Source organism: Lagenorhynchus albirostris, chromosome 19 (genome assembly GCF_949774975.1).
Source record: "Lagenorhynchus albirostris chromosome 19, mLagAlb1.1, whole genome shotgun sequence".
Classification (NCBI taxonomy): Eukaryota; Metazoa; Chordata; class Mammalia; order Artiodactyla; family Delphinidae; genus Lagenorhynchus; species Lagenorhynchus albirostris.
In genome coordinates, this window is record NC_083113.1 from 18,490,696 (window position 1) to 18,774,256 (window position 283,561).

Here is a 283,561-nt window from a genome sequence, read left to right on the forward strand (position 1 = left end):
TTTTGAGTTCAGCGGTGTCCCCAGAGGGAAGGATCTGCAGGGAAAACTTAGTGAGGAAAATGCCATCTCCCAGCCTCATAAATCCTCGGGAAACTCCATCCTCTAAGTGAACAATGTGGAATCAGACGTTCTGTATTCAAATATACATGAATTCGGATCATTGACTCAAAACTGTGTGTTATCACCCAGCTGCGGCTCGGATGAGATCTCTAGTCACACAGAGCACGGACACACCACTCTGAAGGGAAACGTTCAACACCAGCAGAGGAGAGATATTCCCGTGGTGATGGCTCCAACAGGAAGAGGTCACGTCTCCGTTCCCATTTCCATAGGCTGAACCTGTGCCCAGTGGGCACCGCAGGTGACTGACCTCTGCCAGTGCCCAGTATCTGTAACGTCTTCTTATCCCACGTGCCCTGGGGAGGGCAAGCTCCCCTTCCACCACCCTCTCCCCTAAGTAAGGTCAACTCACCCCCATCTTAGCTGAGGCTTTTGCCTTTTCAAGACGCTTTGGATATTTTGGTTCTTGAGTTTCCACATTTATCATTAAAACGATTATCAGCTCAAAATACCCTGTTCCCTAAAACAATGCAATCAGAAGGCAGCAGTGTATTTGAAGTTATAAATAACTTCCTTCCTCCCTGCTACTTGTTTGCGGCGCTATATAAATCTTTAGGTGTACGAGTTTCATCATTACTAATGTTCTTTAAAATGTAATAAAACTTTTCTCATTAAAAAAGCCAGCCAATCAAAATAAGCACCTCACAGAGCCACAGACTCGGGTGCCGCGGTATTTGCATTGCAGAACAACTGTAATTTTATTCATGGGTTGGCATAGCTGCAGCCCATCAGTAATTAAACACGGAACAGCTGTCACTCTGCGGCATCCAAGGCAGACAGGATGGGATAATGAGCCCCCGTCCCTGGGCTGTGCGCAGGGGGCTGACGTAGGAGGAGGGGGGCTGCGCAGGGAGGGGCCGGTGCGGGCAGGGGCTGACCTGGGTGGGATCGCTGAGCTGGGCTCAGGGCTGTCCGGGGCTCACGCACTCCAGGCTGTCCTCCTTGACTCTGAGGGGAGAGGGGCTTAGAGAGACAGTGAAGGGTTTGCTCGATTTGTGCAGACCTCAGGGCTCCTGATGGAGATGGGCTGGGTTGGGAGGCACTTCCAGCTTCCGCCCTGTATCTTCTGTGCTGTTTGCAAAAGGGTAACAAGCCGGCAGGTGGTGACTTTTGTAATTGACAGAGCTGACTTTTAAAAAGGGTCCGGTGCTGAGTGGTGAGAGCAGAGGAAGGGGTCCTGTTGGACTCCCAAAGACTCGGAGGGATGGGTCCTAAGTGTCTAGGTATCCAAGCCAGAAAGGGCATCTGCAGGCTTCTGGCCCAATGCCCCCATTCTGTAGGTGAGGACAGCTGAGGGATGGAAAGGCACCGTGGTTTGGGGCAGTCACTGGTGAGAGCCCAGTACAGGACTGGGAGCCTGCAGGTCTGGGTTCTAGACACCCACAGTCCACAGTGTCACCCAGAGCAGCTCTGTCTGCCTCTGGGTCTCAGTTTCCTGCTCTAAACAGGGAGTGGGATGGGGTGGGGTGGGGTCTTTAGGGCTGTTGACAAAGACATCCTGGGAGCAGAGTCTTCCCGGGGTCCTTTTAGAGATGGATCTATTCATCTCCCATGGGGCCCACATGGGGGGCCAGGGGTGGTGGTCCAGTTCGTTGTCTGTCTGTCCTTCTAGGAACCCCACCTGGACTCCCCTTATACCTCTCCAACCCCCAGTGTGCACATCAGCTTCTCCGAGGGTCTCCTTCTCCCTCTCTTTCTTCCAGGCACTTCAAGGTTGTGTGTGTCACCTCCCAACAGCAGGGGCATAGGTGATGTCTCCCAGGGCCCCCTGACGAGCCCACATCAGGGGCCCGAGCTCCTGCAGGCCAAGCTCCCTGCCAACCGCCCGAGGCTGCACACCCTCCAGTGCCTGTTGACCATCCTGACCCAGGCCTCCTGCTGGCCTGGAGGCCAAGGGATGGGGCGGCCTTCCTCCATGAGGAATTCTCGGCTTGCCAGGTGTCCCAGGGCACTCTCGTCTTTGTCAATTGCTGCCACACTGGAGTCAGGGAAGAACTGAGCAGACTGGCTATGGGCAGGAGACACAAGGGTCCCCCTAAGGGGGCTGCACTGGGGTGGAGAGGGGAGGTCTTCCGGGAGTGCACTGGCAGGTGCCCACTCTGGTCTGAGATCAGTTAGACTCATGTCCTTGACCCACAGTGACAACAGGGGGCAGAGGGGACGCTGCTCAGTGCCTTGGATGGGGTGTTGTCTGTCCTGGGTGTGCAGATGGGGATGGGAAGGGTCCACGTGTCCACTTGTCTGGATGATGGCTTCGTGGGAGCTGGGGGGTGGTCCGGAGGGAGGGGTAGCGGCTGGGAATCCCTGGGGTCATCACTGTGGGGAGAGGAATGCCAGGTCATAGCTCGGGGAGCAAGGGATGCCCCATTGCCAGTCTGTGCCCTCTAGGACCCAGACCCAGAGGTGGGGTGGGGGTGCCTCGACCAGACACACACGCTGAGCTCCAGGGGCTTGGCTGTACTGCAGGTGTCCCCGGGTCTGCTCATCTCCCTGTGACTGCAAGGATTTTATGTCCTCCTGGGCCTGGTGTCCTCTGCACCTTGATGTCTGGACCTGTGAGGGTGGCTGGATTTTCAAAGACATCTGTGGCACCTGAGGGCTGACAACAGAAAAGAATATTCGACGTCAGGGACCTCTGGTGAGGCTCCTGGGGCCAGGTAGAGAGAACGTCCCACTGGGGAGGTGGGGCCCATGTTTGCAAGGACCAACGGATGCTGGATCTGACCCACCCCTCAGGCTGGGGACCCTGTGGACTGGGAGGAAACGGCCCTCCAGGAGAAGGTGGTCTCCTGGGCTGACATCCCACATGCCTGGGGCTTGGGGCTGCTGCAGAGGCCCTCAGCGCGGCATCTGCCTGGCTCCCTCTGCCCTGGCACCGGGAGAAAAGGCATGTGCTTTGGGGCACGTGAGTGTGCATGTGTGTGCAGTGTATGTGTGCGTGCACGGGTGCAAGTGTGGGTGTCTCCACTGAACCATGCAGTCTAGGGGGCCAAGAGTCCCAGGAGCCAGCTGGGTAATCCAGCCCCGGCATCCCTCTCGGCCCTTCCTCCCCTGAGCAGTGGACCCATCGGATAAGCCCCAGGAATGGAGCGTGTTGCTTCCCCCAGGGAGACAGTTGGGGCTTTCCCCTCGGCTCCAACTGCTGTTTAGGACCAAGGTGGTCTGAGTCCAGCAAAGGGAGAAAAGGCAGAAAAGGCTTTCTTGGGGCAGCGTGGCACGGCTCCCGCTGCCTGTTAGCAGCTGTGACAGATGCGGCTTCTTGGGGCGAGAGGCTGCTTGGGGAGAGAAAACCTGCTCAGAGTGGGTGGGGCTTCAGACACTTCTGGCCACAGTGGCTAGTGGTGTTGTGGGGCTGGGGGGCACTCAGGGCCGCTTAGCTCTGACCGCAGGGCCCGGAGGCTTAGCAGTGTGGAGGGAACGCTGAGGCATCCGCCAGCTCAGCTGAGCCGGCAGGCGCTGAGGGGGAAGGGGGGGAGGTTGCCTGGCGGGCGCCTCCTATGACCCGGTGCCCCGGCCCACGCGGGAGGGGCGCTGACGGAGAAGGCCAGCGAGCGCTCCAAGCCAACGGAAGAGCTGCTCCCGCCACCCACAGCATGTGGGCTCGGGCCTCCCAGCAAGACCCAGGCCCCTCCCGGGCTGCAAAGTCACCTCCTAGGCTCTCCCTGGTCTCTCTTCCTTACACGGGTGGCAAGCGTCCATGCTCCACGCTGCCTCTGACAAGAGCCATGGCCACAGTTTAGGGGGGCGCTCTGCTTGGTGCTGTACGAGCACCTCCCCGTGCACCTTCATAACAAACCCGCGGGATGGGTGCTACCGCTGTCCCCCTCCAGAGAAGTTACATCAATTATAACTCTTTGTTGTTGTTAAAATTTGAGCTTTCTATTTTTTTTAATTAATGAATTAATTTTATGTATTTTTGGCTGCGTTGGGTCTTCGTTGCTGCGCAGGCTTCCTCTAGTTGTGGTGAGCCGCGGCTACTCTTCGTTTCAGTGCACGGACTCCCCATTGCGGTGGCTTCTCTTGTTGCGGAGCACGGGATCTAGGCGCGCGAGCTTCGGTAGTTGCGGCATGCATGCTCAGTAGTTGTGGCTCGCGGGCTTAATTGCTCTGCGGCACGTGGGATCTTCCTGCACCAGGGCTCGAACCCGTGTCCCCTGCATTGGCAGGCGGATTCTTAACCACTGTGCCACCAGGGAAGTCCAATTATAACTCTTTTGATCACAGGGACTAAGCCCAGCTCAAACAGGCTTAAGCAAAAGTGGGATGCACTGGCTTGAGCGTCCGAACTATCCCGGGGACAGCCCTAGCTCCAGGGCTCCCAACAGTCACGTGCTTAGCCCTGAACCAATCACAGTGGCTGGGGAGTGTGATGCCCTGATTGGCCCACCCCAGAGTTGGTAGGGGCAATCAGCTGCTCCAGAAACAGGACGACAAAGACTGCGGAGTCCCCAGAGGAGAATGGAGAGAGCAGAAGGCAGATGACTCCTGGCTGGCTGGCAAAGCTCACCACGAAAGCCAGATCTGAGCCAGGGCCTGCGGAGGTGCCAGAGCCCCCTTTCTCTGCTTCCCTACAGTGCTCTGGGGTCCCTGGGCTGGCATGCCTGCCCCCAGACCTTTACTGCATGGCCCCCGGAAAGCCCCTGACTGTGATCCAGACCTTGGGGACCCATTTCTGTCGGCATCAATTCTGCTCTTGATTTTGGGAGGTGCAGGATGCTGGGGCGAGACAGGGTCCTGTAGCACAGGCTCTCCAAGCTGGGGCCCTGGGGACCCCAACTGGACGGTCACTGCAGTTACATAACTTAAATATCGGGGACGTAATTATTTTTTTTTAATCTACCAATACAATTGTCTCTGATTAGAGCAGAAATGGGGCGAGGGTTTATGGCTCCCACGAATCTGACAGCAACCTCAATTCTGAGGCAGAAAAGCAGAAGCCCCTGTATGGCCTTGCCACGAATCTTGCGGCAAAATGTCCCTAATTCCAGTGGGGGTGCAGCAGGCTGGGAGGAGGGGGTCGGAGGGCACCTGGGCCGCCTGTGCAAGGCCCCAACTCCCACAGCTTGTCTCAGACCTGCTGCGAGAGGGAAGGTCTTCAGGCCTGCAGGAAGGCTGCTCATGGGGTTGAGGACACCTGACCCATTTACGGGTCCACGCCCCACCCTGCAGCCCGGTTTTCCATCTGTCCCTCTATTACAGCCTAAGACCTGCAGGGTCTGGACTAGCCCTGCTCTGGAGCGTGCTCCCAGACTCTCCTGGGCCTTCAGCTCCAGTCTGGCCCGCTCAACCCTCCCAGCCAGCCTGACACCCAGGTTCCCTTTTACAAGAGGCCAGTTTCCACCTGCTGTCTCCAAAGGCAACCCTGTTGGAGAGACCCAGGCCCTGAGATCCAGCCAACCCCCGACATTACCGATAGAGAAACTGAGACATCAAGGGGAAGAATAGTCCAGGGTCACACAGCAAAAGAAGTGACAGACAGGCGACCCCAAGACTCTGTCCCCAGTCCCGGCAGCCACAGGGAGCCACAGGAGAGTACAGGACAGAGGTGGGGCAGCCAGCCCTTGGAGGGAAGCCTCATGGTCCTGCGTGCCTTGCCCCACCCTCTCCTTCTCCTCTGAGTATCTGTGCAGCTGCTGAGACCCCTGAGAGCCCAACCCAGTCCCCTCGGCCCCGTCAAGGACAAGGACACCTCACCAAGCAGCCATCCTCACAGGTCTAGACTTTGTGCTGCACTCAGCCATGGAGCCCCTGCCCTAGGCCCACCGCCATTCCCCTCAGGAGACACTCCCCTTCCTATTGCAGATTCAGTACGTATGGCGGGTGACCCCATCTGACTTGGGCCACCCGCCCCGGGAACGGCATCAGGGCCTGAGGCCTCAGCGCCGGTACACTCCCAGTCCCACCGTGGCAATGGCTATGCGTGACCGTGGGGTTCCTGCAGGGCTGGGGCAGGGCAGGTCTGATGCGTGGGGAGAGCAATGCCCCTCCACCCAGCCGCTCCTGCTCTTTCTGATGAACCTGAGCATTTGTCTCTCAAACTCCAATGGAAATGTTTTGGGGATTTTGAAAATTGGAATTGTGGTAAGAACACAGATGAACTTGGAGAGAAATAGGATTTTCACAAAGCGAGTCCTCCCAACCCTGAAAGAATCATTTCTCTCTAACCAGGCTTGTCTTTTTGTCCTTTCAATGTTTTAGAGTTTTCTTCATCTGGGTCTTGCATGCTTCATGTTCAGTTTATATAGTTTGTAGCTTTACTGATGTTGTGAATGAGGCTGTTTTTTTTCTTTTCATTTCCCAGGCAGTTATTCACGGGTGCAGGGGCAGCTGTGGGTTTTTCTCAGCGTATCTTCCATCAGCCCACTTTTCCAGGCTTTCTCAGTGGCTCTAATGTTGTACAATTAACTTTCTTGGATCCTCCCGCTAAACATAAACATATTGTTTACCAGGAATGAGAATATGGTTTCTTCCTTTCTAATCTTTGGTTTTCTTTTTCTTCACTTTCAGTCTTTTTATGCTGGCCAAGTACCCTTGTTTAAAACTCACAGATAGGGCTTCCCTGGTGGCGCGGTGGTTGAGAGTCCGCCTGCCGATGCAGGGGACACGGGTTCGTGCCCCGGTCCGGGAAGATCCCACATGCCGCGGAGAGGCTGGGCCTGTGAGCCATGGCCACTGAGCCTGCGCGTCCGGAGCCTGTGCTCCGCAATGGGAGAGGCCACAGCAGTGAGAGGCCCACATAACGCAAAAACAAAAGCAAAAACAAAAAAACCCCCTCACAGATAGAAGGGTCACCTCCAGCTTCTCACTGAGGCCCCAGAGATGGGCCCCTAAGAGCCCACAGTCCTGTGCACACCTGTCAGCGTCCCCAGTGGTGCTGGAGCTCCTGTCCTCAGCATGCCCACAGTTCCAAATGCCTTACCTCTCCCTGGACTCTCTTCCTTCTCAGGGAACTCCAGGGCCAGGCTGGGGGTGGAGGCGGCCAATCCCTCCACCCCCTTGTCCAGGGGCTCCAAGGGAGATTTTCCTGGCTTGTCCCCATGTGTCTCTTCTTGAGGGCCCCTGGCCCCTGGGTTCCACAGTGCTGACCACAAGGATGAACTTGTTTCCCGACTTAAGACCCATCTGGGTGTTTTCTAACAAGGGCTGGCAGGCCGGGCGGTGGTATGGGGGCTCCGTGATCCTCGGAGTTCTGGCCATAGAACCATGGTCCCATCTCCCAGCTGTGCCGTCTGATCCTCCGTCCAGCACATGTTAGTGGGCCCTCACTGCTGGCCACACCCAGCGCAGTGACTGGGGGTCCAGGGAAGACCAGGGAGGAGCCGGGAGGAGACTTGCCCACAGTGCAGCGAGATTGACCAGGGACGGGGGTGCTGCTGGACTTGAAGGTGAGAGAGGCCTCTACGACTTGGCTCTGTGGTGGGAGACAGGTAGGGGTCACCTGGCAGAAAGATGGGGGGAACAGGTGGGGGACGGCAGCCCAGAGGTGTGAAAGGAGCAGTGACCGCCCAAGTCCCGGGTCCCAGCAGGGCAGGATTCCACGTTGGACAGAAGAGGACACGAGGCTGCAGGCAGATGGGGGTTTGTGCAGGGATGCCCAAGGTAATGAGCTTGAACTTTACCCGGAGGGTCTCGGGCTGAGGATGAGGGGCTCATGTAAGAAAGATCACAGCTGGGGGGAAGAGGGACTGAGGACATTCTGGGGGATTGTCCACTGCCCCTAAATTACTGGCATTTTGATTTGACCCGTTAGAAATCTGAGACAAATTCATGGTGTTTGTTAGTTTGGGGCTGCCCAGCACCCATTCCCTCTTCTCAGGGTCCTGATTCCCCACGGGTCTCGCTCCTCCTGTGTTCTCAGCCTATGTGGCTGGAGCTGTGCCTTACATGGGGCCAGCTTGTGACCCAGGGCCCAAGCCCATCAGAACACTGCTCCCGTGTGCCGTGGTGGTGGGCCCTGCAGTACACATGTGACTCTGGCCACACGGTCAGCCCCATTAGAACTAACCCCAGGGTGTTGTCTGAGCCACTGGGACGCAGGGCCCACCATGTCCTAATGGACCTGCACCTGGACAGATGTGAGAAACTACCTGACCGCCACGTGGAGCCCATGAATATCACCAACAGAGTCAACCAGAGTCCAGAGTCTAGATTCCAGAGTTAGTGGCTGAGTCCAGCCCTGCCTGAGGCCACTCTGCTCCAGACGGGATCTGTTCAACCTATAGTGGGCTGGGTGTCCTGACCCTTGCCACCCCAAGAGACCTCCCCATGCCCAGCAACCTTCCAGTAACTGCCCCCTTTTCTGGCTTAATTTAGCCCAAAAGGGTTTCTGCTGCTGGGTGGAGGAGCTGGCCCCAGAGCACTGCTGTGTTCAAATGGACAAGAATGGGGAGACCCAGCTCTGGGAAGACCCCGGAGCCAGCTCCAGTGCAGGGACAGAGAAACCCAGCATTGTCCTCTGAGGGTCCAGACGGCAGGTGGGAACTCTTAAGGCAGATCCAGGGATGGGCCTCAAGACTGCCTGGGGAACAGGACGCCTGGGGGCAAAGTGGCTTGAGTTGGGCCTTGGTAGCATTTGGATGGGGGAGAGCATGCTGGTGTGGGACACCCAGGGGCCAAAGGCCTGAGGCCAGACGAAGTGAGGAGGCCTGGGTCCTGACGCCTGGCCGGAGCAGAGGCTGCTACAGCCTGGGGAGTTTGGATTTGACACCCAGGAAATAGGACATCACCGTGATATAATTTACTCCAAGTGGGTGATCATTGATTTAGGACTCCTGACAAGTGTGCTATTCTGAAACTTGACAGAGAGAAACATTAAGCCCATGAGTCCCCATTCTGCATGGAGCAATCCCATTTCTCTACGCTTGGTCAATTCTACAAAAGCACTTTGGTCCCCCGGAGGGAGGCAGGATGGATTTGAATTAACCAGGAAGTTCTTTGATTGCTGTTTTAAAACTCCTCTCTGCTACCTGGCCTGACATAATAATTACCTGCCTGTGATTCATCTCTGGCAGATGATGATCGATGATAGGGTTTGAGGTGATAACTGAGTACGTCCAACACCTCACCTCCTCGCTCGTCATTCGAGCTGAAGCAGCCCTGGTTTTCCCTCTGCGCTACCGATGTTCGCGATCACCTTGCCCAGAATGGGTTACAGAACGAGGTGGGCACTTTTCAGGGAGTCCCGTCAGCTCACACATTGGGCTCACACATTGGGCTGCTGTGGTCAGCCCAATGGGGGTCCATCCAGCTTGGTCTTGGCCCATCACCTTGTAAGTCACCCCTTAGACAGACTCACAGCCCAGATGCTAAGCCAGACTTCTGCTCTCACCTTCCCCCAATATTTACTGGGCTCCTACTGTGTGTCTGGGACTGTTCTGGGGACGCACCAATGAACCCAACAGAAAGAGCCCTGCCCTCGGGGAGTGTGGAGGGAACGTGAGGGGCAGGGTGCCACAGGCACATAATCAAGTCAACAGGAAAGGAACTTCAGAGACAGATGTGCTATGGAGGAAATGCGACAGGGCTGGGGAGGGCCCCTTGGAAAGGCGGCATTGGAAGTGGAAGCCCAAGGACCCAGCAGTGGAAAAGGCAGGAAGGAGCAGATCAAACAAAGGGAACAGCGAGGGGTTGGGGAGGATGGGAAGGAGGTGGGGGTGCGGATGAGGGGAAAGTGGGGGGCATGAGCTCAGAGAGGTTGACGGGGCATTGGGGGTGGTCTCCTACAGCTGGGGGTAAGGTTGCCCCGGAAGAGCAACTCCCATCCTCCCCCAGAGGAAGCCCTCAGGGAAGGGGTCGCAGTGCAGCCAGTAGGAAGCCCGGGATGGAGTTCAGGACGGTCCGCACCCGCACCGTCAGTGGCCCCTGGTGGCAGGGCGGCTCCGTAATTGCGGGCCCAGCACGAAATGAAAACGCAGGGCCCCTTGTTCAAAGAGCAGGAAAAAGCTTCCTCTGTTCGTCAACAGTCTCTCTGGCCACGTGTCATGGTCTTTTTAAATTTGCTATTTAATGCAGCCCTCCCTTGGGCATGGGGAACCTTGTGGGGAGAATGCAGATCCTCATGGGCACCTGGGGTCCCACCCTGCAACTTAGCGCCTAACCCGGCCTCCCATTGCCTGTGCTCAGGTTCCCAGCAGCGGAGGGTGACAGCAGTCGCTGGGGAGGGTGCGGAGTAGGCAGCTGGCATGTGGGAGGTGGTGGAAGGAGGGGACTCTAAGCTCCAACACGTGTTCCATTATCCCTTTGAACTTCACTTATAAAGCACAAATTCAAAGATAAAAATGATTAAGAATCTCAGGAGTGGGAGGTACAAAGGTGTAAGAAAGACGTCTTCAATGCTGTCCCAGCAGGGGCCACAGGTCCCTGTCCACATGGGAGGCTTGCCTCCTCCCCTCCCCTGCTGAGGGAGCCCGGTACCCCTAAGCCATGGACCCTGGACCCTGGCCGGCTGCACGGGGGGAGTTGGGTGAGGGTGCCTAGCTTGTTGGTGCTGGTGGTCTGCTGTGCACAGGGCCACAAGCCATGGGGTGGTGCCACAGTGGGTGTATTTCTTAACAGGTCTCAGACCTGGACTCTGCCCTGGTTCTGCCATCCGCTTCTTGTGGGTCCTTAGGAGAGACACCATTAGTTCAGCTTGGCCTCAGTGTATTCATCCATGAAATGGGCACAATGCCTTCTCTGCTCCAGCCTTCTCAGAGCTGTGGTGAGGCTATGAAGGACATGAGGGTCAAACAGTTGCTGGGCATTTAGATGTAGTTTGGTAAAAATAGCTGTGTGTGAAAGCAGAGAAACCCAGTGGCGGTGTGTGACTTTCCAGGGCCTGGAGAATCTGTGATTGGTTGACTCGTCCCCTGAACAAGTTCTTCTGAATGATGATCATCCTGAAAGATAATATAAGCATATTAACAAACATTTGGAAAGCAGAAGAATAGCCTTCATAAGCCCACAATCCTAATACTACCGTTGTTAAAGGTATAATCTGGGGAATATGTTGGCAGAGTCTTTGGTGTGGTTGATGAACGGGTGTGACGTGTTCATTATTCCAGTCGTGGCTCACTCTGGGCCCCTCAGAGGCGACGGTGGGGTATAAAGAATGACTTTGAAGCCAGACCAACCAGTCTGGGGTCCTGCTCTATACAGTTTAAGAACTGTGTGATCTGGGCAAGTTACTTAGCCTCTCTGAGCTTCAGTTTCTTCATCTGTAAAATGGGGATAACAATGGTACCTATTTCATCAATATATTAGGAGACTGGAATGAGGTGGAACTGAGAAATACTGGTCCTCGCCTTGCCCCCCTGCCTTAGCCACTGCACGTGCATGGCCACACACCTCTGATCCTGGCTGTGCGCCGTGTCCTGAGTCCTCCAGCAAGAGCCACCAATGGTGTATTGGGAGGGGGGTGTCACCTCCGCACAGAAAGGCTGCATGTCTCTTGTGGAGGTGCAGTGGACAGGTGCACGCTCTCTCTCTCTCTCTGCACACCTTAGGATGGGTCTGCAGTCAATACAATACAAGTGTCTTGGGAATGAATCTCCTGTTTCCTCCCAGGTCCTCCCTGCCCCACAGGCTCCTTTGAAGGCGAGTCCCCTGATGTACTGATGTGGACATCATATCCCTTTGTGGCTTTTCAGGAGGCCCAGCTGTGAGGGCTCACAGTTCCACCCTTGTTACCAGAGGAACTGGCCTCCCCATGACGTCTGACTTCCTACATCCTGCTCTGTGCTTGGTCACCATGTGTCAGCCTTCACCATCTGCAAGGAACGCAACTGATGCTGGAAGAAACACAGCCACAGTGGGGGCTTCCCAAAGCCTGCCACATGCCCAGTTCAGGCACATCCCACCTCCAGGCACACCGAGCCACTCATTCAATAGCTTCCTAGGCTGGGGTATGTATGGGATGCCAGGCTGTCTGAGATGTGAACAGGCGATGCTGTAGCTCACATGCACAGTCCCAGAGCCTGCGCTGCAGGAGGGACTGGAGCATCATCTCTGCCCAGAGAGGGGGCCCGCTTGCCAGAGATCACACAGCAAGTCGAGGGGCAGAGCCAGGCCTTGAATCCAGGCCTCCTGACTCTGAGCCAAGTGCTTATCTTTGGGGAGGAGTTGACAGAGACTGGAAGGGTGGGTTGGCCTGAATTTGGGGGTCTCAGTTTTTTCCACACTCCTGAGACTTCCCTGAGCAGCCCTCTTCCCATGGATCTGTCTTGTCATCCTGGGGAATGCCAGCATGAGTGCCAGGAAGAAGGGCGGGTGCCTGAGGAACCTGGATGTCATGGGGTGAGTTGTGTTTCCCCCAAAGATACGTCCACCTGGAATCTCTGAATATGACCTGATTTGGAATAAAGGTCTTTGCCGATGTTATTAGGGATCTCAAGATGTGATCGTAAATCCAATGATAAATGTCCTTATGAGGACAGAAAAAGAGGAGACACAGAGCCTGAGGGAAAAGCCCACATGAAGATGGAGGCAGAAACTGGAGTTACGGGGCTTCCCTGGTGGCAGAGTAATTAAGAATCCACCTGCCAATTCAGGGGACATGGGTTCAATCCCTGGTACGGGAAGATCCCACATGTCGTGGAGCAACTAAGTCCTTGCACCACAGCTACTGAGCCTGTGCTCTAGAGTCTGCGCTCTAGAGACCGCGAGCCGCAACTACTAAGCCCGCACACCTAGAGCCCGTGCTCCACAACAAAGAGAAGCCGCTGCAATGAGAAGCCTGTGCACCGCATCGAAGAGTAGCCCCTGCTCACCAGAACTAGAGAAAGCCCGTGTGCAGCAACGAAGACCCAACACAGCCAAAAATAAATACAACTAAATAAATTTATATTTAAAAAAGTTTAATTTAAAAAAAAAAGAAAGAAACTAGAGTTACGCCACTGCAAACCAAAGAACGTCAAGATCTTCCAGCGGCCCCCAGAACCTAGGAGAGAGGCATGGAACGATCCCCTCTCAGAGCCTCCGGAAGGAACCAACCTATCAAGACAGCTTGATTTTGGACTTCTGGCTTCCAAAACCATGAAAGAATAAATTTCTGTTGTTTTAAGTCACCCAGTGTAAGGTAATTTGTTACAGCAGCCCTAGGAAATCAATACATCTGGGGAGCCCATCTAAGGGCAGGGTCTCAGCCAGTCATGGGTCACTTTCTCCTGGGTGGGCTTGGTCAAGTGCAGCGGCATCATCCTGGTAGAGGTGGGGATGAGTCTGCTCACATCCTGCCTGCCTTCCACTCAGGTGTGCGTTCTAGCGGATGATAAAGGCAGTAAAGACAGATCTTCAGGAACCACTGTAGTAGGAGAAAGAGACTCCGGTGTAGAGCTGAGCTCAAGTCCTCCATGTAGAGGCCGCTGGGCGTTTTAGAGGGAAGATGGGGGATAGGGAGGGGGAACAGGCAGGGGCAGAGGCAGAACGGGGGAAGTGAAAAGTGCAAAAAGCAGGTGGGGGTTGGTCAATGTGATTAGGCCCCTGGGTTTGCTCCCTGGAGCTTATGGACGTCGGCTCCTACCCTCCCCCAGAGATGGGGAGACAGGGGCCCTGTCTTCAGGTGTTGGCTGGAATGGACAGTACATGTTTTTACAGCCTTGAGCTTTCCAAGGCAGGAAATTAAGGGGGTGGGGGGAGTGGGCTGTCCCAGGGATACGGCCTTGAGCTGGTTTGGTGACGTCTCTCAGTGCGGGGAGTGGATGAAATTGTTTGTCCCGAGAGGCTGCAGTCCTTACAGGCCAAGGTTGAGGCCAGTGGACAAGAGGGCTCAGAGGAGTCTGAGTTTGGTCAAAGAGAGAGTCTTTGTCAAGGAGGTGGAGGCAGATGCGAGCCCAGCCCTCCCAGTATGGAGTTCTAGTGGCGAAGACAGCCAAATCAATGGGGAATAGGCGGTGATTGGGAAGGTGCGGGAGCAGGGGGCACGTGGAGGAGAGACATCTGAGCAGACAGAAGGCAGGGCCGTCAGGGAAGGAGGGAAAGTCCAGGCTGGACCTGAAGGTGGTGGAGGCAGAGGGGGCAGGGAGGGTGGCTGGGGAACAGCATATGTGATGCGTGAGGCTGGGAAGCAGAAAAGCCAGTGAATCAGGGATGTGGAATTAGGGGAGGTGGGCGGGGGCAGTGAAGGATGGGGCCTGGGCTGACAACAGGGGGCAGGTGGAGTTGTACCAACATTCGGGCCCCTGCCTGGAGGTGGGACCAGATACAGCATCGCTATACGCTCTCTGGGCGATTCTAAGATGCAGCCCTGCTTGAGACCTGACGGCTTTAGCTTAAGGGTAATGTGGCATCCCTGAAGGGCTGTGAGCAGCTGGGAGGGACAAGATGAGGTCTTTTTCATTTAAAAGCTCGCTGGGCAGAAGCTGGGAGAGCCTCGTTGAATGTTCTAGCAATAACCCAGGGAGAGAAGAGGGAGCCTGGTCCAGGGCAGTGAGCTTGGGAGGGAGGAAGGATTCCAGCGATACTTGGGGGAGAACTGGAAGCATTTGATGACAGGTGGGATGTACCTGTGAAGGTGAGGTGACCCCAGATTTCTGTGTGGACAGCTGGCTGCATGGTCACTGAGATGGGGAATCACAATCGGAATTCGGGCCATCACGTAGTGACCACGTCAGGCTGTTTGTCTCGCCCAGTGATACCTGAGTGGTGCTGTTGGGAGATACAGAAATAGAGCCAAGGGGAGAGTCTGACCTGGGATGAAGGTGCTGCAGTTGCCAGCACATGGGCAGCAGTTAGAGGATAGAGGGCCTGCGACAGGGGGCCCCTGGCGGGGGTGGGGGGGCTTCGTTTTTTGAGGCATGGGCTGAATCTCAGCAGTTGGGAAAAGACCATCCAGAGAGGCAGGAGGAAGCCAGGAGAGGGTGGGCAGCTGGGAGACAAAGCAAGAGAGAGTTTCAACAAGGAGTGAGTTATCCCCAGCGCCCTAAAGTGCCAAGAGGCCGAGTAGGATGAGGCTGAAAGGCGTCTGGTGGATCTGGAGGGACAAAGAGCCTGGGCTGGCTCTCCTCCTGCCCCCACTCCTGGGCCCCAGGCTGAGGCTTGCTTACTGGAGCCCCAGGCAGCCCAGGTGTCAGGGTAAAAGGCAGCTTTGGGCACACAGAGGGAGAGATCTCCAGCAGGATGTAAACGTTCAGCTGCCTTTAATAAGGAAACTTCGGAGTTTAGGTGTCTTCTCCTTTCCTGCCTTAGGAAGAGAGAATGCAATTTTTTTCCCTCAAGGGCAGCCTAGTATCCTCCTCAAGGGCAGCCTAGTTAATCATAGCAACATTTTACAGACTGAAAAGTGCACATACCCTAAGCGTGCAGCTCTGTGCAGTTTCACAAACTGAATACACCCGTGGAACCACCCAGATGAGTCCAACCCAACCTCACTGGCCCCAGAAGTCTCTCCTGTCCCCCCTTCCAGGCACTACTGGCCACAGGTAACCATGATTTTGACTTGCAACTGTTTAGATGAATTTTCCAGTGTTCTTTTTAACTTTTTTGTTTTTCATTTATTTTGTTTTTATTTTATTAATATTTCTTTTTTATAAACAGGCAATACGTTGCTTCCTAAGTTCTCTTAAAAAAGAAAAATTCTACCTAGTAAATTTGGAGATCTAACTGGCTCTATTCAGTGAAACATGCATTGGGCAGCATCCCATCTAGCAGATAGAAAGAGCTCCAAGGAGATGTACAAAATGGAAGACTTTTATGGCGGAAGGAGGCAGGCAAGGAAGTTATTCTAGCAAAGAGCGGATTGTTTCAGGCAAGGTCACCTTCCTGTGGGGGAGGGGACATCTATCTCACTAATGCTGACCAAGTAATTCCAGATTGACCGGTTAAGGGTCACTTTCCTGGCAGAGGCTGAAACTGCAATTAAGTTAGGTATTAAGTCTTAGTTTGCTGATGTCAGGGCTTAGCACAAGTGACTCCATTTTAGCCTGTTGTTTCCTCTTTTTTTTTTTCTTTTAACAGTTCAAAAACCAAAGCGCTATAAAAGAGTGTGCCCATTGAGAAGTCTGGCTTCTACCCTTGTCCTTTTCCATCCCCCCTACCTTATAGATCATGAGATGGAAAACTTTTTTTCTGAAAAAGGCCAGATAATCAATATTTCAGGCTTGCAGGCCCCGCAGCCTCTGTTGCAATTACTCAGTTCTGCTGTTGTCATGCAAAAGCAGCCATAGACACACAGCACCTGCCCTGTGCCAGGCGGATCTCGCTCAACACCGGGTTTCTGAGATTCATCCTCCTTGTGGCATAGATCCATTGCATGACAGCACCACTCCATTCATCCAATCTGCTGCTGATGGGCATTTGGGTAGTTCTAGTTCAGGGCTTTTCTGAACAGGGCAGCTATGAGCAGCCTTGCCCACGTCTGCCGATGGACAGATGCTCATGCTTCTGCTGGGTGTGCACCAGGGAATGGAGGCGCTAGGTCAGAGGTGGGCACTCTGTCTTAAGGTTTCAAACGAACAGCTTCCATTCTAGGTTTCGTGAGTCATCCAGGCTGAATGTAAAGACGGAGACAGAATTTGCGTTGAATGGTGGAGGGACAAAGAGGATGAAGGGGCAGGGCACGTGGGCAGCCTTCAGGAGACAGGAGCAGAGTGGGGGTGGGGACTCCGTGGGGAACTGGTATGAATTGGTTGGGAGTCAGAAGGTCCTGCCTGGGGACCACGCTTGCCTTCCCTCTCGTGGGACTCCACCGTCCCCGTTGACTCTGTCTTGAAGCTTTCTCGATCCTGGCTTCCAGGAGGATCAACCAGGGAGTTTGCAAAAATCCCAGTGTTCTATCGCCATTCCTGGAAATTCTGATTCAGTTGTTCTGCGTAAAGCGCAGGTACTAGCATCTTTTAAAGATTGTCCAGGAGATTCCAGTGAAAGCCAGGGAAGAGGACCACTGGGCCTCATGTGGTAGTGGTCATGTGAGATCACAGCTGGCCCCCAAGAATCTAACTGCCCACTGAAGACCACCCACCCACTGGCAGACATTGTGTCACTCAGGGCTCCCGGATGTAAACAACAAAAATGGACTTAAGCCAAGGTATACTGAAAGGACGCCCTTGGAAGGGTGTGAGGCATCTCTCAGAACCTCCTGAGACCTGGGCTGGGGAGGAGCCCATGGCGGGCAGCCTCCGGTACTGCTCCCTTCACAGCCTGCCCAGCTGCCTGTGCCGGCTCCGACGGCGGCCCTGCTGCATCCACCGTGAACCTTTTCTGCCTGAGCTGCACGCTAGGCAGGGCACCGGCCTGGCTGGGCTTGGCCTGTACACCCAGCAGCCCTCGAAAGATAAAGGGTGTGAGGCACAGGGCAGCCACAGTGACAGTGGGCTCTGGCAGGGTGGAGGCGGGGTGGGGAGTGCTCTACCTGTTCTGGAAGGGGCTAAACTGGGCAGGATGGACACTGCCCAGGGGATGATGGTCTGGGACTCCCCACCATGGCCCTTTCTCACCTTCTCTCCAGTGGCCCAGATTCTGCAGGAGCACTAAAGCCCCAAGACACAGGGGACCCACGTGAGCTCTTGGCTGGGACCCCGGGTCCAGCAGAGCAGAAACCAACCCGCAGTGTCCTCGGCCCCTTCCCTAAACTATCCTGCTCTTCTCACCGACAGCGTGACCTTTACCAGCCAGTCTGGACAGTGTCCTCTCTTGCTGTGGTCACTGTTGCCATTTGCTGCCTGGAGGTGACAGTCTCTCAGTGAGCTGGCTTTGAGGTCAGTCAGGGTAGAGCATGTTTCCCCATGGGCCACCTGGGAGGATGAGACATGTCAGGTTCCCAGGGAGTCCCCAGCAAACGCCCTGGGAGGCCAGGTGCCCCTCCGACCTCTGAGGTCTCTGGGAAGGGGGGCCTGTGGGAGCTGCTGTGGAGCAGCTCCACCCCCCCCACCCCGGGCCGGCTGACTGGGCCACTTCCCTCACTTCCCTCCCCCTCACTCCAGGCTCAGGTGGTGGGAGCAATCTCTGAATCCATGGAAACCACAGAGGAGGCAGAAATCAGAAGGGAGGAAGGGCTGAGCACTGTTTTGCAAATCCTGGGGAGGGTGAGGGGGGTATTACTTTCCTTGATGAGTAAAATCCAAAAGCACCATTTTTCTCCCTCTGGTAGCCCCCCCACTGGGGAGGGACTGGCCCCCATTTCTCACCAGAACATAGAACGGAGAGCAGGAGAGGGATTGCTGCTCTGGGGGGGAGCCAGCAGGCCCCGGCGACGGGGGAGGCAAGGGTCAGGGGAGGGGAGAAAGGCCTGGGGAGCAGGCTGTGGTGGGTGTGCGGATCGGGGCTCGGGGGTCAGGGCTCTGGGACTGGAGGTTGGGAAATGGGGGTCAATAGTGGGGAGAGGCAGAGTTGGGAGGTAGGGATGGAGAGTTGGGAGTCAGGGGGTGGGGAGATGGGGTTGGCCACACGGTCTGGGCTCCCGTGAGCCAGGGTCGTCCCCCTACCGAATGGCCCCAACTTCCCAACTGTCCTCTTGGCACTGCCCTGCAGTCCTCTGTCTGTGATCCTTGTCAATAATAACCAGACCTTTTCCTGCAAAACACAAACCAACCTGGGAATGTAAGTTGGTGCAGCCACTATGGAAAACAGTATGGAGGTTCCTCAGAAAACTAAAAATAGGACTACCATATGATCCAGCAGTCCCACTCCTGGGCCTATACCCAGACAAAACTATTATTCAAAAAGATACATGACCCCTCTGTTCATAGCAGCTCTATTCAGAATAGCCAACACATGGAAACAACCTAAATGTCCAACAACAGATGAATGGATAAAGAAGATGTGGTACATATATACAATGGAATATTACTCAGCCATAAGAAAGAACAAAATAATGCCATTTGCAGCAACATGGATGCAACTAGAGATTATCATACTAAGTGAATTAAGTCAGAAAGAGAAAGACAGATACCATATGATATCACTTGTATGTGGAATCTAAAATATGTCACAAATGGCCCTATCTACAAAACAGAAACAAACTCACGGGCATAGAGAGCAGACTTGTGGTTGCCCAGGGTGGGAGTGGGGGAGGGAAAGGGATGAACTGGGAGCTTGGGGGTTAGTAGATGCAAACTATTACATTTAGAATGGATAAACAACAAGGTCCTACTGTATAGCACAGGGAACTATATCCAATCTCCTGGGATAAACCATAATGGAAAAGAATATAAAAAAAGAATGTATATATGTGTGTATAACTGAGTCACTGTGCTGTACAGCAGAAATTAGCACACCGTTGTAAATCAACTGTATGTCAATTAAAAAAGAAGTCACAAACCAAACAACCTCCCCTCTTGGACAGAGTAGGAGGTGCAGAGGGCATCAGTGGTGGCTCCAACAGATTCCAGGGCCCCAGATGAAAGCAAGCTCCCCAGTTTTCAAAGGAGCCCCATTGCAAGGCATTCCCAAGACAGAGGTGTTGTTTTCTCTTTTTTTACAGTGGTTTTATTTATTTATTAATTACACAAATGCCTGAATATATTCTCCTGAAAAAAAAAAATTCGGCCATTAGATAAAGGTATAGCCCCTCCAAGTTGTCTCATAATTCCCTCCCTCATCCCTGAAGACATCCCTGGTTTATCTTCCTCCAGACCTTTTAAGCACTTTTACAACATATACACGTGTCTGCAGAGAATTCATAGAACTGTGCATTGTTTTATCGGTTTATAAACATAATGACATAATACAGTATGCACCGTTCTTCAAATTTTCACTCAACGCAATGCTGTTGAGAGTTCTCCAAGTTGATACCTGTAGATCTAGGACATTCCTCTTAACGGGTCCCAAGTGCAGGAGCAGACAAGTTTTCTCACGTGGGTGAACACGCAGACTGCTTCTAGTTTTTCGCTATCACAAATACTTCTTCAGTGAACTTTCTGGTTTGTGGCCTCCAGTTTTCGTGAGGCAGGATTTCTTTAGGGTAGATAATGAGAATTGCAATTACAGGTCAGAAGGCTTTGTTTTAAATTTGGGGGGTTTATTGCTATTTCCAAGGTAGTCGCCAAAGTGGAAGTTCCAGTTTATTTCCCCACAGCCGCTTTTACTCGACGCCCATCTTGGGGTGAGACTGATGGGCTATGGGCTCTTTAGCCAGCAGGGGCTGGGGCCCCGTGGACACCAGGGGTCCCTTGGCCAGACCAGTGAGCTTTTCTGATTGGGCTGTGGGAAGGGCAGGAGGAGGGGACCTCACTGGAAAGTGGGGCGTGAAAGGGCCCTCGATGGGAGGAAGGATGGGAATAAATGTGTGGGTGATGGGGGTGATGAGCTCAGGATCGATGCCCAGCGCTCATGCCTCATCCCTGGAGAGGCAGCTGACAGGCCAGCATAGGACTGCGAATGACCTGAGGTCACGAGAGAGGTTTCGCTACCTTGGGCGGCTGTCACACAATAAACCCCAACCCGCCACAGACTACTGGTGGCTAGCGTGCTGGCTAGAAATCCATGTGGCTGGGTCGCCTCTCAGCCCACCAAATCCAGATCTCTGAGGGGTGGGTGACATGTCTGTCCCACCCCTCATGGCCCCAACGACAACACAGAGAGGGCCTGCAGCTTGTCCTGTGCTGGGTGGGCTGTCCCCAGGGGACTTGGACCTCCTTAGAAGGAGGCCCTTACTCTTCACATGGCAAGCGCCCTTGGTGACAGAAGGGACAGAGTCTGCTAGATCCCAAGTTAAAACTGGTTCTCCGTGCAGCCAGTGCTGCCTACGGAGCTCTTCTCATCCCAGTTTAGGCCTCCTTCTCCCTCAAGCAGAGGTGGTGGCCGGGGGAGACGCTAGGTCCATTCTCCTCCCAGACCCCCCATAAAGAAGGCCTGGCTGCCCACCCACGACCAGCACTGCTGCCCTGGTCGGCCGCCCAGCCTCCCCCGGAGGAAGCTGACAGAGGCCCCGTGCTGGGCCAGCAGCTGGTCCTGCGGGCGGATTCGTGATCTGGGAGGAGCCGCATGTGCTGAAGCTCCTGCTTCTGGCGTTTCCACTGTGAGATGATTTTCAGTAAATTCTCCCTCAAGCCCTGAATATTGATCTCCGAGCTCCGGAAATAAAATTGTAATTTTCCCAAAGACTGTTTGAATGGAATGTCCCGACAGCGAGTGAGACCCCTGCCGGCTCCTGAAGTTGCCGGTGAACTTGACATCTGATTCGGAGACTGTGCTGCTGTCTGGACTGAGCACAGCGGCGGCAACGTCTCGGGTACCTATTAATCTTTTTAAAAGATGCCCCGGATAGAATGACCAGCTCTTGGAAGTGGGGCAGGCGCTCAGCTTGGACAGTCCAAGCCTTGGACCTGGGCAGGCGTCTCTGCAGCGGGACGCTGGTCTTCATCTAGGTGAGAAGGTGCTTTGCTTTGGAAAGAGCAGGGCTCTCCTCACCCTGTGTGCTCGGTCTCCCACAAGGTTTGGGTCTGTCTGAGCAAGGCTAGCCTTGGGGTGAACTCCCTGCTGACTGTCACCTCTCAGCTGCCCCTCCAGGCTACCCAGGTACAACCCCATGCTATGTGCACCCCACGTTGGCCTTGCTTTGGGGTGTGACCGTGCAGGCCAAGTTCCCAGGCCGGGCTCACTGGCTTTTGCTGCACCCAAGGTGCACACGAGGCGCCACTGGCATAATCGTTTGGATTTAATTGGCTCCAGCACCATCTCTGTTACAGGGGCCCTCCAGTCCCCTTAAAAGTCTCTTTCAGGTGTTCCTGGTGGGGTCCCCAGAGGGATTCTTAAGGAAACTCAGAGTCCTCCCACTTCTGTGCTTCAAGTGGGCTGCCCAGAAAGCTCCACTGGGGGCACCACGTCTCTGCACCACCGCTGCCCAGTCTCCCTCGTGCAGAAACAGAGCTACGTGAGGGTGGTGCCTTTCCACGCCCCCAAGGCGGTGCAACCACACGGTGCCGGGCAGAATCGAGGTCCCGGCAGCCAGACCACGCTCCAGGTAGAGGTGAGTTGATGGTCACACTCTCTCCCCAGGGCCCCACAACGGGTGCTGCTGGGACCCTGCACCTCCCAGAGTTCCACGTGAAAGCAGCCCCTGCGGCCTCTGTCCCCAGCCTCCCCTCCAGGGTGTTAGGTTCAGGCTCTCCTCCCTCTGCCCCGTGTGATAACCCGGCATAACAAATCATCCAGTTTAATGGCTCAGAACAACCGTTTACGCGGCTCGGGATGCTGGGGCCGGCACGGCCGGTCTCAGCTGGACTCATTCGTGGGTCTGCAGCCAATCCTTGGGTTGGCTGGAGGCTGATAGTTCAAGCCAGCCTTGCCTGTGTGTCTGCTGGCTGGCAGGCTGTCGAACGGGCATGTTACATTCTGGCAGGCTAACTAGGGCATCTTCATCCGGTGGCAGGGCTCCCAAGAGTGGCAGGGGGGTCGGCCCCGGTGGGTGAGCCCTTTCCGAGGCCTCTGCTTTTGTGAATGTCTTATTATCCAAGGTGAGTCACGTGGCCAATCCAGATTCAAGGGCTGGTGAAATAGACTGTACTTCTGGATGGGAGGGGCGGCAGCATCACTAAGCAAGGACATGGACACAGCAAGGAGAATTTGAGACCGATTTTGCAATCTATTGTATGTCCCTAACCACTCTCACACAACTCCTTGCAGCCCCTCTTCCCTACGTGCAAATCCATGCCTACGAGCAGAGCCCTGCTGGCTTCGTAGGCAGGGCCAAAAGCCCTGGGTGCAGCAGGGATGCCCTCTCTGCAGCCTTCCCCACTCATCCGTTTTCCTGCATCTCTTCAGCATCTCTGTGTCTGGCTGGACTGCCAGCTCATGTATAGGGAGCAGGGCTGGCTCGCAGTGGCTAGGCAGCCCCAAGAGCCAGCCAGTCCTCTCGAAGGGAATAAGCACTGACCATCTTGGCTTGGGGCTATGGACTCACCCATTTGTGTCAAAGTTGTTCTGTAGGTGGGCAGGGTTAAGAGTGACGTCATGGGGCATCTCGCCCACCTTCACTCCTTGAGGATGAGGGTCCTGGTGCTTTCCTGCTGTCCCTACTTCTCACATGACCACTGAAATAAGTATGGCAGCCATCCTGAGCCAGGGGCTGTGCTAAGGGTCTTATGGGATCACCCATCTAATCTCTTCAACAATCCTCTGAGCAGAGACCCATCAGCCCCATTTTACCAAGGCAGAAGCTGAGGCTCACAGAGGTTGGGTAACTTGCCCAGCACCACACAGTGAGTAAAGTAAAAAAGCCAGGAATGGGATCTAGGTTCCTGCATCCACATTCCTAACCTCCGTGCACATGCTCTCGGATAATAAGTATCATAATAAGGAAAGTGACCACTGCTATATTTGTATAGTGTCAAACTGTTCCCCAAGAGCCCTGGTGTTCAAGGTCTCCTCTGCCCCTTAGAACTGCCTCTTACGGGAAGCAAAAGCACCCTGTTGTCTCCAAATGGCAAAAGTGAGGACCAGAGAAGTCAGGGGACCCAGGCTTCTGATTCTGAAGTCCATGTACTTCTTTTCTTTCTCCACCACATGATTTCTAACAGGCTGTTCGTGCTTGGGGATGTTTATTAGGCAATGATATGGAGGCAGGGCTAGGTAAGACCTTTAGAGCTAAAGAAATGAAGATGATGTATCCTCTCATGTAAACTGAAAAGAAAAACCATGAAACAAGAAACTCACACTTGTGCTGAAATGAAAATCGCTGCCTTCTAGAATTTTTGATTGCAATACTCAGGACTAGTTTGTCCAAGTTGACCTTTTCAAGGTTTTATTTGGGGGAGCTGCTGGCACCCCAAATTGGTACCCACAATATTGTGTGTCACAGGGATTTGTGTATATCTCCCAGCATCTTAACCCCCACCTGTTGGGAGAATTGGATTTAGTGAGATGCCGGGCTCCCAACCCTTCCTTCCCCTCTGCAGAAGCCCAAAGGGACAAGATGGCCAGAGCATGGGCGTGAGGCTTGGGCTCTGTCAGTGGCTACACTGCCCGCCAAGGGCTTTCCCATGCAGGGAGTGAAGCCAGGATGCTGGATGCTGTGTCAGTCCAAGGTGATGTCCAAGAGTAGGGGTAGTGGCAACAATTAAGGGCAGCAGTGTGTGGTGTGGCCTGGCTGTGCACTTAGCTACCAGCCTGCCTGGTTCCCTTCTGTTTTCTGAGTCTGCCTCTCCTTCAGATGTGCCTCCTAACCCCCTCCTGACACATCCTCTACTTGAGGATGACCAGACTCAGGGGCTCTTTGTTACAAAGAACGCTGATGAGCATGGGGCTTAAAATGGGAAGAGACTGCAGGCAGGCAGCCCCGGAGGCTTGGCGCTGACATGGGGAAGTGGGAAGGGGCTGCAGGGAGGAAGAGGTGGGGGACATGGCGGGGGGGGACAAGGCACTGAGGAGGAAAAGCGGACAGATGTGAGGTCAGGAGAATGAGGAGTCGCAGGTGACCCCAGTTTTGCTGGTGGCACAGACAGGTTAGGTGGCTGCTGGGGACATAGTCTGTGGGTGATTTCATGAAGGGCAGAAGGCATCCCCCTTAAAATGACACCCTGACGGAAACCCACGAGAGGGGCAGTTGTGAATGTCAGCAGGAACATCAGAGACATTCAATAACTTGGAGCGGGGCAGAGGGAGAGCCCATCCCCCGGGGAGATTTCTCTCCGGGACACAAGCCACAGAACACAAGCCACAGAACCCAACACTCATACTTTTGAATTTCATTCATTTTATCAAGATCTTGGAACGTGGTAATAAAGTTACACCAATGAATAGCCCCACACAACATGGGAAATGCAATAAAAGTGAAAGCAATAAAAGGTGGAGAGACAAGCCGCTCGGCACTGGCACGACTCGGAAGAAATAAAAGTAATTATCACCTGTGCAACCTGGCCAGCCCACTCCGCGTGCGCGCAAGAAAACCATTTCAGAACTTTATTTCCTATATGGAACGTCGATAATTGGATGTATTTATAAGTCTCTCTGGAAGAAAACAGCTTGTGATTTCAAGATGAGAAAACAGTCTTTCAAACAGTGAAAAACAATATACTCCCATTTTCACACACACACACGCACACAGACACACACACACACAAAGAGCTTGTTTCCTTCGATGTTTTTAAGGTGCTGTTGGAATGATTTGCCTTTCCGAAGGCACCGTTCCATTTCTCATCTTGAACTGCCTCATAGACCTTGGCAAAGTGCTCAGCAGGGACCACTTCATTTGAGGCAGTGATGGGGCTTCCTAGGGAAGGCACCCCCCCCCCGCCCCCCCGGGCTGCTGCCTGCCTCTTTCCTGCAGGAAGATGGATACCCAGGAGGGCTGGGCGGGGCCAGGAAGGGCAGGAGGAGTGTGACGTGGTGTGGGGCTCCTCTGGGGGTGCTGAGGGATGGTGGTGACGGCTGTGGCATGGTCTGGAGGAAGGAGCAGGCCAGGCTGGCCCCGGGAGTTGGAGAGCTATGGCTGCCGCTACTGCTGATGTTGCAGAGGCTGAGGGCTGGGATCCACCAGATCCGTGATGGAGAGGTGGTCTCCTGGGCGTTTCATTTCTGTCACGCTCCTTCCTTCCCTACTAGGGAAGAGCTTGGGTTAGACTATGCCACCCCCATCTCCCCTCTCCCACCCGCACATGCCTGCACCCTTCTCTTCCTTCTGTTCAGTCTCTTCGGTGCTAGTTTCCTGAGCCCAGTCTTCCATCGTCAGCAAAAGCAAATAGTCACAAAAACCCCACATGCCGCCCTGTGTGGGTTTCACCACCGAGCCTGGTGCCCCCATGCAGTTAGCACAGAGCCTCTTGCCAGCACCTCCTGCGCCAGATATGGGCTCGGACCCCACTGCTCTCCTGCTCAGAATCTCTCAGGAACCCCCAACTCGTCACACAGCCCTGCTCTCGGCCCTCCCAGATGGTGGGTTCCTTGGGGCCAGTGCTGAGGGCCCCTCTTCCTCCTCGGCCCAGACCTCCAGCGCCGGGTCTGGGCCCCGTCCCCTCCCAGACTGGCATGTGAGACAGCTTGGTAGTAAGGGCAGAGCTGGCATCCAGTGTGGTCACACAGAGCCTTCCGGCAGACCAGCATCCTCAGATGTAGCAGAAGATGGAAGGGGCCCGTGTCCTGCTTTTGCAGGGACGCCCCTGCGAGGCCCCAAGTCAGAGTCTGGCTGGTCGCCACCTCTGGGCCAACCACCTCCAGGCAGCCAGCCATCAGCAGGGTCCATGGAGCTGCGAGAGCTTTGTGCCCGGGTCGAGCGGTGCGGGCAGAGCAGGGAAACCTGGCAGTGTCACAGGGACAAAGGGAGCCACGGGAGCTCCCAGGAGAAGCCTTCCTGGGACCAAGTTTCTCTGTGGTCTCTGGCTGGGGCAGGGCACTTCCTGAGAGTCGTGATGCCCTGGCCACTGGGCTGGCTGAGCGCAAACGCTTCCCAGCCACTTGTAGGTCACGATGAGGGGAGACTGTTTGAACCAACAGTCTATGACCTCAGAGGGGACGCTGTGTGAGGCCTGAGTGTGCTGGCTGGAGCTCTCCCTTGCTGATTTATACTCTCTGGCTCCAGCTCTCTAAAATCAATCTTTTCCCAATTGCCTCCTGGCTTCCTGCAGCGTTCAGGGTCGGCCCTGCTTGAGTAATCTTCACCCACTCCCAAGGCTGCTTCTCCTGGAGCCCCTGCCAGAGCCCTGATCAGGGGTGGGGGGCGGGTGGGGACAGCCCTGCCAGAGCCTCTGATGGGGAGGCGTGAGCAGTAGCAGGGCAGCCCTCTGTGCCAGGCTCACTGGCAGGGCAAACCCTCCATCCAGACAGACCAGGGTGGGCAGGAATCAGGGGCAGGCCGCTCCCACCCCCCAGCACTGCCCACAAACAAGGGAGCTCCACTCAGCTGGTAGGTGCCCTCCCCCTATTATCTTGTGGCTGTTTAGGATAATTACTTCTTTTTCGTATTAATAAGCACGCAGAGCTGGCAGTTGGCTTAATTTTCACATATTTTTTGTCAAAATAAATGGTGGAGGGGCTGTGATTAGCTCCCGGGCAGGTTTTCCTTCCACAAAAGAGCATGAGGGGCTCCCCTGGTGGCGCAGTGGTTGAGAGTCCGCCTGCCGATGCAGGGCACACGGGTTCGTGCCCCGGTACGGGAAGATCCCACATGCCGCGGAGCGGCTGGACCGTGAGCCGTGGCCGCTGAGCCTGCGCGTCCGGAGCCTGTGCTCCGCAACAGGAGAGGCCACAACAGCGAGAGGCCCACGTACGGCAAAAAAAAAAAAGAGCATGAGAAGCTCATTCTGCTCACCCTTCGTTATTTTTAAAAAGTGTCCAGTCTCTTTAGCTGAAGGTGGGAAACTGCTTAATGGGAAGTGGGGGTCGGGTCCAAGTTCTCAGGGCAACGGGCTGGGCAGTGGGGTGTGGGGCTTATACCTCTGCTCTCCTCCCTGGAAACTGGCAAGAGGGCGGACAGATCGTCTCTGGGGTCCTGCCTGGAGGAAGCGGGAAGGGGGAGGAAGGATGGAGTTTCCCTCTTCCATCAACTCTCCTTGGTCTTATCTCTGTCAGGGAGGTGGGAAGGGCTGTCTGGAGGTGCCACCTTCCTCCTCATGGCTTTGGCCGTTTTAGCTGTGCCACAGGCTGAAGGTGCCTGGATGTCTGCTCATGAAACCCTACAGCAGCCCCGTGAGGCGATACCATGAGCCCCCACCTGTCAGATGAGTAAACCAGGGATGGTGCTAGGGCTTGAAGCAGGCACGCTGTGTCACCCACCCTGCTTATGCTCTGGTTTGATTCCTCCCCCTCTTTAAGGGGCCTGCTCTCTTCCCAGCTTTGTGGGAACAAACAACAGCTGCTTCTCCATCTCCGAGTCCCTGGGGCCTCCCTAGCTCAGCCATGGTGACCCGCATCCTTGTTCTGACAAAGAAACAAGAGGCACTCCCAAACCCAAGGTCTTCAAAGAGAAGCTACTTCCAGCTGTGAGATAGCTGGGGGTGGGGTAAAGAAGCCCATGGGCACGTGCTGGGCCTCACATCCTGTCCGCACACATCTGCATAACCCTCGTGGGGGCTGGGACTCAAGGGGTAACCTCTCCCATCAGCCCTGGGGCCCCTTCCTTTACTGAGCCAGTGTGAATCACTACCAACTCACTACTGCATGAGGTCAGCCCCTGTGTGAACTCAGGTGAGTTATCCACCTCTCTGGGCCTCGGTTTCCTCATCTGTAAAATGGCATTAAGGACAGAGCCTACCTCACAGGGCTATTGTGAGGATTCAGTGAACTGACATTTGTAAAGCACTGGGGCACACTGAGTGCCCCGTACCTGTTAGTATTACTACTATTCTAAGGCACCGGCAACACAGGGAGCTCCCCTGGAACATCTACTTACCACCACCCTTCCTGTCCCACTCCCCAGCCTTCTGGAGGACACTGCACCCAACAAGAGTACCCAGCAGGGCAGAGGGGGATGCCCACAGTTCTTCTGAACTGTGCCCTCCCTGTGCCCACTTCTCCCCAGCCCTCCTCACTGGCCTCCCTGTCCCCAGGTCCTTCTCCATTCTGCAGTTGAGGGAGCTTGGAAAGGGCCCAACAGACCTAACTCCCCATCCCCATATTCAAGGCGGTGCAAGATCTGACCCTTGCTTACCTCTGAGGCTGCACCTCTCACTCCCACACCCCCCTCCTGGACACTGAACTTTTAGTTTATTCCAATTGCCCTGGCCTTTGCTCCAGCCATTTCCCTTCTTAAACAACAGCTGTCACCTCTGCCCCGTCCCTTGACTGGGTCAGAGGCTCCCTCTCCCAAGGTGTCCTTCCCCTGGGCAGGCTGGGACGCCAGGTCAGGGTCAGAATCAAGGTATCCACTGCGCCGGGAAGTTCTCTCCTATTCTGGAAAGGCCTCTGCCTCCACCCGAGCCCCGCCCCTCGCCTGCAGCCGGGGGCCGGCGAGTAGATAGATTCATCTCCTCCTTCAGGGCTCCGCCCCTCCGGGTCCTGCGGAGCCTTTTCACTGGAGGAGGCGGGGCAATGGCTCCCGGCCCCGCCCAGGCCCCGCCCCGCGAAGTGGGACCCGGTGGGGCTCAGCTGACGCCTCACTTCACGTGACGCTGGAGCCGGGCAAGCATGGCGGCGGCCACCGGGTGAGTGCTGTTGCTGTCCCCGGCCCTTGCATGGCGGCGCGGAGCGGGGGCTTGGGCCTCCCGGCTGGACAGTGGCTGAGAGCCCCGTTGCAGGGCCGCGTCCCCGCCGGGCGTGCAGTGTGGCCGCGGGCAGCGCGCTTCTTCGCGCGGGTTGGGCGTCCAGCGCGGGGCGTCTGCCTGCGCGTCCGAGTCCCTGGCCACTGCCCACTTCCCTCGGGGCCGCAGTGGCGTTCAGGCCCCACCCGCGCGTGTGGAGTCCCCACTGTGCGGCCGAGGTGGGGTCCACGCGCACATTCACGGTCACGACCCTCAGATGGGAAGACTGCGTTGCCAGGGCGCTGGGGACCTGGGGGCCCTCGGGAGGAGGCAGCGTTTGAGATGGGCGTGGAATCCCCTCCCTAGCGGGGCACTTCTCCTCTTCCTTCAGGGCCAGATGGAACTTCTCAGAGAAGACTTCCCTAAGCACCTATCCTACTCTTATCACCACCTGGTAAATTATATAGTACATAACAACAAAAAAAGAAACAACTCGTTTCTTGCCTTCTCTCCATTTAAAGTGTGAGGTCAGGGCCTTTGTCTGGTGTGCTCCTGGACCTTGTTAGTACATGTCTTGCACGCAGTAGATGCTTCATAAATTCTGCTGGATGAAAGAATGGTGAATGGTCCTAGTGGCAGGAAATGTGGACAGGTGGGCTCACTGAAGCGTTGGGGAGTGTCCCTGATGAAGGAACATCTGAACAAAGGTTGAGAGTTCAGAGTGTTCTGGGGACGGGGGACAGTGGAGCGTGTCCCTGTGCTGGAGGGCAGTGTCCCAGCTGGCTTTTCCGGACTTTGTCCTAAGGGACTGGAAACTTACAAGGGTTTTTAATCTGCTCAGATCTGCTTTTGAGACGACTATCCCCTGGGCTATATATGAGTTCAGGGCAAGGGCCAATTATGGGGGCGGCATTTGGGCCTGGAGATGCTGGGGGCTGGGAAGGGGAGTGGTAGAGAGAGGGCAGTGCCCCAGATGCCAGGCTGGAAATGAGATCAGAATGGGGGAACTGGGACTAAATGCATCTCTCTTTTTGGAAGGTAGGGAGAGTGGCAACAGAAAATGGCCCCCTCAGTTGGCCCCCAACTCCAAGGTTGGGAGAGCTTAGGACATGCAAATCAAACACTTAATAGGCACCTGCTGTATTCCAGGAACAGTACTGGGCCACTGGGGTAGATGTCATGCCTCTAGTCTTGGTGTGTGCTATTGACGGGCATGGATTCTGAGCTCAGAGGAGAGTGTGGGTAGGCTTCATTCCCTGGATGACATTTGTGCTAGTCCTTGAGCACCCCTGAGGCAGAGAGCTATGCTTGCAAAGTCCCAGATGAGTGTCAAGGAATCTAGGGCCAGATCCTTGAACCCAACCTGTGACCCTGTCTTGTTTTTTTTTTTTTTTTGCGGTATGCGGGCCTCTCACTGTTGTGGCCTCTCCCATTGCGGAGCACAGGCTCCAGACGCGCAGGCTCAGCGGCCACGGCTCACGGGCCTAGCCGCTCCGCGGCATGTGGGATCTTCACAGACCGGGGCACGAACCCGTGTCCCCTGCATCGGCAGGTGGACTCTCAACCACTGCGCCACCAGGGAAACGCTGTGACCCTGTTTTAAAGAGCAGAGTGAGCAGTAGGTGTAGGCCAGTGCCCAGATGTGGGTCAGTTACTCCTATATCTGGGCCACCAGGTGGTCACAGGGAGTTCCAGGGGCTGCATTTGGATTCAGGGCTCCATGCTGGCTTGAGGTCTGCTGCTCTCCCGAAGAGACAGGGAGCCAGGCTGGTGATTGGATGGGCGTGAGTCTAGAGCTGGCTGAATCCTGGAAGGAGGACCCTTACAGCAAAACTGATTCTCTGGGCCATGGAGCAGGAAAACTGAGTGACAGAGGCCTTGGAGAGGTGTGTAATCGGAATGGAGACCTGACAGGTGCAGGTAGCTTCCAGAGATTGGCAGGATCTGCTTGGCAAGAGCCGTCCCAGGCTGGTATGGGTTACCCTGCTGGACACTTAGAGCCCAGCAGATTCTTTAAGTGGAAGAGGCTGCCAGTGTGTTTCCAGCAAAGCTCGGTGCCCAGCTGCATACACAGGACAGATGAGAGTGTCAGGCATAATGAGGCACCATACCGTCAAGTCACAGCCACAGGCTCCCCAGGAGTTGGATTTGGTTGCCTGTAGAGTCCTTCCAGATCCTGGGCCCAGGGAGGCCTGGGTGCTTGGGGTGTGCTCCACGTGATGTGGGGAGTAGTGGAAGCCCTAAGCTAGTATCTCAGATTCAACTAGAAACTTGAGAAGCTCTTCTGGGGGGTGTTTAAGGGCTGATCCTGCTCTGTCCTGCCAGCCTGGGCAGGGACTTCAAGTTTGAGACAGAGGGTCCCACAGCCCCCAGAGAGTCTGCCGTGAGGTCGTCTCTAGCCCCTCCCCTAATCCAATATCACTTGGTGGGAGGGAGCCCTGCCTTCCCCTTGAGTCATGCCTCGAGCTTCCCATGGACAGAGATGAGACTTCTCTGCTGTTGCCAGACCTGCTGCATCGGCTCCCCCACTTGGCTTTTTCCTTTCTCCACCTCCCTTTGCCCACTCACCGGCTGGCCCTGGAGAGTCCTCATCCTCTGACATATTGTTCACATACTTGCAGACTCAGCTCAGATGGTTCCTCCTCCTAGGAGCCTTTCCTGACCCCCCTCCCTCCTGACCTCCAGTCAAGGCTTCCTGCTCAATATTCCAGAGAATCCCAGTTTTTCCCACTGGCAGGAGGATGCTCTTCTGCATCTGCACTCCTGCCCATCACGGTTGGGTGAGAGGTTGCTCCCCTTCATGTCTCTCCGGCATCCTTGGAGCCCAGGGACCAGTTCAGTTTGTGTCTCCAGGGCCCCGTGGCCGCCCAGTGATTGGTGCTAGGTGACACGTTGCCTAATGAATAAGAGGAGGATTTACTTTACGCTAGTCCAACATGCCGTCCTGCTTTGCACAGAGCCCTCAGTGATTGACGAAAGGAGCTGTGGGTGGGAGTGGGAACAGAACTCTGAATAGGGTGAAGGAGTATCTTTTTTTTTTAAAACACCTTTATTGGAGTATAACTGCTTTACAATGGTGTGTTAGTTTCTGCTGTATAACGAAGTGAATCAGCTCTACATAAACATATATCCCCGTATCTCTGAAGGAGTATCTTTAATTCTTCAACTGAGTGACTCTCAGGGAGCTGCTGCCCAGAGGGCTTTTGCCCAGTGATAAGCAGCAGGTGAGCTGCCCTGGGTGTGTGCCTGTGGGGTCATAGTTCACGCTGGAGTCAGCATTTCTGGAGGGCAAGTATCTGGAGGAGCCAGGTTCTGGATCAGAGCCCGTCCCCACCCTGATATGAACCTGGTGCTCTTGGAGAAGACGCATTGGGTTGACCTTGGGGGCTGGGGGGAGGGGTGGGTCTGTGGGAGGCAGGCTGGCCACTGAGTGCCCCTTTGCCATCCCATGCCCTTCCCCAGGCCTGGTCTGACTCCACACAGGTCCCTGTGTGTGCTTAGCCCCTCGACCCTCCTCAGGAGAAAGGTAGGCAGGGTGGGAGATGCTGACCAGCTGCCGTGAGGCCCCTCCAGCCAGGGTGAGCGGTCTGGCCCTGCTGCCAGGCGGCCGGAGGGCTCGGTGGGCTCGGTGCCTGGCCTGAGCTGGAGGCTGTGGCCAAGGAAGCAGGCGGTCCTTGACTGGCCTCTCTTGCCGGAAGCTTAGCAGCATGGCCCCATCCAGAAGTGGTGTCACATCCTAGTGCAGGGATCTTGTCCTTGTCTGTGCTGTGGACCCAATGGGCATCCGTGAGACCTTTACATGACTCTCAGCGTGACGAAATAACATACAGAGGATTACAGGGAAAACCAATTATATGGAAATACAATTATAAAGATGTTAAGAAATAAATTTGTGGTATAGTAGTATATGCTTCTTTATACATTAAATAATAAAAGCAGCAGGTCTAAGAACCACCTTAGTGTTGAAGTAGTGATGAGTGAAAGTGGTATTTTGAGGTACTGTGACGTCAGTAAGGTGACATGAAAATACCTCTGATTTCTGTTGGTGACAGATTCACACACTGCCGATACCGTTGTGGTTTGTTGCTTACATTAATAATTGAAGAAAATGTTAAAGGTGAGGTTAGAAAAACTAAAGACATAATTTTTTTTCCCATCCAAGTAGGTGGACTCCCTGAACACTGTGCATGAATCCCTTGGGTGAGAACCCTGCAGGTGGCCATTGAGGTCAAAGGAGGGGCTGACTCAGTACTGATTTGGGGGACAGGGGAGAGTTTCGGAGCAGTGGTATCACACCTCCCGCGGGGGCTGGTCACTGGCCGTGTCCTGGGCTCTAGCAGTTGGCAGGGGGTGGGCTGGCCCCTGGGGGCTGGTGCTTGTTCTGTGTGTCTCTTTGATACCCTGGAGCCCTTGTCTGCCAGCCCCTGCGGTCTTCCCCGGGCGTTGCCTGTGCCCTTGGCTGCCTGCAGTACAGTGCCTTATTTATACTTGGACTTGGGGACGACCTGGCTTTTGCCTTTTAGATTCCGGGTGCCGGTTAGCAAAAGCTCCGGCAGAAACCGGTTGGGGATGTTTTATGGGTGCTGCTTTTGCTGAACTTGCAGGGAGAAGCCACCTGCGATGGCTCTGGGCCCAGCATTCTCTCTGAGGGGTTGGTTTATGTCATGAGAAATCAAAGGGCATGTCTCTATCAACCTTGATTCTGGGGTACCCTGCCGTAATGAATGACTGCAGCCGTTGGCGTGCCTGGGGGCTCTGGCCAGGCTGCCTTCCTCTGTTCCGGCTGAGCCCATGGACGACTAGATAGTGTTGTAGATTTTGCAGGAGCAGCTGATGCTCACAGGAGGGGGGAGCGTATTGAGTTTCCTGTCTTGACCTGGGCTGCTTGGCCCTTGGGCCACAAAGGTCCTGTCTGGGTGCCCTGAGGAATTTAGGTCTCTCAGAAGGTTCTGGATAAGACAAAGCCCAGCCCTTCTGAGAGCCTTCCAGGTGGGGACGTGGTGGCAGTCCAGGTGGACCCGGTAGCTGGTGTGTTTAAGGAAGAAGGTGTGTGGGGCGTGAGGCATGGGGGTGGTGGGGGGGATGAGGTGGGTGGGGCTGTGCAGGCCGCCGGCCGAGGCTGGGCACTTTCAGGCAGTTGTGCTGTTGAGTCTGCATGGGTCTAGGCACCTTTGGCCGAGGCCATCTGCAGCAGTGCCTTGGTGCTGTTCACTCTGGGCCGCTGGGAGTCTGTAGAGATGAGGCTCTTCCCTGAGCCCAGCCCCTCCATGGGCTTTGCTGAGTGAGGGGAAAGAATGGGAGGGAGCTTGGGGGACTCTGTGCACGGGTGCTGGTGGCTGCACTTTCAGTTCCTGATAGCACGGCCAGCTGGGGCGCTGGCGTGTTTGTGAGCTGTCACCTCTGTCCTTTCATCCTTGTGGCTGAGCGTGGCAAGCAAGTGGCACGGCTTAGAGGAAGCCCTGGCTTCTTGTGTCCACCCGCCCAGGAGGGTGAGTGGGGCCCATGCCCGGGAAGGGGGACAGCAGGGAGGCTATAGTCCTGTCAGCATGTGCGGGGTGGGCAAGACCCCTCCACCCTTCCTGGCCAGGCCGGCCCAAGGGTTCTGCTTCCTGCCCCTCTGGGGCTGATGTGGCAACTTCGCACAGCTATGTGGGTGGCCGCACCTTGTGACAGTTGTTCACTCAGCAGATATTTATTGAGTACTTGCTGTGTGCTAAACATAGTGCTAGCACGGGGCGGCAGGGACCAGAGCAGACCCAGATCTCTCTGTTCATGGGCTTTCCATTCTAGTGGACAGAGGCGGACCTCACCAGCGAGCACCAGTACACATTTATGTGGGAGAGTGAACGCGTCCTTTCAGCAGGGACTTGGACGAGCCTCAGTCCGAGGGGTGACTGAAGAGAGTGTAATGCAGGGTGGGCTTACACAGCCGTGGGCAGGCTGGGCGGGGGGAGAATGAGCGGCCTTTGTAGCTCCAGGTTTCCCCAGGGAGGGAGCCGGGAATGGATTCTCTGTCCTCCGCCATCTCTTCCCACTCTCCAGCCTCTTGCTCTGCCTCCCAGTCACCAAATCCTCCTGGAGCTAACGAGGTCCTCGTGGGCCAGGCCTGGACAGAGTGGGAGAGTGGATTTGGAGACACGAGTGGGGGAAGCCTGGCCCAGGGCTAAGTGGGGGGACAGGCCGGGGAGAGAGATGCAAGGTTAGAGAGGGAAGCCAGGGAAAGCCATCCTGAGAAAGTACCATTGGAGCCAAGACGTGCAGGTGTCACCTTCCTCTGAGGGTCCCATGGCCAGGTGAGTGTGGGAGGTGCCCCGGGGCCGTGAGGGCAGGTGCCATCTGCCCAACTCTCACTGCAGCCCCAGGCAGAGCCCCCTCCCTTGCACCAGCTCTGGGCTGTCCCTCCCCTCTTGGACCTCCATGCCTGCTGCCTGCGGGCCAGAGAGCCTGCAGGACCTCCCTCGAACACACGTCACACCCACTGCCTGCCTGGTGCACCCTGGCTGTGGCCTTGCTGGCCCCCGGCCCGCTCGCTACGACTGCACTTCCTTCCTTTGTTTAGTCATTCACGTGGCACTATTTTAGGTGCCGGGAAGGAGGCAAGGTCCCTGCCCTCACAGAGCTTACACTTTACCCGGGGAGACAACAAGCAAGTGAATATATACTGTTCGGCAGTGATGCTGGTTCTAGAGAGGCGGGAAGAGAGTAGCGGATAGGTTTGGATGGGGTTATCGGAAAAGCTCCTGGGAAGGGGGAGCATTTCTCCAGAGGCCTGGATAAAGCAAGAATGTGAGCCTGGTAGGCACTGGGAGGGAGCATTCCTCACAGGGAACAGCAGCAGTGGAGGCCCCCAGTGGGAGCGTCCTCGCAGGTCAGGGAAGGGTGGGATGCCTGTGCGGCTCCCCTCAGCGCCTGTGGCTGGGAGTAAGTCTGCACCATGTTGTAAGGGCAGTAGAAGGCGGGGAGGGGTTGAGCAGGGTAATGCCTTGCTGGGATTGCCACTTTTCAAGGGTCCCTCTGGGTGGGTGCAGACCAGGCTGTGGCAGAGGCTGGGGCCGGGAGCAGCTAAGAGATCCTGCAGTTGTCCGGGTGGGAGATGGGGATGAGCCACATGGTCTGGGCTCCAGCTTGGAGGTGAGCTGAGGACGGAGGGGGTCCCGGAGGGGCCGGTGCGGGGCCGGGTTTCAGCAGAGAGCGTGGCCTCCAGTGTCCTGGGCACCGAGGCCCCCTGAGGACTGGGAAGCCACCTGCAGATTCAGGAGCACGGGGCCATTGTGGCCTGGCAGGGGCTGTAGTGCAGGAGGGGGTGGGCCAAGGTCTGCTGGCGTGGATTGAGGAGAGCACGGGCGGCCAGGACACGGGGATGGGCTGGGTGACTCTTCAGAGCATATTTATTGCAAAGGGAGAGAGAAACAGACGGCTGGCGAGCACGGGGGTCAAGGGGAGTGCTTTTATCTATTTATTTTCAAGCCGGGTGAGGGTCCTGTATGTCTGGATGCTGAGAATGGTCCTGAGAGGGGAAAATTGATGCTGGAGCAACTTGGGGGGCGGGGGTGGGGAGAAAGGCGAGGGGTGGGGCAGGCCATGCCCAGGTGGAGGGGCAGCCTCGGGTGGGAGCAGCTGTCTAGAGGGGCCCAAGGAGGAGGGGTCTGGAGAGTGGGTGCTAGGAGGATAGGGGGTGTTTTCTCAGTGAAAAGGGAAGCCAGTGTGGGCGTGAGGAGGGACACGCGCCTGCTGTGCCAGGCCCGGCTCCGCCTGGCCTTCAGTGCCTGTTGCCCGCCGTCCTCAGGGCCAGCACCCCGAGGGCTGCCGCTCCGGGTGCACCGTGTTGTGCCTCCTCCTTGCTCGTGTGGCACCTGCGAGCCCGGCTCAGCTTAGGGCCTGGTGCTGCGCGCCCTGGGCGTGTGTGTGTGTGTCGTGTATGTGTTGGGGACAGGTGGGTGTCCCGGCTCAGGTGAGGAACCGGCCAGGCTGCTGGGTCTGTGACTTGCAGAGAGGATGGCGGCCTGCAGACACATGGGCAGGGATCCAGTGTCCTCTGGGCCAGATCTCGCGTGGATGGGAAGCTCCTTGAGGGCTGGAATTGGGGGTTGGGGGTGTGTCTCCACACCACTGCAGGCTTTCCTTCCGTGAGCTGCACCCGTCTACCAGTCACACGGACCCAGCTGCCTCTCCTCCCCGCTTGTGGTCCAGTGCCCAGGGACAGGAGGGGAGGGTGTGGTTGACAAGCCCCCGTGGTCCTCCGGCGGCCCAGTGAGGGGCTGTTTCTGGGTCACGGGCAGGCTGAGCTTGGACCGGCTTGCCACGTGCTAATGGGGGCCCTGCCTCTGGGTGGGGGACGCGCCTGGTGATGCTAACAGAAGCCTGCGTGGCGGCCTGTGCTTGTGTCTTTGCAGACCCTCATTTTGGCTGGGGAACGAAACCCTGAAGGTGCCGCTGGCGCTCTTTGCCCTGAACAGGCGGCGCCTGTGTGAGCGTCTGCGAAAGAACCCGGCGGTGCAGGCTGGCTCTGTCGTGGTGCTGCAGGGAGGGGAGGAGACTCAGCGCTACTGCACCGACACCGGGGTCGTCTTCCGCCAGGTGAGCCCAGCCGGCAGCCTCCCACATCTCTGAGTGTGCACTAGGCCCGCTGTGGGCTGTCTGCCCGCCTCCAGCATCAGGCCTGGTGGGCCTGGGCAGCTCTGCCACCTGGGGGACCCTGAAGAGGCTCTCTGAAAGCAGGCCGAGGCTTGGGTCCCCAGGGAGCCCCCTCTGTAGGGCGGCAGGGCTGTCGCCAGCCAGCCTCAGCTCTCTCAGGTCAGAGTCTGGAGAGACGATGCTCCTGGGAGAGCAAGCAGGCAAGGCTTCGTGGAGGAGGCAGTATTTGGTGTGAGCCCTGAAGGCCGGCATGAATTCTGACTGGTGGAGCTGGGGATGGGCGTTCCGGGCTCGAGGGTAGTATCCACAGGATTGGACCTCAGAGGGCGGGCTGGGCAGCCTTCCCTGGCCCGGGAGAGGTGCAGATGGGGCGGGCTGAGTTCCTGGGGCCAGATTCTGCCACAGCAAGGAGGACGGGGGCTGCAGAGGTCCTGGGAGGAGGCATGTGAGCAGGGTCTGAGCAGGAGTCGGCGGCCCGGGCATTGGTCCCGGCTTGGCCGGTGCCGACCCTGTGACCCTCACTGGGGTTTGGTTTCCTCCTCTGGGAAGTGGTCCAGGGGCTCCTCGAGGTTCTGGAACCCTGTGGGGCAGGGGTGGCCCAGCTGCAGGAAGCCAGCTTGGATGTGGTGGCCTCAGCTGAGAATCACTGGCATCACTCGGTTCCCAGGAACGAGCACAAGGACACTGGACAGAGGAGCTCACCCAGAAAGCCAGGAGGGCCCTGAGCCGGCCCCACTTTACGGATGAAGAAACAGGCTCAGAGCGAAATGACTTGCTAGAGGTGGAGCTGGGATTATTTAGAACCCATCTCCCGACCCCAAGTCTAGCGCTCTCCTCTCCTCCCCACGCTGCCCTGACTGGAGGTCTGATGCGCTGGGAACTCCCCAGGGGCAGGCAGAGCCGAGAGGACGTGGACGTCCAGCATCCGGGTCAGGGAGGAGGCAGGGGAACCAGAGGGGAGCTAAGTGTGGAGAGCGGGTGGTAAGGCGTGGCCTCTGCAGCTGGACAGCGTCCACCCCGCAGGGCACGGGCGGAGATCCACTGCCGGGAGCCACGGCCCAGTGTTTTCCGTGGAAAGCACCTCCTCCTGCAGGGCTTCCCTCTGCCGCGCCGTTCTTGCAGCTGCAAGCCTGCCGTCCCTGTTGCTGGAGACGTGCAGGTCTAAATAGGTTTTCTCGGACTAGTCTTGATGCTTCTTGAGGTTTCCATAGTCTGTGGCTTAAAAACCGATCTCCTAAACTCAGCTGTTGGCTCTCTTACTGGTGCTATGCAAGATTAATTTTAGAAGAGCGCCTCCTCCGCTTCATACCTTTGTAACGCTATTTTAGCTCCGTGTTTAATGCTAAACACTGAAGTCGTCAGCTGCCCCGGGGGTGGGAGAAGGAAGGAAGAAGTCCTAAACGGAGGAATCCATTTCTGAGCAGATGCCTGGCCTGGGCGTCTAAGTCAAGGTGGCATCTTGCCTGCCTGCAGGCAGTGGGGGTAGCAGAGAGGTGGGGGGAGGGAGGGGAGTGCGGGCAAGGCGGAGACGAACCTGTGGTGCTCCTGGGCACCCGTGTCTTAACCTGCCCTGTCTGGGACCTGACGCGGGTGGCCGGTGAGGTGGGGTGCAGGCGGGGCTGGGGCACGGGCCTGAAGCAGGGTCTGAGCAGCCAGCCAGGAGGAAGGAGGGGACGGCAGCCTGCAGCTGGTGCAGGGGGGCAGAGTGCTGTGGTGGAGGGTGGTGTGAGGCTGGGGGCCAGGCTCCGAGAGCCAGGGAGCCCGAGCTGACTCTCCAGGGTGCGGGGAGGAAAGCGCTCGGTCAGATACCCCACCTCTCTCCTTGCACCTCACGTTGCTGTCCTGCTGACGGGGTGACCTGGGTCCTTGTTCCCGCCACAGGAGTCCTTCTTTCACTGGGCCTTCGGTGTCACCGAGCCAGGCTGCTACGGCACGATGGACGTGGACACTGGGATGTCGACGCTCTTCGTGCCCAGGTTACCTGCCAGCCATGCCACCTGGATGGGAAAGTACGGAGCACCCCGGGGCGTGTGACCGTGCCTGCTGACTGCTGGCTGGCTGGGGTGGGGGTGGGTGCAGGGCCTGGGCTGTGGGTGTCAAGCGGCGGGGGGCGGGAGGCAGAATTAGCGAGGGGGAGGGTTAGTGAGCAGGCCCGCTAACAGCCTACCCTGGGCCAGAGCCCGGTACCGTGGCTGGGAAGGAGTGTCAGATGGGCCAGAGCCCGGTACCGTGGCTGGGAAGGAGTGTCAGATGGGCCAGAGCCCGGTACCGTGGCTGGGAAGGAGTGTCAGATGGGCCAGAGCCCGGTACCGTGGCTGGGAAGGAGTGTCAGATGGGCCAGAGCCCGGTACCGTGGCTGGGAAGGAGTGTCAGATGGGCCAGAGCCCGGTACCGTGGCTGGGAAGGAGTGTCAGAGCTGGAGACACAGACCACGGTCACGTTTGTTCGGAGGTACTGTTAGTTATTAATCTTGAAATTCCGGATTCCCAGCTTTGTTAAGATGCCTGAGGCTTTGGCCTGGGTCATTGGGAGGCAGCCCCTCCCTGGGTGTGGTGGGGAGGGCAGCCTGGGGCCCTTCTCTGAAGCCCGTCACTGACGTGCAGTGCAGGGCGTTACTGTGTGCCTCCCGCCTGCTGGCCCCTGGGCTAGGCTCTGCGGCTCCCAGGACGTAGGCCCTGCCTCAGCTGGCTCACCTGGGAGACAGGGTCGTGCTCTAGGGCCGTGCTGTGGGAGAAGTGTGAGGCCAGAGGCCTGGGTGAGCCTGAGCGGCTGCCTCCCTCATCATCTGTGGTGCCTGCCAGCTTCAGGGCCCTTGGCCCTGTCCACCCCTCCCGGGAGCCGTTCCTGCCTGCTCAGAGGCGCTGAGGCAGAAGCTGTACTTAACTGGGGATGCTTGAGGTGATCAGAGGATCCTGCCAAACGCTCGCCGCCTTCCAGTGTGTCGTTTCTGCCAGGAGAGTGCTTATTCTGGGCTAATGTATACATTGCAGCCTTTGCTGCCTCGTGGGCCCAAAATACTCAGTACCAGGTAGGCTGGTGGGTCTGCGGCTGGTTTGAATGATAAGGCAGCCGGCTGCTGCAGGGACATTGCTCTGTGCAGAGGGCCAGGGAAGGGCTCCCACAGCTCAGCGGGCTTCTCCGGGGAGCGGGTCTGGCCACTGTCGGGCCTCCGATGCCTTATCTGTGGAACGGCGGTGATGCCCTCGTGAGGCATCGCAGGGCTGTGGTCACAGTGGTGTGGTTACATCTGTGACATCATGGTCACAGTGGTGGTCACTGGGGAGCGGTTACATCTGTGACATCATGGTCACATCATGGTCACTGTGGAGTGGTTACATCTGTGACACTGAAATGGGCGGCGAGGGTGCTGGGGACAGGAAGCTAGTAACGTGTACAGTATTGTGGCCACTCCCTATGGAGAGCTGGAACCTTTTCCCTCCTCCCGCGCTCAGCCTGGACCCGGGTGACTGCCTCGATGCGTGAACGTGGCCGTGTCACCGTGTGACCTCTGAGGCTAGACTGTGAAGTGTGCTACGGTTTCCACCTGGTTCTCGCTCCTCAAGCCCAGCTGCCACTCAGTGAGGAACCCAAACTCACCCACGTGGAGGGACCAGAGGCCCCGCTGACAGCCAGCACCGCCCGCTGGAGCGGGTGACTCCAAGCCCCAGTCCCTCAGGGCTTTGTTCCGAGCACCGACCTTCCGAGTCCGTGGACGTGACACATGCTTTTTTACTCCGCTGCGTGTCAGGGTGATTTGTCACAAAGCCTGGTAGCTGGAGGAGTTTCTTGGTGAGAGTTTAGATCTGGTCTCCGTGAGGAGATTGTCCCGGAGTCCTCCCCGCACCTTGAGGTGATCACAGAGCTATAGCCTCAGCCCGTCCTGCCAGTGGCTCCTGTGCCTGGGCGGCACCCATGGCTTTGGCCTGGCTGCCCTCTCAGCCTCCCTGTGGCCCCGCCTCTTGGCTCAGGGCGTGCTGAGATGCCCACTACTCAGCAGCGCTGCAGTCAGAGATGCAGCACGGTGAGACGTGGGCGTGGACGGTGGTGAGTTTCTGTCAGGAGGTGTGGAGGGGCTCTGAGTGCGTCCCCTCTTCTGACTGCTGCTGCCGCTGCTTATGCAGAGCTAACTCTAAGTAAGTCAGGGAGTGCCTGTCCGTGGGGCAGGGTGGACATCCTCCAGGGCGTGGCCCCTGCCTCGGGGACTGCACACTCCATTGGGGGAAGCTGAGCAAATCTCACCCTGCCTCCTCACAGCCATCATCTGGGGAGCCAAACAGCACTTGACTTGAGGGTTTTTGTTTTGTTTTGTTTTGGCCAAGCTGCACGGCATGTGGGATCTTAGTTCCCTGACCAGGGATCGAACCCGTGCCCCCTGCAGTGGAAGTGCAGAGTCTTAACCACTGGACCACCAGGGAGGTCCCGATTTGAGGGTCTAAAACCCAGGACCTGATTGGTCGGGGAGCAGCTGTTATCGGTTGGCTGTTCTAGAGCATAATCTCCAGTAATACAGAAATGATGTTCTGCACTTTGACCGCGGCTGGGTTTTAGAGCCACTGTTAAAAAGTTCTCATTTAGTCTGTCCCTGCTTTGCCAGGGCAGCTGATTGTCTGGTACGGACCTTGGAGGGTACAAATGGGTCTGTAAGGTGGGTCTCCCTCTTGGAAAGGCTCCATGTATGCGCTGGGCAGGCCAGACCACGCAAGCTGGTCCCAACGGGCGTTCCAGCTCTGCAGCAGATAGCTCGCCCCTTGTCTCTTGCCGACCTGGCTCCCCTCCGTGCCCATCCCCGGCAGGCCTTCCTCTGCTCTGGTGTGACCCTCCCCTAGTCCCCACGTCCCAAGCCTTTGGGAGAGAAGGCACGATGGGAACAGGGCAGTGGAAGGGGTTGGTTGTCTGGGGCTGGAGGTGGGGAGCAGCCAGATGTGATGTGTGTAGCTGTTTCCAGACGCTCATGATCAATAGGGCGGGAGCGAGGCTGATGGGATTACCTGGCCTTTGCAGTCCAGACCCACTGGACTGAACGTTTGACCTTCAGCTCCCCAGCTTCCTTCTGAGTCTCTGTCTGATGGCTTTTGAAAATCCATCTGGCAGACACTGCAGTCCAAAGTCATCCAGGGAAACAACACCCCTGTCTGTAGATCTGCCGCTTTCCGTGTAAACAGCCTGTCCTGTTGTCAGGGCTGCAGACGCCGGGGGCTCGTGGGCAGCCTGGTGCTCCGCCTGTTCCTCACCCCGGGCCTTTGTGGGGACAGGAGTGTGGGAGCTTCTATTTTGTTTTTATTTGGGGTCTTTGCTTACAAAAGTTTGGTGTCTTTTTTTTTTTTTTTTTTGCTGTACGCGGGCCTCTCACTGTTGTGGCCTCTTCTGTTGCGGAGCACAGGCTCCGGACGCGCAGGCTCAGTGGCCGTGGCTCACGGGCCCAGCCGCTCTGCGGCACGTGGGATCTTCCCAGACCGGGGCACGAACCCGTGTCCCCTGCATCGGCAGGCGGACTCTCAACCACTGCGCCACCAGGGAAGCCCTGGTGTCTTTTTGATGTGAGAGTGTTTCCCATCATTTGCGTCAGAATCGGCCTCAGCTGATGGCAGTTTTGGCTGCTGGGGTGTCTGGGGTCCTCTAAGCAGGTGGGAAATTGCCTCCTTGGGCAGTTGCAGCACTGACAGAGGGTGAGCAACTTTGGGCCAGGTTGGGCGACCCTCCTAGAACCTTTGGAGCCTTGGCGGTTTTCTGCTCCCATCCCTGGCTGAGGCCTCGGGCTTGGAACGTGAGACAGTGTGGCTGGCCTGGGCTTTGTAGGGAGGAGGGGGCTCTCCCCAGAGCTGAGGCCCCGAGCACTGCACTTTCTGGGATGGGGACTGATGTGTGCTGTGGTGCGTGTGTATGTGTCTGCAGTGTGTGTGCATGTGTGATGTGTGTGGGTATGTTTGTTGGGGGGGTATGGTGTGGTGTAGTACGTGTGCTGGGTGGTGTGTGGGCGGGGTGGAGTGTGGGAGTGTGTGTGTGTGTGTGTGTGTGTGTGTGTGTGTGTGTGGTGTAGGGTTTTGGGGCGGTGTGTCTGTGGGGTGTTTGGGGTGTGCTTTTTCACAGTCACTGCCCCCACCCCATACACACAGCTGGGCCACAGGACGAAGGCTGCCTCAGCCAGCCTGACGGCCTGGCCCCGGCTCCCCCGTCTTTAGGGAAGGCGCCCCAGGCACTGATGAGGGGTGCAGGCCTTCCTGAGGAGGGCCAAGGGAATTCCTTTGGCTCTGACCCCAGGCGGTTTGCGGGGAGCCTGACCCCGGTCAGCCTGAGGCCTGGCGAGGCGTTTGGCCCCTCTCCCCGGGCTCTGCTGCCCACGGGCCTCCTCTCCATCACCTCTGCTCTCCTCACCGGCCTCTCTGGGAAGTGCTGCCTCGCCACCCAGGTTCAGGCGCCTGCATAGCTTTGGAGAGCCCTGCTTTTCTCTAACAAGCTAATAGAGCCTTGACATGGTTGCCGACTTCCTTCTGGGGCAAGTGCGGGGTGCCGGGCGGTGAGCCGGAGGAGAGGCCGCTGCATTGTACGTGGCTGCAGGCAGCTCCGGCCGCTGGAGATGGATGGTGACGGCTGTGATTTGGCCCTGTTACTTATTCATTAGCCCCAGCTTGCCAGCTAGACCTGCGCTTGGAAATTTCATTTCCTAGAGGGCTCCACCGTGTCTGCACCGTGGGCATTAATTGAGAGTCTCCTTCTCACAGGAGGGCCCGCACGGGGTGTGGGCACTCGCTGCGCCAGCCCTGACCCTGAGTTCTGGGAAAGGCCTCCCCTGTCGCATGCTGGGCCCAGCTGCCTGTGAAAGAGGCCTGCGTGGGCCGGGTTCCCAGACACTGGCTCCTTCTTGAAGACACAAACCCTTTTCAGTGGCACCCTCCCTCCTCTCTCCTGCCAGAGCTGCCCCTTCCTTTTGAAGGGAAGAGTTTCTGGGGTGGGGTCGGCTTCCCTACTGACCCGTCCTCTCCCATCCAGTTGCTCCTACTTGGATCTCCCACACGATGGGGTCTGGCATGAGCTGCCCTGCTGGACCCTAAACTGCAGTCAGGGCTCCATGCAGCCCTCTGTGAGGCTGCTGTGAGCCTGGCACTCAGCCTGGCACTCCAGCCAGCTCTGTAGGGCTCACAGGCACATGCCACTCCTCCTCCTGCCCCTCTGGTGGCTGGCTTGACGTGGTGGCATGGCACCCTTACCTCTTAGGGTGACATTTAAATGAGTTTTACTATAATTGGCCCCCAAACAGGAAAAATAAGTACTATTCAAACTTAATTATCTCTGCCCTTTAGAAGAAAAAATGACACGCAAAGTGCCGGAAAAGATGCTCCCCACTTTTCGGGTTGTATCTGTCAAATGGTTATTCTTGCTGAGAACCAGGCCTGTGGCTAGTTGGGCGATCTGGGGCCCTTGAGGCCCAGTGTGCGTCGAGGTGGGCAAAGGGCATTTGGCGAAGCTGGCCCCTGGGCTCACTTGCTCCTGGACATTGGGGTGGCTTCAGCCGGCTCTCCCATGGGCTGGCTGGCCCTTGCCACTCCTTGGCTCCCGTGGCAGGTGAAGTGGCTCGTGGCTGGTAGGTGAGGGGTGGACAGGCAAGCGCACAGCCCTGGGGCCGCCCACAGATCACAGCTGCCTCGTGTTCTCCTCTCCTTTTCCCCCTCGTCCCCCCACCTCCTCTGGTTCCACCTTGTCAAGACCTTGACCTCAGGCTGAATACATGGAGATGTTCCCAGGTCTGAAGCCTCCTAGGTCTCTGCTGAGTCCTGACTGCCAAGACTCCCAGGTAGGGCAGGCAGGAGCACGTTTCCTGAGGTGTCCTTTGGCAAGCCAGCTTGGGAGAGTTCGTGTCCCCGACGGGAGGTGAGGTGAAAGGCCAGTGTCCAGGCTAATGGCCGAGACGCCCCTCTGTAGGGACCACTGAGGCTGGTCTCGAAAGCACGTCCTTGGCTCTTCCTGAATATTTTGGGGGTTTGCCTTTGATGCCTGTCACAGCTGGAGGGGATGAAGTGACTGGGGACCAGGGGTGAACTGGGGACCTGCTGAGAATTCGGGCATCTGTCCTGAGCAGGGACTGGAGCCGGGGCAGTCAGCGTGAATGTGGTGATGACACCGGTGGCCCTGCCTCTTGCCTTTCTGGCACGTGCTTTTGTGAATGGCTGCAGGGTCAGCTGTGCTGAGGGTGTCAGTGCTTGGTAGCAAAGGGTCAGCGAGCTCTTTGCAGTAAGCCCTGGAGCCGGGGCCTCCAGCATCCAGGCAAGGTGCTTGTCATCAGTTCCTGCCCCACGTGGCTGCTACAGGCAGTGCTAATGGAGGCACAGCCTTTGGCCCTTTAACTTTGAGTCCCATCTCAATCGCAGAAGCTAATGCAATTGGATCGTGCAGAGTTAATTACCAGCGGGAGCTTGATACCCAGTGCCCGCTTCAGAGAAGCCAAGAGGGCAGTAAAGCAAAAAGGGTTCGGGGCACCAGGCTGCCGGTCTTAGCGGGCCACTGTCTCCCCGGCCTGGCTCGCTGCCTACGGCTGTGAGCTCCCTGCTGCTGACCCCCAAGGCCACCCATCCGTCCCTGGTTTGTGCTCTGTGTTTCCGGGCCACAGTCCGGCCTGGGACGCCTGTTGGGGCAGAGAGGAAAACGGCGCAGGGCTCAGAGAGGGGAGTGGGAATCTGTTCCCTGGGCCGCGGTGCTGGTTGATCAGTGGTGTTGCAGAGGCACATGGAGCTTGCTTTTAGAGGGGTCATTTCCGAGTCCCAAAGTGCTCTCCCTCCCTGTCCCCTACGGGCCTCCCCAGGTACACCGTCCTTGGCACCTCCACCTGCCTGTCGTCTGCTCACCCTTGAGAGCCCAGGAAGCACAATCTGAAAACCATCTGCTACTTCCTCTGAGGCTTCTTTCAGATCTGACACTTGGTGACTAGAATATCATGCAATCACAGGCAGGATGGGAGTGAATCCCCCATGCTGATGTGGTGCCCAGGCGTGGGACGGGGTGTGTGTGTGTGTGTGTGTGTGTGTGTGTGTCTGTGTGTGTGTGTCTGTGTGTGTGTGTGCATCTTGGACATCCTTCCTCCAGGCGGCTAGAGCTCCTGATGTGAGCTCTGTCACCAGCAGTGACATTGACTCATCTGCCTACCAAGAGGCTGTGGGGGTGGGGATGGTGCTTGCTGGACCCACCAGCCCTGCTCAGTGCAGCCGTGACCAGGAGCCCTTTGTGAGGCGGGCAAGGGCTACCCAGCCTCCTCCGCCCTGCGTCTTTGTCTTCTCACTAGCTGATTTTTCAGGGACGATGAGTAAGCTTGAATGTTTCTCATCACAGTGAGTAATACTGTTACTGGCTTCTTTAAAATGTTAACTTTTAAACTTTTCTTTAAAAGAGGCTCTGTGGGGGCCTGGGAGGCAGCTAATTTCATGCCCCGAAGCGTGGGTGGGCTGGCTGGCTGCCCGGCGTGGGTGGGCTCTCATTGGTAGTAGAGGGAGGTTTGTCCTCAGCTGCTGGCCCCAGGCGGCCAGGGTCACGAGCTCGAAGGAGGAGCAGAGGTTGGCTGGGGGAAGGTGGAGGGATGCAGGTGGGGTTCAGCAGTCACTCTGGCCCAGTGTCCTTTGCCCTCCAAGCCTGTGTTGGGCTGACCGGCTCGGTGCCAGGTGCCGGCTGGGGCAGGGATGGGCCCGGGGCTTCTTGGCCTGAGCTCAGAAGGCAGCCTGGACCCAGCTGCGGCCAAACCCTGACACTGGCGTTTCCTGTGCTTCTTTTTGAGGATCCACTCCAAGGAGCACTTCAAGCAGAAGTACGCCGTGGACGATGTCCAGTACACAGACGAGGTCAGTAGTGGCCGACTCCTCCCCTTGCAACAGCCTGGCTGGACATCGCGGGACAGCACGGTCCAGCCACCAGCCCCCTCAGCAGTGCCCTTGTTTGGAGAGGGCAGGCAAGAAACATGCATCTCAGACCTCCCCGGGAGGCCCCTGCTTCGCTGGGGCAGTGCCCGACCTGGTCGCCGGTGTCTTACACCTTGGATGTGGCCGCTGAGCTGCTCGGAGGAAGGGTGTCTCTGTGAAGGTCTGATCAGGCTTGGCTGGGCCTTCGCGCGTTGGGAGGCCCTTCCCACAGGCCCTCACCAGCTGTAGGTGCCGCTGTCAGAAGAGCCCCAGACAGCGAGAGGCCTGCGGGATGGGGTGGGCTTGGAGGACCCCTGGCTTTAATCCTCTTCCCAGCATGATTGCCCAGTGGCATGTGGCCTGGGTGTGTATGTGACTATCTTCCTGGGGCTATCAATCTGTCCCCCAATCCAGGCAGTCAAAAGGGGCTGCCCCTGGGCTTCCCTGGTGGCGCAGTGGTTGAGGGTCTGCCTGCCGATGCAGGGGACACGGGTTCGTGCCCCGGTCTGGGGAGATCCCACATGCCGTGGAGCGGCTGGGCCTGTGAGCCATGGCCGCTGAGCCTGCGTGTCTGGGAGAGGCCACAGCAGTGAGAGGCCCACGTACCGCAAAAAAAAAAAAAAAAGGGGCTGCCCCTGACTTCCACTGCTGTTAGGGCCAGGCCGTGGCAAAGGTGAGAGCACAGCCATGTGCCCCCCTCGTCTCCTTGGGGGACCAAGTCCCCCCGATACTGCACCACTGCCAGGTGCACAGGAGGCCTCTGCTTGTCCCTGGGTGCTGTCATAAGCCCCATCCTCTGTGCAGATCGGTGCTGGGTAGAACAGCAACACCCCGAGGTGAGTGCCCGCCGCCCGAGGTGCAGCCCTGGCCTGGCAGGACCGGCTGCACGGAGCCCCTCCGTGCCACATTTCCCCAGACAGAGGTCGTCATACACTAAGAGCCGGGCTGGCATTGAGTGAAGAGGCAGGAGGAGTTACTGACTGGAGGAGGGAGAGGAGGTGGGAGATGGTAGAGCTGAAAGATCAGCAATAGGAGATGCAGGGCAAGCTGCAGTTTCACTCACGCCTGATGTTGATGGAATGTACTTACGCATCTTTGAAAGTTTGCAACTTGAAGGTTCATATGTAGGGGACTTACTGTACCTTGTATTTTTGAAGTGCTAGAGAGAGAGGGATGCCCATCCTTAGTTGTGATTTTGTTCTGACCCTCTCCTTTGGTGGGTGTATCCCTCCTACCTTTGTAAACTGCATCTTAACATTATTGCTCTTTGGGACCTTGACCTTCTGGGTCTCCTCGGTGTGAAACCTGGAGGGGGCAGCCTGGGATGGGCCCTGAGGCCCAGCGCCTCGAGTCAGAGCGTCTCTCTGCCGCAGCCTCCCAGCCACAGTCTGGTGTTTTTGCTTTTATGACCGGGGTGGGCGGGTAGGGGGGCGGTGGCCGTGAACTCAGCTCCATTTACACAGTGATTTCTGGGGAGAAGGAGAGCCGGCCTCCAAATGAGGTAAAACAGAGGAGGTCTTGAGTGTCAGGCCAGGAAAGCCTGTCATGATAGTGTAGAATTAGAGCCCCGCAGACCAGCTCACCTGAGTCTGTATTTATGAAGCAGAATCTGAAGTGAAGGCTTCAGTGGCGGTGAGAGCACGGTGCTTTCTGCGGGGCCGCGCCGTCATCACCGTCATCGTTAATCGGCCCTGTTGTGATGATTACTGCTGTGCATCTTATTGGAAGCGAGGGCTCCTGTGGACCGTGGGACAGGCGCTCCACTCCAGGATGGCACCTGCAGGTTCCAGCAACCTCGGCAGCTCACACAGATCCCCTCCTCCCTCCGCCCTGTCCCATGGTGGGCCACAGTCTCACCCCGTCGAGAGGAATCCAAGGCTCCGAGCAGTGAAGGGCCTCGTGCACGGCTGCGTGGCCATGGAGTACCAGGGTTGGGATTTGACCCCACCAGCTTTGGACCCTGGCAGCTCGCCCTCCACCTCCGCCTTTGCCGTGTCAGAAGTGAGCGGATGCTGCAGGACACGCCTCCAGAGGGGACAAGGCTCCCAAGTGCCTTTGATTTTCTGTGGCTTGAAATGGAGCCCGACTCGAGTACAGACACCTGGGCTGGGAGGCACTCGAGGGTGCCTGGGGCTACTCCATCATGGAAAGCGACAGGAAGCCCTTTATGTTGGGGAAGGGTTCCCTGGACCAGTTCTGTGGTGCTCAGCTTGATCTAACAACCTTGGGCAGCCTTGGCCACAAATCACAGACGAGAAGCAGCTGACACTTGTCTCCTGTGAAAGAGGGCAGGAAGCCCCCACCCCAGGCCGCGGCCCGTCACTCGATACCACATGTACAGCACAGGTGTCTGATGTAGCAAACCTGGCTATCTAGTTTCCCGCCTCCTATAGGTGATCCTGAGTTTATTGAGAAGGTAGAGTGAATGGTGGCTCCCCGAGAGGGGGGAGCTCAGGAGAACCTTGAGAGGGGCTACTAGGCATTGCCGTCAAGGTGCGGTGCGGTGGCTGGTATGCAGGGGGCGGGAGTTGGCCAGGCGGAGGGCACGTTTTGTGTTCTCCTTCATAGCACCAGGCAGATGTTGCCAGGGTCACTGGCTCGCATGTAAGAGACCTTGGTGGCAGCACAGTGATGGATGCTGCCTGCCTCTGCCTCGGTGGGTAGAGGCGTCAGGGAGTGGTGGGGTCTGCGGCGGGCCCTCTGAATGCTGTGTGGGACTGCTCGCCCCAGGTTACTAGATGCACCAGTTGTTCACGAGTAGCTGCAAATCCATGTTGTTCGTGGTCTTTCCCAATATTTAAATTTTAGAAACAAATTGAAATTTTTAGATTTTTATTTAGCTATTTATTTTGGCTGCACCACGTGGCTTGTGGGATCCTAGTTCCCTGACTAGGGATCGAACCTGGACCCTTGGCAGTGAGAGTGCGGAGTCCCAACCACTGGACTGCCAAGGAATTACCCCAAAATTGAACATTTTAAATGCATTGCCGGCCACCAGCGTTCAGCCCTGTTTCAGACTGCCGTGAAGAAGGTTCAGTTTTAAAAGCTTTGCTTTCTGCACAGTGAAGCCCAGCTCCCGGAGCAGTGCAGGCTCTCTTGACAGCACTGGTCAAGGATTGTCCAGCCCCTTTCTCTGGATCGTCACCCTTGAAGAGTGGCCAGCAGGCCTGGTGGGAGCTTTGGGCACCAGGGTGCGTGAGGCCTCCACGGGAAGCCTCTGACTGTCCCCAGGGGAGGATCCTGGTCCACAGGGCGCTGGAGAGTTCTGTGTGTGCCGTCCACTGCGACCTGCCGGAGAGGCCAGGCTACCTGGGAAACTGATGCTGCGGCATGAAGCAAGGCAAGGCGTTTAACAGCGCTGGTTCATGAGAGCTGGCGGGTCCCCAGTGACCACTGGTCCACGGAAACGAGGCCCCGTGTGGACAGAGCCACATCGTCCTGTGTGCGGAGCTGTAGTTCCCACCTGTGACGCATAGCTGCCTCACGTCCGTCGCCTTAATTTCGGAGGCAGGGAATCAGGGTGTGCTGACGAGAGGGTAGCACTGATTGGTCTCCACGGGGAAGGGCAGGTGCAGCGGCCTGGCTGGGGGAGGTTTTGCAGCCGCAGAGGTAACCAGGGCCCACTCAAGTGTTCACGATCAATAAAAGATGCTGCCCTGCCAGGACCAGCAGACGCCCGGCCTGCTGCGTCAGGCCGCCTCCATCCGTGTGCACATCGGGTGGCATTGAGAGGGCTGCTTTCTCCTCCGTTATCCCCAAGCAGCACGTCCTGAGTCACAGCCGAGAGAAAAACCAGCAGCCCACACGTTTGTTATCCTGCTCCCCTCTTCCAAGGACAATAGCACATACAGTCCCCAAGTGCCTACTCGTGCTCTGGTTGTGCTGCCGCAATTGACGGACCGCTCTGTGCTGATGAATATAGACCCTTCAGTCGCCGTAACAGCACACCCAGGGCCAAGTGCGGCTCTGGTTCCTTCTAATGAGCCGCCCCCTCCTCGCAGAGGGCCTGGGGGGTGCTAGCGACTCACCACGCCCTTGTGTGTGCAGCTCAGAGGCTGGGCTTCAGTCATTCTCAGAGCAGTTACTGAGCAAACGAGGAGGGTCCAGGGAGATGGAGCATTGGGCTTGTGGGTGGGAGGGTGAGTCATGTGGCCGTGAGCATCATAACCTTGACAAAGTATGGGGCTTGTCACCCAGCAGTTTCACTGGGTCAATTTTTTTTTTTTTTAAGGAAGTCATTTATTTTTTTAAGGAAGTAAAGACTTTATATCAGGATGCCCATCGGGGCATACTTTGTAAAGTTAATCATTAGAAATAATGTAAGTGCCCAGTAGAGGAATGAATAAATAAACTATGCCAGATCTGTTAAGAGAATATGACGCAGCCACCACTGTGCTCTCTTTTAACTATGGGCAGATTAACCCATAAGCCTTTTCACTGGTGAAATCTGGACATTTGCAGTACCAGCTTCCTGGGTGGTTACATGAGATGAGCCTGCAGTGAGTGGCACAGGCTGTGTAATCAGGCGTTCCCTGGACGTTTACCATCCCCCGCAGTAGTGACTGGTAAAAATGGCGTGTTTGAAGAATATTTAATGACAGGAAATAAGCGAAGCATGTAACTTCATATGATCCAAATGTCATTACAGATCTCTGTTTTTATGTGCAGAGATAAAAAGTCTCAGGGGATGGTTTTGTAGGTGTATTTTATCTTTTTATAGTTTTCGGTATCTTCCAGGTTTTCTCTGGGAGCCTCTCAGTATTAAAAAGCATGTATACATATATGTCAGAACTTATCAAAACGTGCACTTCAAATAAGGTGCGGTGTAGAGTATGTCGGTGATGACTCAGTAAAGCTGTTGAAACAACAAACAACAAATCCTCACTCTCGCCCTGTGTCAGGGTGTGAGAGTTTAGGGTGGGAGCGTGGGGAGGGGGCTCAGTACAGTAGGAGCTGCAGTGGCCAAGATGCAGAGCAGGGGTAGGGCCAGGAGAGGAAGAAGGTGGTCCCACCGGGGTGGCCCGCCCCCTTGGGGTGAGGATGTCATGGCTGAGGCAGTGTGACCGGCCGGGGGGCAGTAGAGGAGGGAGTGGACCAACCCGCCGGGGGACCAGAGACCTCAGTCCTGAGCTCAAATTGAGGAAGCGGCTACGATGGGGAGAAGGCGTCCCGGGCAGAGGTGAGCCCAGGCAGAGGCATGGGGAGGTGAGCTTGCGTGGCAAGCTCGTTCAGGGGGTCGGGTGGGAAGCAGCCAGCGTGCAGGGCCCTGAGTGGGCCGTGGAGGGATGGAAAGCGAGGATGTGGGGTTGGGGGTGGCAAGTCCATGTGGTCAGGGGGATGAAGGGGGCAGGGAGGAGGGTGTCTACCCTGGGCACCAGTGCCGAAGAGATTGCCTCAGTGGGTCTTTCATGAGGGACCAGGCAGATGAACAGAGGTGCTAGCCTTGGAGGGCGAGTGGGTCTGGCTCTTAGGAGCTGGGATCTGTGTGGGGCTCGGAGCCAGGGCAGCACGTGGGGAAGCCGGGTTTAGGTTTGAGTCCCTCTCTGTTACCTGATAGCTGTGTGGCTTTCAGAAATCCCTTATTCTCTGTAAACTTCTGCTTTAAGGATGAGCTGTCAGTATTTAATAACGCTGGTACGTCCTCGCCATCAGGCTTCACGTGGTGGCACTAAAGTGGATTTTTCTTTCTGACCTTTCAGATCGCCAGCGTCCTGACATCACGGAGCCCCTCCGTCCTCCTCACTTTGGTAAGTGGGCTGGTGTTCAGGGACCAGGCAGCGTTTGAGTACGGGGAGGGGCTTTAGGGAGCCGCTTGCCCCTGCAGAGGTCAGGGCCGTGGGGAGGATTGAAAACAAGGGTCATTGCTGATAAATAGTGACAGCTCAGTCTGAATTGCTAAATGTGTCCAGGACCACGTCCTCCATTCTCCAGTTGACCTGGGCTGTGTCCTGTCCCGAGGCCACTGTGGACAAGACGCCACGCATACTCCGAGGGTTAAAACCTGACTAGAGGATGTATTTGTGTCAGATTAAGCTCTTGGGGTTTGTGGACGTAGAATATCAATTTGCTTCCACACTGTCTCTCCTCCGTTGTTGATAGAGAACGTATCAAAATGTGCACTTCAAATAATGTGCAGCGTAGAGTGTGTCGGTGAACACACCCTTTGCATCTGCCCATGAGGGTGCTGGGCTGTGTGGCATCAGATTTGGGACTCGGGGCACTAAATGACGGAGGGCCTGCTGCAGCCTGGGGCAGGCAGGGGTGCACGGCGCACCCTCGCAGGGCGGGGCGGGGGTGCTGAGGCTGTGAAATGGCTCCGAGGAGAAGTCTGCTTTCTTATACTTCAACCTTGGGGAGCTTCAAATATGAAGAGTATGCAGCCCTTCTACCCTCCCAAAGTGACCCTTCTCTCCTTAATTGATTTTTACCGAAATAGTTTTTCTCAGTTATTTTTGTTAGCGCTACACGTGATCTCTTTTTTCCACCCTGCAGTTTTGATGGCTGAGAAGAAACGTTATGATTGTGGTCACGGAGGGTTCAGTGTGTTTTTTGGGGGGGATACAGTTAGACATCGACCTGTAGGTCTTGAGGAAGAATTAAAAGGCCTGGCCTCTCTGGGCATGGCACGTTTTCCTCTGAATCTTTTGTTTTGTCTCCGCTCCTGTCTAAGTTCCAGTTGGAGTCTCCTTACAATTAGGGAAAGGAGAGGAATGTAACACAGTCTCGGTGTCACGGAGAAAGGCCCCTCCTGCCTGAGTCGGGTCACACCCGCGTCTCTGGAAGGGCCGGATTTGACAGTGCTTTTCAGGACACTGTCTGTGGGGAGCGTGTGTGCACACACGTGCACAGGGAGACCAGCCAGTCTTGGGGCAGCGGGGGGATTTGTGGTTGGAGGTGGTCCCGGTCCGAGGTCTTCTTGCCCAGCCTCCACCTGTGCCCAGGCAGCCTGAGCTGGGGTCAGCAAGGTGCTTGGACGGAGGAGGCCTTGCTTTCTCTCCTTTTCAAGCTGCAGCAGAGAAAGGAGGGCTGCCCTTGTGCTGGGGCCCGGCCTGGAGTTACCTGAAAGGCGGGAAGGGATGGGTTGGCTGGGCTGAGGCGGGGGCTCCCCGTCGTCGCCCCGTGTGGCGGGTCTGCGCCCTCACGTTCCCTCTCTCTCTCCAGCGCGGCGTCAACACTGACAGCGGCAGCATCTGCAGGGAGGCCTCCTTCGAGGGCATCAGCAAGTGAGTCCTGGGGCCCCGGGAACCGTCTCCTTTCATCCTCCATCAGCTCACGTCTTCACCAGCAGGCTGGCCCAGTCTACAGACTAGACACACAAACAGGAGGATGCTAAAAAGGGGTTAGATTGGGTGATTCGAGGACATGCTTAGAAAAGTAATTTGCCTAAATTCACTCCAACCTTGACTTTAAGGATCGATGCCACTTCCCTGTCAAGCTCTACTGTGAAAGCACAGGCCCGCCACGTGCTTAGGGAAGCCTGGGCAACCGTGCACACACGTGGGGCGGCTGTTTTCCTTCCAGGGACCTGCTCTGAGCTCCGTGGTCTTCGTTTTTATCATCCCCCTCCCCTCACTCCTAGCCCCTGACCTCCCCCAGCCTGGCTCATAGCTTCCCCTTGTCCCTTGCTGCCCCAGTCCCAGGTGGCTGCCCCCTTACCTGCCCTCGCTCCCCAGCGTAGCCCCAGGCCGAGCCCCCCAGCTCTGTTCCCCCTTCTAGGCCTCCCCAGGCAGGAGGGCAGGTGTTGGGCACAGGGAGCCAGCACCTCTCCCGCCTTGCCACCCTCATGCCCTGGCCCCTGGAGAGTGCCGCCTGCCAGCCATGCCTGTGTCCCCGGGCTGGCTGCTGCCTGGCCCTGCGGGGAGCGGTCTGTAGGACCCGAGGCTGCAGCAGATGAGCCCTTGAGGGGAGGCACCTGCTCCTTGGGGCTGCTGAGTGTGGACAGCTCGCCTGGTCTCCTGTTTCTCCGGCCCCGGCCCCTCCCCCACCCCAGCCTGTACTCTGCGCCCCGGCATCCTCTGTCCTTGGTGGACCGGGGAGGTGCCTTGTAATCATGTATGAGCCTGAGCCACGGGAATCTGTATGTGTGATGTGATGAGGAGGGATTATGAGCTCATAAATACGTGTCACTTCCCCCAGTGATAAGAGCGGTGGGGTATCAGGTGTGCTTCTTTTCGTCGCATGCATCTCCGCATCCTCTTGGGAGCTCCCCAGAGCAGCCTCGCCTCCCACACCAGCAGCGATTAGCCCAGCTTGTTGAGATGCTGGCCGTGGAGCCGCTGTCTTCCTCCAGGCCCTTGAGGGGAGTGGTACGGGGCACAGCTTCCTGCTGCCTGTCCTGATCCAAGCCTCCCCTCATCCCCCAGCACCGCCCGGTGCGGGGCGGCTCCTGTGCCCTGCTCCCCTGCCTACACTCTGGTCCCGTGGGCTGGCCTGTGCAGTCTCGACTTGGGTCTCACTGCCTTGTGGGGAAGCCCTGAGCTAGAAGGAGGGAGCCCTGGAGGCTGCCACGCCGACCTGTTCTGTGACCTTAGCAGAACTTGCCTCTGAGCCTCAGCTCTCCCGCGGGAAGCATGGTGCTGCTCGGGCTTGCCGTGGGATGAAATGAGATCCCGCTTGTCCAGAGCCTGGCGTGGAGCTGGTGCTTAATAAACAGTTGCCCCCGAGCAAGCCCCTATCACGCCCCAGTGCCCCTCTGAGCGTCAGTTTCCCCAGCTGTGTAGTGGGCCAGCAGACTTCAGGATGTCCGATGACAAGACTCCTGGATGTCAGTGAGCTGTGGGGTCTTTCTTGCCCCACCTCCCAGCCGAGGTCTCTGCTGCGGAGAACGCCTTCTCAAGCACCCGGGGCCCAGGTTTTCTGGGGGAGCGGTGGGGGACTCCAGGGGCATCATCACTCTCTGTGAGCAGTGGAAGTTGAGGCCTTGTCCCCACTCCCCCGGGAGGAGTGCCACTGTGAACTGACCTCTCCCTCCACTGAGCAGACCCCAGCCTCTGTGCCCTGCTGCTCCCTGAGTCCCCGTGGCCCCTGCCAAGAGCCCAGAGGAGCCTGTGCTTGGCCAACACCCCACCCCACCTTGGGAGTGTTTTTGGAGAGCCTAGACTTTGCACACTCTCCCGGCTGGCCCTCTCCAACCCATGGTCCAGTGCAGACGGGGGCTGGCTGTGAGCTGCTCCCCAGGCCCCTCGCTGCTGGGCTGAGCACCTGCCCCCATGCTGGGGGGATTCGTTTCCACACCCATGTGGCAGGCTAAGTTTTCTGACTTGGCTGAAGTATCGCAGGTGAGAGCCCTCCCTGCCTTGGGGTCCCCCGGCCCCTCTGTGGTACTGCCTCCCCTCCTGTCCCCTCACACCTGCTCTGGGCCTTATATCCCACTGTGGCACCCTTTGTGTAGCTCTGCCCTTAGGGGTTGCTCCATTTGGGTACCGCCCCCCCATCAGCACCCTGCGGCGCACTGTGGCCACTGACCTCGGGCCCCCTGCCAGCGCCTTCCCTGCAGAAAGTCGTGTCTGTATTCCTGGGGTCTGGGTGCAGCTCAGCCCCCTGTCTCCCAGCCACCCCAGCTCTGCCACTTTTCGGACCCTGCGCCAGGCTGGAGAGGCCCTTGTCCTCCAGAGCCGCTGCGGCTCAGTGACCGCATTCACCTGCCAGCTGTGAGCACCTCCCGCTGTTTGCAGGGATAATAATAGCCTGTTTCCTATGCAAGATGAATCTTGCCGTCGTCCTACTTTCTAATACTCACTCAGCTGCTTCTATCCTCGGCCGCTTCTCACTGCCCTAATGAAGCGCCTTATTCCTGGAATTTTTGCTTTTGACCCTTTTGAACTTCTCTGCAACACCTCCCATCTTGGATCCTTCACTGACCTGGTCTGGCAGAAGTTCAGGTTTTGGCCTCTCGGTTTGTCCTGATGGGCCGCCCCAGGCCACCTTTATCCCTTGGCCTGGGGGCAGGAGGGAGCTTGTGATGGAACAGTGGCCTCACCTGTCCACCCAGCTGTGACCTCTCCAGACGTGGCTCCTCAGGGTCGGCTGCCTTGGGCCTGTCACCTCGGTGGGACTGTGGCTTTGGTCCTGGGAGCCCTCAGACCTCCCTTGGCCTTCCCAGATCAGGGCCAGGCCGCCTGCTGCCCACGGCAGGGGGTGTGCCAGGTGTCACAGTGGTGGGGTCGCAGGGGACTGGGAGCAGGGAGGCAGAGGCGGGGTGGGGCGGTAGACATGCACTGGGATCTCCCCATGGCCAGGGGCCCCTGGGCTCACCAAGGGGTGTGGCCTCGTCCTCCCTGGGGAGCCAGGGTGTGATTATGCTGGGGTGAAGGGAGCAGGTGGGGACAGTCTGTAGGCCTCGTGCTGAGTTTGACTCCAGCCCCGGCCACAGCTCCCCGTACGGCGGGATTGGCGCCCGGACAGCTCCCAGGGAAGGGGTGGAAGGAGCAGGGCCTGTGGTGGGCTCCGGCCAGAGGACAGGGTCAGGTGCTCGTTGCCAGGTGCTGGACTTGAGAGCAGGTTTTCCTCAGACAGACAGACGGACAGACCCTGGCTGTGAAGGGAAAGAGATTATCTGTGGGGGGCCAGGTGGCCTATGGGCCGCCTTCTTGGCCTGAGGCAGTTCCGTCCAAGGCAGGCAGACTGCCCAGGAGCCCTGGGTGGGGGCAGCGAGTAGAGAGCGCTCTGTTTCACGCCGTTGTCTGACGGAGAAATATGGTCGCTGTTTTACATTAGCTGGTTATTCAGGATAAGCACATTTCTTATCTTGTGGCATTTACTTAAATTGCCTTGCATATTTGACGATGATTGGTTACAAATTAATTCCATTTAAATAAGCAGTTAAGTATGAAATTGCTGAATTTGGGGGTTATTAATGCAGGAATATTAATGTTCAGGGATGTGAATTTTCAAACCCAAGAAGTAGAGGGACATTATTAAAACTCGACAGTTACAATAAAATGCCAGTCTGTGGTGTGGGGACCAGTGGCTTTCTGGTTACTGTTAACTTATGTATCAAGTTAACAGTTTGGATTGAGGTTCTGATTATGGCTCATGGAATCTCCGAGTCTCCTGAGGAGACGAGAACCCACCCCAGCCCCCAGTGTGGGTGGAGTGGGGGCCTTCTGGGACCTGTTCTCCATCTTCCAGTTAGAAACTGCAGGGAGGAGCCGGGGGGCTGGAGCAGGGCTGGCTGGGCTCACCTACTCACTGTCTATCACCCAGCCCACAGCTAGAGCCCACCAGGGAGGTACCCTCAGCTCCCAGGACATTCCCCACCTTCATGGGCTCTGGTGGGCTTTGTTGTTGTTTTTACACAATTATCACATGCTCGGTATAGAAAGCTCTAACTAGCACAGAGGCGAAAGCAAGGAATGTTCAAATTTCGTTACCTGAGTTAAACCACTGACATGGCCGTGAATGTCTTTTGGACTCTTATGTGTGTGTCTGAGGGTGTTTCTCTGTCTGAATGTGCATTTGTGTGAGTCTGTGTGTTTCTGTGTATATTTGGGTGTTAGTCCATGTTTATGCCTTTGTGTGTGTGTGTGCATGTATTTGCCTGTGTCCATGAATATACATCTGTGTGTGTCTGCCTGCGCCTCTTTTCTAAGCGTATGCCTGTCTCTGTGTGTGTCTGTGTGTTTGCAGCTTTGTCTTTGTGCCTGGTCACCTTGCTGTTTGTGTGTGTGTGTGCATGTGTGTGTATGTACGTATGTTTTGTAACGTGAGATTTTACTGGCGTGTTTGGCTTTTGAGGAGATAGGCCATCGCTTTTCCTAGCGTCAAAGTGATATTTGGCAGAATGGGAGACGGTCTATATTGCCGCCTTTATTTATGTCATCTCCTGCTCTGTTCTTCACTCTGAGCCAGGTTGGCTCTCTGTGATCTCTTTGATATTTCACAAGTAGGGCTTGATTCTACAACACTTTGGTAGACTTTGAATTTAGTAGTCTTATTTTTATAGTTAGGGATCCCGAAAGCTTTGAAGATCTGGAATCCTTTCAGCCTGCTAATACCTCCTTCCCTCTCCTCGTCCTTGTCCCTCCTTCAGCCAGAAGTGGGGGTACCAGCTGCACAACGACAGCATTAGATAGATGTTTTCAAACACCCATCAGTGAGGCCATGGAGGATTCCTGGTGGGTCACAATCCTGTATGCCCTGTGTGATATCCTGGCTTGAGATAGAGCAGGGCTCAGAATCCTGAGGATTGAAGGCTTCCCAAGGCTTCTCTGCTGAGGCCCATACATTGTGCTGGGCCACATGGCGCTTACCTAGCTGTCTCACTGATAGCTTGAGCTCTGAGTCACGCATGACAGAAGTGTCAGGGATGTGCCCCAACCTGATCCTTTTGTCTCCTGGGTTCCCTTTTCAGTTATGTTCATCTTATCAAAGAACTTTTGGCTTTGTAGATTTGTCTCTGTTGTATGTTTGCTTTTTATTTCATTGATCTTTTGCTTTAAAAATTTTCTAATCTCTTTAGGTTTTATTTGTTCTTTCTCTAGTTCATTGAGAAAGAAGGAAGATATTTCTGGGATGGAAGTTTATTTTTATTTATTTATTTATTTGGCTGCGTTGGGTCTTCGTTGCTGCACATGGGCTTTCTCTACTTGTGCCAAGCGGGGGCCCGCTCTTCCTTGTGGTGCATGGGCTTCTCATTGCAGTGACTTCTCTTGTTGCGGAGCACGGGCTCTAGGTGCGTGGGCTTCAGTAGTTGCAACATGCAGGCTCAGTAGTTGCGTCATGCAGGCTTCGGTAGTTGCGACACGTGGGCCCAGTAGCTCTGTGGCATGTGGGCTCTTCCTGGACCAGGGATCGAACCTGTGTTTCCTGCATTGGCAGGCGGATTCTTAACCACTGCGCCACCAGGGACGTCCCGGGATGGAAGTTTAGATCATTGATTTTCAATGTTCTTTTCTACTGCCTACATTTAGAGCTATAAATTTTCCTCTAAGCACTGCTTTAGCGGCATTTCACCAGTTACGATATTTCATGGTTTTATTTTCTGATTTTATTATTTTCTCTTCTTTGAACTGTAGGTATTTAGAAGTTTATTGCTTAATTCCCAAACAATTTTGGATTTTATATTTTTCTGTTACTGATTTCTAGTTTAATTCTACTGTAATCAATGAATATTCTCTGTATTTCAACCCTTTGAAATTTGTTGAAACTTCCAGCATATGATATTGTTTCATGATAAGTGTTTCATGTATAGTTAGAGAGCACCTAGTCTGCAGTTGTTGGCTGTAGTGTTCTGTATATGTCAATGAAATTAAGTTGGTTATTTGTATTGTTTGTATCTTCTGCGGCTTGTATCTTCTTCAACTTTACTGATTTCTCTGTTTGCTTGTTCTGTCATCAGAAGAGGTATGTGAAAATCTGAAACTATGCTTGTCGATTTATCTGTTTCTCGTTTCTGTCAATTTTTATAAATCAATTTTATTAGAATAAAATTTATATACAATAAAATTCATTATGTGTATAATTCAGTAAGTTTTTAAAAACAGCTTTGTCAAAATATAATTCACATACCTTATACAACTGACCCACTTAAACTGTACGACTAAAATGCCTTTTTGTATGTCTATAGGTTTGTGCAGTCATCATCACAATCAATTTTAGAATATTTTCATCACCCAAGAAGAAACCCTGTACCCATTAGCAGTCATTCCCTTGGCCACCACTAATCTATTTTCTGTCTATGGATTTGCCTACTTTAGCATTTGATATAAATGGAGTCATGCAGTATGTGGTCTCTTATATGTGGCTTCATTCACTAACTGTGTTTTCAGAATTCATCCATGTTGTAGCATGAATCAGTACTTTGGTCATTTTTATGGCTGAGAAATATTCCAGTCTATAGATATATTGGTTTCTGTTTGCATAATATATCTTTTCCCATCCTTTCACTTTCATCTTGTGTCTTTGAGTCTAAAGTGTCTCTCTTTTTTTTTTTTTTGCGGTACGCAGGCCTCTCACTGCTGTGGCCTCTCCTGTTGCGGAGCACAGGCTCCGGATGCGCAGGCCCAGCGGCCATGGCTCACCGGCCCAGCCACTCCGCGGCACGTGGGATCTTCCCGGACCGGGGCACGAACCCGTGTCCCCTGCATCGGCAGGTGGACTCTCAACCACTGTGCCACCAGGGAAGCCCTAAAGTGTCTCTTTAGAGCATATGGTTGAATCTTTTTTTATCCATCTATTCTGCCAATCCTTGTCTTTTTTTTTTTTTGCGGTACGTGGGCCTTTCACTGTTGTGGTCTCTCCTGTTGCGGAGCACAGTCTCCAGACGCGAAGGCTCAGCGGCCATGGCTCATGGGCCCAGCCACTCCGTGGCACGTGGGATCTTCCCGGACCGGGGCATGAACCCATGTCCCCTGCATAGGCAGGCAGACTCTCAACCACTGCGCCACCAGGGAAGCCCAATCCTTGTCTTTTAATTGGAAAATTTAATCCATTTACATCTAACGTAATTACTGATAAGGAAGACCTTTTTTCTGCCATTTTGTTATTAGTTTTCTGTGTCATATATTGTTTTTGTTCCTCAGTTTCTCCGTTACTCCCTTCTTTTGTGTTTAATTGACTTTTTTGCAGTTTACAGTTTTGATTCCTTTTTTATTTCATTTTCTGTATATTTTAGTTTTCTTAGTGGTTACCCAGAGAATTACAAATGACTTCTTAAACTTGTAATAATCTAGTTCGCATTAATATCAGTTGATTTCAATAGTATGCAAAAATTATGCTCCCTTCCTTTGTGCTGTTATTGCATACAGATTGCATCTTTATACATTTCGCAGTGACCTACACAGGTTTATCATTATAATTATTGCTTTACGCAGTTATCTTTTAAATCAGATAGGACTTACAAAGAATACATTTACACTGTTTCCGTACTTGCCTATGTAATTACCTTTACCAGTGCCCTGTTTCTCCTTATATGGATCCTAGTTACTCTCTAGAAACTCCTTTCACTATAGTCTGAAAGATTCCTTTTAGTATTTCTTATAAGCTAGGTCTTCTAGTGATGAATTCTCTCAGTTTTTGTTTATCTGGTACTGTTTTAATTTCTCTTTCATTTATGAAGCATAGCTTTGCTGCATATGGAATCTTCGTTGACAGATGTTTTTCTTTTAGCAATTGGAATATGTCATCCCGTATTCTGCCTTCTGGCCTCTGTAGTTTCTGATGAGAAATCAGCCATTAATCTTACTGAAGATCCTTTGCATGTGATGAATTGATTTTCTCTTACTGCTTTTAAGGTTTTCTTTTGACAGTTTGATTACATGTCTGGGTGTGGATCTCTTTTGAGTTTATCCCACTTGGAGTTTGTTGAGCTTTATGGATGTTTACATTGATGTTTTTCATTAAATCGGCAAAGCTTCTGGCCATTATATTTTCAAATATTCTTCTGCTCCATTAGCTCTCTCCTTTTCTTCTGGGACTCCTATTATGTGTATGTTGGTACACTTGATGGAAGAGGCTATGCTGTCTGCCTAGCGAGGGTGGAGGATGACGTTTTGCAGCCAAGCAGCTTGTTCTCCAGCTGACTACACCTGGAGGACATGGCCTGGACTGCCAAGTCTGCTGCAGGACGTGAGCAGCAGCAGGCCTTCTGTTGTCCAGGGAGTCATGAAGTTAAAGTTCTCTTGGTCAGGCTTTCTCTTGGTATGTCTCGAATGAAGTATTTCTTGCTGGGAGATGATAGACCATGGAACTAATGGACTTGACTTATTTTCTTTCTGTAGGTTCAATGTCAACAACACTATTCTTCATCCGGAGATTGTGGAATGGTGAGTATGGCTTGTGGCTGTTTGTTGAGCTCAGCCCAGGAAGGTGAGAGACCCTGCTGTTCCTGCCCACTCCATCTCAGAGAGCCCCTCAGACAAGCTGGTCCCTAGAACTCTTCTCTTCTATTTTGTATTTTTTGTTTGTCAGTTGGTCTGTTTTTCCAAAAGGGTACACGTCACTCGAATGTCAATTAAATTTCTCTTTTTCTTTAGGAGTTTTTAAAAGAAATCTTACCATAAATGAGCCAAACGTATATAGCTCAGTTAAAGTAGATAGTGAAAAAGAATAAAAATAAACATCATACATGATCCTATTACCAGAAAGGTAAACATGTTTTCCTCACGTCACGCATATGTCTTGACTAGTTGGCATCCTTTTTACGTGTCTTATGTTGCCTGCTCTCTTTTTCTGCTGGTACTGATAACCCTGCCTGCAGTGTGTTTTCTGCTGGTTCACAGCAGGGCGAGGTGCCTCTGTGGGCCCTTGAAGAGACCCTCCACCAATGTGCTGCCCGTTTTCTTCCTAAGCCATCGAGTTGTTTGGGTTTTTTTAACTTATTTATTTATAAAATTTATTTATTTTATTGATTTACTTTTGTCTGCGTTGGGTCTTCGTTGCTGCGCACGGGCTTGTCTAGTTGTGGCGAGCGGGGGCTACTCTTCATTGCGGTGTGCGGGCTCCTCATTGTGGTGGCTTCTCTTGTTGCAGAGCACAGGCTCTAGGTGCGCGGGCTTCAGTTGTTGTGGCACACGGGCTCAGTAGTTGTGGCTCGCGGGCTCTAGAGCGCAGGCTCAGTAGTTGTGGTGCACGGGCTTAGTTGCTCTGCAGCATGTGGGATCTTCCCGGACCAGGGCTCGAACCCGTGTTCCCTGCGTTGGCAGGTGGATTCTTAACCACTGCGCCACCAGGGAAGTCCTCCAGTTGCTCTTTTATAGCACTAAAACGTGTTTTATTTGTTGTATGGCTGCACTTTTTCTGAATGTAGGAGAGAGGAGAGGCAGGGCTTTGGTTGTGTCATCCCCTGACTGGGAGGCGTGTGGACTCCTCACATCTGATCCTAAGGCCATGCGTCAGGTTCCCTGTCTAGTTGGGAGACCTTGCTCACCTGTCTTGAAGCACTTGGGAACACTGTGGCCTGAGGACGAGGATGAGTCAGCCGTTGAGTTTGGGGGAAGCGCAGAGTGGGGAGAGTGTGATCCAGGCCAAGGGGCCACTTGTTCAAAGGCTGGAGACAAGAAGGGTTGGTGGCTTTGTGTGGCCAGACTAGAGCCACACACTGCGGAAGTGGCCGCTGAGGTTGGTTAGAGAGACGGGCAGGGGCCGGGTGGGCCGTGGTGTCTGCCTGGACTTTGTCTTGAGAGAAATGGGAACCAGGGGAAACCTTCAAAGATTTAGGCAGGAGAATGGTAGGATCAGGTTTGCTTTTTTGTTGTTGTTTTTTGTTTTTTAAAAATGTTTGGCTTTGTTGAGTCTTCGTTGCTGCGCGCGGGCTTTCTCTAGTTGCGGAAAGCGGGGGCTACCCTTCGTTGTGGTGCGCGGGCTTCTCATTGTTGTGACTTCTCTTGTGGAGCATGGGCTCTAGGTGCATGGGCTTCACTAGTTGTGGCATGTGGGTTCGGTAGTTGTGGCGCGTGGGCTCAGTTGCTCCGCGGCATGTGGGATCTTCCAGGGCCAGGGCTTGAACCCATGTCGCCTGCATTGGCAGGCAGATTCTTAACCACTGAGCCACCAGGGAAGCCCAGGTTAGCGTTTTTTAAAGCTGTGGGGCAGGAGTGGGAGCAGGCTGCCAGTTAGGAGGCTGCTGCAGGGTCCAGGTGGCCGTGGAGGGGTAGGTGACGGAGTTGAGAGTAAGGGGCATTCGAGGGGAACGCTCCTGGGAGGAACCGGCCTTGACGCCTGAGTGAAGGGTGGAGTTGAATGTGACTCTGGGGTTTTGTCCTGAGCAGCTGGGTGGTATGTCACCAAGATGGGGCAGGTGCTGTGGCAGGTGAGGGACTGCTGTGGTGTGTTGAGTTTGAGGCAGGTGCCGGCGGGAGAGAGGCTGGGCCAGAGGCGAAGATCTGAGGGCTGTCGACAGGCATCGATACTGACCCTTGCGAGAGCTGGAGGGTGGGCGGGCCAGCAGCTCTGTCGGCAGCCCTGGCCCGGTGCCCACCCTGGCCGCACACTGTGAGCATGGGGGCTTGTGTCCTTCCAGTTCCCAGCCACCTCTTCTTGTTTTGATGAAGTAACAAATGCCTGGCCCTTCCATAGCCCCCAGCTGGCAGAAGAATAAACCCTGGGTACTCAGGGACCGCGTCCACCCGTGTCCCAGATGTGGCATCCCTTGTGGCCGCTTACATTCTGAGTGCTTTGGAGACCAGGGCTGGGTTGTGCACCAGCATCTCCGGAGGGACAAGCCATTAGTTCGTCACTTTGGGACGAGCATGCTTTAAGTCTGGTGACATTCCCAAGGCTCTGAGGTAGATTCTGCGTTAATAAGATACTTCCCAGTTTTATTAAAGCCGGCAGCAGAAAGGACTTATTTGGCATTTGATGGCAGTAGAACTATTTTAGAAATGTCACATTGTCCTTACTGCCTCAGGGGTATGTTTTAGCAGCGTGTGTTCTGGCCTCTGTAGTGACTGCAGTCATTCTCGGTGGGGGCCATGTGAGTCACCGTCATCGCCCTCCTCTGGGAACTGAAGGAAGGATTCTGGGTGGACTGGCGGGCAGGCCCCTCATTTACAGGAGAGACTGGGTTTCCGTGGTATTAAATTATGGCTCATTGATGTATCTTTGGGCCCCTGTCCTGGATGCTTTTTCCAACGCCCCCCTCTGGGCCTGTGGAGAGAAGTTACCTGGGGTAATGGAAAAACTATCCAGTTGGGCATATCCAAATTCTCACCCCAGCCCACCCATCTCGGGAAGTCACTTAACTTCTCTGAGCCTCAGCTTCTTCATCTATAAAATGGGGACGTAGTAATGCCTAACTCACAGCATGGACGTGAAGATTCATGCTGCCCAACAATTACCATAGAGCGGGTGGCTTGTGAGCAGCAGAAATTCATTTCTCACAGTTCTGGAGGCTGGGACGTCCAAGGCCAAGGTGAGGACCCACTTTCTGGTTCATAGACGGCCATCTTCTTTCTGTGTCCTCAGATGGCAGAAGGGGTGAGGGAATTCTCTAGGGTCTCTTTTATAAGGGTACCAATCCCATTCATGAGGGTTCCACCCTCATGACCTAAGCACCCCCCAAAGATCCTGCCTCCAGATACTATCACGCTGGGGATAGGTATCAACCTGTGAATTTGGGGGCAACACAGTGTTCAGTGTATAACACCAAGCCTCAGTTTCCACACCTGCAGAGTGGACGTGGTCTCCCTTGGTGGATGGCTCAAGGATTGAGTGAGAGCAAAAGTCAAGTGACAGCACATCCTAGTAATCATGCTGTCACCTTTTGAGACTTCCTTTATGCAAGGTGCTATGCTAAGCACTTGACACACGTAACCTTATTTAAAGAGGTATTTTATTTATGTTATAAGGTAGGACTCTGGTTATCCCCATGCTACAGGTGAGCAAACTGAGGCACAGGAAAGTGATTTGACCAAGAAAAAGCCAGGAGCTGAGCCCAGGCCAATGGTTCCAGGCTCTGATGCTGCCCCATGTGGCTCTGAGGAGTACCCTGAGGAGTGGGGGGTGCTGCCTGCGTGTCAGCCTCTCTCTCGGTTCATTCTTGGCCATCCAACCTGCTCAGAACCCACAGAAGAGATCTCGTGGAGGCCAGGGTGTGGTGGGGTGGAGGGCCTGGGGACGTGCAGCTAAGCCCCCCCCAGCACGGCGCCCTGCCACCCACACGTACCCCAGCTCCCAGGTAGCGGCTGAGCTGGGAGTTTGGGATCCTTCCCAGAGCCTGTCTGATTAGGAGGCCACAGGCAGCCTCTCCCAGCACAGGGGAGGCTTCACTTCTCATTTGTGTTTGGGTGTCATTCATTTCCTTTCGGTGACGGCTTTATTGTTTTCCATTCTCTCAAGCAGTACCTTTCTGATTTTCTGTAAATTCCTCTCTAATCATACTCTTCTTCCCCACAAACATGAGATCATAGCTGATCATTTCTTTCCTTGTGCTAGGTCTCGCAGTTTGAACGTGGAGGTCAAAAGTTGAAACTTAATAAGAGCAGGCGTATCTCACTTCCATAATTTAGTCTGTGGTTCTGCATTCCTGTTCAGCAGATGATTAAATTGATCTGAAGGTGGGGTAGGAAATAAAAGGAGATACCTCTGTGCTGTCTAGTAGCTCGGCACTGTGGATTTCAGTTAAGCACCTCTGGAAGCCTCACAGAAAAACAAGCACGTCAGCCACGCACCTTCTCGGGTTTTAAGTGAGGCCGTGTTAACTTGAGTTGGTGTCACGCCAGGGTTAGAGCTGTTAAGTACACGGGGCGGAGGTGGCCTGCGTGCATTCATCAGGCAGCGAGGTAAGCTGTCTATTTCTGTTCCCCTGCCTTTCTGTGCATGGGAAACGGTGAGGGGTGGATGATTTGGGGCAGACACGCACCAGGATCCTGCATCCTGGGTAATGTGTCCCAAATTAGAAAAGGTACCTAGATGATGACTAAGATTCTTGGTGTGTATATGAAAAGTGTTCCAGTAGGCTTGCTGTCTTTGTCTCCCGGTGAATAGGCATTTAACCCTAAGTCAACGAGAAAGCCAAGTGGAAAGTGGGGACCTGAGAGTAGTGGGGAGAACCTGGCTTCCTGTGCACCGGGAGGCTGGACCCAGGATGTGGGAACAGTCAGGCCCTGGTCCCAGCTCTCCCTGCACGTGGCTCACGACTGCCTGGCCCCGGTCAGGTCTCAGGCACACTCAGCTTACCACGGGCTGAACCACTGTTTTCTTCCTGGCCCTGGTTTCTCTGAGAGGACTTATGGATTGAGCTTCCCGAGGATATGTAATTCCAACCAGCTCTTTCCTTTTTGTCCCTTCTGTTGTGCTGGGATTTTACCCTTTGAATCCCTGGCTCACAGGGTAGGGAAGGAATGGCCATGGGGGTCATGCGGTATGGAATTCCCACACTCCTCTCCCGCAGAAGCCCCTGCACGTTCATCTCCGGGAGAGATGGAATTCCTGTCCCTTCAAATGGGTTTTGTGCAACACTGTGGCACTTTGATGCTTAGAGACTGATTCTGGAAATACTTCATCCTGTCTTCTACTACTTTAATCAGTGGAGCATTCAGACCTCACTTAATTGATGCCTTAATCCTTCATTTAATGCCCAGAGGCAGTTTTGTGACCTGTGAATATTTCAGGAAGAAAAAGATTGCACACATGAATCTCAGCTTGGTCCAGTCTTTGTCATTTCAGGCCAGTAGCAGGGGACTCTGTGCTTTCACCCCCGCCCCCCTGCCCGCGGTGCTGCCTTTCTCCCTGAGCAGCCCCCTTGATGTGGTGATGCTCACAGGCCTGGCCACGAGCTGGGGACCCTGCCTCAGTGCCTTCCTCTCCTGCACACGTTGGGCACCTCCTCTTGCTGCCGGAAGAGCCTGAATTGCCTTCTGCCCTGATGTCTTTTTTTTTTTAATTAATTAATTACTTTTTATTTTTGGCTGTTTTGGGTCTCTTTTGCTGTGCACGGGCTTTCTCTAGTTGTGGCGAGCAGAGGCTACTCTTCATTGCAGTGCAGGCTTCTCATTGTGGTTGCTTCTCTTGTTGCGGAGCACAGGCTCTAGGCGGGCAGGCTTCAGTAATTGTGGCACATGGGCCCAGTAGTTGTGGCTCGTGGGCTTAGCTGCTTCCCAGACGAGGGCTCAAACCCGTGTCCCCTGCATTGGCAGGTGGATTCTTAACCACTGCACCACCAGGGGAATCCTGCGCAGATGTCTTAAGTGGCATCAGTGCTGTCCTGTCCTGAGCCTTGGTCCTCTGATGCTTCCTGGAGGAGGTGACCTTCGTCCTCCCCTGGGGATAGAAGCCTTGCAGATGATATTTCTAACCACCACCCCACATGTCCTTGGGCTGGACAAGGCGGGGGCTGAGTGTGACACTCCGAATCCCTCACTCCAAGGCGACTGGGCCTACAGAGGCTGCACCGCAGCAGGATCCCCCTACCATGCCTTTTTGTGCTTCGGAGTAAAGGAAATAGCCTCCTCAGATTCAGGGCGGTGAATTCTTCCTGCAGATGAGGAGAAACTGTGCAGAATGTCGGAAAGTCTTACTGTTTTCTGCTGTGATCTTAAAAACGGTTTCTGGTGCTTGTGTTGTGGAGATAACGGGGCCAGGCAGGGACGCCTGGCACTGGGGCGAGACTTCAGCCCCAGAGTGCCCTGTGGACGGTTGGGTGAGCCGGCACACAGCAGCCTTTACTTCCAGGGCCCTTAAGGCTTGGGTTCAACTGGGCCAGGCCAATGCTCAGCCAGGCCGGCTTCACTGGAGAACTGCCTTTGCCCTGGTTCAGTTAGATTTTTTCTTCTTTTTTTTTTAACATGACTAAAAAAAGTAAGTCCTGAGGCAACCAGCTAGAGGCCTAGTTTGTCATCTTCCCCAAAGTGAAATTAGGAAAGAAAGCAGGACTCTGGGCCTTGGTGGCCCAACGTGCTTATCATCTCTGATAGGCAGGGAGCATGGTCTGGGCTCTGAGAATCCTCTCTCCTTGGGCTGTTGGAGTCTTTTTTTTTTTTTTTTTTGCGGTATGCGGGCCTCTCACTGTTGTGGCCTCTCCCATTGCAGAGCACAGGCTTCGGACGCGCAGGCCCAGCGGCCACGGCGCACGGGCCCAGCCGCTCCGCGGCATGTGGGATCTTCCCGGACCGGGGCACGAACCCGTGTCCCCTGCATCGGCAGGCGGACTCTCAACCACTGCGCCACCAGGGAAGCCCTGATGGAGTCTTTCTCCCGGCTCTTTTCAAGACTGAGGGTGCCGACGGGGCAGGGAGGAGGCGAGTGGAGAGCCTGTGGAGTGGGCTTCTGCGGCTGGGGCTGCCTCTTCCTGCCTTTGTGGCTGGGGGTGAGGCAGTGGTGGTGGGAGTTTGGACTGCTGAGGCCTGGGGAGGCTGTTCCCCACGCCCTGTCCTGACCGGGGCCTGCCAGGCTGTGCGACATCCCACAATGACCTGGTGAACAGCCCAGGGAGGGCGGGGTGGAGGAGGCCTCCTTTTCTTTTTGAGATGAACCATTCTGTCTCCTGGTTGGAAGTAAGGTGTTTCCCAGCTTTGCTGCCATGCCCAGGTACTGTTCCTAACCCGTAGTTACGGTGTGTCTGCTCTGGGCCAGGCAGTGTTCTAGCCCTGGGACGCTGCCCCCCAGGGCTATGGGCTTTTAGGGGGAGACTTAAATGAAAAGGAAATTACAAGCGTGATAGCTTACTGAGGATTCACATAGACTGCCCAGGGAATAGAGGGAGGGATTTAGCCTGGTAGGGGGCTGGAGGGAGCCCCTCCCCGCTTTCTGAGAAAGGGGCTAGAGGATGAAAGTGCAGGAGCCGGTTCCAGGCAGAGGAGTCTCTGTCGGGGGTGAGGGGGTATGTGGTGGAGACAGGCAGGGTGTGGCCTAGAGAGCCTCCTGGCCGCTGGATAGAGTTTTAACTTCATCTGGACGACATCTAGAGGCACTAAAGGTTTGAAGCCAGGGAAAGCCTGGTCTGGTTTGCATTGCCCGAAGAGCCACAGCTGTGGTTGGGGAGCAGACAGGGCTGGAGGCCAGAAGAGCCAGGAGAGGTTGTCCAGGCTGGAGAGAGCGGGGTCTGGACGGAGAGAGAGAAAGGGGAGGCGTGAGAGGTTGTGGAGGTGGAATTGCCGCCCTTGGTCGTCGGTTGGATGTGGGAGTGATGGACGGATGAGAGGGAGGTGCCCAGGTGTCTGCCTTAAGCAGTGGGAGGTGGGGAGGTGTGGCTGGAGATGGGAGCCTGCGGAAGGGTGGGAGTCTCTGTCCTGCTGAGCTGGAGGTGCCTGGGGGGGGGGTCCTGCAGGTGCGACGCAGCTGAGAGGCCTGTGCCGGAGCTGGGGCTTTGGGGGCAGGTGCAGCGGCAAGGCTGGGGGGCAGGGAGGGGAGGGCCTGTCAGAGCTGGAGGAGGGGAAGCAGCCAAGCACATGCCAGCAGAGGCAGGCGTCACGGGAGGCCACGGAATGCCTCTGGGTTTGGCACCCTGGGGGTTGTTGGTGAGGCAGTGTTGGCAGAGTGGCAGGGGCTGAAGGGAGAAGAGGGGAGGGGAGAGGGTTAGTGAGACGATGGGGAGGAGGTTCGTAAAAGCTGCTCTCCCTCCTCTCCGGAGGCGAGGACTGTCAGGGTGTCCTTTCTGGAAACGTGGCTGGGTGGTGGGGGGAAGGCTTGGCTGGACGGGGAGGTGAGTGGTCATGGAGCTTCCAGTAAGAGTGGCAGGTGCACAGAGGCGCTTGGGGGCTGGGATCTGAGCCCATGTGTGTGTGTTGGGGGCCTGAGCCTCACTGACAAGAGGGCACCCCTTCCCTTGTAGGCGGGGAGAGAGGGGAGGATGGGGGTGGGGAAGGCTTGGGAGTTTGGAGAAGAGGTGAGAGTACACCCACCTGCTGGCTTCTGTGTTCTCCAGGAAGTAGGGGATGAGTTCGTTCATGTGACAAGGAGCCCTGGGAGGGCCCCGGGGTGGAGGAAGTTGAGAGGAGCCTGCACGCTCCCCCTGTGACTCCCGGCAGAGCTGGGGTGTGTGGAGGCAGGTGGCAGCTTGCTGTGCCGTCCGCCCAGCTGAGTGCTTTCCCCCTCAGCCCTCGTGTCCTGCACACACAGGCCTGGGCTTTGGTTCATCCCTTGCGGGCGTTCGGCCGAGCCTGTGTGGATCGAAGGGCACAAGTCCTAGGGGGTCTAAAGTGTTGTCTGGAGTGGTGGCTAGAGGGCTGGAGCAGGGCTCTAGGCTGAAGAGAGAGGCAGGGGGTCAGAGGCGGTTGTAGCCTGGGCCTGGTTCCCACCTGTGTTGTCACTCTGGTCGTCACCGTCACCGCGTCGGAGAATAGAGAGACCCGCTCCCAGCTCACAGATCCTTGGGCTGGTGCGGAGCAGGGCAGGAAGGAAGCGTCAGGGGCCGCTAGGTTATCTGTGAGTGGATTTGGACCACACCCTCCGGGGGGTAGAACTGCTCCCAGCGCCCCGAGGTGGAGCCAGAGCACCTTTATGATGGTAAAGAGCAAACTTAGGCTTCAGGGTCTGCCCCAGAAAAAAGAAGGCATGTTCATCTGGAGAAAGGCTCAGTGGATTGGGGCTTTGTCTTTCCTACATCCCCTGGAAGGTGTCCCTGTGCTGTACGATGCCTTCCTGCCCTCCCAGCGACAAACGGCTGGCTGTCCTACGCGGGCATCGTGGAGACAGCACAGGCCGGTAGCTGCCTCTGGTGCAGGTGGGAGCGCCTTCCCTGCCATCCTCAGACGCCTCAGCTGAGGCTGGCTCAGGACCGTCAGGCCTCAGAGGTGGACAGTGGCTGGACGAGGGGTGCGCTGTGGACGGAGGGGCAGGCGCTGATCTGCCATCGTGACACTCCGCTTTGCCGATCTTGAGGGGGCTTTGATGAAGGCAGGTCACCTTCACAGAGGGAGCAGCGTCAGCCGTGAGGGATTCACTGAGGACTCCATGCGCTTGAGGACTGGGCCCACTGCCACTTACATGCCGTGAGCTGGAGGTGCTTATTTGAAATGGGTAGAAGTAGAAAAAGAATATTTATTTAGCTTCTCTACGGGAGGCTTCCTTGGGGTTGAGATTGATTGCAAGGACCAGAAACCTAACCAATTTTGGGCAAATTAACATGAGCATATTGTGAGGACCCCAGTACCCGCCTGGAGTCCAGCTGGCAGGAGGTACAGCGGAGCCTTGAAAGGATGGCAGGGTCTGTTGTTTGCGCCGCTCCGTCCCCATTCCCAGCTTGACCCTATCTCACGCAGGGGGCCTGAGTCACATGGTTTTCCAAGGCTGCCTGGACAGGTGGGTGTGTGGGGGGGAAATGGGAGAACTCTTCAGCCATCTGGCCAGAGCCCTGGGAGTCAGCACACTTGAGATTGAGGTCCAGCAGCCTTGCCATGTAGATTGTATCCCCATTTAATGGATGAGGAAACTGAGTCTCAGTGAGGCACCGTGTGTCTGGCTACAAAATCTGGGTTTCTGCCACCCACAGCGGCTTCCCGATCTTGTAACTGGAAACAGCCTGCACTCCTGAGGCTGGCGTTGGGTTGGGATGGGCCATGCTTAGTGTAGCTCATCACTCCCGGGGCTTGGGGGCCCATCCTGCCCCCATCCTCTGCTCAGGCGGCCCATCTGCAGCCCTGGGCTCCTTCCCAGGCTGTGCAGGCTGTGGAGGTTTCCCTGGAGGTGTCTGCCAGCTCCTGCTGGAAGTCGCTGACTTGCTGCTTCGTTTTTCTCCTTTCTGCAGCCGGGTCTTCAAGACAGACATGGAGCTGGAGGTTTTGCGCTACACCAATAAAATTTCCAGCGAGGCCCACCAGGAGGTAAGCTGGGCGCTGGCTCACTGGACCTGCCGTTCTGGGTGGGCTGGGGAAGCAGCATTGCTCTGTGTAGGGCAAGACGGCGGTGTCGAGGTGGACGGTCTTGGGGGGGGCGCTGGTCCCCAGCCGGCAGGAAGTGTCACTGCAGACCCAAGATACAGTGCTGGTTGTTTACTGTTCCCCAGTGGGGACAGGGCAGGGAGGGCCTGTCCTCACCTTAAGGTACCCACCCTCAGGGAACTTCCCAGCAAGAAGTCCCGACTTCCAGGACAGTAGAGCTTTCCCTCCTCGCGTTCTGGCAGTCCCAGTTCCTTTGAAAGAATCTGTGGTCCTTAACCAAGATTCAAGCACGTTTATTACTATCACCCAGGTTTTGAAAACACCCTCACCTGGTTCTTTCCCAAACCTTCCCACTTTACCTGAGGAGCAGAAGCAAATAAGGAAGTTTATTTTTTGAAATGGGTCCAGGCCACTGGGATAGCCCAGTACCTGCTTACTGACATTGCAGTGTTGCGTCAGGAGACAGATGGGGGTCATTGGGGGCAACACAATCTCTTCTCCGAGTTCATTTTCTCTGTGTTTTATAAGGAAGGAAACCTCTTAGGATAGTTGTCATAGGCTTCTGAGCATTAAGTATTCACCAAACACGTCTTGGCTAAATCTTCACTTGCCTCCCAAGGTGTTTATCGACTTCTGAACAGAAGTGCTCCGGAGTGGTTTAAATAAACTGTATGACTTTGGAGCTTTAAAAACGTTCTAATTTGTCACATTTCTGCACCACTGTGTGCACGTATCTTTCTTTTTTTTTTTTAAAGAAGAGATTCTTTTGAAAAAATGCTATACATTATGTATAAGGTGGTGTTACTTATCTCCTTAATACAAATGTCTTTGCTTAATATCCATCCTCCAGGTAATGAAGGCTGTAAAAGTGGGAATGAAAGAATATGAGATGGAAAGGTAAGCTGCTGTGTTTCTCTGGGTAAAGATTAAAATGTAAAAAAACAGTAATTTACGTTCGCCGAGCAAGTAACAGACGAGGCGCGGCAGCCTGGCACACGGGTTGAGCGGGGATTAGGAGTAGGGCTTCGGCGGCGTGGGCAAAGAGGATTTTCCTTCCGACTGTGGCCGCCTCCCCGGCTCCTGGCAGAGTGTTGGATGGTAATGGTCTTTGATTACTTTTCAGGGTCGTTTAGCGCCCCATCATTCCACTCGTGGACTTTGTTGCTGCAATTTGCAGGAAGCTACCAAATAGCTGCTGTCGAGACTCTGAAAGCCACTAGTAAAACAGCTTTTGCCGTTTTTATGTGTAAACACTGCCATTATGTCTGCTGTGCTTGGACGACCGGGTTGCGGGTTGGTTAAGTGGCTCATAAAGCATTCTGGAGAGCTCCATCATCCTGCAGCTCCAGTTAGGCTGCAGGGAGCCTGTTGCCACCCGGGGCCTTCCCACGGCTGCCCTGCTGCGCTGGGTGTGGGCTGGCCAGCCCTTCAGCCCCGCTCCAGGACCCAGGGGTCAGGTAGCGTGCTGCTGCCCACAGCGTGAAGAAGCCCTGGGGTCAGACCCAAACTGCCCCAGTGGCTCCCCTCCCGGCCACCTCCCGGGGCAGGAAGCCCCCATTCCCGACTGTCACCAGTGACTGCGCCGCGTGGGAGTCCCGGTGGGGAGAAGACACCGAAGCTGCCGGTTCTCCCCCTGACATAATAGGAAATGCGTATTTGGTCTCTGCCCCCAGTTCCTGGCACGGAGCTTGTAAAACCTTTGAAATTCCCTGATAGAGGAGCATCTGTTGTTCTTTTTAATAAGCCCCTTTCCACCACACTTGAGTTTATGCTAACGAGGGCCTCTCGGAGGCCCCGACCTCCTGGGAGAAGAGAGGGAGTAGAGATGGAGATTGAGTTCTGACTAGTGATTGAATCAATCCTGTGTCTAAGGAGGTAGTGGCCCTTGCATAAGCCCTAAACCAAAGGGTTTGGAAAGCGTCTAGGTTGGTGACCACGTGGAGGTGCTGGGAGGCTGGCATCCCTGGAGAGGGTTTGGCAGCTCCACACCCCTCCCCCACACCTTGCCCTCTGCCTCTCTTCCATTTGGCTCCTCCTGAGTTGTATTCTTCCTAATAAAGTGATATCAGTAAGTAAAGCACTCTCCTGAGTTCTGCGAGCCGTTGTAGCAAATTATGAAACCCAAGGCTAGGTTTTGTGGGAACCCCTGATTTAAGGCCGACGGGTCAGAGGTAAAGGAGGCCTGGGCTTGTGGTTGGTGCCTGAAGAGGGGGCGGTTTCGTGGGACTGAGCCCTTAGCCTGTGGGGTCCGCACTAACTGTGGCAGTTACTTAGTGTCAGAAGGTGTCCGCAGAGAAGTGGACAACTGCTTAGTGTGGAAAACCTACATATTTGCTACCAGAAGTGTTGTGAGTACGAAAAAGCGTTTTACCTTGTACCCTCCACCCTGGGCTGCCCTTTCCTGCCTGGCCTTGTCAGAGCTTGGTGCCGCTGCCCCTTCCCCACCTTGCAGGGCCCGTGTCTGCCCCAGGTACCCTCAGGGCCCGCTCTGCCTCCACACCTTAGCAGTGCAGAGTGAGGGCGAGGTACAGACAGAGTCGGCAGCGGGCACCTTGGGCATTTACAATCACCATCACGTGGCTCGGGGGTAGGCGGCTTTTCTCAAAGTCTAACAACCCTTAAAGGATCCCTGAACAGGGAGCCTCTATATTTCTTTCCCCTTACCCTGGGAGGTAAGAGGTTAACATGGCCTCGGAGGCCCCGCTGCTGTGCCTGCCCAGGAGGGGGCATGGAACAAATGAGTCATCAAGGACCCAGCTCAGCTCAAGGAGGACGGGGGAAGGGGCAGAGCCCTCTAGCTCTTGCCTCCGTGCTCTGGGATTCCCGGGTCCTTGCCCCCACCCCCCACCTGGGACAGGAGGAGTTCTGCGGGGCTGCCAGGGAGGTGGGCTGGGCAGTGGGTCCCTCAGATTGGCACTGGCCCAGAAACCTGTTCCCAGCTGAATTGGCCCGTAGTGACCCACAGCTGATGCTTCAAATAAAACGACCGAGAAAGTGGAGCAGGACTCACTTGCCCCAGTGCGGAGCCACGCTGACTGCTGCATTGTGCCCGAAACTGCGGGGAGTCCAGCTCTGAAGGTGGCTCCTGGCAGGGGCCTGAGCCATCCTCGGTGTCCCAGAGCCAGATCAGCCTGGGTGTGAGTTCTGGGCCAGGGGCTGGTCACTCAGCATACCTCCCCCAGCTCCCTGCTTCCCAACCCAAGGTAACAGAGGTCTTTTTTTTTCTTTTAATGACGAATTTCAAATACCCACCACCCGCACGTCAAAGAGTATAATGAACATCGAAGTCCCCATCAGGGTTTTCTGTTTCGTTTTGTTTTCCTGGAGTATTTAAAACCAAACCCCAGACATGGTGTCATTTTACCTGTAAATACGTCAGTGGGTGTCTCAGCGGATGATGGTATTGTTTTCCTTTTCATGTAACCGCTGTGTCCTTATCACATCTAAGTTAACAGTAATCCTTAATGTTGTAAATGTCTAGTTTATGTTGTCTAAAACTATCTTTTTAGAACTGGTTTGTATGAGTTGGGATTCAGGGTCTACACGTTGCGGTTGGCTGTTGTTTGGAGGAGACCCTCTTGTTGAGCTGAGCTCCGGGGAGATCTTACTTTTGTCTGCAAATTGCTCAGCCTTCCGCTCCACCCTGCGTCCCAGGTTGGCCCCACCGCTGCCTCCTCTGTGGACCAGGGGCGGCCCTCGGAGAAATGATCCTGAGGCTCTGGGCCAGAAGCAGCCGCCCTGAGGGCGCTGAGTGGCATTAATCCAGCTCAACGTGCCAGGTGTGTGCCCTGTTGTGCACCTACTGTGCGTCATGCCCACCCTGCGTCTGGCTGTAGAGGGTACAGGGGGGAAGCAGTGGCTACCCTCGCACCCTCAGCCCGGCAGGGGGGCCATCTGATCTCTGGGTCCCTGAGACCTGAGAGCAGGGGGGTTCCTGGGGTGGAGTGTGGGGAGGGGTTTTAAAAGCTGAGGCAGAGATGATGAGGACAAGAGACAGAGTCTGGTCCCGAAGGGCAGGTAGGAGGGGTGACCCTGGGAGGCAGATGGTGTCACCCCCTGGAGACAGTGGGAAGATGGTCCTTCCGGGACATTGAGGTGTCCCTGGCCAGATTTGAGGAGGGCATCACCCACTGCCAGTGCCAGCCTGAGCCCGGGGGCGTCTGTAGTGGTGAGGGGGCCGACGTCACTTTCTCTGTCCCCATAGGCATGTCACTGCCCAGGTAGCCTGGGATGCTGTTTTGTGGCCTGTGTCCTTGGAGCCTGGGAACTTTCTCTCGGAGGCCCCATCTCGTTAATCTGCAGTGTCTGCCCCACAGTTGGTATCAGGAAATACGTGTGGGCGGATGAGATGGATGGGCAGGAGAGAGAAGAAAATGTCCTGAGCTACTATTTCCTGTCTTCTTTCCCGCTGTGAACTTCAGCATTCTTCTCTTAACCAAGTAGGAGTATGAGATCATGTCTAAAGCAGGTGGGGGCTCCCCAGGAGGTGTGGCCTCCTTAACACAGGCTGGACCGATGCCCAGGAAGGTCCAGGGCAGCGACTCCCGGGCAGGCCACCGACCCCTGGCTTAGAAGAGCATCCCTAGAACCTTCCGGACATTCTGCTGAGAGCATGGCCAGCTCCAGCCCCACGGAGGGACACAGGGCAGGAAGGGCAGGGACTCCTGGGGGTGGGGGTGGGGGTGGGGGGGAGATTGGGGCTGATCTTCTGGGAGGCGGGCATACCACCGGCACAACGGCGCTCAGACTCAGACAAGGGCCGCTGGCCAGGAGACCCAGTTCTAAGCCTCATCTTTTTGTTTTATCATCAAAGGTTTGTCATAAAATCTGGAAGGCATGTTAGAAACAAGGAAGCCAGCTGGTGGTATTTATTAAGACTCCTCCTCTGTGCTGTGCCTGCGAGCAGGGTTCCAGGGAACATGAAAATCAGTTTCTGCAGTTGAGGTGTGTGGTAAACTGTGTTAAACCAATAAGACGTTAATGTTTGGGTAAATCGGGTGCTAATGGCATCTGACTGCAGCCCAACCAGGCGATGCATTTTACCTCCTCGTGTTACTTAATGTTCGTGGCGTCACCGGCTTACAGCCGGCTGGCATGGGGCTGGCAGCTGAATCAATTACCGGCAAACGCTAATTTAGAGCATGCTCAATTGGCTGTGTAAGCAGGTCCCAGTTCACATTTGCCACAAGGAGATTAATAACTTGATGTTTTTGACAGTCTGGGACCTTACCTGAAATGACGCTCTCTTTCTCTCCAAGCTGTGAACGGGGCATTTCGGGCCCTTTCCCGGCAGCTCCTGCGGGGAGTGTGGGAGCCATTTAACAGGCAGAGGGGTCTGTGAGGTATACTAGGGGACAACACGGCGTTGTCCTCCTCCCCCGGCTGGCGTCCTTCTTGGCACACAGCCGGACCGCATCTGGAGACCCCTGTCAAGGCCTGGGTTTCCCTGTGCTCCATCACAGGCATCAGCCCACAATAAGAGTCTCCTGTTTTCTTTGTCTTTTTTTTTTTTTTCACATCTTTATTGGAGTATAATTGCTTTACATGGTGTGTTAGTTTCTGCTTTATAACAAAGTGAATCAGTTATACATAAACATATGTTCCCATATCTCTTCCCTCTTGCGTCTCCCTCCCCCCCACCCTCCCTATCCCACCCCTCCAGGCGGTCACAAAGCACCGAGCTGATCTCCCTGTGCTATGCGGCTGCTTCCCACTAGCTATGGATTTTACATTTGGTAGTGTGTATATGTCCATGCCACTCTCTCACTTCTTTCAGTCATTTGTTAATGCTGAACTGCACGGCTGGGCTACTCCGTGCTCAGAGTCGCCTTGCTTTTTTCTCCCCTTTGGCCGGAAGGAGCGAGTCAGGAATCTGTGTGTTCAGTGTGGCCACTGGGCCCGGATTGGGGGTGGGGAGACAGGGCCAGGCCTGAGGGTCTTCTCCCCAGGGCTGCAGGGTGGGGGTCTCCCCCCTACAGACAAGCCCCCACTACTCACACCACATACCCCCCCACACACACACACCCCACACACATACACTCCAACACACACACACACACACACACACACACACACAGACACACTCCCACCACTCCCACCACATACCACACACACACATGTCCCACATCACATGCACATACCACACACTCGCACACAGATTCCATCCAAGCCACGTGGTGCTGGATCAGTGGCTTGATCAGTGGTTGATTTTTCAGATTATCCACCCAGGGAGCAGGCTGCAAAAATCCTTGCTGTGTTCTTGTTAAAAAAGCCCTGTCTTTTTGTTTTTCCTGAGGATTAGAAGATTTAACTGTAGTGAGGGTAATTGGAAGGTGGGAGAGTTTACAGGAAGCCCTGCACCCCTACTAAGCCGTGGTGATTGTGTCTGCAGCGAGCGTAGGCGGGTGTGTCCGACCTTTTCTGTCTCTCCCGCCCAGGCCTCCGCAGCACAGCTACCCCTGAGCCCACCCCTCACCCTTGGCATTGCCACCCCACCCGCTTCTCGTCTGGACCAGCTTCTCTGTCAGATCTGCAGGAGCTGCATCTCCTGCTCTCAGGTTAGCATCCTCTTCTTTCTCTGCCCATCTCTCCTGGTGCACTGTAACCCCGGCGGGGCCGTCTCTTAGACGCCTGGGCCTGCGTGGCCCTCCTGTCACTCTGGGTCTCTCTCTGCCTGGCCTGCTGGGTGTGGTGGTCAGACATGGCCCTGTGTACCTCTGAGCACCCCCATGGGTCATGCTGGGATCCAGGTGTCGTTGGTGATGCACCTGGCGGCCCTCATTACTTCCCGCTTTCCTGGAGGTCCTGGAGATGTTCCCTGGAGACGTCCACCGTAATCTGGTCTCAACCTAGGCAAGCCTGGGCCTCAGGGAGGCTGCCCTCAGTTATCTACCTCAGGCAGGTGCTAGATTTTGCCTGGGGCCTTTGCGGCAGGTCTGGGTCCAGGCAACCACTGAGACCAGAGCCCCTGGGTAAGAACAGCTGTGATGGGCCCTCCGCCGTGGGCCTGGTCACTGTCTGGGCAGTGAGTGCCCTGCACCCTCCACAGCAGACACGGCACTCACTCTCGCTGGCCACATTGAGGGATTAGGCTGCGCCTGGCCTGCTGAGACCCCCAGGTCTGGGTGCGGCCCAGCCGGCTCTTTGCCTCGCGCTGCGCGGCTGGTACGGCTTTCCTGCCAGCACTTCCACCACGGAAGGGTCAGGAAACCCCCATCTGTTTGGTGCACCCCTCAGGAAGGCAGCCCATGAGTCCTGCACCCCGCCGCACCTCGGTGTATTGGAGCTGAGCCCTTTCTGACAGAAGAGTCAGGGCCGTCTTGGGTGGAGAATTCCTGGGCTTTTGAGCAGGCTTTACCTCATCCTGGGCCCCCCGATACCAGGCAGGGCGGGTCCTGTGTGCCCACCCAGCCTGCTCTGTCTGCAGACCTGACATCAGAGAGGAGAACCAAGAGGTTCTGCAGAGCCCGGTGTCTGGGAGTATAGCGAGGTCTTAGGGGGCGTGGGGATCTGTGGCTTAAAGCCCGGATAGCTCATTTTGCTTAAAAAGTAACTGAGGGGCTTCCCTGGTGGCGCAGTGGTTGAGAGTCTGCCTGCCGATGCAGGGGACACGGGTTCGTGCCCTGGTCCGGGAAGATCCCACATGCCGCGGAGCGGCTGGGCCCATGAGCCATGGCCGCTGAGCCTGCGCGTCCGGAGCCTGTGCTCCGCAACGGGAGAGGCCACACAGTGAGAGGCCCGCGTACCGAAAAAAAAAGAAAAAAAAAAAGCACATTTAGGACATAAACTAGCGTGATATCCAGCCAGAAAGCTGGGCAAAGAACCAGAGGGAAGGACTTCCTGCAAATGTGCACCCTGGTTGATGCAGCCCTAATTAGAGCTTTTGGGGGGCAAAGCCAACAGAAATAGACCTTTTCTTTTCAGATGCCGGGGGAATTGCCCCTGGAGAACCCATTAGGTAACAGTGGTGCCAGCAGGCATCTTCATGGATTTGCCTCTAGTGTTTCACCATTGAAAGTGGTGCTGTTGATTTTCGATAAATATTTATCGTAAGTTTAAGGAAGTAGTGTCTTCTTCTTGGCTTACTAGGAGATTTTATCAGGAAAGGATGTTGAATTTTATCAGCCTTGTGTGTCTGTGTTTTAAGCAATTAATAAACTTTTGACTTTAGAACAGGTTTAGATTACAGAAAAGTTCAGGAATATTACAGACAGTTCTCTTTTTCTCCTGTTGTTAAAGTGATTGTGATACATTGTCACCACTCATGAACAGTGTTTTTTTTGTTTTTGTTTTGTTTTTTTGTGTCTGTGTTGGGTCTTTGTTGCTGTGTGCGGGCTTCCTCTAGTTGCGATGAGTAGGGGCTACTCTTCGTTGCGGTGCGCGGGCTTCTCATTGCGGTGGCTTCTCTTGTTGCAGAGCACAGGCTCTAGGTGTGTGGGCTTCAGTAGTTGCAGCACACAGGCTTAGTAGTTGCGGTGTGCTGGCTCTAGGGTGCGCGGGCTTCAGTAGTTGCGGCACATGGGCTTAGTTGCTCTGCGGCATGTGGGATCTTCCCGGACCAGGGATCGAACCCATGATCCCTGCATTGGCAGGCAGACTCCCAACCACTGCACCACCAGGGAAGTCCATGAACCGTGTTGATATGTTATTATTATCAGAAGTCCATACTTTATTCCACTTTCCTTAGCTTTTACCTAATAACCTTTTTCTGTTCCAGGATCCCACCCAGGATCCCACATTACATTTCAGCTGCCCTGGGCTGTGGCCAGTTCTCTGACTTTACTTGTTTTCAGTGACCTTAACAGTTTTGAGGGGTACAGGTCAGGTATTTTGTAGACCGTCCCTCGGTTTTAGTTTTTCTGATGTTTTTGTCATGGTTAGATTGGAGATATATGTCATTGGGAGGAGGACCCCAGAGGTAAAGTGCCACTTGGATATCTCATTGTTTCAAGGGTACAGGTTAGTGAACTGACTTATCATTGATGTTGACCTTGATCACCTAACTGAGCTGGTATTTGTCAAGTTTCTCCATTGTAAACGTACTTGTTTTCCCCCTTTCCATACTGTATTTTTCAGAAGGCAGAATACACAGCCCACACTTAAGGAGTGGGGAGTTATACTCTATCTCCTTGAGCGGGGAATTATCTACATACACTATTTGTAATTCTTCTGTACGGAAGGTTTGTCTCTTGTCTCCTGTTTATTCAATCGTTTATTTACTTATATCTGTATGGACTCATAGATACATATTTTATACTTTGGGTTATACACCAATATTATCAATACATTATTTTGTTGCTTAAATTGTTCCAGCTTGGCCACTGGGGACTCTTTCACACAGGCTTCTGTGTCCCTCTGACACACTGCATAATTTTGCTTTTTGAACACTTTCTTAGTTTCTGGCACTGCAGGGTGCTCCAGGCTCATCTTGTATATCCCTTGCTCCAGCCCTTGAATCAGCCATTTCTCCGAGGAGCTCTCGTTCCTTTTATTGGATCATGGTATCAGATACCGAGATTGGGCACTGGGTGTTCCTTAGATTAATTTTATGACTAGACTTCCTGGTGCAGAGCCAGCTGGGCATCCCCGGCACACTCTACTTTGTTGTGGTGGATTACTACTTTAATAAGCTGCAGGATTGAAATGGAGAGGCAGTCCACTTTAGAGGTTAGGGAACGGTCTCTAGAGACTGGTGTCCTGGGTTTGGGTTCCAGTTGCGCCACTTACTGTGCCTCAGTTTCCTCATCTGGAAGAAAGGATAATAATAGCACTTCATAGGATAGTTGGGAGGATTTGGTGAATTAATATATGTATAGTATATAGAACAGTATATCTAGTAAGCATCATAATGATTGTTTTATGTATTTATTTATTTAACATCTTTATTGGAGTATACTTGCTTTACAATGGTGTGTTAGTTTCTACTTTATAACAAAGTGAATCAGCTATACATATACATATATCCCCATATCTCCTCCCTCTTGCATCTCCCTCCCACCCTCCCTATCGCACCCCTCTAGGTGGTCACAAAGCACTGAGCTGATCTCCCTGTGCTATACAGCTGCTTTCCATGAGCTATCTATTTTACATTTGATAGTGCGTATATGTCCATGCCGCTCTCTCACTTTGTCCCAGCTTACCCTTCCTCCTCCCCGTGTCCTCAAGTCCATTCTCTATATCTGCGTCTTTATTCCTGTCCTGCCCCTAGGTTCTTCAGAAACATTTTTTTTTTTTAGATTCCATATATATATATATATATATATATATATATATGTGTTAGCATACGGTATTTGTTTTTCTCTTTCTGACTGACTTCACTCTGTATGACAGTCTCTAGGTCCATCCACCTCACTACAAATAACTCAATTTCGTTTCTTTTTATGGCTGAGTAATATTCCATTGTATATACGTGCCACATCTTCTTTATCCAGTCATCTGTCGATGGACACTTAGGGTGCTTCCATGTCCTGGCTATTGTAAATAGAGCTGCAATGAACATTTTGGTACATGACTCTTTTTTAATTACGATTTTCTCAGGGTATGTGCCCAGTAGTGGGATTGCTGGGTCATATGGTAGTTCTATTTTTAGTCTTTTAAGGAACCTCCATACTGTTCTCCATAGTGGCTGTATCAATTTACATTCCCACCAACAGTGCAAGAGGGTTCCCTTTTCTCTACACCCTCTCCAGCATTTATTGTTTGTAGATTTTTTGATGATGGCCATTCTGACTGGTGTGAGGTGATACCTCACTGTAGTTTTGATTTGCATTTCTCTAATGATTAATGATGTTGAGCATTCTTTCATGTGTTTGTTGGCAATCTGCATATCTTCTTTGGAGAAATGTCTATTTAGGTCTTCTGCCTGGTTTTGTTTTGGGTTGTTTGTTTTTTTGATATTGAGCTGCATGAGCTGCTTGTAAATTTTGGAGATTAATTCTTTGTCAGTTGCTTCACTTGCAAATATTTTCTCCCATTCTCAAGGTTGTCTTTTCGTCTTGTTTATGGTTTCCTTTGCTGTGCAAAAGCTTTTAAGTTTCATTAGGTCCCATTTGTTTATTTTTGTTTTTATTTCCATTTTTCTAGGAAGTGGGTCAAAAAGGATCTTGCTTAGATTTATGTCATAGAGTGTTCTGCCTATGTTTTCCTCTAAGAGTTTTATAGTGTCTGGCCTTACATTTAAGTCTTTAATCCATTTTGAGTTTATTTTTGTGTATGGTGTTAGGAAGTGTTCTAATTTCATTCTTTTACATGTAGCTGTCCAGTTTTCCCAGCATCACTTATTGAAGAGGCTGTCTTTTCTCCATTGTATATTCTTGCCTCCTTTATCAAAAATAAGGTGACCATATGTGCATGGGTTTATCTCTGGGCTTTCTATCCTGTACCTTTGATCTATATTTCTATTTTTATGCCAGTACCATACTGTCTTGATTACTGTAGCTTTGTAGTATAGTCTGAAGTCCAGGAGCCTGATTCCTCCAGCTCCAGTTTTTTTTTTTTTGCGGTACACGGGCCTCTCACTGTCGTAGCCTCTCCTGCTGTGGAGCACAGGCTCCGAACGCGCAGGCTCAGTGGCCACGGCTCACGGGCCCAGCCGCTCCGCTGCTTGTGGGATCCTCCCAGACCGGGGCACAACCCATGTCCCCTGCATTGGCAGGCGGACTCTCAACCACTGAGCCAACAGGAAAGCCCTCCAGCTCCGTTTTTCATTCTCAAGATTGCTTTGGCTTTTCGGGGTCTTTTGTGTTTCCATACAAATTGTGAAGTTTTTTGTTCTAGTTCTGTGAAAAATGCCATTGGTAGTTTGATAGGGATTGCATTGAATCTGTAGATTGCTTTGGGTAGTATAGTCATTTTCACAATGTTGATTCCTCTGACCCAAGAACATGGTATATCTCTCCATCTGTTTGTATCATCTTTAATTTCTTTCATCAGTGTCTTATAGATTTCTGCATACAGGTGTTTTGTCTCCTTAGGTCGGTTTATTCCTAGGTATTTTATTCTTTTTGTTGCAGTGGTAAACGGGAGTGTTTCCTTAATTTCTCTTTCAGATTTTTCATCATTAGTGTATAGGACGTAATGATTGTTTTGGTGTTATTTTACTGGCATTGTATATGGGTTCAAAATAGGGGATTGAGGTAGACTTTTTTTTTTTTTTAACTTCTTAGTCATATTTTAAGATGAGAGTTTTTGAGATCACGATCTGGGAAGCTCTCCACGTTTTTCCATTTTTTGGAACAATTTAAAAAGCATAGGGGCTGTCTGTTCCTTGAAGGTATAAAGAAGTCTTTTGAAGCTGTCAGAACCTACTGTTACTTTGGGGAGAATTTCTTTGATACCTTTTCAAGTTTTTCCTGGAAAATTTTTGTTTTCATCAAGAATTTTAAACTTCTTAGAACCGAGTTATCAATTTTACTCTCTTAATTTTAAAAAAATATGTGCTCTAGGGAATTCCCTGGCGGTCCAGTGGTTAGGACCCAGTGCTTTCACTTCCCCAGGCCCAGGTTTGACCTGTGGTCAGGGAATGAAGGTCCTGCAAGCCACATAGCACAGCTCCCCACCCCGCTAAGAAATTCTCTATAACTGTAGTTGTATTTCCTTTCTCATTCCTAACATTATGTGTTTGTGTTCTTTTTCTATTGATTAGCATTTCCAGAATTATACCAGTTTTATTGGTATTTTCATAAAATCAGTTATTAAATGTATTTATTGGTTCTGCTTGTCTAACTCATGGATTCCCAGTTTTATTATTGATTTCTTTCTCCCCCCTTCCTGACCTTGTTTTGAACATCCATCTTTTAACTTGTTTAGTTGAATCTTAGTTTTTTATTTTTTCCTCTTCAGTAGTAAGTGAATTTCAGCTAATATATTTTTTAATGCTGCTTTGACCATATCCTAAGAGGTTTTGATTGCTTTGTTTTTTAACCCAAGAAATGAACTAAGAGCATTTCTTTTCATTTCTAGGTAGATGTGTGGTTTGTTAACTTTTTATTGTTAGTTTCTGGTTTTATCACTTTTACAGTGAGAGGTTATAGTCTATGTAAATTTTGAGATATTTCTTTGTGGCCTGTTTAGACATATTCTTTGTCAGTCTTTTATGGAATACTGGAAAATGTTTATTTTTTAATAAACAAAAGTAGAGTGTACTTTGGTGTACATGAAATCAGATTTCTTACCTTATTCCAGTCCTCTGCCTCCTTCCTTATTTTTGTATGTTTAAGATTAAGAGAGGTGGTTTGATGAATTCCTCTTTGTGATTCTTCGTAGCTTTTGTTTTATTCATTTCCATCCCAAGTTGTTTGACGTATAAAGGTTGATGATTAAGACTTTATTGTGACATTTTACCTTTTTACAGCTTTTAAGAACCGTTTTGACCTAATTAATCCTTTTTATCTTGAATCTGACTTTAACTGATGCTGGTTTTGCTATTAAATGTTTACTTTTGTTGCATTTGCATGATGTATCTTTGCTTACTCCTTTACTTTGAATTTTGTTCATTGGTTGCAGTTTACTTGTTCCAAATTGAGCCCCTCCCAGTGTCAGGAGGGCCATTCGCGTCTGTGGTGATGACCAGTGTTTGGTTTTTCATCCAGAGTCTCCTTTGGTGCTTTCTGGGTTTTGTTCTGGCTTTGAAAGAAAATTTTTTTTGTCGTTGGAAAGTTGGTGTTAAGAAGTTAATCATTTTAATAACAGTTATTTAGATGTCACTGTCTTACTGAATCCAGTGTGGACCCCTATTTTGTACTGCGTTTTCCCTTTCCTCTAAAGCATCTAATTTGACCCCGCACATTGGAGAGTCCTTGTGTTGCCTCCTATGTGAAGGAGGGCTTTACTGGGTATTGAATCTCTGTTCTATGAAAACGTTCCCTCCATTGTTGCTGGAGATCTTAGGCCAGTCATATTCTTTCTCTTTTGTAGGGAGCTTCTAATTTTCTCGCCTGATGTTTTTAGGACTTGAGCACAGTAGTATTTCCCGAGGATCTCTCTCGGTTCTGTGCTTCAGCCATGCTTTGGGAGTCATGGATCCCACTAGCCTCACCAGCTGGGTGGGAGGCCCTGGAGGTGGCTCCTTGAAAAGTGGCTCCTTGAGAAGGGCCTCGTGTTAGCCGACAGCTCTTCAGCCAGGCAGCGCGGGTGGGTGCGGAGGGCAGCACCACTCAGTGGCAAGACTCAGATAAGGTGTATTCTGACCTAAGCCAGTGAAAGGTAGAGCAGAGAAGCAGTCACACCTAGACACACAGCAGACGAGGTGGAGGAGGACACAGCCTGTTGACTGATCCAGGTGACAGTTCCAGTGATGCCAGCAGCAGCTCTGTGGAGTCAGGAACAGCTGGGCCACCAGCCAGGACAGGCCAGAGGCAGTGGCCGCGTGCACACTCAAGTGAGAATGTCACATGCTCTGTATTTCCTGTCTCTTGTCCCGCTGGTCACTCCCCAGGGACAGGCATTTATCCCCTTGGGTCATGTTTTCTGAGACCTGTAATTATATATCACGTCACCCTGGACAGATTTCACTGCCTGGTCTCTCTGTGACTTCCTTCTCGGTTACAGGAGCTAACATGGTGACCCACTGGGGGCCAGCAGCTGTGTAGACAGGCCTGGGGTTGTCCCTGCCTCGGGGCTCTCCTCTTTTCTCTCATAATCCCCACTTCTGCGTCGGTGGAAAGTTCGCAAGCTTGTCTTCTCATTCACTTCCTGTGACCCCCTTCTGGAAGCTCTGCTCCTCCCTTATTACGCTCATTTATAACTTGGCCACCGCGTCTGTGGTCTTAGAGAGCCCCTTCCATCGTGGCCCCTTCTCCATCCATGACTGTTGGCTCTTGCCCTTCAGATGTGCTGACCCTGTGGAGCCCATAAAAACGTGGGCCAGAGACTCCAAGTTGCCTCTGGTTTCCCGAAGGGAGACGTGCTCTGGCTCCTTCTGCACAGCTGAACGAGAGCTGTCTGATTGACCCTGAGATGCAGGGTGCCACTGAAATGGCTCAGGCCCAGAAGAAAAGGAGAGGAAGGTTTGGGTTGCCTGTGGATTCACTGTCAAGTTGAGCCACCCACAGGAGCTCAAAAGGAGGAGGGCGTGAGCCACGCCGGGGGTGCAGCAGGCCTTCGCGCTCTGGCAGTGGGAGACATCTCCCCTGCACTGGCTGCTGCTGGAGCTGGCTTTGGCCATACCCCATTAGCTGGCCTGCCTTCCCCCGGGGGCCCTGGTGAGAATGGGCTGCAGAGCCTGTGGCTTTCCAGAAGCCTCTGTCAGGTTAGGGTCTTGCAGGGAGTGGAGTCTCTGGTGTCCCTACTTCTTACTCCCCAGGAGGAATTTTCTAGCAAGACAAAGTCCAGAGGTTGTAAACTGGTGGGTAGCCTTTGGGCTAGACCCAGGGCGTAAGCAGTGTTAGTTTGACCCACACGGTGGAATTTTTGGGCTTGTTTTGGTTGTTCTAAGTCAACAGTTAAAAATCAGGAGACTTCTCTGGGTTTCCCTAGATATTGAAATTGATAGTATCCTTGGGCTGAAACTCCCACAGCGCAGCAGCCCAGTCGGGCAGAGTAGCCTTTGGGGCACATGCTGCAGGCCCCACCCCTCCCTGATGCCTCCCCCAGGGCTGAGGCGGACCCTTTCCACCACCTTTTCTCATGGCTCTCATGACATTGGTTCTTTCGTAGTTGAGAAAGATTTCTCATACCAGTGTCTCTATCAAAAGAAGGAAAGAAGAAAACTAGTCAAAAGGGTCATGTATTTCAAGAAACATGGGAGTGCTGTGGGGAAAATGAAAGGACTCTTTCTCATATTTTGTGTGTAAATCTCTGGTCAGCTTCACTCCTTTACAAGTTACCTGCCAGGTGCCCCTAGGCCTCTGAGCTGGTACTGGCCCTCACCCCGACCCTGGAGTGGCTTTTCTGCTTTTCCGTACAGGAGGAGCCCCATGGCAGATAGGAACGGGTGAGGATGTGGTGCGTGGACCAGGGGCCCATCTCGGAGGGCAATCTGCCCTGTGTGGGTCCGATGGTCAGAAAGCATTGCTCTGGGTCTCAGGAGCGTCTGGTGAGGAATTATCCTGTAGGAGCTGTTATTTCGGTTTGGCCCCAGAACAAGCAGACAGTTGTGATTTTGCTGCAAGGTTTGCTGCTGGTTTTTAGAAAATTCTCATCCAGACCTATTACATTCTGGTGCAGAAAGATGCTCCCTGTGGGAGCAATTATTCTGGGCTGGGAGTTTTTCCCTCCTAGCTCTGAATTCTGTAGATGTCACGAAGGGTTTAGTCCAGGAACTCTGAAAGCCCATTCCCGTATCTGCTAGCAGGCACGTATGCTTTTAAAACCCGGAGGTTATTGATGGTGGAACCACAGAGAGGGTTTCCCACTTAAAGGTTTCAACAACAGGGGCTGCTCTGAAGCCACAGTTGTGTCCCACACGAGCCCTCCCCAGGCCAGGCCGGCCTCTGTGCCCTGGACCGGGACTCTGGCGTGGAGGGTGGGCCGTGTGGGCCTTTGAGCTTCTGCGGTTGTCAAAGGGGCTGCCACGGTCCTGGCTGCGGCCTCCTTCTCCCACAGCGGCCCCAGAACAGGGTGAGGAGGGGTGCAGGGTCAGGTGGACGGTCAGGAGATGGGCTCCTGCAGCTCCCGTGGAGCCGGGACTCTCCGCACACCGTGCCTGAGGCTCAGAAGAGACAAGGATGTCCAGGAACCAGGCTGCTTCTGCCTGGCTGCGGGCCGTGTCCGGTGTTGGTGACAGGCCTCGGGCCAGGGGTCTGGGCTAGCATGTCGTCACTGTGGAGTGTCCTGGGTTCCTTCAGGCCCCAGTACTGCCGTGACCCAAGTCCCTTCCTGTTCCATTCTTCTCTGAGCAGAATAAGACGACGGCCCCTGCCCATGGGTGCAGCCCTGGCCACAAAGGCTGGCATCTCCCGGCCAGCACCTGCGGGAACCTGGTGTAGTTACCGCTGCTTACAGACCCAGCCGGCTGCGTTTATGTTAATTCCACTGTTCCGTTAGAAAACCCAGTTCTGTGGCAGCCACGTCTCCTTATCCCCTTCTGCTCCAGCATCATGCAGCTGTGCCTTCCCCCAGGGCCATCCTCCATGAACGTGCCACACCCCCGCCAGCCAGGTGGCCTGCACTTGTGACAGCACTTTGGGTCCCCTCGCTTGTGGGTGCGGTCCCCTACCTTCTGTGTCTGGGCCTGAGGTGGGGCTGTTCTCATATCCTGACCTTGAGGAGTGGCACTGTGGCCTGCCCGGCGGCTCTCCTGGGTGTCCTGGCAAGGGCCAGGTGCTCTATAGCCATCCCTCCAGCCTGGGGTGACTGGGGCTTGTTGGTGGAGAGCTATGCCCGTCTAGCCCCTCGCACAGTAGACGCCTGGTGGCTGTTAGGGTCAGTGCCTGGCTGGGCTTGTTTTTGCTGTGTTTGGGGGTTTTTTTGTTTAACATTTATTTATTTTTAAAATTTTTGGCTGCGTCAGGTCTTAGTTGCAACACACGGGATTTTCATTGTGGCCCGCGGGCTTCTCTCTAGTTGTGGTGCGTGCATGTGGGCTCCGTAGTTGTGGCGTGTGGGCTTAGTTGCCCTGCAGCATGTGGGATCTTAGTTCCCCGACCAGGGATCGAACCCATGTCCCCTGCATTGGAAGGCGGATTCTTTACTACTGGACCACCAGGGAAGCCCCTGTTTTTGCTGTTTCACTTTATCTTGCTGCTCATCCCAGCAAGAGAAGTGGGATTTGACTGCTCGACCTGGAACTGGGCTGGTGGCTCTGGAGATGGGCACCCTGGGTTGGGGAGGCTGGCATTGGCTGGGCCCTGCCCCCTTGGGTGGTGAGTAGCCCTTTTGTGGGGTAGGGATTCCTTGGGAGAGAGGTACCAGCTGCAGGACTGGGGAAAGAGGGTCCTCCTGGGGCACCTCATTTGCAAATGGGGTACCGTGTTGGTCCCACTAGCCACAGCCAGGTGGCGCGTGTCCCTGGGGCCCTGGGTGACATTCTGCTGAGGGGTAGGAAGGGCTTGACAGAGGCATGGGCAGCTGGTGCTGGCTGCAGCCGGACGAGTCCCTGTCCCGCAGGTGAAAAGACACAGGAAGGAGTGTGCAGGTGCCTGCGTGAGTCTGGGGTCCGGCTGCCAGCACAGCCCATCCAATGAGTGTGGTCGGTGCCTTTCTCCCCAGCGTGGGGTTACTCAGAATAGGCTCGACGCAGCCCATATATTTTCGGCATCAGCTGGAGTCTTTGAATCATTTATCTTGCCAGCTCTTCTTGAAACTGGAGAAAGGTAAAAATTCGTCTAGGTGCTGAGAAAGGAGCCTGGAAGGAAAAAGTGCCTGGTGGCTGCCGTGATGGGTGGCGTGCTTGCAGATGGTGCTGGTGGCTCAGAGATCAAACAGCTGAGAAATGGTTTCCCAGGAAGAACTCAGAGAATTCTAAGTAGGTAATGAGTAGTGACTTTCTTTTGATTTACGGCAAGACTCGGCAATCAATCTATAATGCTTTGAAGAGGAAGAAGATGAATCTCCGAGAGGCTGCAGCCTGGATGGTTCCGACGGGCAGCCCTTCCTTGGGGTGGGAGTGGGGGTGGGCGCCAGAACTTCAGCCGGGGGCGGGCTGGGGGTAGGGCTCTGCATCTCTCTTCGGCCATGAAGACACAGGCCCCTCCTGGCAGGCAACAAAGCTGTGGCTGGAGCCAGCCTGGGGGAGTGGCTGCTCACGTCCTCTCTCTGGCCTCTGAGGTCTTGGCTTTGACCCTGGTGGGACTCTGGTTCAGCTTTTAGGTTATGGGCGATTCAGGCTCTGGTGCTTTGTGATCACAGCCTCCCTGAGAGCGTCTGGAGACCTCTCATCCTTCTGGCCTGAAGGTGTCTGTATTAGTTTGCTAGGGCTGCCGTAATAAAATATCACAGACTGGGGGCTTCAGCGATAGAAGTTTATAGTCATGCAGTGTTGAAGCTGGAAGAGACCAAAATCAAGGTGGGGGCAGGTTTGGTTTCTCCTGAGGCCTCTCTCCTTGGCTTGCAGATGGCTACCCTCTTGCTGTATCCTCACATGGTCTTTCCTCAGTGGGTGCACATTCCTGGTGTGTCTGTGTCCTAATCTCCTCCTCCTATAAGGATGTCAGTCAGATTGGATGAAGGTGTCCATAATGGCTTCAGTTTAATTTAATCACCCCTTTAAAGGCCCTGTCTCCATACCGTCACATTCTAAGGCACTGGGGTTAGGGCTTCAACATAGAAATTTGGGGGGCACACAACTCAGCCCATGGGAGTTCACCGCTGACATTCCAGAGGGGAAGATAGACAAGCAGGAGAGTTATCAATACATGTGGTGATAAGTTGGAGTCCAGGAGAGAACAGGGAGTGACGGCCCAGCGTGACCCTCGCACCGAGGCCGAGAGGGGCTGAGGAGCCAGCCCGGCACTGACCCACCTGGCGAGGGGCACAGGGACCGGGGCCCGGTGGGTAAAGAGGAGCGGGTGGCAGGCCAGGTCTCAGTGAGGCACCCCTCGGAGATGTCTGTGATTGGTGTGACTTAACCTGCTGAGGCTGTGGCTTTAGTTGGCAAGTGGACAGAGGCGGCCACAGGCAGGCAGTGAGGAGGTGGCAGGGCCGTGAGAGGAAAGGATGGGTTGGAGGATGTTTGAGGCTGGAGCTGGAGCTGAGGGCTTGCTGAGGGATGGCACGTGGGGGTGAGGGAAGAGAAGGAATGGTGGGAGTCCCAGGCTTCAGACTTGCGGCCTCGTGGTGCCGAGCCAGGCAGTGCAGGCCGTCGCGCTTCCCCGACGCCCCTCGCCTGTCCCCTTACAGGCGAGTCTGGTCCAGGCAGCTCCGGGTGCCGCTTCCAGACTGCTTGCTGCTTCTTCTCTCGCCTCCTGCCTCCCGGCCTGAAACAGAGGCTCTGCCTCAGGGCTGTGCTTTTATGACATCCGTGCGTTTGGATGGGAGAGAGCTCCCTAGGGACCTGGCTCTGCACTTCCATTCAGGGCCTGGCTGTATTTCATGTCCCTGCCCTAAGTGCGTGCGTGCGTGCGTGCGTGTGTGTGTGTGTGTGTGTGTGTGTGTGTGTGTGGTGTGTAATGTATTCGTGTGTGCTGTGTTTGTGTGGAGGGGTGTGCACACCCATTAAGCACGCCCCCTCACTCTGCCTGCCTGAGAGCACACAGGCCTGGCCCTTGCAGGTCCCTCTAGACCACGGGCAGGAGGTGGGGTGGGCCAGACAGGGACAGAGCCATTCGTGGGGCTGACGACCAGGTGGAGGAGTGAGGAGGAACTGGGGCAGTGAGTCTGGGGTCTTAGAAATGATCTGCCAGTGACCTGTGCGGACAGGAAGGTGGTGGTTCTCAGGGAGGGGCAAAGGGGCTTTGGGGATCAGAAGTTCTTGGTCCAGCGTGTAAGACACAAAACCCCTGAGGCCGGGGCGAGTTCCCTCAGCTGTTCGTTCCTCTTTCAGCCCATTCTTTTGTTCTGCAAGCATTTCTTAAGCACAAACTGTGTGCCAGACACTGTTCTGAGCCCTGGGGATCCAGCAGTGAAGGAGGCCCTTTACCCTGGAGCTGGTTCTGGGAGAGGGAGGCCATGGGCATTGGCCAGGCGGCAGCCCCTCAGGCGTTTCCAGAGGCCTGGGCTTTTCCACCTTCTGCCATCAAATAAGGGTACGATGCATTTCACCCTCACAGCAACCGTCTGCACATAGGCACAACTGACTCTTTTATAGGCAAGGAAAGTGAGGAGCAAAGAGGCTGAGCAACTTGTCCGAGGCCATACCATTGACAAGAGGCCAATCCGTTGAGTGCTTGACCTTTGCCGTTCGGCCATGGCGACCTCTGCCCGATGGACGGGGGCCTGCGTCTTTCATCCTGGCAGCGATCATTGTACAGTGCAGGGTGCCAGAAAGGCCCAGGTGTCTTTTATGGGAGTTCTGATTTTTTAAATTACCTCTGCAAATTTTAAATGATAAAGACCTATCACTTTATGAATTATGATGACATATAACCTAATGCCAGAATCGGGGTGGGGGGGAATCTGGCCAACCAGGAAGGAAGGGGTTCTGCCTCCTAAAGTGGAAGAAATGGCCTCCTGAAGTGCCTAAGAAATGGCAGGGCATGCAAACCCCCCCTCCCCCCCACCCCACATCCTGGGTCAAGGTCAATCTCAACCGGGAAGCCCAGGGGCCATTGTCTAGAGGCTAGGGTGTGGCCTTCAGAGGTTGCTCCAGCTTCTAGAAACATTCTCTGTGGCCCTTTGGAGACCACGGAGCAGGGTAGACATGCGGGAGGGGGCAGAGGTCACCAGCAGGGATGGACGGTTCTGGACTGCAGACAGGGCAGAGAGAACAGGCCCTGCCTCAGGGCCTATGGCGGCCTGGTACGTAGCAGGTGCTCAGTAAATGTTCCTGAGGAAGAGGAGGACTCCGCAGGCTCCTCACTCAACCCTTGGAGGATTCAGGGGCCAGGGAGTCTCCAGGCCAGCTGGGGCCAAAGTCGTGCATGTCAGAGCAAGATCACATCCCACCCCCACCCCACCCCACCCCACCTCACCCACAGCCATGCCCTCTTCCCGGCAGCCTGGCTTCCTGTGGATGTGGTCGCTGGCCCTGGCGACCTGACAGCCCAGTGCTTATCGAGGAATTGGGTCTGCGCCCCTGCGCTGGCAGATAAGAGGCGTGTTGGTGTCGCAATGAGGCGCGGTCGTTCACAGGTGGTCTCGAGGCCAGACAAAGGCCGGCCTCGCCAGGAGGATGTTCGTACGGCAGGCTGTCCAGGTCACCTCCGCAGGCCTGGGACAGCCAGAGCTGACCTCGCTGGGCTTGGCGGAACCTACAGAAACCAGCTTCACTGTCCCTTCAAGACCAGGATTTTCCAAAGTCATTTCCAGATATAGTCCGTGCGGTGAAAACTGGCTCAGAACTACGTTTAGCGTTTTCCATCGCAGAGCGTTCTGATTTGACCATTCAGAGGGCTCGCCGGGGGTGGGGGGGGGGGTGGGGGGGGTGGGCAGCGGAAGCCCTCTGAACCCTCCCGCTGCTCTTGGCCGAGCCGGCTGACAGATGCCCCCCACACACCGCCTGTCCTCGGCCAACAGGCCACCCCGGGCCCGTCCTGCCCGCCGGCCAGCAAGTACTGGCGCATTCCCAGCTTGCCTGTGCCACTTGGTTGGATTACAAACATTTATCGGGGGCACTACAGGTGCCAAGCAGTGTTCTAGGAGCAGAGAGACAGAACAGAGGGAAACCTGTCTGCGAAGCTCTAGAGGGAAGAGAAACAAAATAAATAAGCAAAATGTACAGAATATTCGACGGTGACAAATACTACAGAAAGCGGAAAACCGTGAAAAGTGATAGAGGGAGTCCTAGGAGTGATCTGCGGTTTTGAGTTGGGGGGCATCGCAGCCTCGCAGAGAGGTTGGGTACGACCCAGTGGGGCTGGGGGCCGAGCCCAGGGGTGGCAGAGGAGAGGAGCCGTGCAGAGGCCCGAGGGGCAGAGACGAGAGGGCCGGGGGGTGAGGGCCGAGGGGCGACAGGTCGGGCAGCGGAGGGACTGTCTGATAATGGAGAGTAGCCTTTGGCAGCTGTGCTGAGCAGAGACAGCAGCGGGGCAAGGGCGGCAGCAGCAGGCCCCACGAGGAGGCCCCTGCAGTGGTGAGAGGTGACAGGGCCCCAGTCTGGGGTCAGAACGTTTGAGGGGAGAAGCAGACAGGTTCTGGGTGTATTTTATGCTGGATCAGGTGAACCCGAAGGCTCGGAGGTTATCGTGGAATCTGGTCCTGTCTGATTTGGAATGTAGAGCCAGCAGGATTCGTTGTCAGATCAAGGGTGACTGCAGGGTTTTCGACGTGAGTGCCTGGAAGGATGGACTTGCTATTAAATGGCTAGAAGAGTCCGGACCACCTGTGCCTGGGGAGATCGAGGCAGCAGAGGGGAAAGGTTCATCTCCAGCCAGGGTCACCCGTCTTGTGACAGGTCCCACTGGACGTCGTGTAGAATTTTTATACATGAACCATTGCTATGCTTGAGGAAAAGCCAGCATACAGTCATTCAGAGCATTTCTTGGAACCGTCTTCTTGTAAGGTTTGGTTTGCTCCAAGGAACCTATGAAAGGCATTAATCAAGGCCTGAGGGTGGCAGCACCTGAGAGGCTGTGGTCTGATTTAGTCCCGGATGCTGACGGGGGTGGGGGGGGGCGCCAGCCGCCCTTCACGAGGATGCTGCTGGGCTGCGTGACCCGCAGACCCCGACGAGCCAGCTGTAGTGGTCGTCTCTGGACCGAGCCCTCTCACTGGGGAATCTTCTTTTTGGTGAGCCCCCAGGGAGCTAAAGCCAACTGCCTGGGCCCCGGGGGCCCTGCCGGGTCACCTTCAGAGACCCTGCTTCTTGGGGAGGCTCGACGGGCATGCCAGCCTGCCCTGTGCCCGGTCCCCCTCCCCACTGCCCCTGTGCACAGGGGAGAAAGTCTTTGTGCCGACCCGCCTTTGTCTAAGGTTTGGCTCCTCCAGGAGAGGATTTGGACGGTCTAGTGGTGCCCCCCAGTCCTGGCAGAAGTCATGGCCAGGACTTCCCTGGTGCCGCAGTGGTTAAGAATCCGCCTGCCAATGCAGGGGACACGGGTTCGATCCCTGGTCCGGGAAGATCCCACATGCCGCAGAGCAACTAAGCCCGTGCACCACAACTACTGAGCCTGCACTCTAGAGCCCGCGAGGCACAACCACTGAGCCCGCGCACCACAACTACTGAAGCCCGTGCTCCGCAATAAGAGAAGCCACTGCAATGAGAAGCCCACGCACCACAACAAAGAGTAGCCCCCGCTTGCCACAACTAAGAGAAAGCCCACGCACAGCAACAAAGACCCAAGGCAGCCAAAAATAAATAAATAATAATAATAAAAAACCAAAACAAAAGATAAGCAGTAGCTTCTAGCATTTGCAGAAGCTGTTTAAAAAAAAAAAAAGTCATGGCCACCAACAGCTGGGGCCCCTTGTCCTAGGTGCCCAGCCGAGGAGAGGCGGGGCCGGGAGGTGTAGGCCCCTCTGGGGCCTGTGGATGCCTGTGGGACATGGCAGGTTATGAGAGCCCTGGCCAGGTCACGATTTTCCCTACCCAGGCCATGACTTGTCTGGGGCGTGGAGCAGCCCCTCAAACCTCCACGTCAGGTCCCCTCCGAGAGCAGCAGGGAGGAGAAGTGTGTCACTGGGCTGTCCTGGAGCACAGGTCCCTCTTTGTTAGAGAGCATTCTCCTTGTTTCCTGTGTTCTTATAGAAGCACACCTCAGTCCCAGACACGTCATTGGTTTGGCTCCACAGTTCTGCTCCAGGGAGAGCGACCAGTGCAGGAAGAATGTTTTCCTTCAGGACAGCTGCCCCGCCGGGGCCAGCTATCGATGCGAGCAGGACCCTGCCGTACCCACCTCCATCACCCGGGGGCCACTCTAGTTTGGCCTGGCCGGCTGGACAGTGGAAGAGCTCACCATCTGGCAAGGCTGGGGGTGTCACGGGCTCCAGCAAAGATCTTGGTTTTGCGAGGAATAGGGCTAAAGGGCCAGTGGAGCTTTGACCTGCCTCTTCTCTCGATGCCCTGCAGTCTTCATTTTCTGGCAACCACAAAATCAGGCGGGTCTGGCCCAAGAGAGGGAGCGGCCCAGCGTGTTGGTTGGGGCTCCAAGCTGGGGCAGGATCATAAGATGGGCATCGTTTCTCCTGTAGAACGGGCACGGCATGGGTGTTGCGATGTGGCGTCCCTGCCCCTGGGACAGTTATTTTCCAGGCCCAGGGGCAGATGGGTCTGTTCACCCTGTACCCAGCCAGAAGCCCAGAGGCTGCCCTCTGAGCGCCCTCCCCGGTTTCTGGACGTTGCAGAAAGTCTTGCTGGTTGGTGACATCCTTGGGGGCTTGCCTTTGGGCAGTGGGCCAGCCAGCGGGACGTGGAGGGCGATTTCCAGCTGTCCGGGAGGATCGCCCGTGGCTTTAATGCACTTCTCTCCTTATATTTCACAGTTAGACGCTTCACTCCATCATCCTTCCTGCGTTCTTTTTTTTCTGCCCATGTCATTGGCTCTGCTGCGACGTGGTGGTTGTTGGGGAGAGCTGGGAATCAGACCCCACATGTTATGGAGGGTTGGGAACCCCACCTCTTCCAACAGTGAGGTGACACGACAGGAAGTGGTGAGAGTCAGCTAGAAAACAGGCCCCTCTCCACACGGCCCACACACCTCTGGAAATCACTGTCTGAGTTGCTTCTGATACCAGCCGCCCCCCGGCCCCCGCCCCCCACCCCCCACCCCCATCATGTCATGTCTCCTTACCTGTACTGGGCAGTTTGGTTGGATTTATTCCTGTGGCTCTATGCACTTAGCAGCTGAGAAAGATATTTGTCATTTTGCTATACAACATCAGACACACCGTGGCCTAAACGGTTGTGACAACGGAGAGTTCAACCACGGTCTAAAATTTCAGCATTATTTATGATGCCGAGAGGTCCGGCGTCTACAGCGTCTCCTTAATCCCGTCTAAATCTAGAGCCCTGTCTCCCGGGCCTGCCTGTGTGTCTCTAATGGCTGTTAATAATAGTCCTCCAGGCACCCTGTTTGCTGATGGAAAATCCATCTGACGCTTTTGCATCTCATGTGGCAGTTAAAAATTGACATTTCTTTATTGATGTAACCGGTTCCTGCCGAATACTTGGGGACAAATAAAAGTGATTGAACGCAGAGATAAGCAGAGAACCATTTGTTCATGGAATGGCTGGCCAATTGATGTTGGTAGTTAAACAAGCTATCATTTAAAAGAACCTTGAAAGAGGAAAAAGTAGACTGTTTGAAGAAGTTAACGTTCAGAGTGCCAGGAACGGGCGACACAGGCGTTCTGAGGGTCAGAGCCCCCGGAGCTCTGGCTGCTTCCTCGGGCCTTGTTGCTGCTCCTGTCGCATGCCCTGCTTCTCTCCGCCTCTGAATTTCCCACTTGCTCTGCCCTCTGCTGCAGACCCCCTCCTCCAGGAAGTCTTCCTGTGAGTCCCGTCACTTTGGCTGTGCTCTGCCTCACGTGGCTTCTGCTTTGTCCAACTTCCCACTGTCACATTTAATCAGGTGATGTCTGTCTCTCCGTGGACGAGGGCCTGGGTCTGCCTCACTCATCCTGTTATGGTCAAAGTATGTCACGGCTGGCGCATAGTAGGTGTGCGAATGGTATTGCCCAGGGGCCTGATGGACAAGCCGGGGAGCTGGGTGTGATGAATCTCTCCCGGCAGCTTCCCATCCCGGGCCCTCCTGGGATGCAGGCGTGAGGCAGGCGGGCTCTCGGGAATCACCGGTTTTGGCCTGTCACCCTGTGGAGTAATTACTTTAGACCAGCAACAAGTGTGGAAGATCGAGGAGGCAATATCATTGATTTTCCCATAAAGGTGCAATTTATAGTAAGTGAAAGAAGCTTCCTGGCAATTCCTCACCCATCTTCACCGATGGGCCCCTGAGTCCCTACGGGGCTAGTGGACAGAGTCTCTCTGGTGACCTCATCTGGGGCAGCCCCCGAGGCCTCCCTGGTGGGCACTAGTCTCATGGCCCATGCCAGGGGCAGGTGCCTCCTCAGCCTGGGGGGCACTGGAGCTCTGGATTGCGCTGGTCTTGTTCAGGCAGGAGCAGCCTGTCCTCGCCAGCGGGAGATGCTGGAGAAGGCTCACTCTAGCCTCCAGGTGGGGCTCTGGGGGCCCACTGGGAAGGCTGCCCGTCTGGGCCCTTCCGCCCCTTCCCTCCTCCCCTCTCCCGCTCCTCTCTCCAGAAGCAACCCTGAAACCAAGCTGGGAGCCGAGAAGTGGTGCTGGGGGCCTCTGGGCCAGTTTGACTTCAGGTTTTCCTTGCCTCCCCAACTGGAGCCCACCTTTCTTCCTCCTCACTGCTTCCTGGAGGCCAGCCTCTTTCTTCCTCCACACCTGCCCTACCTTCCAGTGACGTTCGTTGAGGGATATTCAGTGCCAGGCACGGGGAAGGCAGAGGACCTGCTGAGAGCTCTGGGGGGCACACCGACCTGCAGATGGGCCTTGGACTAGCACAAGACCAGGCAGGGGACCCGTGGGAATGTGGTGTGAGGGGCCCGAGGCAGCCCTCGGCCTGCAGCCCTTGGCGATTCGGACCCCCAGGATGCTGATGTGTGTGAGAGCGGAGGGTCATAGGATCAGCACTTATGTGACAACATCTAGTCAAAAGTGTGGTCAAGGCCAGAGAGGCACGCTCTGGGGCCAGGACCCCAGCACCAGGGCGGACCCGGCCTGGGGCTGAACCAGGGGGAGGGTTCTGGGGGCCTTTGTCTCCCAGCCAGACCCAGGCCCCAATTGTTCATTGTTCTGGGCTGTGGCCAGGTGAGGGAGGGGCCTGGCACCCCCACCTCCTGACCACCTGTCCATTCTGAGGGGCTGGGCAGCCGGAAGTGACCAGGGAGGCCACTTGCTGAGTCACCCATCCCGGGGCCTCCCCTCAGCTTCCAGATTCTGTTTTCTCTCACATTAATTGCATTTATTATTCATAAACTTCTAAAACTGGCTTCTGGGGCCTTAGTTTTCCAAGCTCCCCGAGGCTGGCACAGCTGAGGCTCTGTGTTGGGCTCACCAGGGATCCGCTGTGGCTTTGGGTCGGGATCAGACGCTGGCTGACGCCAGCCCAGGGCCTTTGAATTTGGAAATGAAAACAAAGGACCCCCAGCTTGGTGGCTTTCCAGCAGCCCTGCGAGGCTGGGCTTCTCTTCTCTCCCTGGAAGTGCAGGGTGGATATGAAGCTGTCACCTCAACTGCCCGCACTTGGCCGCCCCCAGTGCTGGGGGCTGTCTGCCACCTCCTCTGTCCCTCCTCATCCCTCATCATCAGTTCTGGCCTGTGTTCTGATAGTCCCTGTCCCTCATGCTGCAGTGGGCCTGCACCCTGGGGCTCCTTCCCTGGGGAAGTTGATGTCTCTCTCTGCTCCCTCTCTCCGGTTATCCTCAAATGTTTGCCTGTCCGGTGTCTGCGCGGCCCCTGACTGCCCTGTCTCAGTCTGCACTCAAAGCAGCAAGGGCTGGACCTCGCAAGCCACTTGCTGAGCTTCCTCCTGCTGCTTCCCGACCCCGTTCCTGAGGCCGAGCGGCCACTCAAAGGGCATGACTGGGCTTCCATGGTGGCGCAGTGGTTGAGAGTCCGCCTGCCGATGCAGGGGACACGGGTTCGTGCCCCGGTCCGGGAAGATCCCACATGCTGCGGAGCGGCTGGGCCCGTGAGCCATGGCCGCTGAACCTGCGCGTTCGGAGCCTGTGCTCTGCGACGGGAGAGGCCACAGCAATGAGAGGCCCGTGTACCGCAAAAAAAAAAAAAAAAAAAAAAGGGCATGACCTTTCCCAGCCACTTCTGGATGCCCCCAGCTGGTACCTTTCTCCCTTACTTGAAAGGGTTTGTGTTTTTCACTCCCTCTGCCTCATCCCCAATCCAGTTTCCATTTCTGCAGAGGTCTCTACTCGTAGATGAGGGGGCATCAGAGTCCATCTGCAGCTCCATTTCTCAGGAGCATGTGACCCCACCTTTGGGGCTGGGGGAAGGCTAGATGTGCCGTCATCCCACGGGGTAGGTCTGGCTTTAGGAGAAGGCGGTTTCTGCCAGCTTTGCCCGAGATGACCGAGAGAGGCAGGACCCAGGTCTAGCGAGGCGCTCTGAGGCCTCACTCTCGGGTTCAAGCCTCTAGGTCACAAAGCGATGGGCTTGAAAGTTTCTTCTCCGCCAGGGAAAAAGTAACAAACATGAAAACCAGAGACACTGGAGGATGACTGGCAGCGCCCACCAAAGCTGAGCATCCCGTACCTGGCGACCAACAGTTCCACTTGGCATACAGCAGACACGCCGAGAGCCACACGTGAGAACACTGTGTATGCGGGCTGGCGGTTCTCTAAAGCCGCGTGGACCCAAAGCCCGCCTGTGGAGGTGGACTACGGTGTGTTCACGTGATGAGTACCGTGGAGCAGTGGGAATCACAGGTCTCTGCACACGAGACCAAGGTCAGGCGGCTCCCGTGGGGTCAGTGTTGAGAGAAAGGAGAATTGTTCCATTCCATGAAGTTCCCCAACAGGCAGAACTCTGGTGATGGAGGAGCAGATGGGGGCAGAGAGAGGGGGCAGCGGTGGCACCTGCCAGGGGACTAGAAATGTTCTGCGTCTTGATCTAAAGGGTACATTTGTGAAATCTCATCAATCTAGACACCTATGATGTGTGCGTTTTACTTTATGTATGTTATATTTCAATAAATAGGTTTACCCCCCAACCCCCAAAACAAAACAAACAACTCTACAAAAGCAGCGCTGTTGCAGTGACAGTCTGGGCAGGAAGGCTGCCGCATGTCTCTGTACTGTGTGGGCCTTGTACCTTCCAAATTTATAGGCATCTCAGGAGCTACAGGCTGACACGGTAAGATGACCGTTTGTGTGTTTTCAGAATTAGTCCATTGGCCAGTGACAGAAAAAAAATGAAAAGTTAAGCGTAATTTGGGGAAGTACCGCCCAGGCTGTCTGGTAAGGCCAGGACCTGAATATTGAGTCTATTAGAAGCAATTATAAAAGGGACAGCATTTTTTAATGTTTCTCACTTGACAGGAAGGTTTTAAAATATGGGGCATTAGTTAATAAAAAGTCCCCAGAAGCCTGTTGTAATATATTACCTAATTCCTAACAGTTCATAGTCACTGAAATAGGTAAAAAGGGAATGTAAAATTGATATATAGTTATTATTAAAATTGCCTTATAAATTAGTTAAGTCCCCTGGAGGTACCAAGTGGGCATCATTATTCTAAGACCGTCTGAAGGGTCTCTCTGTGCCCTGTGTGTGGGGTGGGAATGCCCAGCAGGGAGGGGAGCGCTCGGCTCCGTATTTAGGGGTGAAACACCTGCTCATGCTGGAAGAGGCAGGAACCGGCGACCAGACCACAGAAATTTCATCAAGAAGTCTCTTCGCTGGTTGTCAGCGTTTCTGAGGAAGCTGGTACTTTGCGGCCTCATGATCCTTGTCCTGTACCTGAGGCAAGGAAGGCCAGGAGAGAGAGCCGGACTCCCATGGGGTGGGATGGGTTGGGAGCTGCATACAAGTGTCGTGTAGCTCCCGGGGCCCCGGGGACCACCATTTGTCCCAGAACCGGGGTGGGGGAGGATGCGGGCAGGAAGTGTCTTCCTCCAGAACACCCTGCTGCGGGGGGCAGGTGGGCGGGAGGGTCTGATGCCACGTTCCCAGCCATAGCTGCAGGCGGTACGGCAGAGGGGGACCAGAGGCTCCCGGGAGACGTGTGTGCATTTGGTTCAGGCAACATCAGGGCCACTGTCTCCAGGTTACACGTGCAGGGAGCCCCAACTTCCCCCCTTTGCCGTGCAGCAGTGCATTGCACTGGGGATTTAGAAGCTGTGAATGTAAATCCGTCCGTATCTGAGCTGTTTACTGAATCTGCGTGCTCTTTCCAGGGGCATCTGGCGAATGTCATGCTTTCTGTGTCCTGGGTGAGGTTTTGCCTGTGCATGCTGAATCTCTTTATAGTAGCAGGCTCGCTTGCACGGAGCAGCTCAGTGCCCTGGGCAGAGAAGCGTCCTCCTGCTCCCAGGGGAGATGGAGAGCTGGGGCTTCCCAGTAGCAGGGCCAGGGGCAAATTCGCTTCTTAATTTGGCCCTTCAGAGCTGCATGTACAGCCCCAGCCTGTCTCTGGCCCCCTCCACTCAACAGGAGGCCAAGCCCTGTGAGTTTCCCGAGGTGGGGGGTGGTGGTGGTCCACGGAGGGCAGTGTGTACGGTGTGGGCAGCCAGAGGAAGCAGGTGAGGCTGTTTTCCAGCCAGTCTCTGACGTCCCCAACTTAGGCTGCAGGAGGGATGCCTCCTCGCGCAGACAGAATCCCATTCCAGAGAAGACAGATAAGTGGGCTTTTGAAGCAGGGCTGAGCAGACATTCTTGTGGCTTGGACTCTTCACACTCCATACCAGAGGGCCTTCCTACAGCATTTGTTGCTGAACTGTGATCCCTCAAGCCAGGCTGAAGGCTTCTCAAGGTTCTCAGTGTAGGTGGCGGGCGGTGCGCACTAGCGACCCCTCGTGGCAGCATCGCAGCATTGTCCCGGATCGTGGCCGTGTGGGTTCTGTCCACGTGGGAAAGAGGCCTGGTGGAGCCAATGGGGCAAGGCTGGCTGCAGGGGAGCTGGTCTTTAACAAGTAGCTTTCATTTCTTCCAAAAAATATTTTCAAAATGAAAACAGCTTTCTCGGATAAAAAGATATTATGTGAGCCAGCAGGAAGTTCAATCAGCACAGAGCATTGTAGACAAGATATGAGAAATATCCTGTGATGCAGAGGTTCGCTAATCCCTGTTGCTTTAGCAGTCGCGTTCTGGATCTCTCCGGGGGCACAGACAGACAGACTCGGGTCTGCTGGGATCACACTAGGCGGAGTTGTCCCTCCTCCTCTGTGAAATGGAAATCTCTTCCGTCAGTGAACCAGGACCCGCTGCACCTGCGGGGCTGCGGGGCTGCACCATAATCCGCTTATCGAGCCCTCTGCCGGGGCGGCCAGGTGGTTTCTGACTTTACAGCGTGAACGACACTGTGCTGATCAGCCTTATCTATCCGCCTCTTGGGTGTTTAACTGATAATCTCTTTGGGGTAGATTCCTGCTAATGGAATTTCTGGGGGGAATTTTGATACACAAAGCCTAACTGCCTTCTAAAAGTTGTTCTCCCACACAGCTTGCATGGTGTCCGTGTCAATGTCTAGTGAGTACATACTACGGGCTTCCTGTGGATTTTCTCATTTAATCTCATGAGGTGGGGATGGCATCTTTGCTTTATAGCACACAGAGCCAGGAAGGCTTTAAGGAACTGCCCAAGATCCCATGGTGGACAGATGGGTCTTAGAGGAGCCAGGTGGCCTCTCTCCAGAAACCGAGTTCTCAGCTACTGAGCCGGACAAACACACACACACACACATACATATACCTCCATAGTGCCCGCGGGCCCACTCGGACAGTAAAGTTAATTAGTATGGTTTTTATTATTAATCATCTTTACCAGTCTGATAAGGGAAAAGTAATATCCCACCTTTATTTGTACTTCTTTGTCTACTGGCAAGGTTAAACTTCTCTTACAGGTGTTTCCTGGGCATTTGCCTTCGTGGCTTGTCTGTCCTTGGCACAATTTGCTCTTGACATGTGTAGGCTGACTTACTGATCTACAAGAACACTTTATAATAGGGCTGTTCATGTTACAGTTCTGTTGGTCAAAATACTTTTCCCAATTTGATATACAGGAATTGTAAAATATAATAGTCAAATTGAGCCTTTCTTGTATAGTTTATGCCTTTTGCATAGTTACATAGACCGTTTCTAGCACCTCAATACAATTCAATTATTTGCATATGTTTTCTTCTACTTTTATGATTTTCTTTTAAAAAATATCTTCTGTACGGTTACAAAGTATCTTGATGCTGGTATGTATAGTATAGCATATCCATGTAGCCATGTGATTTCATTTTAAGTTGTTAACTCTTTATCTAAAGTGCATTTAAAGTGGTGAGCGAGCAAGGACCCTGGCACTTTTGCCCTCTTGAAATGAGTAGTCGATCCCCTGTCTTTGGAATAATGTCTTTGCCCCACTGACTGATAATTTCACCTTTACCATATTCTAATCTCCTATGTGTGTTAGTCAGCATAGGATAGCCTTTGCTGCCGTAACAACAAAACCCCAGATCTCAGTGGCTCAGCCCAGGGACAGTTTATTTCTGGCTCATGTTACAGTCTGAGTGGCCCCATGTCTCTCCTCCAGACATGGGGAGGGGCTGCTTCATTGCCCAACGCTGCCCCCTTTGAGAGGGGAGAGAGAAAGCACAGAGAACGTACATCCACTTAAAAGTCTTGCTGAGAAGCAGCACACGTCCCTTCCCCTTGTACTCCCATTGGCGAGAGTCAGTCCCTGGTCCCAGCCTGACTGCAGGGAGCCTGAAAAATGTGCCCGGAAGGAGGAAGTGGAGTGGTGAGCACACGGCCAGGTCTCCACCTGGGGCTCCGCCTAGACAGGCAGGGCGTAAGGCTGTGTGTGTGTGTGTGTGTGTGCGCGCGCGCACACGCGCGCGCACACGTGCGTTCTGTTTTGGTCATTAGGCATGTGCAGGCCAACCATCCCTGCCTCCTGTTACCCTTTCCCCAGATGTTTACTGAGGACCGACCATGCGCTCCTCACTGTGCCCAGCCTTGGGTACAGGGTGACTTGGGCCTGCTTCTAGGAGCTCCCTCTGAGACTGGAGGGGGAAAAGGCAGGCACTGTGGCACAGCCACGTGCAAGGCTAACAGCCATGAGAGGGCGTGCACGTGTGTGTGTGTGTGTGAGAGAGAGAGAGAGAGAGGGTGGGGAGGAAGTGGGGAGGAAGGGGCCTCACCTATGAAGAACTTTCGATGGGGAGAGGAGGGGGAGGCTACCGAGTGGGCCCTAAGGGGACCTGCGTAAGGCTAGCAGGGTAGCCAGGTGGCCTGGCGGGAGCCGTGAGGAGGGACCGCAGTGGTCCTGGGGAGAGGGGACCTGACAGGGTGCTGGCAGTGGGTGGTGCTGGAGGTGGAGCCTGGGAGGGAGAGCTCAGGGCACACTGACCAGTGTGAGGGTGCTGTGCCCCCTGCAGTGGTCAGCGTGGCAGGTGGGAAAGCACACCTCTCGGGGCGGTCCCCTCTTCCTCATCCTCTCAGTCCTCACTGTGTTTTGTAGCTTTCTGAATTTTGGCAGGTGATTCGGTTGTTCCTGCAGGTCACTGGTGAGATGCTTTGCAGGGTGTACAGGGAGGGGAGTGGAGAAGTCAAGGGACTTTTCTGCCTGGTGGCTACACAGCAGAAACCCAGGCCCTCATCACGTAACTGGTGTGTCCGCCTTGGAGTGTGGCTGTCACAGGCCGGGAGCCGGGCAAGCACTTCTGGACCAGGCAGTTCACTGTAATTAGATTGCCATCTGCCAGGACGAGGACGAGGAGTTCCTGCAAGTACCTTTGCTCCCTGAAATGGGATTTCACACCCAGAAGAATTCCTGCCACTTGCCTGCTGGCTTTGGTTAGCAGCGTTAGTACCATGAAGAAAGATGGTTTAACTTCGCATCAACAGGCAAAGAATTATTAAAATATAATTAAAAGCATGAATTCTTCTAATTATTGGTTTTATAGAATGTGCATTTTAAAACAAGTCACCTGTTAAGGCTTTCTTTTGAATCTATCCAGAAACCAAAAGAGGGTAGCATTTTAATTAAAAATGGATTATTTCAAAAACAATTTAATCACCCTGTCATCAGAGGACTTAGACCTTATTAATTAGCTGTTGATAAGTAGGTTTAAGTTACCAAAATACTTAATTCATGGGGGTTAGAGGCGTACTTTTAGGAGCCTGCCCTGCAACTCTGGGGTGTCAGTTGGAGAAAGGTTCAGAGCATGGAAGTGAATTCTTAAATCACCTCTCCCGTCCCCTTGGACCCAGAGTGGACATCCTGCAGCAGCTTGGGGACAGTGGGGAGCGCTGTGGCGATGGAAGGTGGCATCATTCTCCGACCGTGTCCTCGCCGTGCTGAACCTCGGCTGAGGCCCCACTGCTAAGTTCCCGCGGGAGCACCGACGCGGCCCCCGCCGTGCTGGAGACGCCACTGGCCAGGCCAAGCCTCCCTCTACGCCCCCGCCCCGTGCTTGCAGAGTGTCCGCACCGGCAGCACCTCCTCTTTTCAGGGCTGATCTTTCTCCAGGGGCAGCATGAGTGCAACCCCCATTTATCGTCTTTAGTGGATGACGACTTTCAAAGTGATAAGTAGAGTCCTCTGTTGTTTCTTCAGCCGACTGTGACTAAAATAACGTTTGGAGTCGTGAGTGAGGATGGGAAAGCTCGTTAGAAGAGGGGTCTTCGGCAGCTCACACCAAACAGCCGATATGCTGCCAAAAAGCACAGCCACGCGCAGGGTGGGAAGGGCCGTTTGCACCAAGGGTCCCCAGGCCTTGTCGGACAGTGTCTGGGCCTCCATCCACCGCTGTTTTGACTTTGACCTGGGCTTTGTGGCTCCTGGGGTCTTGGGAGAGCCTTCTCAAAGAAGAGACATCATGTCGCAGGAAGCTGGGGTAGCGGTTGCCTGGTGAAGCTCCCATGGTTCTCGCTTCCTGCAGGTGGCCTGCAATCCTGGGCTGCAGGGACGCAGCCCCCTGGGTCCCTCCAGCCTCGGGGTGACCCCGGCCTGCTGCTGCACACTTACCGCCCGGATGAGCGGTTCCCTGTCTTCGGTGCCCTGTGCTTAATTAACACAGAGGGGTTTGTGTGCAGGTGGGCCTGGCTGGGCCCCCCCCTGCTGCTCCTCTCCCCTCAGAGCCTTGAACCGAGGGCAGCTGGGAGGGAGGATGTGGACACAAGACCAGAAGAAGAACCAGAGTAAGCCAGGGCCCAGCTGCGGCTCAGCCCCTCGGAAGATGAGGGCCACGGGGGACTGCCCAGAGCCGGAGCCGGCCCGGGGAGACGGAACCAGTGCTTGGGACTGCCGCGTTAGAAAGGCAGTGATATAAAATGGTGCTTTCCAAAGAAAGTTCTATCTGATGTGACACTTTTGTGAATGAAGTATTTTAAGATTATAAGGCTGAGAAAGGAATTCAATGTTTGGAAATAAAGTAGCACTGGGCTCTGTAGAAACAAAACACAACACCCTAGAGGGATTCGGAAAGCAAAGCCCAGAGAAATTCAGCAATAAGGGTTAGTCATCCTGTCCTGCCTGCACTGGGTGGAGTCCGGGGCCCTTGTCTCCTGCAGGGTTAGCATTTAGGAAGCACTTGTTTGGTGGAAGATTCCAGGTTTTGTTTCTTCCACTGGGGATGGGAGGGGAACTCATGGAGTGGGGAGAGTTGTAGCAGGTGGTACCCCCAAGGATACCCCAGGGTGGAGTAGGGCAGCTACCAGGCACCCAAGGTGCTGTACTCGGTGGTCCCGAGATCCCAGAGCCCCAGACAGACAGTCATTGCCCTGACCAGGCTCTGTCAGTGCCCCGGCCTCATGAGGAGCTAGTAAATAAAGGAAGGTAGGAACATTGCCAAGCGAGACTCCAGCCAGGATTCTGCGCTAAAGGGAAGCTGTCACTCGCCTGCGCTTGGTAGGGGAGCAGAGCATCGTGGTTACGAGCTGGGCACCTGCGTGTCCGAGGCCCTCGGCAGCCGGGTTTGCTGGGGGTGGCTTTGTTCCCTGAGACCCCTTGGCATCCCCGGTGCTAAGGACAGAGGGCCCATTTGGCCTTTGTCCCCGGGGTCCACACTAGCCTGGTGTCCAAGGCTGCTGAGCTGGGGACAGGAGCAGGTGGGGGCACTGGAAAGAGCCTAGGTTCTCTTGGAGTCCTCACACCAGCTGTTTTCCAAAGACCGGCAGGTTTCGGGGACGTCTGGGGACGGGGAGCTTCTGGACTGTCCTCCCACCCAGAACTGAAAACAGGCTTTTCTTCAGAGAACTTCTGCCAAATCCTTGTATTATTTGCTTAATAGTTTCTTTACTTTTTTCTTGAGATATATTTTAAAAGAAAGCTTTGTGTTCCTGTCACGAGTGAAACCCAGTATAATTTGCAGGAAGGTGACTTTAAAATAAATACCTAATGCATCACACACGTTTATCAGTGTACCCCGTCCCATAATGTCACCTCATGGACCCATGTCATGCTTTGGGAAACACTAGCTCAAAGAAAATCCCTTCCCTCCACTCCCCAAGAAGACTCCCTGTGTATGGGCTTCCCTGCCCTGCACCTTCCCGGGGAGGGGAGGAGGGGGTGCTGGCATCCCTTGGAGGGAAAGTAGGCTCTAGATCGTGGTGAACGAGGATTATCTCCCTCCACCCCTTCCCGGTCCTGCAGTTTGGTCCTCCCTGACTGATGCCTAGGGTGACCTGGTGCAGTTTTAAAGGGGGAGTTTGGGTTTGGGGCCGAGAAAGGTGTTCTTGTTGACATCGGCAGGAACTAGTTAGATGGGGTCAGATGAGAGCAGACGTTGGTCTCTGAGGAAGGCAGAGACCAGTTGGCAAATTGTCCCTGTGTTTACATGGTTCTTCCAGGACCTTCCAAAGCTGGGGCCTCTCACATGCTGGAGAGTGCCAGCCCTAAAGAGGTCTGGATCTACAGATCTAGAACTTCCCACTGGAGCCATGTGCTGTGGGGTCCAGGTTTCATCCTCCTGTGTGTCGTCACCATCCTGGGCACCAGTAATGCCCTGCCTGTGTCTGCAGCTCCTGCCCCAGGCACCCCGTTCTTTTTCCAGACAAAGAAGGAGCTGGAGAGGGTCAGAACAGGCCGGACGCTTGCCACGTAGGTGACGGTCAAAACCATTAGCTAGTATCTTTCATAGATAAATCCCTTAAAGATCAGTGAGGAAAAGATGAACAGTTTTCTAAAATAGAAGCAGGCCATTCAGAAAGGAAGAAATATGAGGAACTAAACATATAAACATGTCCAAACTTGCCAGTTAATGAGACAACGAAATCCTTTCTGTTTTGCCTACCAGATTCCCAAGTCCAGTGGCAAACAGGCCCCATGGTACACGTCTCAGGACCCTGAAAATCCTCATGAGCTTTCTGGGGTCCTTTTGGCAGAACACGCCCTGAGGCTCAAAACTGCAGATGCTCAGGAATTCTCCTTCTAGGAATTTAGCCGAAGATAGTGAAAAGGCATATGGCCACGGGTGTCCATCGTAACACGGAGGTGGAAGCAACCGAGGTGTCTAACAGCGTGAAATCGGTTAGGTAAATTATAGGCTGTGGTCCTGCTCATGCAACCATTTGCTTATTCCGTCACTTCACAGATGTACTGAAAACTTCCTGTGTGCCAGGCACTATTCCAGGCCCTGGGGATTCTGCGGTGAACAGAATAGACAAAACCCAGCCTAATGGGAAGTGAGAGAGGATGGATGGATGGATGGATGGATGGATGGATGGATGGATGGGTGGATGGAAGGATGGAAGAATGGATGGATGGATGGGGGGATGGAAGGATGGATGAGGGGATGGAAGGATGGAAGAATGGATGGAAGGATGGATGGATGGATGGGGGGATGGATAATAGGTCGTATATTGGGGAAGGAGTATTCTTTACCCAGGGGGCTCAGGACAGGTGTTCTTGAGTAGGAAACATGAAGGAGAAGCCTGAAGGAGAGAGAGCAAGCTGTGGACCTGTGGACAGACGTTCCCGGCAGAGAGAACAGGGCTCATCTGGTGGCCCTGAGGTGGGAGCTTGGCTGGTGATCCCATGAGTAGCAAGGAGGCAGGTTGGGAAGTGAGAGAAGATGGGGGAACGAGAGGGAGGCAGTCTGCTCATGGGAAGGCAGGGTTTGAACAGAGGAGTCCTGGGGGGCCTACGTACATTTTTAAAGGAGCACACTCTGTGGGGAGCCAGCTCCACCACTGTCACCATCGACCAGGCACCGTCATCATCTTTTTTTTTTTTTTTTTTTTTTGCGATACGCGGGCCTCTCACTGTTGTGGCTTCTCCCGTTGCGGAGCACAGGCTCCGGACGCGCAGGCTCAGTGGCCATGGCTCACGGGCCCAGCCGCTCCGTGGCATGTGGGATCTTCCCGGACCGGGGCATGAACCCGTGTCCCCTGCATCGGCAGGCGGACTCTCAACCACTGCGCCACCAGGGAAGCCCCACTGTCACCACCTTTAAGAGAAGATGGTGGCCTGCACCAGGGGCAGGCAGTGGGGAGAAGTGTCACATTCTGGGCATAGTGGAAACACGTATCTGTTGACAGGGAACAACGTTCTTGCTTTAGAAGGAAGCTTCCCTGGCACATTCCGGCCCTCATCCCGGGCTGGGTGGGGCCATTGGTCCTTGCAGAACCTCTTCAGCTCAATTGGGCCCCACGCACAGGTATGAAGTGGAAGAGGCCAGTGAATACATAGATCCAGTTACCTGGAAAGATTGGCTTTATCTGCTGAAGCTGAACCTACACAGAACCCAGCGACACATAGCATTTCCACTCCTGGCTGCGTGCTCGGTGGGGGATGTGTGTGCACCTGCCCTTGAAGACTGCACAGGTCCTCGGCAGCACTATTCATGATGGCTGCGATCCGGAAACAGCAAGCACGCTCACCACCAGAAGACTGGGACACACTCACCCGGCGGAACCCTGCCAGCGCTGAGAAGGAACAAATGACAGTGACCCACCGTGGGGGGTGGCTCGCCAGCGTGACGTGGAGCAGGGGGAGAAGCCAGACTCAAAGAGGTCTTGGTTTTTTATTCCATTTACAGCAGGTTCAAAAACAGGCAAATCTAACCTGTGGTCTTGGAAGTCAGGCTCCCCGTGGGCAGGAAGACCGACAGGGAGGGGCCTCTGGGCACAGAGATGCGCACTTTGTGACAGGCCATTGTGCCGAGCCCTTATGATTCTGGTCCTTTTCTGTATGTGTGTCAGAGTTCAGTCAAGAGGTGACTTTTTAAAAGTTTAGTTAATTATTATTTAAAAAATCTGTGTTTATGCACTAAAAATATTGTCTGGAAGGATGTTCAACAAAATATTTGATAGAGATTGTTTCTAGGAGATAAGATTATGGATGATTTTAATTTTTTTCCCTCTGTGTAGAAAATTTCTAAAATCTCTTCCATACACACACACACACACACTCACATGCACACACACACACACTCACACACACACACACACACACACACACACACACACACTCACACACACATATATGGCTGGAGTTTATTAGCAGTCTGATGAGGCCAGGGCTTTGCCAGCTGAAAGGATGTAGTGCTTTATCCCAGAACTGATACCGAGGAAGTCAGGAACTCCACCTAATCGAGCACGTCAAGAATAAAGGGGAATATTTGTTAATTGAATGTCATGTTATGTCCTCAGTTATGCCTCATACAAGACAGGCAATTCAGAATTCCCAAGTATCCAATTAAAATGCTAATTATCTCATACCTTGATAAGGCCGCTCTCGCGGAGAGAGAGAGAGAGTGGCTTCTCCCCGGCACTGCCTCTCCTCGTGCCCTGACCACCGCCGTCTTTACGCTGCCCTTGCCTCTGGCAGGCGAGCTTTCCCCTTCCAGGATCTCTGCACCCCAGCGGCCCCTCCTGGAGCACCGGCTCCTGCTTTCCACAGGCTGGCCTGGTGCCCTGTCCCTGGGATCGGTGGGCCATTTGTCCTGGCAGCCCCGTTCCTGCTCAGTCTGGGCCCCATGCACAGACTAGAGTCCAGGGCCCTGGAAGGCGTAGCACAGCATCCTCCACCACTGGTGTTCGGGGAACAGAGAGCCTTGCCCCGTCAAGTGCCCCCACCGCCGACAGATCGGGGTCAGAAACCCTACATGGACCCCAGGCTCCAAGGGACTCTTTTGAGGGCTTTCCTGACCACAGCACATCACCACACTGACCTGCAGTTTCCTCATCAGCAAAGTGGGAAACCCTCTCCTCCCCTGAAGGATTGTCCTAAACACCGAACGCCGCAGGCAGCTGTTGGGCCTTCCCGCTGGCCAGGCCCGTGGGAGGTCCTGGATGAGAAGGCGGGAGCGCCCCCCATCCGGCCAGGGCTGCAGGTGGCCCTTTGTCCCTGGTGGTGCTGCGTCGGTGAGGCTGGGCCACGACGCTGTTCTCAGCACTGGTTTTATTAATAATGCATCTCTGGGTTTCTCCAAGGCTTTAAATCCGTCCCTCCTTGATGTCATTCCGTGTGAAGGCTGCTTGCTCTTTTAAAACGTGCTCGGAGCGTCTCCGTGGTGGCTCCCTGGAGCGCTCTGTGTCTTTCTTCACCAGGGGGCCTGCGGAAGGAGGGGGACAGGGCAGCCCCCCCGGTCTACCACCGAGTCCCGGTACCTCCCTCCCGCAAGAAGGCCCTCACGCTCTGGCCCTGCCCGCCTTCGTAACCCTGTGTCCTAACCGCCTGCCCTCCTAGACCCTCTGCTCATCCAGGTGGCCTCCACCACCATGCCCATCTTCTCTTGCACGCTCCTGTTCCTGGCTCGGCCTCCTGGGAACCGGACATGCATCGAGGCCCAACCTGGGAGGGCATGAGGTGCCTGATGCCACCCACAGCCCCTGACCTCCCTGGCTGGCCCCGTCTGCTGGCACTCACGCTCACACTGAGGGTTGGGCGACCCTTGCTGCCTGGGGCAGCCCTTCTGCCATAATCTTGGGCAGCTAATGCATTTTGTATAGGGCTGTGGCTATCTCCTCATCAGATGATACACCTCAGAGGGCAGAAGCTAAGCCATGCGGCCAGGAAGGCTCCATGGGCTGGATTTGCGGGCACCTGGGGAGTCCCAGCAGTACTGTCCCTGGAGATCTGGGCCTTGGAATCTGCTGTCCCTGCCCTGTGAACCCCTCTCCAGGCACCGATGGATGGGCCTGCCACACTGTCGCTACAGGAACCCCATCGACGTCGTTATTCACAGCACAGACTCTCCCAGGTTACTTAAAGGTTCTCATTTATGCCTGGATACAAAGCATTTTCTACCTGTGTCTTGCTTGGGAAAAATTTATAGGCAAGAGTGTTAGAGGGATGGCCATGTCGGGGAGCTTCAGGGACCACCGCAAGGCGGGTAGCAGGGCTTTGGGCAGACCCTGCCCTTCCCTCTGCTCGTCAGGAAGCCCCTCCTGCTGCCTGGGGAGGCTGTGGGCCATGTGCCTGGTCGGAGTGCCCCCCACCCACCCTCCGTCCAGGTGAGCAGGAAGAAGCTGGGGTGGTTAGGCCCACCTGACCCTCGTGCTGCACGTGAGAGTCCGATTGTCTGAAAGGGCAGGCGGGGCTGCTCTCGGGGGCTGCGGACACTGCTGCCTGTCTTTCTGACTGCTGCCCTCTTATGGATAGACCAGTCGTTTCTAGCAGTTCTGTTGTGACTCTGTAACATCTGCCTGCTGTGTTTTCATACTGTACTTTTAGGTGTTAATTATCTAATATTTGTGTATAGTGTCTCTCTGATGGTTCTTTTATCAGAAGTCCTGGGAGGGTCTAGCCTGCTGCTTGCTGTGTCTGACAGCTCTTGTGGACTATTTTCAGACTGTGAGTTCATCTTCAGTGTGTGGGGTGTGTGTATATATGTGTGTATATGTACCTGCATGCGTGTGTAGACGTATGTGCACGTGTGTCCGTACGTGTGTGTGCACACGCAGAGATTGTGGCAGATCGCGGCTCTCCTGCCTGGGTTGAGAGTGTGGCCGCTCAGTTTGGCTCCAGGTATCACCAGTCAGGGACCAAGTTTTTTGTTAGTTTCCTGGCTTCGGGGTTTCCAAACCATACAGGTCGTTCACACTTGAACCTGAACCCCGTGGAGGACAGACCCATGCTTCTGAGGGAACGTTCATTAATTTTTTCCCGGAGCCCGGGAAGCTTCCTGATTGCTCCTGCGGTGCTGGTGAATTTTCTCCAAGGCTGTGCATCCCTGCCCAGCCCCCAGCTTTATGTTGGGGAGGGCTCTCAGTTCTGGCCCCGTACCTCTGGTTTGTCCGGGGCCTTCTCACTATCCCCACACGGCAACGAATGCCAAGGCCTCCAGGTTAGCAAGGCCAGCAGCTTCCTCGTCTCTTCTGGCCACACTTTGCTTTTGTCCTGTGGACGTGGCTCTGCTGATGATTTTTAACCAGCACCTCTGAGTGTTGGGGGTGGGAAGGCTGTTAGCTGCATCCTCTACCTTCATCTCACTGCGGCTCCCAAGGGGCTGATGGGTAGCTCGCGGCCGAATTCGGCCGTAGACGGGTGTCATCAGCAGTCAGCCCCTCAGGTTATGTGTCAGCTGGACCCTCACCTGGTTCACAGTTTGCCATATTCTCCGTAAAGGTCTAGTGGGTCTTTATGAAGTGTCCTCCCGTTGCTGCCTGGTCTGTGAGCCATCCAGTGGGAATGGGGCGCCTCTGCCGCTGCGGTCTGTCCTCCAGGCCCGTTCTTGCCGAGCTCGGACCGGGCTGTGCGGGAGCCTCACGTCGAGCCTGTGGCCCCAGTTAGGAGCATCCTTAACTCCCCGTGCCTTGAGAATCAGCAATATGTCAGACCCAGGGTCCTGGGCCACTACACTTGCCCCAGAACTTGGGCGCCTTTACGTGTCCACGGCCCAAGGCTGAGGTCCCAGGGAGAGGGGCCCTTGAGGTGTGTGAGCAAAAAACGCAGCCCGTCGAGTCCACGTGTTATGCCGCTAGAGCATCAGTGTGTTCTTGTATCATGTCAGACAGGTTCCTTTGAAACAAAATCAGATGCTGAAGTCCAGCTTGAAGGACTTAAACCCTTGTAAGGGAGAGTGACTTTCCAGCGTGTGGCGTTTCCCCTCCTCTTTGCAGCTCTTCCTTGTGGGTGTGGCATCGTGTGGCTGACAGAGGTAACCCACGCTGCAGTTTGCAGGTGAAAACTGGGTGGGCCGTTCCTTAGTCTGGTGCTTCTGTGAGTCAGGCCTTTCAAAGGCTTTTTCCTTAGAAGCCAAGGCATGCGATGAAGGCTGTTTCTACTGAGTAGATGACGGGTTAGGGAAACACCTGCTTCTGAGACTGGCTGCAGGTGGGGGAACCAATGCCACCCCGTTTCCCCAGGCTGAACCTTCTGATTTGTTCATTCACCACCCCTCTGCCTGTCCCCTGCTGTCCCCGTCACCTGGAGAGTGGCTGCTGCTCCCCAGAACCCTGCTTCTGTCTGGACAGGGCATCGTCCCCCCAAGGCTCAGGGAGCCCTGTGGCTCCGTGGCCCATCGGCGTCCCCCACTCACCGTGGGCTGCTGTGTGGAGTCCCAGTGTCTGAGGCCCCGTTGTCTGGGTGGGCGGTGTGGAGCCGCCTCAGGGCCCTGACTTGGCCTGGCCGTCCTGAGGCTGAAGTTGGGGGCGGCCGCCTGAACGCTCCCGCCATGAACGCGGGGGCAGCTGATGCCGTACGTGGCTTTCCTCACCTCCCTGGGCGGTTCCTGAAATCCTTTGTGTTGAGGAAATATTTCATTTGCAGATACACAATTATTCTGTGGGATTTGTAAAGCAAGTCTGAAAGCTGATTGAATATAGCAGAACTGTTCGTGCATAACAGCTCCTTAATACCGAATCATAACAATTATGCATAATTTGTGTTTATAGTGCCTGGAAGATTAGACGCCTCCGTACAGACGTGCTCTAAAACAGGCCTAGAACGCGCAGGGCAGGATTGCCACTTAGTGTGCCCACGGGCAGCCTTGGTGTTCTGAGCACAGCCCTGTGGTCGGCCTTCCCTGCCCTGGCAGTCAGTGGGTAGGGTGGGGTCCACCTGGACCTGCTTCCCAACCAAGGCCATCCGGAAGGCTGGGCCCGAGCTCTTGCCCAGGCCTCAGGGAGGGGGTGAGGGCAGCCCCCCACCGTTGCCCCCCTCCCCGGCTGGGTTCTGCAGAGGCCGGGGCCTTGGAGCGCCGAGTCCCACGCCCAGATGACCTCCCACCCCCCAGGTCCTGCAGTGTGTGGTGGGGGGAGGGGCAGGGTCCTGGCATCTCCAGAGCTGTTGGCAGTGTGGTCTCCCGAGGGTTCAGCACTGCTCGTATGGTGTTGATGTGGCAGTGGCTCATCCTCTGACCTCTGTCACACCCTGGGGCTTGCCAGGCTCTGCTGACCTCCGAGCTCCTGGAGGCCTCCCCTGGCTCTGTCTCTGTCTGGGCTCAGCCTAAGGGTGGGCTACCGGCGACCTGCTCTGAGGTCTCGTCTTTCCCTCTAGACCTTCTCCTGGCCTCCCCTGCTCCAGGTGGGAGCTCGTCCAGGGGGCCAGCCGGTTTGCTACTTGGCACAAGTAGGGAAAAGCTGGGCCTGCCCCCAGACCCTGCCTTTCTCCACCTGCACACGGACCTGCCCCTCAACCCCGTCCTCTAGGCCAGAGCCCAGTGGCTCCCGCTCTCCTTTCCCTGCGCCCCTCCCTGGGCTCAGGCTCAGGGCCTGGGTGAGTCCAGCACTGGGGCTGGGAGAGCTCTCGTCCCTCGTGTGGGAGGATGCGGCCACTGGAGAAGGGAGTCACAGGGAGACGCCCCCTCCCGCCCTGCAGAGGCAGGTGGCCCCTGCCCTAGCCCATCTCCCTGCAGGACCAGGGCTGTCTTCCTGATGGGCCTGAAAGGCTGGGCAGCGCCGTGGCACTGGAAGTGGCGAGCTCTTCCAGCCTTGTCCCCGCTCCGCGCTGACCTCTGTGCTTCGGTGGCCTGTGGGCTACAGGTTACCAGCCACAGATCCACGCTGGGGAGTTCAGGCCTTCCTGCAGGTGCAGCTGAGCAGGGCCTGGGCTGAAGATTTGCATGGGGGCGGGGGGCGTGCGTGCTCCAGTGACTCTACTCTGACGTGTCTTCCTTCCCCCGCAGCCTCTTCGAGCACTACTGCTTCTCCCGGGGTGGCATGCGCCACAGCTCCTACACCTGCATCTGCGGCAGGTAAGCGCACCTCCTGGGCCTCGTGGGAATGATCACGGGAGGAGGTTAGGGAGAGCGAGGGGACCCCACCGTCCTCCCAGCTTAAACGCACCTGTTGCTCCTATGCCCGAGGCAGTGCCCACCTAAGCCTTAGAAGTCGCTCTCCCCTCCTCAGGCTCTGGGAGCAGAGGTTGCTTCTGCCCGTCCTGGGCAGTGCCGGGTGAGGAGGGGAGCCGGCCTGCCCGCTGCCGTGCCCTCCCTTCCCGTCTCCAGCTGGCTGCTTCTCCTGGGGCTGGCCTTCCTCGCCCCCTCCACACAGGCACGCTCCCAGCACGGGGGACCGGGCCGTGGCCTCAGGCTATGCCAGCTTCTGTGTGCCGGCGGTGCAGAAGGAGCTGGGTCAGTGCCGGAGGCTGCGGTTTTGCGTGTGTGTGGCCGTGTGGGGAACAGCACAGCCGTGGGTGGGTCTGGGGCTCTGTCGTGCAGGGTGTCACTGTGGGCGTGTTTGTGTGTGGCACGTTGTGGCTGGGGGCGGGGGCTCTGTGTGCGTCCTGTGTGTCGCCCGCACTTGGCCGGGTGTGCTTTGGAGGCACAGGGTAGAAATGACCACGAGTATAGGGGCAGCTCATGGCCGTGAGTCTGCACTGCTGTGTGGCTTTGAGGGGCACGTCCCGGGGTGGGCGGCCCCCTCGTCCCCCAGGCTCACCCCGTCTAGTCTCCTTGTGCTCTCCCCTTGGGTCAGAGGGTCTGGCCCCCGTCCAGCCAGGATGGAGCCGGCAGCTCTGCTGCTGTGCACGTCCTCGGCACATGAATAATACATGTGAACATCTCAGTCCTTGGAAATGTTCTTCTCTGGCGGATAGAGAGAAAAATCATTATTTCTACTTTTATGATTCCTGAGACTCCCAAACAGGACCATAAATATTACGCCCAGTGGGTTTTTTTTCCCTTTCGACAGACTTAAAAGTTTTTTTTTTCTTAAAGGCATCGCTCATTAGGGAAGTGTTCTCAAGCAGAGGGGCGAGGTGCCACTGCTCACCGTCTGTGGCCCTGGCCTGGCGGACCTCCATGGCAGCCCCCTGACACAGCCCGGCCCTTCCCACTGGGCCTCCCCTCTCCGCTAGTCACCAGGAAATAAGGGCTTCTTTGGAGTCCCTTACCCGGGCCCGCTGGCCCTCGCTCCCACATCAGGCCCACATCCCCAGCGCCGAGGCCACCTACCCGAACAGCTCAGCCAAGGGAGTGCTGCCAGCGCCACCGCCGTGAGCCCAGAGGTTGGCCAGGAGCTGTGTGACTGCACTAGGCCGGGGCCACCTTGCCCCTCACCCCCACCTCAGGCTGTGGACCTGGTCCAGCGGCCCTGGGCCCCTGCTGCAAGGTGGACAGCACTGCCCTTGGGGCAGGGAGTTGGGGTGCTGGCGCCCGGGGCCTGCTGGGTGAGGATGGGCTGCTGACCTCCCCCTGGTACTCTGCAGTGGTGAGAACTCGGCCGTGCTGCACTACGGACACGCCGGGGCCCCCAACGACAAGACCATCCAGGACGGAGACATGTGGTGAGTGACGCCAGCCCCCAAGCTGCCCTGGTTCTGCGTGTGAACAGCGCGGCTGCAGGGGGCCTCAGCCCCAAAGGTGGCTGACCACGGCCTCTCGGTCCCACCCTGAGAAGGCGGACCACGGTGAGGTCCCCCCGTTGCTCTGGGTCCAGACTTCCCTGCCGAGGCTTTGGCCTACACGTAGCCTGCTCTCCAGGACCAAGGAGGCCCTGAGAGAGGGGAGGGGGGCCCTGTGTCGTGCGGGTGAGGCACCACCTCAGGAGGGCCTGTGCCGCCTCCCAGCACCCACCACGCTCACTTCTCTGGCTTGGTGCCGGGAGGGTGGGCATCTCAGTTCGGAGCGGAGAAGACCCCTAGGGAGTCCCCCGCCCTCTGAACCTGCCAGCTCCTGCCTCAAGGCTCCTTGGCACGGGCGGAGGTCAGAGGTGGTGCTTGGCCCTCAAGGCTGTTGGCAGGGCTTTGCTGAGCATAGTGTGATGTGCTCCCTGCTCCCCATGGAGCCGTGACTAAGCAGACGTGGGCAGGACCCACAGCCTCCAGCCCTCCGATGGACTGCGCCCAGCAGGGGGAGTCGCAGACCCTGCTCCCAGACCCCAGTGTGTAGGGCTCGTGCTGGGCGTACGCGCCCCTCTCTTGGGTAGGCGCTCTGGCCTTGGCAGGGGCCTGCGGGCGCCTCACTGACCTGGACCGGCCCTGTCCTCCGCTCACGGGCGCTCGCACTGCCCGCCTGTTCTCTCCACCACCCAGATGTCGGGCAGAGCCAGTCCAGGCTGCCAAGGGCTCCCGAGAGCCGTCCAGAGGCCACCAGCCCCACGGGACCACCTGTCTTGGCCTGCAGACATCTTGCTGTGGTCACTGACCCGCAGAGGAGGGCAGGAGGGGTGCGCACTGTCCCACCTGGTCCTTGGGTGCCTTTCCCTCCTGTTGCTGAGGCACCTGAGCCAGGCTCCATCGCACTGCTTCCCGCCAGTGCCGTGCCCCCGCTCGGGTCGCACACGTGCCCTGCTAGGCTCCATCCCCGAGCTGGCATTCCGGTCCTGCCTGCAACACTGGCCAGGAACCAGCCTCACGCAGGGAGTGGGGAAGGCTGCACACGGGGTTCCCTGGCCCACAGCCACCGGGGGATGTGAGCCAAGGGATGCCTGCTTCTGAGCTGTCACTGCCCAGTGTTTTCAGAAACCCGCCCAAGCCCAGGGTGCCCCTGCTGCAGGGCGCACCAGGCACCCACTGGCTGCGGTGTCCACTCACCCAGGGTCAGGAGCTGGATGGATGTTCTGGCCCTGGCCCCTGTTGGCAGGAGCCCAGCTCAGCCTTCTGGGAGGAAACAAAGCCTCTTAATTCCCACTCTGAGCCTCAGTTTACTTGCTGTCGGTGGAGATAGCACACAGCACTTGGCACTGCACTGGGCGGCAGCAGGGACACGTTGGGACCACAAGTGCTGGGTGGACACACGCTCTCTCAGGGGCCTGGGTCAGCAGGACAGGGACGGGAGCATGCAGAGGGGGACACCCAATGTGGACACAGAGACCACTGCCACTCACTGCAACCCCCACCCCCACCCCCAGAGTGTCTAATGCCCTTCCTGGCATAGGGGCCAAGGGCGTGCAGCAACTTTGACAGGGTTCTCCCCTGTGCCTGGTGCCAGGGACAGCTCTTTATGTAGATTTGCTCACCTTGATCCCATGAAGTGGGTGTCTCCCCCTCCCCTCACTCCCCCACCCCCCGCAACATGTAGGCAAGGTCACTGAGACACAGGAGCGTCCAGGTGCAGAGCCAGAGGATTTGGGGATGGGGTCGGCTGCCTCCGGCTTGACTCCGCTGGAGACTAAGGAAAGTGGGGGGGGGTCCTTCCCTTTGGTGGCCCCAAAGGAAGATCGCCTGGTGTCTTCAGGGACTCACGCTTTCCAGAACCTTTCCTAACGCTTTTGACTCTGCGGCCCCTTCTGGCTGGGCCAGGATGTGGAAACCCAGTCCCCAGGCAGAGGCAGACCCCAGCCACACCAGCAGGCCCCAGCTGTCCCTGTCGGAGGGTTCTGCAGCAGGGCCACGTGTCTCTGAGTCTTTCTTCTCTGCGTTTGGCACGGCCCAGAGGAAAGGACTGCTTCTCCCCTCTTCTCTTTATGCGTCCTGTGGCAGTCCTCCCCCCATGAGAGGCTGGCTCCGGGGGCCCTTGGCGCGGTGGGGCCTGGCTGACCAGGGGTGCCACGCAGCAGGCCTGCTCCACACGTCCAGACGCTGTGGCCTCGGCCCTCCCGGGCAGTGTGCGGCACCTGTGTCTCTTGGTCGCAGCTTTAGAGACAGGAGTGATCCAGGGAATCCCACAGATGTTAATGCCAAGCCCAAGCTGGTGATTTTATTTTTCTGGTGCTAACTCTGAAATGTAGCCAGTAGAATAATTATGAGTTTATTATAGTCAACTTATTATGCAGCATTTAGAACAACATGTTTTGTTGATTACTGCTACTGCCAGGTTGCTGGCGGCATTTATAATCCATTGTTTTATTGAAATTGATCTGCCAAGCGCCCACTGTGTTTGGTAAATAATAGAGCACTCTGTTATCCCAACATAAAATCCACAGCACTTCATCATAAGGTACAAAACCAAAATACAAGCATGGTGCAGAATTTTCCCTGAAGCTGAGCGTCGCCCAGAGCCATGGCCGTTTTCCAGGTGCCCATCGGGTGGTACGCTCTGGGTCTCCGTTCCTTGATGTCCGGTGAAAATGCCCCAGAGATAGTTTAACATTTAGGAGTGGGGCTGTTTGGGGGCCGGAGCTGGTCCAGGACAGTCAGACTCTGCTGGAGAAAGTGAGGAGTAGTTGTCGAGGGGGCAGCCAGCCCTTCCCATCCCTCTCCCTCTGGTCCCAGACGTGTGATGATGAACACAGAAGGTCCCCAGTTCAAGTCCCTGCCCTCCCCCTCCCTAGCTGAATGGCCACCCCTCTGAGCCTCAGTTTCTCCATCCATCGTTGGGGGAGAGACAGCACCCAGCTCTGAGGACTGGGATAATGAGGGCAAAACGTTGAGTGTGGAGCCCGGCACAGGTGGCTCCTGGCAGGAGAGAGCTGCAACACGGCGACATCCCCAGAGCCAGCAGCGCACCTGTGCCCCTGAGGCCCGCCTTCCAGCAGCTGGTTCCAGGACGGAGGCTGGAGGCGAGAGCCACCAGCAGAGCGTGTGCCGGGCCCAGTGTATTCAGACAGCTCTCTGGTCACGTGGTTGCCTGCTCTGTGTTTTCAGCCCCCAAACTGTCCTCAAGGCGCATGCCAGGTGGAGCATGTAACCGGCCAGGGCCACCGTCTACTCCTCTGTCCTTCTGAAACCAGGCGCCTCCCGGGAGCTGGGCCGGGAAATCGGGGCCCCGTAAGTTAGACGTGCTGGTTCTTACTCCACATCAGACGCGTCCCCCGAGAGCTGAGAAGAGGATTTGGGGGACCCCTCCTCGCGCCACGCCAGCCCCCGCCATTCACCTCGGCTGGATGCTGCCCCGCCTGCTCTGCATGGACCCCGGGGTGGGGAACTGGATTTGACGTGGCCTCAGGTCCCCACATTCCTCCCTCTTGGCTGGTTCAGAGGCACAAGGCCTCTTGTGGGGCCTCTCGGGGCTTTGCTGTTGCCTCTGAGAGCCCTTTCCTGCTGTGGCCCTTGGGGTCCACCATGAACCCCGTCACCAAGTTGCTGTCCTAGAGAAGCCAGTAGCTGCTGTTTTCATTTTAAGGCAAAAGCAAGCAGACCTTCTAAAACAGGGTAACAAGTGCGACGCGCTTCTAATTAACGCTCTTGCCGAGCTCACACGGGACGGTGTCGAACGTCATCGAAGGCCCTTCCTGGGTGGGAGCCCCAGGAGAACCCCTCACCACCAGATCAGTCCTGACCCTGTGAGCACAGGAGTGGCTGGGGTGACGGTCCTCTGAGCCCTCACGCACCGCCCTCTCCTCCCAGAACCAGCCTGGGCTTTGGAAACCAGAGTCTCCAAAGGTGGGTAGAAGCGCCAAGGGCTGGTGCCCTGCCCGTGGGCCACCAGGGAGCGCCACTGTCCACGTTTAAGCCCGCAAGGAAGCAGTGCACCCAGAGTTGGATGCACTCTTGCACTAGACTCCCCGCCTCCTCTGGGCCCAGCAGGCACACCCCAGGGGGCAGAGGTAGGGAGGGTCCAGGGTCTGCGTCCAGTGGGGTCTGATTTGGAAAACAGCTGGGACACCGCTCCTCGCCTGCCACCTCCTCCCTCTCCCACCATCTGATCAGGTGGCGGAGGAGTGGTCCCTGGGGTAGCGTGCCCTGTGGCCCCTATCAGAACCTTCTAGCTGCCCCAGTCGAAGGATGCCCCGGCCTGGGTTGCCCAGCGGCAGACAGCAGGTGGCTGGTGGGTGGCGAGCCGGACCTCCCAGCACTGGCCAGAAGAGGGCAGCGTTGCCTCAGGACGTGCTTGCCGGGCTCATCTCTGCTGGCTGTGGTCTCTGTGTCCTGGGGCATGGGAGGGGGGCGGCCAGCTCGGTTAGTGGGGGAGACAGACGCCTGTCCCAGCGCGTCCCTCAGCAGCCAGCCTGTGTCATTTCCTCTCCTTCCCTGTAGTGGGACGAGGGCCCCTTCTGTCTCCTTGCCCCGATGATGGTCAGCCTGAAGCCCCGGCTTTGCCCTGCTGCCTGGCGGAGGGCTGACACAGCACTCCTGGACCGAAGCCCAGAGAAATAAGGGCTACTCATTTCCTCCCAGGGAGGCCCCGGAAGACACCCGAAGTGTCGCTGGCCTGAGGGTGGTGCGTGCTGCTGCTCCCCGAGTTGAGGTGGTGTCAGACACTGTCTGCAGGGCTGCCCGGGCTGCCCCGTCCTTTCCTGCCACAGAGGAGGAGCCAGGCCCACGAGGGGGCACGGCTGGGGCAGCTCTCTCCCCTCCTGGCCACCCTCCTCCTGCCACTGGCACCACTACCGGCCGGCTTCTCCCTGCCCTTCTCTCGAGTTAGTTCCCTGTTCGTCCCACAGGTTTGTTGTGGACTAGATGTTAGTGTAAACTGCTTGGGAAGCGTGGCCCCGCCTCACCCCCTCCGTCACATGGCGCCCGGGACGACAGCCTGTGTCTCCGTCATCGACATCCCACCCCGACCCCTGCGGGCTGCGGGGTGCCCGCTGCTCACCCAGGGTCCCGGCAGCCCCCTTGGCATCTCAGGCAGGGATGGGACGATCCTGCCCGCTCCTGGGGGCCACTTGGTCTGATGTCCTTCCGGCATCTGTGTGCTCCTGCCCACGGAGGGGCGAGTCATGCTTAGGGCTCCTCCCCGGCTGGCAGAGAGGCCACATTGAGGTGTCCCCAAGCCCCCGTTGTCCTGGTGCCTGAGGCCTCGGTCAGCTTTAGGGAATGAGTGTCACCTCCAGGCCCAGCTTCCTGATGCCAGGTCCAGCCCAGACGCACCCCCACCCCGCCCGCACCCGCCTGGCTGTCTCCTCAGAGGACATCGCAGCTGTCACCAGGCAGCCCCCTCCTGAGGATTGGATGGTCTTAAGGACATGCCCCAGTCCTGGGGGCAAGAGAACACTCTCAGGAGGGCACAGGCCCTTGTCAGCCATCTGTCCAGACCAGTGGCCGTGGCCTTCCACCTGCCGTCCAGGTTGAAGCAGCCTTTACGTTATAACCCAGGACCAGGGGAACAGACATGCCTAGATGGTAACCAGGCACCCTCACCACGGGGTTTCTGTCCGTTCTGTGTTGTCTGTTTATGCTCCTTCCCTGTATCCCACACAGTTGACGTCACGACTCACAGTGTGAAAGCACCAGTCCAGACAGCCCGGGTGCCCGCAGATACCATGGGACACCACTTACCGGAAAGTGGAACGAAGCATGTGCTGTGCGCGTGACACCGACTCACTGCCTCCCCCGCGGAGGCCACGGCCCTGACGCCCAGCCCTCGCCCCGCTGTGCTGTGGCAGCAGCCAGCCCCGGGTGGGCGCCCGCCGTGTCCCACACATAGGTCAGACGGGTACCGAGTAATGTCCTTCCTGGGGACGCAGCCCACACTGGTGCTCTGCTTCTCCCCATGTAACAACAGTTCCATCCGGACACAGGAGGCCCACAGCACGTGGCTGCCCTTGTCACCGTGTGTGCTGGGGATTGCTGGCTCGGGGGGTCCTGGAGCTGGTTGCCTAGGTGACCTCCCTGTCTGCCCGGGCCCCACAGGAACAGCTGTCCCGTGACTGGGTTGGGGAACAGGGATGCCCAGAAGGCAGTCTCTCTGGGGAGAGAGCAGCTTGGTGAGTCAGCCTGTGGTACGGAGGGAGCCTCCAGGCTCCGAGTGGTGGCCTTTGCCCCGCCGGCCACACCTGGGGCTCGGCATTGCACCAGAGGCCTGGCTGGGAGCCAGTGGGTGGCCCTTGGGTCTTGTCTGGCCTGCGGCACATGAACGGGAAAGTGACCAGTACGCCTCCCTCTCTGTCTCATGCTGAGGTCTGGAGGGAAGCAGGAGTTTCCCGCAGCTGAGAAATCCCCCAGCCTGGTCTGGAACGCAGACTGGGGCGGTTGCAAGTTGGGGTCTGAAACGCTGCGACTGTGACGCATAGGTCATTGAGTTAGTGCATGCACACACGGGTGCATGCGCAGTGCCTTATCTGGGGTGAGAGGTAGCTGAGAGCGAGGCAACGGCCCTGGAGCTTAGAATGAAGCTGCAGCCTGCGTACACAGCGGCCCTCGTATAAACACTGCAGCATTTCCCCCAAACCCTCCCCAGGCCTCACATCACTGGCCGAACCGTCTCGTAGGCCTTCTGCCTGCGGTGGAGCCAGGGGGACTGAGGAGGGCCTGGGTGGGCCAATGGTGGCAGGTAGCCCGGGCCTGAAGCTGCCCAGGAGGAGCCAGCGGAAGACAGAACCTCTCATCTGAGCCAGAAATAGAACCAGATGAACACATGTGAGGATTGAGACGCCAGCATATTGCTCGGAGATGTGTAATATCTCCCCAGATGGCTTAGATTATCACACGCGTTCACTCGGCCAGAGATGGTAAGGTCCCCGGTGGGTGTCCCCAGGCAGCCGGGGAGGACGGATCCGGCGTTCTCGGTTGAGCCAAAGTATGAGCGAATTCTCCATCATCAGCGTGCATTCAGAGGACGGATGGAGTGGACACAGAGGAGATGATTTATAAAAGGCAATGGCTTTCATCCCTGGATTCCAGAATGGCTTAAAATCTGAATAACTTATACATGTAGGAACTCTGAGGGGGATTTAAAAAAAAAAAAAAAAAGAGCGAAAAAAGATAGGGAACTGAGAGCACAAAAATAGACGTCAGCCCCGTGCCTGAGCGTCGCTGGGCAGGATGGAGCTGGCCAGCTGGGTGTGCACTTCCTTCTCCAGAAAGCGGATGATTTTAAAACAAAAAATACAGCTGAAGTTTTCTAGAACCTGAACAATAAAGCCAGACTGGCTGAGGAACTCCAAGCACCTACCTTCCCACATTTTTGTTTCTGAGAACTTGGTCAGGAGTCTCGTCTGTCCCGGGGAAGAGTCCTGTTTTCACTGCTCTGGGTGACTCCAGTGTTTGGCCTGCTCCTGTGGGCTTCCTGGCTTTTTAAATAGTTTAATTTCTGTTTTTGTTTGAGATCTGCACAGTCCGATAGAAATTTCTGCCAGGAGCGCTGCTACAGGTTGCCCTCTGATGTGGTGGCCCCCAGGAATCCACGTCCCCACGCCCCTGGCTCTGTCCTGTCTGCTCAGGCCGTTCCTGGGCCTTCTGAATCAACAAACCACAGATGGTTTTCCTTTGTTGCCTCTGAGGAGCCCAAATGAGAATGCTCTGCTCCCCGGGTGAAGCTAGGCCGCGGCCCCATGCGGTTCCACTCCCCAGGCCGGTCTGCATGCTGGCCCTGGCGGACGTGAACATGCAGCAGCGGTGGCGTCCGCGTTTTAAAAGTGGGAAAACTGAGGCCCTGAAGGCTGAGGGCCAGAGCCAGGACAGGAGAGCCCACCCCTGGGCTCTGAACTGCTGACCATCGACTTGGGACTTTGCTGGACCAGCGTTCAGAGCCTCAGTTTCCCTGCAGTCTAGGGCTAAGATACGCCCCACCCTCCTGGCCAGCTGGGAGGGGGGCGGGAGGGGAGTGGGGATGTGCCCCGGGCGGGAGTAAGGCTGCAGACAGCCGTCAGCCCTAGCACCCTGGTGCATCTGGCGCATCCTGGAGAGCAGATGCCTGGGCATGTCTGCTGGGGCCTTCTCGACATTCGGTCCTCGGTTCCCACACCGGGCCTGGGCGGGTCCCCTCAAGTGAGGCCCAAGTGCCCCTTCCGTTGGCCTGCCCCAGGCAGGGTCCCCCAGAGTCTGTGACTTTGACCCAACGCGGTCTCCCCTGCCGTGCCAGTGGGGCTCTTCCCCCGCCCCCTGAGAATCACCTGAGCTGTTATCTGATGCTTTTTGCACTATCGACACTGTTTATGGTGTTTCGCAATCAGAAAAAGACAGATTAAAAAGTGCCCGACTGGGGACTTTGGATTCCAGCAGGGCGTCTGCGGATCCCGAGCGCTCGCGTTTTTCCTTTAGAAGTCTGTTTCTGTGGTGTCCCCGGTGCTGCCGTCAGGCCGCGTGGCCCAACGCCTTGCTCCACTTGTAGGGCCAGTTGCTGGGGGTAGGGGTGCCCAGAGACAGGCACACAGGCAGCTTCTGGAATGTTGGTTGAGCCATCGTGTTTACCATTAGAATTTGGGTTTGGGTGAGAAGCCCTTGTCACGGAAGGCGTGGCTCTGCCCCCCCACCCCGGCTCAGACCTGCCAGGATTTGTGCGGCTTCAGACTGCCCCCCAAGGGGCAAAGCCAGGCACAGAGAGGACAGCCCTCACCGCCTCCACCCCACCTGGTCCTGAAGACACCGCAGGGGTCCAGGCCTGAGGCTGGACTGATGTCCCTCTGTCGGTTCTGTCACTGTCAGCATCCTGACTTGGCCCTGACCCCGGGATGGGGTCAGGGGGCTGGTGGGTCCCTGCTCTGTGCCTGCAGTCGAGCAGCCTGCTGGGGTGGGACAGGATGTGGAGGCCACTCAGTCTGGGCACCCCACTCCCCTCAGCGTGGGTGACCCAGTGGGAGCCAGGCTTGGACCCAGCAGCCCCTCACTTATTTTGTCTTATCTCACCGTGGAGGATGCTTAGGGCAGGATTCTTACCCGTCCTTGACCAGTAAAGGGTGTGAGCGCGTGGTCAGGCAGCAAGGGTGTGGGAGCGAGGCTCCCTCCTCTCCCTCCCGTCCCTGCTGCACCGGGGCCCTGTCACGGGGTGTCCAGAGGGCAGGCTCAGCTGGCCCATCCTCCTGACTCAGCAGCCTGCCTGCCTGTCCCAGCACCGTCCTGCCTCTGCTGGCTCGTGCTCCCAGCTCCAGCTTCTTCTTTCCTCCCCCTCTCTACTCCCACCTTCTGTGCCTCCTGGTCTCCACTCTGTCACCTGGAGATGCTGGGGGCCAGATGGCCCCCGAGTCGGGGACTTGGCCAGCCGGGCCCTGGGAGAGCACACTGTCCCACCTCAGTGGGGAGAGGGCCACGCTTCTCTGGCCAAGGGGACCCCAGAGCTGGAGCAGAGCTGTCAGCTGGGTTTTCACCAGGACACTGGGGCCTGCAAGAAGCAGGCAGTGCAGCTCAGCCCACGTCTTCCGTCAGGCGGGTGCACCTGTTCCAAGGACCCGTCCAGCTCCCATGAGCATTGCCTTGTGGCCTGCAGCTGTGCCCCATGCTGGGTGCCGGGTGGCCCCGGGAGGGTCTGTCAGAATGCCCTTGTGGAGGCCAGGTGGCAGGCGGGGGCCTGGGGACATCTCCGCCCCTCCCCCTCCCCACAGCTGGGCATCCAGAGGCCTGGCCAGCAGAGGCTGTGAGGGGAGGTGTGTGGGCAGCCCCACTGCCCCCAGCCTTCCTGCTCTGGAGACGGAGGTCTCCTGGGACGCCCCATGGTTCCTTGGCCGCTCGTGTACCATGAGGAGACAGCAGGGTCGGAGGGCCCCAAGCTGCTGCCTGCACCGGCCACGTTGCAAGAAGGCTCAGGCTCAGCGGCCTTGGGCGCCGGGCGGGAGGGGAGCGTGGTTGGAGGGGACGGGTGCCCCTGAGTGTCCCCCTGGCCTCATGCCCCACTCCTCCTGCAGCGTTTTCGACATGGGCGGTGAGTATTACTGCTTTGCTTCGGACATCACGTGCTCCTTTCCCGCCAACGGCAAGTTCACCCTGGACCAGAAGGCCATCTATGAGGCGGTGCTGCGGAGCTGCCGGGCCGTCATGAACACCATGAAGCCAGGTGAGGGCAGGGGCGGGGCCTGCAGGGAGGACCACCTGGTGTGGGGATGCAGATGGCCAGGTGGCAGGGCACCTCGGAGAAGCAGGTCCCGCACTCTGAAATCTGTCGCCCCCTCTCGTGCTCAGCCAGCAAGGCTCCAGATGCTGGCGGGTCCCCAGCATCCTTCCTGGGAAAGGGGTCTGACCACCAAGCAGGGACAGCTGGGGATCGGGGAGCTCATCCCAAGGTCACCCCACATCCCATCCGACCTCCACCTGCACCTCTTCCCTTCCACACTGGCCACTGGGATGTCAGCATGTCCTCTGCCCTGTCCCCAAGCAGAGTCTGTTCCAGAGAGGGTTTGGCAGCTTGGACACCGGCCTCTGGTTGCGCGTGGAGCACCCTCGTTCGTGGCTGCCGGCTGCGGCTGGGTTGGCGGGAGCTGAGTGTCTCTCCGGTGTTGGGGGAATGGTGAGAGGAGGTTGCGGGGCCACCTGAGCACCTGGCGTGACAGGCCTTGAGGGCTGGGCTCTGGGTGCTGAAATCGGGCACTGTGGCAGTCAGATTTGTATCCCTCCGTGGAGTTTTTTTTTTTTTTTTACAAAGAGAAAAAGAAGAAAAGATCCAGAGCCCCCAGACTGTAAGGCCCCAGTGTGTGGCCCCTTTCGGGCCCAGAATCTGATGGCTCGGTTCTTGGCCTCTACGGCCCCGTGGCCAGTTATTGCGGGCCAGGTGCCGATCGTGAGGGGTCCTCTGCAGCTGCCCCCTTCAGGGGAGGCAAATTGTCAGCAGGGCTTTGTGGATGCCCCCATGCAGCACTGGGGCCCACCAGAAGCCAGGGAGCCCCGGAGGGGTGATGGGCCTGCACCCTGTGTCCAGGGGGAACAGAGCTTGGTGACCAGATGAGTCCAAGGATGAGGAACTCACATACACCCCAGAAAGGAGACAAGGAAGGAAACCTCAAAGCTAAGCTCCTGCCGGGCGACAGTGTCGACGAGACTTGCCTGGTTTAGCAGCTGGGAAAGAAAACAGCATCTTGTGCTATAACTGTGTTTAAAAAGCAGCAGCGGGCTTCCCTGGTGGCGCAAGTGGTTGAGAGTCCGCCTGCCGATGCAGGGGACGCGGGTTCGTGCCCTGGTCCGGGAAGATCCCACATGCCGCGGAGCGGCTGGGCCCGTGAGCCATGGCCGCTGAGGCTGCGCGTCCGGAGCCTGTGCTCTGCAACGGGAGAGGCCACAACAGTGAGAGGCCCGCGTACCGCCAAAAAAAAAAAAAAAGCAGCTCCCTCTAGGTAGGAATTAGTACGGACGCCTCCAGGACGAACCGTTGCACGAAGACACAGAAGTGCAGGACGGGGTGGCCAGGGGACCCCCTTCTGTGAAAAACAGGACGGCGAGAACGTGGATCCACATGTGCTTGGAAATCCACAGAAGAGGTGCAGGAAGGGAACCAGACAGACAGGGCGGGGCGTGGGGAGAAGGGAGAGTGTTCACCAGGAGCCTTTTTATACTTCTTGACCTTTAAACCTCAGAATGTGTGACCTGTGACCTGTGACCTGTAAAACCCGGCCTGTGTGGGGCAGTCATCCCGAGCAAGGGACATCTCCTCCTCCTCCCTTGACACCCTCGCTTTACCCCAGGGAGAGAAGGAATAGACGGTTCTGCCCAGCTTTGAACATCGGTCGTTTAAGTGATAAGCGTTCCAGATGTAGCAAGAGGTTTGGGCCAGTGAGAGTGGGTGGAGGTGCCTGGCCCCCGAGGTGGACACTCCTCTGGGTGAGCCCCGTGACCCCTGTGCACCCACGCCCCATGGCGGGTCCCTCTGGGAGCGTGGCGTGGGCCTGCGTGGACCCGCGCCTGGCGCCGGGCCGCGGTACGGCAGGATGGAGGGCTCCTGCCGCACTCCACGCTGGAGACAGAGGGGCGGGCAGAGTGAGGCCAAGGCATATGGCGATGGTGGGGGGGGAAGGTTGGCGGGATGTCGGGCAGGTAGGGATTTGGAGGGACAGTGTCTCCGCTGGGGCTCTTCGCTCACCTTGGAGCTCCGGGCTTCATGTCCCTAGCACTGCTTAGCCCTGTCCCTGTGCTGAGACGGGTGGCGGCCAAGGCCTGGCTGACCCCACCGACCCACAGGAAAACCTGCTGCGGCCTGGGCAGGACCCGGCCAGCTCAGTCGGCCAACCAAGCAATGCCAACTCTGCCCAGAAGGTGGCCGGGCCCACAGGCAGGTCCCCGGGGCCACACATTGCACTAAAAGGGCCTGGTGCGTGGTCCTGGCACCGAGGTCCCGTGGGGCTTCCTGGCCATGTCACTTCAGGGGCAGTTAGTTATAAGGCTTCAGGCCCGGCCAGGCTGGGCTCAGCTGAGCTGGTCCCTGCAGACGGAGGCAGGCCTCCCCCGGCGCACAGTGGGGCTTCGAAGTTCCCTTGTCGGGGGGTTGAAGCAGAGCCCCTGCAGAGCTCCCCCAGCCCACACCCCGTGCTTCAGGGTTGTGACACACAGTTCCCCAGGGGCCACATGCGGTACAGGCCGGGCGGGATGGGGGTCCTGCCCACAGAGCTGCTCTTACGTCGGGGCAGGTCGCCTCCCCACGGGCAGCTCAGAGGCCGTGGCCAGGTCAGCCCTGTGCCCTATCCTAGCGGAAATGCCCCTGGTTTGTGGGTTTGGCTCCTGGGCCAAGACAAACACCCGCTGAGACTGCGTGACTGCTTCCTGAGCCTTCCAGGGAAGAGTAAATAAAGGCGGCCGGGGTCACAGCAAGATGCCCAGAGGGGAGGCAGGGACCCGTGCTCGGAGCATACCAGATCCTGGCCTACTGCCCCGGGATTGAGGAAAGCAGGCCTGGGGTCAGAGGGGGAGCGTCCCTCACTGCCACTCAGAGACAGCCAGGGAAGGAGGGCGGGGCTCACTCGGGGCCGCTCGAGGTGGCAGGGGCAGGCCACAACGCCACCCTCATCTGCCCCGCGGCAGGGGTGCGGCGGCCACGTGCCGGCTTCTGGCCGGGTGCAGTCGAAGCTCTCCAAGGCTTCCGTGTCCGCCCCCCCAACCCCGTCTCCGCGGACACCCAGGAGCTTGCCGATGGGACCACCCCCGCCTCCGCCCCGGCCTGCATGAGGGGAGGAGGCACTGTGGGGAAGCCTGGGGCCAGAGCCAGTGTCTGAGCTGGCCGCAGGTGCAGGGCGGGGCAGTTCTGCAGACTCCCGGGGTCTGCTCTGCCTCACTCCCTGTGGGGGGCGGGCAGGGGCTGCAGCAGCAGGACTCCCCGCAGGCCTCGCCTTAGACATGGTGCGGAACGCAGGGCTCTGGCAGACAGAGGTGCTGGGAGACCGCGCCATCCAGATCGTGAGCGCCCTCTGGCAGAAGCCAGGACAGGGAGGGCTGTGTTTGGTGAGGGCCCTGTGTCCCCACTCTGGCCTGAGAGGCTCCCTTGCTGGCCGAAGGGCAGTGGGTGAGTCCCCGCCCTCGCTGGCTTCTCCGCCAGGGCGGGCGGGGAGGGACCACGCGGAGACCACGTGAGGCAGCCACGCTTAACTCGGCATCGAGGCGCCTGCAGCCTGGGCACGTGCTGCCCCCGTCCTCCTGCAGGGCGAGCGGGTCCCCAGAGGTCCTGGCAGCAGGCGGGCTGTGTGGTGGGGTGGACTGGAAGCCCTCAGCCCTGCGCCAGTGCGGCCTGCCAGACGGTTCCCTGCAGCCCGTGGGGCCTGCCCTGGGACCCTGGCCCTGAGCCTGCCCTCCTGCACCCCCAGGGCCTGGCGCGCTAGCATCCCCCGAGGGCCATTGTCTTCAAATGAAGTGAGCTCTTTGTCTGGATGGGGCTGTGAGGATGTAGCTCCCGGGGCCCTCTGCTGCCTTCCCAGCTCGGCTCAGGGCCTCAGGGCCCCCAGGGCTGTCACGCTCTGGGCAGGAGGCCTCCAGCCTGTGACGGATGCTGCGAGGCTCCTTGCCCAGGCAGCAGGCCCAGCAGGCTCCCGGCCCAGCAGGGGAAGGTGTGGTCTGAGGGAGGCCAGGTGGGCACAGGAGACCAGCCAGGGACCAGGGGCTGCTCTGGATACGTAGTGGGGCCTGGGCACTGGGACTCTGCTTCCTCTGAGCCTCTCAGCCGGCAGGTGACGCGGCACAAACCCAGGTGCTGCCCTGCCATCCTGGGGTCTGAGTGCACAGAGGAGCGGGGTCGGGGGCACACCTGAATCCTGGGCCCATGAGGTCACAGCACTGGCTGCAAGAGAGCCACGAGGGAGGCAGGGGCTCCCAGTCAGGCCAAACGGTTACCAGCCTCGGAGCAGCGCATAGGCCCCGCCTTCTCAGGGTTCAGAGGCCACGACCTGCCATGGCTGTGCCCGTGTGCTTAGCTCTGGCAGCACGGGAAGGGGCAGTCAGAGAGGGCTTCCTGGAGAAAGCCTCAACACAAAGGCCCATAGGAGGAATGGGAGTGAGACTGGGAAGGCGAGGGCCCTGGAGGGGGGTGGTCCCAGCTGAGGGAACAGCAGGTGGAAGGCACGGGGGCACCAGCACTCAGGAGTGGGTGAGGGATGGGGCTGGAGCGGGAAGCCGGGCCGAGGAGCTCGGGGCTCTGTCCTTGGCGCGGGGGGGGGACTGGCATGGTCTGTTCCATGTTCCAACTGTCCTGGTGTCCCGGCCTTGTGCAGGATGCAGCGGGGGTGAGGCATTGCGAGGACTGGGGAGGAACCAGGCAGGGGTCCAGGAGAGGTGGGGGCCCACAGAGGCACCGGGTTCAGGAGACGTTTCGGGAAGACGGGACGAGACTTGGTGCTTGCTGGAGGTGGGAGGGTGGGCGGGGCAGATGGTGCCCAGTCTCTGCAGCGTGATCCCCGGCGTGGCATCCCCAGTAGGAGCAGGCTTGGGGGACTGCCGATGCCCCTGGCCGGGCGTGTGGGCTCAGAGGTGCCTGCGGGCTGCAGAGGCTGAGGAACCCGGGCGTCGGGGCGTTAGGTGGGCAGGGAGGCCCTCTGGCCTGTGCCCACCCCTCCAGCCTAGCCCTAGGACAGTAACCTCCACACACTTCAGGGGCCCCTGCCCTGGCCGTGGGTGTCGTAACCACCATCCGGGCCAGACGCTGGGGCCAAGTTGCTGGAGGTTTAATCACTGTCACAACCCTAACCACACGCAGGCAGAAACTCCCACTCCCGGCCAAGAGAGCTGTGTGCAAGGCCTTCCCCAAGGGCACGCAGGCAAGGAAGACTAGAGGCGCCGTGGGGACCGCTGGGGCCTGCACGTCCGGCCCCCACAAGGGGCCACGAGGACAGGAGGAGAGCCGAGCTGCCAGCACGGAGCTTGATTTATACCTGGTTCCCACCCTCTGCTGCGGCTGGGCCGAGACCGCAGCCCCGCCGTGGAAGTTAGCCAGGTTTGAAGTCAGACTGCTTCCCGGGCCTCTCTCTTGGCCACCGGAAAAGGCCCTGCCCAAGAGAGATGGAGCTGCCCGGGGGTTGGGGCATCGGCCCTTCCTCAGTCCCAGGGGCCAGGCTGAGTGACAGGAGCCGAGTTCACCGGGCTGTTTGGGGGCTCTTGAGGCCCAGAGCCCCAGGCGGGAGCAGACCTTAGAGAAGAGTGTGCTACGCGCTCAGCCCTCAACCGGCACCCGCTCCGCCAGGCTCCGGTGTGCCCGGGGGAGGCAGCCACCTTTCTGGTGGAGAGACCCTAGAAGCAAGGAAGCACACCTGCTGGACAGGAACAAGATGCACGGAGATGAGAGGAGTAGCCAGGACAGCAGAGAGAGGACGACGGCGGGGGTGGGGTGGAGGGTGTCACCCCAGGAGGGGCTGACGTTCCCGCTGAGACCTCGAGGATGAGGAGTCACAGGCCAGCCAGGTCTGGAAAGGGTCTGACGTGCAGAGACCTCAGTGTGCTTCTGGAACACAGGTGGCCTGACCCGAGGAGGTCGAGGTGGGTGGGTCGGTCTTAGAAGAAGAGCGGCGGCCGCGACTGGGGCAGGCTTGGCTTGCGCCCCAGGAACGCAGCGAACTGTCACGTGTCCAAGCCGGGGTCTGGCTGGCCACAGGTGGCCAATGACAGTTGGGGGGATTAGTGAGCTGGTCCCCCAGTAGGTGCCAGAGCCTCTACAGCCGGCTTTCTGGGGCCAGCGTTGTGGCCCTGTTTGACAGAGGAGGCGTCTGAGGCTCACAGAGGTGAAGGCTTGGCCAGGTCACACGGCAGGTGAGCGGCCAAGGTGGGACCCAGTTACCCAGGGTACCCAGTTACCCATTTCAGGATGCCAGACCATCAGAGAAAAGCCCCCCATGCCGGCTCCACCCTCAGGGGTGCACGCTGACGTGGTTATAGCCACACTCCTTACCCCAGGATGCCACCCCCATGTGGTGGGCCCGGGCAGGTAGAACGGGGCTGGACTCAGGAGCTGGATTCCAAGGAGGCTCAGCCTTGGGGACACCCTTGGCCTCCCTGCAGCTTGGGCCGGGGGCGGGCCACTCTCCTGTGAACCGGCCAGGCCACAGCACCACCTGCTCAGAGCCCGGAGCCTGGGGATCCGAGATGTTGGATCAGCCCTGGGCCTCCAGCCAGCCCAAGACCCCAGCCGTGGGCCCACGGTCCCTGGCAGGAAAGGGGGCCCCCACATGGGGGACTGGTGCCCAGCAAGAGCATGTGAGAGGGGAGGGGGTGTGTCCCAGGATGGGCTCTTATCTCCTTGTACCCCTTGGGCCCATCCTCTGCCCTCTGCCAGCCAGAGGTTCAGACCCTGGTGGCCTAACCCTCACCAGCACAGGGTCCAACAAGGCCTCTCAGGGTGTGGGGTCCCAGTGCTCCCGTGATCATCAGGGCATGGCTGGGAGGCCCCTTGGGAGCCAGGGTTACTCCCCACATGGAGGGGGCCGCAGGGACCGGCACCGGCCACCCTCTCTGGGTGCCGGTCCCACCCTGTCCACCTGGCCCTGAGTGTCCTGGGGCTGCTAGCCTCGCCGACGCATGGCCTGCCCCCAACTCCACCCTCGTAGGATGGGGCTGGGGGGTTGCCAGCCTAAGGCCTTGTCTGGCGCTCAGGCTGAGCGCCCAGCGCCCTCGAGTGAGGCTGAAGGTGGCGACTCCATGGAGCCCAGTGGCCAAGGCGGCCGTGCCCCAGTGACGGCCGAGGCTCCTGGAGGCGGCTCCCTGAGGGCCCTAGGCTCCAGCCCCTAAGGGCCTCCCTGGGCGCCAGGCAGGGCTGAGCCCCTGAGCTCTGCACAGCCTGCCCTCCTTGAAAGTTGGTTACTGGGGGTACTCTGCATGGTGACCTTTGCCCCAGAAGGATGGGGCCAAGACGAGTTTGATTAGCAGCCTGGGGCTTGGACATCTGGGCTGCCACGGAGGTGGTCCCCTAGCGCTTGTAGCAGACAGGGCCACAGACCCCTGCCAGTTTGCCCGTGAGGTAGTGCCAGCTGCAGTTTCACCCCAGAAACCTTTGCTCCCCACAGAGGCTCCAGGGATGATTCAGCCCCATGCGGGGGTGTGCAGGGACGCCCCCCACCCCCAGCCTGAGGTGCTGGAGCAACGTTGGACCTGAGCCTCAGTCTGGGGCTCACTGAGGCCGCCCCACGTCCGCTGTTGGGGACATAATGCTTTTCTCCTCCTGACGCCAAGGACCTTACTGGGCTCCCCTGGCCCCAGGAGCAGACACGACCTGGGCTGGGCCCCTGTGGCGACCGTGGGTGACAGGAGCCTGCCCCTGAGGGCACAGTGGAGAGAAAGGAAGGGTCTCAAGTCCAGAGCTGTGCTGGGAAAGCCCTGCATGAAGGGCTGCCCGGGACACGTCACTCTTGCCCCTCACCTCAGGCCCTTATGGCCTCAGCCAGTGCGAGGGCATCGTGTGTCCCCCGAAACCTTGCCCGGGGAAGCCCTGGCCAGGCTGCCAGACTCCGCAGCTCATTGCAACCTCCTTCTGAGCCACAGGCGTCTGGTGGCCCGACATGCACCGCCTGGCCGACCGCATCCATCTGGAGGAGCTGACCCGCATCGGCATCCTGACCGGCAGCGTGGACGCCATGGTCCAGGCCCACCTGGGAGCCGTGTTCATGCCTCATGGACTCGGCCACTTCATGGGCATCGACGTGCATGACGTGGGAGGCTACCCCGAGGTCAGTGTGGGCGCATCAGCCCCAGTGGCCTGCCTGTGAGCCGTAGCTGGGCTTGGCCCTCCCTGGGCTGGGCTGGGGCTCTGGGAGACGGCGGGGGTGAGGAGGAATGGGGTCCCGGTGAGGCCTGCTGCCCCTCCTCCCCCTTCACCCATTGGTTGGTCCTGGCCCAGGTCGCTGCCCTGATGCCCTCCGTGCCCAACGCCTCCCCACCGTGGCTGCCTCCACAGGACCTGGTGTGGGATGGGCGTGCTCTGCACAGAGCCCCGGGCTGTGCGCTGGGGGCAGCGCCTGTCCTGAAAGGTGGTAGAGTGTCAGTGTGCAGTGCACGGGGTCCCCACAGGGCAGCAGGAGCTGCAAAGCTGGGTCTTAGTGAAGGGGCTGGCACTGCACCCGTCATGTCCTCGTGCCTCTGGCTTCATTCAGACGGGGTGATGAGGCTCCGCCAGCTGGTGGCTGGCCCTGGTCCCTCCTGGGACTAGCTGAGCCCAGCGCCCCTCACAGGTCCTACTCCTGCTTCCTCCTTGGTGCAACCTCTGCCGGGGCCCCAGGCCCCTGGGCCAGCACGCTCTGCTGGCCTCCTTGTCTCTAGGACGTACCCTTGGCAGGGGAGGAAGGCTTGTGTGGGCGTCTCCAGGCCAGGCTTTCCCCTCCCCCTCCTACCGACCGACCCTTGAAAGGACCACCCAGACGGTGCTTGTGGCTTTGGGAGGCCCTGCCGCAGCCTTGCGGGGCAGGTGGCTGCAGCCTCCCGGGCCGGGCCGGTGGGTGTGGGTGAGCCCAGCCCTGCCGTCTGGCCTGGTGCCCGCAGTGCAGGGGGCGGGTTATGCAATCGGTGCACGCCCTGGGGCCCACCAGCCAGTTAGCCAAGACTGGGCTTGGCCTCTTAGCTGCAGGGTATTTTGAAAGCTCTAAGAACGATATTTGGGGGTTGGGGGGGGCGGAATTGCTCAAGAGAAGCATTATTATTCAATTATTTTTTCCTCAAGTGTAAACAGTTAAATTTGGAGAAACAAAATCGGTTTTAATTTCCTAATTTCTATCCATCACATTGTGCGTAGGGAGCCAAGAGCTGGGCCTTCCAGACATTGTTAACTGAGGTTCGTTATTCATTAGTCTCCAAAGCACTTTTTTTCCACCAGAGAAAATTGGCAGCAAACTGTTTTCATCTTTTCCAGTAAGCAGTCCTTTGTGCTCGGAGTCTATTCTTCTGACAGATAAACATTGTGGAAAAAATATGGCTTTTCCTATAAAAGTCATTTGTTTTATTTCAGGCCTATAGACACATCTGGGTCTCTTCTGCCAGGAGCCCAGTAAAGTTGAGGCCCCGTTGAGCCCTGAGCCCAGGCAGAAGCCAGCGTGGACCCAGCATGGGCAGGGGCCCCTGAGCCCCAACAAGGCTGAAGTCCCCGGGCCCGAGGGGCTGGGCGCTCAGCTGCTTCCCTTTTAGGGGTCTTCTCCCCACTCAGCTCGGCCTCCATCCTTCTCCCAGCCCTGATCTGGCCGTTACTGGTGGACCCCATAGGGCAGACTCCCGAGAGCTAGCGCTCTGAAGGGGGGTGGGGGGTCATGGTCAGTGGGCTGGGGCACACACATTCTCCTATGCCCCACGGGATCCCTTCCATGCTCCCCTCACCCCCAGTCTGAGTCGTGGTCCTGAAATCTTCCGGAGGGAAGGCTGTCTGTACAAGTTGGAGCAGACCCTCCACCCTCGGTACACAGCTCTGGGGCAGCAGGGAGCCCACGGTGACCAAGGAGGTCAGGGGGACTTTGTCAGTCTCTGCCTCCGCCAGGCCCCTGGCTTTGACAACCTTGTGGTAGAGAGGAGGTGACGGCACCTGGGGGGCAGCATGAAGGGAAGGGACAGGAGGGGCTGCCCAGGGGCAGGCACGGGGCTTCAGATGGCAGGAGACAGGGCCCCGCCCCGCCCCACCAGCACCTCCCACCTGAGCACAGGGACTGTCATCCCAGACTGTGCCCTTCTATGTCCCCTGCCTTCCTGCCTAGCTCCTCCAGGCACATAGTAGTGTTTTGGGGTCAGGTACCACACCAGACAGGCTTCTGGGCCCAGAGCATGACCCATCAGGGGTCACAGGGCCTTAGTGTCCCCTCATCACCTCCGTCCCAGCCTGACTCACACCAGGTCAGGGCGGCTGCGCGTACCAGTTTCTACACGCCCCGCTGTCCCCGCCCTCATGGAACCACGCTCACAGCCTTCCCTGCTGTGCCCAGCCGTGGATGGAGGCTGAGCCAGCCCGTTTCTGGTTACCTTACATGAACCACTAATTGAAGTCTGATGTTCTTGGCCCCCAAACAGTCAGAAATGACAGCTCCATCTCCAGCAGCTGGGCTTCCAGGGGAGAGCTGCGAGCGGGGCAGGGCAAGCTCAGAGCCCGACCAGAAAGCTTGCCTGCTGCCCCACTCACTCACAGGCCTTGGCCAAGGGATGGATGGGTGCCTCTGGGACCTGGGGAAGGCAGGGAGATTTCTGCAAGTGTCCTAGGTACCACCTGCCCTCATGGCCCCGGTGGCCACGCCCATGTGAGTGTTGGTGGGGGGGGGCGGTGCCCCTGCAGGGCTGAGAGCCGGTCCCCATGGGTCAGTGGGGGCCCAGCACACGGGCATGGTGTGGAGCTGCCCACGTGCGCTTCTTGGGGCCCGCACCCCCAGGCCATGCACACGGGGTGAGCGTGTGTTTGTGCACACACGAGCCAGGGCTCGTACTGACGGCCCGCCCTGCCGACAGCACCTGTCCCTCCTCCTGGAAGGCCACGTGGAAAACGTAGGACTTGGCTTGTAGGGGGACCCAGGTCCAGCACTTCTGGGGCTGGTTTCCACCTGAGCTGCCTAGAAGAAAGCGCGCAGCCTGGGAGGCCCCGCAGGCCTTCTTAAAAGCTGCACAAGTTTGGCTTCTACTGTTCCTCTCGTGGGGAGAGGGCCTGGTTGAGGCAGCCGGACCCCCAGCCAGCCCCATGGGCCAGCAGGGGCAGCGTGACCTGGGTGTGTGCGCACGGGTGTCCACGGGGCACGGTTCTGAGGAGAAACAGGGGCAGGGATGTGAGAAATCTAGGGGAGCGTGCAGAGAGCGGAGGGTTTTATCTGGAGTGCCGTGGACAACACAGCAAGGCTGAGTCTGGGCTGGAGACCCCCATGGTCACAGAGCCTCCTGCAGCTCCAGGGGGACCCGTGGGGCCGAGCCGGGCCCCACGTGTGGACGCCTGCACGGGCAGGGCGGGTGCCCCGCACGCTCACCTGTTTCCATCGTCCTCCCACCGATGCGGTGGCCCTGGGCTGGGGCTGCGCCCTCCTGGATCCCCCTCACTGTCCTCTCCCCCAGGGCGTGGACCGGGTGGACGAGCCCGGCCTGCGGCACCTGCGCACCGCTCGGCACCTGGAGCCGGGCATGGTGCTCACTGTGGAGCCCGGCATCTACTTCATTGACCACCTCCTGGACGAGGCCCTGGCTGACCCAGCCCGCGCCTGCTTCTTTAACCGCGAGGTCCTGCGACGCTTCCGTGGTTTTGGCGGGGTGAGTGCTGGTGGGCCCCGCGTCCTTGCTCCCTTGCTCCTTGCTGCGTGTCACCTCTTTGTCCTCCAGGACAGGAGGCACAGTCTTGACGTCCTCACTGGAGAGGGACCTGGCTTATCCTTTCTCATGGTCTGTCACCTAACAGGAGCCTCAGCCCTCAACACAAGCAACTCAGATTCCTACAAAACCCCTGCCCACTCCAGGGGCTCCCAGCCACCGGGCAAGGGGCAAGGCCAGGGTGGGCAGGTGGCACGAGCAGGCCCCTGTGGGAGGCGCCTTCTTCCCAGCAGCTGCCCACAGAGGCCTTGAGGCCAGCCCCCCGCCCCCGGCAGTACTGACCACTCCTCAGAAAGGGCTCTTCCCTCTCGGCGGGGGTCAGCCTGGAGCCGTCGGGCCCAACCCTCAAACTTAGCGTGTGAGGCCAGCTCAGAAATAACGAGCGTGTCGTTCTGACCAGGTCCGGATCGAGGAGGACGTCGTGGTGACGGACAGTGGCATGGAGCTGCTGACCTGTGTGCCCCGCACAGTGGAAGAGGTTGAAGAATGCATGGCAGGCCGTGACAAGGCCTTTGCTCCCTTCTCTGGCCCAAAGTAGAGCCCCGGGCAAGCTCACCTCATGGACGGCGGCCTGGCGGTTGGCCCCCAGCGGTGCTCAGACATGCGGCCTCGGCTTTGATCACACCAAATATGCTGTTTCCCAGGGAGAAACTTTTTTATTAACCTTCTGTGGGATCACACCCTTAATCTGTTCTTAGACAGCGGCTTTTAAAATGCTAATTTTCAATTATCCCGTTATTTTGAAAAATCCTGTTCTTCACTAGCAACTAAATGTGTATCTTGCCGTCACTTGTATGCTGCTCAGGAAAGATGCCTTTCTCGTGTTTTCTCTCAAAATCAGTACACGGAATGGAATTTGCAATAAAAGATTTCCTAAAATGGACCTTTGTGCCCGGCTCCCTCTCCATTTGTCCCTTCGCAGGTGAGCACTGCAGGGTTAGACCTGGAAACTGGCCCTGCAGAGACCCGGGAGTCTGGGCATAGGTGGGGCTGGGCCTCTGCCCACGTGAAGAGGGCTGTAGAGCAGGAAGCCTTTTTGGTACGGTTACTGCCTCAAAGCTGGATTTCCGAAGGGGGGCAGAATTACGCAGCCCTTAAGGTACAGTTATCGACAACATGAGACTCGCAGATTCCTTGTCTGTGATTTCCTTCTCATGCGGGACAGGCTAGCAAAGCCAGCATCTGTTTGTTTGAGAGACACTGCCGCCTAAGGCAGCACCATGGCAAAGGTGAGCTTTCTGGTTCCTTCCACGTCGGCCGAGTCCATTTGTCTCCCCTAAGTGGAAGCCCACTGGCTGAACTCCACTCTGAGGCTGTGGAGCCATCCAGGGCCACCTGGGCCCAGTCCCTGCCAGTGGCAGAACACCTGGCCTTCCTCTGCCTGCCCACCTCTCCCACGGTCCCACAGAACCGCCCCCACCCCTGCAGCGGGCTTCGAGAATTCTGCACACCATTCTAGGGTTCTCTCCATCCGAGCCAAGGTGAAGGGCAGGTGAGAAGGACGGACGTCAGAGATGAAACCTTAATAGGGTGGGGAACCTCTGTAGCCCAAGCCAGAGACCGCTGAAGTCAGTGAAGAGTTGAGTAAACTGATTTCTTCCTATGGCAGTAACACAGAAGTGCTCGTGATGTGGCCACATTAAAGCAGCATTAGTTTCAAATCACCATTTGTCTTTTTCTTACCTCTTAGATTTACATACCATCTTTTAAGGTGTCCTCCTGGTGCGCAGATATATTCCCTAAGTTATCTGTGGTATTAAGCAGTTTGAGTAATGATCGCCTGCGGGTCAGGAGTCTGAGTTTGCCAAATCCTTCTCTCCCCCAGCTGTATCTGCGAGCCATGCTCTAGTGCGCAGGGTTTCAGGTTCCCCCACCCCCAGGATAAAAACAGTTAAAGTTATAAAAGTTAGGTTGGAACTCTAAGTAGACAGTTTAGTTTAGCTGTGTTAACTAAAAAACACACACATCTTTCTCCTTCCTCTCCTTTAGACGTTTTATACCAAGACTGCCCATTTCACATAAATGTTTGCTCTGATTATCAGGTCGACAGGAAAGAACAGGGAGAAATCTCAGGAACTAAATGCTGTTTGTCCGAGAAGGACACTGGGGACAGAACTGGCTGCTTGGGCCCAGGTAGGCGAGTCAAAGGCATTCTTTGCAGGTACAGGTCTCAGGGAACCACAGTAGCCACCTACTGTGCCCCATGCTCTAGAGAATGGTCCAATTCCTAAGTCTCCAAATTCTGCAGAAATTTGTACAGCTTCAGAAATATATTAGAGACCCTTCCAGAAAGCCATACAGTGCCGAAAGCTCTTCCGAAACCAGGAAAGATCTAGGTATTCGTTCAAGAAATGAGCATCTGCTATGTACCAACGTGGCATAAAGACATGACGCCTGCTCTCAGAGCCCAGTCTCCTGAGAGAGGCTTCCCCTTAAACACGCACAAATAGATCATCTCAAACGTTAGAACGTGCCAAGAAGGAAAGTAACAGGATTGACCTTATCTAGAAAGCCAGGGGGGCTGACGGGAAGGGAGGGAAGTGAAAAAGCAAGAGGAGATAAAGCATTCCAGACGTAAGGAGCTGTCCTAAGGCAGCCGGCCCTGGGCTAAAAAGTGCTGAGAAGAGCCCTGCAGCCAAAGCAAAGTGATGCAGGAGGGTGGAGGGGAATGAAGGCAGCACGAGCAGAGCCACATCCCGCGGAGACTGGGTCTCGCACGGAGTGCACCGGAGAACCATGAAGGTTCTGGAGAGCGTGCAACGGTCCAGGAAGACAGAAGCCAGGCAAAAGAGGGTGATGGCTCTGCACAAGGTGGGGAAGGGGAGGTGAAGCAAATGTCACAGGATTCATTTAGGAGGCAGAACTGAACGGTGGTGATGTACAAAGGCACCTGGCTCCAACAGCTGCTTCAGAGCAAACAAGACTCGGGTAACTGGGCTGCAGAAAAGTGTGACGTGTGCCAGCCTCGCGCCCGGTTCTCTGGACACCCCTGCACAACCTTCAGGTCTACAGCTCTGGGAGGAGTGGGATGTTGCAGTCAAAGGATATTCAGGGTTGCTGCTCTCCTCTGAGTACGTGTAAAACGCATATGAACTCTTCAGATACTCACAGGCAGCCAAAGAGCAGTAGGTCTAAAGTGCTTTTACTGAAAGAGAGCCAGCACCCTCACAATCACGTCGATATAAAGTTCCCTGGATTTTAAATTACAACTAATTCATAAAAATGAAATGGGACGTATTACCCACAGAAATAATTACCGTACTACAATTTTCACCAAGATGCAATAGATAGAAATCTATTTCCCAAGACACGAAAGTCACTGAAGGATCACAGAAGACAAGTATCTATGGCATTTTCCCTTGAAACACTCAAATCAGCTTCTCGGACTCTTATGTATGAATTCATTTCGACAGACACCCTATGGCATTGTGTAAACGAAGACGACGCACGACGCACATACTATAAACTGTACCGTTAGGGGAAAGGCTTTACTTTGACATTCCGTCAACCTCAAAGCCTCAGAACTTATTTCCTACCACTCTGTAGGTGGAGACCACACTCTGAGACGTCAGCTGTCTAAGCAGGATGCGAGTTATTGCTTCCTCTATTCTGGTATACATTTCTACACTAGACTAGGGGACAAAGAATATTACTGAAAGGCATTCTAAATTCAGAGCAAACTAGGTTCCTATCATTAAGGGAAGTCTAGACTTGGGACAACAGTGCCTCTGCCTGCCCCCATGCCCACCTCACCCCCCGCCCTGGGCTGGGAACAGAAAGGCAGCAGGGCATCTGCCTGCTCCTCAGAGCTGGTCAACATTTGCACTACATTCTTGGTATCTAACATAAAGAAACCCACAATGAAATACAGTCATTATTCCAAAGTTATTTTTATTTCAAATTCACTGAAAGAAATAAAATTATATTTAAAAAAATAGAGTAATCTCACAAACTGAGGAAAGCCAGGAACAAAAAGAACAAGTTAGGTACTTCTTCCTGAGAGGCAGATCTAACAGCTATAGGACGGACTTTCTTCCTTCCTAGCTTTTGTCAAACAAAAAATTTTTTCCTATTTCTAAGGCATCAAAAACACTCTTGAGTGTTTTAACTGGGTTGTTCAGGTACAAAGCTTCAAGCCCTCTAAGGGGGATCAAGAAACATCAAAAGCTGCTACGATTTCCTTTGTTGTAACACCAAACATTAAATTGTACATACTTCTACTTATGTAAATTTGAGAATTTCACACTCGTGACCTGAATTTCAAAAATCTGGTCATATTTTATTAAAATCTTACTACTTCTTGGTAAGAATGTCCAAAGTAACTGAGCTCACATCCCAGTAACTAAAAGGGGCCAGACAGCAGGAAGAACTGTTGGATCGCACCACCTGCAGCCAAGACCTGTCAGAAAACACCCATCCCGGAAGACTCACATGCAGCTAGAAATTTATACTAAAGCCTAATTCCTAAATCACTAGACCTGCCAGCAAAGGCAGATCATATCCTAATGGTTCATATGTAACCTACAGGACAAAAGTTACAGAAGTCATATACAATTCCCAAACTTACCCATTCCCCATACTTGGTTTCCCTCCATTTTATACTGTTAAATCTATCAAACTAAAAACTTTCATTCCCAAACACTTCAGTGAGATAGTCAAGACAACGGTTAACATTTCTGTTCTATGCATGACTGCTGGTGCTAGTTTTGATTTGCATAGGTAAAAGGAAAGCCTGAATTTTTCCAAAAGGTACAATCTTATTTTCTTATTTGAAATAATTGAGTACATACCTGATGATTTCCCTAAAGCTTCTTTTCCAAGAGAGTTAAGTCAATTCACATAATTGGTAACAATAAATTCCATGGGGACAACCATTTCTGAAAGATATTGTTTAGTAAATAAGAGATTTAAAATGTCTGTAGCACCTCTTATAGGTGCTTAAAGATTCAAGTGACCTAACTGCATCTCCAGTGAGGTGCTATTAAAGATTCAGTAGGATTCTGTGGGTATCTCCTAGTTAGTTGTTTCAAACATCTATCAACCTACAAGTAGATCCGTACTCCAACCACAGTAAACCAATGTTGGACCCTAACAGGAAGCCCTATCCTGTCTCCTGGATCTATAGGGAGTTAACCGTCCTGGGACAGTCACTCTCATGGAACAATACAGGGCTCTTGTCACATGCAGAAGGGACTCTTGGCCTTTAATAATGGCTTTGCTGAGTTGCAGGGCACTGTGATGTCTTCTTCCGCCCAGAAGGGCACAGACAGCACTCTTCCACCAACCCAAGGGTGCAACTTGAGTTACATCCTGGTTACACTGTCCCAGGTCCTAGTAGGAAACAACAATGTGGCCCAAAATGACCATGTTCAAATAAGATACCTGGTAACTTTTTAATCTGATGTGACTCAGTCTCTTGTCACCAGCCTAGGTCACCCAAAAGCAAAAACCAAAAAAAGAGAAAAACACAAATTTGAGCTAGAATTGTTCTTTAAAAAAAAAAAAAAAAAAGTCAACAAGGACAATCAAAACTACCAACACTTATATAAGCCAGACCCTAGAGATTTCCATCTTCAGTGACTGCCACTTTTTAGTCTTAACAAAAATGTCAATATCCTGAGTTTTATCAGTATTTTCTTGCTAAAATAATTTATGGGACATAAATGCATACAAATGAATAAAAAGTGGTACAAAAGTCTGGAAGAACAGCCCACTAGCTAGAAAATGTCGCAAAAACAATATAAAACGATGTGTTTAAGTGAAATAAATTAAAGGTTAAACCTTACACTTTCAAGTTTTCTTAGACTATTATTTTGGGAAATGGCATGGAGTTGATGATGTATTTTTCTAATAATCAGTTGTTTAAGATCAAATACCAAGTGATGGTTCACAAGAAATTTTTGCTTTTAAAAACCACAGCCCCACTGCAATGTATCTGAACACAGGAGAAACTACCTGCTGAAATTAATATTCAAAATCCTAATGGGTAACTTGTGTGGCCATAAACTGTTAAGACGTTTTGTCTACTAACTTGGCTGTCCAAATGGTATGTTAAAAAACAAAATGCTTACTTTACTAGCATCTGCAGAAACTAAAATTTTGGTACATAAGTTTCTCTAAACCACTGAGTTGTTTTTTTAATTTTAACAAAATAATGCCAATGCAATAACCCAAAGGTATCCCAAATGCTTTGCTTTTACTTTTAAAAAACTATTTGCTTCCTAAATGCTATTTATATTTTTAAGCCAGTTGGCTGCATACTGCCTTTAAAATGCAATGGAGTTTCTTTACTTAACCTGACATCACTATTCAAAAACTTGTACTTGCCGGGGAAAATGGTACTAATTATGCTAAAACAAGGTTTATGCTATACATAAAATCACTCCAAATTATAAAGTGATTGGTTTCTATAGCTCTAAGCATTTTTAATACATAATTTAGGAAAAAGTCACACATAGATAAAGAGAGATGGCATTCAACTTTCTTTCATCCAATTAACCGTATCTATGAAAACCAAGACCCTTCTGCATGACTTGCCAGTTCCCCATTCCTTTTGTCAACCTAGAAAAGAAACATTTCTTGGGAAGTCAGGATTTATTAAGAACATCAAGCTCCAGGGCATTTTTTTTTTTTTTTACCATATACCTTTAAAACTGTTTTTTATCCCCACAAAAATCCTTATCATTTAAAACCAGATATTCAAATTATATGGCTAACATTTTTAGCTAATCAACTCTTCAGTGCTGATTCTAGAAAACAACCTTCAATGGATCTTTGAATAATGGAGATTCAGCCGCTGGTATGAGTAGTGTAGGTAGTCACACCTTTAACGTTCAAGCCACAAGTTGTGACGTTTGAAAGGGGTGAGGTCTACTGTCCTGCATTATCAGAATCTGTCGTATTTTCAGTGCTACTGGGTTGCACATTATCTGCGAGGTTGTGTGCATGCTCAAGAAATAAATCTTTCAGTACACTTAATTCCTTAGTCAGCAATTTAATTTTTGCTTCCAACCGTTCATTCTCTTCCTTGAGCTGATTCACTCTCTGCAGCGTATCCTGCGCTTTCTGCTTGCTTTTCAACCGGCTCTTTTTCACCGCCATGTTGTTCCTCTCTCTGCGCTGGCGATACTCGTCACTGCTGCGATCCACGGGCAAACTCTTTTTGCTCTGCTTGCTCGGAGGCACAGCTTTGCCTCCGCCCCCAGGGCCGGCGGGCACCAGCTGAGGAACCTGCTGTAAGCCGCTGGCATGAGCCTGAGTATGGATGACACTTATTCCATTCACTCCCGGGGTAGTGTTCTGCTGTGATACCTTGCTCATTTGGGCACGCTCCTTTGTCAACACAGAACAAGTAGAAATGAAGACAAGGTGATCAATGGTTTGATCTGCCAAGAAATCTTCACATGTACCTAGTTAAAAAATAAACTGCATTAAAATATTTGAAATGACAAGATAAAATAACATTAAACTTGCATGTACCTACTAGCAGGCCAATATTAATTGATTATGCTGAGAAAAGTCTATGACAACTGCCAACTGCTCCAATGTTTCAGAAGTCTAAGTCACGTAATTTAGAGAGGTAAGTTAATACAGACGCACCATACGGCCAAATTCAACCCACCTGAACCCCTGAGGGTACTGCCCATCTGTGCTTGTTATCAAAAATGGGAGGAAAAACAAAAGAATACCACTAATTAGGTAGCACATATGAACCAATAGCACTTGGCAATCTGCAAGAGAGAAATGTGCTATGTTTGGTTTAAACACTATGAGTTCAATTATGATAGGAGAGACCCTGCAATAAAAGAGGGAAAAAGTTTCAACTGTTGGCTCAAGTCAAAGTAGAAGGCTGGAGCAGAGCGCCCAGCCCAGTCTCCAGTGCTCATCAGGAAGCACTGCACTACGATCTCCGCATGGTCCTTACTCTAATATGCAGAGACTGAGTCATCAAGGACTTGACTTCTCTCCCAGAGCGTAAGAATCTTTACAGGATATTTTGAAAAGGTGTTTTTTGCTTGTTTTTATTTTTTTCAATGACTTCAAATGAGAGTAGTTTACAGAGATTTTTTTAAGTTAGTTTCTTGGATCACAGATTTAGGAGCTCTGAGATACCCAATTTGCTTCCCCATCCCATCATGCTTCTCACAGTGTTTTTTAAATTCTCGACATAATTAGTAAACACATCTAAACACAGTCAGCCTAAAACCACAAGGAAAGAAACAAAAGCCCTGATGATGCATCCAAGGAGGTGCAAGCACTGGGACTCAGGCTGGACCAAGAGCCAGAGCAGCTGCAGCGCCTGCACCCACTTGACACTGCTCAAGGAGCACAGAGGAAACGCCAATTCTGAAATATTGAGGCAGTGCTGCCCGTAGAAATGAAGTCACAGTTTCAGAACTAGTCATATTTGGATTACTATGAATTCAACCAGTTCGCTACAACTGCCTCAAGATGTGTCAAAAGCAGACCTATCCTATCATCGTGAGGCCACTTCAAGGCAAACTAAGCTGAGTGAAGCGTGCCCACCAAGAAGTCACAGCACTCTTGGAAACTGAGAAAGCAGTGTTAGGAACCATAAAACTATCCCGTTCTCTTCTCACAAAACTGCTAAAACTGCATCAGTGGAAAAAAAACCTGCAGCCAGAATTATGAACTGCCTCAAATGAGTACACCTTACAGTTCTTAAGCAAAGCTCAGTTAGTAAACACCAGTAGCTTCACCCAAACCTTTAGCTAGGCATTTCTGTATAAACACCATTTACTGGTCTGCTTTTTAAAAATCTTTGCTTTTAAAAAGGCCATATGTCATTACTTTCCATTGTTTTTTCAAGCCACACAGGCAGCCCTGAGCTAGCCGGTCATCTGTTCTCACTTCAGTGCTAAGGAAACACCAAAAGCTTCCTTCCAAAACCATGATGGATATCTACTCCAAGTCTATCTTCAGTAATGGATATTTCACATTTCCCTTGATAATTTATCATGTTGCCTATTTTTTCTTCCAGTTAAAAAGTGGCAGTTCAGTATAATTTGAGCTACACTTACCACTAATAGTGTTAAAGGTCGTCTATACCATTGCTTATCTATTTGGTATGAAGTGAAAAGTGTTTACTCAATTTTTATGAACTTGTTTACCATGTCTCCTGGGAATATCTCAACAATCATGATTATGTTCATCTTATTTATCTTCTTTTTTATGTTTTATATGTCAATTAGGTTTTTAGTCTTTAAAGCTACTCTCTAATAAACTCAGAGGTAACAATGATCCAAAGAAGTACAAACCAGGAACCAAGTCAGTTCTTGTCTTGGCTCTGACTTGCCCTGTTTCACTTTGGACATATCCCTTCCCTCTGTGAGCCTCGATTTCCCCATCTGCAAATGAGGGACGTAAAATGGTAAAATGCCTTCTGACTTTGACAATATACCACGAACTTCAGTCACCAAAAACTCTTATTATAGCCTCCAAATTTAGTGATGTTCATGCTCATTTTTGTTCTCAGATACCGGAGGGCTTCCCTGGTGGCGCAGTGGTTGAGAGTCCACCTGCCGATGCAGGGGACACGGGTTCATGCCCCGGTCCGGGAAGATCCCACATGCCGCGGAGCGGCTGGGCCCGTGAGCCATGGCCGCTGAGCCTGCACGTCCGGAGCCTGTGCCCCGCAACGGGAGAGGCCACAACAGTGAGAGGCCCGCGTACCGCAAATAAAAAGAAAAAAAAAAAAAAAGATACCGGAACAGGGAAGGGCTCTTTTACCTCCGTCTGACTCAAGGTAGTAGGCTGAACACAGTAGGCAAGGTTTTGAAAATGAGTCCTTCGGCTTGTAAAACAAAGAGTAATCATCAAACTGGTAAAAATGTAAGAAAAGGAAACTTGGAGATAATAAAAAGAACTCCAATTGTTTTTTGTTTTTTAAGTTCTCCAACCGAAGACAAGCCAATAAAGTAGCTCTTAAAGTGAAGAGCTATCCACTAAGGAAAGGGGGTCAGAGCTAAGTGGTCTAAGACTTAACGCCAAACATATTATCAATTTTGTTTTTTACACTGAGCAAAACAGCTGCCTCTATAAGTTACATATTTTAGTTTACACAGTTATCTGTGCTTTTGTTTCTTCCACTAACATTTACTGAGCACCTACAATGCACAAAAAGAAAATAAGTTTATTTCAAACCTGGATATTCAACCCTAAATGAAAGTCTGGCTCCTATGTGAACAAATACTATTCCAAAGTTCAGTCTCCAGGAAGCAGAGTGGCACCTCGTTTCCTTGCTGTGAATCATTCAAGCAGGAAGCAGGATAAAAACTGAAAAGCAGTGGTTCTCAAAGTGTGGTCCCTGAACCGGCGGCAGCAGCAGCAGCATCACCTTGTTAGAAATGCAAATTCTCGGGCTGCCCCAGACCTAGGAATCAGGAGCTCTAGGAATAGGGCTGGGCGATCTTGTTTTAACAGGACCTCCAAGTGATTCTGATGACACTGAAGTTTGACAGCCACTGCTACAAATCAACCATGGACCTTAAGAAAGGTGGACTGAGTGGGTAACATTTTTTAAATTCAAATTCCTTAATTCAAGTAATGTTCGTTCAAATCAATGACACAGTGACAACTCAAAACGTTAAAATGAGTAAAACAAAATGAAAATTTTCTCAAGTTTCACTTGGGAAAATAAACCTCTCAAGGATTTTCCTAACCCTCTTGTCATTTTCTTCACATGTGTACAACCAGATATTCCTCCCCTGCCGCCCCAAATAAATTTTTAACTCCAATTTCCTCAACGAAGGTCTACACTCCAAAATATTCAGATGTTTGTCCCTTATTCCAAATCTGTTCAAATCACTGGTATCTGACAATTCTACCCACCCCCCACCCCCCCAAAACACCTCACCTCTACTATGCGTCTCCATCTCAATGCCACAGAATTACCTCAGGCTGACATCATCTCTCAGGGGCACAGCCTCCTCTGCCTGCACATTATCTTTTCTTTGTGCTTCTGCCCAATTTGTTCCCCCAGTTTCTTGGTCAATGCCAGCTCGATAGTGTGCCTCCCTGTAGACTAAACTAGAGACAGAACTCTGTCTTTATCACCATATGCCCAGCATCTAGCGGTGGTGCTCAAGAAATATCTGTTGAATACAGCCTCAAAAGCCTAAAACAAAACACTTATTTTTACAAATGTCTTACATAAAAATGAGATTCTCTAGCATTAAAATCTCTTATAACAACCATAATTAAATCAAGACTGTTACTAAGATATTATGGTCTCACCACCTAAAGTTCCTCATCTTTCTTAATGGTACACAGGAAAATTAAAACATTTGCTACTTCTAGCCCCCAGCCTATACAGTGAACATCATTCTTGTCTGGTCTTTGCTTCATATCAGTAGAGAACCTTTATTTTCCATTTTGCCCAGTTATACTTCCCATAACCTCAAGTTCTTAGACATATGTTGCCAGGGTCTGACAACTCTGTACTACAAGTGAAGTGAAGGTAAGCAAAGTTAACAAACACCCAAATGAGCAGGATTTCTATTTATTTGCCACTGCTGGTTTCATGACCCAAAGCAGGGGTCCATGAAGGAGGGTACATCCCTTCAGGGAGTACATAAGTGGTCCACTGGAGTATGAGAAAAAAATGTATGCTCTTTTGTCTTTTTTTAATGTCATCTTTTTACTCTACTTTTAGTGCCATTAACAACACACACAAACTAATACACACACATTGTTTATAAATATACATCTATTAAGGAGTCATGCTCAATTCTTTTTTCTTTTTTTTTTCTTTTTTAACTGATAGGTCTGGAAAGCCAAAAAGACAGGAGACCAATGTACCTACCAGTATAAGAGCCCATGGAAGCACCCCCTCCTAAGAATACACAATAAACCTGGAATTGTGGCTACCTGCGTTTACCATTTCTGTGATCACGTGAGGCAATCTTAGGCCATAAGACCAAACTCAGCCCCATGAGGTCCTATTTATCTTTACCTAGGACTCACCAGCTGCTGTTTAAATCCCAAGGGATGAAACCACCTGTCCAAGATCAGACAACCTTGCTGACAGTCATGATGTGACCTTGAGAATTTAGAGGATATTCTGGGGGAAAAAATATTAAGTTTTGCTTCCACCTATGTTTTTCAGGGAGGTATTAAAATGACTGAATCCACCAAGTGTGCCCACCAGAAGCAGGACTCGAACTGAAAAATTCTTCAGCTCACTAGCATCCTGTAATTATTTCGCCTTGTTTACACTAAGTTTTTCCAAAACAGTGCTTCAGCTTTAATAGCTTATCCCAAATACTACTCAAGTAGTAACAGCTGACCAGATTTTAACTTTTAACTGTCAAGGGCTTTTAGATGTAGAATTTCTTAGTAAAGCAAACCTTTATACTATTTTATTTCAAAAGTTTCTTTGAGCGTCCCACATCCTATCTGAATTAAAGGACAATCTCTTCCAATAAGAATTCAACTGAGTGAGTGTACACTGGGAGAGAGAACTACCAATTTTTGTGTAACCCACCAAGGTTAAAACCATTCTGAAACGGACACATTTTAAGATGCCAGATGACAGCACAAACTTCAGACCAGAGGAAAGCCCAGCAATTAAACCTTCTGAAGAATAAAAACACACGAGCTTACTTGGAAGAACAGATTCTCCTTCCCCTCAAACATGCATTTCCATCCTCTCCATCTAGACACCTCTGCTGGCAATTTTCCTTACTGTGTTCCCTCCAAGCATACTAACGAAGCACTTCTTTTTTTTGCCCTTTTCTGTTCTAGTCAACTCGGGGTTGCTGCACGTTCATCCAACCTGTGTTCAACAGTCACCTGAAGGATATTCAAAGCACAGCTCCATAAGGAAGCACAATATTATTTGTGTAAAGTCACATATTTAAAACTCTACCGCCTTCCCTGACTACTCGACTAACTTCTAAAAAGGATTCTCGATTACCCGACACCGAGCAGTTTTGCAGGCGCAGGAAATATCCCAGGTGGCACTAAAGATACCGTCCACCTTCTGCTATTCTGGGAACACCCTTTATCCCCAGAGGCCAATACGAGCCTGGCTGGTCACACTGCACGTTGCACAAACAGAGGGCCGGGTTCTGGAGGGGGCACAGCCCGGCTCGCATCCCGTCCCGGGCCGGCAGCAAGGGCGCTGGGGGAGCGCGGGGGTCTGCGGGTGGCGCCGCGGCGCTGGGCCGGAGCCAAGGATGAGATCAGCGGCCCCGCCGGGTGTTGCCGGCAGGTTGCATCACACGCCGCGCGGGGCCGCCGCCCGCGCCGCGGGCCGCGCGGGGCCTTCCCGGCAAGCCGGCCGCCCAGGGCCGGGCCGGGTCTCCTCGGGCCGGGGCCGCGCCCACGCAAGCGGCCGGCGGCGCCGCGGCCTCCTCCTCCTCCTCCCTCAGCCCGCCCGCAGCCTCCTTACCTGCGCCTCCAACCCGCCCGCCCCCAAGAGGCCTCCACTCCCAGCGGCCCCGCACGGCGCGGCCCGACCCAGGCCTCGCGGCCCGCGAGTCAGAGCGACGGTTACGAAACCGGCAGCCTCCGCCCGTTCCGCTGCCGCCGCCAGCGCCACCGGGTTCCCCTCCTCGCCGCGGCCGCGCGCCCGGCCGCGACCGCCGCCGCCATAACCAATGGGAGCGCCGGCTTGCGGGGGACGCGCCCTCCCTCCGCGACGGACAGCGCTGCCAGCCAATCGCAGGCGGCCTGGCCGCGGGAGGCGGGCACGTGGCGGAGGCGTAGCCCACTGAGCGGTGGGGCGGGCGAGGCGGGAGCGACGGACTGGGGTTCCCCGGCCTATTGCGCTGGGCGGCACCCCAGCGGTAGGCGACCCGCTGCGAGAAAGGTTCTGTGAAAGTTGGAGGCATTGGAGAACCGTAGCCTCGTGAAGGCAACACCTGTCTTTGGAAAACACAATTTGCTGAGGTGATGTTTTGAACCATCGATTTCTGTTTTGGTTTCACCAAGACCTCGGGGAGCCCCGCCTCAGAGTCGCTGCCGGGGACATTTTCCCGGAACGGCCCACCAGACTCGCCTCCCGGGACGCGGGGCGCCCGACGGTCGCTTCACTGCCGACGGCCCGCGCCCCTCGGAGGGAGCCTGGAGAGAAGTCCTGGACCTCACGGCTCTTGAAGGCAGCTGCAAACTTGTTGAAAGACGAAGGGTGCAAAATTTTCCCAGCGTAGGATTAGTGTTGATGTCACTGGTGCTGACTGTGGTTACGGAGAAATGAATTTACACGATCAATTCCCTTGTGCTATCCTCCAGGTGAACAGATTGAGAGACGTGAACTCAAAAAAAAATGGATGGCAAACCAGCCTTATTTATCTAAGACGATTCACAGGAGGATCTGAAAGCGTATTACAACTGGGAAGCAGCGCGCTGGGTGGAGGCAGACAGGTTTGATTGCTTCCTTTTTAGCAATTCTTATCGTCTAAAAACTGGAGTCTTTGAAAGAGGAAAGGTTTCTTCATCACCCAGGCCATGGCATCACCTCTCCGCATAAGACGGTTTCGAGGAATCAGTAAAGAGGTGATAAAACATTTGCGAAAAAAATAAAGATATAAAAATTAAGAGGGCTGCAACTAAACGTGAACACTGAATACCACAGAAGCAGACTTGGTAGAATGACACAATATCATCAAAACCAGTACGTTTCTTTCACTTTGGCCCTTAGTGTTCTGAGTTGAAATTTCTTTGATCAAGATTTTAGCACTATTAAAACTGGATTCGATTTTGTTGCTCACAAAATTATAATTTTACACTCACCATGTCCTAATCACTTTAAAAATTATACAGAAAAAAAAAACACAACCATATAGAGATGTTCATTTATCCCCTGGTTTGCTAACCACTTTGCCAAGCTGCTCTGTGTCTGTCTGGGCAGGCCTTCTTCCACACTCAGCGGATTAGTCAATGCCAAGGAGACTAGAGTATTTATTTCCTCTTCAGCTGGTAGCTGGTAATTCTGTCTTCTCAGTTTACAAATATTTATTTGGTGCCAACTATATGCTAAGCTGTGGGGAATCAGCAACAAACAAGACAAGCAGTCCCTGTCCACATGGAGCTTACGCTTAGAGGCAGGGAGACAGACATTCAGTAACCGCACAATTTTCTAATTACCATTTTCACAGCTATTACAAGAAGGAAGTACAAGATGCTGCGAGAGATTATAAGAAGGAAATCAAACCTGGTCTGTGGGTTATGGAAAGATGAGCAGGATTTGCCTAGGTGGCACAGATGAAGTGGATGTGCCTTCAAGTTAGAGGGACTGTCTTATCTAAAGGTCTTGAGATGGGAGAAACACCTTTCTTTGGCTGAAGCACAGTGCCCCGGAGGAGACTGATGAGATGGACAGGGACTTGTGGCCTGAGAAGAGTTCAGATTCTTACCCTAAGAGAGATGGGAATCCTCTGAAAGACTTGCTCTCACCATAAGGAAATGAAGAGAGCCTGGTGGAGCTGTCTCTAGTTTGAGGAGATCCACCATGTTGTGTCTTGCAAGTCACAGGGACGCAAGTCACTATAATCAAAGAAAAATTTCCTGCATGGATCTCTGCCTCACTGATACCTGATATGTAGTCTGCAAATCCAAAGAATTTGTAAAGTAGTACATTAAAATCCCCTCCAAAGGACTTGAGAAGTAGGATCTCCTGCTAATTGAATAGGCTAGTTACCCGAGAGCTACTACAGTTAACTACTTAGTTACCTAACAGGTATGGACTCTAGTGTCAGGCTGTTCTGTTCACAGCTTCACCTCTTACTGGTGTGTGACCTCAGGCAAATTACTTAACCTCTCTGTCTTCTGCAAATGGGCAGAACAGTGTCTATCCAATAGAATTGTTGTGAGGATTAAGGAGTTGATAAAAGTGCTCTAGAACACTGCCCTACTGATACATGGCAGGAGCTCAAAAGTATTAGCTGTGATTACCATGATACTCATTCATGAATTATAAACAAATTATATCCATAGAATTGTAATAGACTAAAATACACTTCAAAACAAAGTCGTGCTGTGCTTAATATTGCTTTGATGATTCAGGCACTGAAATATTCACAATATTGAAGGTGATGTTGACTCGTTAGGGTATCTCAAAAGTCGTTTTTAGAATAATCCCCTTAGTTACCACATCTTATCATTTCACTTCTTTCCGCAGAGTGGAGAAAAAGTTTAGTAATTTGAAATCTCTTACTGTTTGAAAGCCAGATCAATAGACGTTTACTATGCATACTTAAGTATTTATCTTAAATGTGTCTTAAGTACTTAGGATAATACTTAAGTATCATAAATGTGTATTTGGAAAATTTCTGAAAAATTAATATACCAAATTTACCACCTTTGACAGATCTGGACTATAGCTATATAGCATTTTGAGAATTGAGATAATATCTGTCACAGGTTTGAGTCTCAGTAGATATGTTTTCTGGTATGTTAGCAATCACAGGACAGTGATTGGCCATCATTCTGCATTGGTTAGGGCTGTTTTGATAGGAAGTAACTGGAAACCATCCCCGAGTAGACTTAGCATAAAGAAGGATTTGGTCAAAGACTTTAGGGCATTATTCTTTCTTCACACGGCCACTAACAGCCTCAGTGTTCACAGCTTTGGTCACTAGAGAAAGGCCCACTCACCGTTTAAGTTCCTCTTACAAAAGTCCTAGGCAAGGACTCTGGGGTTGGTCCAGCTGGATCAAGTGCTCTTCCCTGGAATGGTCACATGGCCAGGACCAGGTCACGATGTACTAACATGGCAGCTGTGGATGGGATGGCAGAGGCACTTTCCAGAGGAAAAGGGAGTGCTGAGCAGACGAATCCATCAATATCCACTTCAAACACCAGCTCACACCGTGGTCACTCTGACAGAGCCTTAATCACTCTGGTTATCTGATCTGTCCTTTCCTGTATCATATGATTCTCCATCCTTGAGGGCAAAATTTAAACCTCCAATTTTACCTTTGGAAGCACTATTTAGAATCATAACAGCTAAGATGCTAAACAGTTGTCTTAGGACATCCCCAAATTTCATAAGCAGGTCCTGTGCGTGAAAGAGAAAAATCTGACATAGTTTAAACTTGAACGGGTGGCAAATAGGGTGAATGTCCATTATAAAGCACTTTTCCACGTGTCGGATTTCATTATTTTGTGAGTTAAGACATGTCACCTGTACATTTAAGGGTAGTACATGTCATCTGTGCACACAAGGATCGGTGTGTACTGTGGTGTGTACCTTGTGAGCACATGAAGTTAGGTACAGATTGCACACATGAGGAGAGCTGCATGCATCCGTGCTCATAAGAGTGGCGTGACATCTGTACATATCAGGAGAGGTAATCTGTATCATGTTGTGGGCCTAGGAGGGTCTTATTCTTATATCGTCACCCCACTGAATAAGCAATGATTACCTGTTACATATTGATTGTAATGCAAGTTATTCCAGTGCCTATGAAGCACAAAATTGAAGATAAACAGAGGGTTTTTTGGTTTGTCTATTTGTGACATATGTGATACCAGTCTCCATCATAGTGGTGTGATGGGTTTTGGAGACAGAACAAGGTGATGCTGGCTAGCATTTACCTAGCTAAACCTCTGTTCCCCATCTGTAGAGAGGGTTAACAGTAAATTCCTCATAGAATTGTTATGAGGATCAAGTAAACTGACATGAAAAGAAGCTGACATAGTGCCTGGCACATAGCAGGTACAAAATAATCTGTCCATCCAAAAAGAATTTGCTACCTAGGACTCTGTTCTTGGTTTCTAATAACATTCTCCAGTAATAGCACCTGGGCTCCTTGGAGAAATGGCTGATTCTAGGATTGACGCAGGAAATACACAAGATGAACCTGGAGCATCTTGCAATGCCAGAAAGTAACGAACACTCAAAAAGTAAGACAATGAGGGTATGTGTCTTAGCTCAGGCTGCCATAACAAAGCATCATAGACTGGGTGGCTTAAACAACAGAGATTTCTTTCTCACGGTTCTGGAGGCTGGCAAGTCCAAGATCAAAGTGCCAACAAGGTAAATTTTATTCCAAGGCCTCTTCTCTTGGTATGTAGGCGGCCACCATCTCACTGTGTGCTCACGTGATCTTTGTGTGGGTGCTGGGAGAGAGAGAGACATGCTCTCCAGTGTCTCTTCTTATAAAGGCACTAATCCCATTATAAGAGGGTCCTCATGAGCTCATCTAACCCTAATTACTGCCCAAATGCCTATCTCTAAATACCAACATATTTGGGATTAGGGGGTCAACATATGCATGTGGCAGGGGAAGGGTAAGACACAAACATTCAGTCCAAAATAGCGTGTCAAAGGGGAACAGGAAGCAAATGGAAGAGCCCCTAATGCCCAAAGAGTCCTAATACCAATTTGAGTGGAAAACAACTAATGTAGTATTGAATTATAACCCAGAGTATAAAAGAAATACCCAAGAGTCCATGTTGAGGTAAATAAATAAATGTTGGAGAAGAGATGAGTCTCCCGTGCAGAAGAATTCCAAATAATTTATGTAGATGCTCTGCCCTCAGATGGGGGAGAATCATTCTTCACTCCTTATGTATGGGCTGCACATAGTGACTTCCTTCTGAAGAGCAGAGCATGAAAGGGAAAAATAAAGAGAAACTTTATAGTGGAGAAACCTGACAAACACTACCTCAGCCAGGTGAGCAAGGTCACCATCAATTAGACATAAGCCATGTTGCTATAATGAGATGAAAATGGCACTTGACCTCCCAAGAACTCACGGTAGCCTAACTATGAGAAAAACACCACACAAATTCCAATAGAAGGGCATTCTACAAAGTGTTATCTGACCAGCACACCTCAAAACTGTCAAGGTCATCGAAAACAAGGAAAGTCAGAGGAAGTCTGGAGAATCCTAAGGGGACGTGACAACCAAATGTAATGTGGTATCCTGGGTGGGATCCTAGAACAGAAAAAGGACATTGGGTAAAAACTAAGGAAATACAAATAAAGTAGGGACTTTATTGGATATTGTATCAAATTTATCAGTCCCCCTTCTAGAGTCCCCTCAGCCTTGGCCAGCACGTCTCCTAGTCTAAGAAACTTACCTGTTGGGGTAACCTTCACCTTCATTTCCATGACCTTTTAAGACTTTGGCTGCTGCTCTTGTCCATTTACCATCAAGACTGGCAGGGGATCAGTCACGCAAAGGAAACACTGGACAAATAAATCAGAAACTAATGATATTGGTTACCTATGAGGGGTGGATGGGACTGAGATAGAAAGAATGGGAGAGTAGGAAGCGGGTAGGAGGGATGAGGGAGCGAGTGATACCTCTGTGAATATACCTTTTTGTATATCTCTGACTCTGAGAACTGTGGTGAGATTTCACAAACCCCAGAAACAAATAGTTAACACTAACCAGGATGTGGGAGGAACCCAAAATGAAATGTTGTACAAACAGTAACCAATAACCTAACTGTACTACAAATGAACAACTGTGGCGAAGGGACTTCCTTGGTTGTCCAGTGGTTAAGACTCCATGCTCCCAATGCAGGGGGCCCGGGTTTGATCCCTGGTCAGGGAACTAGATCCCACGTGCATACTTCAACTAAGATCCCACATGCCGCAACTAAAGATCCCACACGCGGCAACGAAGATCCCGTGTGAGGCAACAAAGACCGGCGCAGCCAAATAAATAAATTAATATTAAGAAAGAAAGAAAGAAAGGACCTAACCTGAGTAGCTTCAGAACACAGTATTTTGATTGGATAGGCAAAATACAAAAAGAACTGTACACCGATGATATGCACTAGTTACTAAGTTTTTCAAAGGGGTATTGGTTAGAAATTCCGAAACTATTTTATGTATATGTTAGGACTGATCAATTAAGTAAATACATTTGGATAATGAGAACAGGTTTCTCACTTTGGAGAAAGGAGTTACAAATAAAAAAAGAGCAAGACTAGAATGAACCCTGTGGTGTTGGAATCAGAGGCTATCAGAATGAATTCATGATTTGTAGTATATTCATAGATTGATAGATATATAAATAAATACAGATGTGTGTGTAGGTGTGTGTGTGTGAGGATATATATGTTCTCTCTATGTGTTCTCTAGATTTTGTTCTCTAAAAGCAATGACACCCCAGTAGCAATGATCCTACCTAGAGACCAAATCATGGTTTCTAAATATCTTTCTTTAATGAGAAGAACTAGGGCTCATTGGAGAAGTGGTTGATTCCAGAGTTGGGCAGGGAAAAGACAAGAAGAATCTGGCATACCTTGTGGTTCCAGGAAGTAAAGAAATGCTAAAAAAAAAAAAAAAATGGTAGGAGTATATCAAAAGAACATATGTGTTAATTTGAAGAAGTTCCCAATGACCAAATCTGGTACAATTTGATTAACAAAATAAATAATAACAATAGATTATAATTCACAGAATAAAATAAATATCTATTACTTTATACTGATATAAATAATTAAACAAATAAATGGCAGAGAAGAAACAGCTCTTCCTTACCACAAAGCCCAATTAATAAATGTAGAAAGAATGGCTGAAACAGCAAGTCACCATTAGATAAGCACAGCAGTATAATTGTTGCAGGCACGAATCATCAATTAATGTTAAAACCAATGGGTGAAAGTATAATGAGAAACAAAATATCTGTATATTCTCAAAGTATCTTCTCACAAGATACTTACTAATTACAATGGGAAAAATAACTTCCATAAACCTGGAAGATACTACCAGAAACCTGGAAGATTACCACCAAGTAATCAAAGTTAACATCAGCAGGACTAAGACACATTGACCTCATGAACCCCTGTTATGAGGCACTGAGAAAGGCATTCCTGTGAAAATTTATAAATAACCTCAATCCAATCATGAGAAAATTTCAGATACAAATTGAAGGACTTTCTATGAAACAACTGACCAGTACTCTTCAAAAATGTCAAGGTCGTGGAAGACAAAGAAAAGCCGAGAAATTGTCCCAGGTTGGAGGAGACTAAGGAGACATGACAACCAAAGGCAACACAGGATGCTGCACTGGATTCTGGACCAGCAAAAGGACATTAGTGGGATAACTGGAGAAAATCTGATTGAGCCTATAGATTTGGTAATAGTATGTATTGTGTCAATGTTAATTTCCTAATTTTGACCAGTGTTCTATGGTCAGACCAGCATTTTTGCTGGGGTGTTGGGAGTGGAAGCAGCCATTGTGTAAAGAGACAGGCACTCCTCCCTCTGCCTGTGTTCTAGGCAGATACCAACGGTTATCATGGCCAGAGAGGAGCCAAAGGCCAGCAGGAGTTAAGGCTCCCCAAGTACACGAGACAGTAAGAAAAATTTCCCTGATTAGCACTCAAGCCCTGCCCCAAGGCTATCACAGAGGTTAGCAAGTTGCTCCCTTACAGGATAGAAACCTGCCACACGGAGTTTACATAAAATTGACTTCCAAATCAAAAAAGACAAAGAAAACAATTCATAGAGTTGAGCACGTAAATACTTGAAACTTTTGGATATAAAAATACACCATAAATAAAATTAGTAACAAATGAGAAACTGGAGAAATATTTGGAACATATAATAAATTTCCTTATCATACAAGTAACTCTTAAAAATCAATAATCAATATACAGGAATATTACTCAGCCATAAAAAGGAACGAAATTGGGTCATTTGTAGAGATGTCGACAGACTGAGAGAATGTCATTCAGAGTGAAGTAAGTCAGAAAGAAAAAAACAAATATCGTATATTAACGCATATATGTGGAATCTAGAAAAATGGTACAGATGAGCTGGTTTGCAAGGCAGAAACAGAGACACAGATGTAGAGAACTAATGTATGGACACCAAGGGGGAGAGCGGGGAGGCAGGGTGGTGGTGGTGGGATGAATTAGGAGATTGGGATGGACATATATACACTAACATGTATAAAATAGATAACTAATAAGAACCTGCTGTATAAAAAATAAATTAAATTAAATTAAAAAAATCAATAATCAAAAGATGAACACCACAATATAAAAAAGGGCAAGGGACATGGACAAGCATTTCACAAAAAACACTAATGGACTGAGACTTGAAAAATAAATTACCTTATTATCATCAAACAAATGCAATTAAATCAATAAGATAGCAAATTTTGTCTTTGATTATAAATCACCAAAAAGAATGTTAATAAATGATGTTAGCGAGAAGGTAAGGAAATTGGCACTTCACATATGGTCAGTGGGAAAGTAGTTTGGTAAAACCTTTCTGGAAGGCCACTTGGCAATTTGCAGTAAAAACCCTAGAAGTGTGTGGTGTACCCTTTGACATGGCCATTCCAATTTAGTCATTTATTCTAAGAAGATCATCATACATGCATGCAAAAATACAAGGAAGTATATTACATAATGTTTACAATAGCAGAGAAAGAGAGATTTCATCTAAATGTCCATTCAGATGAGCCCCAACGAGTGGTGACCCATTTCTCAAAATCAACAAGAAGGAATGAAGGTGATGTTTGGAAGAAAAGATATTCCTAACATAGGTAATTGCCTTAAAGTAACAGGATTATATCTGGGACTATTATTGGATTTTTTTTTGTCACCTTTCTTTCTTTTCTCTTCTTATCCCTTGAGGAACTAAATGCCTATTTGCATGGATTGCACTGTAATTGGACCATTAGGGCAGAGAACTCTATCCATCCCACCTGATCTCAGGTGTTGATTAAAAATGTACTCCTCCGGGCTGTCTGGTATTTGAACAAAACCAAGAATAATGACTTGTGTTCTTTCTTTCAAAAAGATATACACACAGCTTTGGAATATATATATATAATATATATATATTCTAAATGAATGTTCATTCATTAATGTATTCATGACTCTCAAGATTTTTATACTTCTAAGTTTAAAAATTGACTTACAAAGATCAGTCTTATTGGATCCATTCTTCTGTATAAATTAGACTGATACCAAATCTTACATAAGTGTTTCTTATTTTTAATGAGGATTTATACAGTGAAATACATATTAAAATGTATACATTTTAATGATGAGTTTTTTTATTAGAAAAAGTGTGAATAACTTTATAGTAGTAACAAAAGCTTATATTTAATAAAGCTCTTTTTATTTCTATAAAGCATATACTTGCATATATTATCTATAATTTGAATGTTGTAGGTTCAGAAACTTGTGAAAAAACAGAATTTGAATGTTGTAGGTTCAGAAACTTGTGAAAAAACAGAATTATAAATACTGTAGAAAATCATAAAAAAATCACTGATGTATGGAGGCAACACAAACGTCCATAAGTGGATGAATGGACAAACAAAAAGTGGTATATACATACAATGGAATACTAGACAGCCTCAAAACGGAAGGAAATACTCTAACATGCTACATGCATGAAACTTTATTTTAATTAAAAAAATTTTTTATACAATTTTTAAAGGTTACTTTCCACTTACAGTTACTACAAAATATTGGCTATATCCTCTGTGTTGTACAGTACATCCTTGAGCCTATCTTACATCCAAAAGTTTGTACCTCCTATTCTCCCACCCCTACATTGCCCCTCCCCCCTCCCCCCTGGTAACCACTAGTTTGTTCTCTATATCTGTGAGTCTGCTTCTGTTTTGTTATATTCACTAGTTTTTTATATTTTTTAGATTCCACATAAGTGATATCATGCAGTATTTGTCTTTCTCTGTCTGACTTATTTCACTTAGGATAATGCCCTCCAAGTTCATCCATGTTGCTGCAAATGGCAAAACTTCCTTTTTTTAATGGCTGAGTAGAATTCCATTGTGTGTGTGTGTGTGTGTATATATATATATATATATATATATATATATATATATATATATATGTATATATACCACAGCTTCTTTATCCATTCATCTGTCGATGGACACTTAGGGTGCTTCCATGTCCTGGCTATTGTAAATAGAGCTGCAATGAACATTGTGGTACATGACTTTTTTTGAATTATGGTTCTCTCAGGGTATATGCCCAGTAGTGGGATTGCTGTGTCATACAGTAATTCTATTTTTAGTTTTTTAAGGAACCTCCATACTCTTCTCCATAGTGGCTGTATCAATTTACATTCCCACCAACAGTGCAAGAGGGTTCCCTTTTCTCCACACCCTCTCCAGCATTTATTGTTTGTAGATTTTTTGATGATGGCCATTCTGACTGGTGTGAGGTGATACATCATTGTAGTTTTAATTTGCATTTCTCTAATGATTAATGATGTTGAGCATCCTTTCATGTGTTTGTTAGCAATCTGTATATCTTCTTTGGAGAAATGTCTATTTAGGTCTTCTGCCTGGTTTTGGATTGGGTTGTTTGTTTTTTTGATATTGAGCTGCATGAGCTGCTTGTAAAATTTGGAGATTAATCGTTTGTCAGTTGCTTCATTTGCAAATATTTTCTCCCATTGAGGGTTGTCTTTTTGTCTTGTTTATGGTTTCCTTTGCTGTGCAAAAGTTTTTAAGTTTCATTAGATCCCATTTGTTTATTTTTATTTCCATTTCTCTAGGAGGTGGGTCAAAAAGGATTTTGCTGTGAATTATATCATAGAGTGTTCTGCCTATGTTTTCCTCTAAGAGTTTTATAGTGTCTGGCCTTACATTTAAGTCTTTAATTCATTTTCAGTTTATTTTTGTGTATGTTGCTAAGGAGTGTTCTAATTTCATTCTTTTACATGTAGCTGTCTGGTTTTCCCAGCACCACTTATTGAAGAGGCTGTCTTTTCTCCATTGTATATTCTTGCCTCCTTTATCAAAAATAAGGTGACCATATGTGTGTGGATTTATCTCTGGGCTTTCTATCCTATTCCATTGATCTATTTTTTTGTTTTTGTGCCAGTACCATACTGTCTTGATTACTGTAGCTTTGTAGTATAGTCTGAAGTCTGGGAACCTGATTCCTCCAGCTACATTTTTCTTTCCCAAGATTGCTTTGGCTATTCAGGGTCTTTTGTGTTTCCATACAAGTTGTGAAATTTTTCATTCTAGTTCTGTGGAAAATGCCATTGGTAGTTTGATAGGGATTACACTGAATTTGTAGATTGCTTTGGGTCATATAGTCATTTTCACAATGTTGATTCTTCCTATCTAAGAACATGGTATATCTCTCTATCTATTTGTATCATCTTTAATTTCTTTCATCAGTGTCCTATAGTTTACTGCATACAGGTCTTTTGTCTCCTTAGGTAGGTTTATTCCTAGGTATTTTATTCTTTTTGTTGCTCTGGTAAATGGGAGTGTTTCCCTAATTTCTCTTTCAGCTTTTTCATCATTAATATATAGGAATGCAAGAGATTCCTGTGAGTTAATTTTGTATCTTGCTACTTTACCAAATTCATTGATTAGCTCTAGTCGTTTTCTGGTAGCGTCTTTAGGATTCTCTATGTATAGTATCATGTCATCTGCAAACAGTGACAGCTTTACTTCTTCTTTTCCAATTTGGATTCCTTTTATTTCTTTTCTTCTCTGATCGCTGTGGCTAAAACTTCCAAAACTAAGTTGAATAATAGTGGTGAGAGTGGACAGCCTTGTCTTGTTCCTGATCTTGGTGGAAATGGTTTCAGTTTTTCACCATTGAGAACAATGTTGGCTGTGGGCTTGTCATATATGGCCTTTATTGTGTTGAGGTAAGTTCCCTCTATGCCTACTTTCTGGAGGGTTTTTATCATAAATCGGTGTTGAATTTTGTCAAAAGCTTTTCCTGCATCTATTGAGATGATCATATGGTTTTTATCCTTCAGTTTGTTAATATGGTTTATCACGTTGATTGATTTGTGTATATTGAAGAATCCTTGCATTCCTGGGATAAACCCCACTTGATCATGGTGTATGATCCCTTTATTGTGCTGTTGGATTCTGCTTGCTAGTATTTTGTTGAGGATTTTTGCATCTATGTTCATCAGTGATATTGGCCTGTACTTTCCTTTCTTTGTGACATCTTTGTCTGGTTTTGGTATCAGGGTGATGGTGGCCTCATAGAATGAGTTTGGGAGTGCTCCTCCCTCTGCTATATTTTGGAAGAGTTTGAGAAGGACAGGTGTTAGCTCTTCTCTAAATGTTTGTTAGAATTCGCCTTGAAGCCATCTGGTCCTGGGCTGTTGTTTTTTGGAAGATTTTTGATCACAGTCTCAATTTCAGTGCTTGTGATTGGTCTGCTTATATTTTCTATTTCTTCCTGGTTCAGTCTTGGAAGGTTGTGCTTTTCTAAGAATTTGTCCATTTCTTCCAGGTTGTCCATTTTATTGGCATATAGTTGCTTGTAGTAATCTCTCATGATCCTTTTTATTTCTGCAGCGTCAGTTGTTACTTCTCCTTTTTCATTTCTAATTCTATTGATTTGAGTCTTCTCCCTTTTTTTCTTGATGAATCTGGCTAATGGTTTATCAATTTTGTTTATCTTCTCAAAGAACCAGCGTTTAGTTTTATTGATCTTTGCTATTGTTTCCTTCATTTCTTTTTCATTTATTTCTGATTTGATTTTTATGATTTCTTTCCTTCTGCTAACTTTAGGGTTTTTTTGTTCTTCTTTCTCTAATTGCTTTAGGTATAAGTTTAGATGGTTTATTTGAGTTGTTTCTTGTTTCTTGAGGTAGGATTGTATTGCTATAAACTTCCCTCTTAGAACTGCTTTTGCTGCAACCCATAGGTTTTGGGTCATCGTGTTTTCATTGTCATTTGTTTCTAGATATTTGTTGATGTCCTCTTTGATTTCTTCAGTGATCTTTTGGTTATTAAGTAGTGTATTTTTTAGCCTCCATGTGTTTGTATTTTTTACAGATATTTTTTGTGTAATTGATGTCTAGTCTCATAACGTTGTTGTCAGAAAATATACTTGATACAATTTCAATTTTCTTAAATTTACCAAGGCTTGATTTATGACCCAAGAAATGATCTATCCTGGAGAATGTTACAGGGGCACTTTAGAAGAAAGTGTATTCTGTTGTTTTTGGATGGAATGTCCTATAAATATCAATTAAGTCCGTCTTGTTGAATGTATCATTTATAGCTTGTGTTTCCTTATTTATTTTCATTTTAGATGATCTGTCCATTGGTGAAAGTGGGGTGTTATTAAAGTCCCCTACTATGATTGTGTTGCTGTCGATTTCCCCTTTTATGGCTGTTAGCATTTGCCTCACGTATTGAGGCAATGCTCCTATGTTGGGTGCGTAAATATTTACAATTGTTATATCTTCTTCTTGGATTGATCCCTTGATCATTATGTCGTGTTCTTCTTTGTCTCTTGTAATAGTCTTTATTTTAAAGTCTATTTTGTCTGATATGAGAATTGCTACTCCAGCTTTCTTTTAATTTCCATTTGCATGGAATATTCTTTTCCATCCCCTCACTTTCAGTCTGTATGTGTCCCTAGGTCTGAAGTGGGTGTCTTGCACACAGCATATATACGGGTCTTGTTTTTGTATCCATTCAGCCATTCTATGTCTTTTGTTTGGAGCATTTAATCCATTTACATTTAAGGTAATTATTGATATGTATGTTCCTAATACCATTTTCTTAATAGTTTTGGGTTTGTTATTGTAGGTCTTTTTCTCCTCTTGTGTTTCCTGCCTATAGAAGTTCCTTTAGCATTTGTTGTAAAGCTGGTTTGGTGGTGCTGAATTCTCTTAGCTTTTGCTTGTCTGTAAAGGTTTTAATTTCTCTGTCGAATCTGAATGAGATCCTTGCAGGGTAGAGTAATGTTGGTTGTAGGTTTTTCCCTTTCATCACTTTAAATATGTCCTGCCACTCCCTTCTGGCTTGCAGAGTTTCTGCTGAAAGATCAGCTGTTAACCTTATGGGGATTCCCTTGTCTGTTATTTGTTGTTTTCCCCTTGCTGCTTTTAATATTTTTTCTTTGTATTTAATTTTTGATAGTTTGATTAATATGTGTCTTGGCACGTTTCTCCTTGGATTTATCCTGTATGGGACTCTCTATGCTTCCTGGACTTGATTAACTATTTCCTTTCCCGTATTAGGGAAGCTTTTAACTATAATCTCTTCAAATATTTTCTCAGTCCCTTTCTTTTTCTCTTCTTCTTCTGGGACCCCTATAATTCTAATGTTGGTGCATTTAATGTTGTTCCAGAGGTCTCTGAGACTGTCCTCAATTCTTTTCATTCTTTTTTCTTTATTCTGCTCTGCAGTAGTTATTACCACTATTTTATCTTCCAGGTCACTTATCCGTTCTTCTGCCTCAGTTATTCTGCTATTGATTCCTTCTAGAGAATTTTTAATTTCATTTATTGTGTTGTTCATCATTGTTTGTTTGCCCTTTAGTTCTTCTAGGTCCTTTTTAAACGTTTCTTGTATTTTCTCCATTCTATTTCCTAGATTTTGGATCATCTTTACTATCATTATTCTGAATTCTTTTTGAGGTAGACTGACTATTTCCTCTTCATTTATTTGGTCTGGTAGGTTTTTACCTTGCTCCTTCATCTGCTGTGTGTTTCTCCGTCTTCTCATTTTGCTTAACTTACTGTGTTTGGGGTCTCCTCTTCACAGCCGGCAGGTTCGTAGTTCCTGTTGTTTTTGGTGTCTGCCCCCAGTGGCTAAGGTTGGTTCAGTGGGTTGGGTAGGCTTCCTGGTGGAGGGGACTGGTGCCTGTGTTCTGGTGGATGAGGCTGGGTCTTGTCTTTCTGGTGGACAGGGCCACAACCATTGGTGTGTCTGTGGTGTCTGTGACCTTATTATGATTTTAGGCAGCATCTGTGCTAATGGGTGAGGTTGTGTTCCTGTCTTGCTAGTTGTTTGGCATAGGGTGTCAGCACTGTAGCTTGCTGGTCATTGAGTGGAGCTGAGTCTTAGCATTGAGATGAAGATCTCTGGGAGAGCTTTCGCTGTTTGATATTATGTGGAGCTGGCAGGTCTCTGGTGGACCAATGTCCTGAACTCAGCTCTCCCACCTTAGAGGCACAGGCCTGACACCCGGCAGGAGCACCAAGACCCTGTCAGCCACACGGCTCAGAATAAAAGGGAGAAAAAAAAAGAAAGAAAGAAAAATAAATAAAACAAAATAAAGTTATTAAAGTAAAAAATAATTATTAAAAATAAAAAAAATTAAAAAGTAATAATAAAAGGAAAAGAAAGAAGAGAGCAACCAAACCAAAAAACAAATCCATCAATGATAACAAGCACTAAAATCTATACTAAAAAAAGAAACAAAAAAACAATGGACAGACAGAACCCTAGGACAAATTGTAAAAGCAAAGCTATACAGACAAAATCATGCAAAGAGGCATACACATACACACTCACAAAAAGAGAAAAAGGAAAAAAATATATATATCGTTGCTCCCAAAGTCCACCGCCTCAATTTTGGGATGATTCATTGTCTATTCATGTATTCCACAGATGCAGGGTACATCAAGTTGTTTGTGGAGATTTAATCTGCTGCTCCTAAGGCTACTGGGAGAGATTTCCCTTTCTCTTCTTTGTTCTCACAGGTCCTGGGCTTCCGCTTTGGATTTGACTCCATCTCTGTGTGTAGGTCGCCTGAGGCCATCTTCCCCCCCACCCCGCCCCCCGCCAGACAGGATGGGGTTAAAGTAGCAGCTAATTAGGGGGCTCTGGCTCACTCAGGCTGGGGGGGGGGCGGGGAGGGAGGGGTACAGAATGTGGGGCGAGACTGTGGTGGCAGAGGCCGGCATGACATTGCAACAGCCTGAGGCGCACCGTGTGTTCTCCTGGGCAAGTTGTCCCTGGATCACGGGACCCTGGGAGTGGGGGCTGCACAGGCTCCCGGGAGGGGCGGTGTGGATAGTGACCTGTGCTTGCACACAGGCTTCTTGGTGGCTGCAGCAGCAGCCTTAGCATTTCATGCCCGTCTCTGGGGTCCGCGCTGATAGCCGTGGCTTGCGCCCATCTCTGGAGCTCGTTTAGGTGGTGCTCTGAATCCCCTCTCCTCGCGCACCCGGAAACAATGGTCTCTTGCCTCTTAGGCAGGTCCAGACTTTTTCCCAGACTCCCTCCCAGCTAGCTGTGGTGCACTAGCCCCCTTCAGGCTGTGTTCACGCAGCCAAACCCAGTCCTCTCCCTGGGATCTGACCTCCGAAGCCCAAGCCTCAGCTCCCAGCCCCCACCCATCCCAGCCAGAGGGTGAGCAGACAAGCCTCTTGGGCTGGTGAATGCTGGTCAGCACAGATCTTCTGTGTGGAATCTCTCTGCTTTGCCGTCTGCAGCTCTGTTGCTGCGCTCTCCTCCATGGCTCTGAAGCTCCCGCCGCCAACCGCACCCCCCCCCCCCACCCCGTCTCCGCCAGTAAAGGCGTTTCCTAGTGTGTGGAAACTTTTCCTCCTTCACAGCTCCCTCCCAGAGGCACAGGTCCTGTCCCTATTCTTTTGTCTCTGTTTTTTCTTTTTTCTTCTGCCCTACGCAGGTACTTGGGGAGTTTCTTGCCTTTTGGGAGGTCTGAGGTCTTCTACCAGCATTCAGTAGGTGTTCTGTAGGAGTTGTTCCACATGTAGATGTATTTCTGATGTATTTGTGGGGAGGAAGGTGATCTCCATGACTTACTCTTCCACCATCTTGAAGCTCCCAAACCTTCTGCCTATTTTTAAGTTGGGTTTTTTGTTTTTGATGTTGAGTTGTATGAGCTGTTTCTGTTTATATATACTGGATGTTAATCCCTTATCAGTCATATCATTTGCAAACATTTTCTCTCATTCAGTAGGTTTCTTTTCATTCTGTCAGTGGTTTCCTTTGCTGTGCAAAAACTTTTAAGTTTAATTAGATCTCATTTGTTTATTTTTGCTTTTATTTCCTTTACTTTAGGAGACAGATCCAAAAAAGCATTGCTTCAATTTATGTCAAAGAGTGTTCTGCCTAAGTTTTCCTCTAGGGGTTTTATAGTATCTGGTCTTACATTCAGGTCTTTAAGCCATTTTGAGTTTATTTTTGTGTATGTTCTTAGAACATGTTCTAATTTCATTCTTTTACATGTAGCTTTTCAGTTTTCCCAGCACCACTTATTGAAGAGACTGTCGTTTCTCCTTTATATAATCTTGCCTCTTTTGTTGTAGATTAATTGACCATAAGTGTGTGGGTTTATTTCTGGGCTTTCTATCCTGTTCCATTGATCAATGTGTTTTTGTGCCAGCACCATACTGTTTTGCTTACTGTAGCTTTGTAGCATAGTCTGAGGTCAGGGAGTATGATTCCTCCATCTCTGGTCTTCTTTCTGAAGATTGTTTTGGCTATTTGGGGTCTTTTGTGTTTCCATACAAATTTTAAAATTACTTGTTTTAGTTCTGTGAAAAATGCCATTGGTATTTTGATAGGGATTGCATTCAGTCTGTAGATTGCCTTGGGTAGTATGGTCATATTAACAATATTGATTCTTCCAATCCAAGAACATGTTATATCTTTCCATCTGTTTGTGTCATCTTCAATTTCTTTCATCAGTGTCTTATAGTTTTCAGAGTACACATCTTTTGCCTCTTTAAATAAGTTTATTCCTAGATATTTTATTCTTTTTGATGTGATGGTGAATGGAATTGTTTCCTTAATTTCTTTCTGCTATTTCATTGTTAGTGTATAGAAATGCAACAGATTTCTGTATGTTAATTTTGTATCCTGCAACTTTACCAAATTCACTGATGACCTCTAGTAGTTTTCTGGTGGCATCTTTAGGAATTTCTATGTATAGTATCATGACATCTGCAAACAGTGACAGTTTTACTTCTTCCTTTGCAATTTGGATTCCTTTTATTTCTTTTTCTTCTCTGATTGCTGTGGCTAGGACTTCCAAAACCATGTTGAATAAAAGTGGTGAGAGTGGGCATCCTGCTCTTGAGGTAATGTTTCCAGCCTTTCACCATTGAGTATGATGTTAGCTATGGGTTTGTCATATATGGCCTTTTTTATGTTGAGGTATGTTTCCTCTATGCCCACTTTCTGAAGAGTTTTTTTTTTAATCATAAATGGATGTTGAATTTTATCAAGTTTTTTCTGCATCTATTGATGTGATCATATGTTTTTTATTCTTCAATTTGTTAATGTGGTGTATCACACTGATTGATTTGCAGATATTGAAAAAGTCTTGCATCCTGGGATAAATGCCACTTGATCATGGTATATGAACCTTTTAATGTATTTTGGATTTGGTTTGCTAGTATTTTGTTGAGGATTTTTACATCTATGTTCATCAGTGATATTGGCCTATAATTTTCTTTTTTTGTGATATCTTTGTCTCATTTTGGTATCAGGGTGATGGTGGCCTCATAGAATGAGTTCAGAAGTGTTCCCTCCTCATACATGTATAAACCCTGAAGACATTAGGCTAAGTGAAAATAGCCAGTCACAAAAGGACAAATACTATACAATCCCATTATATGAGGTATCTAAAGTAGCCAGATTCGTAGATATGGGAAGTAGAAGGGTGGTTACCAGGAGCTGGGGGTAAGAGGCAAAGAGGAACTGTTGTTTGATGGGTATAGAGTTCCAGTTCTGCAAGAGAAAACATTCCAGAGATCTGTTTCACAACAATATAAATATACTTAACACTACTGAACTGTACACTTAAACATGGTTAAGAGGGTACATTTTATGATATGTGTTTTTTTACCATAATATAAACAAACAAACAGCCATCTTTACTTTAAAAAAAAAACAGATGATGCTGAACTCTCAAGCTAATAGAGGAGCTATTTATTCATTCATTTCAATATCTATAGTCCATGTGCTATGTGCTAGGCACTTTACCTAATGTTGGGGCTAGATGATGATTAAGAAATGATCCCTGCTCTCAAGAGCTTTCAGCCTAGTTGGAGACAGAGAAAAATAAACAGTGTGATATGGGCTCCACATAATAGGGATAAGTACCAGGTGCTAGGGAAACACCAAGAAGGGGCGCTTCCTCTGGTCTTGGAGTGGTGGTCAGGAAAGCCTTCCCATCTTCATGCTGGAGTAATGAAGGTAAGTATGCATTAGCCACACAAAGGTTCAGAAGGAAAGACCAGGTGAAGCCACAGTGAGGAAGTCAGGGACAGTGAGAAACATGGTGTGACCAGAGTTTAGGGCTGGAGAGGGCCGAGGAGACGGAAAATGGAGGCCTCCTCAAAGAGTTTGGATCTTTTCTTGAGATCAATAAGAAGTCATGAAAGCTTTCTAAGGAGGGGAATCGTGTGTTCAAATTGGCATCTTAAAAGGATTATTCTGGCTGCTACAGTGAGAAACAGATTGAAGGAGAACAAGACCAGAGGCAGAAATATGAGCAAAGATTAAACAATAAGGAAGTGACAGGTGACCTTTGAGTAGAATGAGGAATGAGTGGGAGGAGAAGAAATGATGAGTTTACACAACTTGTTCTAGAAATGCGGTTTTGAACAAGAGGAGATAGTACGACAGCTGCAAGGAAATCTGAAGTGAAAGAGTGTGTGTGTGTGTGTGTGTGTGTGTGTGTGTGTGTGTGTGTGTTAGGGTGAGAGGGATAGGCATGTTGAAACACAGGGCAGAAAGGAGCTATTCCCTAAGGGGATGGGAGGGGATGGGACCAGATCTCACTTAACAGAGCTTGGGAGGAAGAGGGCAGGACTCTCTCTCTCCATTTTAATACCCCATATTATGGTTTGTTTTTATTTTGTAACAAAGAAGGGAAGTACATCCTGGAGGAGTAAATGGAGGAGGGATGGTTTAAGTGTAAAATTGAAGCTAAGAAGAACAGGACAGAGAATTGATTCTGGAAAAATGAGACTTCAGAGCAGCATGGGGCCCAGTAGAAGCTGAAGATCGTAATTCTGTTCAGTGTGTTTTATGTTTGTTTCTATGGAGCACAGCACCAAAGATGTTTCTCTAGAACCTTATCTGGGTGCTCTGCCTGATTTCAGCCTGTGCATCTAGACTCAGAAGACCTTAAAGGGTGCCCTCTGAATTCACTACAGGTTTGGGAAAAAATACTGAAGAGATAGATACTTGTCTTACCAGAAATCAAAATAGACTATTAATTTATAGCTATTAAAACAATGTGATATTGGCCCAAGATTAGACAAAGAACCCCAAAGCTGAGACAGAAATTTAGGAGATGAAAAAGGTGGCCCTTTAAATTACTGGGAAAAGAAAGGATCAGTCAACAAATAGGAAAGTGACAGGGGCTATTTGTTAGATGCCTACCACACACTATACATGAAAGGAAGTTCTGGATGAATTGAGGGTCTAAAAAAAAAAATATATATATATATATACACACCTTTCTAAATCATTGGAGGAAAATATTTTTTATGAGCCTGGATTGCAGAAGTTTTCCTAAATAATTCATGAGACCTAGAATCCAAAGAAGAAAATATCAACAGATTTGATGACATACAAATTAAAAAACTAAAAAAAACCTCCAAAAAACCCTGTGTAATAAAAAAAAAGGAAGAAAAGAAAAAAGAAAAAGTTTAAACTAAAAGTTTAAAAGATAAGGTACAAACTAGGGGGAAATATTTGTAACTATATAATATACACAGGGTTAATATATGAGTTTCCACAACTCTAATCTACTGCTCTACATTTGTCACATTTATCATATATTGTGTCCACATGTGTGCTGATTTATTTCCAGACTCTCTGTTCTGTTCCATTAGTCTGTTTGTCTGCCCTTGTGCTAATATCACACTGTCATATTAGGGTAAAATGATAAGTTTTTACATCTAGTAATATAAATTCTCCAAAATCATTCTTCAAAATACAAAGTGAAAAATTGGTGATAATGTTATTTTTCTTAAATTTGATGGGTACATACTCTGATATTTGTTATATCAATAGTTATTTATAACTCATATTTTACAAATATTAATTTGTAGCTGCTTAATACTCAATAACCCTATAGCAGAAAAAAACCTTTTATGTGCTTACTATAGTAACAGCATTAAATTTTATAGAGTTAAAAGTTAAAAACAAAAGGTGAAAATGTACAAAACCACATTTTCAGTGGGATAGTTTAATATACCTTTATTCTTTGACAGGCCAAGGAAAAATGCATGGAATTGAAGGGACCCCCATGGTGAAATAGCAGACAAAAACTCCAAAACAGCTATTATAAATATGTTCAAAGAATGAAAAGAAGCCATACGTAAAGAATTAAAGGAAAGGATAACATTGTCTCATCAAATAGAGAACATCAAAAACAGATAAAATTACTTAAACAGCAACAGAGAAATTCTGGAGCTGAAAAGTAAAATAATTAAAATAAAAACTTCACTAGAGAGGCTCAACAAAAGATTTCCACTGGCAGAAATAAAATCAGTGAAATTGAAGATAGGTCAGTATTGATTATCCTATCAGAAGTACAGAGTAAAAAATAAAACAAAATAAAGAAGAAAAACTAACAGAGCCTCAGAAAAATGTGACACACTATTATATGTGTGTGTATGCCAAGAAGCTTAACCAACTCCAAGTATGATAAAGAAAGAGATTCACACTCACACATATCATAGTTAAAATGTTTTAAGACAAAGATAAAATCATGAAAGCAGCAAAAGAAAACAACTCATCACACACAGACTCCCTAGTAAGATTAACAGCAGACTTTTCATAAGAAACAATGGAGAGCAGAAGGCACTGAGATGATATATTCAAAGTGCTGACAGTAAAATATTGTCAAACACGAATCTTATACCCAGTAAAATTATCTCTAAAAAAATGAAGACAAAAGAAAGACATTCCCAGATAAACAAAACCTGAGAGAATTTATTGATAGCACGCTTGTATGACAAGAAATATTCAGGCAGAGAGCAAGTGACCCCAGACAGTAATTTGAATACACAAACACACACACACACTCAGAGAGTGCTGGTAAAGGTAATTATGTAGTAATTTCAAAACAATACATAATTGTATATTTCTTCTCCTGTGTTCCCTAAACTGAATTATAAAACAATGTGAATATAATTGTATTGTTGGGTTTATAACATACAGACATACAATATATTTGACAATAACATTACCTAGAAGGAAGGTGGTAGCAAAGTATACTGGGGTAAGGCAACATACAAGGTGACAACCCAAATCTGTAGTAATAAATGAATAGAAAAGAAAGGGTAAGAAGGTAATATAACAGCTCTATAAATATATACTTGCTTACCTTTCTTCTCTGTTCCTTTAAAATATATGATACTACATAAAGTTAATTATAATAATGTATTGTTGGGTTTTAACATATAAAGTATAAAAAATTAATAATCATAAACCTCAATTAAATAGTGTCGATAGACCAGAAGGGGGAGCTCTCATGCCCTGTGACAATAGCAGAGCCCAACAGGAAGGACAAAGACTCCTCTTCTTTCCTGGCAAGGACTCAGCCAATGAAGAGGCATGGACTCTCTGTTTACTAGAGCACTCCCAACTTCCTTTTCCCCTCTATAAAGATGTTCTTCTTTCCTTGCTGTGTGGGGACTTGCATGTGGCTTGCCATGGCTGCAGACCCCGAATTGCAATTCTCTGCTGATCTCAAATAAACTCATCTTTGCTGAAGAAATATCTAGCAGTCTATCTTAGGTCAAAAAAAGATATAACATTTATAACAATAATTGCATAAAGAGGAGATGGAGTGGAGCTTTTTAAGAGTAAGGTTTCTATATTTAACTAGAACTAAATCATTACAAATCTGAAGTTGATTTTGATAAATTAGGCTAAAATTAGATATGGTAATTTTTGTACAACTCTGTGAGTATACCAAAAAACACTGAATTGTATACCTTAAGTCAGTAAATTGTATGATATGTTAATTATACCTCAATAAATGTGTTATTTTAAAAAGACATGGAAGATCTGAATAATAACATATAACTCTGAACTAATAGATAAAATATATCAATTGGCCAAAGAACATGCATTCTTTCCAAATGCCCATGGAATATTCACACACACACACACACACACACACACACACACACACACACACACACACAAATTTACATTAGGCAATAAAAGAAATGTGAATATATTCCCCAAAAACAGAACTTCCAGTGTCCACAATGCAATAAAACTAAATGATAAATAAAAAGGATCAACACAATAATCAAACTTATAAATCAAAATCAAACAGTCTTTAAGAACCTTTTGGATGTAACATATCTTTGGATATAATAAAAATGGCAATTTCACTTATGCTTAGAAAATAATTATAGAAAAGTACATATTAAATTTTGAGAATATAGATCTAGTTACTCGGGAAAATTCACAGTTTTAAAGGCTTGTATTTTTGGAAAAGAATAAAGGGGCAATCATTCGGTTCTGAGAAGTAGAAGGGGGATTTCTTTATCTGAAATATGATATTTATGAAGTTGCTCAGGGAATCTGAAGTAATCATAACATGGAAATATGAATGGCCATGGTAAAAGGGTTGGCCATGGTTAAAATAAACCCTCATTTACACATCTCCTGACCCAACAAGGGAGCCATTTTGCCTTTCATGTTACCATTTTGAGGGGTCAGTGTCTTCTTGGCAATGGAATGGGATATACATACAACAGATCTACCACAAAGTGAAATTGAGAAAAAAACAAAGCGGCCAGATTTCAAACAGTCTGTGTAAGTCATATTGATTGTTTGTATCACAAGCAAAGCCATTGTCAGAGGTGGATGGGGCATGATTCAGACAGGTTAACAACTGAGGAAGGGAAATCAATGGATAAAGGATACCGACATGAAAGAGTGAGTTAAGGAGCAAAGGGAGGCTCTTGGGATAATTAATAAAGTCACCTTCTTTGTCCTCACACTGTGACAGTCTAAAGGGAAATCCACAGAGTGTCAGCACACATCATAAACAGAACCTCCCCCAGCACCACCTGACTCATTCTTTGTTCATTGTAAGAACTGTTCATGACTGCAATTATAACCCATTTTCTGAAATATAAAATAAAACTTTTTGTAATGCTTGTTTAATTTTCAAGGCAAAGCCCTAATCATATCTTTTCTTCCCTGTCATGTGAAATTTTGGCTCCTGTTTTAAATGGATTCACTACAATTCCCTTTTTTTTTGGTACTATTTTTCCTAGAATAATGAGCACCCACCCTCAGCCCCTGCCACACACACACACAAATTAATCTTTCACCAGCAATTGGTTCCTTAGCATGAATTTCTTTTTCTGGTGGCTGAAAAGGTGAAGGCAAAAAGCTGGGGGCATTTTGGAACTAGTGGAGCAGCTCAGAGATGGAGCTGGTGCTGGAAGAGTCCTCTTCGTCTGGGGCACACAATGCCAACTTCAGTTTTGTCTGGCATATAGGGCACCGGAAAACGGAAGATTAGCCCTAGACAAGTCACAGACCCTGCTGACAGAACTGCAGTAATTCTCAGACATTCAGGTCCAAACGCCGATTTCCCTTGAATCATCAATGAAAACTGTGCGGAAGTCCGTCTTTTGGCCTGCTCGGTCCAGCTTTGCTGTTAATACACCTTAGTTCAGCCACGCACCTCTCTCTTACCTCACACAGGGCGTCCTCCTCCGAAGAAACCAGCTTCTCTTGATCATAGCTGATACCTGTAGGAAACAGGGCAACAGTACCTGAGCCCCACAGGGATGCTCTCTTGCCTTTTAGAAACCACTTGAGTCACACATGAACGTTATCATTGAACTGGTCCCCAGGATTGGTGTCCAGGCTTTGGACTGACAAGCAGTCTTTTTTCCCTGGAGTGGTGAATTCCAAACTTCTGTGTGAAAGAAAACACGCATCTGATGGGGCACGTGGCATGTCATGGCCTGCTCTAGCACTTATTTTTGTATTTGCACGGTAGACCTACATACCACTACTCAACTGTGACTCTGATAAGACTTGTGGTATTTCTTTAAAACGTGGTGTAATACGTCTTTATATGGGGAAATAGAAAGGGTTTGGTCTCAGCAATGATTGACGTGTGGCTGCCACATTTGATCTTTTGCTTCACTACAGGTAACCTAAATAGCTTTTCCAAGAGAAGTTTCAGGGTCAAGTATTTTTTTCTTTTCTCCTATGTGTTAAAGTTTATCAGTGCGTGGAAAAGTAAAGTTTTTAGGTTAAATGCGAGAATGAATCATAAACTCTCTGTTCATTTTTGGATGTACACATGAGGCAGTAACTCAACTCCAAGTGAATGCCACTGGGCAAGGGTTATTGTCTCTAGTGGCCGAAGGTGACTGGCCCTCAGCTTCCTGTTGATCATAAACTGAAAGAAACTCACCACCCAGCCTTGGCGGGTTTGTTCATCCATGGATTTCTGAGCCACACCATCCCTGGGATCCTTCCCCCATGGCTCTTCCCAGCTGTGGGATTTTCTAATTTAATTTCTGGTACAAAGCTGCTAATGTGATTGGTTAACCTGACTTGTGTAGTTTCGCTTCAAGGAACTACCTCAGGATTTAAAATGTTTTACATCAGATATTGAATATTTAATGCATGACTAAATTGATGAGTCACTAATAAACACACATAACTTGATCTCCCTCTGGGACTGCACCGTCCCTTCTTGTAATTCACCCCGTACATATATCTGTCATGGGCCAAAAGGGTGTGTGCAATTATTTCAGTGTGGGAGAATCTCAGATGATTAGCTACAACCACAATGTTTTGAAGGTATGACTGTTGTGGGCACAGCCAGATAATTAATTAGATTTGAACAGTCTGTGGGCCAGTGTCTGTTCTTGAAATTAACTGAAGCCCTTCCAAAACGAAAAAAGGATTACTTATGTCCTTTAGAACATAAATCAAAAAGCTTTAAAATGTTTCAATAATTCTTAAAAATGTCAGTAATTGCCCTATTTCCCTATACTTAAAGGGATTTATTGAGTTATTTTCCCATGACAACTTTTAAATGAAAAACTCCGAGTTGAAAAGAAAAAGGAACTGGAATAATTGGCTTTGGTGAATTCAAGTTCCAGTTCTGCACCGTAACTATGGAAGAGAGTTTAAAGGGACAGGTGTGCTCTAAAAATATACTCTGTGAATTAGCCAGTCGCACTGTGGAAGATAATGAACAGTGCTGAGAGGTTCAGCATTCACCCAGTAAGTGGGTTATCCTAGGCTTAATTCTTTCATCGTTTCAGGACCAGGCATGGTGCTGTGGTTTTGCCGCTGAGATCTTGCCAGCGTTCTGAGCCAAAATACAGGGAAGCCTCTCCCTGCATCATCCCACAGAGCAAAACCAGCAGGACATCCAGTGCTCTGGCATCACCCTCCTCCACACCTCAGCCAAAGCCCCCTCTACCTGGATGGCCCGACGTCTCCCGTGACTCCACGACTCCTGGTGGCTTCTTGTGTGATTACTAAGCTTTAGGTAACTTCAGAGGAATGAAGAAAGCACAGAATTTCTCAACTTCATTAGGTAAGCATCAGACACTCTTCAGCCTGTGGAGAAAGCATCGGAGCAGGTAAACAACAATTTCCTAAAAGCAGATTTCACTTTCTGATTCAGTGATGATTGTCCCTAGAAAGTTTGTTTTTAGTGTTTTGGTTTTTTTTTTCATGAACTATATATCCATCAATGTGAAATGCAGGGGTAAAGGGTAAAGTAAAAGATATTTTTTCCGGTAAACATTGGACAATAAATTTAGGACTGTATCAACTACTGGAAGGTTTACAGGAAGCTCTCGTGGGCACTCAGACCTGATGGGAGACAAACCTGCTCTCAGGGACATGTGTCACTTCCTCATCCCTGGAGCAGCCCAATCAGGATGTGGCTGCTTCAGTCTGGCCTCTGTCCACCACAGTCTTTACTGCCAGCAGATGGTCCGCCATCCTTGCGTCATTCACTCAAGATCCAAGGTCACGGCAAATATAAAAGGAGACTTCCCTGGTGGTCCAGTGGTTCAGACTCGGCTTCCACTGCAGGGAGCGCAGGTTCGATCCCTGGTCGGGGAACTAAGATCCTGCATGTCGCTCGTAGCAGCCAAAAACTATTAAAATAAATAAATAAAGTTTAAAAAAGATCCAAGGTCACGGGCAACTGGCCTGCAATTGGCCGAGTGTGGGTCCCATGCCTCCCCGCTTCCCCCCATCATTGGAGAGAGGAAGCATTTGCCTCTCCAGCTTCCACAGAGGCTGGAATGCGAGTGAGGCAGCAACCTATAGTTACCCCTGTGCTGAGATCACGCGGTAGGGGAAAGGTCACTTCTGCTGAGAAATGAGGTACACTGTGAATCCGGATAGCAGCTGGGCAGCCAGACCCAGACAGCAGCCCCGACCTGACTGAGAAGGCAGAGGGCCAGCCTGTGCTTGGGCTCTAGGAGCCGAGCCCAGGAGGGCTTCTTCCACTTCAGCGCTCCCACAGCACCTGCGTGGATCCTACTCATCACGTCACATCCTCTGCCCGGGTTTCATGAGTATCTCCCAGCGAGATGGCAAGCTTCTTACAGCAATCTCCAAGGAAGCTGACACAGTGCTATGAACATAACAATTACTCGAAACATATGTGTTGACTAAGAATATTGAAACCAATGACATATGTGAGTATCTCATAAAGTCACATTACGCTGTTTTCTGGAGAACTAGCACAGTGTCTGTGGGGTTGAGTAAGCCCATGTTCTCATCTGAGATCCGTGTGACCTTGAGCCAGTTATTTCTCCTTTCTGGGCCTCAGTTTCCTCATCTACGGATGTGGATGATAATACCTACCTTAAAAGCTTGTTGGGAAAATTAGAGGCAATATAGGCAAAACATCTGGCATGTACCAGGCATCCAACATACAAGTTTTAACAATTGTAATTAGATATGGACTTTTCATGTGCTGTTCCTGAAACAGACACTTCATGCCTTAAGGACAAATATGTTTTGTCTTTAAGTTCTCCTTTAGAGAATCTTCGATTAACCCCCAATTTGCTTTACATCATAGAGTATGTGTGTGTGACATACATACTTTTTTTTTAATTTCCAGGAGTTTTAGACCTTGATATTAGAAGATTAGCATTCATTCATAATTTGCTTTAAAATGGTATGATGAAAAGAGATAGTGCGGGCTTCCCTCATGGCTCAGTGGTTGGGAGTCCGCCTGCCGACGCAGGGGACGCGGGTTCATGCCCCGGTCTGGGAAGATTCCCACATGCCGCAGAGCTGCTGGTCCTGTGTTCCACAATGGGAGAGACCACAGCAGTGAGAGGCCCACATACCGCAAAAAAAAAAAAAAAAAGAGATAGTGCAACCCAATTCTGTCTGGAAAATATGTTGCAGTATCTTTTTGGATAACAGCAAAGACGTTTTAATCAAAAATTGTAGTGTGATTTGAGGCAAGAAGGTGAAAAGGCTTGGCACCTGGTTAATTAAGGTGCTGAATTTTCAAATTGTCAACAACTATTGAGTGCTCACTGTGTGCAGGGGATGGTCCCCAGCATTTAGTATGCACTGGGGAACAAACCAGAGGGAGATCCCTGCCTTCCTGGTGTCACCTTCTAGCAGGGGGAGACAGACCACCAACAATAGACAGAAAACAGAGTTAAACTGAACACTATATTAAAAGGTGGGGGGAACGTGGAGGGGAGGGCAGTGGAGGAGTGTAAGGAGGACTGGGCATAGGATTGAGTGCATCTAAATAGGATGGCTTGGGTGAGGTGCCCCACGTGGGAGTAGACTTAGAGAGTCCAAGAGAATCAAAGCCCCCAAAATGTGCCATGAGAACAAAATGATCTAGAATGGTTTTCTACAGGTGTCCCATTACTCTGAAAACTGACAGGTTCGGTTTTTCTTTTTTCTCTTAGGACATTGTATGGTAGATGTAATCACAGTCATTCTTTTGGAAAATGTCTCTGCCCCTCCTCCCCACCCTTCTTTTCAAGCATTATATATAGGATATGTGCTCAGAGAGGCAGCCAGATGTATGCTAGGGAAAAAAGTAAGTTCCTTTCGCTTAACAAGACATTTGTTCCTGCAGGGAAATATTTTTCTGATTTGAAATTTAAGTGAAACCCACTCAAATTTCATACTTAGTGAATTATTTTTTTTAAAGGGGCCTATCGATCCAAAACAGGTCCAAACAAGAGTGAGTGGGATACACCTGGGAATAGAGTGTGTACTGTTGTATATGGGTTTAGTAACCACCACACCTATTTCCAAAAGCTCCCTTGAGCCAGGATTTTGTTCTCCTGAGCCTAGAAGACCAAAAGGGTCATGGCACTGGGCCAGCGAGTCACCAGGGTAGGAGGAAATCCCCACCTGCAATTACTGGGATATTCATAAAACTGAGACTGTCATAAAAAAAATTCTGGTTTTGGTACAGAGTTCTCCCAGAACCACATGAAGTACACAGATGCCAAATCTTCAGAGTTCCAAGGGTAGCTCTCCAGTTAGCTCAATTTTTTTTCCTGTTACATCTAAACTAGAGGGATCCAAACCTGCAGCTCTGAGTGCTCTGCCCCATGGGATATGGAAGAGGAGGGGAAACCTTGCTTTTGATTACTGGTTTCCATGGTATCCAGGCAGAGAGAGGAGAAGAGAGGGGTTTGGGAATGGTCACTGCAAACTCAGCTAGCTTTGGGACAACGAATGCCCCAGTTCAGCTAAATAATCAGTTGGGAACGAAGAAACGAAGTCCTTAAGAGGGACCTGTGCTGAAAATTCAGTTTTGATCCTTCTGGGATCAAGACAGTGTCTGGGTAAATTTGCTGGACTCTCTTCTTGTTCTGTTTAAGCAGGTTGTTTTCTCTTCTGAATCCCTTCTGAATTCCATAATAAAAAGCAGTCCCTTATCTAAGCTCCTCTTTCTAAGAATAGTCAATGTAATGTTCTTTTGACCATGGGAACTGTAGTCTTTAGCGAGAAGTTTTCCAAACTGTTGCTGAGGAGCTGTGTTACAAATGAAGTCAGCAGCTCGGAGAGAATAACGCCCATTTGTTATTTGTTACCTCCTACCTGGCATGGACAGACAATAGGGACATTGCAATTTCCTGGCCGAGGTGGTGATTTAAAAATCAATTGCAGGGCTTCCCTGGTGGCGCAGTGGTTGAGAGGCTGCCTGCCAGTACAGGGGACACGGGTTCAAGCCCTGGTCTGGGAAGATCCCACATGCTGCAGAGCAACTGGGCCCGTGAGCCACAATTACTGAGCCTGCGCGTCTGGAGCCTGTGCTCCACAACAAGAGAGGCCGCGACAGTGAGAGGCCCGTGCACCGCGATGAAGAGGGGCCCCCACTTGCCGCAACTAGAGAAAGCCCTCGCACAGAAACGAAGACCCGACACAGCAATCAATCAATCAATCAATCAATAAATATTAAAAAAAAAATCAATTGCAGACCAGTATCAGGCTGGCCTGAGGTGCTTTGCTTTCTTTAATGAACTGAGATACTGAGGAAAGTTGCACAAAGTGAAGACGCAGATCAAGGGACAGAAGCCCCCTCGTGGTTCCCTACCCCCAGTCACTAACCTACTTCTTCCAGCACCATGCAGTAGTTTGCCTAGTTCTGAACTTGAAGTTAATGCAATTCTATAGATTGTACAGAATGTACGTTTTCATATCTGGCTCCATTCACTCGACATTGTGTTCATGAGATTCAGCTATGTTGGGAGTAGCAATAGATCATTTTTCTATAGAATTCTATTGCATGAATATACCAACATTTATCTATCCACTTATCCACTGGGGATATTTGGTTTGTTTCCAGTTGAAGCGGTTATGAAGGTCTCCATAAACATTCTTGTACATGTCTTTTGATGTACAAATGTCTGTGTTTCTGTTGTATATCCACCTAGAAATGAATCATCCCTGGGGCACAGGATGCATGTCTGCTCCACTTCAGTACATGTTGTCCAACCATTTTCCAAAGTAGTTACATCGATTTATATTTCCAGTATATGAGAGGTCCAGTTACTCCAGGTCATGGGCTGAATTATATCTTCCTAAAAGTCATATGTGGAGGTCCTAACTCCCAGCACTTTAGAATGTGACTGTATTTGGATATAGGGTCTTTAAAAACGTAATTAAATAAGGTCATCAGGGTGGCCTATTTGTCCAATGACTGCTGTCCTTAGAAGAAGAGGAAATTAGGACACAAATACACACAGAGGAAGGACCATGTGAAGACACAGGGAGAAGATGGTCACCCACGAGCCAAGGAGAGAGGCCTTCAGAAGGAACCAACTCTGCTGACACCTTGATCTTGGACTTCTAGCCTGCAGGATTGTGAGGAAATGAATTTCTGTTGTTTAATCCACCCAGTCTCTGGTACTTTGTTACAGCAGCCCCAGCAAACCAAAGCACTCCCCTCCACACCTTCACCAACACGTGGTATTATCAATCATTTTCGTTTTAGCCATTCTGGTTGGAGGGTGCAGTGATAGTTCATTGTTCTATTAATTTGCATTTCCCTGAGACCTCATGAAATAGAGCAAATTTTTCTATGTTTATTGACCATTTGGAGATCCTCTTTGGTGAACTGCCAATTCAAGTCTTCTATTGGGATGTCTTTTTTGATTTGTAAGAGTTCTTTCACATTCTGTGTTTAAGTCCTTTGTCAGACATATGTCAGCAAATGTCATCTCCCATTTTGTGGCTTGTCTTATTATTCTTTTAGTAATGTCTTTTGATGAGCAGAAGTTCATAATTTTAATGTAATCTAATTTATCAATCTTTTTCTTTATATTTTGTGTTTTATTTTAAAAAGCTTTACCTCATGGTAATGTAGATTTTCTCCTGTATTTTCTCCTAGAAGCATTGTCTAACTTTCACATCTAGATCACTGATATGAGAGGAATTCTTTTTTTTTTTTTAAGATCTACAGCACGTGGATTTTTTTTTTTGACCGCGTTGGGTTTTCGTTGCTGCGCACGGGCTTTCTCTAGTTGCAGCGAGTGGGAGCTACTCTTTGTTGCAGTGCTCAGGCTTCTCATTGCGGCAGCTTGTCTTGTTGTGGAGCACGGGCTGTAGGCACGCAGGCTTCAGTAGCTGCAGCACGCAGGCTCAGTAGTTGTGGCGCACAGGCTTAGTTGCTCTGCGGCATGTGGGATCTTCCCGGAGCAGGGCTCGAAACCGTGTCCTCTGCATTGGCAGGCGGATTCTTAACCACTGTGCCACCAGGGAAGTCCAGGACTTCATTTTTATGAATGATCTGAGGTAGTGGTCAAGATTCATTTTTTTCCCCCTGAAGATATCCAACTGATCTAGCACCATTTATTGAAAAAGCCATCCTTTCCTTACTGTTCTGCATTTGCATCTTTATAATAAATTAAGTATCTATATGTGTGTGGATTTATTTCCAGACTCTCTGTTCTGTTCATTGGTCTATCTTTGTGCTAATATCACACTGTCACATTATTTTAACATTATGGTAAGTCTTAACGTCTGGCAGAATAAATCCTCCAAATTCATTCATTCTTCTTCCAGGCTGTCTCTGCTATTTTTAGCACTTTGTATTACATAAATTTAGAATCAGCTTGCCAAGTTTCTATACATCTACTGGGAGTTTTATTTGGACTGCATTGAATTTGGAGAGAATTGACATTTACAAAATTGAGTGTTTCAGTTCATGAACATGGCATATCCCTACATTGACTTAGATATTTTTTTATCTCAATAATGACTTTTTACTGTCACTGCAGAAGTCTTCTATACCTTTCATTTGATATATACCTAATTATTGGCTATTTTATACTATTATAAATGTCACTTGTCTTTTACAATTTTATTGTCTAATTGTCTGTTGCTGAACATAGAAATATAACTAATTTTTTAAATTCTTTTTTCAAAAATATTATTTATTTAGGCTGTGCTGGGTCTTAGTCAGCATGCGGGATCTGTAGTTGCGGCATACCGGCTTCTTAGTTACAGCATGCAGACTTCTTAGTTGCCACATGCAGACTTCTTAGTTGCGGCATGCATGCGGGATCTAGTTCCTGGACCAGGGACTGAATCCAGCCCCCTGCATTGGAAGTACAGAGTTCTACCCACTGGACCATGAGGGAAGTCCCATAATTAAATTTTGTTTGTTGATTTCACATCCCATAACCTTGTCACACTTATTTATTGATCTTAACAATTTATCCGTGATTCTTTGGGTTTCCTGTGAATATGATCATATTGTTTGTAAATAATAGCAGTTTTATTTCTTCCTTTTTAATCCTTACGCCTTTTGTTTGCTTTTCTTGCTTTTTTTGCATTGCTTAGGCCCTCTAGCACAATGTTGAATATAAGTGGTGATAGCCATTACACAGATGGTCCCTGACTTACCATGGCTCCACTTACGATGTTTCTACTTTATGAAAGTGTGAAAGGGATATGCATTCAGCAGAAACCGTAGTTTGAATTTTGATCTTTTCCCAGGCTGGCGATGTGTGGTTAGACATTCTTTTGTCATGCTGGGCAGCATCAGTGCAATCCAAGGGTCATCCCTGTCAGCCATGCAATCACAAGGATAAACAACCAATACACTTACAACCATTCTGTACCCATACAATCATTCTGTTTTTCACTTTCAGTACAAGTGTTCAATAAATTACATGAGATACTCCACATTTTATTATAAAATAGGCTTTTTGTTAGATGATTTTGCCCAACTGTAGGCTAATATAAGTGTTCTGAGCATGTTTTAGATCGGCCCGGCTAAGCTTCGATGGTAGGTTTGGTATTTTAAATGCATTTTCAACTTATGTTATTTTCAACTTACAATGGGTTTATTAGGATGTAATCTCATTATAAGTTGAGGAAGATCTGTATTCTTCTTGTTACCAATTTCTGATAGTGATTTCAGTATTTCACTTTTCTGCAGGTATTTTTAGATACCCTGCAAAAGGATGTTTCCATGTTTTTGTTAGTTTGCTAAGAATATTTACAAAGAGTGTATTGAATTTTATTATACGATTCTTCTGCATCTATTGATATGATCCCATGAGTTTCTCCTTTAGTGATTGTGTGAAATTATATCAGTTGATTAAACCAATCTTTTATTTCTTGGTCTTTGTATATTATAATGCTGGATTTAGTTTAATAATGTTTTGTTTAGGATTTTTACATCTAAATTCATGGGAGAGATTGGCTTATACTTTTCTTATAATATCCTTGTCAGTTCTAGGATCAAGGTTATTTTGTCCTCATAAAACAAGTTGGGAAGTTCTCCCTCTTTAAGTAGTCCCCGAAAAATAAATATTTATTCTCCTTGAATGGTTAGCAAAATTCACTAGTGAAGCCATCTGGACTTGGAGTTTTCTTTGTGGGATGGTTTTAATCATGGATTCAATTTATTAAATAGATGTAAGTTTATTCAGATTTTTCTGTTTCTGCTTTTGTCACTTTTGGTAGGTTGTGGGGGTTTTTTTCTAAATTTCATTGACATAAAAATTTTTATCTTCTTATCTTGCGGTACGCTGGCCTCTCACTTTTGTGGCCTCTCCCGTTGCAGAGCACAGGCTCTGGACGCGCAGGCTCAGCGGCCATGGCTCACGGGCCCAGCCGCTCCGCGGCATGTGGGATCTTCCCGGACCGGGGCACGAACCCGCATCCCCTGTATCGGCAGGTGGACTCTCAACCACTGCGCCACCAGGGAAGCCCTCTTCTTGTCTTTTCAATGTCTGAAGATTGGCTGTGACATCCTCTTTGTCGGTCTTATAATGGTAATTTGTGATTTTTCCCTCTTTTCTGATAAGTCTCACTAGGAGTTTATAGATTTCAATACTCTTTTCAAAGAACTAATTTTTGCCTTCGTTTCTTTAATATACATTTGTTTTTAATTTCACTGGTTTCTATTCTAATCTTTATTTTTTCCTTCCTTCCACTTTCTTTGGGTTTATATACTTGCTGTTCTTTTTCTAGTATTTGAAATGGATACTTACATTGTGGATTTTCATCCTTCTTTTCTTTATTTTTGTTTTTTTAAAACGTTTTTATTTTTTTAATATTCTTTTTTAAAATATTTATTCAGGTATTTACTATCTCTTTTTTTCTTTCTTTTTTTTGGCCACACCGCACAGCTTGCGGGATCTTAGTTCCCTGACTAGGCATCAAGCCGCGGGCCCATGGCAGTGAAAGTCCAGCCCTAACCACTAGACCACCAGGGAATTCCCTCAGCCTTCTTTTTAACATAAACGTTTAAGGTATAAAAAACAGTTTTATCTGCATCCAATACTTTCATGGTCATATTTTGATTATCATTCAGTTCAAAATATTTTCTAACTTTTATTGCAATTTCTTCTTTCACTCATTAGATTTTTGAAAGTGTTTCTTAATTTCCAGAACTGGGGATTTGGGGTGTTTTGTGGTTTTTTTGTTTTTTAATTATTCATTTCTAGCTTAATTATATTATAATAAGAAAACATATTCTGTATGATTTTAGTTCTTTAAAATTTGTCCAGATTTGCTTTATGGCCCCAAATCTGGCCAATTTTGGTGAATGTTACAGTATTCGTGAAAAGAATGTGTACTCTGCAGATGTTGGGAGCAATATTTATATGTGTTAATTGGATTAAGTTTGTTATTTTTGTTTACATCTTATATATCCTTATTGGTTCTGTGCATCCTATCAGTTACTGAGAGAGATGCACTAAACATTTCTCACGATGAATGTGAATTTGTCTCTTTCACCTTTTAGTTCTGCTCATTTGCCTTATACATAGTGAGGCTGTGTTATTAGATGCATATAAATTTAAATTGTCATATCGTCTTGGTGATTGACTCCTTTCTCATTATCCGTCTTTAGCCCTAGTAATGCTTCCTGTCTTAACATATATATATATATATATATATATTTTTTTTTTTTTTTTTTTTTTTTGCGGTACACGGGCCTCTCACTGCTGTGGCCTCTCCCATTGCGGAGCACAGGCTCCGGACACGCAGGCCCAGCGGCCACGGCTCACGGGCCCAGCCGCCCCACGGCATGTGGGATCTTCCCGGACTGGGGCACGAACCCACGTCCCCTGCATCGACAGGTGGACTCTCAACCACTGCACCACCAGGGAAGCCCATCTTAACATATATTTTGTCTGACATTTATATAGCTGCACCCACTCTGTTTTGGTTGATGTTTGTCCTGTCTATATTTCCCATCTTTTTATTTTCAGCTGTTCTGTATACTATATTGAAAGTGTCTTGTAAGCAACATTTAGTTGTATTGTGCTTTATTACTTAATCTGCTAATCTTTGTCTTTTAATTGGAATATTTCATCATTTTACATTTGCACAATTAACGATACATCAAGATTAAAAGCTACCATCTTAGTATTTGTTTTCAATTCTTTCCATTCTCCTATGTTCATTTTTTCAACTTTTTAACATTTTTGGATTAACAGGTCATTTTTATCAATCCTTTTTCTCCCTCTACTAACTTGTCAAATCCACATTATTTTACTCTTTAAAATCTGGAGATTACAATATGCATCTTCTATTTATTAGAGCCTAATGTAAATTAGTACATTTATTTCTTCCTGGATGATTAAAACTAAATTTTTTAACTCCCTTTTTTTCCAGTAGTGGATGCTTTCTATGCCCCACCTAAACCCCTTTGGCACCATTTCCATGCATGTTGGCACAACTGACAATTCCCAACATCTGTGACCCAACTTGGCCTGAGGGCTTCTTTGGATGCTGAGTGCCAAGCAGGCTAGAAGTGCCTAGAAATTTAAAACTCCCTGAAGAGCAGTCCTCAACGAATTACTGATCAGAAATGGTAATAAATATCCCAGCTTCTTTGCCCTTCAGGTGGGATTAACTCTGAGGTGCCTGATCTCCTCTGGTCCCACAGTTTCCAAGCAGGATTAAGCTCCAGTTACCCCTGGTGATACTTTGCTAGATTATACACACTTCATTGGTTCTCTCCCTACCCGACCTCACTTCACCAGTCCCATACTGATATTATCTGGGTTAACTCCCCAAATAAGTGATTTGAACTCAGATCTTTGTTTCAGGGTCTGCTGTGGTAAACTCCCTTTCCACCATTTGTGATATTGCTGTCATATATTCTTTTATTCTGTGTGTCTACAAGATTCATAAGACGTTATTTTGGTGGGTTTTTTTGCCACACAGCACGGCATGTGGGATCTTAGTTCCCCGACCGGGGATCAAACCTGTGCCCCCTTGCAATGGAAGCGCAGAGTCTTAACCACTGGACCACCAGGGAAGTCCCTGTAAGTCATTATTTTTGTTTTATGCAATCAATATTCACTTAGATTTACACACACATTTTCTCTTTCTGCCACTCTTTAATCCTTCCTGAATTTCCGCCCTTAACGCTGGAATAATTTTTCTTATGCTTGAATAACTCCTTTTAGCATTTCTTCTAGAGTGAGTATACAAGCAACTAATTCTCTCTAAGTGTTATTCTTTGTCTAAACATTTCTTCATTTTACCGTCATTTCTGAAGCGTATTTTCTCTGGATCTGGAATTCCAGGCTGGCCATTATTTTCTTTCAGCACATTAAAGATCTTATTCAGTTTTCTTCTGCCTTCTATCCTTTCTATCAAACACTCAGCTATCAATTTCATTGTTTCTTTTGGAGAGAATTAGCCTTTTTTCTCTAGATACTTTTAAGATTTCTCTTTGTTTTAAATTTAACATCTTCACTATGATGTACCTAGCTGTGGCTTTCTTTGTATATATCTAGCTTGGGATTCATTTCTCTCTTTCCTCTTGTTCTGGGACCCCAAGTATATGATGTTGAACATTTTTCACATGTCTTTTACATTATTTTCTGTATTTCCCATTTTTTCTCTCTCCTCATACACATAAAATTAACAACCACAAGTACACCCCTTGTCAACTTGGCACCCACAAGGATCTCTTAAACCATACTTTAGCTCCAAATGAAAACAATAACAAGGTCATAGTTCCACCTTATATGATACAACAATTCTGCATACAACTACAAACACACAAAAAACTAAAAACCTCCTTCCCCAGAAGAGGAGGTAAAGTCCTTGAGTGATGTTTGCTCTTCTCCTTGATAACCTTTAGCTTAAAATATGATTTAAAATAAGGAGGAAATACTCATGGTAATTACAGTCCTCATTTCTGCACTGGCCATGTGGCAGTAGCTGGTATTTATAACTACCTTCCTCTGCTGCACTTTTTGTATTCCTTCTGCCATCAGCAAGCACCTCAGCTGGGCATGGTTCTTTAGCTGGTCGGGTGACCCAAACATTTTATTCCTGAAGGGTCTGGGCCATTGGTAGTCCGACCTGATTTGGGTTGTTGTATTTTTCCATTGACCTTGATCACAGGTCATGGTAATACTAAGAGATGCCTTAAGGGATCTCCTGTATTCCAGACATTTCTTCCTTACCTCTGCTGTGGAGTAGCAGTCCAATGTCCCCTTGGTAGTCAGGATTGATCACCCCAGCCAACACAAGTGCAGTCATTCCTTTCTTTACCTGTTGATTCAGAGACGTGAGGAGTCCAAAACGACCAGGTGGAATCATTGTTGTGTCTCCTGGTAGAAGCATTCCTCCCATGGAACTAAGACGTCTCGGCCAGCAGAGCATACACTTGCAGGAGCAGGAGACAAACATTTTGCTAGTGGGTCACCAGGGGTAATAGTGAGTGGTGCCACTCCCATTTCCTCTCCTTGATTCCTGGACCTGTGAATCCGGGCTATGGGGGAAACAGCACCATATTTTGGATGTTGATTCAAAACATTTACACCCTTGAGAACCTTGCCCCAACATCGTAAGATACTGCCACCTAGCTAGTGCTGTACTTCAGTCTTCAAAAGGCCGGTCCACCATTCTATCAAACCAGCTGCTTCAGGATGGTGGGAAACATGGTAAGACCAGTGAAATCCATGAGCATGGGCCCATTGCCACACTGCTTTTGCTTTGAAGTGAGTTCCTAGATCAGAAGCAGTGCTGTGTGAATGATGAATAAGATATTCTGTTAGTCCACGGATAGTAGTTTGGGCCGAAGCATCGTGTGCAGGGGATGAAAATCCATTTCCAGAGACAGTGTCTATTTTAGTAAGAACAAAACATCGCCCCTTACATGATGGAAGCAGTTCAGTGCAATCAACCTGCCATCAGGTAGCTGGCTGATCACCCCGGGGAATAGTGCCATACCCAGGACTGAGTGTTGGTCTCCTAGCAGATTGGGCAGTCAGTGGTGGCAGTAGCTAGTCTGGCCTTGGTGAGTGGAAGCCCATGTCACTGAGCCCATGCAGAACTCCATCCCTGCCACCGTGACTACTTTGTTCAAGAGCCCATTGGGTGATGGCAAGGAGTGGCTAGGGGTCTCCAGAGGCTGACTGGTATCCATAGATACCAGTCATCCTATCCACTTGATTATTAAAATCTCCTCTGAGGTCATTCTTTGGTGAACATTCACATGGGATAAAAATATCTTCACATTTTTTACCCATTAGAGAGGTCTATCCACACACCTCTTTCCCAAATGTCCTTGTCACCGATTTTCCAGTTATGTTCCTTCCAAGTTCCTGCCCATACAGCTAAACCATTGGCCACAGCTCATGAATCAGTAGAATCGCACATCTAACCGTTCCAAGCAAAATGAACCAGGTGCACAGCTAAAAGTTCTGCCCACCGGGAAAACTGCTCCTTCAAGGATGGCTCAGAGAGGTGCCGTAGCACTGCAGCTGTCCAGTTTCAGGTGGTACCTGCATATCGTGCAGAACCATCTATAAACCAGGCCCAAGTCTTCTCTTCCTCTGTCAACTGAAGGTAGGGATCTCCCCTTGCCATAAGTACAGGCTGCGAGTTCAGCTTGTGTTGTAATTCAGCCAATCACAGGATGAGATTCTGTGTTTGATTTTCAGCAATCTCAGCCCTGCAGCTGCAGGAGTTAAGGTTCTCCTTCAGGGCACACGTAGGAGCTTTACAGAGATGGTACATGCCTGTTGAAATATTATTATAATACAGAAAGATTTAAAGCAAAGAGTGAAAGTTTGCTGTCCTTTCTACCTCTTTCTCCCAACTCTTACTGCACAGGAGTAATCACTGAGCTAATTTGGGTTGTGTGTGTCCGTGTTTGCACATGTGTGTTTTCAATTTTTTAAGTGAGAACATGCTGTTCTGCAACTCTCTGTATTTTCAATTAGCAACACATCCTGGACATACTTCCATGTTATTGTATATAGATCTACTTCATTTCTTTTAACAGCTCTACAGTGTTTTGTGGTAAAGGAGACATCATAACTTATTAGAACACTTATTAATGGACATTTACAGCATTTCCAATATTTTGCTTTTACAAACAAGGCTGCAATGAATATCATTGAACATATATAATTGCTATGCTCTCTGTGTATGTGTATAATTGTGTGTTTCTGTAGAATAGATGTCTAGAAGTGGAAATGTGTGGGTCAGAGGGTACGTGTTCTACATTTGGATAGGTAATGGCAAATTTGCCCTGTCAAATTCACGATAGCTTTTTAATTTTTTTTTTGTGTGTGTGGTACGCGGGCCTCTCACTGCCGTGGCCTCTCCCATTGCGGAGCACAGGCTCCGGACGCGCAGGCCCAGCGGCCATGGCTCACGCGCCCAGCCGCTCCGCGGCATGTGGGATCCTCCCGGACCGGGGCATGAACCCGCGTCCCCTGCATCGGCAGGCGGACTCCCAACCACTGCGCCACCAGGGAAGCCTCTCTTTTAACTTTTTAAATGTAGCTATCAGAAAATTTTAAATTACATATGTGCCTCGTGTTCTATTTCTATAGGACACCACCGGTCTAAAATGGCCCAAGCCTGTGTTTCTGAATGCATGCATCAACCAAAAGAACCAGGTTTTATCAGCCAATGTGTGGGAGGCACAACGGGAGAAGCTAGCTCATGGAAAACGTAAAGAATAAAATAACGTGTTGATAAAATTATCCATTTGTCTAGAGATTCTAAGGTGGGTAAGGAACTCAGTACCTCATCCCCCCAGAATCCATGGTTCTCACCAGTGGCACAATATTCTTACCCTTCATGGAACTAACCCTGTAATTCTGTGCATTTCAGTGTATTCTTTTTTGGATGATGGGTCAAGTCTAGTCCATCCTGGAAATACTGAACCTAGATAGTGCTGAATAAAGTAATGAAGGATCAGAGTGAGTTTAGAGGCCTTGTCTGAAGCCAGGAGAATAGAGCAAATGTTCCCTGAGAATGTCTACAACAAGAAGATTTGAAAAAATGTTGAAAGTAAATGTCTATAAGCAAAGGAAAAAAGGCACGAAAAGGAAAAGAAACAACACAAGGGGATTCTGAACAACAGATTCTACCAGCAACCTGGAATCTTCTTTGCAACAATTCCAATTTTAATTGATGGGGTAAATGCATGTTTATCATAATTGGAAGTGTTTAATCCAGTCCACAAATGTTTGACTTAAAGACCTTCTGAGTTCAGAAACCAGAGGACTAAAGTTAAATTGAGTAATGACATAGAAAAGGAAAATGGAAATTTTTTATAATTATTCTGCTAATTCAGTTTTTTCTACCTCCTGTCCCTAAAATATCTATTTACAAGTGTTCTTTTAAAAATGAATGAAGCTCAAACAAATACTTTTTTTTGGAAAAAGAGTGAGAAGAATGTTCCACTTTACAGAAATTTTCTTTACTAAGTATTCATTTTAGGATCTCATACAAGAGTAGTCTTTGAACAGAGCATCACTTAAGTCATAAAGAGAATCCCATTGTCATGTCCACCACTTACTAAAGAACAGTCAAACATGAGGATGACAAAACTTTGATATTATTAGTAAAGTAATAGGAAAATATAACTTGATTTGCCAAACTAAAGTTATTTGCATATAGAATACAAACATTTACCAATTATATAAATAAACTGAAGTTGGGGTAAAAATGGATGGAGTGGATTTTTACTCTTTTGGACATTGTTCATTCTCCAAAAGGTCTGGGTGGACAGAGAGGCAATATCACAGAGGGTGTTAGTATTTTAGGGGTTAGTTTAAAACTACCTAACATTTAAAAAAAATTAAAGCCATATCTGAAGCTGCATAAGACAAATTAATTCACAAGATGCTGAGCTGGAAGGTGTGCCCAGAAGTGCTATTGGGACTTCGGGGTAGACTCTGCTCATCCTTGTTATTCCTTCTTTATTCTTTTGGTATTAGTACAAGTTTCTTCTTTGGGGTACCAGCCTGGCCTGGCCAAATCGGAGTCATAGTAATTGGTTGAATGTATGCATGGCCACATGACCCAGGCTAGTGCAACTGATGTCATCTGTTGGGAATCCGAATGGTGACAGGAGTGACAAGGTCAGAGAGTGGTGGGAGCTGATTCACCTCAACAGCAGCTGCACCCAGAATAGATGGTCAGTTAGTTCTTGCTCTCTGGAGCCCTGGAGTTGTCCTGGATGGTCTCCCTTACAAGGTTATTCTATTTTTTCCTTGGATTCCATGAGCTTCTCCAAATCCTTTCAACAGATTGTTTGGTTCAAGTTAACCAGACTCAGTTTCTGTTGCTTGTAAACAAAGACCCTGCTGCATTCCGACTTAACACGAGAAAATACATTAGAGGTAATTTAGCCCATCTGTTTATTATCATTGGGCAGAATCAGGTATAAATGATCTCAGAAAGGTGAAATCTGGCTTAGCTAAGCAGAAATAGTGTATCCCATAATGTCACCTATTTAAAAACTGAGTGTACCTGCCAAGAAGTTCTCCCAAGAAGTTCTTCCTTTACATCTAATTTAAAATTCTCAATTTTGGGACAATATCCATTTAATGTTATTATCTCACTATATATTTATTACATGCTTATTAGTTAATGAGAATGGCAACATGTCAATGTAGAGGGATGAGTATACAGGTGTTCACTGTACTCTTTTCTCTACTTTTGTGAAGTTTGAAAATTTCTAAAAGTTGTTCGTTTTTAAATGCCTCTCATGTATGAGATGGTGGCAATATTATGGGACGTACAAGACAAAGTTCTACCTTCACAGAGCGTATTAGGTAAAAGAATGAAAATACAGAATTCTTGGTCCACATAGAAAAGCTTTTGTGAGCTCAGGCATGGAACAAGGGTCCCCCAGATACAGGTGAACTTATACTGACATCAGGGAGCCAAACAAACACAAAATAATAAAGATGAGTGAACTCCTTGGGGTGGGTACCAAGACTGCGTGCTAGCCACTTGCAAAGCTTCAACTTTAATATGTGTTAGAGGATGTGCTCCTTTTCTTAAATCTGATTGGCCCAGCCAGCTGGCTGCTGGGGCACCAATCATGAGAAGACAAACACCTCCAGGCAGGGGCGGGGCAGGGGAAGGTGCTCTGAATGTACATATAAGGAATCCACTGATAAACTGCTTGGGTTGGGGAAATGAGACCTCCGAGGGGCATGTTCTGGCGAGAGCGGGTGACAGATAATCTGCCTTCTAAGGCCTGTGGGTCCCCTTACCTGCAGGACTAGCGTAGCCTAGTGTTAAGAGCAGGCACTGTCATCAGATCACCTGGATTTGGATCCTAGCTCCACTACTTCTTTTTCTCTTTCTGAACTTTTTCCTCCCAAATTTTTTTATTTTGGTAAAATACACATAATGTAAAATTACCATTTTTAAGTGTACAGTTTGGAAGTGTTAAGTACATTCACAATGTTGTGCAATCAATCTCCAGAACTCTTTCATCTTGCAAAACTGAAACTCTATACCCATTAATAACTCCCTACTCCCTCCTCCTCCCAGCCCCTGGCAACCACCATTCTACTTTCTGTTTGTATAAATCTGAGTCCTCTATTATTATGTAACTCCTATAGGTGGAATCATACATCATTTGTCTTTTTATGACTGGCTTATTTCCCTTAGCATAATGCCCTCAAGGTTCATCCAGGTTATAACATGTCTCAGAATTACCTTCTTTTTTAAGGCTGAATAATATTCCATTGTATGGAAATACCACATTGTTATCCATTCATCCATCGATGGATTCTTGGGTTGTTTCCACCTTTTGGCTATTGTGAATAATGTTGCTGTAAACCTGGGTGTAGAACAATCTCTTTGAGACCCTGCTTTCAATTCTTTCAGTTATATACCTTAAAGTGGAATTTCTGGATCATACGGTAATTCTATTTTTAAGTTTTTGAGGAACCGCCATACTGCTTTTCACAACAGCTGCACCATTTTTCTTTCCCACCAGCAATGCATGAGTGTTCCAACTTCTCCACATCCTCAAGAACACTTAATATTTTCCTTTTAAAAATTATTATAGCCATCCTAAGAGGTGAGCTGGGATGTTTTAATGCTCACATCTGATTTGGAAAATGTAGATCTATAACCTGTGGCAGAGGGTACTGACCAGCTAGTGCCAGAGAAGAGAAGGTCACAGACCACCTAGTGCCAGAGAACCTGAAAGAGCTGGCAGGAGCCATGACTGCCCAGATGAGGGAAGTACAGTAGAGCCACACCCAGAAAACTGTGCTTAGTTAGGGCTGTTTTCTACCACAAGTATGTAGAGAAAAGGCTGGCAGGGCCCAAAGAGGAACCAAAGTTATTAAAAGAATGGCGGAATTGGTCCAGAGCAAAGACAAAAGCTCCAAGGGGTAGTTTGGGTCATCAGTGTCCGCTGTTTACAAACATGGGCAAAACCAACAAGGGAATTTTTTTTTAAGAAAAGGGATGCTTTAAAAAGGGAAAATATACTAGCAATATGGCAAAGACTTAAAAAGGAGAATCTGAGTTCAATATTAGACCAAAAAAAATATTAAGATAAAGCTATACAAAATGAGGAATGGTTTCACCAGAAAGTGAGGAAGTACTATTTTTGGAACTCCCTCTGCTGAAAGAAGTGTGTCTTATTGGAGGGAAAGTTCAATCTTTCTACAGATCAATCCAGTAACAGAAGAATGTTCAGTCCCTGGCTTCTTTGAGATATATATATATGTATATATATATATATATATATATATATATATATATATATGTATATGTATATATATATATATTTTAAACTTTGTCATTTTCACATTTCCCTATTCCCAATTATTTCAGAAAACTCTCAAAGTTCAAATACAGCATGCCTGAAATCCAACTCATACTCTTCCTCCCCTCCCACTCCACCTCTTTGAAAAATTCCCCTGATACCACAGCTTTCCCTCCGCAGCTGAGTGGCTGCCCTGCCACCCCTCCTGCCCTTTGGAATCACCTTCACACCTCCTCCCCTTCACTTACCCGGTAGGTGGTTTCTCCTTCTGACTTGCTTTCTGAACCTGCCTCATTCTCCTCTGCCCCAGACCTGATCCTCTCCCCAGGCTTATCTATAGCCTGTGGCAGCAACTTCCCGGCTCACCTCTAGTCTCCAGCCTCCATCCATCCAGCACTCCCAGGCCTCAAGGCTGCCACACCATCCACTGCTCTACAGCTGGTCAAGCACCAACCCGTCATCAGCTCCTGGTTTCCCAAGGAGTAGCCTGAAAACTTTTAAATGAACTTCAAGGCAAATTAACCTCCAACCCATAAACAATCACTGCTTCCCGGATTCACCATATGTGTTTTTTAAAAGTTACAATATTGACAAGACAGTATTATTATTTTTTAAAATTAATTAATTAATTAATTAATTTATGGCTGCGTTGGGTCTTCGTCGCTGCCCGCGGGCTTTGTGTAGTTGTGGCGAGCGGGGGCTACCCTTCGTTGCAGTGCACGGGTTCCTCTCATTGTGGTGGCTTCTCTTGTTGCAGAGCATGGGCTCTAGGCATGCGGGCTTCAGTAGTTGTGGCACGCGGGCTCAGTAGTTGTGGCACGCACAGCCTCAGTAGTTGTGACTCGCGGGCTCTAGAGTGCAGGCTCAGTAGTTGCCGTGCACAGGCTTAGTTGCTTTGCAGCATATGGGATCTTCCTGGGCCAAGGATCGAACCCGTGCCCCCTGCATTGGTAGGCAGATTCTTAACCACTGTGCCACCAGGGAAGTCCCAGACAAAACAATATTATTTTAACAACAAAAATTCAAGGCAAAAATTCCCCACAGTCTCATGGGTTTGTGTACATCCATGATATCCTCTAGTCCTTGTCTATACGCTTAGTCCATGTTTACAGACTTACAGTAATGTTGATAGAATTTTGAATCTTCTTATTTTACTTAACATGATACAGGGAATAATCTTCTATTTTGTTAGTAACATTGCCCGATCATTTCCCCAAAGCATTGCTCCAATTCACATTTCTACCAGCAATGTACCAGACTGTCTGATTTCACGTATTCTTACCAGCCACTCTTTCATTTTTGCCAATCTGATGAGTGGTTTTTTTCATTTAAAAAGGTACCTCAGTTTCTTCACATGTTTATTCATTATTTGAATTTATCTTCCTCTGAAAAGCCTATTAAATACCTTCTCTATTTTTCTATTGGATTATTTTTCCTCCCAAAGTGTGGGTCTTCGTGTATTGAAGATTTTACCCTTCATCTGCCATGTGTATTGCAAGTGCTTTCCCATTATAGATCTCTCAGCCCCTCCTCACCCCTAGTCCTGAGTCAGAAAATGAAATGTCATTTGTCATGGCACAGGAGAATGCATCCAATTTGCTGCTTCCTTGGGCACCTCGCCCCACCGTTCACCTCCTCCTGAATGGGCTAATTCCCTTCAAAATAGAGTGATGCCTAAGTGTCTTTGTTGGTGTGAAAGGCCAGAGCCCCTGAATGAATGAAGGTGTGGGGGATGGGACTGAGGAACATGACTGGAGAGATGAAGCAGGAGCTGGGTCATGCAGGGCCTTGTAAGATTTATTTTAAGTGCAAAAGGAAGGTATGAGCTGGATTATGTTTTTGAAAGGATGCTTGTAGCTGCTGGGTGGAACATGCACTAAGAGAGCAGGACTCGAAGCAAGGAGCCCAGTTAGGAGGATATGATTGTGGTCCAGGTGAGAGACAGTGGTGGTTTGGACTAGGGTACTGGCCGTGGGTAACGGAGAGGTTGATAGACACATTTTGAGCCATAATGAAGGGTTAACATTGTCAATAGATTATGCTAAGAGATCGGACACGGAGTGGTGAGATGGAGATGTAGAGATTTAACTCCTGGGATTCTGGCTTAAATCACTGGATAGGAGGATCTGATTGGGAGGGGAGTTCAGAAGGAAAACAAGATTCAGTCTTAGACTTGTCAACTCCGAGCCACCTGTAAAACAGTCAGATGGAGAGGTGAGATGTTGGAGGATGGAGCTCAGACTTGGTGTCTGGGTTGGAGACACGAACTTGGAAATAAGCAGCAAAAATTCAACAGATGGTATTTAAAGGAGGTGCCGATAAAGGAGACTATTGAATCTTGGAGCCCAGAAGACACCTTACTAAAAGCAGTTTCAGTAAGTGTGTGGGAGCGTGGTGACTATATCGGAATGAGTTGGAAAATTCATAGAAGGTGAGGAAGTAGAGATGGCATAGAGAGACAACTCTGTCAGGAAGCTCCGTTGTGAATAAAGAGTGAGAAATAGGGAGGTGTGAAGAAAGGGTGTGCTGAATGAGATGGGGGTGGGATACTGAGAATGTGAGAGGAACGGGTCCAGAGCATGGGGAAAGGGCTTGACTTAGGGCAGGAGGAGGCCACCTCCCTTGGCACAATAGAAGGAGGTGAAGGAGAAGATGCAGATGTGAGAAGCCTGTAGATTAGATGGTAGGAAGGTGAGAGGGGTCCTGTCCGGTGGGAGTTGAGGGAGGGATGCTGGCAGGAAGGGAAGCAGGAGGGGAATGGAGAGAGAGAAATATTTACAGAGTGAAGGAAAGAAACCAGTTCTTAGATTGCTAAGAAGAGTGAAGACAAAGCCCATCTCATGAAATTTCAGAATACCAAAAATAAAGAGAAAATTTCCAAAACAGAGAGAGAGAGAGAGAGAACCAGATCACACAAAAGGGAATGATAATCCTATGAGCATCATATCTCTCTCGTTGGCAACACTGGATGCTAGAAAACACTGGAACAACAGATAGATAGTTCCAAGAGAAGTTTAATTTTTGAACCCGGAGCTCTATACCAAGTCAAACAAGCATTCAAATGGAAAGGACAAAATAAAGATATTTTCAATCATCCAAAGATTCATAAAGTTTACACTCACAGACACATCCCTGAAAATTTCCCAGCAAGTCAGAAAATGAATCCATGAGAGATATATGTGATACTAAAAACAATGATGAGCAAAGAACGGGGGTAAAGGGTGTGCTTATAATTAAGTATAACTTACTGCTGCCTGTTTTTTTTAAGGCAGTCTGAAGGCAGTCTGAAACTCAAGTTCAGCTGATTATAAACATGAGAGGTGGGGTGAAGAGAGAGAGGAGGGAAGTGAAAGTCCGCTAAGTTCTTCATCTCATTCAGAGGAGGAAATAGATACTGATTACCTCTAGTTATTGAAGGAAAATGTGTGTTAAATGTAATCATAATCCTAAAAAGAATAGAAGATGTATACTGTCTATATATTCTAATCCCCAGAAGGAAAGAATGGAAAAACAACTACAAAAACCTATTAATTCAAGGAAAATAAAAGATTCTTAAAAAGGGGGGAAGGGAAGAAAGGCAAGAGAAAAGAAATAATTGTATTCAGAAATAGAAAACCCCAAAGAAGATGGTATAAAGGGTGCTGAACATATCTCACTGAGGAATTGAGGAATGAGTTATTAGAGAAACATAATAAAATTTCTGAGCGAGGTTATCTTCTCTTTTCCACCCCAATTGGAAGGTGCTGAGGAATACCTCTAAGACTATCTTTATTAATAAATATACTACTTACCATGGCTGTATAATTACCCAAAGTGTAGTGGCATAAAACAACTATTTCTTTTGCTTGTGGACTCTACGTAGCAAGAATTGGGGCAGAGTGCAGTGGAGGGAGGTGGCCTGTCTTTGCTCGCAACGTTTGGGGCCTCAGTTGAAAGTGTCAAAAACTTTTCACTCACATGTCTGGCAGCTGGTGCTGGCTGTTGACTGGGGGCCTCATTTCCTCTCCATGTAGCCTGGGCTTCCTCACCACATGGTGGCTGCGCTCCAAGCGCAAGCATCCCACAAGAAAAGGAGCCAGGGGAAACTGGAAGTCACACAGCATCACTTCAATCTGTTTGTTGGAGGTGAATCACTAAGGCCAGCTAATATTCCAGGGGAGGAGAATTAGGGTCCACCCTTTTTGAGAGAAGGGTCAAAGAGTTTGTGGGCAAGTTTTAAAACCATCATAATAACCAAGTGGAATTCTTCATGATAAAACCAAGAATGTACTATATAAACAAAATTTAAAACTTCAATTCTACAGCAAAACATGATGATATACTAAACAAAGTTAATATACAGCTATACAGACAGACTTTTAAATAACATTAGTCTTAGCGATTTGTCAATAACAAACTCTTTGGGTTTTGCAAGTTTCCTTTTTTTCCAGCTCTCAGATCAGGTAAATTCTGTTAGAATTACAATCAAGAAAACCTAGCTATTTGCTATTTACAGGAGACATGGACAAAACAAAGTAAAAATCAATATAAAAGGATAAACAGGGCTTCCCTGGTGGCGCAGTGGTTGAGAGTGCGCCTGCCGATTCAGGGGACACGGGTTCATGCCCCGGTCCAGGAAGATCCCACATGCCGTGGAGCGGCTGGGCCCGTGAGCCATGGCCGCTGAGCCTGCGCGTCCGGAGCCTGTGCTCCACAACGGGAGAGGCCACAACAGTGAGAGGCCCGCGTACCACAAAAAAAAAAAAAAAAAAAAAAAAAAGGATAAACAGAGAGAATTTTAAAACTCCAAAAAGGGATGTAACAAATATACCAGATATCCTAAGAAAAATAATTCAGGGTGAAAATGTTAGGGAATTTCATATTCAACTAACCTTATAAGTAACCAAGAAAAGAGAAGTTAAAACAATGAGATATCAAACAAACAAAATTTAAAAATATTAATAACATACATTGTTTGCATGGGTGTAGGGAAGGGTATATGTATTCACTATTGTTGGGTGTGTGAAATTGTACACCCTTTTGGGGGACAATTTGCAGTATTTGTTAAACTGTAAAGCCCACACCATTTGACCCAACAATTTCACTATCAAATATTCAGCCTACATAATCTTTACTAATGCAATATGATGTGAATACTATGCAGAACTTTCAAAGAGGAACATCTATACATAATAATATGGAAGGATTTCCAAAACAACGTTAACTGAAAAAAGCAAGCAGCAGAAGAATACATACAGCATGAGCCCTCTTATGTTTTAAATTACAGAACTAAATTATATACCTACAACTTATGTTCATATTGGGTTGGCCAAAAACTGCCTTTGGTTTTTAAATAAAAACAAAAGACACATTTTTCATTTTCACCAAGAACCTTATTGAACAACATATTCACCCTTTTGTTCCACTACCTTCTGCCATTTTTCAGGCAACTTCATAATTCCATCTTCCCAAAACTTTCTATCTTTCTGAGCAAAGAACTGTTCTAGGTGCCTTTTACAGTCTTCCAGGGAATTGAAATTTTTTCCATTAAGAGAATTTTGTAAAGACTGAAATAAATGGAAATTCAAAGGTGCAATGTCTGGTGAGTATGGTGGATAAATCAGAACTTCCCAGCCAAGCTGTAACAGTTTTTGCCTGGTCATGAAAGAAACAGGCAGTCTTGCGTTATCCTGATGGAAGATTATGCGTTTTCTGTTGACTAATTCTGGACGCTTTTCGTGGAGTGCTGCTTTCAGTTGGTCTAATTGGGAACAGTACTTGTTGGAGTTAATCGTTTGGTTTTCATAATAGAGGAGCTCACAGTAGAGGACTCCCTTCCAATCCCACCATATACATTACATGACCTTCCTTGGATGAAGACCAGCCTTTGGTGTGGTTGGTGGTGGTTCATTTCGCTTGCCCCATGATCTCTTCCGTTCCACCTTATTGTACAGTATCCACTTTTCATCACCCATCACAATTTGTTTTAAAAACGGAACGTTTTCATTACGTTTAGGTAGAGAATCTCATGCGGAAATACGGTCAAGGAGGTTTTCTTTGCTTAACTTATGTGGAACCCAAACATCAACGCGATTAACATAACCAAGCTGGTGCAAATGATTTTCAGCACTTGAGTTGGATAGTTTGAGTATGTCAGCTATCTCCCGCGTGGTGTAAAGTTGACTGTTCTCAATTAATGTCTCTATTTAATCACTGTCAACTTCAACTGGTCTACCCAACCGTGGAGCTTCGTCCAGCGAGAAATCTTCAGCACGAAACTTCGCAAACCACTTTTGACATGTTCGATTGAGTCACAGCACCTTCTCCATACACTGAACGAATCTTTTTCGTGTTTCTGCTGCATTTCGACCTCCCTTGAAATAATAAAGCATAATATGCCGAAAACGTTGCTTTTTTTCTTCCATCTTCAATATTAAAATGACTACACAAAAATTCACTAATCTTGATAAGTCTTTTTTAAAGGCACACTGATATGACAGCTGTCACCATACAACCTAACAAAATTGTTTCGATGAAGTTAAAGTGCTACTAGAGCCATCTTATGGGAAAAACAATGAAGGAACCTTTTGGCCAACCCAATGCTTATGCAAACACAAAGAAAAGTGTGAAGAAAGGTTTGTATTAAACTGATAACAGTGGCTTCCTCTCAGGATTAAAAGTAGGATTAAAAGTTTAGAATAAGAAGGTTGGGGCTTCCCTGGTGGCGCAGTGATTGAGAGTCCGCCTGCCGATGCAGGGGACACGGGTTCATGCCCCGGTCCGGGAGGATCCCACGTGCCGCGGAGCGGCTGGGCCCGTGAGCCATGGCCGCTGGGCCTGCGCGTCCAGAGCCTGTGCTCTGCAGTGGGAGAGGACACAGCAGTGAGAAGCCCACGTACAGAAAAAAAAAAAAGTTTAGAATAAGAAGGTAAATGAAATTATTTTCCTCTATACCCTGATATATTTTGGATTTCTTAAACATAAAATATACATACATAAGCTATATAACTTTAAAAATTCAAAACAAAATGAACTTTAAAAATTGTTTTGTATCGATATATGTATAGTTTTTGGTAACCGTTTTACTGAGACATAATTCCCATACCACACAGTTCACCCACTTAAAGTGTACAATTTAATGGTTTTTAGTGTATTCACAGAGTTGTGCAACCATCATTGTAATCAGCTTTAGAACATCTTCTTCACCCTTAGAAAAAGCCTTTAGCTGTTTACAATAGCCAGGACATGGAAGGAACCTAAATGTCCATCAATAGAGGAATGGATAAAGAAAATGTGGTACATATATAGAATGCAGTATTACTTAGCCATAAAAAGGAATGAAATGGGGTCATTTGTAGAGACGTGGATGGACCTAGAGTCTGTCATACAGAGTGAAGTAAGTCAGAAAGAGAAAAGCATATCGTATATTAACGCATATATTTGGAATCTAGAAAAATGGTATAGATTATCTTATTGGCAAAGCAGAAATAGAGACACAGACGTAGAGAACAAATGTATGAACACCAAGAGGGGAAGGCGGAGGTGGGATGAATTGGGAGATGGGGATTGACAATACACTATTGATACTATGTATAAAATAGACAACTAATGAGAACTACTGTATAGCACAAGGAACTCTACTCAATGCTCTGCGGTGACCTAAATGGAAAGGAAATCCAAAAAAGAGGGGATATATGTATACATATAGCTGATTCACTTTGCTATACCATAGAAACTAACACAACATTGTAGAGCAACTATACTCCAATAAAAATTAAAAAAAAAAAAAAAAGGCTTCAGCTATCACCCGTTCTCCAGTCCTCCCATCCCCCCCAGTCCTAGGCAACCATTAATCCATTTTCTATCTCTGTAGAATTGCCTTTTCTGGACACTTCATATATATGGAATCACATAATATGTCATCTTTTGTAATTGGCTTCTTTCACTGAGTATAATGTTTTCAAGGTTTACCCATGTTGTAGTATGTATCAATACTTCATTCCTTTTTATAGCCAAATAATATTCCATTGGATGGATATATGTACCTTGTTTAGTTTATCCATTCAACAGGTGGTGGGCATTTAGGTTGGTTCTGCCTTTTGGCTATTAGCAATAATGCTACTAGAAAATATTCATGTACAAGTTTCTGTGTGGACATATATTTTCATTTCTCTTAGGTATATATGCAGGTGTGGAATTGCTGGGTCAGATGGTATACCTATGTGCAATTATTTGAGTAACTGACAAACTTTTCCAAAGTGGCTGCACCATTTTACACTCCTACCAACAGCGTATGAGGGTTCCGATTTCTCCACATTCTCACTAACACTTAAATTATTTGTCTTTTTGATTACTAGTGGATGTGATGTAATATCTCATTGTGGTTTTGATTTGTATTCCCTGATGACTAACGAAGTTGAACATCTTTTCATGTACTTTTTGGCCCTTTGTATATCTTCTTTGGAGAAATGCTTGATCTGAATAACATTTAATTAGCCCATTAATTATTAATCTAATTAATAAAATTAGATTACTTTTATTGTTGTGTTGTAAGAGTTCTTCATATATTCCAGATACAAATCCTTTATCGGATGTATGATTTGCACACATTTTCTCCCATTGTATAGATTGTCTTTTCACTTTCTTAATAGTGTCATTTGAAACACAAAATTTTTAATTCTGATGAAGTCAAATTTGTTAATTTTTTGTGAAATTTTGTTAGTACTGATGAAGTTGAATTTGTTAATCTTTCATTGCTTGTGCTTTTGGTGTCATATCTAAGAAACCATTGCCTTATCCAAGGTCACAAAGATTTACCCGTATGGTATCTTCTAAGAGTTTTATAGTTTTTGCTCTTACATCTAGGTCTTTGATCCATTTTGAGTTAATTCTTGTATATGGTGTGAGATAGGGGTCCAATTTCATTTTTTTGCATAGATATCCAGTTGTCCCAGCACCATTTGTTGAAGAGACTATTCTTTCCCCACTGAATGGTCTTGGCACCATTATTAAAAAATTGATTTACCATAGAGATATGGGTTTATTTTTGGACTCTCAAATTCTCTTCTATTGATCTATACATCTATCTTCTGCTAGTACCACACTATCTTGGTTACTTTTGCTTCGTGGTAAGTTTTGAAATCAAAGTGTGTAAGTTCTCTAAACATTGTTCTTCTTTTCAAGATTATTTTGGCTATTGTGTTCCTTGAGTTTCATGTGAATTTTATGATCTGTGCATCAATTCCTACAAGGAACCAGCTGAGATTCTGTTAGGGATTGCACTGAATAAAATGAACTTTTAAAATAGTAGATCTTGTTATGGTGTTATTATTATTCTATGAGAAATAAGAATAAAGTAGCACTTCATCAAGTGGTTTCATGAGACTCAGCTTGTGGGAGTTAACAAATATCAATGTGTGTCATCATCTAGATCCAGAGTTGCCAAATTCTCACTATACTGCTTCCTATGTATCTTTCAAAACCATGCTTCCTTCTCCATCTCTGCTCTAAAGTTATAAAATACATCCCTAACTTTTCACAATCTTCTCAGAGTTAATATTATACCACTTCACATGAAATGTAGAAAGGTTGCAACCATGTAGGTCCATTTACATCCCCCGTCCTTCATGCATAGTTGTTAAAATTATTACATCCACATACATCATAAACCCCATAATACAATGTTATAATTTTTATTTAAAAAATTATTTGTATTTTAAAGAAATTAAGATGACAAAATAATCTTTTATAGTTATCCACCTATTTACCTTTCTCAATGATCTTCATTCCATCCTGTAGATTTGAGTGTTTATCTTGTTTCATTTTCCTTCTGTCTGAAGAACTTCCTTTAGCATTTCCTGTAGTGCTGGTCTGCTGCTGACATATTCTCTTAGATTTCCTTTAATCTAAAAATCTGTTTTTCACCTTTATTCTTGCAGGATATAATCACTAAGTATAGAATCCTGGAATGACAGGGTTTTCTCCCCCCTGTACTTTAAAGATGTGGTGCCAGTCTTCTGGCCTCCTTTGTTTCTGAAAGAAGTCTCAGGTTATTTGAGACTTTGTCCCCCTGTACACAGAGATAACAATGTGTTGTTATCTCTGACTACTTTCAAGATTTTATCTTTATTTCATTTTCAGAAATTTGACTACAATGTCTCCAGGTGTGCTGTTGCTGTTGTTTTTAAAATCCTGCTTGGGAGTATCCTGAGCTTTTTGAATCTATAGATTTACACCTTTACCAAATGTAGCCATTTCTTAAAATTCTTTTTTCAAGCATTTTCTGTCCCATTTTTTCCTCTTTTCCTTCTAGGACACCAGTTACACGTATGTTAGACATTTTGATATTGCCCCACACGTCCTCGAAGTGCTGCTCATTTTTTTTTAATGTGTATGTCCTTCAGAATGGATAATTTCTATTGATCTACTAAGTCTTCTGTAATCTTTCTTCTGCTCTTAAAGCCACCCAGTGATATTATATATGATATTGAAATTTTCATTTGTGATGTTGACTTTTCTGAGATATTTTGAGAATTTCCAGTTTGTTCTTTTTTATAGTTACTATTCTGCTGAGATTTTCTATTCTTTTATTTATGGCAAATACATTTCTTTATGTCCTTGGGCATAGTTGTAATAGCTGCTTTTAAATCCTTGTCTGCTATTCTAGTATCTGAATCATCTTGGAGTTGGTCTTCACTGGCTATGTTTTTTCCTAGATTGTTGTGTTTTCTTGTTTTTTGGTATATCAGGGAATTTTGATTGTATCCTGGATGTTATGAATGATGCATTGTAGAGTCTCTGGATTCTGTTATGTTTCTCTGAAGAAAATTGGTTTAGATTTTAGCTTGTAGTTAACTTGACTGAATTCAAACTGTAAATTTTGTCTCTCCCCTGTGGTGGGTAGCAGCTCAAGTTTAAGTGCAATTTTCTTAGCCTTAGCTGGCTGCTTGGTGTCTGCCCCATCTATTTGCCGCTTAGGTGTCAACCAGAGATTTGGGCTCCCTCTCTCCTTTTTTGGGTTCCCCTCTCCTCACTCTCCAGGAACTGTGGTTGCCCTAAACAGCATCCTCTGGTTCATCAAACCAATAATAATTCAGGTTTTTCTGTCAGACTTTTACCTGTCTTATATGCATACGCTGGGGCCTGCCTTCAGGCTAAATGTTACTTAAAAAGAAAGAAACTTTGTGATGTCCTTTTTTTTTTTTTACATCTTTATTGGAGTATAATTGCTTTAAAATTGTGTGTTAGTTTCTGCTTTATAACAAAGTGAATCAGTTATACATATACATATGTTCCCATATCTCTTCCCTCTTGCGTCTCCCTCCCTCCCACCCTCCCTATCCCACCCCTCCAGGCGGTCACAAAGCACTGAGCTGATCTCCCTGTGCTATGTGGCTGCTTCCCACTAGCTACCTACCTTACGTTTGGTAGTGTATATATGTCCATGACACTCTCTCACTTTGTCACAGCTTACCCTTCCCCCTCCCCATATCCTCAAGTCCATTCTCTAGTAGGTCTGTGTCTTTATTCCTGTCTTACCCCTAGGTTCTTCATGACATTTTTTTTCTCTTAAATTCCATATATATGTGTTAGCATACAGTATTTGTCTTTCTCTTTCTGACTTACTTCACTCTGTATGACAGACTCTAGGTCTATCCACCTCATTACAAATAGCTCAATTTCTTTTTATGGCTGAGTAATATTCCATTGTATGTATGTGCCACATCTTCTTTATCCATTCATCTGATGATGGACACTTAGGTTGTTTCCATCTCTGGGCTATTGTAAATAGAGCTGCAATGAACATTTTGGTACATGACTCTTTTTGAATAATGGTTTTCTTCCAAGTGTCAACTTCTTTCCAGCGTCTGCCTGCTTTTTTCATTTTCATTTTTTCATTTCATTGTTTCATTTTCATTCTCCATCATTTTCAGATAGCCGATGTTTAGATTTTGTTTAGAGTTTATAGTTGGATATCATTGGATTTTGTTGATTGATTGTAAAAAAGTCTATGGTCAGAAAAAAAATGGCTAGGAATCCCTGATCTCACTGTTAAAGGGATTGTTATTTTTATCCCATATAATATGATTTTCTAACTCCCCACACTTTAGTCTTATTTTATTTCCTTACTGGGACAGCTAATCCTCAACATTTATTTAAGCACTATTAAATTCATGGGTTATTTTATTTAATTCTCACAACTACTCTATGGGGAAGATGGCTTTGTTATCCCTGTTTTACAGATGAGAAAATTTAGCAGGAGAGATTAAGCCGCTTATCAAAGCCACTGCGCATGAGTGGCATTCAAAAGGGCTGCTCACTCTACAGCCCGTCTTCTTTCTCAATCTGGCTAAAAGACACAGCTTGCCCTGGCTATGAGGGCAAGTTTTCAGGACCAAGGCCATAGCTCGAGGGAGAAGGTGGAAGGAGTCATCTATGACTTTGATCTTGGCCCAGTCTTTGCTAGTCATCCAAGTCAGAGGCTTATCCCAGCTGGGCATAACCAACAGAATCCACCCTAGTTAACAAGAATGAAGTCCAAGAAGAGTTCAAGAGGATGCTGGGTAGTTGGCAACATCTCTAGGAGGGCCCGAGGGTCCGGTATGGGGGCCAGCTTTAAGTGCAGCTGCTTACAATGCCCACAGCACCCCGGACACTGGCTGTCTCTTGGCCGCCCTCCGCAGAATGAAGCCGAGGAGCACCTGCTCCTTATACCTTTCACTGATGCCCTGACGGATCTCACCAGCGTGTGTGTTGTCAGATCCTTCCTCTCGTGCCTCATCCCAGCCGCGAAGGAGGCTGGGCAACCAAAGAGTTCAACGGATGTGCACATTCCGTGTCAGTGAGCCATTGGGCAAATTCCGTGTGACCTGCTTTTCTTAAAATAATTTCTCCCAGCAAGAGGCCCGAACAACCCCTTTCTATGCTGCCTGACTTTGAGTTTTCCCCGTTTAGAGAAAAGCCAAACTCTGCAAGTAGACGGTTTTATGCGAGCATGACTCATGCTGGTTTTCGTTTAACTGTTATTGCACCTTGACTATGATAAAATGATGGCATTTGGAATGTAAGCTAGATTTTCTAGTTATTATAATAAAAATTGCATTCTAAAGATATACTTGTTGAAACTTTCAATTTGTTCAGTGTCACCTCCAATTTTTGGCCAAGTAGACAATGATTTATAACAGTGCTGCCCTGGTTCCTGGGACTCTACGTTGGGATCTGGGCCTTGGAGGGTTATCTAGCCAAAAGGGAGTGTCTGGAAAGCTTAGTGTGTTATGTGCCTTTCAAGTGACCTTTGGAATTTTGACTGAAAATGGTAGAGACGAAACCAGTTGGAGGGATGGAAGGGATAACCCTGCCCGCCTGCAGTCCCTGAACTGCTAAATCAATATGGACAGGAAACTCAAATCCATAGTTGGGGGAAATGGGCTCATGTTGAATAAAAGAGTTTTACTGTAACTGACTGGTTTATAGATTTTCTTGGTGACAAAAATGAAAATAAAGTATTGTTTGGGCTTTTATGGTCATTTATTCCTGTTCAAGTATATGAAAACTAAACTAAATCCCTGTCTCATTATCCCAAGGCTAGCGTTGTCAGTGTCTATTCAGCAGTCATATGACTTGGGATTTTTGGAGCAATCCCAATTCCTTATTATTTAGTTATTGTTTAATTCTTTTATATATCTTTATGTATAATAAAAATTCTCACCCATTTGCAATTTCCTCTCTAGTTTCCCTGCTTATGCTCCCTTCCTGAGATGTTCTAGACAAAGACAGCATACATGTAGACCCTCCCTGTTTTTACACTAATGGAAGCACATTTACTGCACTGGGTGTGTATGTATATGTATAATATATATTCATATACACACGTGTGCAAGTGTATTTTACACATATGTATATATGAATGAATATATATCAGAGCTCTATGTGTTCATAGACAGATTTTCCTTCTTCTTAACAGATCCCATGGTTATTTAACCAGTCTTATATTAATAGACAGACATTCCATTGTTTCCAGTCTTTCGCGACTCTAAGCAATGTTTCGGTCAATACCCATGTATGTACCTCTTTGTGCACATATGAGAGTTCATGAGATTAAATTTCTGTAAGTGAGATTACTAGGTGAAAGGTTAATAACACTTTCAAATTAGATAGGCGTTGCTAACTTGGCCTCCAAAGAGATTGTATTAATCAATATACAATCCTACCTGTTTGCCCTACCCATTTATCAGTACAGCACATTACACCTATCCAACTGGTGTAGTTTTAATGTATACCTTTTATTCAGAGTATTAGCACTTTTAAACATGTTTAAAATCCATTTGCACTTACTGTTTTTTTTATTTTTTTTTTAATAAACTCTCTGACCATGCCCATTTTCCTTTGGACTGTGATTCTTTTTCATATTGATTTGTAGAAGTTCTTTATATAAAAAATATATATTATAATTTCTAAAATAAATGAGCTTTCCTCATTTTAAGTAAAGATGACCTTATTATGTAACAACCTAAATGGGAAAAGAATTTGAAACAGAATGTCTATGTATAACTGAATCACCTTGCTGTACACCTGAAACTATCACAGCATTGCTAATTAACTATACTCCAATAAAAAAATAAAGTTAAAAAAAAGAATAAAAGTTGAAATGAATTATCAGCAAAAAAAAAAAAGTAAAGATGACTTGTTAAATGTAGAACTAGATGTGATTCTGTGTCTATAACTAGGTGAGGTTCTTCAGATGAGCAAATTCATAAATCAGGAACAATTCATTCTTAGAGCATGTTTCCAGATTTTTTTTATTTGGAAAGTATGCTCATTAAAAAGCATTTTGAAGTAATTTACAAAACTATGCTATCTATTATGGCATTACATGTTTGCAGAGTAAATTAAAGTTGACTTTAAAACATTTTATAGTTTATAAAACTATAAAAATTATAAAAGTATAAAATGTACGTGACAAAATATTTTTATAGTTTATAAAATTATAAAAGCCATAAATATATACTCATCTGTTTTTAAAAGTCCAATATACATAAGTGTGTAAATTTAAAAGTACAAATTATCTCTCTTCCTACCAAGGCAGACCCCCTGTTAACAGTTTGGTGTGTATTCCTCCTAACTGCTTTCCATACACCAACAATATGTATTTAAATAATTTTTTCCTCAAAAAGTGGAAGCTACATGCTGTTCTGTAACTTGATTTTTTTTCAGTTAAGGATTAATCTTGGATGTCAAGAATGGTAACTTTTGAAAATCAGTTTTTTAACTCTGTAAGTTGACAGTATATCACCACAGATAGGGCTTCCTTTGGGAGTAATCCAGCCCCAGCTAATTGGCTAGAACAGATAAGGCCTGTGGAGACCTATCAAATAGCTCACTGTATGCAAATCATTCCTCCTGTAGCTCCAACGTCTGCACCTGGGGGACGTTTTATACATACTTGGGGGTGCTTAGACTGGAAGGGGCTGCTGAGTCTAATCCCAAGGAAAAAGGGCTTCAACTGAGGTCTTCACAAGCGAGCACCTAAAAACTCATTTTGATTTTCAAAAGATTTGTCTTCTCACCTAATTTAAGGGGTTTTGTTTTTTAAGATGCACTTTGCATAAGTCCTTGGAATCAGCAAAGAGAAAGAAGGGGGTCAAAATGGTGGGTGCACGGAAGTAGGCTCCAAGGAGCCTCACCCCGTTCCTCGAGAAGTGGGGTTGTCTGGTCTGCACCCTGGATCAGACCCTGCCTCCTGCGTGGGCCTGCAGGAGGCCAGCCTGTTCTCCCAGGTGGATCTGATGTCCAGTCACCTCCAAGGACTGTCTTGCTCTCCTGGGGCCCCCTCCCAGAATTGCCCTACAGATAGCAGGTGCTCTGGAGCCAAGGTGGAGGGAGAGCTCCAGGGTCATCTTGCAGGGCTGAAAAGTTTGCGCTACACAAACGACTCCGATGCAGGAGGCCTCCGCTCACCAGGCCTTGTGTCCTGGCCTGGCTGCATCTCTCCAGAGAAAAGAGCCCTTTTTCCTCCCAACTTTCTGCTCAGCCTGACCCCTGGGGGCTGCATGTGCCTGAGGGAGGCTTCCTCCGAGTCAGCTCAGAGGCACTAAGCAGACCCTCCAAGCCCCGGCAGTCTTGTCTGGCAGAGCTTCAGGAGGCTCCAGATGGGTCTGCCCTGGGCAGCCCTGACCCAGGGGGGTCGGGTCTTCCCCAGCATCCTTTGGGCCCACCCTTGAGCTGCCCTCCTAGGCTTTGGGAACAAACTGAGTTCTGGGAGGGTGGCCGGGTAGCAGTTTTCCTGAATAGAATCCATTCTGTGTTCATTCAACAAATATTTGAGGCGCCACCATATGCCAAGGCCTGTTCTAGCTCTGGAAGTAGGCAGAACAGGACAGACAAGGTCCAGTCTTTGTGGAGCTGGCATTCTAAGTGGGGGGAGCCAGACAGGGAACAAGTCAAGTGAGTAAACAAGACCATTTTCCAGGAGGATAAGTAAAACGCACAATGGCCTAATGAGTGATGGGAGAGGTGGCTCGTGTGCAACGCGTACCTGAGAGGAACCTCTTGGAGAAGGTGAGGCTCAAATGACGGGAAGGAAGGAGTCTTGCCAACATCTGGGAAGATCATTCCAGGGCGCCGGTAGAGCAGAGTGCAGTGCCCCGAGGCTGGGAGCCCAGTGGGCAGCCAGGGAGGGTCTGAGGTGTAAGGAGAGGTGAGGGCCAAGCCTTGCAGGGCCTTGGGGTCAGGCCGAGATGCCGCACGTCCTCTTCCACACGCGACGGGCGGTCACGGGAGGGTGAAGCAGGTGAGTGTCATGACCCAACTGCATGTTTAAAGGGTAACTTAGGCTGCTCCGTGGGGGAGAGCTGGGGGGCAAGGAGCAAGGAGGGCAGCGAGGAGACGCTTAGAGGCCTGCTGTGTGGTCCAGGTGAAAGCGTGTGGGACCAGGATGTCTGCAGTGAGATGGAGAGAAGTCATGAACTGGGATACAGCTTTGGGATTACTGCTGACTGACATGTCCTCGCACAGAAGCAGGGCCTGGGGCCTCCAGACAAGGCCAGAAGCAGTGGCATCACACCCTCCTGTTTGCACTGCATGGGTGCCTGCCCCACCAGGGTGCTGAGACCCTGCCTGGTGGATCTCCCGTATCATCCTTCAACTCAGGTATGGGGGCCCCTGAGAGGGACCCTCAAGCTGGACCCCCGACATTAGAGGGACCCACTCGTGCCCTCCTCTGGTTTCTCCCTTCCCTCTGTGTGAGGACCCTACAGGCCGAGGAATTTCCTGCCCAAACAGCCCAGAGCCAGCTGCCTGGGCCCTCACGGGCCGCTTTCCCAGGCACTTGGCAGTAGGCACACCCCTAGATCAAGGGTGACGGGAGGAGGGCAATTTTCAGGGAGTATGGGTAACGCTGGAGTCCTGTGCTGGGAATCTACACCCCGCTGACTAAGGACCTCCTGGTGGGGGATGGCACAAGGGGTGGGAAGAGAAGGGGGTGGCACCGCCGTGTCCCAGAGTCCAGTTCTAAATTTAAATCCGGCCTTCTAGGACGTAGAAAGGTAGACATATTTTACCTAACAGTTTCTTATTGGATTGATAACTTTTAATGTTTAAACAGATGGTATGGAGGCTGCCACTTGTAATCTTGTTCCGGATCCCACAAAAATATGGGGTGCTGGGCCCGCCCACATCCACTGCACCTTGCTTTCTGCAGTGTTCTGCAGTGTTCTGAGCTGGTGGCCTCGGAGCTGGGGGTCCCTGCCCCATGCCCCCCTGCCGAGCGCACTGAGGCCAGGGCTTATGAGAAAGCTCTCCCTCTGTTCGCTCCTCAAGCACGGCCAAGTACCATCGATTAAGATGAAGCAGGAGGATCGTAAAGGTGGTCAGATTTACGAGCTCCTTTTTTTACTGCCTCTGTCTCAACAGAGCGTGAGCCACAGAGCCATTTTCCTCCCAAGTGATCCCAGCCAAACGCTGGCTGCCCACGTGTCCTATCAGGCCACAGCCCCCTTCCAGCCATGGGCACCTCCCAGGGAAAGTGGCTCTACCAGCCCTGGGGTCTCTCCCAGGTTCTGCAGCCCATTCTTGTTTCACGGCTTAGAAGGCCCCAGGACTCTCCCTCACCCCTGCGCAGCCCACACACAAACCCACTACTTGCCCTCTAAACCGCTTCCTCCTCATCCCAAGGTGTTCTCTTGGACCTCAAAGGAAAGACTAGACTGTGGAGGTGGATCCTGGCGGCTGTTCTTGGGTCATGGTCCTCTCCTCCAGAATCGCAAATCACGCAGGGGGTGTCCTGTGGGTGGTGAGACCCCATGACCCCCAGGGGCTTGGAGGGGACCCTCTATTTTCCCTGCATCACATATGTTGGGGGATGGTGACCCCAGCCAGAAGCCAGGCATTCAGCCCCCACCCAGACTCCCAAGCCCTGACATCTCATTCAAACCCATCCCTGCCCTCTGTCCCCCATCCTGGGGCCTCAGGCCTCCACTGCTTCTCATCTGATCCACCCTCCCCTCTCCAGCCCCTACCAGAGTGGCCTTTCAGGAACCCAGATTGGATCACAGCACTCCCCTGCTAAAAGCTGGATGGCAAAAGCCTGAGAGGCTCTCTCTCCTTCACCTGGAGCCGCCTTGGCCATGAACCAAGCCCTGTCTGTGGATCCAGCCTTATCTAGGCCCCTCCTCAGCAATCCCTGCGCTCCAGCCCGTCAAACGCCTTGTCCTTTGTTACCAGAACATGCCTTGCACTTGCAGCTGCTCCACCTTTGCACCTGCCATTCTGCAAACTGCACCTATCCTTCTAGCCAATTCCTGCTCATCCTTCAAGCTGGGGCTCAAAGGTCCACTCCTGCATGAAGCCCTCTCCAACCTCCTATCTCAGTCAGCTCAAGCTGCCATGACAAAATGCCACAGACTGGGCGCTTAAACAACAGAAGTGAGTTTTCTCGCAGTTCTGGAGGCTGGAAGTCTGAGATCAGGGCGCCAGCATGGTCAGGTTCTGGTGAGGGCTCCCTTCCTGGCTTGCGGACGCCACCTTCTCCCTATGTCCTCACATGGGGCAGAGGGAGAGAGAATCTCCCTCTTGTCCTCTTCCTATAAGCCCACCAATCCTAATCAGATTAGGACCCCATCCTTATGACTTTATTGAACCTTAATTACCTCCTGAAAACTCCATCTCCAAATATAGTTACGTTAGGGGTCATGGCTTCAACATATGAATTTGAGGAGGACACAATTTAGCCCATAGCACCTCCTCAGACGAAGTTGGTTACACCCTCCTCCAAAGCCATATTTGCTAGAGCAGGACATCCCTTTGTCACAGCACATTCATCCTTCATCCGCATTTGTGTCTCCTAACAGACATTTGATGAATTAATGGACTCCGTGCCTCTACCCAGTTCCATTTCCTGCTCCTTCAGCATCACCTCCTCTGTGAGGAGGCCCTTGTCTCTCGGCAGATTTTGTGTGATAACCTGTCTGTCTCCCCAGCTGTGCCCAGAGCTCTGAGAAGGCAGGGGCCACTTCTCACTCACCTCTGGGCACTAGGCACCTTGCACAGAGCTGGCCTCGTGGGGAGCTTTCCGCTTCTGCTATGGGAGGACCTGCAGCTGCAGGCTGGACAAGGCCTTATTCCAATATTTCCCCAGCCCCAGGAGCCTCTGCGGTTTCCTCGGATCCTAAGAGGAGACCTTCCTGCTGCCTGCGCAGGAGAGCAGGTGTACACGCTAGAACAGGTCACTTTCCGTAGCCCTTTCTTTGTTCCCGCACTGGAGCAGACCGTTATTTTTAGCACTGCAGCAAAAATGCAAATCCCAATGCCATGTTTTTGGGTTTCCCTCCGGGTCTCCACAGGTGCATGGTGTATAAATGGCCCTACCCCCGGGCCCAGAGAGTAGCTCCCCAGCTCACATGGGCTATTTATTTAATGTATCTACTTCTACTCCAGTCCGAAACCATCAAGCTCTGGACCAAAGCATGAAGCCGTTGAGCCGTTAATCATTGGGAATACGTTGAATAGGAACTTGATTAAAGCACAGTAGCGTTCCCCCAGACGAGGTTGCTTCTTTCATGTGACCACAGTGGAAGCTCAGCCTCCCCGGGCCTTGCTTTTACGCTGCGCCTCCTTGAGGGCTCCTGGGCCGGTTGTGGCGTCTTGCCAGCCTTTTGAAGGCCGCTGTCCGGGAGGGGTCTTGACCAGCGCAGCCCGGCGATTCTCAAGCAGGCAAATTTCCAAACAGCAACCAGGCGGCGTTGGGCTTCAGGGCACTTAGTCCGTAAGGGGCAATGGGGGGTACAGGCGTGAGCGACTTGCGGGCCCACGAGGCCCCTTGGGAGCCGGCTGTCCCCGCGATCCCGAAGCAGAACGCGCGAGGCGCCACGTGGCTGGGGAAAGCGCTGCCTTGAACCCCTTCCTCCGGCAGCAGCGAGTGCGGAGGCGGCGTGGCGCCCAGGGGTCACCGGGGCCGGACCGCCTTGTTCCCCAGGATTCCGGGGACCCAGCGCCCCGCGAACCACCCTGCAGGGTTCTCTCATTAGGTGCTCGGACCCTGGGCCGCAGAGACTAGCAGGCCCCGGCTCCCTCGACACCCCTGCTCCCGCCTTGGAGAGCACCTGAATGAGGCGTAGGGGAGAAGGCTGTGGATTCCAGCGCCGTTGACCGCCGGCCCCGCTTCGGGATCCCCGTCTGGGAGTCAAATTCGCCTCCTCCCTCTGTGCGTCCCCCCTCGCCCCGGCACCCCAGCCGGGGAATCCAGTTCGGCCCGTCCCGCAGGAAAAAGTTGGCGGCCCCGCGCCGGGTAGCAGCGCCAACTCAGTGCACGTAGCAACACCTAGAGCTCCAGCTAGGAGAAGTAATCAAAAAGAAAAGGTTTTCCAGCCCAGGCGGGTGGACCAGCCGGGTCCTCAGCCCGGCCGCGGCCACCTCTCCTTCCCTCCGCTCCCCGCGGGGTCCTAGCGCCCTGCACTGCGGGGCCGTGGGACCCCGGAGTACTGGGAGGGGCGGAGCGGGGGAGAGGTACTTTTGCGCGGAGTCGGTGAGGACGCCTGGAGATCAGAGAGAGTCGCAAAATCCCCGCGCTCCGGGCCTCTGCCCTCGGCCTCTCCACGAGCACGTCCCAAGCTGCCCCCCACCCCTTCTCTACGCCGCCGCCTTCCGGAGAGCCCGGACCCGGACTGGACTAGTTCTAGCTTTTAAAGCGAGTCTGCGCCAGAGAAGCTCAGAGACGAAGACTTGCCCACCCCACCCCCCCCAACCAATCCCACCCCCCTGCGCGGCGCCTGGGTGCTCCCGGACTCCCCGACCGTTTGCTGGAGTTGGGTGCCCTGCGGAGGCTAGAGGAGGGGGCCCTGCCACCGACCACGTGTGCGCGGGGACGACAACTCTGCCGAGGGTGGGGCACCGCGCGCCGGTCGTGGTTCGGCTGGCGGCGCAGGAGGTAGTGGGCGTTGCACCGCGGCCCCTCCCCGCCAGCGCTGCGCTCTAGCCTCACTCGCCGCCCTCTGAAGACCGCAGGCGCTAAGACCCAGGAGGTGCTGCTCCGTCGTCGCCGAAGGTCCACGGCGGGTTTGGACACTAGAGGGCGACCACCAACCCGGTATAAATGCTGGGCCCGCGCGGGCCTGGCCATTCGCGACCGGGAGCTGAGCGGGCGCGAGCGAGTAGGGCCTCCGGGTGGGCGGCGGCAGCAGCGGCGCCCCGCGCAGGCTGGAGGCCGCCGAGGCTCGCCATGCCGGGAGGACTTTAGCTCCCCCATGGAGTCGGCCGACTTCTACGAGGCGGAGCCGCGGCCCCCGATGAGCAGCCACCTCCAGAGCCCCCCGCACGCGCCCAGCAGCGCCGCTTTCGGCTTTCTCCGGGGCGCGGGTACCGCGCAGCCCCCAGCCCCACCTGCCGCCCCGGAGCCGCTGGGCGGCATCTGCGAACACGAGACGTCCATCGACATCAGCGCCTACATCGACCCGGCCGCCTTCAACGACGAGTTCCTGGCCGACCTGTTCCAGCACAGCCGGCAGCAGGAGAAGGCCAAGGCGGCCGCGGCCCCCGCAGGAGGCGGCGGCGACTTTGACTACCCGGGCGCCCCCGTGGGCCCCGGCGGCGCCGTCATGCCCGGAGGGGCGCACGGCCCCCCGCCCGGCTACGGCTGCTCGGCGGCCGGCTACCTGGACGGCAGGCTGGAACCCCTGTACGAGCGCGTCGGGGCGCCGGCTCTACGGCCGCTGGTGATCAAGCAGGAGCCGCGCGAGGAGGACGAGGCGAAGCAGCTGGCGCTGGCCGGCCTCTTTCCCTACCAGCCTCCGCCGCCGCCGCCACCACAGCACTCACACCCGCCGCCTGCTCACCTGGCCGCCCCGCACCTGCAGTTCCAGATCGCGCACTGCGGCCAGACCACCATGCACCTGCAGCCCGGCCACCCCACGCCGCCGCCCACGCCCGTGCCCAGCCCGCACCCAGCGCCCGCGCTCGGCGCCGCTGGCCTGCCAGGCCCCGGCGGCGCGCTCAAGGGGCTGGCCGTCGGGCACCCAGACATCCGCGCGGGCGGCGGCGGCGGCGGCGGCGGCGGCGGCGGCGGCGCGGGCAAAGGCAAGAAGTCCGTGGACAAGAACAGCAACGAGTACCGGGTGCGGCGCGAGCGCAACAACATCGCGGTGCGCAAGAGCCGGGACAAGGCCAAGCAGCGCAACGTGGAGACGCAGCAGAAGGTGCTGGAGCTGACCAGTGACAATGACCGCCTGCGCAAGCGGGTGGAACAACTGAGCCGCGAACTGGACACGCTGCGGGGCATCTTCCGCCAGCTGCCTGAGAGCTCCCTGGTCAAGGCCATGGGCAACTGCGCGTGAGGCGCGCGGCGGCGGGACCGCCCTGGGCCGGCCGCTGGCTGGGACCCAGGGAGTGGTTTCGGGTCGCCGGATCTCAAGACTGCCCGAGCCGCGCAAGCCAGGACTAGGAGATTCCGGTGCAGCCTGAGAGCCTGGCCTGCCGCGCGTACCCCTGGCCTTCCTCTGCGCCCGACACGGTGCGTCTAAGATGAGGGGTCAGACAGAGAGGAGAAGCGCCGTGGGGCAGAGCCGGGAGCCCGGCAACTCTAGTATTAAAGGAATAACCCTGTGCCTTGGAAACGCAAACTCACGGCTCCGATTCCTACCGAGTAGGGGGAGCAAATATGTGCCTTGTCATTTTATTTGGAGGGTTCCTGACCTCGCGAGAGAAGAAGGGGTGCAGCCCCCCCAACCCCCGGCAGGAGGAAGGTTCAGGGAGCAGAGATCCCGATAAGCCGGCCCCAGCCGCTCCTGAGCGCCTATCCTTGGAGGGGAGGAAACACAGGGACTTGGGGCTTTGAACCTAAGGTTGTTCCCCTAGTTCTACATGAAGGTGGAGGGTCCCTAGTTCCTTGCCTCTAAACTCCCAGCCTGCAACAGGCTGGGCTCTTCTGGGCAGAACTCACTGAGATGGGCGTCACCAGGTGACCAGTGGGAGCCTCCCGCCCCCAGTCAGATCAGAAAGCCAGGTCGTGGGTTAGGTATGAGGACGTATGTTCATGGGAGTGGTGGCCTGGTGGGAGAGGGGAACCTAGAGATCTGGTCTAGGGGTTAGCAGGGGGGTGGTGAAGGGACACTGGGACCATCAGCCTTGTCTGTACTGTATGTCGCCAGCGTTGCCATACAAACATGAAGCACAATCAGTCCATCCCAGAGGGACCGAAGTTATGAGAAGCTTTCCAAATATTTTGCTTTATCAGCCGATATCAACACTTGTATCTGGCCTCTCTGTGTCCCAGCGGTGCCTTGTGCAATGTGCATGTGCACGTCTATGCTAAACCACCATTTTATTTGGTTTTTGTTTTGTTTTGGTTTTGCTCAGATACTTGCCAAAATGAGACTCTCCGTCAGCCGCTGCAGGGAGGGTCTGCGGCTCTCTTGCCTTTTGGTTTTGGGATTGCTTTTGCTCCCAGGGGAACCGAAGAGGTGAGGTGGGCCTCCCCTTTCCCCTCAGCTTTCCCTGGGGGTGGCTGTGGGCCTCGGTCCCCTCCAGCCGGGGCTGCCCACAGCTTTGTCCCCCGCAGAGGCCCTGGCTCCCGGTCTGGAAGGGAGGCGTCCTCAGCCAGCACTCACAGATCAGATCGCTGGGCCTGGGAGCAGGGAAGGCTGGCTTGGTTCTCTTCTTTGGGGAGAACATAGAGTTTCATGCTAGATGTTTTATGTATTATATCTATAATATAAACATATCAAAGTCAGTTTTGGTGTCTTTTTAAAACCAGAAAAGCTACTTCCAGGGTTTTCTGTGGGCCAGGTCACATTTGTAAATGATCACAGCATGTTCTCTGGCTGCGAGCCTGACTCTCATTAGCTCTCCACCCATCCTGAGCCCCTCTCTAAGTTAAAGGGGTGACTTCTCCCAAGCAAGGCAAATAAATGCCCAAAGGAGGACGAGGCTCCGAGCAGAGAAGGCCGAGGCCTGAAGAGTCTCTGGGTGTGTGGCAGGGAGAGGGGCGTGTGGGGTGTCACGGGGCCTTGGTGTGGCCTCTCATCGGCCCCTGGGAGGAGGAGAGGGACTCGAAGGGGGGGCCCTCTGCCTGAAACTGCCACGGCCTCTCTGGGACTCGGGCAGGCCTGCCCCAGGGTTCCAGGCTCCAGGGGCCCTTTGACCACACTTACTTCCAGATCACTGACAGCCCCAGCTCAGGAGCAGCGCCGCTCACACCTTCCTTTGCCCCAGCCCTCCAGCGGGGCCGTGGGCGGGCAGGTAGAGGCCACACGCGGTAGGACCGTCCACCCCTCCCCACTAGCTCTGGCCCATGTGGCTGCAGCCTGTCCCAGCGGGGCCCTGAAGGGAGCCCTCCACCCGGCCTTCCTCACCTGCCCTGCCCCAGCCCACCCAAGAAGGGGGACCCGCCGCAGGCCTGCGCCGGATGTCCGGCCCTTCCTCACCTACTGCCCGGCAAGGAGCCAGCCCCAGCAAGTGCTTCCCCACTGTGCCCACCCTGGACCAGGCCCCCCACTCCAATGACTGCCCCGTGAGGACAGGCACCCGGAAGCCCCTTAGCAGCGGTGATGGCCAACCAAGGGAGGGCACGCCCTTAGGCCTGAAAAACCAGGGCCTTGGGGGCAGGTAGCCCAGGAGGCTGGCAGGGCTTTCAGAGTTGACCCTCTCTGAGGGTAAAAGGCAAAACCCTTTACCTTCTGTTTTCCCCTGCAGAGCGTTCACTTGAGCAGCTGACAGTATACGCCAATGTGGGCTGTGACCGTTTCAAGAAATTACACATTCTTTTCAAATTCTGAAAGTTTTTGCCTGTGTGGTTAGCCGGGTGACTTGCCCCCTTCCCGCCCCACTCCCCCCCCACTCCCCCACCCCCTCGGCCGCCCTCTGTCTCCCCGTCCGGTGTCCTGCCTCCTCCACACCCATGGCCGCCCTCGGCGGAAGAAAGGCCGCGAGCCCTGGTGAGGAGGCGGCAGCCTGCCCCGCCGCCTGGGAACCAAGGACGCAGAGCCCCACCGCCTGCCTAGAGGCCTGGGGCAGGCCACAGCTTGCTAGGCCCCAGCAAACCCTCTCTGAGTTCAGTGCTAATTCCAGTTTTTCTTGTTTGAGGGGGCCAAGCCTCGGCTTCCCCCTTTGCCCCCAGAACAGATCCCAAGACAAGTGGGGGAGGGGCATCCCTCTTGCCCTCACTCCTCCCCCTCGTGTCCCACTATCCCACCTCCAGGGGTTTCCTCTTTCCAAGCCGTCAGCTCACAAAAGGGCAACGCTCCTGCCGCAGATCCTGAGGTCCAAGGCAGGCTTTGTTGGGGACAAGTCAGCCCCAGCAAAGGGATGGGGCCAGTGGGGTCCCCAGTAGACAGAGAAGCCTGCTTGCGGGGAGAGGGCAGCATGGGGTGAACCTGCCCAGCACGTGCTCTGTGCCCAGTCAGAGGGGTCCCCAAGTGGGTGGCTCCTCACCCCTCACTGCTTCCTGAAGGGCCCCCCACGGTTCCCCTCCTGACTGCAGCCTTCATGAAGACCCACTTCAAGTGCATGGCACTGAACACACACCAAGTATTTATTGGATGCCTGCTGTGTACCAGGGGAAATGCACAACCTTGTGGGCCCAAGATGAGCTTCAAGGGTGACAGGGCAATAAGGGGAAGTTCAAAGTGTGAGTAGAGGCCACCAAGGAAGGCTTCCTGGAGGCAGCAGCTTTGACCAAGACCTGGCCACGGACCAAGTCCAACGCGCCTGGATGCCTCTCTCTTGTACTCTCCCATGGGAGGCAACAGGGACCTCACGTCCTCAGTAGGCCACTCGAGCCCATTGTCCCCTGAAAGCACTGTTCAGGAGAGCCAGCCTCCAGGGAAGGAGCAAGGGCAGAAGGGAGAGAGGGAGGCGCTCCTTTGCACCAGATGCCTCCTAATGGTTGAGCAGTGTCACGATGTCACCCTTATCTCTTGGATCTCCTGGGAATCTGTGAACATGGGGTTTGGCCCTGACACCCATGATGAGCCATTGGGACTGATGAGGAGTGTCTGCCCCTCCCAGGTCTTCCGCCCCCTCCTTCCCAGGCAGGAACCTGCCAGGCCTCCTCCAAGAGCTCCTCATGGGAGGAGAGGGGGCAGTGCGGCAGGGGGGGTGGGGGTGGGGGTGGGGGGGTGGGAGGGGGGCGGAGGAAGCAGGAAGCCACTCACGGAACAGGTCAAGGGGGAGCAGAAACCCGGACCTTGCTCGGCCATGAAACCTCACCTTCCAGGCACCCTCAGGCCTTCCACAGACACGGGGCAGCATCCTTGCCTGGGCAGAGGCGATATCCCATTTCTTTCTTTCCTACGCTGGCGGGAAGGGCAAGGCTTTACTCTTCTGTTCTTTAAACGAAACTAAACCACAAGCACCTTTGAAAGATTTCTTGTCTCTGTGAGAGACTTGTGCTCTCTCCCTTCTCTGGACATCCCTGCTTCTCCCCCTCCCCCATACCCCTGTCTGTGGATGGAGGATTTGACGTAAGCAGAGACACAGGAAAGATACCAATTCACTATCAAAGCATCCTAGCCCCATCCCAGAGCAATTAAAAAGCCAGATGGAATCTCTGGGAAAACGGCATTAATAACGCAAACAATCTGTGCAGGCCGGCAGGGACCCAGGGGCTGTGGGCGGGGGCGGGGGGAGGCTGGGGTGCTGGAGCGTGAGCTTAAAGCAAGGTCTCAGCCACGTTGTGGCTAACCAGGGATGAGGCCATCACAAAAAGCATGTATGCCTAGGTCTGGCCACAGCTGGGCTGTCCCCTCTAGCCCCTCAAAGGCCCACGGTGCATCCTGGATCCTGGGCACTGTAGACGGAGCCAGACAAATGTGGAACCCATTACCCAGGCAGCCACAGCCTCGGCCAGCCCCATTCTGGCACCCAGGAGCTTTGCTTCTCTTCACTTTTATTTGTATTTATTTTTCTAGCCTTCTGACCCCACCCACCTGAAACAGACCTCCCCAGGTGCATGTCTCCCAAAGCTGCACTTTCTCTTCATTAGCTGTGTCCAAACCTACTGCCCATACCTGAGGACGGTGGGTTCCCCACTGGGGTTGGGGACCTCAGTGGGGCCTGAACCCCAGGGGCTCCCCTTAGATTACAGAATGGCAGGCAGCTCTGGCAGGACCAGATGAGCTCTCAGAAGCTGGCATGGTTGCTAGGGGAGCAGGGGTCCATACCGCCTGGCGGCCTTGTGGGACACAGAAGGGGCTGAATGAGAACCACAGGAAAAGAACCTTCTGCTGCTCTGAAGCCTCTTCTAGGCAGAGCCAAGACAGAGTCTTCCATAGCCCCATTTTTCACACCATGGTTTGGAGCCCCACCCAGTGCGGACTTAAAGGTGTGGTTTTCTTATATCCATCAAGTTGGGATGGGAGTTTGTGTTTTACAAACATCCTGTGTTTCTTACATACCCAAAGAGCCACTTTCTGAACTTCATCTTCTCCTTCCCTGTCCCCACCCTCCACCCTCACCTTCACCCTCACCCCCACTGGAAACTGTTCTCCCCAAGGTCACCATGAGCTCCGGGAGTCAAATCACGTGGACTCGCCTGGGATCCTGCCTTTTTTGGCCTCTGGCTGTATTTGGCCCCAGTGGACGTCCAGTGTCTGGCCCACAGCAGGTCTTCAACACGTGTGTCTGAAAGCACAGATCTCTCTGCAACTCATCTCTCTCTTTTAAAAAACATTCACACACTCTCCTCTTCATGCAGGGGTCTGTGGGGTTGGCCTGAGGTCCACCAAGCAGGGGTTTGAGGGTTGGGAGGCAACACAAGGGCACCGGAGATAAGGCTCCCCTGTGCCGGCCCTCTTTAGGGGAGCTGCTGCTTCTACAAAGTTAATTTTTAAATGCAAGAATCCTAAGAAAGGTAATTTATCCAGTTCTAGATAATCCTCAACACCTCTGAGTGATTAGCTTACCACCAGGTCTAGCCAGGCCCCAACGAGATGGTCATGCTCGTGGGGAGTGTACAGGGAGAAGGTGGGATTCTAGGGAGACGGGGGAGAGGAGGACGAGGCAGTGCAGCGCGCCCCAAGCCTGCTGGGGCTGCTCAGAGACGCCGGGCAGGTGGGGCCACAGCGTTTCTGCTGTAAAGGTCTATCAGCCTTTGTGTCTCCCCTTTTGTGTCTTTATAGGATGACTGGCAAAGTCATTTTTGACAGACAGGCCCGAGAGTGGGAACATCAGGGACCAAATGTGGTGGGCTAGGGCCAGGGCATGTCACCCGACGACCAGGACAGGGTTGAAAGGGAACAAGCGGGGCCAGTCCCAAGCTCTCTTGGATACGAAAATAATTCTGCTTCTTGGCAATGACAGCCAGACTTTCACCAGAAAGCAAGCCTGTCCTTCCTGAGCAGCCCCTGGTCCCACCCCACCCAGACAAGGAAGCCTTAGCGAGTCCGCCCCTTCCCCCAGCCAACCTAAGCGCTCTCCCCTGTCCCCGGTGCCCCCCAGGAATCTGAGCCGCTCTGGCTGGTGAGGAAACGTGGCTGATGTATGGCGGCCCTTCTTGCAGGAACACTGGGCAGTCATCTCGGCTGGATGCGACAGCACAGACCCTACCCAGAGAACGTGGACGGGGGGGTGTCAGGGCTGGGGTGCCTACCCCAAAGGGAGCCACTGTGGCCTTCAAAGTCAGGTTCGGACCCGTCTGAAGTAGCCTCCTCAAGTGATTTACAATTTGCAAACACGTTTTATTTGATTCCTCAGCTTTGCTGGAGCAATTACAGTGACTCAGCATGACAAAACACTCCGAACACCACGGTGTCTACGCGCTGTCAGGAAATGTGTTTGCTTCACTGTTTTGCCTGGTGCGGCAACGTTTTAAAAATAGACTCATTCACTGTACTTGAAGTCAATTTGTTCCAAATTTTCCCACTAATTTGATTTTAATCTGATAGTTAAAATTCGTGTGACCACATTCCCACTGATTTATAGGGAATAAGCCTTACCTGGCAGCAGTTCAATTGGCCTTAACCCAGGAGTCCACAGGACAAAGGATTTATCCTAGGACAATTGGAAGACACTGGAGCGTGTACTGCTTAACTATACGTCTAATTGAGCCTTGCAAGTGCCACTCGCCTGGGGCCAGTAACAGTGAGTGTGGGCTGAAGACCACACTGCTCTTCTGCACAGCCCTGGTACATAGTAGGTCAATGGTCCTCGTTGGGCAGGGGCATCCAGCCCAGTTGTCCTGGCTCGATGCACCCACCGCTGAGCTGGGTGCTAGAGGAAAGCAATTTGTTCATGCGTGATAAATAGAAGTTTCCTCTTTCTCCCATCCTGTGATCGGAACGGGCCACGGGAGGTGTGCCTGTGGCACCGGTACCAACCAGCTCCTGGCTTTGCCTCTTACTGTCTGTGGGGCCCTCACCAAGTCTCTTCGTTTCTCTGGGCTTCCGTTTCCTTTTATGCAAAACATATGCAAAACTAGCCCCACATCATCCGGTTGTTGTGAAAGGTAAACAGGCAAAGCTTGTGAGACGCTTGGCTCAGTGTAAGGAGATTGCCATCGCTGTGTGTTAGGGCAGGAGGCAAAGTGGGCACAGAGGCCACGCCCAGCCCCTGAAAACTCTCCTGGAAGGAGACGGTCGTCTGGATAATTTAGGGCAAAATCCTCGTACCCAGAACAACCAAGTTACCAAAGTCCTTTTACCATTGCTTAGATTTTTCTTTTTTCCAGGATACCTTCCACTTGTTAGGAAACACTTCACAAGTTCCTCCTGGGTGCACAACCCTCTTGCCAGTGACCTTGAAGGCTGAGCCGGAAGTCAAACCCTCCTCCACTGCTCTCACAGAGCAGGCAAGAACGCCCCTTGCGCTTGTCGCAGTAAAAGATTCTTGATACCAGTGCAGAATCCCAGGGGATGAGTCCTGGTCAGTGAGGACAAGCATTCTCACACCTGGGGGGCATCAGCCTCCTCAGAGCCTGAAAGACACCCCATCCTGCTCCGCTGGGCCTCCCCACTAACTCCTTTCCATTTGGGAGGCTGGGACCTCAGCGACTAGGGTGGCCCTGCCTCCCCCATTACTGGTGGATGGGAGTGGAAGGTACACTTGTGTGTCTGTCGGCGGGGGGGGGAGACACCTCCCACCCCCCCTTGTCTCCCTCGGTTCCCCGCTGGGTCATAGCAGTGCTTGGCCAACCAGCTGGTTCCCATTTGCCAACCCAGCTCGAGCCCAGGAAGTGAGGAGGGAGGCTGGCCTCTGCCCTGTGGGGCGGCCTGGCTGAGCTCACACGACCAAGGCAGCCCCTGGGGTCCTGGAGGGGTGAGGAAGCCTTCCCCAGAGCTGGGGCCACCAGTAGGAAAGAGCTCTGGAACCTACCCTGCTTCTCCCTTGGCTGCTGGGAATGCCACCACGAGGGTAATTTGGGTTGACAAGCAAGTCCCGCAGGCGTGGAAGGAAGGTAGCCTTCCTCTGGGACACCTCCACCACAGGAAGAGGGAGGGAAGGGAATGCCACCTGTCAGGGAGGGAAGCAGGGATGGGTCATCCACAGCCGGGTCAGCCGGGCTTGGTCCTGGAAAGGAGAGAGGGCAGGTCCGGTCTGGGGCAACTCCCTGGGGAGAGGGTGGCCATGGGGTGTGGGCACGGGTACAGGTGTGAGCCGTGAGCATGCAACCTCGACGCCAATTCTGAGCCTTGGGCTGGAGGCGCCTTCAGGCCCAGGAGGGGTGAAGGGTCCTCCCGAGAGCAATTCCGAAGCTCACCACGGCCCGACCTCTATTTGAGGAGCATCTCTTCTGGCAGAGGGAGAGGCACGTGAGTCACGAGCCAGGCCCCTGAACCGAGGGGAGCTGGGGACAAGGGCTCCGAGCCCGAATTGTGTCAGAGGCAAGATGAGCGTCCTGAGTGACGTGCCGTTTATGTAATTATGTGGGGCAGCACTGCCCAGGGTGTGTGCGAACCGAGCTAGAAAGGAGAACAGCTCTCTCCTGTTCTCTACTCGCCAACCGGGCTGCACCCCAGGCTCCCCGGAGGCCCAGGTGCTCGCCAAGGAGCCCAGTCTGCCAGGACCAGGGATGAGACCAGGGCAGGGGCAGGATCTGCACCTGGGCCCCTACACTCCGCATCCAGTGGGAGAGTTTCACCCTCTCCAACCCCAGATCCACCCAGGGGAGTGTGTTCCTAAGACTCTCCTTACTGGCTGTATTCCATGCCACCCTCCCCTTCCCCTGCCTCCACCCAACATTCCTCAACTTAATTTACTTGAGTTTTTAATTTTTGAAATTAAATCAACTGCACGTTGTTTGGAACATCTTTGAGAATTTCAGAAATTGGAATGGCATGCCAGAGACATTGCAGAGCCAGGTTAGGGGGCCCGCACGACCCATCCCCCGTCTTCACTCATCATGGCCTGAGAGATCTCTTTCTGCTTTCGGCATGAGACAAGCCTCAGGATGGCCGCCCCCGCAGCACAGCGGTTTGAAGGGACCTGCTGCCGGGAGTGGGGGCATGGTTACGCAAGGGCTGGGTCTGCATCCCCACCCACCGGAGGCGTGAGACCATAAGTGCCCTCGCCTCACCGCACACCTGCTGTGTGACCAATCCCAGGTTTGGCAGCCTCTCCGTTTGAGCGTGTCTGAGAGGTGTGCCGAGATTCCCAGAAGCAAGATGATGAATGGGTGTCCCTGCAGAACAGAGCAACCACAAGAACCTGATCCCAGGACGAGTCACACGAAGGAGGACCAGGACCGGGCCACCTGGCAGCGGAGAGGGGAGGGTGAGTCAGAAACAAACGACCCACCTGCCAGCCAGGTCTCTTTCCTGCCCAAGAGAGCTCAGGCTTGGAAGCCAGAGGGCTGCAGGATCGAGGGTTGGGTGTTGCTCCTCCTGCCTCTGGAGCCCAGCTTCTAGATCCTTGCCATTCGGGTTGTAGGTGATGCTGGCGGGCTGTTCAATCAGGGACGTCAGTGCTCCTTGGTTTATCTTGGGGCCTGGGGTTGAAGGACCCTCAGGTGGCGATGGCATCATCAAGATTTCTTCAGCTATGGCAAAGGGACACTCCAGCATCACCTCCTCTTTCAGATCCCCCCACCCCAGCCGGGATCAGACCATATCAGCCAGTGAGTCAGTAAGTCTCCGTCGAGCACCCCTGAGGGCTGAGATGGGAGCCCAGCCACAAGGAGACCAGGGTCAGGGGAGAGAAGACGCATAGAATCTAGGAGGAGGAGGTCACCGTCTATACCGAATCAGGGTAGGACACCCACCCACCCATGCCACTGCACTCCCCGTTGACTGTGGAGGGACCCTAGGAAATGGCGTTCTGCTATCTCCCAGTGACTGGTCAGCAAGGTCTGCAAGAGGGAAGAAGGAACAGGAGGCTGCAGCTGTGGTCATCTCAGGGCTGCCCAAATAGTTGCTAAGAAGGCAGGGGTGAGCTGTAGGGGCAGGGGAAAGGCAAAGGTTGATTTTTCACCTGTTTCTTGTGTCTTTTGCTCTGTTGAACTTGGCATTGTACAACATCATGGCCCTTGGCCAAGAGCACACTGGGTCCAGTATCTCTCATCAGTATCCTTTGAACTCTGGGTTGTCTGAAACACGGAGCTGTGTTACCAAAGCACAAATAACCATCAGATGGTTCAGTGCATCCCTCATACATTCATTCATTGGTTCCAGAAAATTCTTACCCATTAATCCTTAAAACATTGCTTCTGCTCCATTTCCTCTCTCCTCTCCATCAGGGACGATATTAATCACATGTTATACCTTCTCTTCCTCTTTATCTCATATGATCTCTTCCATCGTGTCTTCTTTTTGTCTCTGTGTGCTACATTTGTGATAATTTCTTCTGACTTCTCTTATAATTTCCTAATTCTCTTCTCAGCTGTGTTTCCTCAGCTATTAAACCTGTCCGTGGAGTTCTTAATTTTGGTTATTGTAGCTTTCACATCTAGAGATCAACTTGATTCTTTTGCAGATATGCTATGTTACTTTTCATAGATTCCCATTCCCTGCAATTACTTTTAAACATGTCATATTTCTTTAAACGTGATATGCACAGTTCTTTCATAGTTAATAATTTGCATCGTAAGGGTCTATTTCTGTTTTCTGTTGATTCTTCTAGTTTTTGCTCTAGTGCCTTATTTTCTTGTGAGTCTGATCTTTGACTATGTTTAGGTCATTGTTTTAGAAAAAATTGTTTGCAAGAAAAATTTTTGATTTATCACCACAGTACCTGCCACCTGAGAGCACTTTTATTTGCTCTGGCCAAACATCGAGGAACACCACTAGCTCAGGACCACCTTAACCCACCTTTGAGGATAGCCCACCTAGGAGATGAGACTTAGATTGCAAGATCATGTGAGGGCTGGTCTACTTCTGATTCACCCATATCCTGAGGGTGTAGCACTTTGGAGTTCCACATCAATGTGGGATGGTGTCTTATTACATGGCCCCACCTGTGTGAGCCCTGAGGTTTGATTTCTGTCTCTCTCATTTCATGAGGCCGTCAAAATGAAATTCAAATTTGTTGGTATCAGACAATGCCTCAAGGAAAACAAGTGGCTTTTCCTCTTGCTTACCTGTCCGGATTCCTGTTCCCCCCAAGTTGGGCCTGACAATTCCCTTTGGTACTGCCGACTCTTCAGTGCTTCGAATGTTTTAAAAAATGTTATCCAGCATTTTCAGTTGTTTTCAGTGCGAGGATGGGCCCAAATCATTTAGCCTGCCGTTCATTACTGGAAGCTGGAAGTTCTCTGTCAGTCACTCAGCAAGCATTGGTGAGGTGCCTAGTGTGTGCCCGGCACTGTGCTGGGCAGATCAGCAAACCAGACAGACAGAGGGGGCTTTTGTGGCGCTCACCGTCCCTCTAGGGAGACAGACAATAAACAGAGAGTTACTCAACTGGTTAGTTAATTACAGCTGTGATGAGGATTGTGAAGTATGGAAGCTCAGGGGTGATGAGAAGAAGCCCTTGCTCGCTTCGTGGGCTCAGGGAAGTCATCCCCGAGGGATAGGATTTTTAAGCTGAGATCGGAAGAATCGGTGGGATTTATAAGCAGTCGGGGGCTGGACCGAGAGAATCCAGGCAGAGGGAACAGCATATACAGATCGCAGCAGTAGGAAGGAGCATGACATTCTAGGTACTGAAGAACACCCAGTGTGGCCCCCGTACCTGACACGGTGGGCGGAGGATGAGAGGTGAGGCCAGAGGGCAGCTGGGTCAGACGATCAGTCTCTCACAAGCAGGGCTTCAGACTTTGGTCAATATGCCAAGTGCAATAAGAGCCGTGGAGAACGTCAAGGTCAGGCTTGCTTATTACCAACCCTCTGCTGAAGTGTGGGGGATGTGAAAGGGCATCAGTCAGGCCAGCGAGGGGGCTTTGCAGCACAGAGGTGGACGGAGTCAAGAGATGTTTCGGGGATAAGAGAAGAAGGATTTCCACCCAGTTTGACCTCAGAGTTGTCCCAGGATGCCTTCCCGGATCCCGCTAGGTATTCTTCATTTGCTCTCAGGTCCACGCGACACCTCCTCTCTGCCCTGGGAGCCTGGCCTGTGTGGGCCACACTGAGGACCTCCCGGGCCTCTGGCTTCCTGTTGGGTTTGGCCAATGGTAGGTACCAGCCGGAGATCAGAGGGAGGAAGAAGAGAGAGATTGGGGTGTTTTATCTTTGCTCTCTTTCGGCTTCAGCACCCCATCTGCCTGTCCACAAGACTACAGCCCCCCTCGGGTAAGCCTGTGCTCTGCCCTCCGTGGGTCCAGCTCTCATGGGGCTCTGGAAGCATGAACTCCTCGCCTCACCCCTGAAGCCCTAGGCTGGTGACCACTGCTGCTGTGGCTAGTCTCTGGGGACCTTGACATCCCTCCTTGATTCCCTCGACCCGGTTCACACTCCACGAATGGTCCCTTTGTTAACATCCCTCTATTGGAAGCATCCAGGCTGAGTCTGGTTCTCTGCCAAGGACCCTTGAGTGACCATCAATACTCAGGTTTTTTTTGCTTTAAAGAATCTGGAGAAGCAAATCTGTCTGGGAATCCTGGAGAGGGGCCAGTCCCTCGTGGCAGCCAAAGGGGTGGTGTCCGAGCCACATGAAGGCCCTGCCGCCATCTGTGTTCCATAAACAAACACCCGCGTGCGTGCAGGGTGAGCCAGAGCCCAGTGACAACCACGGCTGTGACAATTTTATAGAGCCCCAGTATCAGAGAGGACAGAGGTAATTAGGAAAATCATAAACATATCTGGTGTCTTCTGTTTGGCCGCTGGGAGCTCCAGAGGCGTTGCTTTCCAATCCGCAGTCGCATTCAGGTTCCAGACACTTCTTAAAAAAAGCGTCCGAGCGGCGGGGGTCAAAGTGCATCTGATTTCTGGGGTGGATGTGATGGGCCCAGTGCTGAGTGCAGTTCCGGAAGAACCCACACCCCCTCTCCCTGCTCTTTCCCTCCCTCCCCTCTGTCTCCTGCTCCCCCCCCCCTCGCTCCAGGGTTGAAGCTCCTTCCCTTCACTTTCACTTTGGAGATGTGCGCTGGGAATGTGAGCCTCTACTCAGAGGTTGACAGATGTTGAGAAATGGGCTCCCAGACACCCTGGGTTCATTCCTGCCCCTTCCCCGCCGGCCTCTGTGCTGGGCACTCGGGCACAGAACCGAGGGGAAGGCGAGAAAAATGAAACGCATCCTCATGGCAGAGGTTGCCTGGGTGGAGGTGGGGGGGGGCGGGTCAGGGAAGGCCCCCCGGGGAGGCAGTGTTCAGGGGAGACCAAGGTAACGAGAAAGATCCAGGCACTCAGAGGACTTCTCCAGGTAGAGAAACAGAGCAAAGGTCCAGGGGAGAGTCATCGAGCCAGATGAGGGGGAGGGGCAGAAGATGAGGCCGGAGAGCTGGGCAGAGACCAACCCTCTGGTGGCCTTGGAGTGGGGCAGCCCCACGTCCCAGATGACATGAAGCAGCCCTAGCTTACTCCCCTGTCCCAGCATAACTGTTTATAGCATCCCCTTTGACTCACAAAGTACCCCTGCTTATTCAATAAACGACACAGTCACCCTACTTGTAGGGTAGGGCAAAGAAATCTAGATTTTTCATATTTTAACGACAATTGGAAAGCATCAGAGGATTTTAAGCACGGGAGGGACAGGGTCCAGGCTTTTTCCTTCATTCACCAAATATTTACTGAGTTACCCTCCTCGGCTCCAGGGCACAGCAATGAGCTACGTTTAGCAGAACTTCTGCCCTCATGGAGCTTACATTCCACTGTTAGAAATGCCGACACTTGTCTAACAAAATTAACTAACTCTCCACTCTCAGTGCCCTTGACAAGTCAAGGTGCCCGTTGGACAGATAGAAAGATGAAGCCCAAATTTCTAAATTTAGTAATTGGAAAATCATAAGCTACTTCCCGTGAAGTCTGCTCCCAAATTTACCCCTGAGGGAGGTCTCCGTGGGGAGCCACTTGCAGTATGGGTTGCCCTTGACTCCCCTCTCACCCACATACCTAGGCTTCCATGGTTGGCGGGCCTAGCTGTGTGCTGGTTGCTCTGACCAGGCCCTCACTCCAGGCTGGTCCTTAGCTCTAGGTAACAGGCTTCCAAATGCTCGCAGAATCCTAGCTTGAGTGATCTAAGGAGAAAGGAGCATATGACACCGGCACATCTCACCCCGAATCCTGCCTCTGTGCCAGGGACCCAGGCATAGGGCCAAGTGCAGTGAGGAGGACAAAACTTGGCCAGACGTGTGTTCAGGCACAGCTGGATCCAGCAGCCTGACTATGTCATCAGGAGTCCTCTCTCGTGCCGTTTCCTGGTTTACCATCCTCTGTGCTGCCTTCAGTCTCCTGTTAGAGGTTCCCAGTGACCCAAGGCCTCCAAACAGACACCCAGCATCCCAGAATCGAGCTTCAGTTTCTTTTTCTTTAAATTTTTGGCTGTGTTGGGTCTTCGTTGCAGCACGTGGGCTTTCTCTAGTTGTGGCGAGTGGGGGCTACTCTTTGTTGCGGTGCGCAGGCTCTAGGCGCACGGGCTTCAGTAGTTGCAGCACGCAGGCTCAGTAGTTGCGGCGTGAGGGCTCTAGGGCGCGTGGGCTTCAGTAGTTGTGGCGCACGGGCTTAGTTGCTCTGCGGCATGTGGGATCTTCCCGGACCAGGGATTGAACCCGTGTCCCCTGCATTGGCAGGTGGATTCTTAACCACTGTGCCACCAGGGAAGTTCCAGTTTTTGAATAGTTCCATCAAAAATCCTGGAACTAGATTCTCTTGGACCATAGGCTCCTCACTGAACAGCTACTATCTCCAGGAGGATGGAAGACACTAACTGGCCAATCCTGAGTCATGTTCTTACCCCTGCCATAAACCCTTTGGGAGGCGGAGCCAGCCTCACTCATACTGCAAGGAATGAGAGGGGGGAGAGGGAGGGCCTCCAAGGAAATCCAGGTGTTTGGGCTGGAATGAGAGAAAATGAGGCAGGCAAAGCAGCTGGTGTCCACTGTACCGGTGTCCCTGAAAGAAATAGAGCCCGTGGAGAGTGAAGATGACTCAGGGTGACTCCTCACTTCCAAAGAAAAAGCAAGTTCACCACCCTGGTGGAGGCAAGTGGGGGGTTTCTGGCAACAGCTGCTGTGATTCAGGCCCCAGATCCCTTCCTTACTTCTGCCCCACCTCAGGCTACCAGCAACCTCTCCCCACAGGCAACACAGGTCCTCTGGGCTCCAGGCTATCCCTGAGATCTGTGACTCTAGCCCATGGAGGCGGGGCTGCTAGGGACACACGGGGCAATGGACAGCTGTCCCAAGAGAGACTTCAGAGGGGCTCCAGGCAGAAGCCCTCCCGTACTGCTCCCACCCAATACCTACCTGGGGGGGGAGATGAGAGGCTGAGAGGTATAACCCGAGGCCTCTGGGGTCACTGGCTCCTGTCCCCCGTGGGCCCCTGCAATACCTTGATCTTAGCCCTTCTGAGGCCTCCAGCCCTGGGGTGGGAATTCTGCTTCCTGATCCCTAGGACAAGAGCTGGGGGAGGGGGAAGGAGTACGGTGGGGGGATGCGGGTGCTGGCTACGTAGGGGAGGTTAGGAGAGGACTCCTGCCCTTCTGGCTTTAGGAAGAACCTCCAGAGGAACAGGTGAGCCCTCACACTCCTTGTCACCTGTACTCACGGATGCTGCTTGACGGTGGGGAAGGAAAGCCTTTCACTGGGTACCAGTGGCCTGCAGATGCTTTTGTAAGTTTCTCAGCTGCTCCAGGGATGGCCCCACACCAGCCTGTCCATGGGAGGAGAGGTAGGAGGCTGCCGAGGTCCACTGGACTTCATCCAGATTCTCTAACTATAAATGGGGAAGCCGGTACCCACCACGAGGCTGCCTCCCTCCCCAGCCTCCGTCCTGCCGAATAGAATGAACGGTGAGGTCAGGGAGGCAGAGGCAGAGGCCGTCAGAAGCAGCACAGCACCCATCTCTTCTGGTAGGGTGAGAGCCCCCAGCTCAGGAAGGGAGGGCGGCACTGTGGCCCAGGCTGGCAAGTGGGGAGCCCTGCCAGGGACAAGGAGGAGGGCTTCCTCTCAGTGTCTTCGTGCCACAAGATGTAAAATAATCCCCTCGGCTCAGAAAAACACATTTTATGGCCGTCTGACTCATTTCCCACAAAGCGAGGTTCAACCCCCACCCCCCAGCACGTGTAGAGCTTTTGTTTTGAAAAATAAAAAATATGTTGAAAATTTCAAGATGACTTTTAGACATAAATTGTTCCCTTCCTCACCCTCGTCCCAGACCCCCCTCACCTAATTTCCCAAACGCTGGCCGCCAGAGCCTCAGGAGGACCCAGTCCAAGTGGGTGTGGGATGACTCTGGTCCACACAGCCCCCAGGGCCAGGCCAGCGGATGCCTGCTGGGCATGGAGACGGGCCAAGGGGCCCTCCAGGGAGGTGGGCCTCCCCGGCATCTGCCGCAATGCCCCTGATCCTTCTGGTTTGGGGTCCCGCGTGGGCCCCCACACCCGCTCCAAGCCTTGCAGTCTCTCCAGAGTTCCCGGGACACAGGTAATGCCTGGCTGGTTCCTCCCCACCCTGCTACTCTAGCCTAAGGGTTGCCCCCGAGGTGACCTCAGACACCCAGCTGGGCTTCGCCCCAGCCCTCAGGGCCACACTGCTCCTCCCCAGGCCAGCAAAGAGCGGTGCTGAGTCTCACCGCCCCTGGGACCCTGCGAGTGAAGCATAGGTGTCCTCCGTTCCCCCAGGTACATCAGGGCTTTCGATGACCCCCCACACACCCTGGGGCTTGGTCTCTTGACTCCCTCTCACTCTGCCGTTCCTTTCATTTCCCAACAATCCTGAACCGGGGGCAGCGGCATCCCCATTTCTCGGCAGGAAGAGGAGCCAAGGAGAGCATGTGACCCGCGGCAGCTGAGGGAGGCCTGAGGGCAGACAAGGGAGCAGCCTCACATCTCCTGCTGAATCCCAGACAGCCCCGGAAGAGCACCCCGGTCGGAAGCGCAGGGCTCGGTCGGAGGGCCATCCCAGGAGGCCCCTGGTTTCTGGCACGTGGCACACACACACCTAGAGAACACCCAGCCCGTAGAGCCGGCCTCCCCTTCCTTCCAGGCAACTGGAGCATTCAAGGCCCTCCACACAGCACTCAGGTGGCTGCCCACGCCATCCCTCCACCTTCCCAGAGGACGGCCTCTGGAAGCTTCCTAAGGTCTCCAAGGGAGGGGCAGTAGCCTGTGGCCAGGCAGGGGCACCAACCATCACGAGCTTCCATTGAACTGAGAGCCCAAGCTGGGCAGGACCCTGCCTCTCCCGGGCCGGGCATCTCAGCCCACGGGCTCAGGCGCCTCAGATCCAGGGTGAGACAGAGGCCCCACCTCCTGGCTGCAGCAAACCTCCCTGGGGCCCAAGACGATGGGCCAGTGAGCGCCCAGAGCACAGCCCCCCGAGAGCTGCTCACTTCTCACTCCACTGGAGCCCACAGTCCACAGTGGGATGTGAACTGGGTTCCTGGTTCTCCAGGGCTCTGGACTCCCACCTAGGAGCGGAAAGCGGCTGTGGGAAGCAGCAGGTGGGCTGGGGTATCCTACCGTCAAGGGCTCTGCTGGGAGGACCTTGGGGTTAGCTGGGAGCAGGCATGGGGGGAGTGTGAATTGGGGTCCCCCAGGCTGGCTGGGCCATGGGCATCAGGCGAAGGGCCAGAGGCGACCTGGACTTCCTTAACCATAAGAAAATGACTCAGCTAAATTGAGGAAGATATCTGTTTCAGCACACTACTTTTTCCACTATGGTAAGAGCTTTTTACCCACAGGCTCCAGAGGAGCTGATACCCCAGAGAGGGGCTTGGGGAGTTTCGATTTGAATAGTCAATGCTGATTCTTAATCATTATTTTGAAAAGGCAGCTTTTGGTTTTCCAGCAGGTGGTTGGGTCCTGGGGAGTGAAGCCAGGTGTGTATGTGTGTGCGTGCGTGCACGCGCATGTATGTGTGTGCGCGCGTGCACGCGCATGTGTGTGTGCGTGCGTGCACACGCGTGTGTGTGTGTGTGTGCGCGCACACTTGCGCGCACAAGTACATGTTTGTGCCTGGAGGAGACTGGGGCCCAGGAAGGGGAGGTTTAGTCACGATTGTTTCCCTTTGCCTGGTGGCAGGCCTTGCCCAGGTGTGCAGAAATGACTTGGATTCTCAGCCCTCTGAGCCTGTTGACGTGAACGAGGCTAACTGGCTACACTGATTGAAGGCTAAGTTTGTTCCAACGCAGCAGGCTGGGCACATATGCACATCACCTCACAACCCACTCCAGTTATTAGCTGAGACTCCTAGAGGGAAAGCACAGCCAGGTGCAAACCCAGGCAGCCATGGTAGACACTGATCACTGTCCCCACCTGCCCTTTCTCCAACTCCTGGCACCTCCTGACACTGTCTGGGCTCATCTTCCACAGAAACTTGCAGCTCTGGGCCCAGCAAGGGCTGAGGGTTTCTCTGTAGAGGCCCTGCTCAGACGCCAGCCCATTGGCGATCAGAAGCTGGGCCTTGCCCTGGATTCTGAGATGTCAAGTTGGGACATCTCCAGTGCAGCCCTGGCTCCCAGTGTCCAGCCCAGCCCTGAGGCCCAAGGAAGCGGGGTGGCAGATTAGGTCTTCCAAGAGTGGAGGACTCAGCCCTGTTCCTGCGACTTCTAGCCTAAGGAGCGTGATGAGGACATGTGCTGGTCTGGGTGCTTGATGAGGAAGAAGGCCAGGTGATCGGGGGTCCTCCCACTTCTGGTTCAGCCCAGGTGGGCTTCCTGGAGGTGGGCACCAGCAGGCTCTGGACTGAATGACAGCACTGAGCACAATAAGGGCCCCCAGGACAGTGACTGCCCAGGCTGGAAGACACTCCTCCCCATCCATCCTCCCAATGGACACCCCTGTGTCAGCTCCCACCCTGGCTAGATCCACAGCTGTGAGAGGATCCCTGTTTCTCATTTGCCCTTCCAGGGAAGGCTCTTCCCTGAGGTCCCACTGAGGGGGATGACAGGGCTATTGCTGGCTGGACCTCGATTCTGCTGGGGGCCATCCCACATCTTGCTTCACGGGGACTCCTGCTCCGAGCTGGGGTGGGTCGGGGGTCCACACTACCCAGCGGAGGAGCCTTGCCCTCTACTTGCTCCGAGAACTTCAGGCAACAGACTTGGGCCTGGCCGGTGTGGCTCTGCGGCCAGGGCTCGGGTTCTGCCTGGGGCCAGGACACGTGTCCTGGCTCTGTGGCCTCCCCACGGTCCAGCCTGCTGGCCAGCCTCCCGGGAGAGGAGCAGGGGCCGCAAAGGCTGGGGGGAGGAGGCGAGGCTACCGGCTCCCTTGGGTGCTGGCAGTTCCAGGACAAAGGGCAAGACGCTCTGGCCAGAGCAAGGAAGCAGGGCAGGGAGCAGCGTGAAGATGAGAGCTGCGCGGAGTGACCAAGGGGCCTGAGCCCCAGCTCTAGGCTCAGCCCCTCCCCTGGGTGCCCCCTTCCGGGCAGCAGAAAGTGAGAGCACTAGACAGAGGAGAGCTGAAAATGGGGAAGGGGCTGAAAGAGGCCACGGCCAAGGCAGGGAAAGGGAGAGGAACAGAGAAAGAGCATCAGAGGAGCGGCTGGGAGAGGTCCCCTGTCCAGGGGGTCCCACTACTAGTACAGAGGCTTTCTCCAGGCAGGAGCCCAGGAGTCAGGCAGGAGCCCTGGAGGTGGGGCTCCCCGTTTATAGCCCCTGCTCCCGTCCACACAGAGGCCCCCCACCTTCCCCACCCCGGGGCTCACACTAGATGGCCATCATCTGTGAGTGTCATCTGTGTGTTATCGTGTGTGTGTGTGTGTGTGTGTGTGTGTGTGTGTGTGTGTGTGTGGTGTGTACCATGTTTCTGAAGCCCTCTGCCTCTAAGGCTCTCGACTGCCCAGAGTCTTGGGGTTGGCCAAGCACCAGAACAAGGCCTCTCTCTGAGCCCAGCCCCATGAGGCAGCCGTCCTTGGCGGCCCTGGGGCAACCCTCCAGAGGCCCTCCCAGATGTCCTTCCCACCCTGTGGAGCAGAAGACGCAGCCCCTTCTCCCTGGGCTCCCCCCACTCAAGTGGTTCTTGGGCTCCCAGGAACCACACAGCCACAGGTGGAGGGGCCTGACTTACCAGAGGCCTCTGACCCACTCACGTGCAGAGTCAGCTCCAGGCCTCTGGCTCCTCTCAAAGGCTCCTGGACTGAGCCCCAGAATGTTTGTTGCATGCAAAGATCAGTGTGGCACACACAGACACACAAGCACAAACGTTCACATTCGTTCCCTTGTTGGTGAGCTCCAGCCTGTCAGCCTCACCCAGAACACATCCCCTCACCCAGAACTTCCAGTGGCTCCCAAGAGCCCGGGTACCAAGGTCTCTGCCTGTCACTACCTGGCCTGGCCCAACCCTTCCTTCATGCTCACTAATTCCTCCCTCAACCCCCTCACTACAGCCAGGCTGGTTCCCTCACTGGACCTGGTCTGCATTCACATTTTCTACGCAGAAGTTTAGCACTGTGTGTACCTGAAGCTAGTGTGTATTTGTGGCATCTTCCCTGCATGGTCTGAGTCAGGTGTGAGAATGTGCAAATCAGGGAAGAAACCCACTCTGCATTGCTTTGAGCAGGAAAGAAACTGATCAGCTCTTGTGACGGAAGAGCCCGGGACGGTACCTGCTTCAGGCACGGCGGGCCTTCAGCTCTGCAAATCCGTACCCCTCTCGCAGCCCTACTACCCGTCGTGCTCCTCCACCTTCTGGCAGGCTCCCAGCAGGACAGCCTCTAGGCTTACATTCCTCTGCTTTGCCACCTAAGAAAAAGAAAATGGTTTTTCCCAGTATTTCCAGCAGAAGTCTCAGGGCTGACACCCACTGGGCAGGCCCCGGACATGTGACCCACTTCCGGAGGCCTGGGCTGCAGCAGCCCTGCCTGAGCCACATGGTCTGAGAGAAGGAGAGGGCTGGTTCCCCAGAGGAGCACCAGGGCTGCTCTAGAGGAAGAAAGTAGTTGATGGCAGCTAGGAACACGGTTGGCCCAGATGACTCTGTCCACGAGTGATGACCTGGGGCAGGGTGGGGCATGCACTGTTCCTGCCCTAGGTCTCCCTCCAAGACAGAATGCAGTCTAAAATCCTGGAGCTGGCAAGCCTTGGATTTCTGTGCCATTTCTTGTAGTGCACATGGGGAAACTGAGGCCCAGAGGGTCAGGGTCACACAGCGCAAAGCTGGAACTAGAACAGCAGCCTTTGGACAGCTGATCCTGACTGTCTACACGGGGGTGTTCAATGCAGCCCAAGCTGCATGTTGCCCGCCTGGGAGATTCTGATTTACCGGCCTGTGATGTCCATCCCAGACCAACCGGTCAGACCTGGGATGCAGGTCCCAAACGTCAGTGTCCACACGAATCACATCACAGAAGGTCAGCATTGATGGGCTGGAGGCTGTGCTGGGGGCTCTGGGCTCAACAGGTCCTAGCAGTGCTGATGCAGGGGCTGAGACACTCCATCAGCAAACCCTAGTCCAAGAAGAGGCCCTCACCTCGAAGGCCAGGGGCGTGGGGGGGAAATGTGCAGGGAGAGTAAGCGCTGGGGCAGGAAAAGGTAGTAGGCCGATCTGGGGTGGGGGTCAGAGAGGCCCAGGCATCCAGACCACTGGCTTCTGCTCCAGCTTGCAGCTGAAGAGGGCGGGGGGTGGGGGGGGGCCTGGCCCACGAGGTCAGAAGAGGTCAAGGGGTGGAGAGGCCATGAGGGGCCCAGCGGGCTCCAGCAGGCTGAGGACGCTTGGCCAGAAAGGCCTGTTTACTCAGAGGCCCACGAGGTCAAGGCCCAGGCCCAGGGTTAATTATTAACGGCCACCCGGCTCGTGGCTGCCCGGTGTGGTAGAGGCCGGAGACGGGAGCCCAGGCACCACCACCGCCCCCCAGCCCCCTGCTGCCACCCTGTGCAAGGGGGGCCCTGGAGCGTTCCCCACCCCTCAGCCTCAAAAGGCACTGCCTCTGCAGCCTCCGGCAGCTCTGACACCCTCCTCCCCAGCTCAGGCCAGAGTGAAGCCTGTTTTGCTTGCAGGGGACAGATTTGGTGGCAGTATCTGAGGGGGAAGGGCACCCGAGGACTGAGCTGGAGGTTCTCCTGGACCGTCGCTTGTGTTGACCCTGCGCAGGGACAGCTGAGTTCCTAGTATCAGTGTCCCAAATGAGCCAGGGCAGGTGGGTCCCTGTGCCCCGGGGAGGCTTCTTCCCTCTCCAGGGAGCAGGTGCTGACAGAGGAGCTATAGCCGAATTAGCAGCTTTTGGGCCACAAATCCCCACTTTGTCCCCACTTAGGCCCTCGCACGGGGCTTGGAGAAGGGAGTGAGTGCAGGGGCAGGGCTGGCTGCCCACCTCTCTGGCTCCAGCCAGGCCTCCCAGAGCCTCACCTTCTCAGCCTCCTGGCCCCGGGCGGCCTTGCCCTCCTCCCACCCAAGAGACAGGTCTCACCAGGGGGACTGGGGTGACAGGGCCGGGTCACCACCCAATGCTTCTCTTGCAAGGTGACAGCAGCACCTGGAGGGAAGCCTGTTGAAGCCCAGGGGCTGACTCAGCAGGTCCACAGCCCAGGACTCTGCATTTCTCAGGAGCGTCCAGCGGGGCCAAAGCTCCTGGAGCCCCTGAGAGAGGCAATGCTTCAGGGAGGCCCCCGCACGGCAGAGCTCTCCTGGGGCTTTCCACTCACTCTTAGACTGAGACAATCCGCCTCAGAAGTTTTTCATTTTTATGAAAAATGAATGAGCTTTGGTGGATGGGGCCAGTGGAGGGATAAATGGGCCAGGGAACCAGATATCCTGGCCCAGCCTGGCGGGGCACCTAGGACAGCCAGAGCCTGGGGGTGTTGGAGGCACCCTTCGCTCACACCGTGCCATCCTCCCCTGCAGGCTGTAAAGGGGGCATCCAGGCCCAGAGCCCACAGCCTGTGAGGCTCCCATGCATCCGCGGAGCATTGGGAAGGGTTTTAGGGCAAGTCCTACAGGTCCACTCGGGCGAAGCGTTTCTATAGCTGCCTCTGGAAAGCCAGTCCAGGAGGGTGTGCGGCCTTGGGCCCCACGGAGCACTGCACAGCCCAAACCCTTCAGCATCCACTTCGGGATACAATTGTTCCCTTTTCAAGACACCACTTCTGCCCAACCAGGAAATCCTGAACTAAGGCTGCCGTTCCCTCCCTGAGTCAACACTCGCTGAGAAGGAGGGCGGGAGAGAAGGAAAACAGGCCTCGGGACACGGCTTGAGCCACACCAGCCCCAGGAGTGCAGACCACACACACACACACACACACACACACACACACACACACACACAGACACTCACAAAGATATGCACACGGGTGCACACAGACCCTCCTCATGAGCTCGCAGTCACACACATACACGAAGACGCCATGCACACACACTCGTAGCCCCCGCACCACTTAGAGTCTCACACGCACACACAAACAGACACACACACGCACACAGATACACACACACAGATACAGAAGCACCCGTGCATCCTCACCATTCACCTGCACGCACACGCATACCCTCAGATTCACACGTGTACACACAGACACACGCACACACGGGCCTTCCTGCCCCCAAACCCGTGCACACACACACAGACGCAGACCCACACACAGCACTCTGCTCTGCTTGCCCGGTGGCCTCCACACCGTTTGGTGCCCTCCCTTGAAGACACCAGCCACTCGGTGCGCAGGAGCCCACGCCTGGCAGCCTAGGAAGTTTGAGACCAGGACTGAGTACCTGAACCTCACACAGGGCTCTGTCTTTGGGGCCAGATGCTGTCCTGGATGTCCTGGCACCACTGGCGGAATGCGGACTGGGAGAAGGAGAGGCAGCAGCTGACACCCCTCAGCTGGGACTGGGCTGGGGTTGGAGGTGCCCAAGACCCTGCTGTGGGAGAGGGCACCCATCACATGCAGATGGTACACCCATCAGACCAGACGCTCACTTCCTGCAGGTCTGCCTGGCTAGACAGATCCTGGGATGGGGCTGTGTCTGGTGCACAGTGGGCCCTTGTTACGGAGTGGTTGGACAGATGGACAACAGCCTGGTGAGGGTGCAGGAGATCTAGGTCCTCTGGGCAGGCTTCCGGCCCAGGGAGGCCTCTGCTGCCCTGCCACGCGCCTCACTCCGCAGTGCTGAGAGCCTGCCCAAGGCTCCTGTCTCCGGGGTGGCAGGCGGGCAGCCCTGGGACGTGCCCGTACACGGCTCCCTGGCTGCGGCACGCCAAACCAACGCCAGAGCCAGGCCAATAGCGGAGTCTCAGGGCCTGCCCACCGCCCACGTCTCGTCCAGCCTTCTGCGCCTGCTCCGGCACGAGACCCAGCCCTTGACTCCCCTGTAGGACCCAGACTCCCGTCCACACACCAGCCTCCCAGCACACTTGGGGACAGGTGTCCTGTCCGCAGTTCCCACCCTCAGATCTTTGCAAATGTCAATCTGATCATGTTCCTGGTCTGGCTTCCCCAAAGCTCTCCAGGCCCTTATATCTGCTGCCCTCCCCACAGTGTCCTGTAAGGTCCTGCGTGGCCAGGCCACCTCTCTGTCCCACGCTTGTCACTCTGCCCCTCCTTCTGGGCTGTCCCCCAAGCAGCTTGCTCCTGTCCGGGACCTTGTACTGTGGTTCCTTCTGGGTCTTTGCTTGGCTGGCCCTTTTCCTCAATCAGGTTTGGGATCTACTGCCCCCGTCCCAGGGAAGCCCTCCTGAAGCAGGCCCCAGTCACTGCCCAGTAACATTGTCCTGCTATGCTGTACTCCCAGTTCCTCGTGCTCTTAGAAATGGCCCTGTTCTTGGCCTTACTTGCTTGTCCATTATCTGTCTTCCTGCTGGAATGTCAGTCCCATGAAACAAGGACCTTGTCTGTATTTTTTGAATCCCGAAGGGGGTCTGTCCGGCAGGTAGTCGGTGGGAGGCGCACCAATGTTTGTTGAGTGAATAAATGACCGAGACGGGGCAATACTGAACCCAAACTCATGAGTCTGAAATAGAAAGAGTCATGTGTCAGGTGTGGGGACAGGTCTACAACAGGCATGTTGGGTCTCCTGGGGGGGCCTCCTGGTTCACTCACACCACATGGGCAGACCCAGCCGAGTGGGTCAGGGCTAGGACTGGGATTGGGGCCCACGCCCTAGGCCCCTGATGGGACTAGGCTCTGCCCTGGCTGCTCCCAGCCCTGTACAGAGAGGATCAACTCCCCTGGATTTACTATGGCTCATGCATTCTGACAGCTCTTACCCCTGGAACCTTTGTCTGGAGTGTGTCCTCTGCCTGCCCGGACAACACTGCCCTACCCCCAGGGTACAGCCAAACCCCGTCTCAGCCCCAAAGCCCTCTCCCCACCACACAGAGCCACCCTGAGCTCCTCTGCCAGGTGGCACCCTTAGCCTGGCAGCGGTGAGTGCCCGTTAGAAGTTCCTGGGCACTTCCTAGGCTTCTCTTCACCACCTCGGGCAGCTTGAAGGTTGACGACAGGCCTGGCCAGAGGGCAGAAAGATGGCGGTTGGGCAAGAGGAGAGTGGGATAGGTCAGGGGACAAGGGATCAGTCAGGTCTAGAGAAGCCCAGAGATGAGAAGGGGGTTACTCTGAACCCAGGAGATAAGGGCTTAGTTAACCGGTTAGTTGGTTAGTTAGCTCTCTCATTCGTTTGTTCCCTCCATTTGTTGAGCACATACCGTGTTTGAATGGGGGCCCCAAGGGACCACTGACCAGGCCGGGCTCAGAGAGGGCAGAGTTTTGTTCTCACCCTGGACCAAGGATCAGTCAACCACAGCCCCCAGCCTGAATCAGGCTTGCCACCAGTTTTTACACAGCCTGTGAGCAAATGATTTTTTACATTTTTTAATGGCTAGAAAAAAATCAACAGAAGAATCACATTTCGTTACACATGAAAATGATATGAAATCCGTAAATAAAGTTTTACTGACGCACAGACACGCCCTTTCGCGTGTGCCCCGTCTGTGGCTGCTCTTACCCTGCGGTGGCCGCAGAAAAGTTGCCACTGCAACCCCGGGGCCCACAAAGCCGAAAAAATGTGCTGCCTGGCCTTTTGCAAAGAAAGTTCGCTGCTCGCTGCCCTAGGCTCTCCACCCACCACCCGGCTGGCTGCGGGCAAATCACCTCTGCTCCCAGCTCTCAGTTTCCCTCTCTGTACCGTGGCACGAAGGCTCTTCCGTCAGAGAACGGCCATGAGGACTCCAGGGTTTACAGTCTGTCACTGGGTGACACGGCTGCCCCCTGCTCACTCTTCTTTTTATTTTTTCCCTTTAAGAAACTAAGCACTTAGTTAGCTGGCCTGACACCCAAGACCTGCCCTCAAGGGACACATACCCCGGGGTGTGGAGACTGACCGTTTAGCCGGGAGCGGATACAGAGGAGGGTCAGGGAACCTGGCCTGGAGTGCAGAGAAGGCTCCCGGGGGAGTGATGCCCAGGCTACGTCCTAAAATATAAGTAGACATTTGCTAGGGGAAAAGGAACAGGGAAAAGCGTTCTGGGTGGAAGGAACAGCTTTAGCAAAGGTGCAGAGGCTGAGAAAGGGGCAGGCCGAGACCCGATGGAGGTGGCATGGAGCCAGGTAATGCAGGGCTTTGGTCCATCAGAGGTCACCCCTCATCGCCAGTCCCGCCCCACCCCCACCTGGGTTTGGCTCCAGGCTGGCAGCAGTGCCCACCAAAGGCGGATGTCAGGATGTGGCAGGGTGAGGTGGGGCCTTGAGGGCAGGGGAGGGGCATCCTCAGGACCCCACACCTGGGGCCCTGCCCACAGCCAGCGGTGCCAGTGGAAAAGGAGGAGCCAGCTGGTGGTCGGGGCCTAGGGGCTCAGCCCAGCAGGTTGTGGGCTGCCAGGGCTGGGGCCGCCTGGTCCTTCCCCTGGCCAGAGTCCAGGGACCAGGCAGGCTGCCACAAGAGGGGAGCTGGCAACAAAAGCCTATTCTTCACGGTTTAAAAAAGTCTTCCAACCCGTCCAACTTTCCTTCATTAGATGCTCCGGGATGTTTCCCCTCCGGAGGCTGCTCTAGGTACCTGGCGATAAAGGCCTGATCCCCGGAGTCTTAATTATGGCCTGGAGGCCTCAGTGTAAACAGTCATTGAGTGTTTGCTCTATGCCTCCTTTCAGTTTTCAGGGGAACACAAGCCAGGTGCCGAGGAGTGGAACCGGGTGACCCTGGGCTCTTGAGTTCCCTGTGCTACCTCCCTGTGGAGCCGTCCCCAGGGAGGGAGGTGGCCAGGCCCTGAGTTTGGTGTGTGTCCCTGTAGTGCGGTCACCAGCTTTGGGTCCTGGAGCCCCAGCCTCCTGACCACACGGCCTCAGCCTGCTCATCTGTAAGTGACAGTACTGGTCATCAGACAGTGAAGGGGACCCCTGGCCTGCAGCTAGTGCTCAGGAAATGCCGGAGCAGAAGCTCTGGTGGAGTGGCACTGTCCTGACCTTGACCCCTGCCCCAGCCCCTGGGAGGAAGCATTTGAATCCTCCGCTCCATCCCTGGTCACCTGGATGATCAGGGAAGTGGACGCTAGCCCGGCCTCTCAGCAGCGCTGCCCACGTGCACCCCCACGCCCCACCCCCGGCCCAGGGTGCTCACAAGGTGAGCATGATCTCACATCCTCAGTGGGTCAGGGTGGTCCCAAGGTGGCAACTTGAGGACTGCCCTGGGCACCCTCCCTGTGCATGACCACGCCCCACCCCTCACCTTAGGCACACCCAAGGACTCCCTGGGGGAGGCAAGCCCACTGCCTCGCCCTGTGCCTCCCGAGGGTGAGCTCAGGGACTTGGCAGGACACAGCTCAGCTTTACGTGGCGGGGAGGCTACACCCCCAGCATGCAGGATGCGGCTGGGAAGAGACGGTGCCCCCCAAACCTGCTCACCCAGAGAGACCCACACACGCATACACATGTGCACAGCCCACTGGATCCTCCGCACACACTCACCAAGGCATGCGCACACAAGGACAGCCCCCAGGCCAGGCCTCAGCATCCAGGAGGCTGCAGCTCTGCTCCTGGTGGGGCCACAAGCATGCGTGTGTGAGTACCTGTGCCTGTGTGCGCACCGTGGGCCAGCGTGGTGCCGCCCCTGAGAGCCTGTGTCAAGTACGAGTGTGCCTGGGAGGAAGCAGGAAGAAGGGTAGGGTAAGAAACCCTCTGGGTCCTCTGTCTGAGGCAGGAAGGGGCCACAGTGACTGTGCAAGGTCACGCCGGCGGGGCCCAGCCACCTTGGCCTCAAGCAGTGCTCACAGCAGAAGCCCCGAGGAGCTGGGGCAGCCTTGTCAGGGGCTCCAGCTGCAGTGCTGTGGGAAGGACCACACCTCGGTGGGCGCCGCCACCTCCCGGGGACGCAGAGCCACCCTCTCCCTCCCTCTGCTGATGTCCCTTGGTCTGGGGAGACCAGCCTCACACTGGGCCTCCGACTGAGAGCAGCAAGCCATTTTGAACCGTGATGAGAAGAGGAAGTTCCTTCGGCCCCAAAACAGAAACAGGAAGCTGGGAGGGGGTGTATGGATAGGGAACGGGAAGGGGGACACAGGCACCCAGCAGATGCACCTAGAGAGCCCCAGCCTTCCTGGGTCCGGCGCGGCAGCCGTGTCTGGGTGTCTCCGCCTGACCCCGATGCCGTTGGGTCACCCGCCCAGCTACACCCACCCAAAGGGCAGACTCCCTGAGGGGTTCTCAGATGCTGGCTCACTGTCCACCTGGCTGTGTTCAATCATCCAGGCTTATCTGGTCCTGATCGAGAGGTCTCCATGGGTCTGCTCGAATCTTCCTGTGCGCCCAGACCCTTGGGTCTGGCCACGCCACCTCTCCCTGGCCCCTGCGCGGGGTCATGTGGGACTCTCCACCAGGCTGGCCTGGCTCTCTCCGACCCACCCTGTCTATGTGGCCACCGGACCACTCCCCGGACCAAGCATGCGACCAGCCGTCTCCCTGGCCGTGACTGATGACTCCCAGCTGCCCTGCGGGACGTGGCAAGCCTCCAGTCACACCCTTACTTGGTAACTGGACTCAGGACTGTCCTGGTCCCCTCAGCGGAGGCAGGAAGCCAGGCCTCTGCCCCACACATACCACAGCCTCAGCCCGTGTCCTGGGGCAGGACGTGCTGGTGCCTCAGTCTCCCCTCTGCTGCTTGGGGTGGGAGATGGGATGTCTGAGGACACTGTGCCCTGAGCAGAGGTACGGCAGCGCACAGAATCACGCGCCAACCTCCAGAACCAGGGAGTTGTCTGGCTCACGCAGGGCCCGGCCCGGGGGGTGGGGGGAGCGGGGGGGGGGAACACAGCAGGGCGGCACTCACTCGGGGAGAGCCAGACCTGCTGTCGCTCCCGGCTTTGGAGGCTCCTGCAGAAAGACTCTGGGGCGAGTGGGCGGGGGCCGGAGCCAAGGGGCCAGAAAGGCAGATGTCACCAATTTCAGTTCTGCCCTGGCCGGCCTGAGGCAGCTTGGGACTTCCCAGAGTGGAAGGACAGGCTGGGGGGCCAGGCCACTTGGAGGCAGGGGCTGGGGGCAATGGAAGTTCTGGGGATCCAGGGTGGGCTGGGTGTGCCTCCCTGGGGTCCCCACTCTCTCCCTGAACCACCTGCTAGTCAGCCCCAGCCCAGGATCCTGGCAACAGAAGAAATTATTGGCCTTCTTGTCTCCTCAAATGAAGGCCGCCCCCGAGGCATCTAGAAAGATTTCCAGGGTGGGACAGAAGGGTGCCAAGCGGACGTCTCTTCCCCTGGCAAAGGGTGAGGCAGAGGCCACAAGAACCCCCCAACTGGCTCCATCGTCTCAGCACCTTGCGCTCGTCCCCAAAGAGGGAAAGTGGGGAACGGGCGGGGTGGGCGGGCGAAGCCCCCCGCCTCAGCCTCAGCGCTCCCCTCGCGACCCAGCCAGGCGGGCGGTCAGCACCAGAGCCAGCAGGGAAATGGGCCCCCCGGCGGGGAGCACATCTGACTGGACCGTGTTCTTGGGAGATCAGTTGTGAAACTTGCTTCAAACCCCCAAACCACAAAAACGGCCGATTTTCCCAGCCCTGTTCTCACGTTTCTCAGATCAGCCTAGGAGTCTTCAGTATTTCCAGCCGAGAGACGCCAGGCCCGCCACCAACCCCCCGGGGGACAAGGAAACGGTGCGCGAGGGACTTGGGTGCTGCGGAAACCCCTCCTGCCTCCCCCAGAGCGCACCATTCCCGCCAATACATCTGGAAGCGTGGGGTCTGGGGAAGGGCGAGGCCTGGGCCTGATGGAGGAAACTGGAAGTCGGGATAGAGAGACCTAGAAGCTGTTAGGCTGCCTGGGGAGGAGAATTCAAGAGTACCCTTCTCGGGCAGGGGAAGGTAGTGTCTGGCTGGCAGAGGGTCGGATGGGGGGCAACTGGGAAGATGCCCTTCGATTTGAAAGAAGATCCCAGCAGCTGTGCCCTGGGGTCTCTCCCCCATCAGGGGCCCAGCGCACATGGTACTAGTTCTTTCTCGTTCAGGGCTGGTGACAACCGAGAAGCAGGCTCTCACCGGGCAAGGACTGACGTGGGGACCCTCAGAGGTGAGCGGAACCCCAAGGAGGCCTCACTGCTTTTCTCAGCTGGGGGGCGATGATGACAAAAGCCACCTTAGAGACAGAGACGCTGCCTGGAGGTGCTTCGGATGACGAGTTGCCTCAACGCCTCAAGACCCCACTCCCTGCTGCAGGGATGAAAGCCCATCTCTGCCCCTCACCTCTTCTGGCTTCCTGGGGCCAGATGCCCCACCCGCCCCGGCCCCCCGCCGAAGCCAACTGAGGCCCTCCCCGCTCCATGCCACCGTCTCTGGGCCCTGCCTGCTGCCCTCCTGCCATCTGTCTTCACCCCCCACCTCTGCCTGAGGGCCTGCCCTCTCCTCGACCTGCCACCCCTCACCCCTGTCTGCCACCACGACTGCCTGTTTCCAGCTGGAACCTCCTTGAGCCTGGGACAGAAACCCTAACCCGGTTAACTTCAGCGGTGATTCCAAAAGCAAAATGTTGCTGAGAAAAACACCAAGCTTCAGCTTCGTGTGTGCTGCTCCAATCCTCTCCCTGGACTGTCACCTTTCTTTAAAATGCTATGTAAGGGCTTCCCTGGTGGCGCAGTGGTTGAGAGTCCGCCTGCCGATGCAGGGGACACGGGTTCGTGCCCCGGTCCGGGAAGATCCCACATGCCACGGAGCGGCTGGGCCCGTGAGCCATGGCCGCTGAGCCTGCGCGTCCGGAGCCTGTGCTCCGCAACGGGAGAGGCCACGTCAGTGAGAGGCCCGCGTACCGCAAAAAGAAAAGAAAAAAAAATGCTATGTAAGAGGTTAGCTGATGCTGTACTCCCAGTGTTAACCCCTCATGCTAGTTCATACTGGCTATGGGACTATGCGTAGGGCCTGAAAGCTACCTGTTGTAAGAACTAATACTTCTCAGCCAGGGCCCAGAGAATCCTGCTGGGGAGGCTGTGACCTGGGTTCGCTGAAGCCAAGGCCAGGGCAACAGAATCCAGGAGGACCCCACAGACAGGGGGTCCCACCTGAGGGGCAGGGTTGGGACCGCCCATAAGCCAGGCCACCCTGGCTGATGAGAAGCACAGGGGACAGTGGGGACATGTGCGTGTCTCAGTCTCTCTGTGTCTCTCTGTGTACGTAGGTTTGCAAGCCCATGTCTGTGAGTCTGGCTGGGTGTCCGTGAATGTGAGAGTTCCCGTGGTTTGCCCGTGGATGTGTTTGTGTGTTTCTCTGTGTGTGCACCTGCAAATGTCCATGTCTCTGTTCATTCAACAGCTGTCTAGCGTACCAGGTCCCGGGCCAGGTCCTGGACGGGTGGTGGAGGGCTCGGTCCCAGCCTCATCCCAGTCTGGTGAGAGGTGGGCGGTACACAAGGAATCACCCCTGAAACGCGTAGCTCAGTGGCGATGGGAAAGCCACGCCGTGAGGGCAGAGCGTGGGAGGCCAGAGCCCCTGAGACAGGGGACCAATGGGGACCCTCGATGTTCTAAGGAAGTGACATGAAAGTTGAGTGACACATGGGAGTCGGCCAGGTGGGTGAGAGAGGAAAGTGTTCCAGGTGGAGGGAAGAACATGTGCAAAAGCTGGGGCACAGAGGAGGGGTAAGGAGGCCAGGGTGGCAGGAGCAAAGACAGCTGAGGGGCGGTGGAGGGTGAAGGCAGGGGGTGGGGCAGGAGCTGGACATAAAAGCTTGGAGGCCATGGTGACGGCAGTGGGCTGGTCCTGAGAACCGAGGGAGGGCTCGGTTAGGAGAGGGGCCACCCTGTCTGCTAAGAGAAGAATGGGCTGCAGGGCGCCTGGGGCAGGGCCTGAGAAGCCATGTAGTGAGGAGGGTGGAAGGATGAGGTGCAAAGCTTGGCGACGGGGGAAGTGTGCCAAGGTCCAGGAGGCTTCCTGTGTATGTGTGCACGTATGCATGTGTGCACGTGTGGGTGTGCACACGCCTGCCAGGGGCTGGGGCCTGGCCCTCAGTCCTCTCCCTCTCCTCTGCCAACCTAGCACCCATGTCCCCCACCACCTCACCTCGGACATGACAGTGACGGTAAGAAGAGCTCAATGTTGCAACTGCATTTCCTCTCGAACCCAGAGCCACCAGAGATTAGCTGAGAGCCCCGCGTGCGCTAGGCGATAACAGCCCCACTCCCCCGTTTCCTAATCTCTGATTCATTTCCAGCTGATAGAAGGATGAGGGCCCGTGGGGGACTAAGAAATGCCCCAGCGCGTCCTGCCAAGGCTGCGGCCGAGCTGCCTGCAGGGGCTCTGGACCGCAGAGCCTCAGGAAGATCAGGGTCGGGGGTGAGCTTGGAGGGAGAGAGGCAGGGCGAGGGAGGAAGGGGAGAGAGACAGAGAGAGAAGCAGGGAGACAGGGAGATGGAGACAGACGGCGGCAGACGCAGAGGAGCCGGGGTCAGGGTAGGGTGATGAGAAAGAGAGATAAGGAGAGAGAAACACGGAGAGCAAGACAGACAGACTGACAGATGTATAAATATAGGTAGAGAGGGGTTGGGAGTCCCAGGGGCTGCACGGACTTACGAAAGAGAGAGAAAAATAGAAGAGACTAAGAGAGACAGAGAAAGAGAGAAGAGGTGACCCAAGATCAATAGAGATGCGGGTGTGGGCTGACCTGGCCTCCCAGGCACTGCCCATGCAGCCTGAACACAGTGGGTCAGAGCAGGGGGCTGGTCTTGCTGACTTGACTCCAGCTGGGAGCAGGGAGGCAGGGGCAACAGCTCCAGACCCCGTACCGCACACCCCGCCCCCCCACCAGAGCCTCTGGAGGAACACGGGGCTGTAGGCTGCATGGCTGTGGGGCTGATCGAGCCACAGTGCTCGCCAAAACGGGGGCTCAGCCAGGGCAGAAGGGACAGAGGAACGCCCCAGGGGTTACTTGTATCCTGCTGAGGTCTGGTGGGGCTGGAGTGAAGCTGGACAGTCCAGGTGGGGTGGGAGGGACTCAACTTAGAGGCAGGTGGCTGGGACCATGGCCGCCCTCCGGGCTGGGATTGGAGGGAACACATTCTCCCCTCAGCTCCCCTCCCAGGCCCAGCTCTCCTTTGGGGTCAGAGCCTGGGCTCACGCTCTGTGATGCTCAGAGGAGGGAAGGTGGGCTCCAGGAGCTATGCGGGCCCGGCCACCTCCCTCGCTCCCTGGACCCCACTCCAGGCGCCTCCCTAACAAGAGACGGAAGGACACAGACAGCCGCCCGCTTGAGCTGCACCCCTGCTGGGCAGGCTGCACAGGCTTCTGGGCTCAGGTCTTGGGGAGGAAGGGAGCTCCACAGAGCAGCCCAGCCAGGGGCGGGGGGCTTCCCAGAGGGGAAGGGGCAGCAGGCCTCTGGGGAGGCCCTTCGTCAGTTCCTAGGAACCGCGTGAGCCAGGCAGCGCCTGGAGATAATGAAGGGCAAGAAGCGAATCTCCAAGCCCTGGCAGACCTCATTCTGAGGGCAGAGCAGAGCCCTGGGAGATCCCCAGACAGGGGCCCCATGGCTCCAGGGGCATCTTAGTAAGTCCCTTCTTCCCAGAGTCCCCCAGCCCTGACCCACAAAGGACAGCAGCAGGCTGCCTAGATGAGGTCCCCTGGCCCAGGCCTGCTCAGGAAGGCTCACCTCGCCCCCTCCTGGGGCAGGGCAGCCGCCCCTCTGATTTGCCATGCCTGCCCTGATGCCCTGACTGCTGCGACCACAGGAAGCGCTGCCCCAGCTCAGCACTTCCCTTTTCTGAAATCTGCCCCCAGCAGCCTGGTGGCCAGGGAAGGCAGACTTCCCGCTGCCCTCACCCTGGGCTCTTCCCACCGGTCACAAGTGGTTTGTTCCCGAGCTTCCCTGGGCAGAGGTGACCTTCTTGCCTCAACCACAGATCAGTTATTTATCAGAACAGGAAAGATGGCACCAGAGATATGTCCTCACCCCCTCCCAGGAGGGCCTGGCCTGCTCCAACGACCGCACGCCTGCTCCCCACATCACACGGGGCCTGTTCCCCACATCACACGGGAGTGTGTGGCTGGCGCGTGCAGGCTGCAGAGGGGAGGAAGCCAAGTAGAAGTCCTTGTGGGAAGACAGGGCAGGCCCAGATGAAGCTCTGTGTGCGAGCTGGGAACATTCCAGGCATCCGGGGTCCCTTGGGTCTGAGGAGACTCACTCTTCCTCCAGATGCACTCTCAGCCTGGGGCTGGTCCTAGGACTCCTCTGTCCCACTCACTGGGAATACCCTGGGGTCAGGGCCTCAGGCTGCTCCTCTACCCCTCCCTTCCATCACAGACGTAGGGCTCGGTGCCTGGGGATTCAGAACCCAGTTGTGAGAAAGGGAAGAAGAGGCTATCAGGGTTCCTCAACAGTGGCACTGTTGACACTTTAGGCTGGATAATTGATTCTGTGTCGTTGGGGGCTGTCCTGTGCCTGGTAGAATACTTAGCAGCATCCCCAGACTCTATCTACTAGATGCCAGTAACATTTCCCCACCAGCGCCACCAGTCACAACAATCAAAACTGTCTCCAGATACTGCCAAATACCTCGTGGGAGGACATAATTGTCCCAGGTTGATAACCAGTGATCTAGGCACCTGAGAAGGCCCTGGCTTCCATGGCTAGAATGTTCCAAGTCTCACTTGGCCTGTTTTACAGTTTTGTTCTAGAAGGTCACAGACTCAAAAGACAGTAATTTGTCAGAGTCTGGGGTTCTTGGGAGTTGAAGGGTGTGTTTGCCTGAGGGGTCTGTGCTATCGGGCCCCCTCTGGGGTTCTGGGCATCACTGTGTCACAGAACCTGGAGCCAGAAAGGGGAGCCCTGGGACTGGAAAGGGGATGGTGAAGGTGGGGAGTTTCATTCAAAGGAAGGTCAAGGAGATGTACTGGGGAGGGCATGAATTGAGTCACCTAGAGGTACTCAGCATCCTAGACCAGAAAGTTTGGGAAAAGCTACAGAGTCAGGCAGAACACAGGGTCATGATATGCGTCCTGGACTCCCCAAGGTGGTGTGCTAGAACTGACATCCTCGTGTAAAGCCCAGGGCTGAAAGGTTGCCCCAAACAAAGAAGACTTGTAAAGCTGACCCAGGAAGTGAAGTTTTCCATCCTACTGGAACAATGGTTGGGAAGAAGGAGTCACCTTTGAGAAGCCAAAACCCTAGCCAGAGCCATAAATAGGTGTGGAATTCAAATGTACAAAATCCAGGGGTTCTACAGCCTCAAGTCTAGAAATTAACATAAAAACCTATAAAGAACCATGAGAGAAACTTAATTCTACCCACTTTGTATGGACACTTCCACCCAGAGCAATTTCCACAGAAAAAACAATCCCTGGTGAAGATGAGCTCACAATAAAAAGAAATTATGAATGACCTAAAAAAGCAAGCCACTGCATCAGCAGGAGATCTTAGATGCAGATACTAGAACAATTTGAAAAAGACTACATTATAAAATTTTTTAATTATTAAGGAGATAGAAGAGGGAGTGGAAGACATAATACAAATATTATTTAAAAACAAAGAACAGACAGATTTCAAAGGAAATCAAATAGTCATCGCAGTATAAAATAAAATCTCAGTGGGTGGATTATATAGCAAATTAGTTGTGGTGGAAGAGAGGATTGGAAAACTGGAAAACACAGCTGAAGAAATTTCATGAAATGCAGCACAAAGACATAAAAACAAGGAAAAATAAGATACAAAGGCTCTTGGAGGATAAAATGAGATAGTCCAAGAAGGTCCAACATGCATATAATAGGAATTCCAGAAAGCAAAAAGAGGAAATATTCAAGACCTAAAGGTTGAGAAATTTCCAGAATTAAAGAATGAGTCCTCACATTGAAGATGCACACTGAGTCCTAAGAAGGGTAAATAAAAAGAAATTCACATCATAGTAAAACTACAGAACATTAAAAACAAAAAGACGATCTTAAACGTACCAGTAAGAAATAAGGAATTACAAAGGAATGATGATTAGACTGACAACGACTTCTCCTCAGCAGCAATGGATACCAGAAGACTAGAGAATCATATATTCCAGGTGTTTAGGGAAATAACTTTCCACCAAGAATCCTATATCCCACTAAACTGGAGTGAAATAAAGAATTGGAACACAAGAAGTGGGTTCGAGGCAGGATCTGCGGTGAGAAGATAGTGTTCATGAGATCAGGAGTAGGACTGAGGGTCTTCAAAACTATCGTGGTTGGGGGGCAGAGTGGGGAGGTAGGCCAATCTGGCCTTTTGGAGAATGGCTTCACTTTTGATGGACACTTTAGACAGGAAAGTAGTGAAAGACAAGGTCAGAAACTGTTCCAGAAAAGAACAAGAGGAAGTAGTAAGAGAAGCCCTGCAAGCCAGCTCCGTGTCTGGTTTTGACAAGGTTTTGAGGGTGAGGTCAAAAGTGACACCTTTAGCTCTGGAACCATGCTGGCTTCTGGGCACAGCCACATCTTCTCTACATCTCCACCTGACCTACTCTTTGTGTTCCACTCAGATGCTACCTCTTTTGCCCTGACCCCTCACCAGATGCAACGTCTCTCCTCCATGTACGCCCTATGAACTATCTTAGATTATTTTTATCTGGATTTCTATGTTCTTTCCCTATGAGACACCCACCCCAGGATCAGTATAAACTCACCTGTGCTTCCCAACAAGTCTTCCATGGCTCCCTTTCCCTGGTGGGTGGCCAGGAAATATGCCTTGCTCACTCATCAGAGGCTGTCCATAGGCTCAGCCACACCCCAGATGCCCTTGGCCAGGGCAAGGCTGTAATGGAGCTGGAGCATCAGAATGCCTACGACTACCCCAGGATCACTCTGAGAAGCTGCCCTCTCAGTGCCTGAGACATGGGGTCAAGGGGTCCTGTGGGTCAACCTGGAGCACAGAGGGTAATGGATCAGCCTCCTACTGCGGTGGAGTCAAGCTCTCATCACTTCCTGTTATTCCTGGCCTGTTCTCTGGGAAGACATGGAGGAAAAGTTCTAGGACTCCACAAATGAATCCTCAGAGGCAGGAATTCTCCACCCACTGTGAGGCCCAGCACAGCTTCCCCGACTGACAACACAGGGCTAAGGACAGATACCCAGCCCCACTCAGATCCGCGGACGAGACAGGTCCTCTGTGTGGGGGGTGTGGCCTGCATCTTGGAACCACTGTTAACCTGGCTCCTGTCTGTTCCTCAAATACTCCAAAGCTGTTCCTGCCACAGGGCATTTGCACTGGCTGTTCCCTCTGCCTGGTACACACTTCCCCCTTAGAGTCATTTTGTTGACTCCTTGTCATTCAAGTCTTGGCTCAAGTATCACCTCCCAGGGAGGTCACCTCTGACCCACTTAGTTAGCTAAAACCCCACAGCCACTCTCATCTCCCTCATCACTCTGATTCGTGTCCTTCATGGTTTTTCTCAAAAGCTGAAATTACATCATTTCCTTTCTTGTTTACTCTTTGATCATCGTGTCTTCCCAGAACGTCAGCTCTCCAAAGGCAGGGCTGAGCCCGTCTTGCTCACCACCATGTTCCCAGTGCCTGGCACAACACAGAGCACACAGTAGGTAAATGCTTTGGGGTGGGGGGAGTGACTTTGAAAACCCAGAGGGCACTGAGGGTGGATGATGCCAGCCACTGACTCCAAACCGCAGGCCCCCCTGATGACTCCCTACCCGACTGGGCTCACTCGGCCTCACCCTCCCAGCTGCTCCCTGGCCCGGGCCTTGGAGGCTGGACCTCACTGTCCTCACAGTCAGACCCTGGGCCTAAATAGCCCCAACTTCAAGTCATGGCACTGCTGTGAGACCCTGAGCAGATCTCTGGGCCTCAGCTTCCTTATCTGTAACATGGGTCTGCCCGGCAGGGGTCCTGGGAGGATGAATAGGGATAACGAGCAGATGCCTTCAGCATGGTTTGGTCCCTAATGGGTGCCCTGGCAGGGTGGGCCCTTGAGCCAGCTGGAAGGCCAGCAGCGCTCCCCAGAGGCTGGGCACAGGGCTCCCAACAGCCGTTGGTGGGTGACTAAGGCCCTTCCTTCCTGGGAGCTGCCAGCCCCACACCCGGGAAGAATGGCAGACGGGCACCCGCCTGGCACGGGAGACCACTTCCTATTTTCATCCTATCCTGACTGTGAACATGACTCCTGCCAGAACAGGCCAGCCGCCTCCACAAGGGCCAGAGCCTGAGGCTGGGAGACAGTGGCCTGCTGCTGACTGGGATGAGGGCCGGAGTCTAACCAGACCCAGGCAGGGGGGCTTCCTGAGAGAAGGGGTCCCTCACCCTCAGGGCTCCCCAGTTCTGCATCCTCCCCTAGGCCTTCTACTGGGCAGGGGGCTGCTGGCAGGGAAGCCTAGTGGGCACTGACTGGAGCAGACAGTGGTGACTCTCAGCGGCCAGCTGTGCAACAAGAAACACTGCGCGAGCCGGGGCCCGACACTGGCTCCACCGTTTGCTATCCTGTCGCCACCATACTGGGACCCAGCCAGGGAGGGAGTGGCAGCCTTGACACCACCACCACGCGTGACCTCTGGGAAGCTCCCCACGGGACTAGTGAAGACCCACTCCTCCTAGGGGCCCCCCTCACCCAGGCCCCACTGGCCTTCAGCACCCCACCCCCTCCACCCATCCACAAGCGGCCCAGGAGAGCCTTGGGCAATTTCCAGCAGAAGAATCCGGCTCCAGTGCTGGAATGTCAGGCAGACGCAGTGGGTCAGAGGTGTGAGAGGCCCTGCTCTTCAAGATGGGACCTCTGCTCCGACCAGCTCAGGCTCGGGGAACTGAGACTGGCCTGGCCACAGGGTCTGGGAAAGGCCTCATGCCCTGGAGCGGGTGGTGGGTCTTGGCCCAGGCCAGGGGTGACCCCTAGGGGCTAAGCCCCTTGTTCTGGGCTCGAGATGTCGGGACCCCTCCATTTGAATTCCCGTGTTCCAAGCCAGGAGGGCAGCAGGGTGGGGGCCCAGCCGGACACCCCAGATCTGCTATGAAGGGGTATGGGTAGAGTCAAAGACCAGGGCCTCTTTGGGCCCACATATACCCCGGGGGGGTGGCAGAAGCAGTCCCAAGGAGGTGACAGACCCCACCCTGAGGATGCAGGGAGTGTGGGGACATCCTCCAGCCTCGGGCCTCAGCAACCAATCACCCATCCCTGAGTGCACCCAAAGCCCCCAGCAAGTCCTGGCCCTGCGGGAATTTCCCCTGGAAGCCCTGGCTTCCCCTCTGAATTTCTCCCATCAGGCGTTCAGCCGAGGATACCGGGCCTCCCCTGAGCTCTGGCTTCTGCCAAGTGGAGGCTGAGGAGCCTCAGAGACGGGGGAAGGGCTACGTGGCCCCAGGGCATCTGCAGGGTGACTTGGCTGGCACTGTGCCTGGTAGGGCGGGGCGTGTGGCAGGTGGGGCGGGGTCAATCGTGCTCTGTGTGTGTCTGTGGGCTGTGCCATTGTGTGGTGTGTGGTGTCTGTGGGCCGTATCAATGTGCTCTGTGTGTCAGTGTATGCTGTGTGGGTCTGTGTGTGGTGTGGGGTCTGTGTGTGGTGTGTCAGTGTGCGTGCGGTGTGTCAGTGTGCGTGTGGTGTTTGGGTCTGTGTGTGGTGTGGGAACTGTGTGTGGTGTGTGGGTCTGTATGCGGTTGGGGTCTGCGTGTGGTATGTCAGTGTGTGTGTGTGTGTGTGGTGTGTGGTTTGTGTGTGTTGTGTGCCTGTGTCCGAGAGGCTGACCATCAGACCAGCGGTGTGTGCAGCGTCTGCAGCTCCACAGGGAGGCTGTGGAGCCCCAGGAGTGGTCATTAGGAAGGACCTGGGTTCCCCTGTGCGGCCACGTCACAGGGGGTGCAGCGCAGGGTGCAAGCACCTCAGGGACCAGGGTGCTGGCACTATCTGCACCCACCCAGATGTTGCCCAAAGCCCCTGCGGCCCAGCGAGCCTGGGGCGCATTTCCCCTCTCTGGCCCTGACCCAGAGAGCCATGTGCCAACCAGACACCGGTGGAGAACTGGGTCTGCACTTACAGCAGGATTTCCCACCTGGTGCCCCAAAACTCCCTGCCTGAGGTTCAAGTCCAGCTCTGTCTCCTGAGTGTTCTCTGTGAGTCCCTCCCCTTTCTCAGGTTCAGCTCCCGGGGTCTGGGTGGGTGACCACGCACCAGCTTAGCTCATGGCGGGCGAAGAGGGGTCACCCAGCACATGCGACCACTACTGCTGTTGTGCCCCCACCTCCCCCTATCCAGGACCCCGTGGCTGGGTTGAGGCAGGCTGTTTCCACCTGACTGGTCCAGGTCCCAAGCAGAGAAGGAACTGGCGGGCAGAGTTGTGGCCCAGGGCATGGCCAGTGCAAGTGTGGGAGGTGGGCCTCAGATGCTATGGTGGGGCCTCCTGGGTCCCCCAGCCCTACCCCAGCCCACCCACTGACCTCAGGGGCTGCTGTCAACGCACCTACCAGCCTGGGCCAGCACAACCAGTCTTCCATCCCAGGCCTAGCCCGTCCCTCCTGGCACCTGAGAATGCCCCAGGGAGGCAACCCTGGGGTCAGGCCCACCTGAGCCCACATCTGGGCATGCCCCTCCTCCCTGCCTCCCTGTCTCCCCCCCTCCTTGCACTCCTCACCTGCATCTCCCATCTTAGTGGGTGGCCCCTGGTCATCCTCCTCTGTTCTCCTCTCTCCACTTTCTTTCCTCCTCAGCCTCCCCTTCTCTTCTTCCTCTCCTGGGGGGAAGTCTCATTGCTGGAGTTCCTGGGCCATCACCCCTCCCACTACTGCAGACCCAGACGGACCCAGGACAGAGGGCTGCTGGGCCCCATGGCCCCCTCAGAGCACCCATGTGGGGGAGGGGGTCCCCTCTTAGAAGCAGGAGCCAGTGTGGAGACACTCCAAGTGCCAAGAAAGGCAACCAGGTAAGGGTCACATGGTGAGTGACCAGCAGGTTCTGTTGTCCTGGTCAGACCCTCTGGGAGCTGAGTGTTGTGACCGCAGTATCTGCCTGGGAGCCCAGGACTCCCCAGATTGCATCGCAGGGTGGTTCAGGGGATAAGGCCCCCAGGGTTCACAGGGGATCTCAATGGGACCATGGGCTAAACACCCCCCAGGCTGGAGGAGGCTGGGCGGGTAGGACAGGGTGGCCAGAGCAGTGACACGCCCGGCTGAGCCAAAGGGGACCAGGCCCAGGTAACTCAGTAGGGGGCTCTGAGCAGCCTCTTCCTCATTCTCAGCTCAGGGCTGAGACACAGACCTGGGACACAGATTGGTCAGGGGGATGGCTGCAGGGAGGGGACCCTTTGGATGGGGAAGCCAGGGTCCCTCCATCCCCTAGAGGTTTATGGGAAGGTGCCCTGGCCATGGGGCCAACGTAGGCTACAAGCCATCCCTTGCTGCACTCCTTCCGGTCTTAGCCCCCTTCTCAGCCAGGACCATGCCGAGGGGAGGGGTCTTGAGCCTCAGGTCCCTGGCCTGATGCACAGCAGTTTTCAGGGGGCAGGGTAGGGGGATGCCTTAGTAGGCCTCAGATAGGAGATAGGAAGCCCAGAGTCCCTTCCCTGATGGCTGGACCTCAAAGGCCCCTGGGCCCCAGAAAGGAACCTTCGAATCCTTCATTCACACCCCTTGGCTTCTTGCGTATTCAGCTCCAAGGCCCAGCATCTTCCCCTGCCCGGCAGGGCCCCCTTGCAGAGCCGGCCGCCCGCCTGCCCCGGGCCAGCCGCTGACCGCAGCCCTGAGTGTGGAGTGAAGGGAAGAGGCTGGGCCGTGGAGACTGAGGGCCTCACACTCCCTCCCCTCACAGCCTGGGCTGGAGCCATGGGTCACCGCTCATCCACCCCAGAGACCAGGGCAAGGATTGGTGGAAATGCCGAGAGGTTCAGGGGTCACAGTGCATGGCTGGGTCAGAGGTCAGAGATTTGCTGACAGCAGGCTTGGAGGTATTGATCTGGTGGGGGAGGTGACAGAACTCTGTCCCCTGCCAAGGGCTATGGGCATGGGCTGGGGGTCAGCAAGCTGGACTCAGCAGAGCCCACCCCAGAGCAGGCTCCTGGGGGTGCGGGGCTGGGGGCTGCGGAGCCAGGTCCCTCGACAGGCAGGGGACCAGCTGTCATACCACAAGTGATTTCCGTTATCATCCTTGGGCAGATGGTCCAGCGTGCCTGGGTCTGCGTGGCCAGGGGGACAACAGGGACCTGGGCGGCTGCATGCTCCAGCACCCAAAGCCCTCACAGGTTTGAGACGACCGAGCTGGGGGAGCTGGGAACTGAGGAATCAAGAAACCCAACATCCTCTTCAAGGGCACAGCAGGCTGAGGGTCGGGCTGGCTTCCTGGGGGAGGGAACACAGCTGCAGAGACCCTCAGAAGTCTCCCCCAGTCTTACCTGTTCACCCCAGAATCAGGCAGCCCCGCACCTCGGGTCCTATACCCAGCTGGCTTCTGTGGGATGCAGGCATCATTCCAGCTCCCTCCCTCCCCAGAAAGATGTAGTGCATCCAGCCCGATCCCGCCCCAGCCTCTGCCCAGAGCCCTCCCAGAGGCGGCCGGACACCCCAGCTCCACCTCACTCGTCCCCCACACACACATCCACCAGTCCAGGCCGGGCCAAGGCCTGCCCGGAGCTGGGGAGCCTCCACAACCAAGAGGATGAAGGGCACCTCCCCAAACTGAACTCACCCCAAACAGATTAGACCCAAAGGTGTTTCTCCATGCATCCTGGAGGCTGCCTGGGGAGAGAGGGGAGTGTGTGTGTGTCTGTGTGTGTGCACATGTGTATTCGCGAGTGTGTACATCCGTGTGCTTGTTGCTACGTGTGCACGTTATTTGTGTGAGTTTATGTGCACTGGGTACGTGTGTGAACATGTGATTGTGTGCATGAGTGAACTGTGTGTGATTATGTGCACATGGGCGCATTGTGTGTGTGCGTTTGCGTGTACTCACATGTGTTTGGCTCAGGCCCGGGGCTGGGCTGGCCCCCTTCCAGGCGCTGACTGGAGAGACACTCCAGCTGTCCCCTGGAATGGCTTGATCCGGGCTTAGCCAGAAACCCTTACCAGTCCCTATGGCCCTGGCCCTGGCAGCTCTCCTAGAGCTGAGGGCTTCTGATCAACCCCTGCCAAGCTGGCAGCGTGGCCAGAGGGCAGCTCTGTCCACTGGGAAGGCATGTGGTGGCCCCTGGCTCAGAGCATACGTAGGTTCGAGGTCACTGGCACTGAGGCAGAGGCACGTGGCACACGGGTCTGCAGCTGTCCTTGAGGCCACCAGGGCCTGACGGGGACCGCCTCCTGGCAGTGACCCCTGCTGGGAACATCAGGTACTGCAGACTGGCTCTACAAGCCATTGCGAGGGAAAGGGGTCCCCTTCACTTCAATGGATTCCTCCCTGCAGGGAGCAGTGGATTGATATGCATGGTTTTCAAATTGTGCACTAAGGAACCCTGGGGTTCCTTCAGGTCTCTCCAGGGATTCCCAAAATTTGATGCTCCCAGCTTCCCACCTTCCTCCTCAGAAGAGCATTGCTTTTAAGTACTGAGCTTTTGGAGATATTTCTCCAAAAATATTTTAAATCTCCAGGCTGATTTTGACCTTTCAGCTCTAGGAGTTATTTATGAGTGTGTCTCACTTAGATCTGCTTTTAGAACAATTCACTGGGCTTTAACCCCATCATCTCCTGCCAGGCGTACAATATTACTTTAGGTTGGGTTCTGGTTTAAATACTTCTTGGAAAGCAGAAGAGGCAAAAAAGAGAGAGGGTCCACTTCAGACTGGGCAGGCTTGCGGTCCCCTGGGGCCCAGCCCTTTGGCGAGGGCCGAGTTCATATCCTCCAATAAAAGGGCGTGTTATGTGAGGGGCTCCCAGGAGAAGTGCTGCCTCACCGCTCGGGCCTTGACACGGGGAGACCCTGATAACAGGGCATCTCCACCCAACAGCCCACCAGCTCCCCACTGCCCCAGAGGGAGCAGGACAGTTACAGCCGGTCCTACCAGCTGGTCCTGCATCCGCCCGCATGTTCCCAGTGCCTGCACATAAAACATGGGGCACACCACGTTGCCCGCATTTCACGCCTTGCTGTGTTTGCCTGAAGTCATAAAATGTGATTTGCTGGATATGGAACATGGTTCACAGGGGCGTAAAGCGGGGCCAGAGGTGCGGTGGGCAGTGGCGCTGCCACCCTGGGCCCAGCATGGCCCCAGCATGGCCCCAGCATGGCCCCAGCCTGGCCCCAGCCTGGCCGACAACTTCTAGCTTAGATTGGCCCTAGGAACCTCCCCATGAGGGCCACTTCCCTATAATTTCCTCCAGAGGGTATGGCCACAACACACCAAGCAGAGTGTGACAAAGTCTGGGGACCTCTGGGGCAGACACACCTGGTTTAGGCCTTTGGCTCTGCTCCGGGGGGGATGGGCGCTAAGGCCCAAGGATGGTCCTGCGGTGGCCAGACAAGGTCAGGAGGGGTGGGGACAGCCTTGACCCACTCATCCCGATTCATTCATTTAGAGGTGGAGAGAATACAGACAGGAACTCTGTTGCCCTTCCCTCTACCCTACTCCCTCTGACTTTGCTCCCAGCCAAGAAGACACTATCCAGGAGCCTGGAGACAGACCAGCCCTGTCCTGCCCTGGGGAGCCCTCAGCCAGCGGGGAAAGACCCTCTGGGGTTTTAACTGCTTCTCAGACCACAAAGATATGAGGTCCTGTTGGATCCACCACAAGCTGTGATATCCACTCCTTACCAGCCACTACCAGCCCCAGATAGGACAAAACCCTTCAGCCACATCCCAGCAGGAAGGCTCCACTGCTCTGCAGAGGGGATAGTCCCCGAGGACCTCTCCACATCGAGTGTCCTTGGGAAGAAGAAGACAATGTAGCCCGAGGCCTTTTGTAGTCTGTTTCTTCCCACCCTCCAATCTCTATCACTTCATGCCATCCACAAAGGCCTAGGTGTTTCACTAATAACAGGTTCAGCTTGTTCCTGCCTCAGGACCTTTGCACATACTGTTCCAGCTGCCCTGAATGCTCTTCTCTCCAGTTTTCACATGACTGATCCTCCTCATTGCCTCTTCACAAAAACCCTCCCTGGACCCTCCAAAACAGCCACCCCCATGGCCCTCCCAGTTCCTCCATGATTGTTTTCCTGTGTGACAGAGTCCCCATCACAAATTCTCTGGTTCATCTGTGGGAGACTTTAGCATTCTGTAGCATGCAAGCTCCATGGGGTGGAGTCCAGTCGTCTTGTGTGTGGCTGCATCCCCAGCACCTGGCACACAGTAGGTCCTCGCCGGGCATCGCACAAGTGAGTGCATGGCAAGAGGGTGGGGACCGGGCCTGAGAGGGCTGGAGTAGGGCCGTGGGAATCTAACTGCCGAGCTGGACAGGGGCAGGCAGGCAGGCCAGTGTGCAGTCAAAGTGCTCACCTGGAAGTGCTGGCAAAAAGGTTCCCCCTCCCCCCATAGCAAGACAGCTGCACCACAGAGGGGCCGGGTGGCTGGGAGCTCATGCTGCCTCCCCACCACTCACTAGCTCTGTCCTCAGCTGGGTCTGTGTGGGAAGGAGGTGGGGACAGGGTGGCCTCCATGGAGAATGTCTCCTCCTGGAGGGGGCAGTGCCACCCCACAGGGTAAACACAGCTAGTGGACGCTCAGATGGCTTGACAGACCAGGGAGCGCCCCTTGCCCGTGGGAGGGGGCAAGCCTGGGGGCGAGGAGGGGCTCTGGCCCCTCACCTGGGGCCTTTCATCTGTCCCTTGGGCTCCTGGTGACACCTAGTGGCCAGCATTCCTGATACACTGTTTCCCCCATTCCCTGAACTCTCTCCCCAGGGGATGTCCCAGATGGCAAGGGCACCCCTGCCCTCGGTCTCACCCACTCACATTCTCACGATCCCTGTCTCTGGGCCCACACCACACACTCACTCTCACACCCTCTCTCAAGGCTCATCTCTCCCACACACAGTCACAGAGCCACATGGGGCCCATGGGGTGTCCCTGGGCCTTCCAGGCAAAGGGTCTTCACCAGAGCCCCACCAGGGGTCAGCACCCACCTGCCAGCCTCCCCACACCCACCCAGGTGCACCATGACCAGCTAGTCCCCCTGGGGAGGAAGGCCTGGAGGGGGGACTGCAGTGCCACCCTGGGCTCCCTGCCCGTCCCCTCCCGCTGGGCCTCACAGATACTGTTGATAAAAACAAACCAGGGCAAGGGCACAAAACCAAGGTCGAGAACCAGCAAGAACCCAGGAGATCACCATCCTGACCAGAAGCCCAGGAAGAACCAGCCCATGGGCAAGGCCCGCACGAATGAGCGTGGTGACCCTTGAGGACGCCAGGAGGAAAGGGGCCTGGGAGCCAGGCCTGGCCCAGGAGTGGGCATGTCTGCATTGGCCAAGAGATACCTCAGCTAAGCCAGGGCCAGGCTGCCTGCATCACTGAGAGAAGCCCGAGGAACTGGGGGAAAGGCCTGGTGGACACGTCCAACAGAGGCAGGGGGCACGTGTGGCCAGCAGCCCAGGGCGGGGCCTGGGGCCTGGGACCCCAGACTCAGTGGAGCTGGAGGGCCCCATTTCAGGTATGCTGCCGGCCTTCTCCTGCAATAGCCACCAGGAGAGGAGGGCAAAGGTCACTTTCCCCATTTCCCAGTTCGGGGCACTGAGGCCTGACAGGAGCTGACAGAGACGGGAGTTGCTGGTGCCTCACTTCCTAGACTGTTGAGTATCAGGGCCTCCACCTCCTGTATCCTCCCAGGACCCGGGCGCCTCTCGCCGCCGTGCGCTCAGCTCTGCCTGCTTGGAGATGGCCTCATCCATCAGCGCGCCCCTCCCCAAACCCCCTCCAGTCCCTGCACCGCAGACAGGAGGTGTCCCAGAAGCCAGGCACCCACAGGACGGGATGGGGTGCCAAGGGCTGAGGGGTGGCCAGGTAGGGGTGGTTGCAGCCTTTCCCTGTGCTGCCCACGGCCCTCGCCTGCTTGCAGGGCATGAACCTTGCTCAGGGACGGGCAGGCTTGTGGGGAGACAAGGACTGAGCTGAAGGCCAGCTCAGGATGCCTCTGGCTGCTGTCTGTGCCCTGTGCTCCACGCCCCAGGGACACCTTAGGGGCCGGAAGTTCCGGCTCCTCAAGGGGTGGATGCCAGGAGCTGGACTGGGGTCCCTTTTGCCCCCTCCCCCCTGTGCTTGTCCTCAGCCCCAGCTCCACTTTGGACTGCAGCAGCCCTTCCCCAGTAGACGCTTTTGGGTAGAGAAATTCTAATGTCCCCCCACCGCTTCCAGCCACCACCCTCCCACAATCCTGTGGGAGAAGGGGCAGAAGCTCCGGGCAGGGAGACGAGATTCCGGGTGGCCCCCCGCCCAGGGCCGTAACCCACTGGCCTCCCAGGCCTGCCCCTCAGCAGGCGCCTCCTCCAGTCTGTGGGGTGGGCCCTGGAGGCCTCAGTGGATGCAACCAAGGTGGAAGTGAGTCGCAGTCTCAGTCACGCCACCTTCTTGGAGCCAGACTCTGGGGATGGGGCGGGGGCAGGTGAGACACGTGTGCTGGGCGGATGCTGCCTTGGGGGCTGGGAAACCCGGAAGGAAATGCTGGCCCAGGCCATGCAGGGGAGGGGGCGGTCAGGGAGGGCTCCCTGGAGAAGACACCTGGGCTGAGAAATCTCCTCCAGACCAAGGACGCAGGAGGAATTCCAGGGTAATGACGCAGAGGAAACGGCACTGAGAAGGACGAGACCCTGGGGAACTGGAAGGGAGAGGCAGGAGGGGCAACGTGGGCAAGGCTGGAGCACGGGGGCCCCTCGGGCCATAGCAGGGACGGGCCAGATGTCCCTACAAGGGCCAGTGAGGCAGTGGTGACTGGGCCCCAGGGAGAAGTCAGGACGCAGGTCTTACAGTGTGTGCGGGCAAGGGGAAGGGGCTTCTCGGCCTGGTTGCCCCCCCCGGATCAGAGAACCAGGTGGGTGAGAGGCCCTCACAGTGGCTGTGCTTCTCCCACGGGGTGTTTGAGAAATGGAGGGGAAACTGGGTGTTGTGGTAATGGGGGTGCTACTGGCATTGTCGGTGGGGACTGGCTGTGAGGGCCGTCCTGCCCAGCAGCAAGTTGTCCTGTGCCCACACAGTGTCTGAAGATCCCACCGGACACTCGGGTAGGCGGGTAGTTCACAACTGGGGGTGATTTTGCCCCTGGGGGGGACCTTTGACAAAGTCTGGAGACATTTCTGATCATTACCACCGGGGCTGAGTGTGCTACTGACATCTAGTGGGTGGAGGCCAGGGATGCCACCAACATCCCACCGTGCACAAGAGCATGTCCGTAATACTGAGACCGAGGAATCCCGGCCAAGGTGAAAAGCCTGTTGGTAATGATCAGAGTCCGGAACCTGCTTTCTTTTTACGTGGTTTCCAAATACAGAATTCCCTAGGGATGCAGCAAGCGTGACGATCTAAGCAAAATGGAACCTGGCTTCGTTCGGATATTTACCAGGAGTTGTTTGCCATTTTGGAAAATCGCATCCCTAAGCCATGGCACCAGCAGCCGTCTGAGCCTGGAAGGATGCTCTGACCCGTCTGCGTCTGCAGCTGCTACAGCCTCGACGATGCTACACAACCAGTATCTTGAGTCCTCTGTAGGTCATACGCAAGCATTTTTTCAAATCAAATACACACTTGAAGTTATAAATTACATTCCTTTTATTTCTCCCTTGTTTTAAAGATAGGTCATTATATTGATATTTTTAAAATTATGACTGTAGGTTATACTATCTATGAATTTTATTTTGGGATGGCAAGAATTATAAGATTCTTTATAGAAGGGGTAATGAATCTGACTGGATTGACCAGATGTAAGTGCTCACGGGAGGTGGGGGAGAGGGGAGAGATGAGGAAGCCCCAGTGTTCTTGCCTGAGCAGCAGATGGGGGTACCCACCTGGATAAGGAAGGGTAGGGGCCCTGGGTGTGAAGGAAGATGATGGATACTACTCATGGGACCATTGGCTTGAGGGGAGTTGGGTCTTAGGGTGGGGCAGCGAGGAGTGGAAACTGCAGGCCACAAATCACCGAGTGAGGGATGGTGGCCCTGGAGGGAGCCCCGGGGGCATTGCAGGGGCAGATGGAGGACAGAGGCCGTGGACAGGACAGAGAACAACCAGGCAGTGTAGTCCAGGGCAGGGGTCTGCGAGTAGCTCCCTGAGGGAGGTGTGAGCGGTTCCAGGGCGTGGTGAGAGCACAGCAGGGGTCAAACATCCTCTGACCTATTTGGGGGCCTCCCTTCAAGACCACAGGCAGCTCTGGGAAGAATAAGCCTTGTGGGTCCAAGCAGGGCCATCAGCAGACCAAGGTCTCTGCCCATCAAACTGACAGGCTGGGCTGAGTGCCAGGAGGGACCCCAGGGCAGGATGGAGTGAGGAGCCCCAGGACCAGGAGGCCCACGCCTCCCGGGGGTTGCAGTTTCTGGATCTGACTATCCCAGCTCCGCACTTATCAGCGATGTGACCTTGGGCTGATTATTTCCACTCCGTGCCTCAGCTTTTTCACCTTTAAAATGGGAAGATAAGTCAGAAAGAGAAAAACAAATACTGTATGCTAACACATATATATGGAATCTAAAAGAAAATGGTTATGATGAGCCTAGGGACAGGACAGGAATAAAGACGCAGATGTAGAGAATGGACTTGAGGACACGGGGTGGGAGGAAGGGCAAGTTGGGACGAAGTGAGAGAGTGGCATGGACATATATACACGACCAAACGTAAAATAGATAGCTAGTGGGAAGCAGCCGCATAGCATAGGGAGATCAGCTCCGTGCTTTGTGACCACCTAGAGGGGTGGGATAGGGAGGGTGGGAGGGAGGGAGACGCAAGAGGGAGGAGATATGGGGATATATGTATATGTATAACTGATTCACTTTGTTATAAAGCAGAAACTAACACACCATTGTGAAGCAATTATACTCCACTAAAGATGTTTAAAAAGAAAAAAAGAAAATGGGAAGACAACACACTGCCGGCCCCACTCCCATCTACCCCCCAGACAATGCCCTGATCCTATCCCATGGCCTGGCTAGGCCAGCACCTCCCTCTTAGCAGGACCCACCCTTGGCCAAGCTGACCCCCACCCACGAGGCCCTGAGAATCACAGGTCTTCCTCCCTGTAAGATGGACACAAGAGAATGCGTCATCTTCCTCTTGGGAAAGAGTTCCAATAGCCATTGGTCCCGAGGGCCCTTGGTGATGGTGCTGAGTGGGCCCGAGGCTCCCAGCCCCACTGGTGACTCATATCAGGACATGGGTGGCAAGGCCAGGTTTGAATCCTCCCCTAATGGAGATCTCAGCCCAGCCCACCCAGAGTGGCTGGTGTCTTGGGCCCAAAGAGGTGGTCCCAGGAAGGTGGCCGGGAGCCAGGGGTTGGGAGACCCCTCTGACACTGAGACGGTTCCTCCCCAGACCCTTCTGAGAGCACCCAGGATCCAGCAGGCCCATCTGGACAGGGTCCCTGGAAAAGTAGGTGGGCCTGCGTTTCTCCAGAGTGGAACACCGTCCACAACCCAGGGGAGTCAGACCCCTGCCCTCTCCACCAGCTCTGGCATCAGTCAGCACAAGGAGTGCCCCCCCAGGAGAGGGATCCAGGTGGGGGGGGGCACCCAGAGAGCCGTCCTGTCCACAGGGGCCCCATGTTCAGACTTTCTGTGTGGTCCCCCAGTGACATTCCACGCATGGTCCCCAAGCCGCCCGCAAGACGGAGGACAGTCCCCGCTCGTGGAATAATAAGGTCCTGCAGTGTCCCAGGGGCTGATGTGTCTCAAATCCAAAGAGTATCTGGTGACGTGCAAAGTCTTGTTTTCACATTAAAAGCATTAGTTCGTTACAAGTACACGCCTAGATTGCCCCAATGTTTTGAAACTGGTTTTGACATTTCCCGGTATTTTGAGGCACCGGGTCTCCGAGGGGCCTGCCTGGGCACCCCTCTCCACTGCACCCACTCCTGCGCCCGCACCTTTCCCAGGCTCACTGCCTCCCTGCCTGTTGGGCAGGTGGGGAAGCTGGGCCCCCGGGGCCTGCAGAGCCCCTGCCCACCAGGCTGTGGTCGGCCTGTCAGGGCAGCTCCGCTCAGCTGTGAGAAAGGCCAGGGCCCATCAGATAAGGCTCTGGGCCCTCCCGCCACCGCCACCGCAGAGGCTCTATCGCCTCCCAGTCCCTCGCCAGCCCTGCCCCGAGGCAGGTGTGCTGCGCGGAATGAATTTCACTACGAGATCTCTCTGGTTTCACTATGAGTTTCCTGACCCAGGCCAGCACCTACGGCCCCCGGGGCCTCCTCTGCATCTCTAGGGCCAGGAGGCAAGTCTCCCCACTCAGGCAGCTAACAGGAGGGAGCCTGGGCAGCCCTTGGGAAGGACTTCCCTGGCTCCTAGCTAACTCCAGTGGTCCCAAGAGAGGCTGGGTTCTGGTCCCAAGAAGCCTGGCCAGCCCGGGCCAACACCTTAGGACAGGGTCCGCCAGGGGCCTGGATTCCTTGATGGCGGAGTGGGGCAGGACACAGGGTCTATCCCATGGTGAGGGAGGCTGCCCTCTGGTGGCGCCTTTTGGAATGGCAGATGTCCTTGGCCGGGGCGGAGGGTCCCGGTTCAGGATGCTGGCCCCGTAGGATTTGGGGCTGGGACAACCAGAAGGGAGAGGAGAGCCCAGTTCCAGAGCAGAGGCCCAAGCCCCAGCTTCTCATGTTCTCTACTGGTTCCTGCTACCCACGGCCCCCACCCCACCTACAGGGGGCTGCACAGGGCTGTGCTTATGAGGGTCTCAGGGGAGGGCATGGGGTGACCGAGGAGGACGCGAGAGTCCCAGACTCCCCAACAGGTCACCCATCCCCTCCTTTCCCCTCTTCCGACTAGTAGGCCCAGGAACCCCAGGGCCTGGGCAAGCTGCCCCCCAGGACGGCTGTGGCACTGAGGGATGAGAACCCGTCCCCGCTCCCTCCCCCTCACAGATGTTCAGTGACTCATCCAGCTCAGAAGTCGGGGGCAGAGCTGGGGCTAGAACCTGTATCTCTCAGTTCCCAGGCCAGACACCTGGGAGCCTGCACTGAGGGCTATGCTGGGAGGAAGGCCAGGTGGGCTTTGAGGAGCATCTGGCCCAGCGGGGAGAGAAGCAGTAAGGAGAGGTGGCGAGGCGGGCACAGAAGAGGCTCGTGGTCCAGTCTGGGGACCAGGACATCTTCCTGGAGAAGGTGGTGAGCTGGCTGACTCACAAGGGACGCACATGAGCATGAAGGTGTGTGTGAGGGGCTGCAGGCCAGGCAGCCAGCACAGGCAAGGCAAGGTGGGGACTGACATCTGAGCATGCAGAGGCAGGGACAGTGGCTTTAAAGAGGGTGACCACACATCCCAGTTTGCTCAGACATCTGGTTTACACCTGTCATCCTGCTGTAATTATTAACAGCACCCCTTTGCATTTTCAAAAGGGTCCCCGTTTGGACTGTTAGTTAAATGGTCTCCCCACAGAAACATCTCCGTGGAGGGGGTTGATCCTCTCCCCCAGGGCTGCACTGAGCAGGGACAGTTTGGGATGGGGGAGATTTGCATTTTGGAGCAACGCTGGGGTGACAAAGAAGCTGTCGTCAGTCAGGCTCGAGGATACGGTGGGTGGTAGAGAGTATTGGGGCGGGGGGGAGGACGGTGTGGAGGATGGAGGCCGTCAGAGCTCTGGGAGTGGACACTGGGATCTGGGTCCCCATCCCAGGAGGGAGTGGGTGAGGGCTTGGTGTGGTGACACACTCTTCATTTGATCATTCTAGAAGCACCGATTGTGCAGGCTGAGCCCCGGGCAAGGTGGTCCCTGCCATGGACCCTCACACCATGCAGATCCAGAATGTCACCAGAACCAAATACAGACATTTTTTTAAAAATTTCAGTCTCACAGAATATTCTAAAGTTTGATAACTAACTGAACAGAGGAGAATTGTGGGAGAGGAATAGGTGTAATACAAGGGCCCCCCAAGTCAGAAGATGCTGGGCTAAGAGTGGTGGTGGTGGTGGTGGTGGTGGTGGTGGTGGTGGTGGTGGTGGTGTGTGTGTGTGTGTGTGTGTGTGTGTGTGTACACACACACGCACATGCATGTAGGGGGGGCAGTCATAGCCTCCGCCCTGGGAAACCAGAAAAAGAGACGAAGATTTCATTTAAAGTTGGCTGCCCCAGATCACCAAGGACAGTGTCCAAGCAGCCCGGTTTCCCCATAACTGTGCTTTCTCCACTCTCTGCTCCATAGTGACCTTAGGAGAGGGGATTTTCACTAAATATTTAGGCATATAGCATGTGGAGGCTTCATTTGGACTCCTGCCCTGGGCCTACCAGCATTAGGGCCGGACGTGAACAGTGGCTGTCCAGGGAGGGTGCAGAGAGGGCAGAGAGGAAACACGAAGGGCAGCAGCTATGTCCAAGGCTGAGAGCCCCACGAGACAGAAACAGAGAGGGGTTCCCAAGGACCATCAGCAAAGAGATGCTTGAGAATTAGGGAATGGTTTGGAATCAGGATGTGGAAACCAAGGAGAAACAGGCTGCCTGAGTGGCTACCTAGGTTAGAATGTGAGTAACAGGAGAAGGGAGTTAAGGCCAGAACAGGTGTGGGGGCGCCAAGCAGGTTCAATGACCTTGAGGAGCTGGTGGAGAAAGAATAGACCCAAGGGGCCCCCCCCTCCGCCACCGCACTCGGATCCTGTCCCACCCAGGGGCCCTGAAAGGACATGTTTAATGTCCTATTCTTGTTGAAGTGAGCATAACCTACATACAAAATATTGTATAAATCCTAAGTGTTCCACTTGATGAGTTTTCACAAACTGCACATACTCGTATAACCAGCACCCAGTTCAAGAGACAGAACATGACCAGTACCCCAGAGCTCTCCTTGTGTCCCTCTCCAGTCTCCACCTCCAACGAGCACCTCTATCTTAACCTTTAGCCTCATACATTAATTTTGCCCGTTTTAGCACCTCTCGTGAATGAGATCATCCCAGCATTTTATATCGTATTCGGCTTCTTTTGCTCAATATTATGTCTATAAGACTTATCCAGGTTGTGGCATGGTAGTAGTTTGCTCATTTCCCTTGCAGTACAGGACTCCAGGATTTGAATGTACTCTGACATATTTATCCATTCTACTAATAATGGTTTTTCCGGGTTGGGGCTACCGTGAAGAGTGGTGTTATGAATAACGTTGTAAACGTCTTTCAGTGCGTTGCTATGTTTATTTCTGTTGGGTATATACCTGGGAGTGTATCTCAGCCCAGGCTCTCCAGACACAGAGCCCGAGGCAAAAGCTTAGGTGGTGCTTTTCGATCAGGGGGTGCGATCACAGGGAATCGAGAGTGAGGGGAAAGGGGGTGAGGCAGGGAAGACAAGAGAGCCAATACAAGGATGAGTTTCTGAACTGACCACAGCTTGGTGCCAAAAGCATCTGATTGCTGGGCTGTTGGGACCCTCTTGCAAGAGGCTTTATAATGAATAAGATTCATGACAGTCCATCTGGGATGAGGAATGGGGGAGAATTTGTCCACTGGCTTCCACCTGCCATCGTCCAAAGATGGGCCAAAGTGTGTTAACTCCCCTGCATTTTTGGTTACAAATTGGTGGGTACCAGTTTCATCCCTCACTGTCTCATGCCTCAGGGGGTAGCAGAGAAGCCCTGGGGAGGGGGGAGTGATGGGAGGTGTCCGCAGGTTGTACTCGAAAAGGAAGGAAACGTAACCAAGGCCTCCAAGGTGAGGCTGGAGGATCTGAGGTGGTACCCAGCAGGTGTCTGACACAGAACGGAGAAGCTGGGCTATAGGGATTTAGAAATATCGCCAAATCGTCTTCCAAACTGCTGGCATCAGTGCACACTCCCTCGGCAGCGTATGAGAGCCTCAGGTTGCTCCACATCCTTGCCGACGCTGGTGTTTAATTTTAAGCACCCTGGTGGATGCACAGTGGTATCTCATTCTGGTTTTAATTTGCATCTCCCTGATGACTAATGAGGTTGAACACCTGTTCAAAAGTTCACCAGCCATTTGGACATCCTCCCTTGTGAGGCACCTACTTAAAAGTCTTTTTCCTTTTGATTTGTAGTTTTCATATTTTTAAGATACAAGTCTTTTATCAGATGTATGTATTGAAATAACTTCTCTCAAATGTGGCTTACTTTTTCCTCTCTTAATCATGCCTTTTGATTAACAGAAGTTTCTAATTTTAATGGAGTCCAATTTGTCACTTTTTTACTCATCATGCTTTTTGTGTCCTGTGTAGGAAAATGAATCTATTCTTCCCCCTAAGTCTTCTTCTAGCTGCCTTGTTATTTTACCTTTCACATATACATTTTGTTTTCATGCGCACATCCATGGAATTGGTTGTAGGGTATGGTGTAAGGTAGAGATGAAGAGGTTTTTTTGTTTTTGTTATTTTCCAATATGGATACTTAATTGATCCAGCGCCGTTTACTGAAAAGTCTGTCCCACTTCTCTCCCCTGCTCTGCGATGTCAACCTTGTGGTGATAAAACAGGAGTCCATAGATGGATGGGTCTGTTTCTCATTTTCTATTCTGTTCCTAGTTGACTTGTTTATCCTTGCACCTGTCTCCCTAACTGTAGTGTAAGTCCTCCAACTTTGTTCTTCTTTATATATGTTTTAGAGTCAGCTACTTTACTAAATTAACTAACCTTAAGTTTGCTTATAAATTTTGTTTGGATTTTCTACCCAATCATGTCATATGTAAATGACAGTTTTATATTTTCGTTTCCTAGCTTCATACTTCTTCAGGTCGGCTTCTTTCGCTTAGTAACATGCATTCAAGTTTTCTCCATGTCTTTTCATGGCTTGATAGTGCATTTATTTTTAGTGCTGAGTATTATTCCACACGTGGATGGACCACAATTTATCCATTCACCTACTGAAGGACACCTAGATTACTTTCAAGTTTTGGCAATTCTACATAAAGCTGCTATAAACATCCATGTGCAAGTTTTTGTGTGGATATAAGTTTTCAACTCCTTCGAGTAAATACCAAGGAGCACGATTGCTGGGTTGTATGGTAAGAGTATTTTAGATTTGTAAGAAACTGCTAAACTGTCTTCCAGAGTGGCTGTACCATTTTGCATTCCCACCAGCAATGAACACCTGTTACTACACATCCTCACCAGCATTTGGTGGTGTCAGCATTCCAGATTTTGGTCATTAAAAGGTTGCGCCTTATTCCTTCTTTTTCTTGCCTTATTGCACCAGCGAGGACGACCAGCCCAGTGGTGTATAGAAAAGCTAACGTTCTTTCTCATCTCCAGTCTCAGTGGAAAAGCATTCAACGTTAAGCACAATGTTAGCTGTAGGGCTTTTGTTTGCTGTTTTTTGTTTCTTGGAGGGTTTGGGGGTTTGGTAAGATACCTTTGTCAGATTGAGAAAGATCTCTTTTTTTTTTTTTTTTAAGTAGCTGTGCCGGGTGTGAGGGGGCGATGGACAGTGTCAAGGTTCACAAACCTACAGAGTGAGCCATGACAGAGACAGGCCTTCAGGAGGGCATGAGCAAGTTCTCTTCTATGTCTAATTTGCTAAGAGTCTTTTGGTTTGTTTAAAACGTGGAAGACTGTTTTCTGAATGTGTTGAGAAGATCCTATGGTTTTCCTTTTTTTTTTCTTCCTGTTTACGTGGTGACTTCTACTGCTTGTCTTTCGGATGGTAAAACAATCTTGCCAACTCTTTGTTCCCATCAGGGTTTGCAGGTTCTAGTTTATGCCACTAAAATCACCTCCTGAACTGTGGGCCTGGAAAACAACATGCAAATTCCATCCTGTGCAGTGCCCTAGAGTCACCGCTTCTCCTCAAACACTGACTACACATTTCAGGTGCCGTGAGAGGCTCGCCTTCGAAAACCACCAACCCCCGGGGGCACAAGCCCCCGCAGGACCCTCTCCCAACAGACCCTAGCGTTGCAAGGGCAAGTGCGTGCGGAGAGTGAACGGGTCAGACACCCCCACGCCCCCAAGACAATTAAGAGTCTGCACAGCTCGTGCGCCTCCCCCGCCCCACGCCTGCGCCAGTCTCCTTTAAGAGAGTCGGCCTGAACGCGTCTCTGGGGCGGGAGGCGGAGGGCGCCAAGAATGCCGCACTCCGACGGGAGCGCAAGGGCTGAAGCTTCGCCGGGCGGCCTCCCCCTCCACGTCCCCCCAGGGTCTTCCCGCCCCTACTCCCAGGTCCCTGCCCCCGACTTCGAAGGTCCTCCTCGCCCGCAACCCCCCTGAACCGCCACGCCTGCCCCCCATGCTCCTCCCACAGCCCGGGACCCGACCCCAGACGCCGCCCCAACACCCGGTCCGCCCGTCGGACCAGGGCGACCCCCACCCCCACCCCGCAAGCCCGAGGCTGCGGGCGGGGGAAGGACGGGGCGCCCGGCGCGGCCTCATCCACATGCAGGGGACGGCGCGTCGCGGCGGCCGCCAGGAAGGGACAAAGGCTGTTCCGCCGCCGGCCGCACAGTGCCAGGCTCGCCCCGCCCCGCCGCCCCGGTGGCCCCCGACGCGGCCCCCCTTGCGTCTGTCCCGCCGGCCCGGCTGCACAGTCCGGACGGCTTCCGGGAGGAGGAGGCAGCCTCCCTCGGACCCTGCAAGCCCTACCTCCTCCTGCGACCCCAGGGGCCACAGCCCCTTCTCCGTGTCTCCCGGGCAGTTGAGGTGGCCTCGTCTCTTGAACTGAAGAGACTCAAGAGACGAGGGGCCTTCGCCAAAGACCCGAGTTCTAGTCCACTGAGCCTCGACTCTGTGGCCAGGCGTCTGCGGGCAGAACCTGCCGGACCCAGTCCAGAGCCGGGCTGGGCGGCGGAGGGCGGGGGAAGGTAAGGTTTAGAGCAGAACCCCTTCCAGGACCCCCACAGGCACTGGGTCCCCTCTGGATGACGGTGAGGGGCTCCAGAGTCTTCACCCCAACCCTGTCTCCCCAGACTGTTGATGAGGGGGGCTTAGGGTCTCGTGACCCCAGGGGATCCTGGACAAAGCCCCCACCCCTCCGAGAGCTATACCTCACACACCCCAAGCAGCGTCTGGAAGCCAAGGAGGCATCAGAAAGGGTTTGCACTTGCTCTGTGACCTTCCTTACTGTCCCGGGGCCTCAGCTCTCACCTGGAGAGCGAGCCCAGTCTCCACCCCTCTCCCCGTACACACACTCTAGGGGTCCGCGCCAGGATTTAAGGAGTATGGCGGCTCTGGCGCACAGCAGGTCTCAATACACAGACGGCTATTATTTTTGCCAGCTTCCTCAGTCTCCTTGAGGGCAGGGAGAGTCCTGCCTTTGAGCCCTGCTCCCCCGCCCCCACCCCAGGCCTTCTTCCTAGGCCTTCTTGGGTCCAGGAAGTTCTTCCTAGGTCTGCCCCAAGTCCTCTCCTTCCTTCCAGGCCCGCGTTGGGAGGGTGGGGGCCACGGCGGGGAGTTCCCTTTAAGGAAGGTGGGGGAGGGGGCTGCTGGCCGGTCCTCCTTCCGCCCCTCCCTGGGCCCCGCGGGCCGGGGCTCGGGGCCAGGGCCCCGCGCCAGCGCATGCGCCCGCCTGTGGGCGCTGTCCGGCCTGCGAGAGCGGCGCGCACCGACAGCCGGACGGACGGGCTGCCTGGCGGCTGGTCGGACAGACGGGGCAGCGCAGGGAGCTGGGACGCGGCGGGACAGCGACATGGCCGGCCACACGCAGCAGCCGAGCGGGCGCGGGAACCCGGGCCCTGCTCCCTCGCCCTCCCCTGGCCCGGGCCCCGGGCCCGGCGCCTCGGAGCGGGTGGCGCTCAAGAAGGAGATCGGGCTGGTGAGCGCCTGCACCATCATCATCGGTGAGCGGGCGCGGGGCAGGAGGGTGCCTGGGGCGGTAGGGCCTAAGGCGCGCAGCGGCTCGGAACAAGGAGCACCCCTCTCCGGGCGCGCCTACCGGTCTGAGACGGTGGAACATGGATGAGGGGATGCCCGCCCGGGGCACCTGCGGTGTCTCCCCTCACACAGCAGCCACAGGGCTTCTTGTT

General features: G+C 52.5%; 4 protein-coding genes and 1 long non-coding RNA gene across 8 annotated transcripts in view; 4 read left to right on the plus strand and 1 right to left on the minus strand.

The window, feature by feature from the left end:
• Positions 1-29,075: 29,075 nt before the first annotated feature.
• On the plus strand, positions 29,076-143,510 carry PEPD (peptidase D). The gene is made up of 15 exons (XM_060129932.1): positions 29,076-29,105; positions 37,535-37,718; positions 39,657-39,784; positions 47,533-47,596; positions 53,353-53,400; positions 54,815-54,876; positions 63,373-63,417; positions 73,776-73,851; positions 74,759-74,805; positions 119,139-119,207; positions 120,662-120,739; positions 130,834-130,982; positions 138,860-139,044; positions 142,379-142,570; positions 143,028-143,510. Exons 1-15 carry the CDS (start codon positions 29,089-29,091, stop codon positions 143,163-143,165), a joined length of 1,482 nt encoding a protein of 493 aa, XP_059985915.1. The 5' UTR covers positions 29,076-29,088; the 3' UTR covers positions 143,166-143,510.
• Positions 143,511-146,498: 2,988 nt separating this feature from the next.
• On the minus strand, positions 146,499-156,221 carry CEBPG (CCAAT enhancer binding protein gamma). Of its 4 annotated transcripts, XM_060130685.1 has the most exons (3): positions 156,042-156,221; positions 155,252-155,440; positions 146,499-150,036 (listed from the first exon to the last, which is right to left on the minus strand). In XM_060130685.1, exon 3 carries the CDS (start codon positions 149,945-149,947, stop codon positions 149,498-149,500), a length of 450 nt encoding a protein of 149 aa, XP_059986668.1. In that variant the 5' UTR covers positions 149,948-150,036; positions 155,252-155,440; positions 156,042-156,221; the 3' UTR covers positions 146,499-149,497. The 4 variants fall into 4 exon arrangements, with proteins under 4 accessions (XP_059986668.1, XP_059986666.1, XP_059986667.1 ...); XM_060130683.1 differs by lacking the exon at positions 155,252-155,440; XM_060130684.1 differs by lacking the exon at positions 156,042-156,221 and having other exon boundaries at positions 155,252-155,816.
• A 158-nt stretch (positions 156,222-156,379) lies between these two features.
• Positions 156,380-182,858, plus strand: LOC132510025 (uncharacterized). The gene is made up of 3 exons (XR_009537215.1): positions 156,380-156,541; positions 156,884-157,015; positions 182,589-182,858. It is a non-coding gene; the product is annotated as an uncharacterized LOC132510025 (long non-coding RNA).
• Positions 182,859-222,784: 39,926 nt separating this feature from the next.
• On the plus strand, positions 222,785-225,506 carry CEBPA (CCAAT enhancer binding protein alpha). The gene has a single exon (XM_060131457.1). The coding sequence runs from the start codon at positions 223,027-223,029 to the stop codon at positions 224,110-224,112; it is 1,086 nt and encodes a 361-aa protein (XP_059987440.1). The 5' UTR covers positions 222,785-223,026; the 3' UTR covers positions 224,113-225,506.
• A 57,654-nt stretch (positions 225,507-283,160) lies between these two features.
• SLC7A10 (solute carrier family 7 member 10) overlaps positions 283,161-283,561 on the plus strand; it is a 12,231-nt gene continuing 11,830 nt past the window's right edge. The window contains exon 1 of the mRNA XM_060132110.1: positions 283,161-283,375. Coding sequence (XP_059988093.1) covers positions 283,225-283,375 — 151 coding nt within the window. The 5' untranslated portion in view covers positions 283,161-283,224. The remainder of the gene's footprint in view (positions 283,376-283,561) is intronic.

Excerpts from the sequence above, each read along its gene's own strand:
- PEPD (XM_060129932.1), top strand. Across the intron at positions 120,740-130,833 it reads ATCCAGGACGGAGACATGTG|CGTTTTCGACATGGGCGGTG; the intron begins GTGAGTGACGCC and ends CTCCTCCTGCAG. Across the intron at positions 142,571-143,027 it reads GCTTCCGTGGTTTTGGCGGG|GTCCGGATCGAGGAGGACGT; the intron begins GTGAGTGCTGGT and ends CGTTCTGACCAG.
- CEBPG (XM_060130683.1), bottom strand. The coding sequence starts at position 149,947 with ATGAGCAAGGTATCACAGCAGAACACTACCCCGGGAGTGAATGGAATA.
- CEBPA (XM_060131457.1), top strand. The coding sequence starts at position 223,027 with ATGGAGTCGGCCGACTTCTACGAGGCGGAGCCGCGGCCCCCGATGAGC.